This window comes from Leopardus geoffroyi, chromosome B4 (genome assembly GCF_018350155.1).
Source record: "Leopardus geoffroyi isolate Oge1 chromosome B4, O.geoffroyi_Oge1_pat1.0, whole genome shotgun sequence".
Lineage (NCBI taxonomy): Eukaryota > Metazoa > Chordata > Mammalia > Carnivora > Felidae > Leopardus > Leopardus geoffroyi.
The window spans coordinates 53,907,657-54,111,937 of record NC_059341.1 but is presented as its reverse complement, the minus strand read 5'-3'; the positions used below and the strand labels follow the sequence as shown (position 1 = coordinate 54,111,937).

Here is a 204,281-nt window from a genome sequence, read left to right as displayed (position 1 = left end):
TCTTAATCCATTTTGAGTTTGTTTTAGTATTTGGTGTAAGAAAGTGGTGCAGTTTCATTCTTCCTCATGTATCTGCCCAGTTTTCCTAACCATTTATTGAAAAGACTATCTTTTCTCTATTGTATTATAGTTGCTTCATTTCTCGTAAATTAACCGAATAGACGTGGATTTATTTCTGGGCTCTCTATTGTGTTCCATTGATCAGTGTGTCTGTTTTGGGGCCAGTACCATACTGTTTTGGTTACTGAAGTTTTAGAATATATCTTGAAATCTGAGGATTGGTAATAAACTCCAGTTTTGTTTCTTCTTTGTCTCCAAGATTGCCATTTGAAGTCTTCTGTGGCTCCATACAAATTTTAGGATTATTTGCCCTTGTTTTATGAAAAAATGCCATTAGAATTTTGATAGGGATTTCACTAAATCTGTAGATTGCTGTGAACATTATGAACATTTTAACAATGTCACTTCTTTTAGTCTGTGGGCGGAGAATATTCCCATTTATTTGTGTTTTTCTTCAATTTCTTTTAGCAGTGTCCTGTAGTTTACAGGTCTTTCACACTTTTTTTGGTTAGGTTTATTCCTAGGTATTTTATTCTTTTTGGTACAGTTGTAAGTGGAATTGTTTTTATAATTTTTCTTCTACTTCATTATTAGTGTATATAATTGCAACATATGCCTATATATTAATTTTGTATCCTGCAACTTTATTGTTATAATAGTTTTTCAGTAGAGTCTTTAGAGTTTTCTATATATAGTACAGAAATCTACAAATAGTGACAGTTCTACTTCTTCACCAATATGGATGGTTTTTATTTTTTTGTCTGATTGTTGCAGCTAGGACTCCCAACTGTGTTGAATAAGTGGTGAGAGTGAACATTCTTGTCTTTTCCTAATCTTAGAATAAAAGCTTTCAGTTTTTCATCATGTGTATGATGTTAGCTGTGGGTTTTTCATGTATGGCTTTTATTATGTTGAGGTATGTTCCCTCTAAACCTAATTTGTTGAGAATTTTTATCCTGAATGGAAATTGTATTTTATCAAATGCTTTTTCTCCATCTATTAAGTTGAGCATATGATTTTATTTTTCCTCTTGGTGATGTGATGTATCGTATTGATTGATTTGCAAATAATTGAACCACCCTTGCCTCTCTGGAGTAAATCCCACTAGATCTTGGTGAATGATTTTTTGTTTTTTAGTGTATTGTTAAATTTGGTGTGCTAATATTTTATTGTGGGTTTTTGCATCTATGTTTATCAGAGATATTGACCTGTGGTTCTCTTTGTAGTGCCTTTATCTGGTTTTGGTATCAGGATAATGCTGGCTTCATGGAATGAATTTGGAAGTTTTCCGTCCTTTTCTATTTTTTGAAATAGTTTGAGAAGAATAGGTATTAACTCTTCTTTAAATATTTGTAAGAAGTCATCTGTGAAGTCATCTGGTGCTAAACTTTTGTTTGCTGGGAGTTTTTTGATTACCTGATTCAATTTCATTGCTGGTTACCATTCTGTTCAAATTTTCTGTTTTTTCCTGATTCAGTTTTGGGATGTTATTGGTCTGTTTCTATTTCTTCCTGATACAGTTTTGGAAGTTGTATGTTTCTAAGAATTTATCCATTTCTTCTAGGCTATCAAATTTGTTGGCATATAATTTTTCATAATAGTGAATGATTGTTTTGATATATTGTTGAATGTGCTTTGCTAATATTGAGAATTTTTCATCTGCATTTATCAGGGATATTGGCCTGTAGTTGTGTGTGTGTGTGTGTGTGTGTGTGTGTGTGTGTGTGTGTGTTTCTGTGGTATCTGTCTGGATTTGGTATGAGGGTAATGCCAGCCTTATAGGATGTATTGGGAAGCTTTCCTTCCCCTTCTATTTTTTGGAATAGTTGAGGAGAATAGGTATTAACTCTTTTTTAAATGCCTGATAGAATTTGCCTGTGAATCCATCTGGTCTTGGATTTTTCTTTGTTCATAGTTTTTTGATATCCTAGTTGAACTGCCTTACCTGTAATTGGTCTGTTTCTATTTCTTCCTGATTCAGTTTTGGAAGGTTGTGTCTCTAGGAATTTTTTCATCTAGATTGTCCTATTTGTTGGCATATGTTTTCACAGTAGTCTCATAATCTTTTGTATATCTGTGGTATCAGTTATTTACCTTTCATTTCTGAATTTATTTGGTTCTCTCTCTTTTATTCTTGATGAGTTTGACTAAAGGTTTATCAAGTGTTTTTTTATGTTTTCAAAGAACCAGCTCATGGAAACCACATTTTACTGAATTTCTTTTCTTTTTTGCTTTCTTTTCCTTTTCCCCTTTCCCTTTCCCTTCTCTTCTTTCTGTCTCTATTTCATTTATTCTTCTTCTTCTGGTGCTTTTATTTCCTTCCTTGTACTAACTTTGGGCTTTGTTCTTTTTCTAGTTGCTTTAGGTATAAGGTTGGAGTGAGATTTTTCTTTTTTCTTGAGGTAGGCTTGTAGTGCTATAAATTTCCCTCTTTGAACTGCTTTCACTGTGTTCCAAAGATTTTGGACCATTGTGTTTTTATTTTCAGTTGTCTCCATGTCTGTGTGTTTTTTTTTTTTTTAATTTCCTCTTTGCTTTTTTTGTTGACCTGCTGGTGGCTTAGTATCATGTTATTTAAGCTCCATGTGTTTGTGTCTCCCCCCACCCCCTTTTTTCTTATAATTGATCTCTGGTTTCATACCATTGTGGTCAGAAAAGATTATTTATAATATTTCAATCTTTTTAAGTTTTTTGAGGCTTTTTTTGTAGCCTAACATGTGATTTATCCTGAAGAATATCCTATGTGCACTTGAAAAGAATATGTATTGTGCTGTTTTTTGATGTAATATTCTGTATGTATGTTAGCTCCATCTAGTCTAATGTGTTACTCAAAGATATTGTTCCCTCATTGATTTTCTGTTTTGATCTGTGTGTTGATGTAAGTGGGGTGTTAAAGTCTCCTATTATTGCATTACCATCAATTTCTCTCTTTATGTCTCTTAATATTTGCTTCATGTATTTAGATGTTCCAATGTTGGTTGCATAGTGAATTATAGTTGCTATATACTCTTGTTGGATTGATCTCTTTATTGTAATGTAATTCCTTTCTTTGTTATAATAGTCTTTGTTTTGAAGTCTATTTTGTCTGATATGTTGCTATCTCCACTTGTCTCCATTTGCATGGAATATTTTGTTTCATTTCTAAATTTTTAGTCTGTATGTTTTTTTAGGTCTGAAGTGAGTCTCTTGTAGGCAGCATATAGATGGGTCTTGTTTTGTGTTTTGTTTTGTTTTTTCCTTTCAGCTCCTAGGTTTTGATTGCAGCATATTTAGACTGTTCACATTTAAGGTAATTATGAGTAGATATATACTTATTGCTACGTTGTTACTTGTTTTCTGGTTGTTGTTGTCCTTTGTTCCTTATTCTCTTGCTCTCTTTTTTGTAACTGATGACTTTCTTTTTTCTTTTTTTCTTTGTGATGACTTTCTTTAGTGTTATGCTTGGGTTTCTTTCTCTTTATTATTTATATATCTCATAGAGGTTATTGGCTTGTGGTTGCCATGAGGTTCATATATAACATGTGTATACCAATGTAAATTAAGCTGATGGCTACTCAAGTTTGAACTTTTTTTTTAATGTTTGCTTATTTTTGAGAGAGAGAGGCAGACAGAGTGCAAGTGGGGAAGGGCAGAGAGAGAGGGAGACAGAATCTGAAGCAGGCTCCAGGCTCCAAGCTGTCAGCACAGAGTCCCACGTGGGGTTCCAGCTCACAAACTGTAAGATCATGACCTGAGCCAAAGTCGGACACTTAACAGCCTGAGCCACCCAGGCACCCCGAGTTTGAACACATTCTAAGAGAATTTCAATTTTACTATCCTCCTCAACGTTTATGTATATAGTGGAAGTTTTTACATCTCTTTATTTTGTGAGTTCCCATAATTTATTTTAGGTACGGTGGATTTTACTTCTCTTTATTTTTTAACCATACTAGCTATATAAGTGATTTCTCTACTACCTTACTGTTACGTTTGATTTTACTAATGGAATATTTTTCCTTTCATAATTGTTTAAATTTTTAATTATGGCCTTTTCTTTTCCACTTAAAGAATTCCACTTAACTTTTTTTTTTTTTTTTTTTTTTTTTTTTTGGTAAGGCCAGTGTAGTGGTGATGAACTCCTTTACTTTTTATTTGTCAGGGAACTCTTTATTCCTTCTTCAATTCTGAATGATAACCTTGCTGTGTAGAGTATTCTTGGTTCCAGGTTTTTCTTTTCACCACTTTGAATATATCATGCCATTCTCTTCTGGCTTGCAAAGTTTCTGCTGAAAAATCAGCTGATAGCCTCATGGGGTTTTCCTTGAATATAACTTTTTGTTTCTCTCTTGCTCCTTTTTAAAACTCTCTAATTTTTGCCATTTCCATTATGTGTTTTTGTGTGGACCTCCTTGGGTTCATTTTTTTAAGGGCTGCCTGTACTTACTGAACCTTGGATGTCTGTTTTGTTCCCCATATTAGAGAACTATTTTAGCTATTATTTCTTCATATGAGTTTTCTGCCCCTTCCTCTCTTTCTTCTGTTTCTTGCACCCCTCTAATGCAAATGTTACTATGCTTAATGTTGTTACAGAGGACCCTGATTATATCCTCTTTTTTAAATGTTTATTTATTTTTGAGAGAGAGAGAGAAAGGGAGGGAAGGAGGAAAAGAAACAGAGAATCCCAAGCAGGCCCCGTGCTGTTAGTGCAGAGCCTGACATGGGGTTCAAACCATGAACCGTGAGATCATGACCTAAGCCAAAATTGGGAGACAGACACTTAATCAACTGAGCTACCCAGGCACCCCTATTCTCTTCTGGGTGGCTCAGTCAGTGAAGCATCCTTCCAACTTCGGCTCAGGTCACAATCTCACAGTTCATGGTTTCAAGCCCTGCATCAGGCTCTGTGCTGACAGCTCAGAGCCTGGAGCCTGCTTTGGATTCTGTGTCTCCCTCTCTCTCTGCCCTTTCCCTGCCTGCACACATTCTCTCTCTCTCTCTCTCTCTCTCAAAAATACATTAAAAAAATAAATAAAACATTCAGGTTGGGTGTTCTCCATTACCCTGTCTTCCAGATTGCTGGACTGTTTTTCTGCTTCCTGTGATCTATTGTATTTTATTTCAGTTACCATATTCTTTGGCTCTCATTGGTTCTCTTTTATATTTTCCATCTGTTTGCTGAAGTTCTCACTGAGCTTATCTATTCTACTTTCTAGTCCGGTGAGCATTTTTATGACCATTACTTTGAGTTCTTCATCAAGTAGATTTGCCATATCCATTTCATTTAGTCCTTTATCTGAGATTTTGTTTTCTTCTAAATGGAGCATATGGTCTGTCCCCTCATTTTTTTTTTTTTTTGGACTTTTTTGTGTTTGTTTCTGTGAATTAGGCTGATCAGCTACATCTCCTAAACTTGAAAGAATAGTCCTATGTATATGTGTGGTTGTCCCCTGTGCAGACTGTGTGTGCCTGGTGGCTTTCATTGACTTGGAGCTTTGCCTGGCATGGGCCAGGAATGCTGGGGTCCTCTGTGCTGGTGCTGCCTTGGTGGGATGGCCAGAGCTGAGGTGGCCATTGGCCTGGGCAGTCCTCTCTGTACAGATGGTACCCTGGCACAAGAGCTGAAACTGATGTGGGTGCAAGCCAGGGTGTCCTAGGGTGTTCAGCATAGGGGACACCTACATGGGGTGGCTGGAGCTGAAGTGGGCATGACCCAGGGTGTGCTGGGATGCTCCGCACATGTTGTGTCCTGTGGGGCCGTGAGGCGGGACGGGGCAGGGAGTCTCCCAGGGCACTCCCAAATCGGTGGTTCCTGGGCAAGGTGGCTGTAACCAAGGTGGGTGCAAGGCAGAGATTCCTGTGGTGCTCTGTGGCTAGAGCCACAGAGTGGCTAGAGCAGAAGAGAGCAAGAGCCAGGAGGTCCTGGAGTGCTGTGCACTGTGGTGTCCTAGCACATATCATCTGGAGTCAACATGGTACAGGTCTGCGTGGTTCCCAGGTGCTTTGTGCCTGTGTCACTTTGGCAGGTTGGCTGTAGTTGTAGTGAGCGCTGACCAGGGTGATGCAGTGTGCATTGCGTTGGGGCTGCCTTGGTAGGATGGCTTGGGATGGTGTAGACTAGGGACCAGTGCTCACTGAGGCAGTAGGCTAGCTAGGGTGCCTGGATTGTGCTCCCATCCATTATAGCAAGGTGAAAGAGAACACAGGATCTGGCACTCACCAGGCCCTCCAATCAGAGATTTCCAGCAGCTCCCTTGCCATTTGGTGGAGTTCTAGGGTTGGATCCTTTATATTTCAGTTCTGTTAAACTGTGGCTTTTTTTCTGTGTCCTAGGGGGTTCAGGGCTAGTATGACCAGGGCTCGCAGAGGCAGCAGGCCAGCTATGGCTTCTGGAACCCACTCCCGTCTGTGCTGTCAGGGTGGACTGGGAACGTTAACCATGGCACTTGCCAGTGCCTCAGATCTGGAGAGAGTTCTAGGAGCTGCCCCACCATTTGGTAGTGGCCTAAGGCTGGTTCCTTTATATTCTAATTTCCATACCAAACTGTGGCTTTTTTTCTGTGTCCCAGGGCAGATGAACCTGTTCCCGGCCTAGTATCCCTTCCCACTGTAGTTTTGCAGCATAGGGGCTGGGAGTTTTCTTTGTTACAGTGTGTGTCTCTTGCTGTTTTTCATGTGCTCTATCTTTTGTTGTGCAGAAGCTGTTCAGTCTGCTCGCAGTTCTTCAGAAGGAATTGCTCTGTTAATAGGTGTAGATTTGTTGTGTCTGGGTAGGAGATGAGTTCAGGGTCTTCTATGTTGCCATCTTGGATCAGAAGTTCTCTGTCAGGGTTTGATCAGAGAAGCAGAGGCACTATGCATGATACAAGGGATTTACTGGAGGGATTTAACCTTATGTGATTGTGTGAAGTGGTCAAGCTCTTCCCTGGTGTTTGTCACCTGTGTGTCCAGCACTGAAGTCCACTCCAGCGGTCAGGAAGAGAAGGTGATGTACAGTGGGGGTGCAAAGGCAAATTGCAACCTGTGAATCGTGAATCGTGTTTCTTAGCAGAACCTGTATTAGTCTCAGTGCCTCACAGTCTCCAGTGTGGATGATTCAGGAGTGGGTGTACATGCACATGGACTGGCATACTGCTTGGCTGAGGGTTCAGAGAAGCTGAAGGAGAACCAACAGCATCTGGGGGAGCTGCAGACTCTGCTCTTTCCCCGAGGATATCTAGCAGCAGCCAGAGTTGTGGGCTTGGTGGTGCCCTGTGCCAGTGAGGTCATCAGTCCTGGTCTTAACTAACCTTTCCACATATGGAAAACAAGGGCACTCTTTCACTTCTACCTTCCATATATCTGGCTGCCCAAGGAAACAACTGTCCCTTGTACAACCAAAGATAAACTCTTCCTCTCCCCCCGAAAAGGGCACAGGTTCTTGTTAGTCATCTTTGGATGATGCTCATTCCTCTTGCTAAATCACATCCTTCTTGGTAATCCTCTAACTTAATTCCTGAGATGTGAAGTCAGCTACTATTAACACATTTTATTTAGATGTTAGGAAAATAGGAAAAGGGACCTAAATACATACATACATACATACATACCACCAACGACAAGAAAATAAGAAACACTTATAGTTATTACAGTCCTGTTTCTCACTTGATCATGTGGTCATTAGATGTTATTTTATAACTGTCTTCTTCAGTTTCCCATTCCTTATTCTTTTGCTCTCAGCAAGTATCTTAATTAGTCACACATCCTTGCCTGGTGTGTGGACTTGCCTTAGCAGTGTGCTTGTATTTGGGTTTTGTAGTTTTGTTTTGTTTTTATTTTTGAGAGAGAATGCATGTGAGCTTAGGTGAGGGGCAGAGAGGGAGACAGAGGATCCAAAGCAGGTTCTGCATTATCAGTGCAAAGCCCAATGTGGGGCTCGAACTCATGAACCATGAGATCATGACCAGAGCAAAACTTGGATGCTTAACCAACTGAGCCACCAAGGCACCCCAGGTCTTGCAGTTTTGCATTAACTTTATTTTTTTATTTATGTTTTAATGTTTATTTATGTTTGAGAGAGAGAGAGAGAGAGAGAAACAGAAACAGACAGACAATGTGAGCAGAGAGGGGCAGAGAGACAGGGAGACAGATTCCAAAGCAGGCTCCAGGCTCTAGGCTCTGAGCTGTCAGCACAGAGCCCAATGCGGGGCTTGAACTCATGAACCGTGAGATCAAGCCCTGAGCTGAAGTCAGATGCTTAATTGACTGAACCATCCAGGTGCCCCTGCATTAACTTTCTAATCACAGGACATGGGAATATCAAAAGGTACTCTAAAGGTTCCCCTACATTTCAGTCATACTCCTCCTTAATTTTCAGTAGTGTTGTAGCAATCCAATTTCCCTTGAATAGTTAGAATCACTCACCCAAGCCAGTACAGTAAACCCTTCTTTGCCTGCTGATTTACCGGCAACCAGGAGCTCAAGGTGGTCAAGAGGCAGTCCACTGCCATTTAAATGGAACCATTGCTTTTTTCCCCTGGTAGAAGCATTTCTTCCTTGCTTTAGACCTCTAATTTTTTTTTTTTAATGTTTATTTATTTTTTTGAGAGACAGAGTGTGAGCAGGGCAGGGGCAGAGAGAGAAGGAGACACAGAATCTGAAACAGGCTCTAGGCTCTGAGCTGTCAGCACAGAGTCTGATGTGGGGCTTGAACCCACCAACCATGAGTTCATGACCTGAGCCAAAGTCGGACGCTTAACTGACTGAGCCTCCCAGGCGCCCCAGACCTCTAAACCAGCAAAGTTCAAAATTTCAGGGATGGGAAGCAAGCATTTCACTGGTGGATCACTAGGAGGCAATTGTAAGAGGAGCCACTCTCATTTCCACCCTGATCCCTAGACCCAAGAATCCTATCTATGGGACAAACGGTATTGTATTCACTGTTTTGGTAGGTAAGGGCAGTTATACTGGCATCTACTTGACCTTTCCTATCATAATAGTCCTTAGTCATAGGTCAGGGGACCAATATATGGATTTGGTTAGTTGCTGAATATGTCTGTTCTGATAATATGATCTGGAACTGGGGAAATAACAGTAGAGTAGGTTAGAGGACCTCCTGGGCCCACTCTGTAATGAACCTGAGCAAAACTGCATCGATCATGTGACTTTTATAAAGTCCAGTCCCTGTTTTGACTGGTGGATCACCATGGCATTTTAGTCTTCCAGAAACTGTCATTTCAGAGTTAATGTCCAGTAATTTCTGAGAAGTTATTTTCCTTTCCCCAGTACGTAATTACTCTGATAAGTTCCTCTGGAGAATACTAGTGTGAAGACTTACTAACATAAAATTTAATTATGTAATAGAATTCTTCCTCAAAGGGTCCCAACCTCCACTTTATTCAAGGGACTCTCTGTCTATAAATTGGGTCATTTCTGGGAACTGGTTGAAGGACTCTGACTCTGTAGTGATTCAGGTCAAACTTCCATTTACCAGAATCAGAGCTTTGAATTCTGCATATTCAGGTTGAGTAATCTGTTTCAAGGACATCATGACCAACTAGCCAATGCCAGAGTTCTCTGTGGACTATTGTGATTACTGCTTCTGTTCTCTTGCCTCTTATAGCAACACATGTAACTTTTCTTTGGTTATGAATTGAATTGCTACCATTTAGCTCCCATACCTTGGAATCCATCATTCTTGTTGATTCTGTTGACCTAGTTCAAAGGCAATACTTTCCTTACTGTCATTCCTAGCTTAAAGAGAACAGCCACTATGAGTTCTTCAGGGATGCTGGGGCTCCCCTTATTAATGTATTTTTCACAACCTTAGTGAAGGGAGTGTCCTCTGGATTTTCCTGGTGGACACAGCAAGAGAGTAGATAGTAATCTACCTGATAATCCACTCTAGCATTCCCATCTCCCTAAGCCTCTGGACTCCCTTTTTAGACTATACCTAGGAAGTTCTAGCACTTCAGTGTCATTGGAATCTACACCTGTGTCATTCCAACCCAACTTTCTGACATTCATCATTGGAGCCAGGTTTATGGCAAACAGCTAAGTAAATTATTAGAGCCACTCCTGGCCACTGTATTTAATGCACTAAGCCAGAATTTTTGTATCAGTAAATTTAGCTTTTTTACCTATTTTGTTCTGTTCACTCTGATTTAGTATCCTTAGAATCTATTCCCACATATATTCCCTACTTTTCTGGTGATACAGGCATACCTCAGAGATCTTATAGGTTTGTTTCTAACCACTACAATAAAGCCAATATCATAAAGCAAGGCAAATGAATTGTTTGGTTTCCCAGTGCATATAAAAATTATATTTATACTGTGATCTATTAAGTTTGCAATAGAATGTCTCGAACAACAATGTTCATATCTTAATTAAGAATACTTTATTGCTGAAGTGCCTGGGTGGTTCTGTCAGTTGAGCATCCAATTTTTGGTTTTAGCTCAGGTCATGATCTCACAGTTCATGGGTTTGAGGCCTGCTTCAGGCTCTACTGTCAGCGTGGGGGCCTGCTTGGGATTTCTCTCTCCCTGCTCCTCCCCAACTCACACTCTCTCCCCCTCTTTATCTCTCAAAATAAGTAAATAAACTTAAAAAAAAAGAATACTTTATTGCTGAAAAATGAGCTTTCAGTGAGCTTTCAGTGAGTGTAGTATTTTTGCTGGTCAGGCGTCTTCCCTCGATGTTCATGGCTGCTGACTGATCAGGGTGGTGGTTGCTGAAAGTTGGGATGGCTGTGGCAATTTCTTAAAACAAGACAGCAATCAAGTGTGCCACATTGGTAGGCTTTTCCTTTTTTTCATGTATGATTTCTCTGTACATGTGGTAGCATTTTACCTATAGTAGAACTTCTTTCAAAATTGGAGCCAGTCCTCTCAAAACCTGCTGCTGCTCCTTTATTAACTAGTAAGTTTATGTAATACTCTAAATCCTTTGTTGTTCTTCCAACAATTTTTACAGCATCTTCGAGAACCACTTTATTCGCTCACCCCTAAGATGACTCCTGTTATTTTTATCATGAGAGTGCAGCAGTTCACTCCCGTCTTCAGGCTCTACTTCTAATTCTAGTTCTTTGGCTGTTTCTACTGTATCTGCAGTGACTTTGTCCAATGAAATCTTGAACCCTCGAAGTCATCCATGAGGGTTGGAATCAACTTCTTCTGAATTCCTGTTAATATTGATATGTTGACTTCTTCCCATGAATAATGAATTTTCTGAATGGCATCTAGCATGGCAGATCCTTTCCAGAAGGTTTTCAATTGACTTTGCCCAGATCCATCAGAGCAATCCCTATCTGTGGCAGCTATAGCCTTATGAAATGTATTTTGTAAATAATAAGACTTGAAAGTCAAAAATGACTTATTGACCCATGGGTTGCAGATGGATGTTGTGTTATCAGGCATGAAAACAAGATGAATCTCTTGGACATCTCCATCAGAGATGGAGCTCCATCAGAGCTCTTGGGTGACCAGATGCACTATCAATGGAAAAAAATCTTTCTTTGTTTTATTCCCCCTGAGCACTAGGTCTCAACAGTGGGCTTAAAGTACTTAGTAAACATGTTATAAACAAATGTGCTGTCATTCAGGCTTACTGAACATAGACAGAGTATATTTAGCATAATTCTTGCCCCTATGAGTTTTGGAATGGTAAATGAGCATTGGCTCTGTTAGCTCCTAACAGAAAATCAGACTATTCTTTGAAGCTTTGAAGCCAGGCATTGATTTTTCCTCTCTAGCTATTAAAGTCCTATTGATCTCTGTTTTACAATATGAATAAATAAACTTTAAAAAAAGTTAATGAAAAACAGTTGTTCTTGTAGACATTGAAAATTAACAGAGAAAAGTGTAGGGATTCTTTAAATCTTAATCATTAATCTACTCAACCTACATAAAACCATGTACAAAAATATTAGATGAAAATTAAAACTTTATTTACCCAAACAAGCAGCCAGTTCTTAGTTTATTGACCCCAGTCTAGTGAGTATAGGTAATTGCAAGCAATTGCAGTAAAGGTTTTGTGATAAAGGTGTTAATAGGGAATTAAGTCAGTGCAAAGATCTGGTCTAGGGGCTGTCCAGAGAAGGCTGTCTGAGGAAGTGGCATTTGAGCTAAAAGCTGAAGGATAAGTAGGCAAAGAAAGGATAGCAGAGTAAGGAAGAGTGTTCATTCAGCGGAGCAGTATTTCTGAGAGCCCAAAAGTAAGAACATGTGTGTAGGGAATATCAGTAATCTGGAAGAATTTCAGTGTGGCAGGCAGTGAGGGGCAAGGCACGTGGAAAGAGTCTTGAAAGATACTATAAAATCTTCCTTAGATTAGTGGGAAACCATGGAAGGGTTTTATACCGGTAAGAGACTTGCCAGAATTGTGGTTTAGAAGACGGAGGAATTATAGAAATAATTAGGAGGTAGATTCAGAAGGACTTGGTATTCATTGGATGGGGGTAGGAGAAGGGATAGTCTAGAATGACGCCCAAATTCTAGGCTGGGACAAATGGTGAAGTTGTTCACTGAAGTAGGGTACATTTGGAGAAAGAATTTACGTGGGAATGGAGAGAGAGGGGAGAGAAATTGAGGATGGGGGGGCTAGTGAATGGGATATTCTTTGGAAAGAACTGCTGTGAAGGGAAAAAGAGAGGGTGCCCTAAATTAGGTATCCAGGGTTTTTCAAAGATGAGAGAGGCTTGCCCATGTTTAAATGTGATGACAAGTTAAATACAGCAGAGAGAGTATTTGAGATGGTAAAATCCCTGATAAAGTCTGAATCTGAGTATAGTTTTTAATTTGTCTGCTCTCTGTCTCAGGTTATTTTAAGGAACAAACTACAGAGGTCAGCAATTTTAACAATGTAGAATAGCTATATAGCTGCAGACAGTTTCAGTAATAAGAGAAAGGGATATACTTTCAGAACTTCAGTCAAGGAGTGCCTGGGTGGCCTAGTCAGTTGAGCATCCAACTCTTGATTTCTGCTCAGGTCATGATCTCATTGAGTGCTCCCAGTGTAGAGCCTGCTTGGAATTCTCTGTCTCTCTGCCCCTACTCTGCTCATGTCATCTCTCTCTCTCTCAAATAAAATAAATATTAAAAAAAAAACTTCAGTCAATAAACTATTCATCAGTTTCTACTCAGCATAAATTAATCTGGTACAGTGAGTGTGGAAGAACGCTTATGTAACTACCATTCTTAACTATACAGGTTGCTGTCTTTTCTTTGGAAAGCTTTGTAGTAATTTTTTCCTGATATAACTGGGCAGTATTTGACTAGATTTATGTTATTTTGCTGAGATTACCAATACTGATTGTTAAAAAATGATAAAGTAAAAATTCAAAATGATACCTATTTTTATTATTATTATTTTTTAATGTTTGTTTATTCTTGAGACAGAGACAGAGCGTGAACAGGGGAGGGGCAGAGAGAGACAGGGATACATAGAATCTGAAACAGGCTCCAGGCTCTGAGCTGTCAGCACAGAGCCCGACACAGGGCTTGAACCCACGAACTGTGAGATCATGACCTGAGCTGAAGTCAGATGCTTAACCAACTGAGCCACCCAGGCACCCCTATTTTTATAGTATTGAATAAAGGAGGAGATTTCACTGTAATCTTCTATTTGCTTATTTGGTTAATGATCATTTGTTTATCGCCTCTATTAATGAGGCTAAAAAATAGGAAGTATATTAATGCGTGATGCCCTCAGGTGAGTGGTAGAAACTTATTCTGGAGAAAGTGTAAATTTTAAGGCAGTTACTTTTTCTTTTAGGTTTTACCCTTGTGATTTGCCCATTGATCTCTCTTAGGGAAGACCAGTTAATGGTTTTAAAACATTAGGAATTTCAGCTACCATGTTAAATGTTTCTAAGGTATGCTTCTGTGGTTCTTTTTTTTTTTTTTTTTTAATTTAAACCCTTTACTGAAGTAGAGCCTTGGTTACAATTCAGTTGGTTCTAAAATTGTAGAATGATGGGGCGCCTGGGTGGCTCAATCGATTAAGCGTCCAACTTCAGCTCAGGTCATGACGGTTTGTGGGTATGAGCCCCGTGTCGGGCTCTGTGCTGACAGCTCGGAGCCTGGAGCCTGCTTCAGATTCTGTGTCTCCCTCTCTCTCTGCCCCTCCCCTGCTTATGCTCTGTCTCTCTCTGTCTCAAAAATAAATTAAAAAAAAAAAAAAAAAACATTAAAAATATTTTAACTTAATTTAATTAACATAAAGTGTAAAAACAGATTAGATAGTAGTGGCCATGGTTGCATTTGATATGGGAATTAATATAACATGGGAGGTTTGTTATTCATCAGTGAGTAAATCTATTGAATTATTACCAAGGATGTGCAGGTATGTGTAACTCCTCTTCAGAAATAACTTTTAAAAAAGCTTTTCTAGAGAGCACACTATAGATGATGTTTAATAATTCTGTATTTTGAATCTTCATTATTAGCTAGTATTTTTAGAACAATGAAGTCATTTTTGCAGTTTTTTTTTACTTTTACTTAAGTGCCTATTTTACTTGTATTGCAGTGTTATGAATTGTTTCCTATGTTTGCTAAGATAATTTGGTGTCCCATCTTTGCCTTCTGAATTTTTAATTAGTGGTCTCTAATCTATAACTTCAATAACTGTATTATTTATGTATATATTTTTTAACTCATAAAGTAGATTAAGTTTCTATAGTCATTTTTTCTTTTTATAACTTGAGGGAAGCTGTTACAAATTAACTTTCATATTTCTGAACTTTGTAGATGTGATATATTTAGACTATAAAGCATTGCTACCTGATTTTATACATACTATTTTTGCATATTTTGAAATTTTTAAGTAGCTATGCAATCTCAAGATTTCTCACACTACCAGCTGAGATGACATGAAAGCGACTGTATTTTGTATTACAGCTTTGGAGATATATTCAGAATAAGTTCAATGGTGGTGATGGAAAATGTGGGACAACAGAAGCTTTATGAGATGGAGTCATGTTGTCAAAACATAACCAAGTAAGCCACATACCTTTTTTATTTAACTTTTTTATTTATTTGCATTTAAACATAAGCACAATTTGAAAGTCTAAGAAATTACTTTGAGTACTTGTTCACTAAGTAAATACACCGGTAGAGTATCAAGTATAAACCTGCAAAGCAAGTGTCTGAAGGATGGGAGCCAGTACATGAACTCTTAGGATCTGCCTTAATTCAAGAAAATATATTCTCTCTCTCTACCTGATAATCCTCCAAAACTATTTTTTTTGTAGTTTTTAAGTAAAACAAGTATACTAAGATGCTGATTGTTTTAGTTGAAGAATAATTGAAGTAGAATGTTGTATTAATTTCAGGTTTATAACATAGTGATTCAGTATTCTCATACGTTACAAAATGGTTACCACAAGAAGTCTAGTTGCCCTCTGTCTCCCTACAGAGTTGGTACAATATTATGGACTATATTCCCTCTACTGTACATTACATCCTGTTATCTTTATATAGTTATCTTTATATACTAGAAGATGATACCTCTTAATCCTATTTCATTCATCCCCTCTTTCATTGAAAGTTTTGATATAAATTGACAATGAACTTAAGCTTTTTAAGCTTGCATACAGCTGGCATACAGCTACATGCTTTATAATTTTGAAAAGGTGTATATAATAGGTTTTGAGAATTGAGCTTAGTAATGTATCATCTCACCAGCTGATGGGTTGATGAAATAAGAACATAGTTAAGCTTCTCCATAGGAAATAAATTTTAAGGCCATTCAGGGTGGTTTTAATGAGACCATATAATTCCCCAATGGCTTCTTAGTATTAGTTATCTTTATACTACTCAAAAATTTTGAACTGATAAGCAGTAGCTGGACAAAAATGCCATTTCTTTCCTATAGAGGGCACAATAATCTAGTTAAATAGGAAAATGAAAATTTCATTAGACATCCAGTAGACTCCCAAGAAGTACATTTTGCGATTTAAATTTTTTTTTTTTAATGTTTATTTTGCTTTTGAGAGAGAGAAAGACAGAGTGTGAGCAGGAGAGGAGCAGAGAGAGAGGGAAACATGGAATCCAAAGCAGGTTCCAGGCTCTGAGCTGTCAGCACAGAGCCTGATGCGGGGCTCGAACCCACGAACTGTGAGATCATGACCTGAGCCAAAGTTGGACGCTTAACCGACTGAGCCACCCAGACGCCCCTACATTTTGCGATTTAGAGTGAAACTGATACTGTAAAAGAAACTGCTTTGCTAATCAGGAAGATTATTTAATAGTTGCAAAATACTGAATTTCAAAGTGAATCTCTGACAACTTCATAAAGCAATGTTTAGGGTACATATGGAAAAAAATTATACATGGTGGGGAGAAGACCAGTGCCCCAAAGATGTCTAAATCCAAATTCCTGTAAACTGTAAGCTACCTTGCATGGCAAAAGGGGATTAAGATTGCAAATGGAATTAAGGTTGACAAGCAACCTTAAAGTAGGGATATAACTCTGGGTTGTTTGAGGAGTCCGGTATAATCCAAAGGGTCCTTAAATGTGGAAGGAAGCAGGAAAGGTCAGAATGATACTTATTGGCCTTGAAGATGGAGGAAACAGGGGCGTTAACCAAGGAATTTAAGGCAGTCTTTAGAAACTGGAAAGGACAAGGAAACAGATTCTTCCCTAGAGCCTCCAAAAGAAATCCATCCCTGCTGACACCTTGATTTTAATCTAGGGAGACCCATGTCAGACTTCTAACCTATAGAAATGTAAGATAATAAATTTGTGTTTTTTTAAGCCACTAAGTTTATGGTAATGTTATGATAAGCAATAGGAAAGTAATAGAACATATAACTGTGTTTTGGAATAGGAATTTTTAAAACTTGTTAGGTCATTTAATAATTTTTATCTCTAAATGTGTTTGCAATGTCACTGTGTATTGATAGCTCAACATTTTGATGAAGCATGCAAGAAAATGTGTGATAACGGATGTAAAGGCATTTGTTGAGTTCACTTTTTTCCTCACTGAAGTATAATTGACATATAAGGTTATTTTCAGGTGTACAACACAGTGGTTTGGTAAGTCTATACATTGTGCTGTGCCCACTATAAGTGTGGCTACCATCTGTCCCCATATAGTGCAATTACAATACCATTGACTACATTCCCTGTGCTGTAACTTTCATCCCCATTACTTATTCATTCCATTACTGTTAAGCTGTATCTCCCACTCTCCTTCACCCATTTTACCCTCTCTCCCCTCTAGCAAACATCAATTTGTGTTCTGTATTTATGGGTCTGTTTCTGGGTTTTGTTTATTCCTTTGTTTCTTAGTTTCTACATATAAGTGAAATCCTATGGTATTTATCTTGGACTTATTTCGCGTAATACCCTCTCTAGGTCCATTCATGTTGTTGCAAATAGTAAGATCTTTCTTTTTATGGTTGAGTAATATTCCATTGTGTATGTATACCACATCTTCTTATCCATTCATGTGTCAACAATGGACACTTGAGTTGCTTCCATATCTTGGCTGTAAAAATAGGAGTGCATAGGTATTTCTAAATTATTAGTGTTTTCATTTTCTTTGGGTAAATACTTGGTAGTGGAATTACTGGATCGTATGGTAATTCTATTTTAATTTTTTGAGTAACTTCTGTACTGTTTTCCACAGTGACTGTACCAATTTGCATTGGCATCAACAGTGCACAAGAATTCCTTTATCTCCCCATCCTCACCAACACTTGTTTCTTGTGTTTCTGATTTTAACTCTTCTGGCAATGTGTGAAGTGATCCCACATTGTGGTTTTGATTTGCATTTCCCTGATGACTAGTGATGGTGAGTATCTTTTCATGTGTCTGTTGGCTATTTATAAGTCTTCTTTGGAAAAAAGTCTGTTCAGGTCTTCTCCCCATTTTTTAAATTGGATTATTTGGCTTTTTTGGCTTGAGTTTATAAGCTCTTTACATATTTTGGATACTAACCCTTTATTGGATATGTCATTTGCAAATATCTTCTCCCATTCAGTAGGTTATCTTTCAGTTTTGTTTTTCTTCATTGTGGAAAAGCTTTTTTGGTGTGGACCCAATAATTTATTTTTGCTTTTGTTTTCTCTTGTGTTAGGAGACATATTCAGAAAAATTATACTATGGCTGATGTCAAAGAAATTATTGCCTAATGTTCTCTTCTGGCATTTTATGGTTTCAGCTCTCACGTTTAGGTCTTTATTCCATTTTGAGTTTGGTTCTATGTATGGTGTAAGAAAGTGGTTCAGTTTCAGTCTTTGCATGTAGCTGTCCAGTTTTCCCAACACTATTTATTGAAGAGACTTTTGCTTTATTGTGTATTCTTGCATTCTGTGTCATAGATTAATTGACCATGTAAGTGTGTATTTATTTCTGGGCTCCCTATTCCGTTCCATTGATCTGCATCTATTTTTGTGCTAGTATAATACTGTTTTGGTTATTACAGTTTTCTACTACATCTTGAAATCTGGGATGTGAAATCCAGCTTTGTTCTTCCTTCTCAAGATTTATTTGGCTATTTGAGGTCTTCTGTGGTTCCATACAAATTTTAGGATTATTCTAGTTCTATGAAAAATGCTATTGGTATTTTGATAGAGATTGCACTGAATCTGTAGATTGCTTTGTGTATTAGGAATTTTATCAGTATTCTTCCAATCCATAAGCATGGAATATCTTTCCATCTGCTTATGTTATCTTTAATTTCTTTCATCATTGTTTTTTTTTTTTCATTAAAGTACATGTTCTTTCACCTTCCTGGTTAAGTTTATTCCTGGGTATTTTATTATGTGTAGTGCAATTGTAAATGGAATTATGTTTTTATCTTTCTGCTACTTCATTATTAGTGTATAGAAACATAATTGATTTCTGTGTATTAATTTTGTATCCTGCAACTTTACTGAATTCATTCTAATACTTTTTGGTGAAGTCTTTAGGGTTTTCTTTGCATAGTTCTTTTTACCTACATATAGTGGCATTTTAATTCCTCCCTTACCAATATAGGTTTCTTTTATTTCTGGTTGCTGTGGCTAGTACTTCCAGTACTATGTTGAACAGAAGTGATGAGAGTGGACATCCTTGTCTTGCTCCTGATTATAGTGGAGAAGCTCCCAGTTTTTCATCATTAAGTGTAAGCTGCAAATTCTTCACGTATGACCTTTATTATGTTGAGGTGTGTGCCCTCTAAACTCACTTTGTTGACTTTTTGTCATGAGCAGATGTTGAATTTTGTCAGATGCTTTTTCTGCATCTATTGAGAGGATATGGTTTTTACTCTTCCTCTTATAAATATGTAATAGATTTGCCAGTATTGAATTATCCAGGTATCCCCAGAATCAATTCCACTTGACTGTTGAATGATCTTTTTAATGTATTGTTAAATATGGTTTGCTAATATTTTGATGAGGATTTTTGCATCTTTGTTCATTGGGGATATTGGCCTATAGTATTCTTTTTGTCTGTTGTTTTTGGTTTTAGTATCAAGGTAAGTCTGGCCTCATGGAATGTATTTAAAAGCTTTCCTTTCTCTTCTATTTTTTTGGTATAGTTTGAGGAGAATTAACTTTAGAAACTGGAAAGGACAAGGAAACAGATTCTTCCCTAGAGCCTCCAAAAGAAATCCATCCCTGCTGACACCTTGATTTTAATCTAGGGAGACCCATGTCAGACTTCTAACCTATAGAAATGCAAGATAATAAATTTGTGTTTTTTTAAGCCACTAAGTTTATGGTAATATTATTATTAGCATTAACTCTTTTTTAAGTGTTGGGTAGAATTTACCTATGAATGCATGCGATCTTGGACCTTTATTGGTAGTTTTTGGATTATCACTTCTGTGTTGTTCCTAGTAATCGGTCTGTTCAGACTTCCATTTTCCCTGATTCAGTTTTGGAAAATTACAGGTTTCTAGGAATTTACCTATTTATTCTAGGTTCTTTAATTGTTGGCATATAATTTTTCATAATACTCTTACAAGCTTTTGTATTTCTATGGTGTCAGTTGTTACTTCTCTTTCATTTCTGATTTTATTTGGGTCCTCTCTTATTTTTTCTCAATGAGTCTGGGTAAAGGTTTATCAATTTCATTTATCTTTTCAAAATACCAGTTCTTGGTTTCCTTGATCTTTGTTTCTCTTAAACTCTGTTTCATTTACTTCTGCTTTTATCTTCATTATATCCTTCCTTCTACTTATCTTGGGTTTTGTTCTTTTTCTAGTTCCCTTGGGCGTAAGGTTAAATTTCTTGTTGTTTGAGGTAGGCTTCTATTGCTATAAATTTCTCAGCACAGCTTTTGCTGTGTCCCAAAGATTTTGAACCATTGTGTTTCCATTTCCCTTTGTCTCCATGTATTTTTTGTGTAGTGGCATGTTGTTTACCCTCCACGTGTATATTTTTTGTTTTTTTTTTTGTCTTTAGATTGATTTCTAGTTTCATACTGTTGTGTTCAGAAAAGATGCAGTCTTAAATTTATTTAGACTTATTTTGTCCCCTAATGCCTCTGTTCTAGAGAATGCTCCATGTGCACTTGAAAGCATGTGTATTCTGCTCTTTTGGATGGAATGTTCTGTATGTGTCTATTGTGTGCATCTAGTCTAATGTGTTGTTCAAAGACAATGTCCTTGTTGACTTTCTGCCTTTATGATCTATCCATTGATATAAGTGGAGAGTTAAAGTTCCCTACCATTACTACATTACCATTAATTTTTCCCTTTGTCTGCTTATGTTTGCCTTATGTATCTAGATTCGTATGTTGGGTGCATACATAGGATTGGTACCTTTATTATTATGTGATGCCCTTCTTTGACTCTTGTTACAGTCTGTTTTAAAGTTTATTTTAACTGCTACTCTGGCTTTTCTTTTTGCTTTCATTTGCCTAGTAAGTTTTTCCATCCCTTCACTTTCAGTCTGTATGTGTCTTTAGGCCCAAAGCAAGTCTCTTGGGCAACAGCTAGATGAGTCTTGATTTTTTAATCCATTCCACCATCCTATGTCTTTTGAGTGGAACATTTAGACCATTTACATTAAAAAAAAATTTTTTTTAACGTTTTATTTATTTTTGAGACAGGGAGAGACAGAGCATGAACAGGGGAGGGTCAGAGAGAGGGAGACACAGAATCTGAAACAGGCTCCAGGCTCTCAGCTGTCAGCACAGAGCCCGACGCGGGGCTCGAACTCATGGACTGAGAGATCATGACCTGAGCTGAAAAAGTCAGCTGCTTAGGCCGCTTAACCGACTGAGCCACCCAGGCGCCCCTAGACCATTTACATTTAAAGCAATTATTAATAGCTGTATACTTACTGTCATTCTGTTGATTGTTTTCTGGGTGTTTCTGTAGCTTTTCTCTGTTCCTAGCTTTCTTTGTGATTGCTGACTTTCTGTAGCGTTATGTTTGGCTTTCTCTTTTCTTTTTCATTAAAAAAAAATTTTTTTAATGTTTATTTTTGAGACAGAGAGACAGAGTGTGAGGGGGGAGGTGCAGAGAGAGAGGTAGACAGAGAATCTGAAACAGGGTCCAGGCTCTGAGCTGTCAGCACAGAGCCAGACACAGGACTCGAACTCACAAATCATGAAATCATGATCTGAGCTGAAGTTGGACCCTTAACCAACTGAGCTGCCCAGGAACCCCTATCTCCTCATTTTATTTCCTTTCTTTTTTTTTTTTAATATTTATTTTGACAGAGAAAGAGAGAGGGAGAGAATGAGTAGGGGAAGGACAGGGAGTGAGGGAGGGGGAGAGAGGAGCCCAAAGCAGGGCTCAAACTCATGAACTGTGAGATGAGGACCTGAGCCAAAATCAAGACACTTAATTTAACCTACTGAGCCACTCAGGCACCCCCTTTTTTTCACTTTGAGTGTAGATGACACACAGTATTACAAGTACAACATAATGATTCAGTAACTCTGTTATGCTGTGCCCATCACAAATGTAGCTACCATCTGTCCCCATGCAACACTGTTAAAATACCACTGACTATATCCCATATACTGTACTTTTTCCTTTTTTTTTTTTTTCTTTTTTTCTTTTAACCTAATTTGGTTTTGGGTTTGTGGTTAGCATGCGGTTCCTAAAGAACATCCTAAATATAAAGCAGTCTATACTGAATTCATGGGCATTTATAACACACTCGAAAAGAACTTCCTTTTCACTCCCCTCTCCATGGTTTATGTTTATGTTGACAGTTTTACATCTTTTTATATATAGTTTCCTTATGTCTAATATGTATTTTTCTTTTCCATTTAGAGAAGTCCCTTTTGCATTCTTGGAAGGCCAGTTTAGTGGTGATGAATTCCTTTATCTTTTGTATGGGAACTCTCTCTCCTTGAATTCCGAATGATAATCTTGTCATGTATTCTTGATTGTAGGGTTATTTGTTTTTGTTTTTTTCCGTTCAGCACTTTGAATGTATAATGCCACTCTTCTGGCCTGCAGAGTTTCTGCTGAAAAATCAGCTGAGAGCTTTTAAGGGGTTTCCTTCTTTCTTACTATTACAATTCTCTCTTTAGCCTTTGACATTTTAATTATGTGTTGTGGTGTGGACCTTGAGTTCATCTTAGGGGGGGCTCTAAAATGCTTCCTGAATCTGGATGTCTAGTTCTTTCCCTAGGTTGGGAAGTTTCCAGCTATTATTTCTTCAAATAAATTTCTGCCCCTTTCTCTCCTTCTGGGGTCCTTATAATATGAATGTTTGTTCACTGGATGTTGTCAACAGATCCCTTAACCTATCCTCATTTTTAAAAATTCTTTATTTGGGGCAGGTGGCAGGAGGGGGACAGCTGACTAGCTCAGTAGGTAGAACATGCGACTCGATCAAAGAGTTGTGAGTTCAAGCCTCACGCTGGGCATAGATTTTACTTAAGAAAAAAAAAATAAATCTTTATCTTTGCTGTTCAGTTTGGCTGCTTTCCATTACCCCATCTCCCAGATCGTTCTTCTGCATCGTTAATCTACTTTTGATTCCCTCTAGTGTAGTTTTCATTTCAGTTGTATTCTTCAACTCTGGTTTTTATTTTCCAGTTCTTTGTTAAAGTTCTCATGGAGTTCTCCCACTCTTTTCTGTAGTCCAGTGAACATCTTTATGATCAATTACTTTAAATTCTTCATCAAGCATATTGCTTATTTTGATTTCATTAATTTCTTTTTCTGAGGTTTTGTCTTGTTCTTTCATTTAGAGCACATTCCTCTGTCTCATTTTGCTTAACTTTGTTTCTATGAATTAGACAGAAGAGCTACTCCTCCTAAACTTGAAGGAATGGTCTTTATGTGTGGTTGTCCTCTGTGTAGACTGTATGTATCTGGTGACTTTTGCTGTCTGGCATGGGATGGGGGGTGCAGTGTACCCCCTGCTGGCGCTGCCCTGGTAGAAGAGTGGTAGATTAAGTGGGTGTGGGCTGGGGGTGGGTCCTGAGGCTCTTGGCATTGGGTGCCCTGGCAGGAAAGCTAATGATGAAGTGGGCACAAGCCATGGGTAGTCCTGGGGTTCTCCGTGCAGAGGGCACCCTGACAGGATGGCTGAAATCCAAGTGGGTGTAAGCTGGGGTGTTCTGGGATGTGCAGAAGGTACTTTGATGGGGGCAGTTGGAGCTGAGGTGGGTTGTTGGCTGGGCACGTCACTGGGTGCTTTGTAAAGGGGACAACTTGGACAATTATAGCTGAAATGGGCATAGGCTGGGGTCACTCTAGGGTTCTCTGTATGGAGGGTGCCCTGCAAGGAAGCTCAAGTGTGGGTGTCCTGGCAGGGCAGCTGGAGCTGAAAAAAGGCATCAGCTGGGGGTGTGCTGAAAAGCTGTCTGAAACCACAGTGGTGCAGGCCTGAAGTGTTCCAGTGTGCTTTGTGCCTGCCTCAGTGTGGTGAGATAGCTGGAGCTATAGTGAGCGCCGACCAGGGCTTCCTGGTATGCACCACCATGGGGCTGCTTTGGTGGGACAGCTGGGGCTGGTGTCAGGGCTGAGGTGGCAGGCTGGTTAGGACACCTGGACCCTGCTCCCATCTATGCTGTCAAGGTTGTGGGAGGGTGCATAAGCTGTGGCACATATTAGACCTTCCAACCCAGAGAGAGTTGCAGCAGCTCCCCTCCCGTTTAGCAGGGTTCAAGGGCTACTTTATATTCTAGTTGCTCTTTTAAGCCAGGGCTGTTATTTTCTGTGGCCCAGGGTAGATGAATCTGCTCCTGGTACCTCATTACTATCCTCCCCACTACAGTTTGCAGCATCAGGGGTGGGTACCCTTGGTTACCATGTCTGTCTCTCTTGCTGTTCTCCATGTGGTGTATCTTTTATTGTACAGAAGCTGTTCAGTCAGTCCTCAGTTCTTCAAGAGGAGTTGCCTATAAACAGGTGTAGATTTGGTGCGCTCAGTTCAGGATCTTCCTATGTTGCCATCTTGGATTGGAACACTCCCTAGTTCATTGTTTAAATCTTTATAGGCTAATATATATAGCTAGGACTACATGGGGGCAATACTAGATCCCAAAATGGATTTAAAAGATTAAGCAAGCTGTGAACAGCATTTTCTAGATTCAAAAGTAACACAGTTTTAAACAGTAAAATAATAAAAGGATAAAAGGGTAAGTGGTATGTGTATGGATCTATATTGCTGTACTAAGGGCATGTTAAATTTTTAAGAAATGAAGGGAAAAGTTTAAATCCCTCTGAATAGAAATGCTATTTAAGAAAAGGCTAATCTCTAAGAGTTTATAGTGGCTGATTGGAAAGAGAAATTCCATGCAAAAGAGTGAATTATTTTTGAACCACGTAATGGCTAATCACTCATAAGACACTAATATAGATAGCAGTGTTTGGGTGCTGTAGTTGAACTTTTTTTCATCCTGCATGTTTGTTATATCTGAAGAGCTGGACTAACCAGTTCCCCTTCACAGGAGTTCTGACACCTGGTGGGTGAAGGTAACTATGGTCTTAAATTTGCAGCCAGAGAAACTTCTGAGTTTATTATGCTGTGCTATACTCACCAGTTAACAAGAGTCTGATATATAAATCAGGGTACTAGAATCAGTAATTAGGAATATCTGATGATGAGGACATTCTTGTCTCTAAACAGTGTACCTAGGAAGCCACAGTTTCCAGAATACTGTGTAATGAGCACAAATCAGGTAAATATGAAGAATAGGCTGATTCTAAGTATCTCTCAATCATGTCTGGCAGACACTCTGGTTCCTAGAGCATATCCAAAGGCCTTCTGGTAACCAGGTTATTTTCTTTACATCTCTGTAAATTCAACAATGTCTTACAGAGACTGTAACAGTTTAGTGACAGACTTGAGGAATATCCTAATTTTAGTTCAGAACAAATTAACAAGTCAGTGTTTAGGGTGGCTCATGTTGAGGACTCATTTTAAGCCAGTTTAATAACTAGAATAGCCTGTCCTTGTAATTCCCAAATCCCAGTTGCCTATTTCATTACAGCATGTGAAAGATGAAACATCTAACAGCATACTGCAGAGATCTAATCAAGATCCTGAAGTAGGCAGAGGACTTGTTCACAATACCGGTTGTGATCAACACTGGTTGAGAAGTCTGCCTGCGCAGCAAAGGTTGAACCGATACTCTCAAGCCTGTGAAACCATGCTGTGTACCACTGTGTCCATAGATTTAGGGTTTCTCAGACAACATATCCCTTCAAGATAAGGCTCATATTTGAGTAGATATTTGAAGACAAAAAAACTAGGCCACTGACACTTAACTAAAGAGCTAACCGATATAGAAGGATCCAGGGGGACTATTAATCTGAAGAGAAAATGCAACAGCTGAGTTTTTACCAAAGTGTTTGTTTTTGTTTGTAGACTGAATCACTTCAAACGTATCATTCTAAAGGAGGTGATAAAGAGGGAAGAAAACAATTCAGGTAACTTCCAAAAGTCTGCAAACATGCTTCAGCGATCTAAGAATAGAGTGTTTCCGAATTTTCCAAGAAAACATTTTATGCACGTACACACTATTATTTTGTAGTTTAAGACAATTTCATTAATATTAAAGGCTTGAACACTTGAGATCATGATTTATAAAAATTGACAGTATAAAATGAGAAAAATGTAAACTAAAGTTCACATAAACTCGTATTATTTTTACATAACTGTTGATAGCAAGTGTTATCACGTGGAATATTTTAAATAGGCTTATTACAAAGGGAGTGATTTCAGCTCTTAACAGCTGTGGAATCCAAAACCAAACTGTAAGCCTCTTGAAACCACAGCCCTCTCTAACATTTCAATCAGAATGATTCTGGTGTACCAGGCCAAGTTGTTGGCTAAGTAGATCACAACCTAGCTGAATCTGCCCCAAAGGTAAATTAGAAATGAATAACTTAAATTTACATTAAGTGCTAGGTTTTAAGTTAGAAAAAATATATTTTAAAACTTTGCCACTGAAATCATTATCACTTCTATTAAATTTTACTTTATTGTGACTTTGTATTATTTGGAACATTCTGTAGCTCTTGAAATGCTTTTATTAATCAAAATAATCTTCTAAATCAATATTGGGATCTAGCAGATCTTCTCCATATGATGAAAGATCCATTTGATTTAAAATTAAGTTTTCAAATGTTTCTTCTAAATCAGTTTCACCAATTAAGACAGCTCCCATCATGCGCCCATTCTGCATGACGACTTTGACGTATTCTTGTCCTTTGGTACATCTCAGCATTAATTCATGATCTGAACCTAAGCCCTGTGCATTGTATTTTCCCAGCAATACAACCTAAACGCAGGGATAAAGTACAAAAAGGAAACACGGTATGTAGTTACACTGTGTTATGCTAGAATAGCACTGCATTTATTATACAGATGACACTAACACACAATCTATATATGAACATTAAAAATATCTAGTGAATTAGCAAATATGCAGGATCTGGACTACATTAGCTTAGAGTTATGATTTAATCTCCTTAAGTCTTACCTGTGTTCTTCCTTATCAGTAAATTATCAAGAAAAAACTTGCCTCAGAGTAAAATAAGTATGGCAGAGTACCTGGTTCATTTTTGAGTATGACAGCTATTAGTTCCCCTTACAAGGCAAGGATGGATCTCAAATGAAATGCAGAAATGCATCAACAGGGAGTAAGTCTAGAAGAGATGCCCCCCCCCACCCCCACCTTTAACTATAAAATAGTATCGTAGGAAGGTAGGTGGTGATTAGGAATTAAGACCAGCAGTAATACCAGGTACTGATTTGCAAGAAATGAGATGTCATTTTTTGGTAAAATGACTAAAACCATATATTTACTTACTCAAATGATAAAATTACATAATTAAAGGCGAACAAGCAGAAAAAGGCACTACTTTGTTTATCTTACCTTATAGTTAAAGAATTTTGTTACGTGAGCAAAAAGTTCAAAGCTGAAGTCCATGTCAGTAGATTGTCCTAAAGTAGCTGCGGCCATGCACTTGGCTGCGTACCACCCCATCTGTCTAGCCTGGGTCCACAGCCTCATCTGAAATAAAAAAATGTTATGAGATATAATGTTCATTGTCCATACTTAAAAAATGCTAGCACCTTAACCTTACAGAATTGCTTAAAGGGCTTCAATATTGAGAGTCCTTGAGATTGGTTACATCTAGCTAGTCAGATGACCAGCTGGATTGTCTTTGCCATAGAAGCAATCACCATTCCACACTAACCAAAACTGATTCCGCTATTTGAGAATTCTAAAATTAAAGGATGATACCAACTCTGTACGTTTCAATAAACTATAACAACTAAAACATTTCAGGGTACACCAGGGAAGAATAATACTAATTAACTGGTCTCCTCTCACAGAGTAAGTTTATCATCAGCATAAATAGAGATGAGAAATGATCACTGAAAAATTCATTCCTTTTCCTAATCCTTAGATTTTGGTGCTATATAGTTAAGGCTTCTCATGCAATAAAACCTCAGTGGTCAGGCAGATCGATATATTAGTTGGTGTCCTAACAGCCTCAAGAAATGTTACCAGATTTCAGCAACCAATGCTGGGAATTCATTTTAAATTCTTCCCTTAGGTTATCAGTGATCCTGCATAGAACACTGGCCTTGGAAGTCAAGAGATTTAAATACCAACTCTTCTACATATTTAAGTTTTTATTTCTACTTATTTAACTGAGCCTCAGTTTCTTCACCTGAAACAAAAATGTATACCACCTATTCAATGGCTATTAAGAGATTTAAATAAGCTAGCCTACACTAAGCAATTAGTAATGTCCTTTTGTGTGCAAAACTAATACCACAATCATTTCTGATAGATTTCTATAAACATAAACAATGTATACCAGCTTCAAGGTCCCTTCAGTCTGTGTCTCGGACTGTGTAAAACAAATTAATTAGTGTACTTATTTATTATTTACTGCTTCTGCAAATTAAGAGACAGGGTCTATTAGATCCACTCAAGAGACACTTGTCATTTTTGGACACGGACTATACCAGAGTTTATGACATCCATTAAGGATGTAATTTACCCTAAACGGTTTAAAAGCGTTAAAAAAATCCCACAAACTCAGAGTTTATGATAGATCTGTCACAGAAGTGAAAGAGAATGATTACAGAGAAAACTGAAAAGAAGCTAGCACTCTTTTTAAAAAAAAATTAAAATTTTTTTTAACATTTATTTTTTGAGGACAGACAGAGACAAAGCATGAGTGGAGGGTGTGCAGACAGAGAGGAAGACACAGAATCCAAAGCAGGCTCCCAGCTGTCAGCACAGAGCCTGATGCGGGGCTAAAAACTCACGAACCATGAGATCATGACCTGAGCTGAGTCTGACGCTTAACTGACTATACCACCCAGGCGCCCCTAGGCTAAAAGCACTTTTATATGATTGTCAGCTCTGCTGTAGGTAAAAACACACAAAGTAATGAAGCTGCCTCTTAAAATACATCTAGCTCTTCTGCTACTTCACACTCCATGGTTGATCTGAAGGAGTAATATCCCTACCTGTGGAGCTGGTCTCACACAGAGTGTTGCCTGGGTCTTTTATCTGTAACATCTACTGTGTCTCTCCTCCCCCTGAGACCACCTCACCTATGACCACGGTCTGAGTATCTTCCTCAAGGATTTCTCCTCCACCATTAGGAGGAAGTCTATGCCCAGTTCAATGGAGGTGTTCAGCTGAGGAAGGCTGTTTACTATAGGAAATTTTTTCAGTCACAGTTCTCACAGGGACAGAATAGGGTCATCATTTATCTACATGGTTTATACCTCAGTAATTATTATTATTTTTTTTTTTTAATTTTTTTTTTTTTCAACATTTATTTTTGGGACAGAGAGAGACAGAGCATGAACGGGGGAGGGGCAGAGAGAGAGGGAGACACAGAATCAGAAACAGGCTCCAGGCTCTGAGCCATCAGCCCAGAGCCTGATGCGGGGCTCGAACTCACGGACTGCAAGATCGTGACCTGGCTGAAGTCGGACACTTAACCGACTGCGCCACCCAGGCGCCCCTATACCTCAGTAATTATTAATCTAAAGCTGTGCTGTCCAGTCTGGCAGACACTAGACACATGTAGCTATTTAAACTCAAGTGCTCAATAGAGATACGTAGTTAGTGACTACCTGACTGGACACTGCAAAGGTACAGAACATTTCTGTCATCGCATAAAGTTCCACTGGACAGGGCTGATAAACTACTGTTCCATCACTATATAATAACTTACCAAAAGGGAGAATTCTTTAATTGTCACAAAAAACTCTATGACAGCTTCTTAAAGTAAAAAAGTTGGAAAACCAGATATTTAGATTTGCTGGTAGCAACTCCTTTACCGTCAGATGGATGTGATCCTGGATGCTGGCTTACCTGCTGCCACACTGGGCTGGGCTGCCATGACGCAGTGCAGATGTCACCTGCAGCATAGATATCAGAGAGAGACGTGTGCATGTGATCATCCACTTTCAGGCCACCATCTTCGCCTAGATCAAACTAAACAATGTTTCTTATGAGAACACATGGGAAGAAAAGTGAAAGATGGCTTTGTCATTCTAAAGTAAAAGAACAAGTCACATTTGTACACCTTGGTATGCTGATCTTTAATGAGAAAGTAAATAATAGCTGAAAGTTTACATAACTCAGCTCAATTTCCAGGGGATCAAAATGCTACTAAGACAGACCAACTCAAAAATTCTTAGACTTTCAACATCAGGAACACTCAGTAACCATGACTACCCCACTCATAATTACAATATTCCAGTTTTGTGAGCTTTAAATGCTAAAAGGCAAAAAAGACAAGATAGTTTCTCTAAAAGAAATCACTTGTGAATCCATAGGTGTCAGTCTCTTACCAACCTTTAGACAAATGAACTGTGCATTATGTTCCATCAATGATGACATTTATGCTGGGATGTTAGCTGCTTAAGGACTTTATGCAATAAGAAATACTGCAAATCCAAACATGAATATGATCTAAATTGTTTTCACCTTCCATGAATTACAGTTTTACACTAAAGCAAGGAACAGTTATTTATGCTTGAAAGTTAAATTTCATACAGTACTTTAAAAATATTCACAGCATGAGGCACCTGGGTGGCTCAGTCAGTTAAGCATCCGACTTTAGCTCAGGTCATGATCTCACAGTTTGTGAGTCTGAGCCCAGTGTCAGGCTGTGTGCTGACAGCTTGTTCAGAGCCTGGAGCCTCCCCTGGATTCTGTCTCCCTTTCTCTCTGCCCGTCCCCCTGCTCATACTCTTTCTCTGTCTCTCTCAAAAATAAATAAACATTAAAAAAAATATAAAAATATTCACAGCAGGACAAAAAAAACTTCACCTTACATTGTTGCCATAGAGAAAAGGTTCTATATTTGGTGTAACTCCTGTAGCACTGACAATGAAATCACAGCCGTATATCTTTTCACTGGTCAATTCCACATATACAGGCCATACCTCTAAAACAAAACAAAATAAACAAAACCTTTATTCTCCAATGTAATCACCACAAGTTATCCATAGCATTATGTGACTATAATACCTAGAATAAAGGGTGAAAGAAAATGGTAGGAGAGTACTTTAAAACAACACTGCTTAATAATTTTTATAAGGCACATTTGCTAAAACAATTATAATACAATCAACATTATCTCCTTGTTTTGGGTATACTTATAACATTACAGCATTCTAAACATTTTCCCTTCAAATTTAGACCTAGACCTTTTCTAACAAAGTAAATTTAAATTGATAATCACTTTATAAATTATTTATCTAAAAATATTAATACATTATATACTCCAGAGAGTTTAGCCCAACTACATTACTCATTTTTCTTTATTTTTTTTTTTTAATTTTTTTTTTTCAACGTTTATTTATTTTTGGGACAGAGAGAGACAGAGCATGAACGGGGGAGGGGCAAGAGAGAGGGAGACACAGAATCGGAAACAGGCTCCAGGCTCTGAGCCATCAGCCCAGAGCCTGACGCGGGGCTCGAACTCACGGGCCGCGAGATCGTGACCTGGCTGAAGTCGGACGCTTAACCGACTGCGCCACCCAGGCGCCCCTACATTACTCATTTTTCAATGTTTTCCCTTACTGTTCTTAGTCAAACTGTAACATTAACTCTTCCCGTGGAAAAATTCAAAGAATTCAAAATAATGGAATATTACACACTAGTTTGAGTGTATTTCTTCAAATAGTGGTAGGTCTCACAGGAGATGTGGAACAGGAATTAGTCCCAAATTACAGATTTTCAATCTGATTTGGGGGAAGTCACTTCACCTCTGAAAGCATAAAGGTTTTTTTAGTTTCTTTTTGATCTGCAAGATATTCCATTTGACTCACAGAGTTGTGGTGGGCAAAACACCATGAATGCCATGTAAAATGTGATGCTCACTATATCAATTATTAGGAAACTTGAAGATTAAGTAGTGAAAAGGAAATGACTTACATTAAGTAATGATTTCATGTTTACTTTTTTTTTTTAAGTTTATTTTTGAAGGAGAGACACAGCATGAGTGGGGGAGGGGCAGAGAGAGAGGGAGACACTGAATCCAAATAGGGCTCCAGGTTCTGAGATGTCAGCACACAGCCCAAAGTGGGGCTCGAACTCACAAACTGTGAGATCATGACCTGAGCTGAAGTCACACACTTAATGGATTGAGCCATCCAGATGCCCCTCATGTTTATTTTTTATATTTAAGTTTCCTCCTTTTAAATTACTGGTTATTACATTTTTTCTTAATTACTTACCGTTATCAGTTGTGACTGGCTGATTATGATGGTCTCTCGGAAAAGGCAAGGACTTTTTCCTCGAAATTCTAAATTCTTCCTGAAGGTAGATTTTCTTTACTTCACACATAGTTTCAATGTGAATCTTACGAGAAAACTAAAAGAAACAATGGTTACCATAAATAATACTTCCCAAAAGACTGATTTGGGTTACTGATAAAAAAAATTACAATACACTTGTAGAAACATATGGAAAATATAAATGAAAACACACTGGATGCCCCCATATAATCTTGTTTTCTGTTTGTGAAGGCAGTAAGAAGAAATCCATTCAGAACTTAAGAGAACAAGTAGTTGCACTAACAGGTAACACCAAGGGATGCTTTTTAAGATAAGCCTCGCTGATAATTACAAATATATTTTCTAAATATTTCAACTGTTAGAGAACTATAAAACCCTCTTGAGGGCAGATCTATGTTGATTTACTTACTATTATATCCCAGAACCTTAGTAAAGTACCAAGTATGTAGGAGATAACGTTCACTGAACCAAACTGCTGAGGTTCTCAGTTTAAAAATACCACTAAACTTGAATCTGAAGGTGCAGAAGAACTGATTTTGCATAATTTCTATCACAAAAGTGAGGTATAACATGAAGCCAGCTCCTCTCCAAACTACCTGAGGCTGAAACCATACAAAGTAATAAGAACTCCGTGTATGCTTCTTACAGTATTTACATATCATAGCCTTTTAGCAATTATTTAAAAACAAATACCTAATAAATGAGTAAAAGCAAATCATCTTATCCAATTAAGGTATTAAATGTGTATTTAGAATTTATCAAATAACCTGTAAAATATTATAATGCATAGGAGGTGACCTTTAAGAAAAGATTACTTTAAAATAGGACAGGTATATTCACTATAGAAATCTCTGTGCCTGGAGAATTAAAAAGAAGGGCAACAGTGTTTGTTTGTTTTTAATGTGTGAAATTTACTGTCAAATTGGTTTCCATACAATACCCAGTGCTCATCCCAAAAGATGCCCTCTTCAATACCCATCACTCATCCTCCCCTCCCTCCCACCCCCCATCAACTCTCAGTTTGTTCTCAGTTTTTAAGAGTCTCTTACGCTTTGGCTCTCTCCCACTCTAACCTCTTTTTTTTTTCCTTACCCTCCCCCATGGGTTTCTGTTAAGTTTCTCAGGATCCACATAAGAGTGAAAACATATGGTATCTGTCTTTCTCTGTATGGCTTATTTCACTTAGCATAACACTCTCCAATTCCATCCACGTTGCTACAAAGGGCCATATTTCATTCTTTCTCATTGTCACGTAGTACTCCATTGTGTATATAAACCACAATTTCTTTATCCATTCATCAGTTAATGGACATTTAGGCTCTTTCCATAATTTGGCTACTGTTGAGAGTGCTGCTATAAACACTGGGGTACAAGTGCCCCTATGCATCAGTACTCCTGTATCCCTTGGGTAAATTCCTAGCAGTGCTACTGCTGGGTCATAGGGTAGGTCTAGTTTCAATTTTTTGAGGAACCTCCACACTATTTTCCAGAGCAGCTACACCAGTTTGCATTCCCACCAACAGTGCAAGAAGGTTCCTGTTTCTCCATATCCTCTCCAGCATCTATAGTCTCCTGATTTGTTCATTTTGGCCACTCTGAACAGTTTTTGATGAATTAAATATCCACTTTGTCTTAAGGTAAGGAACTGGGCCAGCTGCTATTTGTTCTATCCTAGCACTATGGATTTTAAGTGACCTAGCAGTTGTTGGACTATATTTGTAACCAGTCTTCAACGAATGGTTCAAGAATTTAAACTTCCATCTACACATGTTTAATTAGTGTATGAACACATACCTCTTTTGTTCCTTTAAGATTCAAGCCTTCATGCCAGTCAGGTCCCAAGGCACTGCCCATATTGCCAGCACTACCTTTGGTTTGTCTTTCCTTTTTTCTTCCTGAAAAGATAAAACTCAATTCAAAATTCAAATGATATAAAAACTTCCAGGCAGAGAAGTATACTTGTGTTCTCAAGCTTTTAGGCAATGTCATGATTCTCATATATAGCATAAACTAACTTATCTGTATTGATCGTTTTAATATTTTGTGATATAGAGCTATAGAACAGGTAATTTTTCAATCAAGTGTTGAATATAAACCATACTACATACATGGTCAATATGAAGGGTGAGATCTGATAAAAGGTTGATATCCAAAATGTATAAAGAACTCCTACAACTTGGTAACACAAATACAACCAAAATAAAAAACAGGCAGAGGACCTGAACAGACATTTTTCCAAAGACATACAGATGGCTAACAAGAACATAAAAAAGTGTTCAAAATCACTAGTCAGAGAAGTACAAATCAAAACTACAATGAGATAGATCACCTTACACCTGCCAGAATGGCTTGAATCAAAAAGCAATAAATTACAAGTGTTGGCAAGGATGTAGAGAAACAAGATACCTCGTGCACGGCTGGTGGGAATCCAAATTGGTACAGCCACTATGAAAAACAGTATGGAGATTCCTCAAAAAATTATCAGAATTACCACATGATCTGGTAACTCCACTACTGGGAATTTACACAAAGGAAATGAAAACACTAATTCAAAAAGATGTATGTTCCCCTATGTGAACTTGCATAATTTACAAGCAAGATAAGGAATCAACTCAAGTGTCCACTGACAGACTTATGGATAAAGAAGATGTGGTGTGCATGTGTATGTGTACACACACATACACACAATGGAATATTACTCCACCAGGAAAAAGAATGAGATCTTACCATCTGCAACATGGATGGACCTAGAGGATATTCTAAGTGAAATAACTCAGAGAAGGACACGTACCGTATGATTTCATTCATACGTAGAATTTAGGAAACAAAGAAAAAGGAGACTCAAAAAAACCCACTCAAAAACTGAGAACTGGGGGTTGCCAGAGGGGGGGTGGGTGAAGGGATGTGTGTGTGGAACAAGGGGGATTAAGAGTGTACTTATCATGATGAGCAAAGTAATGTATAGAACTGTTGAATCATTTTACTGTACACCTGAAAATAATAGAACACTGTATGTTAATTATACTTCAATAAAAATTTTACAATAAATGCAGGCAAGTTAAACTAGAAAAATAATGAAAAAAAAAAAAACTCAAAACACAGCAGAAGCAGACTCAGATATAGAGAATAAACTGGTGGTTGCCACAGGGGAGGGAACTGGTGCACAGGATAAACAGGTGAACGGGATTAAGAAGTATGAACTTCCAGTTATAAGTCATGGGGATATAAAGTACACCATAGGAAATATAGTCAATACTGTAATAACTTGGTACAGTGACAAATGGTAACTAAACCTACAGAGGTGATCACATCATAATGTATAAAAATACTGAATCACTATTGTACATCTGAAACTAATATATGTGAGTTATAATTCAATTAAACAATTAGCCAACAGTTTTTAAACATTTTGTCAACTTTTAGCACCCTCAACACTTACAGAATTTTTTGAATTTTATAAGCCAAAGAAGTTAAAAATTTTAAAAAGCCTCTTAAATAAAAATCTAGGTTTGTATTTCCTTTTTAACTCATTGCTTTTTTTTTTTTTTTTTTTTTGTAAAATTACCTAAGGTGCTGTCCAGTTGTACCATCTGTTTGCAAAGATGCAGATGGGCTGGTTTTAATTCACTTTAAATTTCCAGTCTTAATTATTCACAGTTTTCATTAAAAAAAAAAAAGGTCCTGGATAGGAGCTCCTAGATGGGTCAGTTGGTTAGGCATCCAACTTTTGGTTCTGTCTCAGGTCATAATCTCAGGGTTTGTGGGCTTGAGTCCTGCACTGGGCTCTGCACTCACAGCCAGAGCCTGTTTGGGATTCCCTTTCTCTCTCTCTCCTTCCCTATTTCTCTCTGCCCCTGCTCCATCCGTGCTCTCTCCCTCTCAAAATAAATAAACTTTGAAAAAAAAAAATCCTCGAAAGTCTAAATCCTGTGTATGGAGACAGGAAATAAATATTATCTATATATCTCTCAACTGTAGTATTTTTACTCCATGTTCTTATAGCCTTTTTCTATACGGCTAAGAAAAGTTTCATCTGTGAATTAATGAATAGATGCTATACTTACCTTCAGTTGTATATCTGGTTCTTTTATGTGCAATTTTAGCCTCTGGTTTTTCAGCAATGAGCTTTGAAGTCAAGAATTCAGCTGCACCTGCATCGAAGAAAGTATTCCCAATGGCTTTGTCTTTAATGGCCCAAATGACTTCACAGCCTTCAATTTCATACCTAAAAGGAATAAAGTTACTCAGAGCAATTTAAAAAGTCTGAGTAGGAATCTTTTTTTTTTTTTTTTTTTGTAAATAACAGTTTTCTCCAAAGGCAAAAGAAAGTGTTTTAAGGCAAACAGAAATAAGGAAGAATGTAATACTCTTTCAGGATAATAAGAGCTAAAGTAGAATAAATAATAAATTTATCCAGTTTATTTTAAAGAACATAAAAATGACAAGCATGTGTAACTGAGTATCAAATAAAATTTCATTACAATGAGCATTACTTCTAAGGGTTCAATTTCTCCAACAGTTACTATACGAATGTTCCCCACGGTTCCCAGGAGTGAGCAGTGCTTTGTTGATGTGGTTATAGTGTAATCAATAATGGATGAATGAATCCATGGTATATGGTTACAATATTGACAATAGCATACTCTTTGGTAACAAATATTTTGTGTACTCAAAGGAGAGAATCAGAGTTATTAACTACAATTTTAACTTTGTTATAAAGGAACCATTACCCTGCAATCCCTTCCCTTCACCTCAATAATTTCTAAGCCATTCAGCCAAAGAAAGATCCGGTTCACAGAAAAATCAAGAAAGAACAGAATGGCCATGGTGTGTACAGGCCATCACCACTAATGAGACAGCCGGAGCTCCTGGGGATCTGCTGTTTTATCTCTACGTTTAGTCACAGAGAATGTGGTTTGCTTAGTATTCATTTCACTAAGTCCCTGAAGTCCATTATATTTTTCTGCTATTATTACTTGTTTTGGTACAATTGATGAACTGAGACCATCCACGATAAACAGGATACATAGTCATCCCAATTATACTAGGACTTTATCAGAACCTATAGAGGTAATAAGAGTATTATGTGTTAAGAACTTTTAACATTTACTTATGGTACAAAGTACTGCCATGTTTATTTCACAGACTGCTATAATGTAACACATTAACTTCTCAATAAATAAATGATTCAAACTAATCAATAAATAAATGATAGAAAAAAAGGTTTAGTACATCTGATTTCAGGTCACCTGACATTCATGCTTTGTGACAACTGCTCCCTTACCGCAGAAAAAAATATTTAGTTACTAAATTTCAGATTATTTGGTGAATATTCTATGTTGCTCAGATCACATAGGATTGCTGATGAGCAGAAAGTAGAATACACATTCAGTAATAAATTTCATATTTTAATTTACATATAGGCACATAGTTATTATGAAACACTTTCCTTAGTTTTTATTGAGAAACTCCTCTACCATTTTTTTAAAATTTTAAAGTAATATAATAGTATAACACAGTATCAATATAGTTTAAAATACTAATGCTTGACTAGTAGGCCACAATTATAAGTAACCGCGAGTAACATCTATACACGTCCTACCTCACAAGATGCCCTTAGACTATGAACCATGCCCTCAGCGACATACATAACCATGGAGGTAGTATCACATATATAGTAGAAATACTTTAATTTTTTTTTTTTTAACATTTATTGATTTTTGAGACAAAGAGAGACAGAGCATGAACGGGGGAGGGTCAGAGGGAGACACAGAATCTGAAACAGGAAATACTTTCATTTTTAAAACCACTTTTAAAAAATAAACAGTGAAGTATTATGGTTTTTTGAAATCATTAAAAGAATGTCTGAAAAGATTAACCTACACTAGTAAAGAAGAAAACAGAAGTAGTAATTGAAATAAAAGTACACTGAAGAAAATCAGCATTAGCCTCAAGGGAACACAAGGGCTATTAAAGAGCAAAAAGGGTTTGTATATAGCATTTTTCACCATGAGATGAAACACCTGATCATTCAGTGGACCTAAGCGGAGACAATCGCATTATATGCAGCCTTTCTTAAACTATCAGAGTTTATTCAATACAAAATTATAAGCTTTGTCCGATTAGTCTTGTATCTCCAACCTCAAGAAAATGAGGAATAGGATTACATGTTTTAAGACTGAGCATTTCTGAATGCAAGAAAATTTTCCAGTGTAAATAATAATAGTATTAAATTACACTTTTGGTGATAGCTGATGGAGAAAATTTGTCCTGTGCCTCCTTCTTAGACCTGTGTGATTTTGAATCTCCAGTTTTTTTCTCTGTTCTCCATACAGTGCCATAAATTTCATAATTACAAGAATGATTGCCATCTCTAGTACTCAGGCAATCTAGGAACTCTTAGAAGCTTCCACTGGGAATCACTATCCTGTCAAAAAGAAGAGCAAAAACCTAGTCTGCGAATAGGAATGGACAAAGCTTTGGCAAATTCATTACTTTGATTCAAATTTGTCCTCTTTGTAGTTGGACTCAACATTCTGCCCTAAAAATGTCCAGACTATTCCATCTCAGCCATCCAATGGAAGATAAAATCATAAAGAAAATGAATGCTCTGTAGACCATAGCAGGATATTTATTCCTCAGTGTTCTTTAAACTTGAAATATCATTTTAAGATAGTATTTCACATTAACTGATGGGTTCACATTTTTCAACTTCCAAAAAAACAAGAGCTGGGAGTACCACATCTTGAAATAGGGAGTCAAACACACTGTGGGTTTCATGGGCCCAACAGGTAGCATTATAAATGAATGAAGCAGGATGGGTGTAAACAATAAAACGGGTAGATACTGTGACTAGAAATCTCTAAAGGTGTGCACATTTAAATTGTTTTTCAATATAGTACATGCCTACCAAACACATGTATGGATCACATCTGTCCAGTCACCTGTGACCCCTTGAGACCTAAAACCTTCCCTAAACTCATGTTTTACAATGACATTTCTACAACTATGAATTCCATGAAGCTAAAAATATAAAATGGATTTTTTTCTCCTTGAAAATCTATGAAAAACCTGTTCTATTTATCTTTGAATTTCAGAACAGGATGTTTTCTAGTCTGCCAACAATTATGAGTCATAGTGTTTAAATGATATTTAAAAATATATACTTACACTAGTTCAAGTGCAATGCCACCATTCCCTATGATCATTATTCTTTTAGCTTTAGTAAGCTGTTTCTGAAATTCCTATATTAAAAAGAAAATGAGATAGTGTTTTGTAATAGTGGGCAATGCTTGAAGAAAGGCTTCACTGATAATATTCTTAAAATTGTACGAATTTTACCTGATTTACAAAGGAACAAAAATCTCACTTTCGCACTCTGCCAGGACACACCCTCCCAATATTACAAATGTTTTCCTCTATCTGTCACACAAACTGCCTTTATAGCAAGGCCTCTTATGATTTGACTTTTTACGTCATTACATCTAAAGTACTTCAGAATTGCAGCAAGAGGCACCAGCTCTAGTTCATCACATTCCTAACTACTTGATCAAACCAACTTACTAACATGACACTGATCTGTATACATACAGGGTTATTCCTTTTCTTCTAGTCTGTCAGTTGGCACTTCCCTGGACTCACTCAACACCGAAACTTACAGGAATGAGAAGCACAACAGCTTGGTGGTTAAGAGTCCCTGGAGTTGCTAACTTCCCCCAGTTAGTAACTTGGCCAAGTTGCTTAACCCTTCTGTGCCTCAGCTTCTTCAATATAAATGGAAACAAGAAGTGACTGTATTTCATTACGTCTCTGTAAGCATTAGGATAATGTAAATAAAGCTGTTAAGAGCAGGCACGATAATGTCTAAATTAAAAAAAAAAATGCTACTTTCTTATCATAAGACAATTAATTGATGGCTCTACCCCCCTCTTCTGCCCCCTAAATAAAATTATCACAATGAGCTTAGGGAAGCCATGGTCATTTTTATGGCACTTTTGAAAGTACACAATAGTCCCACTGGATCAGGATGACATCTCAATAGCTAAATTTCCTCTTCCTACCATGTCAAGTTACCATTTCTATTAAATTCACCCAAAAACTTATTGTAATATTCAATAAATAATCACTGAAACTGACTGGCTTAAAATTCTACCAGAAAAAAAAAAAAAAACATTAAGTTAATTTCAGTCAGCCTTTCTCTGAGGACAGTAAATAAGAAAGATCTGTTAAAAGCACTGGATGTGGAGATGAATGGCGTAAGTTTATATTGTACTTCTGATAACAGCTATTTAAGTATAGGTAAATAATTAATCTATTGGAGTTTGCTATTTGTAAATTGGGAGTAATACTGTCACACAGTATTATCATAAGCAGTCAGTGAATTCATGTATGTAGGCAGCCTCGCTGGAACACAGCTATGCTCATGGTTTGTAGGATCGAGCCCCATGTTGGGCTCTGCACTGACAGCACAGAGCCTACTTGGGATTTTCTTTCCTTCTCTCCCTGCCACTCATCTGTTCACACACACACACACACACACACACACACACTCTCTCTCTCTCTCTCTCTCTCTCAAAATAATAAGCTTTAAAAAAGTTTTAAATTAAGAAAGATTGAAAGAAAACATCAATTTCAAGAATATAAAATATCATTAGTATACATAAAATTATCACCTTAGGGACAGAACTACAACAATAAGCTACAGGTAAGACAAAGTATTATGACTGGAAACCAGGAAGAGCTTCTTGGCAAGAAGGGTCAATAAACCCTGAAACCCTGCAATAAATTATCAGAAGTTGTAGAAGGTTCCACACAGTTTTCACCTTACTGGGATAGTTTACTATGGTTCTTGAGCAGAACAATAAACCAAATGAATTTTTTAGTTCTGGGATTGTCATGATTCTGGACCACAAAGATCTTCTGAATAATAATTTCTTTGCTAAGGAGTACAGTAAGTTTGGGATATGCCTTACCTTTGTGGAAAAACATTGCTACATTATTTAGGCTACAAATCACTATTCCCAATCAAAATACAGTAATGAACGTGTGTATAAGTTAAGTTATAATCTTCAGCTTAGTCATTATATCTGGGATAGTGCACAATGGAAAGAACGCAGAACATCAGCATGGGACTAAAAACAGGAAAAATTATCAGCTACAACCAAACTGAAATTGGCAATAATAAAACATTATAACTATTTTCTGGTTTATGGGTCACAAAACAAACCTCTTCTGTAATTTAAGAATTAACAATGTAAATGGAATACTTTGATTCAAATAAAGGAAGTCTATGAAATATTCATGTTCCTTTCCCGTGGCCCCATCTCAGAATGTTACCTGAGCACTGTCTGTATCGCGGATTCCTAATACATAAGGATTTCCTTCACATATCAACTTTGGCTTAGCTCCAGCACACAGACAGAGTTTCTTATATACATGCTGACTGCCATCTCCTGTTAAAATGCACTGTAAAAACAGGGCAAGGAAGGTGAGAGGAGAAACATATTTATACATGGGTACAGTTTCATTTTAAATACAAAATTCAGTAAGACAAAAGCAAAAAAATACATTAAGGTTGCCTCTTGGTGGCACTCAATACGTTGTCACAGCAATTGCAAATCAGAGTAAACATGAGAATGCATTCTCCAACCCAGTGATTCACCATCATTTTAGGGCCATGAACCATTTTGAGAATCTAGGGCAAAACAGTCTTTCTTCCCTGGAAAAAAAACATACATTCACACCAGATTTTGCCTAAAACTTAGGGAATCTTATTATATTCAGGGAGGTATGTTGACCTCAGGTTAAAAACTAAACATTCAGAAATTTTTAAATCAAGCATTCTGATCATATTATACCTGAGGTAGGCCTTAATATTTCTGATCTCAATGGAAGTTACTGTAGGAAGATCTAATAATTCTAATGGCATCATACCTTAATATTTGTTATGGGTACAGAGGAGTACAGTGCAGTAAAAAAGGTTACATTAGGTCTTCTTAATCTAAAAATATTAAAAGTGTTTGGGAAGCTTGGGTGGCTCAGTCTGTTAAGTACCTGACTCTTGATTTTGGCTCAGGGTCATGATTCCTGTGTCATGGGATCAAGCCCCATGTCAGGTTCTGTGCTGAGCATAGATTCTAAGAATCTCAATATCTCAATCTCTCTCTCCCCCACTCTACCTCCCCAGTTTGCACGTGCATGCATTCTTCTTAAGTACAAATAACAATCACCTAACCACAAACAAATGTTCTTTGGGGATATTTTCATATTAAGTGAAAAACATATTAACCTTAAATCCTAACATGTACTAGCTTTTAAAGTCATTTATATTAATTTTTAATAATATTATTGAGTCTAAAAATATGTATTTGTGATTCATTGTTTTTATTCTTTAAAATCAAATGGAAATCTGCACATAAGTAGGAGCTTTTAATAAGCATATATGTATGTGTATGTATATATACACACACATGTGACTATGACACAAGACTTTGTTGGAATGGTTTAGAGATTAACACTGTGACATGTGTTTGACTTATAAAACATAGCAAATCATAAGATAGCACTTGATACCCACTGAGCCATTGGTTACCCACTGTAACTCTTCAGCTGCATAACAAATACATAAAACTGATAATTCAACACAGTATAACGCATACAGAAATTCTATGCAGTTCTTTCTGAAGATAATGTAATGTGGTGGGAATTTTATCTGACAAACAGTAATTAACAGACACTGACCAAATTTAAAAAATAATTTACATTTTATGTTGTAAAAACAAACACAAAAACTCCTTTCATTGGCTACTGCTAAATTTTTGGAAGTAGACATGAAGATAAAACACACAATCTCTAATTCATCAAAGAATATAAAGGACAAATAAGAGAATATAGACATGAGCTCATACAGGACACTTCAAATGGTAATGGGTGGCATTCGGATTTATTCAAATGCCCTAATATAAATTCCCTCACAATTTATTAGTCTACATTTGAGCCCACCTCAATTTACAAATTAATGGACATGGATGTTATATAGGATATGTACTACTGTAAATGTTAGAAATTTATTCCAGTTTTGGGATTCAGATTTTTTATTTTTTTCTCATAAAATTTAGTCCTTTTTCTTATTTTTTTACTGTCAAATTATTTGTGTTTCAAATGTATTATGTATGTGTTTTCTCCATAAGGGTGAAAAATTAGAGCTGCTGTAGAGAAACAACTAGAAACCCTACTTCTCATCTTGCCTAAAGCTCACCTGAGGATATTGTTAATCATCTGACAACATGTTTCCTTCGACTGCCTTATTCATTCCCACATCCAATGGGTTACTGAGTCCTGCTAAGTTTACAGGAGAAATCTCACTCATATCTGCGCCATTCTTTCCAAATACACAGTTCTTGTCTTCGTTCAGACCTTCTATCAGTTTGGACTATTGCAACCACCTTCTGGTTTGGTTGCTGGAACTATCACTCACTCCACCCCATTTCATCCTCAACATTGGTATCAGATCTGTCTTCCTAAAAGAATATATTACCATCCCTGCTTCCACTTTATTTCTCCACTGACTGTAAAATAAATCATCTTGGCATGATGTAAACAGCTCTTCACAGTCCTATTTGTTTGCCCTAGTCTGCCAATCTCCTCTCTTTATCTCCACCACAGTACCTCTGACGATGTTATTCTTTCACGTGCTGCTTTTCTTTGGGTTTCTGAACAAGCAACCTCGTTTTCCTACAATGTCCTTAATTAAGAACTCTTAATTCACCCACCTTTTAAACCCAGTTCAAACATTTTCTCCTTCTGTGAGGTCCTCCAAAATCCCTAATATCAGAGCTTTGATAATACTTCAGTGACTGTGCTTTTCACATGTATATAAAATTAATACATGTGCATGTCTATATTCCCTATGACAATGAGACCTCCCAGGCCAAGTTCACTGTAACGTTCCTGTTGTATCCCAGCACTTATTGCAGTGTCCAGAACACAACAGACACTATGTAAATGTTAATGCTAATTTGAAATGTAAAACCTAAAATGTTAAATCAAACTAATTATATAATCCCAATAAATTCAGAAAAAGTATAAATTTTCCTAATAAAAAGAAATCAATGTTACTAAACTTTATATGCTAGGAACCTTAGTAGTGGTGGGGGTACAGATGGGTTCAAAAGAAAGCAGGGAAAGCTCATCAATATTTAACAATGGACCATCATTAAGAAAAACATCTTCTAGGGATGCTTGGGTGACTCAGTCAGTTGGGTGTCCAACTTCAGCTTGGGTCATTATCTTGTAGTTCGTGGATTCGAGCCCCATGTCGGGCTCTGCACTGACAGCTCAGAGCCTGGAGCCTGCTTTGGATTCTATGTCCCCCTCTCTCTCCGCCCCTCCCCTAATTGTGCTCTGCCTCTCTCTCTCAAAAATAAACAAACATTTAACAAAATTAAAAAAAAAAAACAACAACAACTTCTTACATGTTCTTTACTCTTCAGTTGCTTTACTCCAGATTCTATAACCTTAATGTTGGGAAAGCGATTTTCTAACATGGTATTCGGTTGCTCTTCAACATCAAATTCCTCCAATACTTTAGAAACCTGTATTAAATCAAAAAGGTGAAAATGTAAATTTTGAAAAAAATATTTCCTTTTAAGAATTTTAAATAATGAAAATATTTTCATTTCTTTTCATATACTACTTAATGTTCATAAAACAAGAACGTCGGCCAACTGTACTGTATACAGTGAAAAAAGGGCTAACTCGCATTTTAAGACTTGAACTCAAATGACAATCCTACCGCTGGGGCAAGTCAGCCAAGTAACTGCACCTTAGTTTCCTAGCCTGGAAAATGAGGGCTAACTCTACTTACTTCTGCATATTTTAATTGCACAGCTAGTCTGTTTCTGTATCCTTATAGTTTTCTCTACTTACTAACTTTATTGTGATCTAGTCTTTGGACTCTTTCCTGTTGTCCAAAACCATCAGCATCCTCTTGGATTCACTTTTCTTCCTATGCAGCCAAGACTCCATTGTAGATCATTTCGTGTTTTGCCCACTTATATTTCCTTGCTCTCTTGTCTTTAACCATTAATTACCCTGAAAACTCACAACCACAGATTGAACAACCTGCTTTCTCCAGTCCTATACCCAGTATGCAGTGGAAGGACCACACCTTGCAGACTAGTATTTGACCTCAGCCACCCCTTCAATACTACTTGTAAGACCTACTACATGGCCCTACCAGTTCTCAAACGTTTCAGTCTCAAGACTCTCCCTTTATATTCTTACAATGGACTGAGGACTCCAAAGAACTTTAGTCTGTGTAAGTTAAACTCAGTGATATTTGCAACTACTAGAAATGAAAACTGAAAAATTTAAAACATTTCTTAATTCACTTAAGAATAGATCCAATACATGTTAAACAGATATAATCTCCTTTTAATAAGAGTAACTTTTTTTTCCAAAACAAATTAAGTGAGAAGAATGGCAGTTTTGCATTTTTACAAATGTCTTTAATATCCGGTCTTAATAGATCTGCTTTTGCATTCAAACTGCTTCCATACTCTGCATCTGCATTCAAACTATTGCAGTATGTTAATTTGGTTAAAATTTATGAAGACAGTTCAGGCTGACAGAGATGTGCAGCCTTTTTAGAGAATTGTATATTCTTCTTTGATGTTATACTAAAACTCAACAAGTGTGGTTTCTTAAAGATTAGTTGCAGTGTAGAATTTGAAACCGTTATCAAAGAATTTTTCATACCCTACTACTGTGAAATCTATTGGTCTATCCTGCACTTTGGATCGTGTAACATCACATTTGTCATCTGGACAATAGGAGTTCACAAAGTTATGGAGATCTTCCACATGTTAATTTCAACTCAATACAATATCAAAAACCACATTCATTATTGTCACCAACAATCTCATCAGGAAAGTCTTTAAGTACCGTGAGCCTCACAGTGAAGAATAGGAGTTTTCCAAAATTCTTATATTGGCCTAAAAGCTCTAATTTTGTTATCCTGGCAACAAATACTGTCACTTGTTTTCACTCATTTTCCAAATATGAAATTAGTTTGTCAGTTGTTCTTTCAAGTAAAATTGGTATTCCACAAAAAGGGTAATTAATTCCTCTTGCAACTCAGCAACTGCACAACTGCTTTTCCCTCCTAGCCCCATATGTGGAACAAGTGCTTTATGCATACATCCCATCTCATCACACAGAACATTAAAAAGACGTGCACTGAAGAGTCAGGATTTAATAAAATTACCATTGTTTACTGGCTTTAATTTATTTCACTGAGTGCCTGGAAGTGAAGAATACAAGACCACTAGTTCAGTTTAGCCACCAAGGCTTTTTTAAACCATCAGTGTTTATGTGTCAATGTAGTGACAAGAGTAACATCAGAGTAACATCTTCCAACCCTTGGTGATTTTTCTAAACGTTCACCATTCTAATGCTTCCAAAACACATTCTATCCTCAGCACTCCCAGCAAATCACTTTACTTCTTGGCTCAAAGAGACTACTAAGAACTCTTATGACTTCTTTCCCACCATCTATACATTTCCGTACTACAGTCCACCTTCCATGACCCATTTCTACCTTTTCAAGGTGAATCCAGTAATCTGTGCTCTATATGCCATCATCTCTCACCTCCTCAGGACTCCTTCCTTATTATGTACTCCTTGCTTTCCTTCATCTTCAGCCTTTCCTACTGGTTTCTAAATCTCAATAGGTAAACACGCTAACGTGTCTTCCACCTTAAAAGAATAAAACTCGGGGCACCTGGGTGGCTCAGTTGGTTAAGCATGTGACTTTGGCGCAGGTCATGATCTTGTGGTTCATGAGTTCGAGCCCCACATCGAGCTCTGTGCTGACAGGTCAGAGCCTGGAGCCTGCTTCAGATTCTGTGTCTCCCTCTCTCTGCCCCTCCCCTGCTCGTGTGCTCGCTCGCTCTAAGAATAAATCAACAGTAAAAAAAAAAAAAAAAAAAAAAGAATAAAACTCAACTTAATGCTAGTCTTCACGTTCTCTATTTGCTGCCACCCTATCTTTTCTCCTTTTGCAGCTAAATTTCAAAAGAGAAAAGTTTATCGTTACTGCCATTTTAGAGTTACCCCCCACTAATTTCTGAAAATGGTGTAAACTGTCTCAAAGTCACCAATAATTTACTAGATATAGGCACTTTTGAGTCATTATCTTACCTGCTATCCTTGGATCTGACACCACTGACCACTGCACTTAATTAAACTTTTGCCATCTTTGGCTTCAGGGAAACAAACTCTTCTTCTCTCATAGTTTTCCTCTCTGACTTAAGACTAATAAATAGGGTGCCCATTTTCAGGGCTTCCTTTCTCTTTGATCTTCCTTTAAATGTCGGTGTTCCATAGAACACTATTATTGGGCTCTTCTCCCTGGGAAATTGCAGCCAATGCCTATGGCTGAGCTGGTACTGAGACAATGATGAATACCAACCTGTTATATCTCCAATTCAGTGTTCTCACCTGCTGAAAATACTCCAAAAGTTTGGCATCATCTAAATTTTGGATAAAATACAATTCCACATCATAGCATACAAGCCCACCATGGTCTGCCCTCTGACTATTGGATCAGCACTGAATTTACATTCCAGCAGAACTGAAACCTATTACAACATATTATATAGTCATATACTTTCATCACCTTGGCACATGCCTGCCTCCATTCAACCTCTTGCAAACATGGCAAGACCTACTTATTCTTTCAGTCTCCGTTTCAATCCACTCTCCTATGTAAAGCCTTTCTTGATCTCAAAGGCAGGCTCTGACACTCATTCACAATATATTTATAAAAATAAATACGTATATATTGCAATACAACCGCAATTTTTTTTTGCCACTATAAGGATAATTACCACATTATAATGATAACTTTGTCTTGCAGATTTGTTACCATTCTGAGAAAGTGCTACTCTTTAACCATGAGGGTTACAGAGCCAACCTGAATTTAAAACCTATCTATACACACCTTGGAGATTTACCCAGCCTCACTGACTCATTTACCTCATCTGTAAGTGGGGATAATATAAGAACCCACTTCATAGGATTACTTTAAGGATTAAATAAGTTAATGTATTTAAAACATTTAGAAGAGTGTTTGGTACATAGCAAGTACTCCATAAGTAACATGTTATTATTAATCTTTTTTCTCCTTTAGAAATTACACATGCCATGAAAACATGTTCTTTAACATTAAACAAACAATACCTAATATAAAATAAAGTGTCCCTCTTACTCTTCCCTAAATCTCACACTACCCCACTACGACTGCCATCCCCCAACTCCAGAGATGACCATTAGTGACTTTTTGGTGTATGTTCTATACTTTCAATCTGTCTTCTGGGTGCTTAGCACACTGGCTCATACGTAATATAGATGTTCAATAAATGATAAAAAGGATGCAATTTCCTACTTCTGAATATTAAGAATAACTGACATTTGCACAATGTTATTCCAATTCATTTTCACATATATTAGTATATCTTAAACTCCCAACCTCCTTCAAGTAAACAAGGAAGATACTATCCTAATATTAGAAGTGAAACAACTTAGATACAGAGATTTGCCAAGGCTACACAGCCAGTAAATAACAGGTAGGCCTAGAATCCAAAACTGTTTTTCTTCTATTATACAAAATTTACAAAATCAGCAAAAATTTAAGTCAAGTCTTATAACTCTGGAACAGTCACACTGAATTAAGTCTTCCAGAAAAACACTTATAAGACACAGCCAAACATCTTTCTCTTATGTATGTGCTCCTAGCCTATAATTGATTTTTTTTTTTTCCCATTAGAGATTAATAGCCACAATTTGTTCTCTAGTTCTCCCAATCCCTTAAGTCCTTTGGCCATACCTCAGTAGTAAGATATCTTACATATCTCTAAGAAGGTTATAAAGGAAAAACATATCACACTAAATTACCCTTGGTCTTAGGGGTTTACAACATGAGAAAGTTTTATTTTATTATCAGGATCTAAAAGAAAACTTGTATTAAAGACTATAGTAGTATTCTTCACTGAAGTATGAGAAGAAATACTTCAGTAAAGTATGATTTACTTAATTTTTTTGCATAGCCATTATAACATTCATAATTAGAGCACTATAGTATATACATAATTTATAGATATGTAAATATACGTATATTACAAGGTCAGCCAAAACTTTTTAACAGGTGAGGTATCAGATCAAAAATGTTTAGGGGCGCCTGGGTGGCGCAGTCGGTTGGGCGTCCGACTTCAGCCAGGTCACGATCTCGCGGTCCGTGAGTTCGAGCCCCGCGTCAGGCTCTGGGCTGATGGCAGAGCCTGGAGCCTGTTTCCGATTCTGTGTCTCCCTCTCTGCCCCTCCCCCGTTCATGCTCTGTCTCACTCTGTCCCAAAAATAAAAATAAAACGTTGAAAAAAAAAAAAAAAAAAAGTATTCTCATTTAAAAAAAAAAAAAAAAAAAAAATGTTTATAGATCACTGTTCTATAACACTAAGACCCAAATGATCTTAGACTCCTAATGCAATGCTATAATGTGTGTAATATAAATTCATGGAACTACAAAGTGTTCTGAGATGCTTATTACACATCTGAAACATTAATTACCTACAAGTGTAAACTTAGCTGAGAAGTACTCTTCTGATATGCAAACACACAATTTATACACACACAACTACTTATAATAATTACATATATGTATTGGTATTCATATTTACATTTGCAAAGCATTTTTCCTCAAAAGAACTTTATTTAAAAATTTCTGAAAAGTAACTCTGAGTGGGAGGAAAAGATAGGAAAAACAAGACTAGGAATTCAACATCAGTTGGGTGCTTTTGGTATTTAATATAATACTTTTATTTATTTATTTATTTATTTATTTGGAGAGCAAGAGCAGGAGAGGGGCAGAGAGAGAGGGAGAGAGAGAAACATAAGCAGGCTCCACCCTGCCAGTGCAAACCCAATTTGGGGCTCGAACTCACCAACTGTGAGATCATGACCTGAGCCAAAATTCAGAGTCAGACCCTTAACCAACTGAGCCACCCAGGTGCCCTGGTATTTAATATAATTCTAAACTTTGAGCTTTGGTTTTAAAATGACCATCAAAAGAACATTTATCATTTTAAACATTTAAAAACTATAATTACACTAACTGCTGGGCAAGTTACTGAAATTACAAAAATATATATGACTAAGAAAGTTATATAAAGGATTCTTACCTGCTTGAAATTTGTAACTGCTTTAATAACAGGAGAAGCTGTTACCAGGAGAATATCTTCTGATGGAAAGTGAATAGCCAACTTATTTAAAGAAAAAAAAATTGGGAGAAAAAATTTCATAAGTAACTTTAGGTATTAACATATGTGACATGGGGGTGAGATAGGGATAATGCAATTTTTTTTTTTTAATTTTTTTTTTTCAACGTTTATTTATTTTTGGGACACAGAGAGATAGAGCATGAACGGGGGAGGGTCAGAGAGAGGGAGACACAGAATCGGAAGCAGGCTCCAGGCTCTGAGCTGCCAGCACAGAGCCCGACGCAGGGCTCGAACTCACGGACCGCGAGATCGTGACCTGGCTGAAGTCGGACGCCTAACCGACTGCGCCACCCAGGCGCCCCGGGATAATGCAATTTTAATAATGTTATTATTAACCTAGAAAACTAAAAAGTCACTTTTCCTCATCCAAAGGTCTCCATTATTCTGTGTCTTGTTCCTATTTATGGGGTAGTAGTGACTAACGTTCAACTCTGATACTGATAAAATGTATAATACGTTTATAATAAACACTAACAAAAACCTCCTGAATAAGAAAAATGATATTATCCCTTACTATCTTGCATACCAATGTAAAGTTGTCCTTCAGAGAATGAGAAAAAAAATATCTTCCTAATTAACAGTTAAACCAACTTTTATTTCTTTTAAAATAGTATCTTCATTTCCCTTCAGTGGCATGAAATTACAGTAAATCCTTACTCATAAATATTCAGAATCTTAGCCTGACTTTTCCCAAGTGTTTTGGTACTCCTATTCTGCCTCTTCCAAATGCCCAACCAGTGTATACTCTGGAAAAACAAAACCATTTTAGTAGTAGCTTCAACAGTATTTAGAGGCTTAACTTGCTATTTTTTTCCATCATTCTCCTCTGGCTACAACTCTCTTTCACTTTAAACTTCTTGAAAGAATTTTCTTAAATCATACTCTGGTTCCTCAACCAATTCTATTTCTCCACCAATTTCTATTTCTTTCCCTACTATACTGTTAAAACTGAGCATGTTCAATCAAAAAAACAAAAATAAATAAATAAATAAATAACCAAAAATAATATTAGAATGAAAAAATGAATCCAGTAAAACTACAGGATACAAAATTGACATACAGAAAACGTATGTCAAGTTTCTGTATACTAGTAACAATCTATCTGAGAGAGAAATTAAGAAAACAATCTCATTTATAACCACATCAAGAAGAATAAAATACCTAGGAATAAATTAAACCAAAGAACTGAAAGACCTGTACTCTGAAAACTATAAGCCACTGATGAAAGAAATTGAGTAAGACGTAAATAAATGGAAAGATCACGCTCATGGATTGGAAGACTTAATATTGTTAAAATGTCCATACTACCCAAAGCAATCTACAGATTCAATGCAATGCCCACCAAAATAGCAATGGCATTTTTCACAGAACTGGAACAAAGAATCCTAGAATTTGGATGAAACTGCAAAAGACCCCAAACAGCCAAAGGAGAAAGAAGAACAAGGCTGGAAGTATTATGCTTCCTGATTTCAAACCACACTACAAGGCTGTAGTAGTCAAAACAATATGATACTGGCACAAAAACAGACACAAAGATTAATGGTATGGAACACAGAGCCCAGATATAAATCCACACATAGATGGTCAATTAATCTATGACAAAGGGGGCAAGAATATACAGCGGGAGTGGGGAAGTTTCTTCATAAATGTTGGGAAAATGGGACAGCTTACATGCCAAAGAATGAAACATGACCACTGTTTCATACAAAAATAAAGTCAAAATGGATTAAAGACTTGAATATAAGACTCGAAACCATAAAACTCCTAGAAGAAAACATAAGCAGTAAGCTCTTGAACACCAATCTTAGCAATATTTTTTGAGCCATTTTCCTCAGGCAAGGTTAAACAAAGCTAAAACAAACAAAAGAAATTACGTCAAACTAAAAAGCTTTTGGAAAGAGAAGGAAACCATCAACAAGACAGAAAGACAACCTACTGAATGGGAGAGGATACTTGTAAATCATACATCCAATAGGGGTTAATATCCAAAATATATTAAAAACTTACACAACTTACTATTAAAAAAATTTGTAAATGGGCAAAACTTGGATAGACATTTTTCCAAAGAAGACAGATGGCCATTAGATACAACAAAACATGTTCAGTATCACTCATGCAAATCAAAACTGCAATGAAATGTCACCTCACCCCTGTCAGATAGGCTATTATTAAAAAGACAAGAAATAACAAGTGTTGGTGAGGATGTGGGGAAAAGGGAACCATTGTACACTGTTTTTCAGAATGTAAATTGGTGCAGCCACCATGGAAAACAGTATGGACGTTCCTCAAAAAATTAACAATAGAACTACCATATGATCCAGCAATTCTACTTCTAGGTATGTACGGGAAGAGAACCAAAACACAGCTCAAAGAGATACATGCATTCCTATGTTCACTACAGCATTATTTACAATAGCTAAGATATGGAAGCAACCTAAGTGTCTCCTGATGAATGGATAAAGAAGAGGTGGTATAAATATATTCAATGAAATACTATTCAGCTATAAATGAAATTCTGCCATTTTTGACAACATGAATGGACCCAGCGGGTATTATGTTAAGTGAAGTAAGTCAAAGAAAGACAAATATTATATGATTTCACTTATTTGTGGAAAACGAAAAAACAATGCAAACAAAACAGACTCATAGATACAGGAAACAAACTATTAATGGAGTGGAAAGGGATTGGGGCTGGGGGGAAGAGGGAAAAATAGGTTAAAGAGATTAAGAAGAACAAATTTCCAGTTATAAAATAAATAAGTCATAGGGATGTAATGTACAGCATAGGGAATATAGTCAATACTGTAATAACTTTGTGTAGTGACAAGGGGTAACTATGCCTATTGAGATGATCATTTCATAATGTAAAGAAATAGCCAATCACTATGATGTACACCTGATGAATACTGTATGTCAATACTTCAGTAAAGAAAAAAGGAGCATCTTGACTTCACCTCCAGACCCTTAAAATTCACTAAATTTTTTTTTTTCAACGTTTATTTATTTTTGGGACAGAGAGAGACAGAGCATGAACAGGGGAGGGGCAGAGAGAGAGGGAGACACAGAATCGAAACAGGCTCCAGGCTCTGAGCCATCAGCCCAGACGGACCGCGAGATCGTGACCTGGCTGAAGTCGGACGCTTAACCGACTGCGCCACCCAGGCGCCCCAAAATTCACTAAATTTTTTTAAATATCACCTTATTTGAACTTTCTATAATATCTGATGATATTACCATTCTTTCCATCTTTCTTCTCTCTATATATTGTTATTTCCCCACTTTGTTTTCATTGCTATACCTGGCTTCAAAATTTCTTTATACCACTAAATTCACCTTCCAGTTGGCCTTCCAGTCTCATTTTAACCAGCTGCCCCTGCCCCAAACATACTGGAGCTAATCAACTCTCAAAATATTTCATTTGATCACATTACTCCACTGCTCAAAATCATCTCACTTCTTGCAAGTTCTGGCTAATTTTTTTTTTTTTTAATTTTATTTTAGAAAGAGAGCACAAGCAGGAGAGAGGGGCAGAGGGAGAGAGAGAATCCCAAGCAGTCCCCTTGCTCAGTATGTAGCCTGCCACGGGGCTCGATCCCACAACTGTAAAATCATGACCTGAGCTGAAATCAAGAGTTGGACATTCAACTAAATGAGCCACCCAGGTGCCCCACTTGTTAGTTATTAGCAAGACTTAATAAGATACTTCATGATGTGGTCTCTCCCAGCCTTCCCAGCTTCATCTCTGGTCACCTCCCCAAGCACCATGTTCTTTAAGCTTTGCTGCTCTCAGTAGTGCTTTCCTACCTGAGATTATATATCCTTGCCTCCCTTTGGACCATCTAGTTTTTCTTGTCCACCTGGTCAACTTTTACTCATTTTCTATACTGAGACAAAAGGACACCTCCCCCTAATTCATGCCCTGTCAACTCGCCAGACACCCTTAGGTTGGCAAACACACTGATGAAATGGTTCATTCACATGTCTCTTCCACTAGATTGCGAGTCCCTAGAAAGGAGGTACCATGCTCTGTTTGTGATTACTCAGCCCTTAGTACCGTACCTGGATAACAGGTGTTTCACTTGGTGAAAACATGGAAAATACACACCTAAAGATTAGAAGTTTGAAAACAATTCTTGGATTTCCTGCACTACTTCTGTGACTTCAATGATTGCTTACATTCACTTTATATCAACAAAACAATTCTTTTTGGAGTGTGTGTGTGTGTGTAGCCTGATTATTCACTATAATTAGAAAAGCATTCCCCAGCTGCTTTTAATCCCTTGTTGGTTGTTTTACAAAACATTACTACAGATGAAATCTCTTCTATCTTGGGAGTTCAAAGTATAGGAAACTACGTAAGGGTTTTTCAATTATTTACGAGGAACTAAGGACCTGGCATCTACCTGAAAGCTGAATTCAATCAGCTAATGAGCAATGGAGGCTGAATTTTCTGACCAACTATTTACCAGTTTAAGCCCTCTTGTCTGCTCTGGCATAACTAGCACCACAGTCTGGTTCAGTCAGCTTTGGGGTCCCACCTGCCTACAACTTGCTCCCCGCTCCTCTTCCCTAGGCCTAAGGCGAAGCTTGCGAGGTACCAAGAACTTCGTAGAGGGGCCGCCACGCAGTCTCTAACATTTGAAAACAAAGAGTACTGGGGCGGGGGGAAAGAAGCGGCTAAAGCGGAATCTGGAAGGACAAGGTCGGGGCGAGAGGGTGCCTTGAGGGCCACCGCCGCGGGGTCAGGGAAGAGGCGGAACTGTCGACGCGTCAGCCTACCTGCTCAGCACAGGTGACACCCGCGATGCCACCGCCAACCACCACAAACTTTCCCGCCGTCGAAGGAGGGCGCGCTGCCTCCATGATCTCAGACTCCTAGCGGTTTTCTGGCAACCGGTGGGCGAGCCCCAAGGGTTCTTACCCTGGGAGCGGAAGTCAAGCTGGGCGGCCACTTCCGGTGCCGGGACCTGATCCTGAGACTCTGAGCTACGGGTGCCCAGCAGTTCACACTTCGTGTCCTCGCGTATCCGCTTAGAGCCTCGTTTCCGCGGTAGAAAGACGTCTCTTTGATTCCAGGGTTTCGTTTTACTGTCAGCACACCTGAATAGAATTTTGACACATAGATATGATAAAGAGAAGACCAAAATAATAATAATAATGATAATAATAATAATAATAATAAATTTAAAAAAGAAAAAATCTAACAAAATTAAAGTAAAAAGATGAGTCGCCAAGAGAAGCTTGGCAAATTGTCTAAACACAGACCAGAGTTCTCACAGGACCGGGCACTCAGAATAAATAAACTGCCCTGAAGTTTTCACTATTGGTTCTTCGAGGAATTTGACATTGAGTCAATTTTAAACTCATATATCGTAAGTAATATAATCCTTCCCTACCTTCTGCCTGGCAAACCAAGATTTGATATTTTGAAAGCACATTCTTCATGATACATTAAAGCAAAGCAATACTACTGAATTGTTCTGAGAAGTTATTTCCATTTGCAATTTTAACCTCAGCTAAAATTTTCAGTAGTATAGAGAGTTGCTCACCATTTTGTCAAGATAAATGAACATTCCTCCCAAGTGTCCAGTAAATAGCATGTGTGAAGGAATTTAATATCCCCAAGGTAATTTTATTGCTAATACCTTTTTTGTTGTATTCGTTTTGAGAAATGACTAAGTTTTTTAAAAATATTTTTTATATTTGTATTATAGTATTCACTATTTTCATTATTTTGCTATTTACTATTGCCTTTACTGTCTCATATAACATGTTTCCTTAGTGTTGTACTATAATATTGAGAAGGTACAATAACTCTAAGTGGCTGACTCTAAAACTGGTAATTGCAAACCCCCCCCCCTTTAATTCTTTAAACTCTGTAAATAACCATTCTGGATAAATAGAAAACCCTACCATGTAATTATATATATTTGCTGATATTCTAATAATTATTTAATAATTATTAAATACTTAATTTCACAAATTAAATAGTAGTTCAATTGTGAGTTTAATTCCCATTACTAGCTTAGACAACCAAACAAAACATTTCTAAGAGGAGGAACTAGTACTTTAAGCCCATTGTTTACTTCTGTAGCTTCTTATTTTCACATGATCTCACTCACACTGTGCTCTAATTAGATTGAACCGCACTGGCAGCACCCAGGATATGGTATGTTCTTTCTTTTCTGAGCATTTGAACATAACTTTTCCTGTGATATTCTTCCTCCAACTAATTTTCCCTAGCTAAATCCTTGCTGACCTTTGGTTTCAACCAGCCATTACCTCCCCTAAAAAGCTTTATCAAATGTTGTTGAGACTGAGCTAGGTGTCTTCTCTGTATGTCCCAATAGTGCCTTGTCATTCCCTGAGTTTAGACTTATATCACCTTATTTTAAAACTACCTATTACTCACCCTAACCCTCACACCCCACCACAATAAACTCCTTAATCTTAGGGATTATTACTAGTCTCCCTTTGTAGTCCCAATCTTCAATTAGTAGTGAGTGCTCAGTGTAAATGTCCTGAATGAATTAGTAATTAAGTGGAGCATGAGACTGCCTGTGAGTTCCCTAAAGACTTTTAGATTCATTTTCCAGGGTCAAGATCTTCCTGTATATTGAAAGCTAGCTCCCCTTTAGGATGGGCAAAGAGAAGAACAGCCTAGAACTCAAGCATCTGGAGGAAATGGAGAACGGCCACTGGAATGGAATTATTGTTTACTTATCTTGATACTTAACTATTTTTCATTTTAGTGTATAAGGTAACATTTTAACATTAGCTATATTGAAGATAAGAGAAATTAAAATTGTTTTCTGATAAATAATTAAAATATTTCCCACAGCTAGTTATTATAGTAAGGGAAGAAAAAGGAACACCACTTTGTATTTATACTTTTTGTTTATTGAAATTGTAGTTCCCATAAAATAAATGGAGGTATAAAGAAGGTAAAGCATATTCCCTTCCAATGAGAAAAATGCTAAAATAGGGTATCGAGTAGATATGGCTAATTTGATATAAATACTGATGTCAGAACAGTTGCACCAAAGAATTTTACCTGTTTTTAAAAGAAAAAAATACGTTGTTTCAAATACTACAAACACTGCATTATCTTCTCCATTATTATTTTTTTAACGTCACATTAACCCAAGACAGACTTACATGAAAGTTTAAGTAAATTTTCCATTTTTAGTCTTGAAAATTCTTTCAGGTTTACATGAGATTTTGGAATTCTAGCCATCAAAATGATCTCAATCAAAATATATTTGGTAGCAACAATGATTCATATACATGCCAACCTGAACATATCAAGCTAAAAGTGAAAAGAAATTCAAATTTCATCATTAGCCCTGGGAGACACAAGTATATAACCAATTTCTGGCTTGGTTCAGGTGAGGTTATTTATTGTATAGGTCACATTTTGAAAAACAGCTGTTTAAAAAACATTTTGGGGGTGCCTAGGTGGCTCAGTCAGTTAAGCATCTGACTTTGGCTCAGGTCATGATTTCCCCGTTCGTGGGTTCCAGCCCTGTGTTGGGCTCTGTGCTGACAGTGCAGAGCCTGGAGCCTACTTCAGTTTCTGTGTCTCCCTCTCTCTCTGCCCCTCCCCTGCTGATGCTCTGTGTCTGTCTCTCTCTCAAAAATAAACATTAAAAAAATTTTTTTTTAAAAAGTTCTAAAAAATCTTGTTATTATTGTGACTGTGGAACTGCATTCACAAAGGGAAATATTTTTCTTCAGGAAGGTGAAACATGTATTTAAAGAGACACATTAGCTGGCCGTGCAATGATTTCACTTTTTGACATCTTTGAAGTAATCTAATGTATCACCAGTTATAGAATAGTTACAGCATCTGGTGTTTGTAGAGAATTAGACAACCATTTATTTCCTCCTTTTTTTGCCCCAGCCATCTGCCTCAGGAGCCTACACTATATTTTTGATGTTCTTTGTATTGATTAATGCTCCATTTGAATTTTTTTTAACGTTTATTTATTTTTGAGACAGAGAGAGACAGAGCATGAACGGGGGAGGGTCAGAGAGAGAGGGAGACACAGAATCTGAAGCAGGCTCCAGGCTTTGAGCTATCAGTACAGAGCCTGACGTGGGGCTGGAACTCACAGAACGCAAGATCATGACCTGAGCTGAAGTCGGACGCTTAACCGACTGAGCCACCCAGGCGCCCCGATTAATGCTCCAGTTGAAAAGGAATGTTAATATCAATTATCAGACAGCCATGACTTATGGAATCATGATGTAATTATTTTCCTCATATTTAAAAATAATTTAGAAAAGTGTCATAACATTATATAAACCTAATATTATAAAACTTGAATAACTCTTTTAACAATGCTATTTTCCTTTTACATATTTAAGTCTTTTTGCTTTCTGTCCTATGATGATCCATTTTCTTTCACCTGCCCCTAAATGCACTTGTTTCTCAAAGTTCTATTCTCTGTGAAGTTCTCTTCCCTTTCTATTTTCCATTTCTAACATATCTGCTCCTCTGTTGCCTATTGGATATACATTCTTCCCTTTTTTCCTTGCTAACAGAATCCTAATTTTGTTAAAATTTACAATGTGCTACCTACCTGGAGCAGAGACCAGAGGGGGAAAGAGTAAGATATGAGGTGAGAAAGGATAATGAAAGAGGTAGACAGATTAAATAGAGCTTTGTAGGCTATGTGAGGACTTTGGTACTTGTTTAATGAAATGAGGAGGCATTGCAAGGTTTTGAACATAAGAGTGACATGCTCTGAAGGCAAGGTCAAAAGCAGAGAGACAAAATGCAGCAAGTGAGAGGAGATGGTGGCTTGCATCAGGAAGAAGTACTTGAATTCTGGATATATTCTGAAGGAAGAACCAACAGGATTTGGAGGGTTGACCATATACTTTTTATCATGTCTATTAGATATTTATAAAACTGAAAAGGGATTCTATTAAATATTATGCCAAGACAAGAGACATAAATCAGAACTGTCCTGGACAAAAGTGGACATAAAATCATTAGTCATTAGTGACCTTGAAAGAACTTCCCCTCCCTGCCCTCTGCAAAGCATTTCTTTCTCTTCTTTCCTCTCCAGTCAAACTGTCCAATAATCCACAAAAATTTATCCATTTTGAAACTGTTTATCCTGGGTCAGAAAAATGTCTTCTGAGAAAAATCATCATTGAATGAGAAAGAGAAGGAAGTATTGCTTTAGAGTTTTTGGCTTAAGTAGCCAAATAGATGATATACCATCCACTGAGATGCGGGAAACCTGAAGGTGGAATGGCACCTTTTTGTTTGCTTTTGTTTTGTTTTGTTTTGTTTTATTTTTGAGTGAGAGAAGGAGGAAGGAGAACATCAATTCTAATTCAATTTTTTATATGTTATCTTTGATATATCCAGTAGAGATGATAAGTAGACATATATCTGAAGTTTGGTAGTAACATCCAGCCTGGATACATCAGTTTGGGAATGATCAGCCTATAAGAGGTGTTTATAAGCCATTAAATTAGATGAGATCACTGAGGAAGTTTATATAGATTAAATAGAGAAGAGAACCAAGGACTGAGCCATGAGGTATTCCAGTGTTACAAGATCAAGCAGAGGAAGGGGGTGGGAGTCTCACCAGAGGAGACAGAAATAAATCACCCATAATACAGGAGAAAAATAAGAGATGTAGTGTCCTAGAAGCCAAGTGAAGAGACTTTTCAGGAGAAAGGAATGATAGACTTTGTCAAATGCCACTAATAAGAGAAGACTGAAAAATATCCATTAGATTTAATAATGGAAAGGTCATTGGTAGGTTGACCATATGAGTTATCATTCAAACTTGACTTTTCAAAAACCGAAAGGGAAGGTGGATGTTAATTATGATGCTAAGGTAATAGGCGTAAATCAGAACTGACCTGGGCAAGACTGGACATAAGTTCACATTTGTCATTTGTGACCCCTTCACAGAAATACTACTTCTTTTCTCTTAAGTATGCTCCAGTCAGGCTTTTGGACCCACATTCTATAGAAATTGATCAGTTTTTCAATTGTTTTTCCTAGATCAAAAACAAATGTCTTCTGGACAAAGGTAGTATTGAATGATTGAATTCTAGGATTACATAACATTTTATCTTCTGCTAGATTTTGGTCAGAAAGTATATATATAAATTTACTTCAGTAGGTTGATCTAATTTACCTAGATCAAGGGTTCACAAACTTCCCTTGTGAAGGGCCAGATAATAAATATTTTGGCTTTACAGAATATATGGTCTCTCTCATAACTACTCGACTCTCCCATTGAAGCATGAAAGCAGCCATAGACAATATGTAAACAAATATCATGACATTCTTCCCATACAACTCCATTTATGGACAATGAAATTTGAATTTCATATAATATTTACATACTTTTAAAAATTAAGCATTTTATATTGATACAATTGAAGATTCACATACAGTTATAGGAAGTACCATAAAAATATCCATGTACCTTTACCCAGTTTCCCCCCAATGGTAATGTCTTGAAAAGCTACAGTACAAATCACAACCATATGGAACATTTCCATTACCACAGGATTGCTCATGCTTCCTTTTTATAGCCACACCTACTTCTCTACCACTGTCATCTCCTTAACTCCTAGCAACCACTAATTTGTTCTCCACTTCTGTTATTTCATTATTCAAATAATTCCATTCTATAAATGGAATAAGACAATAAGTAAACTTGTAGGATTAACTTTTTTCACTCAGCATCATTCTCTGGAGATTCATCGAGGTTGTTGCATGTATCAATAGTTAAATGTTCTGTTTGCAAAAGTGGAAGCTCCCTTACCTCTTTAAATCTTTATACATAATTGTTCTATATTCTATGCCTGAAATTTCCAGTATTTGCAGTTCTCAGTAGTCTAATTCTGTTTGTTACTTCTTCTGACTCTCACTCACTTTTTCTTCTGTTGAAACCCAGAGGCACTGGTGACTTGGAACCTTCCTCTAGAATTTTGGCTCAATGAAGGAGACTCATATTTAGCTTCCCTCTGTTGCTTTTGGAGTAGGGTATACCATCCCAATACTGGTATTTCTCTGGCCTTCAGTTTTAGAACAACCTGGGTTGTTCTGGAGTAGGGTCATAAACTTTTACTATCCTTATAGACATCCCCTACTTCTGTGGAGACCCATGACATGTTGAAAAAAAAGTATGTTTTCTTTCCACAAGCTGGAGGTGTTCTGGAGATGATATTGTGTAGTGAGAAAGTCTCTCAATACACTTATCTGACATAATGCTGGAAACAAAGGTCAACATTCCATTTCTATATGTTTACTGATTATCCTCACATTTCAATACATATGTACGTTGTACTGTCCTCAAATGCGTATATGCTTCCAATATTTTCCCAAACAACTCAGGAAATTTAGCATGATTTAACTTCTCTTTGATATGCACCATCTCTCATCTTTACACATAGTTTTGGCCATTGAGTATATATATCAATTTGTATAGTTTTTATTTTTTATATTTTGTTTACATTTTTAATAAATTATTTTTATAAGTATCAAAATTATGCATGAAAAGTGTCAGGAACTACAAATCTTTCAGCAAAAATAATAGTATTTGTTACTTTTCTCCATTCACAAACACACCCTCATTAAAGAAAATTACTTTTAATATATTTTTTTTCTGGTATCACCTCTTTTTTTTTTCCTATTAAGAACTGGATTTATGCTTTTTATCTGCTTCTTCCTATGGAAGATGTCATTCTCTTTAACCCATTGTATATGTAACTACACAGACAAATACTCCTTTTGATAGCATCCCAATATAGTCAATTATCATTTTGATTAAATGTTTGTCAATGTTTGTATAGTTATGACTGTGTAAATATTATTCACAGCTGATATTACAATATGAATACCTTTCTTGTCTTGTATAACTTTTTTGTTTTCCTGGAATCAATGGTTGCCTTGCCTTTTTACTTGCTTACTTTTTATTGTTCTTATCACTAATTTCTTCCCAAACTGTCCAAAAAATGAAGATATGACAGGGACATAGAAAATTAATATATTGAGTACCTACTATGTGCTACTTACTTCCCTCATGGAGTTAACATTCTAGATCAGTAAGTTCAAACAGTTAATATTCCAGCTCAATAACTTCAAACACATCAGTAATGTAACAGTTTTGGGTTTTCCTTAGAATTTTCCTTCATTGAGCCCTTCATTCCCCCGATTCAGTTGAAATGAATTAATACGAAACTTAGTAAAAGGGAGACAAACTGAAATTATGAATTAACATGGTAGAACCAAGTCCAAGTATATCACTAATTAAAAGAAATATAATTACTCAACTCACCAGTTAAAAGATACAGATTAATAAATAGGGCAAATAATCTAAATGTATAGTATTTACAAAAGAAACACCAAATATAAGGACATGCAAAGATCAAAAGTAAAAAAAAAATTAAAAATATTTACATCAGGCAAATGTTAGCCAAGATAACGTTGGTATAGTTATTTATATCAGATAAATTAGACTTTGAGGCAAAAAAATTATAAAGAATAAAATAAATCATCACATAATGATAAAGATTGCAATACATTTTGAAAATGTAGAATTTTAACCCTTAAAATACATGAATCAAAATTGATAGACATTAGAGACATTGATGCATCCACTATTGCACTGCCAAATAAAACTAAAACAATTTTGTGACAAGTTTGATGTCTTTTATTCGAGGGAAAACAATTCATGGGTTGGGGGGTTACACTGCCTCATAAGCAGTGGAACAATGTTCCCAAAGGATTTGGGACAAGAGGGAGTTTTGTAGAACTTTAGAGGAGGCCACTTTGAAACAGGACATGATTGGCTGGGAGGTCAGGGTAGCATCTCCTATTTTCTAGGGTAAGATAAGCTAGCTAAAGCTAAGTTGGAGGACTGTGTTTGGTGTATGTTAGGATTCTTTGACAGGTGCTTCTTGTAAGTGCAGGCTGAATTAGGTTTACATTTGTGACGTGGGCCAGGTACTGGGGTGACCTCCATTTTGAGGGGCCTGACATACAAATTAAGTTTAACAGTACTGAATGTCAGTACACTCTTGTGATTATTGATAAGTCAAATATAGAAAGGGCTGGAACTATTTTAAACACCTAAACAATACTATTAACAAGCTAAAACAAGTTAGAAGTTAGAAACAACAAAGCATAAATACAAACTCCCCACATTTGGAAATTGAAAAAAATGCTACCAAATAAGTCATAAGTTAAAAAAAAATAATGAAAACTAAAAATGGTCTAGAACTGAATGGTAAGAAAATAGTATTCACCAAAATAGTATTTACCTTAAGGACTTACATTAGGAAAAAAAGAAAGCATCACAATCAGTGAACTAAGCATCCATCTTAAATAAGTCATAGGACCTTTCTTCTGGACCGAAGTCCAAGAGTGTAAGTCATAGCATTGTAACATGGTAGAATCTTGGTCTTTAACCCTAATCCTTTACTATGGCATTCATTAATGGGAAAGCAGCAGCCCTCAGGGGCTGAGATCCAAAAGTTACAGAACTTGGGGTCTGAGCCTTCACCTTAACAATCTATCAAGAATGATTGCCTCAAGGACTAAACAGGAGCTGATTTCCAGTGGAGCTTTGCAGGGGCTAGTTTACAGAGAATTAGTTTTGAACAAATTAACTCTTACTTCTCAACGAAGGAGAAAGCTCAAAATTGGTTCTTTTAGAAAACTAACAAAACAAATTCATCAATGCAATTCAACAGATTAAGAGAGGTAAACATATTATCATTTGATTAATAACTGAAAAAGTCCAACAGGAAATCATGGTAAATATTCTAAGTAACTCAGGAATAGAAAGAAAAGGATCTTAAACTTATAAAATTATTTATGAAATGATTAAATTTGACAAAAGATATTTGTTATATCTATAAGGAAATTATGAAACTTTATTTAGAAATACTTTTTAAAATTCCAGATAGAGATACTATGTTCGTAGATAGAACCAAATATCATATAGATGGCATTTCTCACCAAATTGATCTATAGATTCAATGCAACTCACAAACATGACACTTGATAAGATTATTCTAATTTTATATGGTCAAGTAAAAGGTCACAAATAGGGTGTTTCTAAAGGAAAGTCTGTGGGAGGGTGGACTTAGTCTATCGGATTCTAAAAATTATTATAAAGACATAATAATAAACACTGTGTAGTAACATTGCAGAAATAGATAAATTGACAAATGGAATAAAATTAGAGCCCAGAAAGAGGCCCAGATGTGCTTGGAATTTTGGTATGACTGTGATGACATGAGAGATCAATGGGGAAATGAGAAATTGTCTAATAAATGGACCTGGAGAAAAGTATATCCTTATGGAAAAAGATAATATTGGATTAGTATATCATATCATATAGAAAGATCAACTTCAGATGTATTAAAGATCTACTTATCAAAAACAAAATTTTAAAACATGACATGAAAAAATTTAGTTTAAAAAAATATTTTTGGACAGAGTTTTATTGTCACAAACAGGCATTGGCAATAAATTTTTAAAAATTGAAAAATTTGGGGTGCCTGGGTGGCTCAGTCAGTAAAGCATCCGACTTTAGCTCAGGTCATGATTTCACAGTCTGTGAGTTCGACCCCCGCATCGGGCTGTGTGCTGACAACTCAGAGCCTGGAGCCTGCTTCTGATTCTGTGTCTCCCTCTCTGTCTGTCCCTCCCCACTCATGCTTTGTCTCTCTCTGTCTCAGAAATAAATAAACATTAAAAAAATTAAAAAAAAAATAAAATAAAAATTGAAAAATTTGACTATACTAAAAAGTAAGAATTTTTGTTCATCAAAAGCCAACATAAAGAATGAAATGACAAGTAAAAAAGTTGGAGAAAATATTTACAATGCATACAACTAATATATTAGAATTAGTAATATACAAAGAACCTTTACTCATTAATAAGAAGAGTACAAACAGCCCAATAGAAAAATAGATCAGAGAAATAAGCAGGCATATCACAGAAGAAACATATAGCCAATAAACATATTAAGAAAATGTTCAATCCTCTATTAATCAGTAAATTATACATCACAATCATGAGATATCATTTTATACCCATCCTTTTGAGAAAAATAAAAAAGTCTGAAAATACCAAGTTTGTATTTCAATAACATTTTCCATGCATTGCTGTTCAGTATAAAGTAACTAATAGAAGAGTTTGCATTTACTTCCTTAAGTTGAACATTCACATACCTTCAGTTGCATCCTTCCACAGGGTAAGTCTATTTTCAAAATAAAATTTTGCACTTGTATAATAATATCAAATATCAAAACCCAGATAAATAGTTTTGTGTTGGGAAACCCTACAGTTCTCTCTTTTCAGTAGGGAATAATTCTGTTCTTTCTTTCTATGTTCCTCTCCAATGTGTCTCCTTTGACATCACTAACACACTCATACATAACACTTGACTTCTGACACTCTGGTTACCAAATGCATACGGAGTTTTCCCCACATCAAGCAATTCTCTGCAACGGCATCTGGGTGTTCTATAATTTTACTCAATTCCAACACTATCTACCTGGAAGTAGCATCAGACCCCACTAAGGCTTCATTCCCACAAGACTGCCCCCACCTGCAGATGCCAATCACAACTAGTAGATCCCCAGGTTACCCACAACTTCTATTCAATTTGGTTACACATCAGAGGTTCGTATGATCCTTCCTGAGGTTTGATTAATTTTCTAGAGAAGCTCACACAACTAAGGAAAACACTTATTTACATTTACAAGTTTATTAAATGATATGATAAAGAACACAGATGAATAGCCAGATGAGGATATACATATGGCAAGGTCTGGGAGGATCTTAAGTGCAGGTGCTTCTGTCCCTGTGGAGATGTAGTATGTCACCCTCCTGGTATAAGGGTGTGTTCTCCAACCTGGATGTTCTCCAGGCCCACTACTATTGGGATTTTGTGGAGGCTTCCTCACATAGACATGATCAATTATTAAGTCTATTCCCAGCCTCTCGCCCCACACTGGAAGATGAGGAGGGAGGTAAGGCTGAAAATTCCAAGCTTCTAATCATGGCTTAGTCTTTCTGGTGACCAGCTGCCATCTAGGAGCCATCCCAGGAACCCACCTTGAGTTGCTTCAATAGAATATACAGGAGCCCTGTGTCAGGGATAGGGTCAAAAACAAATATTAGAAGAAGATATTCTTAGTGCTCTTATACCTTAGAAAATTACAAGGGTTTGGGGAGCTCTGTGCCAGGAACAGGGGGCAGAGACCAACAAACCCTCATGCCTTCAAAGAGAAAGTAGGCAATTTAACTGTGGTACATTCACCCAATGGAGTTTTATGCAGCAATAAAAACAAATTAATTACCATGATATAATATCCAACAAAATGAATTAATCATAGCAATAAGTGAAAAAAATTGAGTCCCCTCAAATTACATACAGCCTGAAACACTTTATAAAGTTTGAAACAAACAGATATATTCATGCATGGTTGTGCTCTCTCTCTCTCTCTGTCTCTCTGTCTCTCTCTCTCTCTCTCTCTGCCCCCTCTGTCTTTAGGAATATTCATAAAAACAAAACTACATAAAAATGAAAGCAAAGGAATGATGAACAAAATATTCATGATGAACATAAGATTCAGGTGGATGGTTACCTTGAACTGGATGAGACAAGAGGTGGGTTGGTGGGAAAATAAGACAGATGCAGTTTATTGATAAGGTGTTAGGTTTTGCAAATAAAAGCATCCATGCATGGGCAATGATGAGAACAAGTTGTAAACCAAGGGGTGTGATTAATGTAATTCTAGGTTCCTGAGGCCCCAAAAGTTTTTTTTTTTTTTTGGTCCAAATGAAGGATTTCCTAAAAGGATTATATTTATTTATTTATTTATTTATTTATTTATTTATTTTTAGAGAGAGAGAGAGCACAAGTTGGGGAGAGGGGCGGAAGGAGAGAGAAAATCTTAAGCAGACTCCACTCTAAGTGCAGAACCTGACATGGGGCTCTATCCCATGACCCTAAGAACATGACCTGAGCCAAAATCAGGAGTTCGATACTCAACCTACTGAGCCATCCAGGTGCCCTGAGAGCTACATTCCACATTTTAAAAACACAACACCCACAAAAAAAATTATGAGGGATACATGTATCCCTTGGAATTAGTATATATTTTTTTGTATTCTTTGGGTAAATACCCAGTCGTGCAATTGCTGGATCCTAAGGTAGTTCTATTTTTAACTTTTTGAGGAACCTCCGTACTGTTTTCTAGAGTGGCTGGCACCAGTGTGCACTCCCACCAAGAGTCTAGGAGGCTTCCCTTTTTTCCGCATCCTCACCAACACCTGTTGTTTCTTGTGTTGCTGATTTTAGCCATTCTGACAGGAGTGAGGTGATATCTCATTGTAGTTTTCATTTGTATTTCCCTGATAATGAGAGATATTGAAAGTCTTTTCATGTGTCTGCTGGCCAGGTGTATGTCTTCTTTGGAAAAATGTTCATGTCCTCTGTCCAATTTTTAAAATCAGATTATTTGGGGGGTTGAGTTTTATAAGTTATTTCTATATTTTGGGTACTAACCCTTTATCAGATATGTCATTCTCAAATATCTTCTCTCATTCTGCAGGTTGCCTTTCAGTTTTGTTGACTGTTTCCTTTGCTGTGCAGAAGCCTTTATTTTGACGAAATCCCAGTAGTTTATTTTTCACCTTTGTTTCCCTTGCCTCAGGAGACATATCTAGTAAGAAGTTATTGCAACCATGAATGGATAAAGAAGATGCCATATATATATATATATATATATATATATATATATAGTATGTATATATGTGTGTATATATATGCTACATTTTTATTAAACTTGATAAAAAATAGATGTCAAGCTGTACAGTTACCAGAAGTACACAGTTATCAAAAATGCACACACTTCACTTGGCATCTCCAGCACCGTCAGCTTTCTGTGTCTAGTCTGTTTTGGCATCTCCATTTTCTGCAGGGTTACTCCCATATTTGCCAGTATCAGCTTTTCCTCTTTTTCCTCTAGGAATCTTTTCTCCCTTCTTTACAGGGGCCTTTTTAGGTTTGGGCTCTGGATTTGGAGGAATAGGTTTAGCAGATAACTTTGCAGATCTTCTCTGTGGCTTATCCTTCACCTTGGCTTTATCTCCTTTAACATCCCCTTCAGCCTTTCTCTTGGGCATAGTGGTGACAGTGGTGGGACATAGGCACTGGGCACACGGATGAAGTGGTGTGTGGGCTTTGGCCAGTCTGGGGGTCATTCTTGCCCCCACTTCTTCACACTGCTCTTTTATGTACATATGAATATAATGGAGTATATAGAAAGAATAGAATATATAATAGAATATTACTCAGTCATAAAAAAGAATGAAATCTTGCCATTTGTAACAATGTGGATGGAGCTAGAGACTATTATGCTAAGTGAAATAAGTCAGCAGAGAAAGACAAATACCATATGATTTCACTCATATGTGGAGTTTAAGAAACAAAAGAAATGATCAAGAGGAAAGAGAGACAAACCAAGAAACAGACTCTTGGCTATAGAGAACAAAATGATGGTTACCAGAGGGGAGATTGGGGGGGGGGGATTGATTAAATATGTGATGGGGACTAAGAAGGGCATTTATTGTAATGAGCACCAGATGTTGTAGATAAGTGTTGAATCAGTAAATTGTGCACCTGAAAATAATATTACACTGTGTTAAGTAACTTGAATCTAAATAAAAACATTAAAAAAGTAAATAAATACTATTTAAATAGATTTTTAAAAGTCATGAGGAACTGCCTGACTAACCAGTGCTCACTGAGAGGAAAGAACATGTGCAACGGAGTGAAGAGAACACACGTAATGAGTTTGAAGTTCAGAGAGAGATAATCAAGAGGTGCAGATTCTGAAGGAAGTTTCTCAACTGTACAATTCTGTGATATAACCATGATCTCAAAGCTTATTTTCAAAGGCAAAGATGGTAGTTGGTCACTAGCCACACATGGATTCATTTCAACATTTCATGTTGGTATCTGTATAGCTCTAAGTCCAGTTTTTATCAGAACTTTTGCTGACCTGACACCAAACTGGCATTGCTGTTACCAGGAGCATTATTCTATACTGGGGGTCAGCTAACCTGTACTGTAAAGGGCTAAATAGTAAACATTTTAGGCTTTTCAGGCTCTATGATCACTGTCACAACTATTCAAAGCTGTCATTAATAGCATCCATGGATAAAATGTAAATGGTTTAGTGCAGCTGTGTTCCAATAAAACTCAAAAACAAGTGGCAGGCCAGATTTGGCCCCAATGCATACTTTGCTGAGCTCTGTTCAATCCTATATATCCAATGGTTAATATGGATACCTTATAGTGGGGGAACAGGTATAAATACAGCATCCTTGTCAGCGTGGTGAGATGGTGTTTAGGTCAGAACTTAGAGTTTAATGAGTTATCCCTCCACGGGTGCTACATCTTCCAATGTGAGAAGAAACATAATCCTCTGATCCAGGCTATAGGAATCTTTATAGTGGAATTATTACCAAGGAACACTACCTCCATTGCTGCAAGTTAGAGATGAGGACTTGAGGGAAGTAAACAGTAAAAAGAGTTTAAAGGAGACTTCTCAGTTATTTTTGGATGTCTCCTCTTTGAATAAATATTTATCCAAGATCATCACCCTCCTTCAGCAGCAGTGAAATACAGAAGCCTTTTATACTGTCACTGCTGCCCCTGCCTCTGCTTACAACATTTAATGTGACTTCTTAACATGCAGTAGTATTTTACCATATGCTTTGCTGCACCCAAAGACCTGTGCATATGTTCCTCCACACTTTGCTGGTGAGTCCACTGGAGAAATCGTTCACTAAAGATTTCCAGTCCCTTCCCTGCAGATGAAAATCCAGTGTATCATGTTGAAGATGCTGGTCCTATAAGTTGCCAGATAAAAGTTCTAGGCAGGAAGGCACATGAATCAGGAAAGTAGGCCACCCTTTCAGCGTGTGTGTGTGTGTGTGTGTGTGTGTCCACATGCATGGGGTTGGTGGTACTTACAGACAAGACACACACTCACTTTAAAAATGACGATGAAAACAATGTGTTCAAAGATCCCCAAAGCTATCTTAAAACAAGTCTGAATGGCTGGCAGAATAAAACCTACTTTTGTTTCCAAACAGATTCAAACTTATAAGTACATAGGCAGTGAAGGTGTAGACAGAGCTTGTAGATTGGCCTCAGAAAGACATCCTGGATTCTGAAAGCATTGATAAATCCAATCTTGATCCAGCCTCTCTCCCAGCCCTTTATGGTTTTTCAAATATATTTATTAAACAGGCCTAGTGAGGGGAAAATATTCTCTCTGAATCTTATTATGTTGACTTGTTTATATCTTCCTTCCTTCAGTCAGAACAAACAATGCCTATGACTTCTTACCACCTAGCATAGTATTTCGCATAGAGTAGGCACTTAGCAAATATTTGTTGAATGAAAGAACAATGATCACATCAATTATTTGAGGTAGATGCTATAGATGCTATAATTATCCCTTAGCATAGGTTAAAAAAACGAAGCTAATGATCTTGTCCAAGAACACAACTCATCAGTGCTGGAGCTGGTTTAGCTGGTGCTTGTAAACATTCCACAGCATTTGTTCTATGTTAATCCAAACCATCCTTTCCACTTCATCCTGAATTTTACCTGGATCTGACCCCCTCAGCACATGACATAGCTAATCTTTCACTCACTCGATCTGGCTGGCAAGTTACCAATGGAATAACTCGTAATCATTTGTTTTCTCCCATTGGCCTTCTATTTGGAAATGTTGGTGGCTGACAAGAGAAAATCAATGTTTGATAGAAATGAATGGTCCTGTCCACAGCATTGCTCCAAGTTTATTGCCTCCAAGTTTATTCCTATTTTGGTATCATCTTTTCTTAGATTATACAGTTACCCAGAATTGAACTAATGGTCAACATATTTTGTTCAATACATGAGTAAATCAGTAAGCAGTTCTTTGATTTACAAAAGATTGTTAATATACAAAGAAAAATACTGAAGTCTAAGGAAGTTAAGTACTTATTATTTAACTTATTATGTACTCACTGAGTTTTTCTTTACTCTTTTAATACAATGTTATAGTCAGAACCACAACCACATAAGAGTTAACTTAAGAAAAAACAGCCAGGGAGGAGCTTCTGTTTCCAAGTGATTAATCTTTTCTTTAACCTGTTTTACGTAACCCTCAGAGCAAAGAAACTTTATCAAAGGATTAAAAGTTATATAAACAAAGATCCCTTTATTTGTAACTCTGATTCTCTGCAGGGAAGGAAGTTCCAGTTTACATGTGTGCAGAGCGTTATACATATTGGTTACTCAATGTGTACTTTTAAAAAACTCTGATGATCTTACACAAGTGTAGAAGCAGCAGTGAATGGAGATGATGGTGAATGCTAAGGTAAAGGGAGTTCATTGACTTGGGTTGTTGTGAGTTGCATTTCAGTTATTTTTGCTTAGAAAAAAATATAAGGCCAATTTAATACTACGAAATATAAGACTCTTTGGGTTTTCTAATTATCTTGTCTATACTTTCCTGGTAGTGACAAGAATTCTGTGTAAAGCAGGATCATGTAATTATAATAATATTGCTTGTTCACACACAAACATATGGATATATACTTGTATTTTTTCTAAATATGCAGTTATAAGTGATTTGGAGCATTTGAAGTGAATCTAAATGATTCTGGATAATACTGCTTTCCTCTTGTTTTGCCCATGGTCTGAAAGACTTCTTTTTTGTTTATCTGGTTCCTCCAAACCCATCCATCTAGTTCTGATCAAGCTCCATGTTCTCCATATCCCTGTCTCTCTCCTATGAAATCCTAGAGCATTAGCTGTCTATATTATACACATACAACACACACACACACACACACACACACACACACGGGTGTTTTCTTTAAAAATTTGAAAGTGAGAGTTATATTTTTAATAAAGCCAAATAACACAAATAGTATAAAAAGAAAAAGTCAATTTGGTACATATCTTTTTACATTTCTTTCTATATTCACATAAAATATACATATATCATATATAATTATACATATTTATATACAAGTGTTCTCCCTACTTTTATTCACATGAATAGAATCATCATTATATATGTGACTTACCTTGTTGCTGTATTCATTCAACTGTGTACCATGAACATTCCTCTAGGCCCACACATATATCTAAATCATTCTTGGCCTGTATCTCCTTAGAAACATTTCCATTTCTAGAGAAAGATTTCCAAAAGGGAAATTACGGAAACATTGCACACTGCAATTCACAACTTACCATTTTTATACCTAATTTGATTAAATTTTATAAATTTCCATAAATTTTTTAATTTATTATACTAATAAATGAGAATATTGTGTTGTGCTAAATTGCATTTCCTTAGCTACTAGTGAGATTTGACATTCTTTTACAAAAAGCTTTTTATAAATTTTTTGGGCCATTGCATTTCCTCTTTTATGAACCCCAGCTCATACCCATGTTTGTCTCTTTTCTTGTCAATTTGTAAGAGTTCTTTTTTCACATTAGAGATATAAACCTCTGCCTCTTGTATATATTTTAAATCTTTCCTCTATCTCTTTCTCTTTCTTTCTTTATTTCTTCTCTCTCTCTCTCTCTTTTTTTTTTTTTTTACCTTACTTATGGTACTTTTTGGCCTTTGTGTAATTTGCATCATTATGAAGTCAACTCTAATTTTTTTCCATTATTGTTTCTTGGGTTTTCTTTTTCTTTTTGGAAGAGTTTTTTCCTGATCCTAACACTCCTACTTTTAAAAAATATTTTCATTTTTTACATTAAATCTTTTTTTTTTTTAATTTTTTTTTCAACGTTTTTTATTTAATTTTGGGACAGAGAGAGACAGAGCATGAACGGGGGAGGGGCAGAGAGAGAGGGAGACACAGAATCGGAAACAGGCTCCAGCCTCCGAGCCATCAGCCCAGAGCCTGACGCGGGGCTCGAACTCACGGACCGCGAGATTGTGACCTGGCTGAAGTCGGACACTTAACCGACTGCGCCACCCAGGCGCCCCTACATTAAATCTTCAATCTATTGCTCTTTTCATTTTTGAACATGACATTAGGGAGGGCTAAGAGTCTATTTTCTTTCCAGAAGGAGATCTAATTATATCAATATCATTTATTACACAAGATATATTTTTTCCTGATGAACTATTATTGAAGTATTTATCTTTTTTTTAATGTTTATTTATTTTTGAGACAGAGGGAGACAGAGCACAAGTGGGGGAGGGGCAGAGAAAGAGGAAGACACAGAACCTGAAACAGGCTCCAGGCTCTGAGCTGTCAGCACAGAGCCTGATGCTGGGCTCGAACCCATGAACCGTGAGATCATGACCTGAGCTGAAGTCGGACACCTAACTGACTGAGCCACCCAGGCGTCCCTGAAGTATTTATCATATATTACACTTTCAATTTTACTGGATCTAGTCATGGACTCAGTCTGTGCCAGGGACTTGTTTGCCTGCTTTTTTGCTCATGACTTACTCTTTGAATCACATTAATGCTACAGAAGATTTTAGCATCTCCTATGGAAGGTGCCTACCATCCTTTTCAATTTCAGGGCAAAGACATTGTTTTGCCCAACCTCAAGCTTAGTGAGCATGATTTTAGAGGTTTGCTCAGAGTGCTTTATATCTGTCCTCTACAGTTTGGAGGATTCAGAGACTGGTCTGATTCCTGCTAAAAAAACCTAGAAGGCAAAGAGCGGAGGTGGATCCTCTTGTCAGGAGGTGAAAGGAAGCAAGGATTTGGATATGTTGTAGTGGGAAGAAAGAAGCTTCAGTTTAATTGAAGTTCAAAGTCATTTTTGTGAGACTAATGTGACCAGAGGGCTTTTATTTTCTTTTGAAAGTAAACAGAAAGTAGTGCAACCTGAAATTCCACTTAGTATCAGGAGAAGAACAGGTCCCATAAAATACATTTTATAGTCAGTGGAGGGAGAAGAATAAGGCTTATTCTCTGATGTTATAAAGACCATTTGTTCAAGGGATTTGTACTTGTGATCAATTTCTAATGTAAATACTAGGGTGGATTATTTAAATTTTTTTTTTAATTTTTTTTCAACGTTTATTTATTTTTGGGACAGAGAGAGACAGAGCATGAACGGGGGAGGGGCAGAGAGAGAGGGAGACACAGAATCGGAAACAGGCTCCAGGCTCTGAGCCATCAGCCCAGAGCCCGACGCGGGGCTCGAACTCATGGACCGCGAGATTGTGACCTGGCTGAAGTCGGACGCTTAACCGACTGCGCCACCCAGGCGCCCCTGGATTATTTAAATTTTAAAGTCTTTTTTCAACAACACATCCCTTTCAGTAAACATTGGCCTTCTTCTCAGAAAGACACCAGGATTATATATTTGCCTGCCTTCAACCTTCCCTTTACTTCAGTATACTGTTGCTAGTTCCTCTACTGAAGTATTTTCTACACATACATAATATTTTACCATTTAACCTAAAGACATCTTTATGAATCATGAGAACAGATTTAGCTTTACAAGTATGTCATCAATTCCACAGGATAGGGATTGATAAGGACAGTTGAAGCATGTGACTCAAACTTGGGGCACGTTATAAAGGGAGTTGTTTTCTAAGTGGAATTATCATTTATAATAATGATGATAATTTCAGAGATTTATATAGTATTTTAAGTCTTCAAAATAGCCATTTATTTTTTAAAAGACAGGATATAAATAGAATTGTATGTCCTATACTGAAATGAGGACAGAAGGTAGAAAATGTCTCAAGAGTTACAGGGTTACCTGGCTGGTTCAGTCAGTAGAACATGAAATGCTTGATCCTGGGGTCATGTGTTCAAGCTCTGCATTGGGTGCAGATGTTACTTTAAAAAAAGTTACTTAATACAGCAATTCAAAGGCAGAACAGGATAAGATGAAGCTCAAGCTTGACAGCTTTTTAGTCATTTTGTCTAGCAACAGAGGCAGCAAGAGCTACCAATTATTGAAACTTATAATGTATCAGGGTTTCTGACAAGTACTTTACATCATTTGTCTCCTTTTTCATTACATGCCATGTGGATGTCTAATCTTTTCAGGATCCACCAAGAAGATTTATATATCCCTACTTGAGTCAATTCTAGAAAGCCTGACAAGATCTACCTAGGTGGTCCCTTAGCAGTTCTGGAAAATCAGAGGTATTCAGGTTACTTGGGCTTAAAAATTAGAATTAATTCAGATATGGCAGTGGGAGCTTCGGTGCTACAAAATGTCATCTAATATGTGATGTAAATCGTATCATATTTGTAATCCAGGAAAAGAATGGGACAATGTAGAATGGGTTCTATATTTGATTCACCAACATTTTTGTCTTATAAATTATAAATATTTTTGTCAGTAATAGTATATGACTTCATATACTTTATGAGAATATAATATGGCAATCCAGCGATCACCAAACTGTATAACTTTTATTCACATTCTCAATGGAAAAACAGCTAATGAAATAGGACTGTGAAAAACCCATAGGAAATACCTCATTGTAAAGACATCCTGGTTTCCTTTCATATCCATATTCTTTTATTTATGTATGAATGTTATTTTTTCTTCATTTGCTAGTGACACATTGTGGTTTATGTACTCCTTTATGCTGTGAATCTTGACATCAAAGTCCAGCAAATGGGGCCAATTAGTAGGACTACTTACTATCTAAATTCAGTATGAACTACAATGTCAGAAATATATATTTGAGTAGTGAACAAATCTTTGATCTTGTTTTCCCATCTTTTGCCATATTTACCTGACAGAATAAATTGTTTACATGCATAAGGAAAGGACAGAGGGTAGACTATGTTCCATGTTTCTGTTTTCCAGATGGGACCCTGATCATTTGCTAACCTCTTACATCAATACTGGATCTTAACTTCTTAATAATCTCATCTGTACATGGAACTCATAATCATGTTTTTGTGTATTTCTATCAGCTAAGTTAAGTTTTAAGTATTCATTCCTAGAAAAGGCTAAAAAGAAATGTGTGTAAGTGGTAATAACGCCTCAGCTTTTGTGAGGCAAAGTTCCAGATAAAAACTTGCAGGAAAATGTAACTGTATGTGTTATAACTATTTTTAGATATGTAAACATTTTGTCCTGATGCTTTCCTGTATTACAGTTGGAAAAACAATTTAGCTCAGATTACTGGTCACAGTGACTAAGCTCATTTGGTAGAGCCGCGCATTATCCATTTTAGGTGATTCTGCTCTTAAACGCAAATATACCAAAAGGGCAGCATGTACTAGAGATGTGCAGACGTAAAGGATGGTTAAGTACCTCAGCACATGATGTGCTAAAACAGCCACAGTCAAGCGTTTGTTAGATTGTTGTATGAGGATGTTCATGATGATGAAGAACAAACGGGTCTTCTCTATATTCGAATAGGCCCCAGAAGACCAATCCTACACTCACAGCTTTTCTCAGTTGTAGCTGTTAGGGTCTCCTAAGCATCCTGATTTGAGTTTACTGTTTTCTTATTTTTTACTTGGAAGTCTTAGAATCAAGGGGCAGCCAAACGTGAACAGAGTGAATTTGTATCAGCATTTAATACCTCATGTTCTGGTCAAGGCCGTATCCTGGAATTGAGCTAATAATAATCACAGCTCAAAGTTGCCAAATGTAGTATAGCCAGGTATAATTATATACTAAGTGATTTCCATGCATTATCTGTATCCTTTCATCTCTACAGAATAGATTATCTTTTTCATATATTAATGAAGGAATTGAGGTTAAAGAAATTAAGAAATGTTTTCAAAGTTTCGAAAAGAACCAGGATCCTAACAAAGGTCAGCCTGATTCCAAAACCCACCCTTCCCACCACACCAGCAACCTCACTGTAGTAGCTTCCACAGTCCTGATGAGTTTTTGTTTTTCAACATAATGATAGGACATCCTTCAAATGCTTGATTTTACTTTTCTATTATGGAAGTTGAACACAGAGCAATATCTCTTGGGTATAGACATCTGCTAATTATAAACTCAAATTCAAAGAAAGCTCCAGAAACTGGCATTTAATGTCCTAGTGCTCAAAGAATTTGGTTCTGTTTCGTAGCCTCTTTCCAGTTCCATTTTTGTAGGTGGGGGACTCTGGGAAAAAAGAGTCCCAAGGATTCAATCCTGTCTGAGGAACCCTGAGGAAGCTTCAGAGAAACAAATGGTTCCCATTGTCTTGCTCTTTTCCCTGCTTTGTCCTGTCAGCCTTCTCTACTCCACTGACCCAGGGTAACAACATTTAGGATCTTTAAAAAAATCTTATTTATTTATTTACTTATTTTATTTGAGAGAGAGAGAGAAAGAGAGAATGAGAATGAGCAAGGGAGAGGGGTAGAGGGAGAGAGAGAGAGACAATCCCAAGTAGGCTCCATGCTGAGCAGGGCTCAGGGCTCAAGGCAGGGCTTAAAGCTGGCTCCTGTGGGTCTCCCACAACCCTGATCTAAGCCAAAATCAAGAGGCTGTCACTCAACTCACTGAGCTACTCAGGCTCCCCACATTTAGGATCTTTATAGCCAAAGTAGAATCGGTGCTTTAAACACTGATCATGCCTAACTCTGTGCAAGACAATGGTTACAAATGAATGTAGGTCCCAAAGCCTGACCAGAGGAATTGTAAAATAACCAGGACCCTTTTAAGTCTTTTCCTTCTATTCTTTCTCCTTTTTACCCCTTGCAGCTTGAGCCTCCTGCTCACCTTTTTTTTCTTGACTTCAAGTGCCGATTCTATTCTCCGAGGGTTTGTTATTAGCTAATTGGTACTGTACTTCATCTAGGGTATTATTTGATAGTAAGGATTTCTCTGTCAAGAGAGATTTGTCTTTTATTGAGGGACTTTTAAGCTAAAAAGCCTTTAAAATGCAAAGTAATAGATTTCAAATTGTAAAAAATTATGCAGGTTAATTGGGGTAGGGGTTTTACTCAAGCAAGACCTGTTGCTTATTCAGATCATTCATATTTCTGGCAGTGGAGGCACTTACTGAATAAAAGAAAGTCAATTGTCACAAACAGTTTTATCACACTTATATGTGTGTAGGGCCATAGGTTCCTAGCCCTCAGGTAAGCTGACACTAATCATTACAGCATTTCAGTTTCCCAGACCCCACATTCACATATTTATAGGATAAAATTAAATTGGAAAATAAAAGATTTTTTTTTACCTATGTCTACAAGTTTTTGACAAAATTAATTTCTCATTTTACAGTGACTGTCCATGATTTCAATTTAAAAGTATTAAATTTATTAACATATGGTTTGTTATATATGTGGTGACATTTCTGGCTGCTTAAATTCCATCCTTTAAAAGTTTGAGAATTTGCTTCTGCTCTTCTAACCTACTTCCAACCCAGGTAAACTCTACCAGATGGGCTTTTTCTATATAGTCTGTGATTTCCTTGTTAGGACTTGTGTGCCACTTCTTACTGATCATGACCTTTGTTCTAACTAACAAAAGGAATGTTTTTCACATCACACAGGATGGATTTTCAGAACCTGCATCTTGTATGGTTCTGGTGGTTGTGCAGGACAAATGCCTTTGCATCATTGGTTATTGGAGCAGGAAAGGTATCTTGTGATACAAATCCTATTTAGGATTTGGGTAGATTATTGTCATTATTCTATTTCCCTTTCTGTTTCTTTGAATATTTCTCCACATTGTTTTGAGCCCCTTTTTGTTATCTACCTTTATCATTTTCCTCCCCCTCTCTCTTTTTAAATTCCTTTTGTTTGCTACAATAACAAAAGCACCAACTGTAGTCCAATATTTTTCCTTTCTTTGTGTACAGTGGCCATGACTGTAACAGCTATCACTGATGGAACACCCAAGATGCATATTTTCTTCCTACTCTTTAATAATAAAACCCTACAATTATTATCCCCTGTTTACAAAAGGTGGGAGTTGCCATACTGTATCAACTTTATCATACTGTATTAAATCATAACTTTATATTAGGTTTCATTCATTCATTTGTTCATTAGCCATAGAGTACATTTATTTAACAATATATATTGAGTGCCTGTCATGTCAAGTAGTGGGCTTACATATTACAGGAATTACAAAGATGACTCATATGTCCTTGTCTCCAGCTAGTTTACAGGCTAGATCAGGAAATAATACCTGGTCATACAAACCAAAATGCAAAGTAGAAACTAGGAACTTCCTCAAGATGTCCTCGAAATTGTAACCACGAAAGTATTATCAAATACCAAAGTGAGCTAAATAATCATTTGTTGAGTGACTGAGTAAATGTTTGAATATACTGGTATCAGAAGAGTAATACAGATAAAAGTCTATGCAAATTCAGAGGAGAGCTGAAAACATCATGAGAGATTCCTCGGAAAATGTGGATTTGAGCAGAACCTCGAGGTAGATTTCCGAAGGGTGAAGAGAGACTACAAGTTCAGTAAATTATATGACCAAAGTTGTGGAGGTGGGTGAGTGTGAGGTGTGAAATATATAGAGATTAATATGAAAGACAGGCGATAGCAATGAAGATAAAATATAGTCTGAGAACCCTCATAGGAGAACCTCAATAGATTGGCTACTGAATGAAGGCCTATTCACTCAGCAGAGTTTCATTAAGCCATAAAAGGAAATTTTCGTAGTTGTATACAGAGCAAAGAAATAAAATCTCAATAGAAAACTAAATGTGAAAATCTAAGTTGAATTTGGTGAGGGGTGGGAATCAAGATAAGCTACAAGCAGTCTTTCAGTATTAGGAATATTTAATAAGTATATTCGATTTTTCAAACTTTCTTTCAGTTGAAAACCTTAAAAAAAAAACAAGGCAAAACTATCTCATACTGGGTAATGATTGTTATTCCTAACATCAAACAAGTTCTTCATATTTTGAAAAGATATTTTTGTCCTATTATTCTTTTGCCTGACCTGTTTATCCAGTTCCAAGACAAACTGATTTGGCAAGGTTCTACATAAAATAAATCACAGGACATAGTGGAAGTACAATAAAAATATTTTTGTTTGGACATGATGTAGAGAAATTGTCTGGACTTTGGAGACTGATAAACCTGGGTTCCAATATTGTAACGACACTTATTAACTGTGTGATCCCGGACAAGTTGCTTTATTTTCTTTGAAGAAATAATCACTTTATTTTGAAATACGCAGCTGTTTTGAGACAGCAAAGAAATCCTTATTATTATCATCTATTTTGCAGAATGAAATTTTTATGCCAGATCATTTTTTGCTCCTTAATTTTTATCAGCAAATGGTATAACAATACTTGGCTCATAGAGTTTTGTGAAAATTAACAATTATACACACACACACACACACACATATATATATATATATATATATATATATATATGAGTATGTGTAGATGGTACTTAGAAAATAGAGATTTTTTTTTCTAATACTGCCCAGATATTTTGGTTTCCTTAAAATCTTTGTGGTTTAGTTTGTTAGGCTGTGAAAGCAAGATGAATGGTTTTGCAAATTAGGAAATAATTTTTAGGGAATTGAAGTTGGGGGAAGCAATATAATATAGTCGCTAAGAGCATAGCTCTTGTACCTAGTACCCCAAAACTAGGATGCAAATTCCATGAGGATAGGGATTTTGTCTGGATTACTAATACATCCCAAGCACTATGAATGGCATATAACAGGCCTCAGCAAACATATGGAATGATAAGTATTTGGGTTAATACCTTGGCTCTGCTATGGGACTTGGATTGTATTTGGTCCAAACTGAGGCAGAAGAAGGTAAAGTGACTTTCTCAAGGTCAAACAGCCTCAGTTTCTTCATTTGCAAATGGGGATACTAAGTGTATTTTTTTATTGAGACATAATTGACATATAACATTATATTAGTTTCAGCTGTACAATATAATGATTCAATATATGTATATATTGAGAAATGATTGTCATAGTATGTCTAATTGATATCTATCATCATACATGGATACAAATGTTTTTTCTTATCTTTTTATAATTTTTTTAAATGTTTATTTTTTGAGAGAGAAAGAGCGCAAGCGGGAGAGGGGCAGAGAGAGAGGGAGACACAGAATCTGAAGCAGGCTCCAGGCTCTGAGCTGTCAGCACAGAGCCCGATGCAGGCTGGACCCCACGAACTGTGAGATCATGACCTGAGGCAAAGTCGGATGCTTAACCAACTGAGCCACCCAGAACCCCGAAATGTTTTTTTCTTAAGATGAGAACATTTAAGATCTACTTTTTTTTTTTAAAACACCTTTCAAATATACAATACAGGTGATTTTTTTTTAATGTTTATTTATTTTCGAGAGAGAGAGATAGAGTGCAAGCAGGGAAGGGGTAGAGAGAGAGACAGAGAATTTGAAGCAGGCTCCATGCTGTCAGTGCAGAGCCAGTCATGGGGCTTGAACTCGTGAACTGTTTTGCCCTGAGCCAAAGTTGGAAGCTTAACTGAGTCACCCAGGTGTCCCACACAATACAGTATTAACTATAGTCACCATACTGCATATTACATCTCCAGGAGCAATTTCTTTTAAAACTGGAAATAATAGTATTTATTTCATAGGAGGATTTAGTCAGATAATAGATGTGAATAAACTTAAAATAGCATCTGACACTTAGTAAGCATGCCATAAATATAGCTCTAAACAGGAAGGCAATGAGTGCTTAGCAATCAATGGGTATTAATTAAATTGTACCGAGTATAAGCTGATGTAGATAAACAGATAGGGACATTCAGATGTAGGGTAGAGTACCTGCTATTAAAAAAATAAATAAAAACATGTTAAATGCTCTCTCAAGCACCTGGCTCAGTTCTACAGTGGGCAGGTACCTCTCCCTTACAAAGTGTGGCCCAAGGTCATTGTGCTCTGGCAAGGTGGCCTTTGTGGGAAATGCTTTGTAGGGAGAGAGGAGGCTTCCTCTCCAAGGGGAAAGGGAGAGAACCAGCATTTATTGCAGAGCAGATTTGTAGCCAAATATCCCAGCTGTTTTCATTAATGATACAATCTCTTTTCATCTTCACAGCCAATCTCAGAAATATTTTTTCATGCCATATATGAGGAAAGAGAGGTTCAAAGTAATTTGACCTTAGTCACACAAGTGTACATGACTCCAGACCATCTAGCTTTCCTATCTTAAGGCACTAATGAGGACACATACTCATCAGCTCTCTCCTAATCACTCCAAGGAGTGTTGCCGTGGAACAAATGCAAATCTCCCATCTGTCATTGTGAAGAAATAGCAGGTCTGAAATCATCATTTTTTCCTATGCAAATAAGAAGTGAAGAATTTGACAGCAATTTTTAAAGAATCTGCCATTATTTACCTAACATAGGTGCATTTCACACCATTTGTAGACACCAAGGGGCCTTGGAAACAACAATGGAATTTTTAACTGGACCTCGTTACCCAGTGACTTCTTTGGCAGTAGAAAAATGGCACTGTATTGTAAAGCCTAGGTATATGAAAAACCCCTTTAAATAATTATCAGATAAGTAGTAGCATTTTGGAGATGTCCAGAAGATCTCATTATTCACTATCAATAAATGTTTCAAAGTAGAGATCTTTCAGCTAGTATACTTTCCAAATGATATAGGTTAAAGAGCCGCATGAATAGGAATGACAAATATACACGACATTCTCACAAAAGTGATCAATAAATAATTTTCGAAGTTTAAGCAATAGGCAAAGATTCAAATTTTGTTTAGGAATTCAGTGTATAGTCTAAATCAATAATAAGGGGAAAGGGAAGGTTGATAGCATATTTTGTCCTTTTTCAAATGAAAAGGCATTTCATTTTTCAAACAGTAAGGTGAGAAACATGGCCATTTGCTCCTGTCCCACTCCACCAGAAAACCCATTTTCTATGGAAGTTACTTAATCTCACTTAATATGGAAATTTAGGATTTTTATTTCAATAGTTATCTTATGGAGTTTAAATATTTAATTGTGTAATACTATGTTAACTTTATTGGGTGATGGATTTCATTTCCCAAGTGTTTAGTAATTCAAATCAAGGCAAGAAAACCATAATTAATATGTTCTAGTCTATGTAAGGTATATTCCATACCAAAAGTGAATGTCAAGTAATTTTCAGAAAACAAAAACTGTTAAGCTCTGTGCCAGAACAATATCAAGAACAGAAAAAGGAAATCGTTCAAGTAGCTTACCTTTCTCCAGAATGTGCAAATAGGCTTAAGCTCCTTGATTGTAAAATAGAAAATTCATGGAATGGAGACTAAGTCCTAGTTTCTGCCCTTAGGAACCTAGCAATGTTGAAGAGAAATGTGTCAGTTACCCAAATAAGACAGCAACAACATAACAACATAGTATTTTTAATACAAATAGTGATATAATATAAAATAATGTATTTCTTTTGAATCTGAAATATATCCTCAAAGTGTGATGGCAGCTCAGTGGGTGGAGAAATCATACTCAGGAAAGGAATGATGAAAGATTCTTGACTTTGTCATTAAAAGGTTTCAAAAGGCTGCACTGGGGACAGTTGTTCAGCTTGGAGGGAGTGGAGGGAAGAGACAGAGACTGGAAAAGAAGAGGATATGTGATGATATCAGTTTAGGAACAACTAAAACAACCAGAGTTTGACAGGGAATAAATGTATAAAGTGAGATGCTACGCAGTATAGCTGGAAAAGAAGACTGGGGTTAGTTTGTGGTGAGACTTGAATGTTAGGCTAAAGAATTTGATGGATTTTAGTAGATTAACAACATGCCTTTTAAAACTTCTGTGTAGAAGACTGATGTAATAAATGTGCTTTAGGCATTGGTGTATAGAATGGCAGAAAATACTGGACGTTGGAGAACTATCTGCAGGTTGCTGTAGGGTCCTGACTTGCAGTAAAGAGGTTGAAGTTACATTATTGGCAATGGGAGAAGAAAGGAGAAACATACCTTAGTAGCAAGGGGACTTCCAAGTACATGTGTCCTGGTAACTGATTTGAATGTGTGGAGTGAGGAATTTGAGCAATTGGTGATAATTCTAAGATGTCAAGACTGAGTTATAGTGAGAGAATGCTTATGCTATTATTCATAAAGCCGATAGGAGAAGCAGGTTTGTTAGGTTGAGTAAAAGTTAGAGTTTGGTTATTGTATTATGGTGGGTTGTAGATAAGTTATAAAAGTTTATTTCTTTTTTTTTTTTATTTTTTTTTTTAATTTTTTTTTTCAACGTTTATTTATTTTTGGGACAGAGAGAGACAGAGCATGAACGGGGGAGGGGCAGAGAGAGAGGGAGACACAGAATCGGAAACAGGCTCCAGGCTCCGAGCCATCAGCCCAGAGCCCGACGCGGGGCTCGAACTCACGGACCGTGAGATCGTGACCTGGCTGAAGTCGGACGCTTAACCGACTGCGCCACCCAGGCACCCCAAAAGTTTATTTCTTGATAACACTCTGTGTCCAAGAATGGAATGTTCTCCATGAAGTCACTCAGAGCTCCTACCTGATGGATGTGTCCATCCTCATCAGGAACTGCTGCAGTATAGGAAAGAGAAAGATTGAAAACTGTAGGCTTTTTACCTACTGGATCAGTCTGAAAATGACATATCACTTCGCTAATATTTGGCCAGAATCAGCCAAATGGCCTCACTTAAATGCAAAAGGGTTGAGACTATAATCTCTTGTAGGTTCAGGAAAGAGAGGATACTGGTGAGCACTATAATGTCTACTAGAAATGCACTGAGTGTAAGATGAATCTTTCCATAGCTTTGGATAGTGTGTGTGCGTGTGTGTGTGTGTAAAGAAGAATCGGTAGACAAAGAATACTTCCTCCTACTTTATTTAAAAAGTCTGTTTTGTACTCAGCTTAAGGAGCTTTGGACCCACAAGCTTTCCTTCTCTTGACCAAAAGGTATTCTACATAATATTGCTAGGTAATAATGATATTCAGGCTTCACAGAAGTAAGATGTTCATTGCATAATGTTTCTCAAAATGCTCAAGAGAATTTCCAGAAGTTTTTTTTTATTAATTTATTTATTTTGAGAGAGACAGAGACAACATGAGTGGGAAAAGGGCAGAGAGAGAGAGAGAAAGAGAGAGAATCCCAAGCAGAATCCAGGCTGTCAGCACAGAGCCAGACACGGAGCCTGAATTCACGAAACCATGAGATCATGACCTAAGCCGAAACCAAGAATCAGACAGGACACTTAACTAACTGAGCCACCCAGGCACTCCAAGAGAATTTCCAGAAGTTTTAAATGGAGTTTTACTAAATAAATTCTTGTCTAACTCTGTATTGCAACATGGAAGATAGGGAAATTATTTGTATTTTTAGTAGTTTAGTGAAATATAACTTGTGCCATGCATGTTAGTATTTGGAGGCTTAACTCACTTCTAGATTATTCGAAAGTACCTATGATTTCAAGTATCCAAGACACAACAAGAAAGGTTGGGATAAATGTAGTTCCCAAAACTTACTGTTAATATCACCAATTGTATCAATTGAGTTTTACTCATTGTTTTCACAAGGCAATTATAAAAAAGCAGGGAAAGTATTTGGTAAACTGCATGCAATAAGGCATTTCCAACTTTTATGAGATTCCTATTGGCTTACCAACCAAGAAAATAATCCTGAATTTGTTCAAATGTTTCACTTTGATAAATTTAATGAATAAATTTATATGGACATCTACTGTTAATATCTCTTATACCAATATAATAAATTCTTTTCTTTCCCAAAATCTCCCACTTAGAATAAGTTACATAGCTACCCTAACTACATTTCACTCCTTAGCACCAGAGGTTGTTAGGTTACTATAATCACACATAATTTTGCTATAGAGTTGATATGCAATACAGTTTTATTTAAAGTAGACTGTTATTGGAGCACCTGGGTGGCTCAGTCGGTTAAGTGACTGACTTCAGCTCAGGTTATGATCTCATGGTTTGTGAGTTCGAGCCCCACATTGGGCTCTGTGTTGGGCTCAGAGCCTGGAGCCTGCTTCAGATTCTATGTCTCCCTCTCTCTCTGCCCCTCCCCCACTCACACTCTGTCTCTCTCTCTCTCTCAAAATAAATAAATATTTAAAAAACATACACTAGACTGTTATGGGAAATTTTTTAAGTAACTAAGTGTAAGAAATTATAATTTAATCATACCTTGCTTAATTTAAAATGTTGAGCTCAACTCCACTTTGAAAGAAGGGCCAACAGTTTAATATCACAAATAGGAATTTATACATTATTTATTTCAAAATGCAACTTATGAAATAAATCATTATAAATATCATCTCCTGTTTCTATACACCTATACACACAAACAACTATAATATGACAATCTAAGGCATACTTCATAAGGGGAAATTTTAATGTATAAATCAAGTCAATGAGTCAGATTCTCACTAACATTGAGATGCTTTTTTTTCTACTTTTTTTTTTAAATACAAGTTGAGTGTTTTTAGAAATGGCATAATACAGCATGATAGCAATTTATCTCAGTTAATGCTGTTTCCAAAGGTAACTAACTCACAGAGAAAAGCAGATACCCCTATATAAATGAGACTTAGAGGGAAACATTACAGTTCATAGCCAATTCAACAGCTTCCTTCAAAAAAAAAATGTATCATACATATGTAACCTCTGCCAGAAATGTTCAATTGGTTTAACAAACAAAATAAATCACCATACAGTATACAATTCCCAGAAGTCTGTGGTCTTTTAGTTGAAAACATGATTAATAGGAACACAAGTTGCTTTTGCAATATGCTGCATCAGAATATGACTGAGGTTTGCTGAAAGTCACTTGAGCAGAATAAAAGGTATATATGTTTACCAAAAGCACATCGATGATAACACACAATGAAACCCTCATGAACACAAATTGCTTTAAGATTTTTAAATAACCTCTAGTACCAGCAAATCCAGCAAAGAATATAATTTCAAAAAATATTTTGACTGAGTAAGAGCAAAAATTAATTAAAATTTTTACGTAGCATTTTATCTCATTTTAGAAATCTAATGCAAAATGAATTACTTAACAACGGTCCTTATGATTACTGGTTTTTTTAATGTTCTTAACTTTACTCTTAACTGTTTACAATTTACCAAGTTTCCAAATACCATTTTCTCCTTTGTTCTCAAACTCCAGCCATAGCAATACAAGCTAAAGAGTGACTTTTTAATGTTTTTAAAATAAAAATCTATAACAAGAACACTTCACTTTTAAAGATACTGACTTTTTATTACGGGACCTTAATTAGTGTTAAATTTAAAACAATTCTTTTCAAGACAATTTATATGTACTGGCAACAAACATGGGACATACAGACGCAGGTTCATGCTAATGTTAAATTACACAGGAAATCACTAGAATATCTGTACATGAAACAAGAAGAATTCTAGAGGTACACTGACCTCTAAAAGGGTAAGTAATTCAAGGGTTCCCTGTTTAAAATATGAATTGTGCTCCTCTTTCCATATGTATTGGATCCCACATTGGTAGGAGAAAGAATGGCACCAAGATTGTTGCTGGAACGAATTAAGAAATTTGCCAGGCGTTGGGTCGCACATGTGGCAGTGTTGCATTTCCGCTTTTCCACTTGGTTACTGGTGGCATAGAACAAATATGAAAGGTTAGAGACTTAGACTCATGGTTGGATATATTAATGTGACAACAAATATATCAATTGGAACTGGTTACTTTTACATAAGTAACTCAGTGTTTTGGTTTGGAAACAGCTGGATAACAGATTTTTTTTTTTTTGACACCTTGAAAATGCAGCAGAATCGATTTTTGACTAGGAAATCATACAGTAAAACTTCCATTATAGTCAATGTTGAATTTCCCAGTATGATCCTTTGAAACTTCAGAATATATTCTAAACAGTAACAATAATAATAAAAGGTTTCCTTATGTTATATTCTTCTAAATCTTGATGAATCTAGTTCCCAATATATAAAAAGCATTTAGAATAGAAAATGTATATGGAATCTGGAATATGTAGAATTAAACACATATTCATTTCCCACATCTTTCTAATAAAAATTAAGCAGTGTAAGATATTTTTGTTAAGTTCCCTGAGATCATCAAATCAGGGGTGTTAAGAAAGAAATTTCAAGTATCATAAAGTCTCAAGAGAATCAAATTTACCATCTGTTCCTACACTTGGACTATTGTAGTGTGGGAGTTCTGTTACTCTTAATATAAATACACGAATGTTACTATCTTTCTGCCACCTACTTAGTTCCTTTTAACAATTTTAATGATAAGACTAGGCTGAATGTTAAAACTAAAAGACTTTTTTATATTAATAGTATTAATGTTCACCACATTCTTTCGGCCAGCTGGAACAATTGCATAATAATATTATAGGTAAGTCAGAAATGATCACTATGGTTAAATAATTGATTTGAATTTTAACTTTTGTTTCTTTTTACAGAATTTATTTATGTCAACTCTACATTTTTGTACCACCTTTTGTTTTAATGCGCTCTCAAAATGATATTGGAAATGGATACAGAATAATAACATGCTTCCTTTTTGTAGATGATTATAAAAGCTAGGGAAATGTTTTAATTTCAGCTCCATAGAAATAAAAAATTGGTAAAACTTAGGATAAGTATAAACTGAGAAAGAAATATAGGTATGAAGCAATGTTCAGAAGCCAGTGGTTTTACATAATTTGGGGCAAAATGCATATATTTTATTTAAATGTGTTTACTTTATGTGGAGAGTACTTCTTATCTGTATCTCTGTATAGTGGTAGCCTCAGGGTGTTTTTAAATCTCATGTGAAACTTGAGGGTTTTTATTCTCATATTTTTTCCTAAATACAATAATTTCTTATGGCATTAGGTATCTGGATGATACCTTCTGGTATTAGGTATTGGGTTGAGTCTAAGTGTATGCTGACAAACCAATTATTCAGGCAAAGGAAATCCACTCTGAGACATAATTACTTGGTATATATGATAGTATTATTCATATTATCTATTTAATTATTTCTCTTTGCATGTGTCGTAAGCACGGCCAATGTGCATTTCCAAAGAATGATTTAATACTTTTTAAGGATTAAACCAATAATTCATACATCAGACATTTAATTCTGAAACAGAATAAACTTTTCGTGAAAAAAGCAGAAATTAGAATTTGACCCAAACACTTCAAATTAATAAACATAAAGAAATAAATAAAGTTCTGAGTGAAATTGGAAAGGTGATATCTGTTCCGATATGGAACATTTGGTTTGGCAAATGCTTGGAGTAGAGTGTGAACTAGTCTATTTGCTAAATATCTGAGTGGTACTTTGATAATTGCTCTCAAGGTCTGTAACAGGATTTAAAATTATTCCAACCAAAATGTTATCTTATTTGGGTTAGCCAGAAGAACCATCATTCTACTAAACAGAAATATTAAGAGCTTTTACGATGACTGATTTCATTATTGTGCAAATGCTTTCACAAACACAACTTTTCATGTAAACATAGCAACAGTATGTACAAGATCCTATTCCAAACTATTATTAGGATGGAAAAAGACAGACTAAATGGTTAGTAAAAGGCATCACGCCCCTACTTTCAGGCATTTTGTTCTCTTTAACTACTTGGGTAGGCAAGGCTTGCCTAGCATCTAGTAACAAACACTGGTTCAAAGCTATTGACAATTTATACACGTGCATATGTCCTTAACTTTAAGAGTTTGAAAAGTGAAGACTGTAAGCTAAAGTATCACTCTTAAATTGTCTCTCTTTAAAAACACCTCAGTTTCAGGGTTTTTAAAAGTTTTAAACTGTATCCCTGCTCTAGCTCTCGATATTCATTTGTGGAAGTATAAGTATAAACTGAGAAAGAAATATAGGTATGAAGGTTCTGAACATTGGTTCAGAAGCCAGTGGTTTTACATAATTTACATAATTTACATAATTCCTACAGCAAGCTCCTATGTGTATAGCTTGAAAACTTTGTTAATTATACTGTTAGATAATCTCTGATTATCTGCTAAGCAGGTCTACAACTGAGTGTTTAAAAGGTGTGGGCAAATGTATGATCCTGTTGCTCCAGTCAAGAGTATTAAATAACTATTTTTTAGTATGACTTGTAAAGTCTGTTTGTTACTTCTTTTTTTTATTTTAAGATTTTTTGAACTGTTTATTTTTTTATTTTAGAGAGAGAGAGAGAGCACGAGGGGGAGCAGAGAGAGAGGGAGAGAGAGGATCCCATTGCAGGCTCTGTGCCATCAGCCCAGAGCCCAATGTAGGGCTCAGTCCCACCAACTGTGAGATCATGACCTGAGCTGAAATCAAGTGTCTGACGCTTAACCGAGTGAGCCACCCAGGTGCCCCAAGTTTGTTACTTCTTAATCTCACCTCATACATGTGTAGAAGTTAAAAAAGATCTCAAGTGAGATGATTAAATTTTATGAGAAAAATCACATTCAATGAATGATAAATCAACATCAGCTTTGTCTTTTAAAGGTGTTTGAAATTTGAGTCATTTTCTGAAGAAGCTTTCTCAAGAAGCTTTTTTTTGAGGTTATAGAATATTACATGGTTGAACAGCTCAGGATGATAAATTTTCATTAAAAAAATGACCAGACATACTCATTTCAGGAAACCCATTAAAGAGCAATTTGAAGAATGCTTTACAAGTATTTCTAATAAAGATTCTAAGTAAGAGATTGTGAAAATAACTTGATAATAATGTTATATACTATTTTATTTTCAAGTGAAGTTCACTTCCTAATAAACTAATATCCATGAAGCCATACTGCATAAAGATGCTTATCAAATGTCTATACCTAATGAAAGAAAAGATCAAGATATAGACAGAATTATGAAGTAATACTGCTAATTTTCCTGTCATTCTATTGTTCTGCTGGTTTACCAGAAACTTCATGTCAGTTTTAGTTATTTTTATCCACAAAAATCCAATTGAAAATCAGAGTCAATTCTGAGAACATCCTGTAAATTCGATAAGCCTGAAAGGACAAAGGAAGTCTGATAACTCTTGCTATTTGTTTCATGTGGGTGCTGTAGAAATATACATATCACTACAAATTGTCACCTCAATGAAAAAACACCCCAAGGGAAAATGGACAAGATGCTAATAATTCTATGAGAAAAGTTCTAATATGACTTAAAGCAAACTCTTAAAAAATAAACTTAACTCTCTTTGGTGTTAAAGAACATGTAAGTTCAGTCCTAAAAGACTACAAGGAGTCAAACTGATTTAAGTACAAACAAACCCTCACTATATTGTATATGACATATGCATGCATTTGGACTTGAGAATCTTTTAAATAAAAGAATTACAGTTTTAAAGGCTTTCCACTTGAAAGTTGTAATTACTGCTAACATTATCACCTGATAGTTTTTAGACTTCCTTAAAATATTACCAGTTAAATGACATGACACCTTCTCAAATAAACCTTTTTAGGAAATCCTGGTGAACATGCTACCTACTGAATTCATTTTTAAGAAGTATTAATTTACATTTAATGCAGCTCAGAAGTAATCTTATGAAGAATATATTTTTTTATAATTTTATTTCATTAACAAAACAGTTAACAATATAGAAAAAAAAAAACCCTAAGAGCATATGGCTTTTTAAAAAAATTTTTTTTAACATTTATTTATTTTTGAGACAGAGAGAGATAGAGCATGAACGGGAGAGGGGCAGAGAGAGAGAGGGAGACACAGAATCCAAAGCAGGCTCCAGGCTCTGAGCCATTAGCCCAGAGCCCGACGCAGGGCTCCAACCCATGGACCGCAAGATCGTGACCTGAGCTGAAGTCGGACGCTTAACCGACTGAGCCACCTTTTTTTTTTTTTTTTTAATTTTTTTAAACATTTATTTATTTTTGAGACAGACAGAGCATGAACGGGGGAGGGGCAGAGAGAGGGAGATACAGAATCCGAAGCAGGCTCCAGGCTCTGAACCATCAGCCCAGAGCCTGACTACAAATGGCTTTTTAACTAGTTCTTAAAATTTTTAATTTGCCCCCTGATTATTTCTATGTATTTTGATTTCCAGAAAGAGATGTAAAAGTTCAGGATATTGCCAGAGCCCTCCAAGGAGAAAAAGAAATCTGTAAATAGACAATAAAATCCCACCTGTTATAAAATATATGCTTTAATTAAGTTTTTACAGTTTGTTTTAGAATCAGGTTAATATAGTGGAAAATACTACCCTTGGCTTTTCCTGCTTCATGTTCTGGTTTTGCCCCTCTAGGTTCCAAAAGCATATTTCTTTTTCTTTTTATTTTTATTTTTAATATGAAATTTATTGTCAAATTGGTTTCCATACAACACCCAGTGCTCATCCCAAAAGGTGCCCTCCTCAATAACCATCACCCACCCTTCCTGCCCTCCCACCCCCCCTCAGTTTGTTCTCAGTTTTTAAGAGTCTTTTATGCAAAAGCATATTTCTTGATAAAACTGGAACTATTCCATTCCTTTCTGTCAGTTCTGTCAGAAAGTCATCAACCACTGGTGTTATTCTTTAAAGAACACAGAATTCAAGGAACAGATAAACAGTTTAATGTACTATTCTTAAGCATGATTTCATCAGAAATCTAATGGCATAAGGGCTGTTAGTTATATAGCAGTTTTTAATTCTAATTTCCCCACATTTTACAAAAGAAACAGGATTTTTTGTTACTAACCTTTCAATGGGGGTAGCTTTCAGATGGTGTAGTGCAACCAAGAGCACAATGAGAACTACTGGAAGTTTCAGGAGGCACATTGTTTCTCAAATTTTCTGAAAAGAATAATTCAGCATCGAAATCAAGAAATGTCTTATAGCTCTGATTGATGGAACTTGAGACTAGAGCCTACTTTAAAAAAATCTCTTTAAACATAATCTCCAAATATAGCAATTTTATTGATACAGTCTCTTGATACTGTTTAAACAATTTTCAAATATTTTCAAAATTTTCAGTTTCCCAATTTCCTTCTCTAAACAATCTGGAAAGTTGATATTATACCACATTATTGCTTTAGCCTTTCTTTGAAATAAGTATATATTTGATCCCAAATCTAAGCTTCCCTAAACAAATGATATTTTCCCATAAACAGGAAGCTCTTTACCTTTTAGTGTTTCAGTGTCAGCAATATCAGAGAATGCCTCTAATGGTAAGAAAGCTTTATAAACAATCCCAAGCTTGCATCCACTGGAGTATTTGCCCCCACACTTGCCAATGAGTAATCCAGCTCTTATATACTCTTCATACCTTTCCCGGCTCTGACATCAGGCAGCTCAGAGAAACTGTCATTAATTTCCATCCCTATAGAAAGTGCCTCATAGACAGCAGAAGCAGATGGGTCATTATTATATTACATTAACACATCAGTAAATATTAAGGTAGCAGATACAGAGTGTCTTTGTGCAGTTAATGGTGTGTCACACACAGCAGAAGTTTGAATTTTCCATTTTTGTGAAATACAAGAGTGGATTTTCAAAGATTAAATGGTATGCTCTAGTAAAGGATTGATAGAAAGAAGTGATTAAGAATAACAAATGTGTTTATATGCAAAGAGTGAAGCCAGGGACATTGAAGAATCTAATGAGGAAGCTAAAGCCAAATGACCCCAATGGCTTAATTCCATGAACATTCAGTAGTAGAGTAAACTATGAGGCCAGGGTGGATAAAAAAAGACACTTAAAAAGACGGGGGGTGGGGACAGAAAGAAATCGAAAGCTACTTATAATGAAATGGGGATGGAAGATTAAAGGCAGCAAAACAATAATTTTCAATCCCCAAATTCATTTGTCAGCATTTAAATAGGGACACATATCTGTGTGATTAAGAATTTTTTTGCTGACTTTTTCTATTATTACAGAGAAACATCACAATTACTTTGAAAGAATATTTAATTTGTTATTTTTATTTTCTCCAAATTGTTCTTTCTTTTCTTGTATTCCTAAGTTACATTTAAGTTAATGTTCTAAGTTATGACAACAGCCGATGTAGCAAGTAAGACAAATTCCAAATGCTTGTGGAAATATGCATATCTATGCAACCTAAAAAAGATGGAAGTACTCCAAGTAAAAAAAAATAAGTTCACTGAACTCATATAATTCTTTAAAGCTTAGTAATATAGTTTGAGGGTAGTTAGTAAAAATTTCAGGAAAAAAATCAGTTTTCCCAATCCTTATTCTAATTATCCAATGATTCTGCAATTTTAATATTTCTGTAAAATTTACTGATATTCCAAAAAGAAGAAAACATAAACTTAAATGATTTGGGTTATACCTGGGTGGCTCAGTTGATTGAGCGTCTGACTCTTGATTTCGGCTCAGGTCATTAGCTCATGGTTCGTGGGTTCAAGCCCTGAGTGGGGGAGGTTCATCCTGACAGTTGGGAGCCTGCTTGGGATTCTCTCTACCTCGTTCTCTGCCCCTCCCCCACTCATCCTCTCTCTGTCTCTTTCTCTCTCTTAAAATAAATAAATAAACTTAAAAAATATTTTTAAAAATCAAGTGATTTGGAAGAATGCTAATTTCCTGTAAGAAAATAATTGATGTATTTAACAAAGTGTATACAATGATTTAGAAAAGATAACAGAAGCCCAGAGATGTTAAATAGCTTATTCAGCATTATACATCTAGTTCATGTTGAAACCTTGAGCCAAAGCTTGGTTTTTCTGATTTATGGTCTAGTGTTCCTTTAAACCAAAATACCTGCTTTTAGCTACATATTTATTTTATTTCCCTATTTTTTTTTCCTCTCTGAGATGTTGAAGGTGCCAAACATAACATTCAAAAATTGGTTCTCTCTCTCTGTAGGAAATTAATGTTATAAGGAAAATGTTCTACCTAAGAAAGGAACAGGAGAACCTGAATCTTTTTAAGGGCTACCTTATGTCAGTCATAGTTATTTAATTGATATATGATTCCTCACTTCATCTTCACACGTCTGTTTTCATCATTAGATGATGATACAGTGATTCAGAGAATGTAAGTGGGCGCTTAAAGTTGCACAGCTACTCAGGGCAAAGTGAAATTCAAATTCTCATCTCCTTGTTCCATGATATTTATTTCTTTGTTATAAAGGATCTCTGTTCTCATATACTGAATTGCTAATTCCTTCCTGTAAATGTATCTTATTATAACACTTCAAATGACTCAGTTGCAGCCAAATATGGCCTTAGGCAGTCTTGTATAATGTTTGGTAAGGTCAACATCTATCCCAATCTGTAAGAGCTTTAGGTCTTTCGTGCTTCCTACACCATTGAAAGTGGAGGTGGTAGATTGTCTTTATGAGGTAACTCCATTACCAGATAATAAGCTCCTTCCTACATGACAAACATTACTGTCGCTCATCTTTGTACCCACTTTAGCCTTGCTAGTCCAAGCGTAAGTAATGCCATGACAGTTTTGGCCTTATTTGGAAGCTTGTTAGAATTTCAGGCCCCACCCCAGAGCTACTGAATCGGAATGTTCATTTAAGAAAAGATTTTCCTGGGGTGCCTGGATGGCTCAGTCAGTTAGGTCTCTGACTTCGGCTCAGGTCATGATCTCATGCTTTGTGAGTTTGAGCCCAGCTCAGAGCTGGAGTCTGCTTCAGATTCTGTGTCTCCCTCTCTCTCTGCCCCAACTCCCATTCATGCTCTGTCTCTCAAAAATAAATAAACATTGAAAACAAATTTTTTTTAATTTAAAAATATCTTCCCTGGGTGACTGTATGCACACTAAAGTTTGAGAAAATCTGGTTTATTGCACATTCCATTTATTCAATGATTCAATAAACACTGATTAAGGACACATTCTATGATAGGGAATGTTCTAGGGACTAGAGCTACAACAGTGAACAAAGCCAAGTCCCTGCTGTCATGGGAGCTTAGAGCCAGTGAAGGAAACAAAATCAAAGAAAGTGAACAAGTGAATATGTAATTACAAGGTGAAGTGCTGTGGAGAAAACTAATTTGGTAGTGAGAGAAAGAAAAGTGGTGATGTTTAAGTTGAATCCTAAACCATAAGAGATGACAAAGGAAAAAGTAATGGAAAGTGTTTAAGATCTGAGAAACAACATGTGAAAATTCAGGTAATTGAAGGAGAAATTGGTGTAAAGATGATTATAGCGTTAAAAAATCAATGTGGTGTTGTACATCTGAAACAAATGTAACGTAAGTCAACTACACTCAAATAAAGAAAGTAATAAAAAAATAATAAAGAAAACATCAGGCTGACTACTGTGGGTGGACTGGATCAGAGGGGAGCAAGAGTAAAAGCAGGAAATCTGTTGGAAGACTATGGCAGTGTCCAGATGTGAGACAGTGATGCCACACATAGGGTGATAGCAGAGCAGTAGAAAAGTAAATGAGTTCAAATCACATTTGGGATCATTACATGATTTGACAATGGATTAAGTATGGAGAACAAGTGAATGGGAACAGAGCATTAAAATGAGAGCCAGGTGGGGCGCCTGGGTGGCGCAGTCGGTTAAGCGTCCGACTTCAGCCAGGTCAGATCTCGCGGTCCGTGAGTTCGAGCCCCGCGTCAGGCTCTGGGCTGATGGCTCAGAGCCTGGAGCCTGTTTCCGATTCTGTGTCTCCCTCTCTCTCTGCTCCTCCCCCGTTCATGCTCTGTCTCTCTCTGTCCCAAAAATAAATAAACGTTGAAAAAAAAAATTAAAAAAAAAATGAGAGCCAGGTTAGGATATAATTAATAATACAAATTAATGGGCTTTTCATCAAATTTATAAAATATATTTTATAAATCTTTTAGAAAATAATTTCTATTTTTTATCAAATTTGTGTGTCTACAATTTTTAAAAATCAAATACTATCAGAAGTCTAATAATAAAAACAGCAGTCTTCTGTCTTCCTTCAGCCTACCTCTGAATTTTGCTTGCCATAGGTAATCAATTTTAGCGATTTTAGCTGTTTTCTCCATATTTTGAAAATAATATCTTCTTAGGACACCTGGGGGGCTCAGTCAGTTAAGTGTCTGACTTGGTTTCAGCTCAGGTCATAATCTCATGGTTCATGAGATCAAGCCTTGAATCAGGCTCTGTGCTGACAGCACATATCCTACTCTGGAAGATAAAGAGTTAGTTAGTTAGTTAGTTTATTTACTTGATTTATTGATTGATTTTTAAGTAATCTCTATACCCAACATGGGGTTTGAACTCAACCCCGAGATCAAGAGTTTCATGCTTTACCAACTGAGCCAGCCAAGCACCTCAAGAATTAGCATTTAACAGCACACTTACTTTTCTTCTTTATCCTGTTCCTCTAATATTTTAATAAAACATTTTGAGGGTCGCGTGGGTGGCTCAGTCGGTTGAGCGTCCGACTTCGGCTCAGGTCATGATCTCATGGTCTGTGAGTTCAAGCTCCTCATTGGGCTCTGTGCTGACAGCTCAGAGCCTGAAGCCTGCTTCGGATTCTGTGTCTCCCTCTCTCTCTGCCCCTACTCTGCTCATACTCTCTCTCTCTCTCTCTCTCTCTCTCAAAAATAAATAAACATTTAAAAAAATTAAAAAAAATAAAACATTTTGATTGTATCAATATTAGATGGATTTTTTTAAATATTTACATTTAATTTTTTTTACAGAAACTTTCAAATGTATATAAAATTTTGATAATTATCAAATCACAAATCTATCTTATTTTCTCTATATTCCTACCTACTTTCCTCCCACTCCATACCGGATTGTTAAAAACAAATCCTAAACATTATACAATTTTATATGTAACATTTTTCAGGTTTATATTCATGAAAGACAAGGATACTTTATACAACACAGCTACAAAATTGTTGGTATAGCTAAAGTGAAATTTTACAGTAATTCCTTAATATAATTAAATAATCCAATCAGTGTTCACATTTTTCAGTTGTCTATAAAATATTTTTAGTTAGTCTGTTAGAGTCAGAATCTAAATAAGATTGCATTTGTTTTTTTGTCTCTCATGACTCTTTTAATATATAATTTTCCTTCCTTTCTTTTTCCTACCATTGACTTATTAAAGAAACCAGGTCATTTATTGTATAGAATTCCCCACATCCCAGATTTTGCTGATGGCAATCATGAGGTATCATTTAATGTGTTCCTTTCTCACTTGTATTTTCTCTATACTGGTTGTTTGGTCTAGAGGCTTGATCACATTCAGGTAAGAATGCTTCAGTCATTCTGTTTATTCCTACTGCATTACAACATCTGGTTGAATCTCTTTTATGGCATTAAGACTGATCAGCGAGGTCAGATTTTGTCAGCCACATTGTCCATTCTGAGTTCTCCATTAGCCTTTCACTCTGATTTTAGCAACCATTGGTTATGATTGCCTAGAACCATTGTTTTATTACAGGCTTCCAGTGATAGTCTAATTCTGTTATTCCCTCTACATTTATTTGCTGAAATTCTCCAATAAAGGAGAGCATTCTTCATTAAGTATTTCACTACCTTGAGGTACAGTTTTAAAGAAAAAGCAGGATATATACTTCATTCTTTCCTCTCATTCATGAGTTTTCTGCATACAGTAATGAGATGGTTCTCAAGCATCCTCTAAATATGACCTTAAAGGTTTTTTTGGGGGGGATGGGGGTGGTTCTCATTATGAACCCCTATATTTTAATATACATGTATTTTGATCCCCACTTTTTTGATGTTCAAATTATCCTATGTTGGAACTCTTGCACAATGCTGGTAGATTAGTTCAATGGAAAACACTATGAAGCTTCCTTAAGAAATTAAAAATGGAACTAGCGTATGGTCCAACAATCCCACTTCTGTGTATATATCCAAAGAAAACAACATCATTGTCTTGAAGATATTCAATGTAAGACTTACTTACATGTTCATTGCAGCATATTCACAATATCCAAAGTATGGAAACAACCTAAGTGCCTGTTGACAGATGAATAGATAAATAGAATATTATTTTCTAGAGAGATAAAATATGATACAAGATTGTCTATATACAATGGCTGAACTATACACAATATTTTCATACAAAAATAGAAAACATAAAAATAGTAATAGTTTATAGCTGATTTTTCACTAAACATTTTTTTTGTTGTTGCTACATAGTTGTAAAACTATCTTGGGTACTTATAAGATGGCAGAGTAGGAGGATCCCAAACTCACCTCATCCCATGTATACACCTACATAATACCCACATCAGTGTATATAACCTAGAAAATGACCTGAAGCCTGGCAGAATAGACTCTCCACAGCTAAACATAAAGAAGAAGCCAAATCAAAAAACGGTAGGAAGAACAGAAATTCAGTGAGGAACTAAACTGACTTCAGGACTGTCCCCAGGAGGGAGGGACTCTGCAAGCAAAGAGAGGGGAGAACAGACCTCATATTGGGCATCTTAAGTAAGGGGAACCTGTTCAGAGAAGACAAATCTCCATACCATTTGGCTTTGAAAACCAGAGGGGATTAACATCATGAGTTTTAACAGTCAGTAGAGCTTAACAGTTGGAATTTTAAAAATCAGTTCTGGGAGAGCTGAAGGGTGATAGGAAACTGAGTCACCACCCTTAAAGAGACAGAATAACAAACAATCCTTCTTAGATATAGCATAGAAGCAGCAGTTTGAAAGATGTCTGGGGTATATAGAAAGGAGATTTATTTACTAATCTCAGAATATGTGCAGGAAGGGCAGGGATCTTTGGGAGACTACACCAAGAACAAAGGAGCTGGCAGGCACTATTTTCCTCCTCCACCGCCCAAGCTAGACACATGGACACCTGTGGGAAATAGCATATGAACACTCTCCACCTAGCTGCCTAACAACATGCCTCCACCTCCATGCTCTTCTGTGGACTCGCCCCCTCCAACTAGCCTCTGCAGCTCTCCAAAACAGTGCCATCTCTCCTCTCATGGCAGACTTGTGCAAAATTTGCTAACACTTCATGCCATGTCCCCACACTGTTCTATGGACACACTCTCTCCAACCCTGCCCTCAGCAGGAGTCCATCCAAAGTGGTGCCACAAATGTGGTGGTGTGCAAGCAGCCCTGACAGGAGCCAGCACCACCACAAAGTGACACCCACCCTGGGGAGAGGGGAAGATAACCACACACAGCAGTTTGACTGCAGTCTGAGCAATGGGCTGGAGACAGATATCTGGTCTGACCTCAGGCCCTGCCCACCAACAAGCTTCTTAGGGGGACAGCAGAGGGATAATGTTCTGACTTTGGTGGGACCACACCTCTGTCAAAAGCCTAGTCTCACCCAATTCATACCCAAAGTGGCCCAAGACTGGCCCATTAATAACACAGGAACCAAACCCTGGGCACTACAGGCAAAGAGAACCATTGCAGATGGCTGGACTGAAGGCAAATGCACTTAGCCACAGCAGTAGGGTGCACACTACACCTATAGAAAGTGACAGGTTTTGGTGAGCAGGGGACATGTACTACACAGGGCACTACAGGGCTTCTTCTTCATAAGGCTACTACTTTCAAGAACAGGAGACATTGCTGACTTACCTAACACATAGAAACAGAGAGTTAGATAGAATGAGGAGTTAAAGGAATATGTTCCAAATGAAAGGAAGGGACAAAATCAGACAAAACGGAGATAAGTAATATGTCTGACAGAGATTTTAAAGTCATGGTCATAAAGATATTCACTGGATCTGAGAAAAGAGTGAAGGACCTCAGTGACATCCTTGACAAAGAGAAAATTTAAAGAACCATCAGAGATAAAGAATTCAATAACTGAAATAAAAAAATACACTAGAAGGAAAAAATAGTAGACTAGAGGAAGCAGAAGAATGGATCAGAGACCTGGAGGACAGAATAATGGAAAGCAATCATGCTGAACAAAAGAAGAAAAAGGTAATAAAAAAATAAGAATAGATCAAAGGAACTCAGTGACACTATCAAGCATAATAACATTTGTATTATAGGGATCCCAGAAGAAGAGAAAGAAAGGGGGGCAGAATTTTATTTGAAGAAATAATAACTGGAATACAGGGAAGGAAACAGAAATTCAGATACAAGAGGCACAGTGAGCCCCCAACAAAACCAAGCCAAGGATATCCACACTAAGGCATGTAATAATTAAAATGGCAAAAAGTAGCGATAAAGAATCTTTGAAACAGCAAGAGAAAATAAAATAGTTATATACAAGGAAAACCCTATAAGGCTCTTAGCTAATTTTTCAGCAGAAACTTTATAGGCCAGAAGGGAGTAGCATGATATATTCAAAGTGCTGAAAGGAAAAAACCTGCAGCCAAGAATATTCTATTGATCAAGGCTATCATTCAGAATAGAAGGAGAGCTAAAGAATTTCCCAAACAAAAGTTAAAGGGATTAACCACCAGTAAAGCAGACTTATAAGAAATGTTAAAAGGGATTCTTCAAGTGGAAAGGAAGGACTATAAGTAGGAGTAAGAAAATTTGGAAGCACAAAAGTAGCAAAATTAAGTATATCTATAAAAATCAGTCAAGGGATTCACAAAATAAAAAGATGTAAAGTATGACACTATATGCCTAAAAGATGGCAGGGGGGAAAGCAAAAATTTAGTGCTTTTAGAATGTGTTCAGACGTAAGTGACCATCAGTATAATACAGACTGTTATATGCATAAGATGTTATATATCAACCTAATGGTAACCACAAATCAAAAACCAGTAATAGAAATGCAAAAAATAAAGAGAATAAACTTAAGTATATCCTCAAAGAATGCCAGCACAAGAGAAGAGGGCAAGAGAAGACAGGGACAAGAACTATAAACACAACCATAAAACAAGTCACAAAAGAGAAATAAGTACACAGCCATCAATAATTACCTTCATTGTAAATGGATTAAACTATCTAATCAAAATACTAGGGTAATAGAGTGGACAATAAAACAAGACTTATCTATAGACTGCCTGTAACAGACTTGTTTCAGTCCTAAAGACATGTGCAGATTGAAAGTGAAGGGATATTAAAACATTTATGCAAACAGAAGTGAAAAAAAAAGCTAGGAGCTAGGGGAGCAATACTCATAGTGGACAAAATAGATTTTAAAACAAAGACTCTAACAATAAGGACACTACATATTCATAAAGGGAACACCCCAAGAAGTTATAACAATTATAAATATTTATGCACCCAATATAGGAACACTTAAATACATAAGGCAGCTATTAACAAACATAAAGGAAGCAATCGATAGTAATACAATAATAGTAGGAGACTTTAACATCCCACTTACATCAATGAATAGATCATCCAAACAGAAAGTCAACAACTAAACAGTGGCTTTGAATGATACATTGGACCAAAAGGATCTAACAAATATATACAGAACATTCCATCCTAAAACAGTGGAATGCCATTCTTTTCAAGTGAACATGGAACATTCTCTAGAATAGGTCACATGTTAGGCCACAAAACAAATCTCAAAAAATTCAAAAAGATTGAAATCACATCATGCCTCTTTTCTGAACACAACACTATGAAACTAGAAATCAACCTCAAGAAAAAAATCTAGAAAGAACACAAATACATGGAGGGTAAATAACATGCTAATAAACAATGGATGGGCCAATCAAGGATTTAAAGAGGAAATAAAAAACTACATGGATCCAAGTGAAAATGAAAACATGATGGTCCAAAATTTTTGAGATGCAGCAAAAGCTATTCTAAGAGGGAAGTTTATAGCAATACAGGCCTACATCAAGAAGCAAGAAAAAACTCAAATAAACAACTTAAACCTACACCTAAAGGAAGTAGAAATAGAAGATCAAACAAAACACCAAACTATCAGAAGGAAGGAAATAATAAAGATTAGAGCAGGAATAAATGATGTAGAAACTAAAAAACAAAACAAAATAAAAACAAACAACAACAAAAAACAAAAAACAATAGAACAGATCAATGAAGCCAGAAGCTGGTTCTTTGAAAAGATCAACAAAATTGATAAACCTCTAGCCAAATTAATAAAAAATAAGGACTCAATTAATGAAATCACAAATGAAAGAGGAGAAATCACACAACCAACACCACAGATATACAAATAATTTTAAGAGAATATTATGAAAAATTATATGCCAACAAATTGGACAACCTAGAAGAAATGGATAAATTCCTAGAAACAGATAAATTACAAAAACTGACAAGAAGAAGAAATAAAAAACTTGAACAGACCAATAACCAACAATTAAATTGAATCAGTAATCAAAAAACTTCCAACAAACAAAAGTCCAGGGCCAGACAGCTTCACAGGTGAACTCTATCAAACATTTAAAGAAGAGTTCATGTCTATTCTTCTCAAACTATTCAAAAAATAGAAGAGAAAGGGAAACTTCCAAATTCATCTTATAAGGCCAGCACTACCTTGACACCAAAACCAGATAAAAACACCATCAAAAAGAGAACTATAGGCCAATATCTCCGATGAATATAGATGCAAAAATCCTCTATGAAATACTAGCAAATTGAATCTAACAATATGTAAAAAAAATTCACCATGATCAAGTAGGATTTATTCATGGGAGGCAAGGGTAGCTCGGTATTCACAAATCAATCAACATGATATATCACATCAACCAGAGAAAGGATAAAAACCATATAATAATTTCAGTAGATGCAGAAAAAGCATGTGACAAAGTACAACATCCAGTCATGACACAAACCCTCAACAAAGTAGGTTTAGAGGGAACATACCTCAACATAATAAAGACCATATATGAAAAATCTGCACCTAACATCATACTCAATGGTGAAAAACTGACAGCTCCTTTCCTAATATCAGGAACAAGACAAGGTGCCCACTTTCACCACTCTTATTCAGCATATTACTAGAAGCCCTAGCCACAGCAATCAGACAACAGAAAGAAATAAAAGTCATACAATACAAGTAAGGGAAAAAAAGTCTCAGTATTTGCCAATGACATGATACTACACATAGAAAACCCTAAAGACTTCACCAAAAAATACTAGAACTGATAAGTGATTTTATAAATTCACAGGATACAAAATTAATATAGAGAAATCTATTGCATTTCTATACACTAATAATGAAGCAACAGAAAAAGAAGGTAAGAAAACAATCCCATTTATAACTTCACCACAAAGAATAAAATACCTAAGAATAAACTTAGCCAAAGAGGTGAAAGACCTGTACTCTGAAAAGTATAAAACATAGATGAAAGAAATCGAAGATGACACAGAGCAATGGAAAGATATTCCATGCTGATGGATTGGGAAAACAAATATTTTTAAAATGTTGATACCACATAAAACAACCTACAAGTTTAATGTAATCCCTAACAAAATATCAATGGCATTTTTCACCGAACTAAAACAAATAATCCTAAAATTTGTATGGAACCACAGAAGGCCCCAAATAGCTTAATCAATTTTGAAAAAGAACCAAACTGGAGGTATCAAAATCCAGATTTCAAGATATATTACAAAGCTGTAATAATCAAAACAGTTTGGTACTGGGATAAAAAGGGATACATAGATCAAGAGAACAGAATAGAGAAACCAGAAATAAATCCATAATTATATGGGTAGTTAATCTTTGATAAACAAGACAAGAAAATACAATAGGGAAAAAGTCTCTTTGACAAATGGCGCTGGGAAAACTGGACAGCTACATGCAAAAGAATGAAAGTGGACCACTTTCTTACACCGTACACAAAAAATAAACTCAAACTAATTAAATACCTAAATGTGAGACCTGAAACCAAACAAAATCTAGAAGACGGTACAAGCAGTAATTTCTCTGATGTTGGCCATAGCAAAATTTTTCTGGATATATCTCCTGAGGCAAGGGAAACAAAAGCAAAAATAAACTTTTGGGACTACATTAAAATAAAAAGGTTCTGCATGGCAAAGGTAACAATGAACAGAACTAAAAGACAACCTACTTAATGGGAAATATATTTGCAAATGGTATACCTGATAAGGGCTTAGTTTCCAAAATATATAAAAAAAATCATCAAGTAATTCAATTAAGAAATTGGCAGAAGGCATGAACAGACATTTCTCCACAGAAGATATCCAGATGTCAAACAGACACATGAAAGATGCTCAACATCACTCATCATCAGGGAAATGCAAATCAAAACCATAATGAGGTATCACCTTACACCTGTCAGAATGGCTAAAATAAAAAACACAAGAAACAACAGGTGCTGGTGAGAATGTGTAGAAAAAGAAACCCTAATGCCTTGGTGGGAATGCAAACTATGCAAACTATGCAAAATTATGGAAAACAGTATGGAGATTCCTCAAAACATTAAAAATGGAATTGCTATACCATCCAGGAATTCCACTGCTGGGTATTTACTCAAAGAATATGAAAACACTGTTTCAAAAAGATGTATGCACCCATATGATTATTGAAGCATTATTTACATAGCCAAAACATGGAAGCAATTCAAGTGTCCATTGATAGATGAGCAGATAAAGAAGTTGTAGTATATATACACAATGGAATATTACTCAGCTAAAAAAAAAAAAAAAAGAAAAAGATTGAAATGTTGATATTCGCAACAACATGGATGGATCTAGAGGGTATACTACTAAGTGAAATAAATCAGTCAGAGAAAGACAAATACCATATGATTTCACTCATATGTGGAATTTAAGGAACAAAGGAACAAAAATAGAAAGCAATGAACAGAAAAACAGACTCTTAACTATAGATAACAAATAGTTACCAGAGGGGATGTGGGGGTTGGGGAATGAGTGAAATATGTGATGGGGATTAAAGAGTGCAGTTATCGTAATGAGCACTGAGTAATGTGTAGAATTGTTGAATCACTGTATTGTACATCTGAAACTAATATAACCCTGTATGTTAACTATACCAGAATTAAGATAAATTAATGTTTACAAACTTATTTTTTTAATGAATTGCCACAAATAGTGTGGAAATAATATTGTTCTAAACATTTTCAGAGGAAAAATGTGTTTTTATTTTTATATTTTTTTAATATTTTGGTAGATCATGGTTTTATATATTAAGCCCAATGGGTTAAGAAAAAAATAGCTGAGGGATCATCATGAGGGCATTATTTATTTTCTCTTCCTTTTTTTTTAATTTAAATTTTAGGTAGCCAACATTACAGTGCAGTATTTGTTTCAGGAGTAGAATTCAGTGGTTTGTCACTTACATACAACACCCAGTGCTCATCACAAGTGCCCTCCTTAATACCCATTACCCATCTAACCCATCTCCCACCCACCTACCTCCATCAACCTTCAGTTTGTTCTCTATCACTAAGAATCTCTTGTAGTTTGTTTCCCTCTCTCCCCTTTTTCTCCCCCGCCCCCTTCCCATATGTTCATGTTTTGTTTCTTAAATTCACATGAGTGAAATAATATGGTATTTGTCTTTCTCTGATTGACTTATTTCACTTAGCATAATACATTTTAGCTCCATCCACATTGTTGCAAATGGGAAGATTTCATTCTTTTTGATGGCTGAGTAATATTCCATTTTATATCCACATTTTCTTTATCCATTCATCGGTCAATGGACATTTGGGCTCTCTCCATAGTCTGGCTATTGTTCATAATGCTATATGTACACCTTAGAATCTGTGAAACAATTTGTTTATAATCTATGCCACTTTGCATCAAGTAATGTTTTTTTTCATTCCACTCCACTCTGAGGGTTTAAGTAAGATTATTTTTTATGCAAAAAGGTACAAATTAACAACATGGGTAATTTTTCCAACATACATACTTTCACCTCTGTAAAATCACAGAAGCACTTTGCTGGAAAGCAATCTAGAATTGCCATTGTTTTCACACCACATGTAGCCATTCTTTCCTGCCATCCTTTAAAATGCAGCACTGAGGGACTCCTAAGTGGCTCAGTCAGTTGAGTGTCTGAACCTGATTTTGGCTGAGGTCATTGATCTCACGGTCATGAGATTGAGTTCTATATTGGGCTCTGCACTGAGCGTGGACCCTGCTTCGGATTCTCTCTCTCCACCCTTCCCCCACTCATGCACATACTCTCCTCTCTTTCTCTCTCCCTCAGTAAATAAATAAATAAATAAATAAATAAATAAATAAATAAATCTATAAACATTTTAAAAATGTAGCACAGAAAAATTTCAGTCCCTAAAGTGAATAATGTCTTCTCCAACACTTTCTTCACATCTCCTCTTACCAGATTCAAAAAATGTGAGTAACATTTTGAAAAGAGACAGGAGCCCACTGCACCCCACCAAAGTCTAGGGGAGTGTGAGCAATGCCTCTCCCTCACAGCTTCAATTCATTTGTAAGCTTCTGTGGAGAGCTCAGTATGCGAGGTTTGCATCTTTATATTTTAAAAGTTTCTCAAGAAATTATCTTAATGAACATGTGTTCTTTCTATATTATTTTAGTATTTTTAAAAATAATGTATTTTCAATGACTTCTAAGATCCTAACACAGATTAGGAGCTTTCGAAAGGCCTATTATGTTCCCCCCAAATCAAAACAAAATAAGCACACAAATGAACAAAAATCTTTGAGTTAGAAGAGGCTGTAGGGAGAATTTAATTTACTCACTTTGATGCTTGACTTATTTATTTAATTATATTACAGTATTATTTGGTACTAAACTCTGAAATATGGTGTAATTGGAAATTTGGGCAACTGAACAGAAAATAGCAGTGATGTTTTCAATCCGCTGAATAAAGTACTGCAAACAGAGTGACTTACAAACAGAAATGTATGGTTTCATAGTTCTGGGGGCTGGAAGTCTGAGATCAAGATGTGAGCAGGATTGCTTCCTTCTGAGGGCTGTTCCATGCCTCTCCCCTAGCTTCTGGTGATTGCCTGGCAGTCTTTGGTGTTCGTTGGCTTGAAGAAGCATCATACCCATCTCTGTATTCATTTCCATGTGGTATGTGTGTGTGTGTGTGTGTGCGCGCGCACCTGCGTGCGCGTGCATCCAATTTACCCCTCTTTCATTAAGACACCAGACATATTGGATTAGGGAATGAAACTACTCCAGTTGACCTCATTTTAACTAATTACAACTGCAATGACTCTATTTCCAAATATGGTTGCATTCGTGGGTACCGTTAGGACTTCAACATATGAATTTGAAGGGAACATAATTCAACCATAACAGTTGTTTTCTAGAAATTCTGCACTTTTCGTTTGTTTTTATCATCTTCTTTAACTCTACAGGTTTTTTTTAAATATGAAATTTATTTTCAAATTGGTTTCCATTACAACACCCAGTGCTCATCCCAACAGGTGCCCTCCTCAATACCTATCACCCACCCTCCTCTCCCTCCCACCCCCATCAACCCTCAGTTTGTTCTCACTCAGATACCACCTCATGCCAGAGTGGCTAAAATGAGAAAATCAGGAGACTATAGATGCTGGCGAGGATGTGGAGAAATGGGAACCCTCTTGCACTGTTGGTGGGAATGCAAACTGGTGCAGCCGCTCTGGAAAACAGTGTGGAGGTTCCTCAAAAAATTAAAAATAGATCTACCCTATGACCCAGCAGTAGCACTGCTAGGAATTTACCCAAGGGATACAGGAGTACTGATGCATAGGGGCACTTGTACCCCAATGTTTATAGCAGCACTCTCAACAATAGCCAAATTATGGAAAGAGCCTAAATGTCCATCAACTGATGAATGGATAAAGAAATTGTGGTTTATATACACAATGGAATACAGGTTTGTTTTTAAAACCTCAGTGGAGGAGTATCTTTTTATTGTTTTGTGGTCAAACAATGTTTTCTGTATTGATTTTACTTTACACTTTAATAAATTTTTCTTGGTGACCTAATAAATGATCGGTTTTAGTCAAGGTTCCAAAAGCACATTTTTAAAGCCATACTTTTCTACTTCAGTTACCAAATTTCAATACATGTGCATATCATGTAATGTATTAAAAATGTAATTCAAGTCTTCTAAATCCTTTTTTAATGCTTTTCATCTTGTTATGTCTTAGACTGGGAAGAGAATTAAGGCCAATTATTGTTTTTGCTGATTTATCTTTGTACCTCCTGAATTTTCTGCTGTGTGAAATTGCCTCACTGTTGCTGGGTGCACAGAAATGTATCACACATATTTTTCTGTGAATTGTCCTGTTTAGTACCTTTAAACTACCTTTCTGTATTTTTTCTAATGCTTTTTGCTCTGAATTCTACCTTGTTAGACATTATCATGACTCTTGTTTTTTCTTTTTCTCTTTTCTTTTTTGCATATGCTGTGTATATCATTGCTCATTCTTTTATTTTAATCTTTCTGAATAATTTTATATTTAGTGTGTTTCTTACACAGCATAAGGTGAAATTTCATTTGTGAGTTATCTGAAAAACTCCTTCTTTTGGTAGGGAAGTTAAGCCCATGTGTTTCTTGATATAATAGATATTTTGGAATTACCTCTGTCATATCAATAATATTTGTTCTATAGGCTTAATATTATCAGCTTTGGTCCAAGCACTTCATCCTTACACAAACCCCTATTTTTTAATATATGATGAAACTGAAATACAAGAGGATAGCAACATACCTAAGGTCACAGACCCAGTTAGTGATAGAGCCGGAATTCAAATTGAGTCTGGTTCCTGAATCTTTTATACTAATTCTGAGTATTATCCTGAAATCTCTTCTTCAGTTCATGAATTGTCTCTTTCATCTCTATCTGATATGCTGTTACCCATTAAATGAGCTTTTAATATCAAAGGTTAAGTTGTTTTACTTTTAAATATTTCTTGTTCATTTATAATAGTCTTTTTTTGGTTGATTTTAAAATAATCCAACTTTAGGTTTTTAATCATTTAATATATGTTTAGTGTTGTGTTTCTGATAATTTCAGCATATGAATTTCCTTAGAAATTTAATCTGTATTTTGTTTCTGATAGCTTTCAGTCAAAATGGCTTGATTTATATGTATAAGATCATATGCTTTTAAATTCAATCTGTAGGGGGTGGCACCTGGGTGGCTCAGTTGGTTGTGCTCAACCTCAGCTCAGGCCATAATCTCATGGTTCCATGAGTTGAAGTCCCTCATCAGGCTCCCAGCACATAGCCTTCTTCAGATCACCCTCTCTTTGTGCCCCTTCTTCACTCTCTCTGTCTCTGTCTCTCTCTCTCTCTCTCTCAAAAATAAATAAATAAATAAATAAATAAATAAATAAATATTTTAAAAATATGGATAAATAAATTCAATCTGTAAGAATCCAAGGTTAGAGTGGGAGAGAGCCAAAGCATGGGAGACTGTTAAAAACTGAGAACAAACTGAGGGTTGATGGGGGGTGGGAGGGAGGAGAGGGTGGGTGATGGGTATTGAGGAGGGCACCTTTTGGGATGAGCACTGGGTGTTGTATGGAAACCAACTTGACAATAAATTTCATATAATAAAAAAAAAAAAAAAAAAACCTCTGTATTATAGAGAGATCTTTCTAATACTGATGAAAGAATAACTGATCACCAATGAAAGGTCTAAAAGTTAAATTTACAAATAATTAAATGATTATAAAAACTGATAATAAAATCTACAAATGACTAAAAAAAAAAAAAAAAAGAATCCAAGGGGCCCATAGTGGGATGTTCCCTTAGAAAGGATATTTATGGTTTCATCTGCCACTATCAGAATTTGCCAGTATTTGGGATCACTTTAGCTCCAAGGAAGGTCCAGAGTTATATAGAAGACTCACATTAGTTCTCCAACCTTGAGGTTAGGACTTCATGATTTCAGGATTTTTATCAGTATTTGTTTCCAGGGCAACTTTCTTTCACTTACTTGTGGCTGTGCTCAAATTTTAGTTAATTGTCTCACCCCTCCTACTTTGAGATTTCCTTTTCTTCTTATGAGTTTAGCCATGCCTATCTGTATCTATGTCATCTATATCTATCACCCATCATCTATCATCTATCTATCTATCTATCTCCTAATGTATCCAATTTCTTGCTACCTTTTTATTAAATTTATTTATTTTGTGAGAGAGAAAGGGAGAGAAATATCAAGGAAGAGAATCTCAAGCATGCTCCATACTGTCCGTGCAGAGTCCATGTGGGACTCAAACTCATGAAACTGAGATCATGACCTGAGCCAAAGTCAGGTGTCTGATGCTCAACCAACTGAGCCACCCAGGCACCCTCGTTCTAGTTGTCTTTTAGTGGGAGGGTCCTTTGGTATAACTTCACAGTATAGAAGCAGAACTGTGTAGGTATATTTCAAAGAATTCTGAGCTATGGAGCCAAATTCCTCTGTATAAGGGTTGTAATAATCTGCTCATCTTTAGAAATGCATTAGTGTATCTGTTCGTCCTTAAATTTTTCAACACAGTTATATTATTAGGAAAAAAAACCTACCCATCACTTGTATGGTAAAAGAACGCAATATTTTTATAATAACTTGAATTTCTTTGATTACCAGTGAAACTTAAAACTTTAGTGTATTTATGCAATTTATTTTTTAATTACCTTGAAATATGGATTTGGATTTCAGGATAGGTCTAACCTAGAAATGTGGGATGTTTTTGGACATAAATTATACAATGAAAAAAGAGGATGTACAAGAAGAATAAATTAAGACAAAGAATATCTTGGGGCACATCAAATTTAGGAGTCATACTGAAGAGTAGGAGCAGAGAAAGAAATAGGAACGCACAAACATGACTCATTGGGAAATGAAAGTAATTTCAAAAATGAAGTGATGGGAAAGTTCCAAGAAGGAAAGCTTGGGATGAATGTCACATGATACAAATACATTATGTAGGATGAAGACTAAAAATAGAATTTGGAAGCTGGCAAGTAAAAATTCACTGATGACAGGGCACCTGGGTGGCTCAGTCGGTTTAGTGTCTGACTCTTGATTTTGATTCAGGTCATGATCTCACAGTTGTGAGCTGTCAGCGCAGAGCCTGCTTGGGATTCTCTCTCTGCTCTTCCCCTGCTCACATGTGTGCGCGCTCTCTCTCTCTTTCTCTCTCTCTCTCAAAATGAATGAATAAACATTAAAATAAAGTTTACTGATGGCTATAGCTAGGAAAATTTCAATTCATAGTAAGGAGAGAAGCAGATATAAAGGAATAGTGTGACAGTCCTGAAATGTTACTGATGTCTATCAGTGGATCTCAACATATTGAGGATAAGGATTCTTTTAAGACTATGATGGGAAAATAGTATGTGGAAAATATGCACTTCAACATGTCATCTAAATTTTGGGCACAGCACCCAGACATTTATACTTCCCCTGACAATACTCTTTATATGGATTCTTCTACTATAGCCTCTTTGAAGAGCTTTCATCATAAAGAGGAGAAAGAAAGACCAATAGCTTCAGGAGAGGTAGGGTTAGGTTAAAATAACATGGGAAAAATACCTGGCCAACTTGCTAACTACACATTCAATAAATGTTTATTGATCTTTCAGGAGCCATCAGGAAAGGGAAGTTTGGTGAGCGGGGAGAGAAAGAGATAATTGTTGGCATAGTGTTCTCAAAGAGTTGGAAAGCAATGTCTTATGGGGAAGAGGGAGGTGGACATTAAAAATGTATGGTTATCTAGAATCTGCTCTGTGTCAGGCATTGTGTTAGGATCTTCTGTATAATATCTCACCTGATCTTCAAACAACCCTGTGAAGTAGGAAATAATTAACTTCTACTGAAGATCATTTGAATGCTTTGAGAGATTATATAACTTTTCACATTCATGTTAGGGTATGGAAAAAGAGTCTAACATCCATTTCCACACACTACAGCTGCCACACAGTTGGAACAATTATATATGTTAGGAAATTAATTTTTTTAGGAAATTAAGTCTTATAACTAAGATTGGAGTTTGAAGGAAGGTAAATTTGGGAAATTTGAACTGTCAAATGGCAGAAAATGACCACTTGAGAATAATTATTAGCCTGACCTTCTTTCTATTGACTCATCAGAAATGCTCCTTAGCTATGCTAAAGGGATGTATTTACATCCTCGCAGACCTGCAGCCACTTGGCCTGTGCTTTGACCTCCACTAGATCTGATAGCAATGGAACCTGGGGTTGAACCAAACCTCTGGGAAAGAGCCAAGTTGTCTGCAGGAGATTTTCAAATATGAGTTAAATAAAAAGGAAGAACAAAAAAGAATATAATAGGCCCATTAGAGCAATCATACATTATCTCCTACCAAAGCCACTGAACACTGACTGCTCTTGCTCTTATATTTCCTTAACACAAATCAAAAAGTATGGAAAGAAGCTGTAAACCTTCCATGTTGTAGAAGTCTTGGGAGTAACTTTATTCCCCTCTATACAATATTACTGTCTATTACTGTCTATCATGGTTCTAGTTAGCTCTTTTAAATCTTGTTTAAGATTTTAAATCTTGTTTAAGATTAAATCTTGTTCATTAGCTCTTTTAAATTTTGTTTATATTTTTTGTTTTGTTTTATATTAGAAATCTTTTATAAATAATATTACTTTCTGTTGTTCATATTTGAGTTTTATTGCAATTTGATCTAAGTAACTTCCAACCTAAGTAGATATGCAATAAAATTAACTGGCTCCAAATAGTAATTTCTTTTAGTTATGAATGCTGTGGCTGGATCTAATTACAAAGATGAGTTTTTTTTTTTTTTAATTTTTTTTTTCAACGTTTATTTATTTTTGGGACAGAGAGAGACACAGCATGAACGGGGGAAGGGCAAAGAGAGAGGGAGACACAGAATTGGAAACAGGCTCCAGGCTCTGAGCCATCAGCCCAGAGCCCGACGCGGGGCTCGAACTCACGGACCGCGAGATCATGACCTGGCTGAAGTCGGACGCTTAACCGACTGCGCCACCCAGGCGCCCCTCAAAGATGAGTTTTAAGTGATACTGTGTATAGTCAAAAGAACTCTGATTAGGATTTGCTCATTTACACAGGTCCTATAATAATTTAAGAAGAGACCCTGTGATTATGTTATGGCACTGCTCAGAGTAACATAAAATTTAAGTTGAAATCTATCTATTTTATATCCACTGTTGAGAAGTTTAATAACTTATGCCAAAAATTGCTTTAAAGATTAGTGGTTTAGGGGCGCCTGAGTGGCTCAGTTGGTTAAGTGACCGACTTCAGCTCAGATCATGATCTCGCAGTTCATGAGTTTGAGCCCCATGTCAGGCTCTGTGCTGACAGCTCAGACTCTGGAGCCTGATTCAGATTATGTGTCTCCCTCTCTCTCTCTGCCCCTCCCCCACTCATGCTCTGTCTCTTTCTGTCTCTTAAAAATGAATAAACATTAACAAAATTTTTTTTAAAATAAAAACAGATTAGATTAGTGGTTTCACTTTAAGTGTAAATTCATTGGGTGACAAAATTGCCAAGCTCACTGAGATATTTTTGCCTACATTCACCCATACTCCTTCTACCCCCAGACAGATTAGTTAGAAACAGCTAATTAATCAGTGAACCAACCAAATATGTACTGCACAGGGAAAGAGTGTTTTTACTTCAGTGTGTTTTAGCGTAGATGGACTGTTGATATTTGTTGTACTATACCTTTGGCTGTGGATGGAAGAGCCAACACCTATGTATTCTGAACAAATATGTTCAGTTTCAGAGGCTCACAGCAACAAAATTTTATCTATAAACAGATGATAGGCAAAAAGGAGTGATTATACGTAGGCAGACTTGAAGGTCTCATGATGATGACTGGTGTTCTTGAACACATCTAAACACAGCCCTAGTAGCACCCCTACTAGGGGGCCCCAAATGTTCAATTTAGAGATTCTCTCAGTCAGATGACCTTACTGAAACAGGTGAAGGTGGAGAAATGGGGGTGGTGACCCAGTTACTGGGAAAATGGAGTAGGACTCTTTGAGATTTTACTGACAATATGGAATTGGAGCTACCATACTAAAGCCCCCTAGGCTTTTAATGGCTTGAATTTCTTAGAATCTTATCTAATTGTTACCATTCACCCATCTTAGTATTTCTTCTCTTTGCATTTCCAGAGATAAATTCAGTTTATCTCTGGATAAACTGTGGGTCTGGTGTAGGCTTGGTGTAGGTCTGGACTGAAGTGCTTTGGTGAAGTGCAATTCTAACCTGTCAGTCTGTGAAATAAAACAGAAGACCTTCCCTTTTAAAGGCTATCCTTAAATGCAAAGGGAAGGAAGACCAGGAGGGGTGGATGATATCAATTAGACAAAGTTCTAAGAAGTTTGAGACATTAAAAACCATTAAGGTGCCTTAGTCTATATGTGACAACATGGATGAACCTGGAAGATATTATGCTATGTCAGAAACACTGCATGATTTTCCACTTATATTAGTATCTAAATAGTTAAACTCATACAGAGTAGAATGGTGGTTGCAGGGGCAAGGAAGGGGGAAATAGGGATTTGTTGTTCAAGAGGTATAAAGTTTCAGTTATGTAAGATGAATAAATTCTAGAGATCTGCTGTACAATATTGTGCTTATAATTAACAATACTGTATTGTGTACTTAGAAATTTAAGAAGTTAGGACTCATGTTAAGTGTCCTTACCACAGTAAAAAATAAAATTAAAATGTCATCTAGTACAAACAAGACAAAACAAAACAAAACAAAACAAAACAAAATTCTAGCAGAGCTTTTAAGGTAGTGACTAAGAGGCTGATGCAATTGGGAGCCTGACATCTTCCATAAGAATACAGGTATTTGGAGGTATTTTGAATCCACCTCAATCTGTCCTTCAAATTCATCCCAAGATGTGTTTGAAACCTAGGAGAAAACTTCCTAAGGCCAATTTCAAATTGGTACAAACCAAGACCCAAAGGCCCAGGAGATGTTGGTGGGTTACACGGCATTTGTCTGACCTCAGGTATTTGGGAACGCAATATAGCCTGGTGTTGGTACACTTCTTATATTCCCTTGACCAAGAATCAAGCCTTTAGTATTATATTGCTAGTAACGTTTATAAGTATTGTAAGGCATTTTTTTTTTAATGCAAGATACCAAATGTATGATGCTCATGGAAATCATTTGAATTCTCCTGAGTTGGTAGGGATTTTTTTCTCCTGAGATGAGCTGATAAATATGTGGCAGATGGGCTAAAGGCCACATTTTGAGAAATCACACTAATAAAACAAGATGACGTGCTTGTTATTCCCAAAACACCCCTGAATTTTGTGACCTCCAGGTTTGTACCTCTCATGTTATAAAACATATTTTCCCATGTTGTATAGTAGTCTACATGTCTTACTTATTGACTGCTAAGCCACTTGAAAGTGAGAGCTACTAATTGCTAACTTCTTATTCACCCAATGACTCTTAGCACAGTGTCTTGTACACATTTAGGCACCTTGTTATTATAGTGTAATGATTAAAAGTTAGGCTTTGGAGGCTGACAAAATTGGATTGGAATCCAGGTTGTGTGGCCTTAAACAAGTTAATATCTCTAAATCTCTATTTCCTCATTTATAATACTGAATAACAAAAGCAATCTTTTATGGTTATGTGGTAAATTTCATAATGCATATGAAATATTTTCCACAGTGCCTAGAAATTTATAAACACTCGATATATGGTAGCAATTTTGTGAGGAAAAAAATTTAAATCACCCAGTATTTTCATTAAAAAAACATAGAAAATACATATAAGCAAAAATATTAAAGTAAAAACCAACTTAGTCAAACCTCCAAGATACAATAAAACATAATATTTTGATGAATATTATCCCAACATAGATTTTTAATCTCTATATATCTTCATGTAGACTTAAAGTGACATCATATCTTTCATACCATTTTGTAACATGCCTTTTGTTATTTAAGAACATGCTATGAATACTTTTCTTTTTTTCTCAGTAGATCATATGATTTATTTTTTAATATGAAATTTATTATCAAATCGGTTTCCATAGAACACCCAGTGCTCATTCCAACAGGTGCCTTCCTCAATGCCCATCACCCACTTTCCCCTCCCTCCTATCTCCCATCAACCCTCAGTTTATTCTCACTTTTTAAGAGTCTCTTATGGTTTGGCTCCCTCCCTCTCTAACTTTTTTTTCCTTCCCCTTCCCCATGGTCTTAAGTTTCTCAGGATCCACATAAAAGTGAAAACATATGGTATCTGTCTTTCTCTGTATGCCTTATTTCACTTAGCATAACACTCTCCAGTTCCATCCACATTGCTACAAAAGGCCATATTTCATTCTTTCTCATTACCAAGTAGTGCTATGAATACTTTTCCATGTCAATAATAACCTCGCAATAATGTGGCCACATTTTATTCTATTGTATAAGCATAAAATAAACAATCCCTATTGTTGGACATTCAGGCTTTTTTTCTGTAATTTAAAAATATCTTATGGAAGCAAAGCTGTGGTAAATATTCCCTTATACATTATTTTGTCCATAATTTTTTCTTAATCTTTCCAGAAATAAAATTGTCAAGTCAAAGACTACAGTTTTAAATACCTGATATCTTCTACTCAGTTGGCATTTCAATACTTTCATCATCAGTACATGAAAGATCTTTGCCAATGTTGAGTATTATAATAAAGAAAACTTTGACAATTTGATGAGTAAAAAATGGCAGCTCATTTGTATTTTAAAATTCAGTCTCAATTCAGCAAATACTAATAGGCATCTATTGTGTTCCAGGCACTGAATTGGGTGATGGTAGGAAGTGGGGGAGATGATTCAGAGGTAAGCAAGACAGATCACGTTCTTACTTTGATAGAACTTAAAGTTTAGCTGGTTTAAAAGTATAAATGATATGTCACTCTAAATCTATATTAAGCATGTAGCAGTTAAAGGCTTGATGATGAAGAACATATCTAAAGGAGCTATAATTTAGGCCAAGGTGTTAGACTCAGCCTCCTGGAATACACTTACAGATGAGCAGAAGTTGACCCAGCTGGGAAGTGAAGGAAATGCAGGGAAGCACAGAAGTAAGAGCTTTTCAGACTGACTGATGTTTGAGGAACTGAAGAAAATATAGTGTGGCTAGAACATGGACCCCAATCGAATGATTCAAGACACAGGGTGAGAGGTATTTAGAGGTCAGATCACATAAAGGCCTTGGAAGCCACATTAAGATTGAGGACTTTATTTTAAGGATATGATTTTTCATTTTTAAAATATAATTCTAGTTGCATTTTGATAATGGAGAGTAAGAGTGCATTTGGGGAGAGTAAGGGTGCATTTGGGGAGATTAGGTAGGAGGCAACAATGTGGAAAGGAGTGACTTGCAGCTTGTATTACAATTCTTTGGTTACAAGTGATAGGAATCTAACTTAAACCGGCTTAAGGCAAAAGGGAGAATTTTTGACTCTTTTAACAAAACATTAAAGTAAAAATTTCACCTGGTTCTTAGGAACAATGGAAACCCCAAACTCCAACAGTGTCTTCCTCATTCCCTCTCCCTTTCTTTTCCATTCTCTTTGCTGTCATTACCCATCTTTTTCCTTTTTTTTTTTTTTTTTTTTTTTTTTGTACTTTCTACTTTTCAGACTGATTGTCTCAGACTGGCTTTTTCCACATGGCTACAAACAAGGCCACAGGTGGCTCTAGTAAAGCAACTATTACTGCTGCATCATCTATAAAAGGACAGACTCATATTTTCAATGAGTTAAAAACAAATCCAATAGAGGACTTCTGGTAACAAAAAGAAGTGGAGGGGTGCTAGAAAGTCAAAACAACAGATGTCCATTACAGAGCAGGGATAAGTGGATGGATTCAGCAGATATTTATAAAGCAGAATTGACAGACTGAGCAATTCATTGAATGTGGAAGTGAGGGAGAGAATATAATCTAGGAGGACTCCAAATTTTCCGATTTAGACAGTTTGGTAACAATAAATTTGAAATGTTTGCAAAATATCCAAGTTGAGTAGTTTAGCAGGCAATTGTTGGAAGAGTCTGATGTTTGTGTCTTTATAGATGGCAATGGAGGCAATAGGAATAAGTAATCTCCACAGGGGTAAAATGAGGAAGGGAAGAATAATAACAGAACAGAGTCTTCAAAATTTCCAGCATTTATGGAGTGGGTAGAAGAGGAGCATCCAAAGGAGAGTAAGAAGGAGCAGATAGAGAAAGAAAGCTACGGAAGGTAGCATTACTATTAATATAAATGGCTGAATCAAATTAATATTAATTCAAGTGATAAAAATGTCTTCTGCCTTTGATCTCTGGTGGTTGATAAATGACTCAAAATGCAGTGAGGGTACAGGTAAGAGGTGATATGGAACATGATACCATGAAGCCAAGGGAAGATAATATATATATTTTTAAAAGAGAATGGTCCTCAGTGTCCAATATTGCTAAAAGGTGAAGAAAAAGAAGGACTAAAAGGTAGATGTTTGTTGGATTTAGCAACAGTGAACTCACTAGGGGTTCTGATGAAGGATTTTAGTGCAACAGTTTGGCTGGAAGCCACAGTGGTTGAGAAATGAGGTCAAGAAATAAAGATACTGATTATAGGTGATTTATTGAAAAAGTTGTTAAAGTTTATAATTTCAAATGTATGGTAATTTACTTGCTATTTATTCTTTTGTGAATATGTTCTTATTTTTTTGTCCATGTTTCTGTTGATGGTATATCTTTCTTATTGATAGGTAAACATTATTAATATAAAGCTATTAAAATTTGTCATATGTATTTCAGTGTTTCCCAGATTCTTATTTGCTATGAATAGACTTTATTTTCTTTCTTTATTGTTGTTGCTCTAAATTTTAACTTTTTAATATTTAATATAAGTATTTTTGCCTCTACTTTTATATTTAGAAAGGTCTTTTCTTCCATCATAGCCTATAAATAATGCAAAAATTTTCTTCCAGAACTATATTTGGAATTTATTTTGGGCTATGGAATGAAGTGGGAATTTAGTATTTTTCTTATGGTAACCAACTATCTCAAGAAAAGTGATAATAATAAATGACTGAGTTGAATTGATAATAAAAGTAAAGAGATAAAAGAGTCATGTGCTTGATCATTTGTGGATTGGTATAAGACTCAATGAGCACTGGGCCTAAAGATGAGGAGAATGATGTATGTAAATTCCTACTTACTCTAGCAGTCAAAACAGTTCCAGTAAAGTGAGACCAGCCATTCATTTAGTCATATTTGATTTGGTTGAGATCTCTTGAATCCACATTATTGTACTGACTGGCAGTATGAACGCAGTACACATTTGAAACTCAGCACTAACTAGGAAATATGGGTGTAAAAATAAGGTAAAACCATAGTTCTAGGCCACAGGGAAACTTAAATATTGTTGAGACCTAGGCATATGAAACAATAAGCATGCCTGATGAGCTATAATACATGGTAATGGTGAAGTAGAGACAATTACTGCAAATGGAGTTAGAAAAGGTGATGAAATGGACCAAGGCTACCGCTTAACTCTAATGCCCAGTGTGCCACTTTGTACTCTGTGTATACCGAATAAATTGTACTTGAGGAAATAGATCAATTTGGGCTTATTGACAATGAATTTTAAGCAAGTTATCTTCAAAGGTGTTTCACTTTCAACAATTTCTTTCCATATGAAGTTAGCAAAAATAAAGACAACTCCTCTGTATCTTAAAACAGTCCTCATCTTTCAATAACACAGTTTTGACTGTCTATAAATAGCAGCTTTCTCCCCCCCCCCACTGTAGTTTGAAATAAGTTTGAATTTGAGATCAGTCATGTTACTAAGAGATTTCCACAAGGAGTGAAGGAAATGCTCTACCTTACACAAGGGGATTTACATTGGGCAATTACTGCAAAACACACTGGACATATTGTTAATGGCACAATGTCATTTGTATGGCTTGCTAGCTAGCTCATCTTGTGTCCAAATGAGGTACATTGGAAAATGTGGGTGTTTCTTTCATAAGGAAGTATGCAAATTCAGGATATACAACATCTGATGATATTGGAGGTTGGGTCACACAACAGGCCAAAATTCAGTCAAAGAGAAATTGCTCTGGAATCTAAAATGAGATATTTATCACTACTGGAAAGATGGCTATGCCCATGGCTTCCGCTAAAGCAGGGATAAAAGATAGTTATTGTTCCATATATGTTTTCTTTTGGGGATATATCTTCTCAGTATAAAATCACATAGCAGTTTTAGTTTGATTGACTGTACATACAAAAAGGCAAATTCTTTCGAACACAATAACCCATTTTTGATCTACATCCTGTGCTCAAAAAACATGTTTCTGTGTTTGACTGCTCTTTAACACATACTACCTTTTCACCACAATTTTATGGAAGTAGTGAATTCTTCAAAGATCAAGGCACTGAAAGCCATTAATGGAACAGACTTTAAATTTACTAGTTTACCAAAAATATTGTTTTAAGGATTAATCTCTATGAGCACATTAAATGTTTTTTTTTGTATGGTTTCCTATAAACATAATTTATTGGTTATATAAAGTGAATATGATTATTTTTTTCTTGAATATAGTCAAGAACCTATTGAAGAATATATGTTATATGAATACATTCTTCATAAATGCATTCTTCCTAATTGTATTCTTCATGAATATATTTATCACAAATATTACTATTCAATGAATTTATTCATATTTATTATGCTTATAATACCATCTTATTAGGCTGTATTTAATTAATATACTTATATTTTAGAACATATTAAATTTTAATATATTTAATATATTCTATACACTTATTAGAAAATAATAAAGACCAAATAAGCCTAGGACTCAGCTTTTGACAAATTGAATATTCTTTAAAATGTATTTATACAGAGAAAGAGAGATACCATATGGTTTCACTCTTATGTGGATCCTGAGAAACTTAACAGAAACCCTTGGGGTAGGGGAAGGAAAAAAAAAAGAGGTTAGAGTGGAAGAGAGCCAAAGCATAAGAGACTCTTAAAAACTGAGAACAAACTGAGGGTTGATGGGGCGTGGGAGGGAGGAGAGGGTGGGTGATGGGTATTGAGGAGGGCACCTTTTGGGATGAGCACTGGGTGTTGTATGGAAACCAATTTGACAATAAACTTCATATAATGAAAAAAAATAATAAAATGTATTTAATGAAAATATATGTATGTTTAAAAACAATATGCCTTATGACAAGTTTTTATAAGTTTGCAAATTTGGTAAATTTGGAAACCTTGCCATTTGGTAAACTGACTTTGTAACTGATGTCAGATTTAATTCTATTATCAGTTCATTTGCTTAAAAAAACATAATTTGTGGTTGTCTTTCATGACTTGGAATGGAAAAATGCATTTCAGTTTTATACCTTTGGTTCAGTCTTGACTACTTGGCTTCAGTGATGACGTGACAAAAGCCAATTTAAAATCAATTACAATTCGTAACATGATACTATAAATCCATTCCCACAAATTGATAGTGAACCTAAATTTTTTAGGATTACCCATTCACCTAAAATTAACAAACATAGTTATTATTGTTTGTGCCAAAGGGAAAAAAAAAAGATAGTATGGGGCTTGCTTGCAGATAAATCTGTTATTCTTTCTCTGGTTCTAAACTTTTAGAATAGTCTATTCTCAGTCTCTAGACTGCTATGCTCATATGATAAGCATTGATCCACAGATTTACAATAATTTAGTTTTTCTAGTGCAAGGAGCAGGTAGAGTCTATATGAATATGCACAATACATTTAGACTTTCACATACCTTGATTATCTGAGCTTAGGTAAAGAATGAATTAAATTTGGACTATAAAAAGTCTTAGAAAATTCTGCAACTGTGCTTAACAAAATCAAACATAAAACAAAAACAGATCAAAATCAAAGCAAAGCAACAAGTAACTGAAGATTGAATATTAATCTGCTTCTTTGAAGGTATTGTTATGGTTTAGTTTTGTGTGTGTATTTAACTACCATCTACTGTCTCCTATAGATTAATTTCTCTGTATTTACAAAACATGGATTCGAAAAATCGTTCTGTTCATTTGAGCTAGGGATTTTGAAGAAAGAACCTTTATTATCAACACTGATCTTACCAAGAAAAAGGACAAGCAGTACTACAGTTAGTTATTAAAGAGAAAAGGGCTGGGGTTTACTAACATCTGAATTCAGTGTACAGAAAAACCTACTCTAAATCTAAAACCTCAGACTGCTACTTTACCTTTAAAAAAGAAAATTGTGGGGCACCTGGGTGGCTCAGTAGGTCAAGAATCTGACTTCAGCTCAGGTCATGATCTCACAGTCCAGGAGTTCAAGTCCTGTGTCGAGCTCTGTGCTGACAGCTCAGAAACTGGAGCCTGCGTTGGATCCTGTGTATCCCTCTCTCCCTGCCCCTCCTCCACTCATGTTCTGTCTTTGTCTCTCAAAAATGAATAAACATTAAAAACAATTAAAAAAAGAAAATTGTTTATAACTTGATGAGCCAAATGCATTATTATGCATAGAGTGGGACTTTAATTAATATGTTCATTTTCTTTCATCTTTCTCTCATGAATATAATTTTCTGCTACATTCATCAGATAAGTTACAGTATAATATGAAGGATCTTAAAGGGTTTTCCTAGCAAATATTCATTTGCCTCTTTGGCTTCTTGTGTGCTAAAATTCCCAACATGTGAGCCAGTCTTTTTAATGAAAAACTTTAACAAAAGGCCCATTAAAATATGCACCTGCCTGGGAGGAGCATAGTAAATTCAAAATTAAGAGGCAGCAGAAGAGGATGTTACCTCTTAGTGAGAATAAGCTGGCATCACATTGGAAAGTAGCAAAATGAGGCCCCTGAGGGACATGTCTGAAGAGTTAAGGGAAAGGGAGAAGAGCAAAAAGGACTGAAAAATATTTTGCCATAGAAGTTAGTCCTTGGGGCACCTGGGTGGCTCAGTCAGTTGAGCATCCGACTTTGGCTCAGATCATGATCTCACAGCTCAGTGAGTTCGAGCTCCACATTGGGCTCTGTGCTGACAGCTCGGAGCCTGGAGCCTGCTTCGCATTCTGTGTGTGCGTGTCTCTCTGTTCCTTCCCTGCTCACACACTGTCTCTCTCTCAAAAATAAATAAAGATTAAAAAAATTAAAAAAAAAAAGATGTCAGTCCTTGATGTAGCCTGTCATCTCTCATACAGACTAAGGAAGGAAAAATAAATGACAATGACAATTTGATTTTCAAGATGACAGGTGTATATCACATGGGTACGTGGCACATGTGTGTGGATTTTTTACAGTATATATAGGTGTTTTAGCTTAACTGGAGGCATGAGGTACAACTTCATAAGTGATTAGCTGTATCTATTGACCAAATATTTCACTGTGCATAAGGGAACCTGATAGTGGCTAATATACTATTATCCAATCTACACATATTTACTGAGTCTCTTTTATTCATGGAACTACATTTTTAACAGAAACTGTAATATCTTATAAAGGAATATAGGAAATTTTTAACCTTTTGAGAGTGATATTTTGGAATTAGTTTACTTAAAATCCCATCATATAGACAACCATTTATTCTGGCCCAGCCCAAAGAAAAGAGTTAACAGACCACCAAAAATGCTTAATTAAAAATTTTCTATATTGGTAGGTCCAATGATATTTTAAACAAAATATACATTAGTAAGTTACATATATTAGCTATTCTGCTAACCAAGAATGTTTTTGCCATTATATGATGAATTTGAAGACAGTCACATTTCCACAAACTCAGAATCATGGCCTGGTGAGTAATGAAAGTAAAATATTATCTGGTTTCATTAGCCAGTGATTGATGAATCACAACTGATGACCTTTTTGTGAAAAACTTTAGGAAAATGAAGTCTTTGAGCTACAGTCAACTTACATCACATTTCTTTCCTTAGATTATATTAATCAAAGCTCTTTGTGTAACATAGCTAAATTTGCAAGCAATTCAGATGATCCAGATAAACTCAAATGTATTTCAAGTCATATTTCAACACATGTATCTATCCTAAATGATATCATTAAGGGGTCTGCTTAAAAATTTGGTTGGCTAACTGGAGATAATACTTTGACCGCTTGGGATACTGATGTCAACTCCATGTAGTTTCAAATAAACAACAAAGTTGGCAAGAATCTACTAACTTAAAATGCAGACAGCTAGTGTGAATATGTCCTAAGTGACTTTTCAAAAGTATTCTTATTCAGCTTCCTCTAGTGTTAAGCAATGGTTTTTGTGCCTGACTTATTCACGTCTTTTTGGGGATACAGACCAGACTTTCATCAGCTCTACTTTCTCCTTCATGCCCAATAAGGTTAGCTACACCTGGTTTGCATGAAGTTCTTCATGGTTCTTTCTACTTAAAAAAAAATGCCTGTAACAGCAGACTACAGGGCTACTTTTTTCTTCTGTTTGGTTTGAAACCAGTCATTACTTTCAGTTAATAGAGACAAAACAGGAGTCATTACCTCTAGGTGTTCACATTAGAATGTACATTTATCTACCTGTGTATAGATGCAAAATAAGATGTGTGCGTGGATATGCGTGTATGTGTGTATGTGTGTGCACATGTACATGTGTGTTGGGGCCTTAGGAGGACAGTGTTGGGGAGAAACTAAAGGCCTGTAGGTAAGGGACTGCTTTGGGAGCCAGGCAAGTGATGGCTCTCCCCTGCAAATATCTAGTACATGACTTTCAAGTAATCTCATAACGAATTCGGTTTCCTATTCAGGAAATTAATATAATCATCTAATCCATCCTTGTGTTTTTACACACAGAGAAATCATCATCCTGTTAGAAATAGCAGGAGAGGGAAGGAGCCAGAAAAGAAGCAATCATAGATCATATAGTCTCACTAATTACCAGTTGCCCACATTAAGGTATTTACCCCATTTTCTGTATGCCCGCGGGGAATGAAGAGCTTCTTGAAGGAGCCTGCTTATTTCATGACAGACTTGCTTTTTCACTTTTCTGTCAAGAATGCTTAACCTCTACCTTTCAAGTTCAGTTTGAGTGCTGCCTAAATCATGAAACTTTCTGTGATTCCCTAAGTTAAAAGTGATCTTTTTCTCCTGTAATAATAGTAACTAATATTTGTTTAGTACTTTTTGCAATCCAGGAATGATGCTTGGATCTCTGCACATAGTAACTCATTTGATTCTCAAAACAAACCTTCAAGGTAGGTACTCTTACTGAGCACATTTCGTTGATGAGGAAATAAGTTGGATAATTTTTCCAAGGTCATGTAGCTAGACAGTTGTGAGTCAGGATTGGAATCAGTCTGGCTCCAGAACTTACATTCTTGTTCCTTTGTCTATGCATTGGCATGACATAACTTTACATTATAGTTACTGCTATAGATATTTTATTTAATAAGCCATAGGCCTCATGTAGATAGAAACTGCATTTTCTAAAGCTGCATGCATCTAGAAGAGTGTTCTGTATGTATTAGGTATATATGTTTACTAACCAAATCTGTGCAAAGCAGGATGGGGAGAGCTATATAATCAAGTAAAGGAGAAATAATTGTTTCCCTTAATAAATAAAAATGCTAGCATAGAGAACATTAGACAAGATGGCAAATTGGACAAAGGTGGTGGCAAAGGAAATAAAATGGAATTGATTCAAGGACTAGTTAGAAGGGAAACAGATGGGATTAAATAAAGCTTTACTTATAAATCTTTTTAACAGTCTCCTCTACCATGGTGGCAGATCTCTAAACTAAGAGAAGTGCCTCATATTTTTATCTATCTCGTCTGCATTGGTATGAGTGGCGCGAATACAAGTAAGATGCAGAGACAGCACCATAGTTTCAGACATAAGAGATGAGACAGCCCATTCTTTAGCTTGTATCATATTTTCAGATTTCTGGCCTTGTAGGAGGGAAAATCAGATCAGCCAACATTCAGATATAGATAAAATGGACACACAGAAATTAGTTTATATCGTAACTCACCTTGGCATGTTTTCATTAGCCCCAAGGAAATATAATTCTCTCCTAACCAGAAAATTGTGCTGGACAATTTTTCTTAGGCAAATTCTATTTATTATTATCTGACTTATTCCTATTGGTTGACTTCAAAATATTTAATAAAGAAAAATACTTAGTTAATAGTGCCTTTTTAAATGGTATTCAAGCATGTACTTTTTCTATAAATTGCACAATCATATTTGTTATGTGTATTAACATCATATTTAAGAAATCCCATGACAGCTTATTTAATTTATGCATCTTAAGCTCCAAGAAAATGTATGATTCATACTGATCTGTAGTATTTTGAACTTAGAATGTTTATTTTAAAATACATGATTTTAAAGTGCTATTTAATTTATAGAAAGAATTTACAGTTTGTTATTCAGTGAGTATTTATGAACTATTTATTAACAGAGCAACACTTGTCTAGGTGCTTTAGAGCTTTTTCTATAGCACATATAAAAAATAACTATTTGTATTGTATATCGGTACAAACAAAAGTGGCTGCTCCCAGCTAGAGGTGACAGTCTTAGGGACTCTGGCTGTTCCAGGCCCAGACTGGCCCTCTTTTGGCTGGGCTATTAGCATCCCACTACACCTTTAACCTGTTCACTAAATAAGTGACACATAGTCTGGGAAGGCTTTTTGTACAAGAAGCTCTTTTTTATGAGTAAAATGTTGTATCTTCCTTTAAAGAGATTGTAATCTGCCTGGAGATACACATACCTATATATTTTATAATGCAGAAACTGATTCAGTGAAAAACAAAAAAAAATTGTATGAAAGTAAATATTGATGAAGATGGGATGGGGGAGACTTCAAAGAATGGTACTTTGGGAGTTTGACCTTGAAGAATAAGAGGAATTGGCAGAGAAAGCAGAAAAATTTTCTATTAAGATGGAAGAACATAGTGGTAGGTGAGTTTGAAAAAGTAAGTAGCAGATACAGATAGCTGGAGCATAGGGTGAGTATAGAAACGAATATGGATCTGACAGTTAGGGCCATATGACTTTTCAGATCCTCTGGCTATGGGTGAATATGCTATGATCCCTGTCCCCCATCACTGACTTGGCCATTTGGCATACTCTGGCCAGTAGAATACAAGCAGAGTATACTGTGTAGGTTTAGCACAAAGCACTAAGGAACACTGCAATAGCATCTTCTACTTGCTTCACTTGCACTCTTGTCATCTAATGTGAGAAGAATATGCTTAAAAATAAAACTGCCCTATGACCCAGCAATTGCACTACTAGGTATTTATCCAAGGGATATAGTTATGCTGTTTCAAAGGGACACATGCACCCCAATATTTATAGCAGCACTGTCAACAATAGTCAAAATATGGAAAGAGCCCAAACGTCCATCGATGGCTGGATGGATAAATAAGATGTGATATATATATATATATATATATGTATATATATATATATATCCACACAATGGAGTATTACTCAGAAATCAAAAAGAATGAAATCTTGCCATTTGCAACTACATGGATGGAACTGGAGGGTATTATGCTAAGTGAATTTAGTCAGTCAGAGAAAGACAAATGTCATACGACTTCACTCATATGAGAACGTTATGATACAAAACAGATGAACATAAGGGAAGGGAAACAAAAATAATAAAGAAACAGGGAGGGGAACAAAACATAAGAGACTCTTAAATATGGAGAATAAACAATAGGGTTATAGGAGGTGTTGTGGGAAGGGGGATGGGCTAAATGGGTAAGAGGCATTAATGAATCTACTCCCGAAATCATTGTTGCACTATATGCTAACTAGTTTGGATGTAAATTTAAAAAAAATAAACAAATAAATAAAAGAAGAATATGCTTCAGGTAACCTGTATTTCTAAGTGAAAATATGTGGAATAGAAATAAACCATGACAGAAGCCTAGGCTCCAGCCTGTCTCAGCTAAGTACTGCCTATGTCCAACCCACAGCCAAACAACAGAGCTATAAATGTGAAAATAGTTCTTGTTTTGATGCCACTGAGGTTTTTGAGGTTGTTATGTGGCATTATTGCACAAAACTGTATACATACAGAAACTGGTACTAGAAATAGGGTTCTTCTGCAACAAAAACATGAAGTATGCATCACTGGTTTTCTAATCAGATGGCAAAAACCTATAATATGATTTAGGAAAATGGTGACTCATGTTACATGGTGGTAAACCATTTGGTCAGTTTGCCTGCAATAGCCTAGAAAATGAAAAAAGTACCTAATGAACTTGTGGCACAGGCAAGGAGGTTTTTGTGGCAGAAATGATAGCATGAGCTGGTTGTTGCTAACTGGAATTGATAATAGACACTACAAAAGAGAGATGTGCTCAGACAATGGTGTGTTTCCAAGCAGAATTCAAAGGAATTATTTAGAGCCCAGTAATCTATGATTGTAAAATAAAATTCTTTCCATTGAAGATGTCTTGGCCATTAAGGCAGGTCCCCAGGGGGAAAACCTTATATACTAATTGTTCTTTAGGGACAACTGCATCAAATTCACATATTGAGCTCACCCATCTATTTATTTTTTGTCTCAAGCTCATATTTTTTGTCTCCTCTCTCAGCTGATACTAAGGGACGTTGCTGATAGGGTAGATATGATCTGATGGAGAGATGTAGGTGCAATACTAATAGATGACATGGAGTATGGTCTATCTGCTTGCGCATGCCCTCTGAACTTGCTTGTGCCTGATAACAAGGCATTACTTTTATCTTGATTGATTGCTTGGCTCTTACCTCACTCCATAGCTTGGTGAGTCTGACAGAATCCAGCTCATCATGGGTGTCTCTGGTCACACGGTCACTTGATGTGTTCTAGGCAGTCAGTCGCTCTTTCATTCTCAGGGCCTGGTAGTTGCAGAGAGCAAAGCCTTGCTTTAGAAACACAGGGGGATCAGTGCACCTGGGTGGCTCGGTCAGTTAAGCATCCAACCTCAGCTCAGGTCATGATCTCACAGTTTGTGAGGTTGAGTCCTACGCACCAGGCTCTGCGTTAAAAGCTCAGAGCCTTGGGGCGCCTGGGTGGCGCAGTCGGTTAAGCGTCCGACTTCAGCCAGGTCACGATCTCGCGGTCTGTGAGTTCGAGCCCCGCGTCAGGCTCTGGGCTGATGCCTCAGAGCCTGGAGCCTGTTTCTGATTCTGTGTCTCCCTCTCTCTCTGCCCCTCCCCCGTTCATGCTCTGTCTCTCTCTGTCCCAAAAATAAATAAACGTTGAAAAAAAAAATTTTAAAAAAAAGCTCAGAGCCTTGATCCTGCTTTGGATTCTATGTCTCCCTCTCTCTCTGCCTCTCCCCTGCTTGTTCTCTCCCTCCCTCTCTCAAAATAAATAAACATTAAACATTTTCTTTTTTTTTTTTTAATTTTTTTTTTCAACGTTTATTTATTTTTGGGACAGAGAGAGACAGAGCATGAACGGGGGAGGGGCAGAGAGAGGGAGACACAGAATCGGAAACAGGCTCCAGGCTCTGAGCCATCAGCCCAGAGCCTGACGCGGGGCTCGAACTCACGGACTGCGAGATCGTGACCTGGCTGAAGTCTGACGCTCAACCGACTGCGCCACCCAGGCGCCCCTAAACATTTTCAAGAATAAATAAATATCCTAAGAAACTGAGGGGCGGGAGTGTCTCTATTGTGATTCTCATACCAGAGCTTGCCATTACCTCCACACATTGTCTTTTCCCATTACAGCTATCTCTGTAAATGTGAATGTAAATGCAAATCATTTTTTCTCCCACACAAATAGGAGCAACTTCTGGTTCTTTTTTTCTGATAAAGATAAAAAAGAATATATTTTACAGATGAATGGTTGCATAATATACATGTATAACATGCACCTGAGACCATGTTAATCTTCCCTAGAAAAAATAACACACTTTCACAGCAGCTGTAAATGGGATTACTGATAGTTTGAGTTTGTGATGATCTATTGTCATTCTCCAGAATTTGTCTATTTATTGCAGGGACAAGAGCAGTGTGTAAATGGGGCATAGGAAAGGAATCCTGCACTTTTGGTCTTTTAAGGTGGCATTAATTTCTGCTGTTCTCCACAGATCACTATGATAGATCTTACCCCATAAGCCAAGGAACAAATGTGGGGGTTCTACCATTTACCAAGAATATTCATTCTAATTATTGATGATCAAAAAAAACATGGCCATTGATGATCAAAAAAAAAACTGTGGACCCACTGCAAGCTAGACCTAGACTAGAACTCCATTTATTGTCTGCCCACATGTGGCCCCAAACTAACAAGAAGCTTGTAATGACTATTATGGTCTCTAGGTATCAATGTCAATTCAGATCCTACATACTAGTCCCTGAAATACTTGAGTATATCCCTTTCCCCAACATAAGAATACTCTAATAAATGTTTAAATAGCTCATTTAGGAAGGACTAGAGGAAACCATATATATGTGTTGAGATGTCACAATCTTTTCCTCTCGGGGACCTGGCCTCGTCTTCAATCAATAGTTTCCAGTCTGAAAAATGGCTCATTTGGGGAAAGTGAACAAGATATTATAACATTTTCTTAGGGATGGCTGCTTTCAACCTCCGGAGAATCTATCCTTGATTTCTTTTGATTGTGTAGGTTGAGTAACATTCATGTTGGTTACCATCTATCTTGCACCTATGGTTGTCATGTTCTGTTAACCATCCCCATAACTTTCTGCAGTTCAAATCCCACTGATTACTACTCCAATGTTGACACTACTTAAAGTTGTTGTACCAACTTTGCTTCTGATATTTAAATGCTACCACTTGGCCTCTACTGTTTTATGATTTTATCATCCTCTTTGTTCTTAGAGACCAATATTCTATAATAGCATCTCTTAATGTTATCCCAGGTTATCATCTCTGAATTTCTCAAAAAATGCTTACCAATGAATTCCATAATGCTTGGGCAAATACAATATCCTTTGGAGTCTCCTGTGTAACACAGCTGACTGGTGGGGTTTTTGGCCTTATGTGACATATCTACTTTAGTATGCTTGCTTCTTTGAGCTTTTTGATCCCTTCTCCTACCATCTCCATAGAAGTTCTGGAATGTCTATTTCACTTATTGTAGGCTATCACTTTTCTAAGGTTCTAAGAGACATTATAGAAGCATACTAACTTAACCCTTGTCAATTATTAAACCTTACAAAAACCTTTATATGTAAGGGGTGCATCAGGAAAGGAAAGGGGAAAATAGTTATAGATTGTTTTAAAATGTCAGCTAGGAGAATTTTTTTTAATGTTGGAAGAATCCATAACCTTGCCAAATACTAATTATAAATTTTACCAAAATTTTTAGAAACAATGCATTTGAAATTTTTTTTTATGTATTTGAGAACATTTTTGCTTAGCCTGGGCAAATTTCACATCCTGTATCAAGCATTCAAACCTTGGTGGTGTTTTTCTGAGTACTCTTCTGATATCTTGCACCAGGAAATGCATCTGAATTGTTTTCTTTAATAATAATATTTTATTTATCTAACTCTCTAACCTTTTAAATTAGTCAACTTTTCATCTGTTTCACATTACTCATAACCTGACCCACCCTGTGGTTTCAGTCTGTTTCTTCCTTCCTTCTTCCCTTTCTTCTGTACTCAAACTTGGCTTTATGGTACATAATTTCAATTCTATACTTACTGGCCTCTTAACTTCCTTTACTCCCCTAACCAATTACTGAATCAAAATTGCCAATTCCAAATTCTAGATAAGCACATTTTTCTATTTATCTCCCTATTTTTCTATTTCTATTGAATATTTCTTGCACTAATTACACAATGGTATTTATGATCTTCTATAAAATTGTATCATCAAATCTTACTCAGTCTAGCAATCAGTGCTATTCACCAATCTTTTTACTCACTTCCATTTCACCTTTTGTTTTTAACCTCAACAGTGACCATTTTTAACTTCTTTCATTCTGTGGTCTTCCAGCATGTCCCTGACCCATTTGCTTTCTAATGACAACCTTAATTCTCCTCACTGAGAATGTGGTAGTCATTCCACACATATTCTCTTAACTTCCTCTTACCTCAAAATTTCTTCAGATTTCAATCAACTGTGCTTTTTCTAATGTGCCCACATATCCTTCCTCATACAAAGAACACCCACATGAATAGACAAATACTTGTATAAATATGTGTAGACAATGTCATTTAATAAGGAGAAAGAGTTAAACAGCAAAACCATCCATTGGTGTCTGTATCTGCTGAATGGAGTGAGAATGTGTTTGTCTTAGACTTAGTACAGAGGCTAAACTTCTAGCAAAAAGCAAATAAGAAAATTTAAAAAATTAGAAAACAAGCAAATACAAAAACAAACAAAACAAAAACAAAAACAACAAAATAAGTACAATAAAGACTTTTCCATTGCTTAAGCTCAGAAAACACAGAGGCAATCAGCCAGAGGACAGAGTGCTCAGAACAGATAAATGAGCAAAAAACAAGGCAACCAAAAAAAAGAGAGAGAGAGAGAGAGAGAGAGAGAGATACTTGTCGGCTGGGGAAAATATTTAAAAAGTGGCAAGCTATTTTAGAAGTTTAGTTTTACTTTAAATTATTGAACTAAGTAAGGACATGAATTTATTGACAAATAAATCCAAAGACATGATATTATATTAGCTTTTGGAGTCAAGTATATTGAGGAAAAATAATGCCTTGTTATAAGATAAAAAACTTGAGATAAAAAACTTGAGATAAAAATTATCTGCAGTTAATAACAGAGAGGATAAATTTTTTTCCAAGAAGAAAAAAATGATTTTTTCAGTACAGATCAGTGTTGGTCATCATGGAAAATATTTTGGATTGGAATTGGAAGTATCAGTATGAACCTGTGTTCAGTATCTATACATTTTCCTATATCTGTATTACCTATCTTTACTTGTTGATATAGACATCTATTTCCTGGGAGTACATATGTATATATCTCTATCTTGGTTTGTAAATATTATTTCCCCCTAAAGTAACTGGGGTTTCTTGGAGAAAAAGTTAACCCGAGAGCTGTGCCAGGGAGAATGAAAATGAGCCTAGAATATTTTCAAGAGCCAGAAAAAAAGGAAATGCCCAAACAATGATGGAGACATAGCCAAAAAATAGAGTAACCAGTTGGAAGGGATTTCTATTGGGAAATTTGAACATGAATATATATAATGAATGCAATAGATTATAATTCATCAAATAAAATAAAACTCATAAAATAAAATAAAATAAAGTCCATATTGAGGTAAATGAATAAATAAACATTGAGAGAAAAATGATAGCTCTTTTTTTTTTTAATACCAGAATGCCTACTAATAAATTTAACAGGAATAAAGGGATTAGAAAATCATCAATGGATACTAAAACTAGAGGATCAAAATCTGAGGAGAAACAGGATATTTACATAGGTCTCAAAGTATCTCCACAGAAATTATTTATGAATTACAAAAGGAAAATAATAATTATATAGAAAAAACTGGCAGCTATACTTTCACCAAGTGATCAAAGCTAACATTTGCAAAATTGCAACAAGCTGACATCATGTGCCTCAAGATTATATGCCCTGAGGAGGACACATCACTTCAGTGGTATTCCTATCTAAAATGTGTAACCAGAACTTAATCAAGAAGAAACATCAGACAAACTCATGTTGAGAAATATTTTACAAAACAGCTAACTTATGCTCAAAAAAATTTCAAGGTCAGGAAATACTAAAAGAGGGAAAAAATGGAAAGAAAGAAAGAAAAAGGAAAAAACTGAATAACTAACTGTTTCTGATCAAAATAAACTAAGATATGACAATGAAATGCAGGGTATGGTGCTGGATTGGATCCTACATTATTAAAACAGAAAAGTTATAAGACCTTATTAGGACAACTGATGCAACTTGAATACAAACTATGGATTAGATAAGAATATTGAACTAATGTTAAATTCTCAGGCTTTGATAATTGTGTTCTGGTTATATAAAAGAATATCTTTAAGAATATCTTTGTTTTTAGGAAATACACACAGATATCTTTAATAAGAAAGGATCACAGTATCTCCAATGTATTCAAGCGGCTTAGGAGTGGGAAGGGAAGAACATATACACAAAGAGAATGAGAGAGAAAGAGGGGGGTAGAGGAAAAGGGAGAGAATGTGGAAGCAAATGATGCAAAATGTAACTAACAGGTGAATATGAGTAAAAAGTATATGGAAATTCTGTATATTCTTGCAACTTTTCTCTATGTTTGAAGTTATACCAAAATAAACACTGCTAAAACAATACTGCTGCTTAAAGGAGCAGATCCAATAAATGAAACTGTTCATAAAAGCTCTGCTTTAACAGCATTCATTTCTGGTGGGGAGTGTTAGATCATAGGAATAGGTAAAAAGACCAGTAGGTTGACTATTACGATATGTTCTGGCTAAGAACCATGGACTTTGGCAATATTTTGGCTTTTAGTCAATCACTGTGTAAAAGTGTTTTATTAGGTATTTTGTGTGCATAGATACATATGATGTCTATTTCCATATTTTCCAAGTGAGAACTTGACTGGACCAGTGTTCATCCATCTCTTTTGGCTTATATAAGATTCTTATTCTCCTTCACGATAATGCATAATCTTTTGAAAATTCTTATAAATTAAAAAAAGCTTATTTAATAGTAGAAAATTATACCTAAATGTTTAATTTTATTTTTTTATTTTATGTTTTAGAGCGAGGGAGAGAGCATGTGTGGGGAAGAAGGGCAGAGGGAAAGTGAGAGAGAATTTTGAGAAGGCTCCACACTCAGTGCAGAGCCCAACATGGGGCTTGATCCCACAACCCTAGGATCATGACCTAAGCTGAAACCAAGAGCTACCCAGGTGCCCCTAAATGTTTAATTTTAAATTTATATTGGTAGGCAATTATTAATTTTATTTAATTATAATATTAGGTAATATTAAGTATGCATGCAAATTTCTTGTCATGTACATCATATTAACAAAAGGTGTACACTCTTAATTTAAAATTTTTTTTTCAACGTTTATTTATTTTTGGGACAGAGAGAGACAGAGCATGAACGGGGGAGGGGCAGAGAGAGAGGGAGACACAGAATCGGAAACAGGCTCCAGGCTCTGAGCCATCAGCCCAGAGCCCGACGCGGGGCTCGAACTCACGGACCGCGAGATCGTGACCTGGCTGAAGTCGGACGCTTAACCGACTGCGCCACCCAGGCGTCCCTTAATTTTAAACTAATATTGTGAGTAAATGTTTGATCTGTGAAGAAATAAATTCAAAAATGACATTATGTTGTCTTTGGCTGTGGGGAATCACATATGAAGATGTAGGTTTTTGTGTTTATTATTTTTCTTAAGGTATTTAAAAAGCTGATATGATGTTAGGAATTTCTATGCTTAGATTGTTTAAAATTTTTTTAAAAATCAGAAAAGTTAGTTTTATAATGCTTGACTTTTTTTTCAAATTGAGGAAATAGGAGAATGGCTTTTAAGTTATTATTTGCAGATATGTCTCTGAGTGTGAAAAAAAAACATCTAGATTCAATTTTCCACCTATTATTCCTTTTCAAAATTGATTTTGGAACAATAAGGCCATAAGATAAGGTCCTAGGTAAAATTTTTGATTAGATGAATGAAACTTAATGATCCAATGAAAGTAACCTTATGGGGAATTTATAACATTATTATTTTGGGGGGCACCTGGGTGACTTAGTCGATTGAGGGTCCGACTCTTGATTTTGGCTCAGGTCATGATCTCACAGTTCATGAGATCGAACACCACACTGGGCTCTGTGCTGATGGTGCAGAGACTCCTTGGGATTCTTTCTCCCTTTTTCTCTGCTCCTCCCTACTCTCTCTCTCTCAAAGTAAATAAATCAACTAAAAAATTACTATTTTTTAATGCTCCTCATTAGGTTATATTTTAACATTAGTGCTTCTCAAGCTTCCTGTGGCCCATTCAGTGGCCCATTAGAAGTATAAATAAAAAAGCATACGGCCATGTATAAGGATAATTTAAAATTGTCTAATGACCCAAGCCACCATGCTGACAAATTCAGCTGAGGGGTAACTTGAAGGAGATGCCAGTCATGTGCACATTCATGTGACTGACACTAGCCCCCGAGCCTCTCTCTTGATATTTATTCAGGCCTCTAAACTGTTCCCTTTATATAATTTAAACAATTGTTTTACTTACTAATCCCAGAGTAGAAATAGGAATGGATACCTTCATGGCCTGTGCCAACATGCAGCCAGTGTGAAGTGCTAAGTAGTGAGCCCAGATACCTTCTAGCTCTTTAAGTGGCTTCAGTCAGGAAATTTATAAATGCATTGGGCTGAATAGCTAAAATAAATACCAAATAATCAAATAGAAGGGAGAGAAAAGGAGACAAAATATATTAGTGAAAGCAAAATAATTAAAGAAATAAGAAAAAATAGAAGTAGTTAGGAATACAATATGAACATGAAGTAGAAGTGTGCTACATTCTTATTACATTAAAAAAAAATCAATTCCAAAGATGGGTGTTCTTTTTCTCTATTTTTTTAAATAAAAAAAGTATAACCATTCTTGTGGAAAACAGCACAGAAATTTCCAAAGTAAAAACAAAACAAAATCAACCATAACCCATCCAGAGAGAACTGCTTTTAAGATTCTGGTTTAGGTCTTTCAGTATTTTATCTAAATGAATACCACAATGAACACACACACACACACACACACCCCACACCCTAATGGAGAGGCAGCCTAGGTTAATAATCTCAAAGGCATACTGCTTGGATCTGAATCCTGGCTCTGACACTTACAAGCTATATGTCCTTGCACACATTACTTGACCTCTCTGTGCTTTAATTCCACATCCTTAAAGTTGGGATGATATTATTGATGTCATAGAGTTTTAGGAAAATTAAATGGATTGATATTTATAAAGCTTCTAGAGAGGGCCTACAATATAAAAATTATGTACAAATTTTATATTTTTTTATTATCTCCAATTATATATAGTTTTACAAAAAAATGGTATCATATTGTATATATAATAATAGATCTTGTGTTTTTCTAATCTGGTCATAGCCTTTTAGGAAAACTGCTTCTCCATGCTTTCTTTGTATGTTGGGGCCTTTGAGAGTGTCCAATAAATATCAATAAATACCAGATTTCTCCCATCCTAATTTGAGTCAATTGAAAAACAAGACAGAAAAGTATAACACACAGAGTCCAAAACATCACTTTTAGCACTTACCAAGCTGATAGGGAATGTGGATTACTTCTGTTGGCACACTTTCTTACAGTTGACCTCCAAATAAATAGGCTTTCCCAAGTAGTCTTTCAATCATATCAGCCATCTCACATGGAGTAGGTGAGGTTACAGAGAGAGGATTTGTGTGTGAATTCTATCCACCTAGAAGGAAATAATGAGAATAAGGAATAATAATAATGCTAGTCTTTTCCCTTTTTCTTATTCCATCATTGAAAGGTTTACTTCTGACTGTACTTTTAAAAATCTGGTTGTTGAAACATTCTAACAAAGCACTTAGTGGTAACTAAGAGTATATAGCTCAGTTCTCTTTGGACATTTTTCCTACATATAACTTAAATAAGAAAGCTGGATATGTACCTTTCTATGTGAAGATTTGGTGACTGAAACTGTGTTTACATAATATAAAAATGATTGATGTATGAATCAGTTGAAAATCAGTTCATTTGATGACAAAGTCTCATGTCTTACTGGTTATCACATATACATTGCAATGTCTACATATGTAAAGTTGAGAGATGGCCAATTATGGAACTAGTTAAATCTCCTGAGTCTATTACTGAGAATTAAAAAGGCATTGAGGGGGCACCTGGCTGGCTCAGTCAGTTAAGCATCTGACTCTTGATTTTGGCTCAGGTCATGATCTCATTGTTCATTAGTTTAAGCCCCTCATCAAGCTCTGCACGAATGGTGCAGAGCCTGCTTGGGATTCTCTCTCTCTCTCTCTCTCTCTCTCTCTCTCTCTCTCTCTCTTTCTCTCTCTCTGTAGCTGCCCCTCCCATATGTTCTCACTTTCTCTCCCTCTCTCAAAATAAATAAACTAAAAAAAAAGTATTGATGATTGAAAGTATATTATCCAATAATATAAATAGCTACCCTTCACTGCATGTTAATTATCCTCTAGCATCATATTACACTTTTATTACATATTATTTTAATTCTACTCCAACTGATTGTGGCTGTGTTGGTTATTTGTTTTTCTGCCTCCCATCCTCTGATCCTCTCTGTATCCCAAGAGACTGAATCTCCTAGGCACCCTTGCATCTGATTTCATGTTAGGTTGTCAGTGGCAAGTATTGGTGTGAGACTGGAATTGTTAAAATCAAAACAAACAAGATCAGCCTTGGAAATTCCTGGAGCAGAGAAAACCAGTTTAGTCATTTAATTTAGCTTATTTTTTTGCAAGACTAACTGGATGTGGGTTATTTCTTGCTTGTGCTTCTGGAAATCATAAGCAAAACTTAAACTATTTCCCGAAATTGATATGAAATGACCACTGACCAATTCACTATCACTTAAGAAAATTCTAATATTCTTACCAACCATTGTGAAAATAAAACAGTCACTGTTTTCTTACTATGTTTAGATGCTTTATAATAATGTACTCCTGAGCCACATTCCATGTTTTTGTTTGTGTGATAAATAAGCCCACTGACCCAATCAACAGAGTAACACAGAGACTCAGAGCACAGTGAAGTGAGGATTTAATCAACATTCTTACAAGAGTGGGTGCCTGATGAACAGGCACACTTGGTACAGTTACAGCAGGCAATTTATCTCATGGCATGCAGGTCCCTCTCCTGATTCCTCATCGGCTGAGTACTATACAAGTTACAGCCTTACCTGGAAGTCACCTATGCCTGTGTAAGGCAAAAAGTAGTCTGATTGGAACAAATGTACATTCCTTGAGGTGATGCAGAGACTTCAGTTCTTTGGCGCATACTCATTGCAAAGCCCACGAAAAATAAGTGAAATGAAGAGGGGAAGAAGAACCAGGAAGTGAAGTGTCTAAGGGTTTGGGTTCCATTGCAGAGGAGAGGTTCGTACATATCCCCAATAGGTTGTAAGCTTATTATTGACTACACAGCACAGCTTTTATTTGGTATTTCTGAAAATTAATCATCTCACTTCTCACAGTTTTAGTGCTCCTGGTTTTGCAAACTATCTTTTTTGGTCTGTGCACAGTAAACTTTTATTAATTACTACTCGAGTGATTCATTGGTCTTACTTCTGTTATTTCTGAACTTTTGACAGGAATGTAAAGAGGAAAAAACAGCCAGGGCATATCCACCCACTTTAGGTAGAGCCTCTGACAGTGGCTGTGTGTCCTTGAAGGACACCAGCTCCTGCAGCGCGGCCTTTTTCCCTTTTTGATAACAGCATTAGGCATGGGAATGACTTCCTACTGGTATATGGCTTTTTAACTCTTCTAATACCTTTATGACACTTTTCCATATTAAATTCCTTTACTGAACTACCTGTCATGAGCTCTGTTTTTCTGTCCGAACCTTGGCTGATACAAAGGTAGAGGCTATCTTCCTTGTGTGGATAGATTAAGGTAACCTGTACAAAATCACACAGCTAGTTTAACACCAGGCTTTCAAACCAGTTGTGCTTCACTTCAGAGCCCAAGCACTTAAACTGCTGTGCTGTATTCAAATGATATTCCAAATGAGTATTCAAATAAACAGTTTTCATGAATCACTTCTTCTCATTACTTAGTTCAAATTGTCTGCATTATGGCACTAACTAGCTATGAGTTTCATTTAATTGTCTATCCCCCCCAACCCCAATAGCTTATGAGATCTTTTGAGAGCAAGAACATATGTTATTCATCTTTGTATCCCTAGCACCAACTACTGTGCTTGGAATGTAGTAGAGTCTTAATAAATATTTGGGGAATGAATGAATAATAATCATTGCCATTTATAGAGTAACTGTTTCATTCCAACAACAAAGCTAGGGATCTTATGTAAATTTTATAACTCAATCTTCATTAACAATATTGCAAGATAGGCATAAATAGTCCAACATCATTGTTAAGGAAAAATAGGCTCAAGAGATTAAATAACTCACAACTAAACTAAGATTAGCTAAATGGGCTTCATGTCCTGACATTTTTACCATATCTAGCTGCCTCTATTAATGTGAATGGACAAATACATATATCAATGGTTTGGGGGGGGGAAGTAAACATTTTATTTGAGGAACTTTATAAACAGACAAAATATTATGTCTATGAGAAAAAGGAGCAGCTCAGTATTTACTTGCCATAATTAAACGAAGGAACACATTTTTGTATCCAAAGCTATGTCTATGAAGGCAAAAGGAAAAGAAGAATTGGAGTAATAATCTAAATAAATGAAACAGTTTATATGACAAGTGTGGAGGGTGTTAGCTATTCCCATAATTATCTAGTCATTCTCTAGAATAACTTGGCATGAGGTAACACTGATGATATTTACAATCAGTTCTCCTAAAGATTTAGAAGTCAGGTTTCAGTTTTACTTTTTCCACATATTGGTCTATTACCCAGAGTTAGACAGTATGTTACCCAAAGTAACACGGTAGGTATATTTATTTCTGGATTGCTAATGGAAGCTTTTGTTTGTGTTTTTGTATGTTCTATTTTTCACTTTGCCTGGTGAAATCCATGTATGAGTCTATGACCCAGTTAAGTTTCTACCCTACTTTGTCTGCAGTCATGCATTTCTTGTACCTCCTCTGCATGTAGAAGGAAAATATAACTATATTTATGATGCTGATTTGCAGAACCCATTATCTTATTTTTTGATTTCTGATGGAAATGAACTAATAGAAGAAAAATAATTTGGTAGGCATCATACAAAGAGTTATTGTTGCTTCCACACATGCCTGATTGGCACTACTTGTTGTGCTATTGGTTGAAATTATTTCAGCTGGACACCACCAAGAGGCTGTTCTCTTCTTGCAGGGCTAGTAGGAACCATTTGAAGATTCTGGAAATAAACAACTTGCATACGATTTTTGCTGGTGCAGCCCTCTCTTTTTTTTTTTTTTTTTTTTTTTCCTGGGGAAAGGATGTTCTCCTAAGTCTTCTTCATGTATGTATTGCTAGTTTTGTCATGATAAAGGAAAGCCTTTATTTTCTTAATAGTATAGAATAATGTAAAATTAAATGTATACATGTTTCTTCAGTGATTTATAGTAATAAAAAACTGTGTCTAGATACTTAACATTGGGGGGAAAGCACAAAGAGGACCATTTATTCATTTTGTAAAAATTGCACTCTTTTGTGACTGAAACATATCATTAAGGGCTGACAACCAAGGGGTGCCAAAACCCCCAGGTGTTGCTATTCAATGGTTATAGAATTTCAGTCATGCAAGATGAAAAAGTTCTAGAGATCCAAATACCAAAAATGTGCATTTAGTTAATTCTATAATGTGCCTTTACCGCAACTAAAAAACAATACAAAAACAAAAACCCCAGAGTCATGACCACTAGGCATGGAAGACACTCAACCACATTTGTATGAGAACACATACTAAAGAATTACCTGCTTTCATTTGAATGCTGAGAAGGAGTTAGTGAAAGAAAATACTTCTCCACTTAATAAAACTCAAGCAAGTTGTTTTCATTAACAGTAATGATTGATGGGGATTTATTGGTGACACTGTAGTCCCAGGAGCAGAAGTCACCATGTAAACAACACTGTGCTAATAAAAAGGGACTGTTCACATGGCTGGCACTTGCAGGGCCATGAGATATGAAGAAACAACATGTGCATTCCCTGATTCGGAGCCACGGTGCTCAAAAGTGATGGTGATATTAACCATTGGATTTCATGAATTTTGTTAAACAAACAGAATAAATTTTATTCATTCCTTTATTTATTTTCCTTCATTAAAAGTTTTAAACATATCTGAAAAGCCAAAAAATTTTTAGGGAAAGTTTACTATTAACTCAATCACATTTAATTTCTTCCAAGTGCTTAGCTTCACACACTACCTCTTACCCCAGTCAAGACAACTGTTTATAGAACTTCCCTCAAGATAGTAAACACATTTCAAACAAATCTTTGAGGCATGGTGATAAAACCTGCTCAAGATGGTTACATAGTATCACAACGCATAGAAAGAACTACAGAATTCCCCTTTGTAGTGACTTTCTGTGTCACTAACTCCACCTTCTATGTCCTGTGGCTGCATAGGAAAATAGGCATTTAGAATAGTCATGACTTTAGCCACTAAAGAGTAAAGCCAACTTTGACATGGAAGAGGAATAAGTTTTCTCCCTCTTGTACTGTTTCATTGGGTGACCATAATTGGGCTCAGTTATTAGCAAGGAGAACAGAAGGAAAAAAGACAGAGGAAAGACCAGATTCTAAATCATGAGAAGGAAGGAACGAGAGCAGCTGAGAGGTTTATAATACAGGTATAAAATAAAAAGCAGGTATAATACAAATGAGAACCAAAGAATAGCAGTTCCCATTCTTTCGAAAAATTAACCCTATCTATTGGTTTTTCCAAAACTAGGGCCATGTACTTGTTCTATAGTTAAGGTGAGTTGGCATTTTAGGTGGGGGATTTCAGCATGAGTTCATGTGTATGCCATTCAGATTTGCCAAGATTGTCTCTAATAATTTTCATGTATGATCTATGAATTTCTCACCTCTTACATACCAAACAATTTGTATTTGATCTGATGCTATTCAGTTCTATTCCACTGTGTTTTATTTAAAAGTTTTATGTTTTTCAATAAAAATAGAATTTCCTTGGGATCTGGGTCCAAGTACTTTCCACAGAGACTCATTAACTAGGTTATAACTAGTTTCTGTTGTCTATAAGACAGCCTATCTGTCTTAAACACTGCTGAAATCTTGTGATTAGCACTATGTCTGGTACATAGCAGACATATTTGTTGTCTGTGAGAGAATGAGTAAAGAAAACTAAGTTCACACATAATTGTTTAGACTGTTGCCTTCATGCATGTAGGGAAGTGGGATTCAGCAAATGTATAGAGGTAAAACAATTAAGTTTTGGAAAATGGGAATCATTGAGGATCACTTGTTAAATGGATTTTGTTCAGAGGATTTTAATAAATGAACATTGAAGATACTACTAAAATATCATTCTGGCAACCTGAAGTGGATTTATGAAAATAAATATTGTCAGAGTGAAACACTTTAGTTTTGGGGCAAAATAATGCCCTACTTTCAAGACACAAATAGACAAAATCTTTGAGAAGGGGTTAGTAGAATTTAATAGAGTTTAACTCATCTTCTTGTTTTGCATATAAAAATGTGTGCCTATGTATTATATACAAGTACACATATATCTGTATTTATTACATATGTAGGCATATTGCTCTCCACTTATATATTTGGTCTTCTTATACACCTCACATTCTAACTTGCAACTGTAGGATTCTTTTCCAGATCACAGAATTATTTGTTATTTTTACTTAGACTATTTCCATGATTAAAATTCCATATCTCCCCAGGTTTCCTTGAATCAGCAGTGCCCCAGAAAGTGTTTCCCTTCCTGAGACTCCAGGGAAGTCTTGGAACGCAAAGAACTTGAAGAGGGAGCCTGGCCAAATACAGATTTTTGAGCCTTGGTAGGCTTGCTGAAGCAGATTTTTAGCACAAACACAAATCAAAGTCTTTGTGTTCTTAAAAGCAGCATTTTCATGTAAGTCCAAAAAGCTCACTTTGGTTCTATTTGTTTTGGCTAAAGAAATGAAAACCTTTGTTTTAACCACGTGGTCATTATTTTGCAAGGGGACCATAGCAAATTATTATAATATCTTTAATCTAGCTAAAGACTAACTAAAGTTATTTGATGTAACTTTCTCAGTGGAAAATTAGCAACTAAATCTTCTCTAACATCATTATTTTCTAGATCTGAATAAAAGCTTCTAAGGTATTTTTGTAATACAGTAGAATCTGATGTTACTCAGATTCTATATTTTCTTCAAAAGAATGACGACTTATGATTTTGCCAGTTAACAGATTTTTGTCTTCTTAAAAGGATGAACTAAGAAATTTCAAGCTTTGAAACATAAATATTTGGAACATTCAGAAGAACAACATGGCAGAAAATGAGAAAAGAATTAAAACCCATAGAATAAGATGTCTTTCCAAGATGAAGGTATGGACTTTTGTGTGTATGGATATATGTATGTGTACTTTTTTTTTTTTTTTTAGTTTAGAGTTTGTAAAGTTGCTCACATGAAGTGCTTTAATGTTAATGTCACATTACCTAATATATTGATAATTTCTTGCTTTAATTAAGTTGGTTTTATAACTGAGGGTTAAACAGGGCTACTGATTCAGGTAATTTAATCAGAAATGATTTTGAGGAACTTAAATGGAAGACAAGTTCTTAAAAGTTTTCAGGCGATAATATGTTACAATAGGATTTGATTTTCTGGATAAAACAGCCAATTTAATGTTCACTCTTTTGGGGTTTTTAGTCCAGAGGAGTGTGGGGGTCTCACCTAGAAAACGGTTCATTGTACAGAAATGCTTTGTTGGTCTGTTTGTAATGATTAATTCACAATGACCTAGTAAAACAAATATTTACTTCAAGCTTTGGCAACATATCAATCATTGTCTGTAAGAATAATGCCCATTTTGTTAGCTGTTTCTGGTACTCTTGACCATTTCAGAACAAATTCTTTTTGTATAGCTTCAAAGCCATTTGCCTTCAAAGAAAATTTTAATTTGTTTTAAACCAAGGGATCTGGATATTTGTCTTGATTCTAAAGCTAGTGACTGCAAGTGGTTTTTAGACTAATGTCACCAATATTCTCCTTATCAAAGTTTGTTTTCTCTTCATACATGTGTAGGGAAAATCTATACATGTGCATAAAAGTGGAGAATGATGATTTAGATCTAGCAAGCTACATTTGCCTGAAATGCTGTATTAATTATTTATTTTAAAAATTCCCCTTACAAAAAAAATTCCCCTTAAATTATCCCTCAATTCTCATGCCCTTATCCTAAAACTGAATGGCTAAAAATAAGGATCTAGGCTCAGGCTCGCCGTGTTCATGCCTAGGTTCAACTGCTTTCTTGCCATATGACCTTGGACAAGTTGTTCTTTGTGATTGCTTCAGCTTTCTGATTTGAAAAAGGTAATAACAAAACTCCTATTTCATAGGATTTTTTCTTTTTTACATACTTGGAAAATGACTAGAATATTATATACATTCTATAAATATTAGCTATTATTATTAATAGCACTATATTTTCACTAACTGGAATTTAAATAAAAACTTGGAAGTAAAAAATTAGTATTAATAGCATTTGTGTATAAAAGTCAAGTGTCATTTATTTAAAAAAAGGTTTTAATGTAATATTTGCTTACTTAGGGGTTTGACAAGATTAAATATTGATGTTCACATTATGGTAAAATGTTGCAAGGACAAATTTATTAGGTAAATTAGGAAGCAACTGCTTAATAGCCAGATTTTTTTTTTTGGCTTCTCTGAACTTAAAAATATGCATGTTAAGCAAAATTCTTTTTTTTTTTTCAGTAGATAATCACATGGTTTATTTAAACTTGAAGATAACTGGATACTCTTCATTTTTTATTATTTCTCAAAGCTCAGTAGCTCCTAAACTTTTAACTTGCGCCCTTATGGTAGTAAATTTTAAGCAAAATTCTTAAAAAAGCATCAGTGGACTGTCCTCAGTAAGTTTGCTTCAAACTCTGTGGCATTATTGTTTTTTTTTATTTTTTTTAATATATGAAATTTATTGTCAAATTGGTTTCCATACAACACCCAGCGCTCATCCCAAAAGGTGCCCTCCTCAATACCCATCACCCACCCTCCCCTCCCTCCCACCCCCCATCAACCCTCAGTTTGTTCTCAGTTTTTAACAGTCTCTTATGCTTTGGCTCTCTCCCACTCTAACCTCTATTTTTTTTTTTTCCTTCCCCTCCTCCATGGGTTTCTGTTAAGTTTCTCAGGATCCACATAAGAGTGAAACCATATGGTATCTGCCTTTCTCTGTATGGCTTATTTCACTTAGCATCACACTCTCCAGTTCCATCCACGTTGCTACAAAAGGCCATATTTCATTTTTTCTCATTGTGTGGCATTATTGTTAACAGCTAGTAGAACTAGCTTCACAAGTATAGAGGTTATTTCGTACTAGACATGAGTCAGAATAGCCACTGATTGCTTTTACTTTGTGACTAGAACCAAACAGTTTAGGTAACCCATCTAGGTGTTTTAGGAAAGAACACTGGGGCCATGATTCTTCTAGTGTCTGTTCTTAAAATATTAAATAAAATAAATTATACCCCCAAATATGATTTGTACGTTATTTGGTAGACCTTGCTTTTAAATATAAAACCTGAAGGGGCACCCACGTGGCTCTGTCGGTTAAGCGTCTGGCTTCAGCTCAGGTCATGATCTCGTGGTTTGTGGGTTCTAGACCCACATCGGGCTCTGTGCAAACAGCTCAGAGCCTGGAGCCTGCTTGGGATTCTGTGCCTCCCTCTCTCTCTGCCCCTCCCCCACTCATGATCTCTCTCTCTCTCTCTCTCTCTCTCTCTCAGAAATAAACACTTAAAATTAAAATTAAATATAAAACCATGTGATTTTTTTTTATTCTCAATAATGTGCTCTGCAAAGATTTATACTGTGGAGACAGTTTCTACAAATGGCATTTACTATAAAAGAATAAACAGAGATATAGCCATATAATGGTTTAGCTCATATTGAGCTTCATATTTAAATTTCTCAGGACTTTTTCCACATAAATTTCTATTCAGATTTCTCCAAATGAATTGGTACAGCCAATTCATCTCAGTTGTATTTAATTCTATTACATTTCATCTTATATTCAGCTTACTTTCAGCTCTGACCACTTCTTCAAGATGTTTTTGAATATTTATTCTGTTATTAATTCAGCAAACCTGTATTAAGTGCCTAGACACCAATGATCTAAAGATAAATAATATATGTATTCCATATTTGAATTGTTCACAGTACAGTGAAGGAGGCATCCAAGTACATACATAAAGTGCACGGCGATAAGGGCTATAATAGAGTCAGTACACAGCAGGATGAGAAGGTAGAGTGAGTGGTCAAGGCTACTTGGGGAGCAGAACAACAAGTCTCCACGATAGAAATGATGATAGAGTTGACTTTTAAAAATTGAGTATATATTTATCATATACACAAGAGGAAGAAAAGTATTACAAGTGGAATACCATCCTGTAAAATACACTGAGATGTAAAATGGCATGGTGAATTAAAGAAACTTTAAGTAGAACATTATGTATAGGGATAAGCAGCAGGAATGTTACTGACATATAGATGAAACATGGTTTGCCATCTAAAAAAGTATAAATGTTTGTTTTTGAGAAGTCATTAAAACATTTTAAGAAGTGAAATCACATGCCAGTTATGGTGGCAGGTGGAGGGAGTTTAGGTGTGGACAAGACTACAGGCAACTAAGGAATGCTGACAATTGTCTCATCTAAACTGTTTGTACATTTGAGGGATTTCAGCATTTGGGTGATAGGGAAAGCTATGGGAATAAATAAGATTTCCTAAAGAGAGCATAGATAGCACAGAGTAGAGGGTGCAAGACAAATCCTGAACGAGCTGGCCAAAGAGAAGACTGAACAGAAAGATGCTAGCAGGTAAGTGGACATATAGGTGTGTGTGGGGGGGGTGGGGTGGAGGATGGGAACCTCAGGAAGAAAAGAGAGATTAATGGAGTCAAATGACTCCGAGACATCAGAAAAGCTGAGAACTGAGATGTATCTATTGAATTTGGAACTCAGGAAGTTGTTTTTGACCTTTAATGGAGTAGCTTCAGGAGAGGCTAAACAGTAGGAAAGTAAAGGGTGGATGGAAAGTTAAACAGTCTAGGCAATAAACTTAGACTGTTCTTCCAAACATCCTGTTGGTAGCTGGAATTGCAACCATCAGGGGTAGGGAAAAATACCATATATATATATATATGGTATATATATATACTTATATCACACACACACACACACACATATGAAGACAGAAGTATTTTAAATACATTTATAAATTAGTAGAGAGGTGGTAAAGAGTGTGAGGTTGAAAATAGAGGAGAGAGTAGTAGTTGATGAATCAAGATCTCAAATGGGAAGAATGGATTCAAAAGCATGGGTAGAGGGATTTTATTGTACTGGAGAAGGGACACCTATCCTTCTAAGGTAGGAAGGGAATTAGACAGGCAGAGATGGGGGAAAGTTTGATGATGATGGTGCTGAGATCATTTGCTGGTCATGAAGACCACATGACTGGTTCGAAGACTGAGAAATAGAAAAGATTGTGAATAACTGTGAAGGGAATGTACAAGGTGCAATATAAATTGTGGGGTTGGTTTAAGATTGAGAATTTGGAAGATGAAGGGGTGAGGATTTTACAGATTTGAGTCTGCTAGCTAGAGAGTAGATTGAATGGTCTCCAGGATGGAAGTTTCATCAGGAAACATCTTTAAGTAAGACCAAGGAAAAAGTCCTTTGGCCTAGGGTTGTAAAACCACCATTCAGGATGACCTAAATCTATTTATCTCTATTGTGTATTTACTTAACTATGCTATCACTCAGTATACAATACTCCTTTGCCAAATCTTCTACTAAAATCTAAGTCTGCTTCTTCCTAATTTAATAAAACTGTCAAAATTGTGACTTTTCCACGTTTTCAGTAAAACCATACTAGCTTTTGGTGATCACAATGGTTTTGTTTGTTAAGTTGTCCTTGGTTTTTGTTATGGATCACATCAACCTTACTGTCCTCTAAAACTGTATCAGTAGGTAGGAAATGTGATTCAATATATAGAAATTTATTGTATTCATACTTGTTTCTTATAGCAAATACCTGTTCCATTTAGAAACATTTTTATAATGGTTTATAATTACTTTATATTTTATTATAATATATATAATATTGTTTTAAATAAATAAACTGGTAGTGAGCAGCAATCTAATGTTGCATAATTTGCATATTACTTTGGAGACACCTTGAACAAATTTGCTACAGAAATAATGTCTTTGTGTAATGCTGTGTTCCTTTTTTATCATATATGTATTTCTTGCACTACAGATGGCAGTGTAGTGTTGAAGATCTATTTAAAAGCTATCTCTTATTTATAATGACTGTTTCTGCATATGTAAAAGAGGTACCTATAAAATAATGAGGCTACAATTACCCACAAAATTCAATATTACTAATCAGTCCTACTTTGAGTTTTCAGAGACAACATGACATGAAAGACCAGATGAAAAGACTGCATTAAAAGTTTCTTGCAAATTTAAGGGTTACTTATGTTGGAGATGATCAGTCTTGTGTTAGAAGACATTTTGTCAACAAATGGCAAATATACAATTTAAAAATAATTTTTTTCTATGTTTTCTTATATTCTTTTCTCCCTAGATGTTTCTGTTGGCAATAACATGTGCATTTGTATCCAAAACACTATCTGGATCTTATATGAATTCCATGCTCACACAAATAGAGAGACAATTCAACATTCCTACATCTCTACTTGGATTTATTAACGGGAGCTTTGAGATTGGTATGAATTATTTTTGTATACTCCTTTTTATATTTTATCTATAAAGCTAGTCTGAATTTTATTCTCCTCATTTGCAATTTTAGGCCATCTAATTTTACTGAATAATATGTTTTCCAAAATGGATGAATAGCCTTGTTAACTTTGGATTATGCTTAGAAACAATTCATTTAAATATTATCTCCCAAATAACACCTAAGTATTGCCACATATCCCACCACTGGACTTTTTATTCTAATAGTTTTTTGGTTAGCTAGGATAAGTAGCAGAGTATTTAAATTTTTTAAATTTAATCTATCATTTGAGAATTCTTAAAAGCTCTATCTTCCTATTTAGAAGACATATGTCATGGAAAACAGAAGAATATGTTTTCCAAAGGAAACATGAATATTTTTATTTTCCTGCTGTTTCTGGGAGGTTAACAATTCTTCTAAGTGCAGAAGGAAGAAGAAACTGTTTTTCGCATCTCCCTGAATTTATTTCAGAAACAGACTCTAGGAAGGAATAAAGTCTGTTCTTACTCTCTGAATTTTGTGGAGGACTGGGAAGATGTGAACATAGGGGAGGACTGAGGAAGAGAAAGATTTCTCTTGTAAACAAAGCTACATAGAAATACGAATGCCATTCTTTTACAGCTTTAGAGTGACTTCTATTTCCTCCAAGGTGAACTTTGCTTTCAATATACTTAATATCTGGAAGAAAAATCAGGATTGAGGGGAGGCAAAACTGAAACAGGTGATGCTTGATTGTATATTCTAGCACTTAACTCCCTGAAACTAAACTCGGCACCACCTGTGTGCTGGATCCTGGTGATGGAGTTAGATACAACTCTTTATATAGCCCTGCCTAGACTGTGCTCACAGTCAAATGGAGGGCATAGAGACACAATAATAATTTTAATTGAATGCAGTACATTTGGTGACATAGATAGATGCAAGGTCCTATAGAAACAAACAGCAGGGACATAGCCTTACTGAGGGAAGATCTTGACAGATGAGTAAAAAGTTGTCTAGGTGAAGAAACAGGGTTAGATGAGCATGAAGGGAATTCCAATAGAAAAAGAAGCATAAGGGTGAGTCAGAGTAGTAATTTGTGTGGGGAGTAACATTCAGCCCAATATTGTTGACCCACAAAGCTTATGTGGGAATTATTAAGATATGAGTCTGGAGAAATGGGCAGGGGTGAGAAATGGAATATGGTTGGTCTTCTGTGCTTATTACGGCACTTGCATGAAATAAAAACTATAACAGTAAAAAGGGAAAAAAAGGTAAAAAGAAACCCGGTTTTATTTGAATAAAGTTACCAAAATATTAAAACAACCTGCCATATAATAATATTTGTGCTTGCCAACACACTAAATATAATATCTACCTTAATTTTGAAGTAATGAGTAGTGTCAATATTTTGAGGTATCTACAACAATGTAATGTCATATGCAAATATCTATAACTTTTATTGGTGACAATCTGTGACAAAATTGTAGGTACTGTTAAGGCTACCATAGTTTGCTTCTACTCTCAGTATCAAAGAAAATGCTAACATAACTTTAATTATAAGTTAGTGAAAATAAAGATGCATTTTTTTTTCTCACTCAAGATCATAGAACCCCTGATTTCTATCCATGGACTCCATGGGTGTTTGTTTATATATGGCAGGTTAGGCGGGCCTATTTAAAACAAAGGTCAGATGGGGTGCCTGGATGGCTCAGCCAGTTGAGCCTCTGACTTGGGCTCAAGTCATGATCTTGCAGTTTGTGAGTTTGAGCCCCACATTGGACTTGCTGCTATCAGCACAGAACTTGCTTCAGATCTTCTGTCCTCTCCACCCCCTGTCCCTCCTCCACTCCTACTTGAGCTCTCTCTCTCTAAGATAAATAAAATATTAAAAAAAATTAAAGGTCAAATTTGCTTTCTAGCAGGGCCATGCTTGTGGCTGTGTTGGAGATAGATTTGAAGGTGGCCAGCCAGCCAGAGAGGATTCTAGCATGGCAAAAGCACAAGAGAGAGCTATCTGGATCTGAGTCACCGATCATGCTGGTAGGAATAGAAAGAAGAGAGTGACCTAAGAAATATTTAGGAGTTAAATTCCTGAGAACTTAGTGACAGATTGGATGTGGTGGATGAGAAAAGTAGGCATCCCCAGATTTACAGCTTGGGTAGTAGAGTGGATAATGGGGAAGGGGGACAAGATTGTGGTAGTGGCTATGGGAATGATGACGAGTTCTGTTTAGGAAAATTGTGGTAGTAGCAGTGAGATTTTGAGTAGTGATGTCCATGTTGCAGTTATAGGAGTTGGAAGCATTGGAGGAACTGTCTGAGCTGGAGGAACTGATTAGTGAGTAAACAGGTGGTTGTTAAAACTAGACAACAGATGAGGCTATTTAAGAAGAGGGTATACAGTGACAAATACCATGGGCAGAGTGCATCCTTGAGGTACACCAATATTTCATCAACAGGTGGAAGAAAGTAACCCACGAAAGTGTTAAGAGAAGAAATAGAGAATTAAGAGGGGAAACAGGAGAGAAGGTATAGATACCAAGGGAGTACAAGTTCCCAAAATAAAAATTTCTCAACGGTCTAAAAAGCATTAAAAAATATCCCATTAGATAAGGATAGAAAAATATTCCCTGGGTTTTATGAGATAATTGATGATCTTTGCCAGGGCATGTTTAGCTGCATAGTGGATATACAAGCTAGGAGGCAGAGAGAGAGAGAGCAGTGACTTTGGGAAAGAACAAGAGGGAAAGAAGTGGAATCTGCATCAGTTTGGAGAGAAACTAGAGAACATCTGTAATTAAAATGCATCAGAGAGGGAGACACTTAACATATACAAGAGAGATTATAATTAGTGGAGTAAGTTGTTGGAGGGAATGGAAGTGCCCAGGTTGTGTGTTAGTCTGTGGATGGTAGGATGGGCACCACAACCTCTGAAACAGAAGGAAAGTGGTAAGGCCATAACCTGGGAACTGGACTGCCCCAAATTTCTTGACAAAGTAGAAAGTATTAACTATGGAAAGTGAGTGGTGATAGGTGGCTTGAGAGCAATGATGCAGATCTGAAATAATCGCTGAAGAGAAAAGGAGAGGTAATTTACAGATGCCAATAAATGTATTACTTTGCTTACCTTTCCTCAGTAATGTTTATAGATAGCATTCTCCATACCCTTGACAAAATCTTATCTGTCCTTTCCTATTCCCTTTCATGGTAATTATTTTATTGACAGAGAAATGCAATTTGAAATATCAGCTTACCCTTATGTGGAGTGAAGTCTCTTCCTTTCTTCTCCTTTCAAAAATCGATATGGATTTCAAACTGTGGCTTTCTAGAGATGATACTGTCAACATGGATGACTTTGATGATGGGAATTTTAGAGACTTAGGTAGGACAAGGTGGTTGCACTTGGTGAGGCACTGTCCATATAAAATAATGTAGGCACTGACATTTCTTTTACTTACAAGGCAGACTAGAGAGAAACAGATATGGAAAGAAAAGTTTTCAAAATATACATTACTACATAGAAAACTATTAACAAATTGAAGGAAAGTTTTTAAAACTTTTATAATTCTTGAGCTCATCATAGAGGTTTTCCTTATGCATAATAAGATCAGGGAAAATATTGATTACTGAATTTAAGATGTATGATATGAGAACTTCCTCATGTGTTTGGTTCTTTTGACCCTTTACACCATACTTATCAAGGACCTGTTCATCAGAATGAGGCCTCCCCAATTAGTTTCTTTATCCTTAAACTTCATTTTAAGACATGTGGATAAATTTTTCATTGAATTATTTACTCCTCAAAGCAAATGTTATTTCTAAAACTCAGTGGAGAAGTGGGTATCTACTCTTTCTTACTTCTAAGGAGAGAAAAACAAACATAGATCTCTGGCTTGATTATATTGACCAATACAAAGTTATATCTAAACAATGAGTTATAAAACATATATATATCTGAATTTGACTTTTGCTTCTCTTTTCCGACATAGGAAAACATTATAATATTCTCTGGAGCAGGAATGGAGGGAAAGACCAGAGGTGACACATCTAAGACTAGATAATAACACACAGAGTCTTTAACATCTCTCAGAACTATCCTTCAATCCCTTCTACTCACTTCTCTTCTGCTGTTCTCTTTAACCGTTGGGGTTCCACAGATACCTGTTTGTGTATTTGTCGACATTGTAAAACAGAGTCCTTCTTCAAGGCAAGAATTGTGTCTTATTCATTTATTGTTTCATGCATCCCTAGTACCAGTTCTAGTATTTGGAATAGGTTTTCTAAAAGAAATGCTAGATAGTAAATGATTGAATGAAGATAAGATATTGTTCATGCTTAATTGAAATATTCATTTCAATATCAATTTTTTCCTAGGAAATCTTTTGTTGATTATCTTTGTGAGTTATTTTGGAACCAAATTACATAGACCTATACTGATTGGTGTTGGATGTGTGGTTATGGGTCTAGGGTGTTTCTTACAATCTCTACCTCATTTCCTCATGGAGCGGTAAGTACTCAAGTTTCTGATTATTTCATAGATTCAACTTTGGACTGTATGGAATGAAACTTGAAATTTCCTTTCTAGGAGTAAAGTTTCCTAAAAGCACAGAACACTGCAATGGGAACTGGAAGATGCAGATTCCATTCCACTGGTCCATTGGGCTCTTGGCTGCCTCACTTCATTTATATAGTCATATTTTGTCCATATATGAAATACAAATTTGGGATTTTATGGAGTGAAGTCTGATGAAATGATTTTTAGGACCAGGCAAAATTATCATATTGCACAAAGAGTTGTCCCCTGCCCCTTCACCATTGTCCATATTACTGGTTTTGAAGAGAAGTTACTTGCAATTCTTTTAGTTCTTTCTTCTTCAATTTGCCTCCATAGTTCTAAGTAAATATTTAACCTTTTAGTTTTAATACTTTCATGTTATGTCATATATGTTGATATCTTACTATAAAATTATATTCACTATTTCCATGTGGATGATTATGTAAGTATCTTTCACTACTGAACCATGCTATTATTTTCTTTTAATATTTTTCATTTTTATTGGACTTCATAATTGCTCCTTTTTTATTTGGTTCATTTTCTTTTTATCTCTCACTAATCATCAGCAAACTCTCCACTGGCAGGGCAACATCTCAAAATACTCATACATATCACAAGTTTTCATTTTTGCCTTAGAGATACCTCTATGTCACCAATTCTCCATTTTCAGTCTGAACTGGAATCTCCTTAGGCTTGGTGCATGGCTCCTTCCTTGAAATTTTTCTTCACCATTATCCTTGGGAATTTGCTTTGCCTCTTTCCTGTATTCAGTTAACTTAGATCCTGGATATCATATCTTCTACTTTTTTACTCACTCCTTTTTTTGGAAAACATAATCTAATAGGTTTCTGAGAAAATGTGTAAGAGACATAAAAATTTTAAGACCTTGAACATTTGGACTTCTACTCTCACACCTGATTAATATTCTGGTTGATATAAAATTCTAGGTTGGAAATATTTTCCTATGGATTTTGAAGACATTGTTCCAATGTTTTCTAGTTTACAGTAGTACTGTTGAGAATCTTGTGCCACTCTAATCCCCGTGACCAGTTCCTTTTCTCTGGGAGCTATTGGGATTTTCTTTTAAGCTACAGAGTCTGGATTCATGATAATTGTCTTAGTATAAATCCTTTTCCTCCATCATGCTAGGTGTATTCAATCTGGGCATTTGGAGAATTTGTATTGTTTCTTTGATAATATGCCCCCTCCCCATTTTCTCTTTCTAGAACTTCTACTGCTTGAATTCTGCATATCCTGTTATATATTTCTCATCATTTTCTCCAATTTTCTATCTTCTTGTCTTTTTGTTACTTTTTGGGAGATTTCTTTAACTTTATCTTCTAAAGCACTGAATTAATTTCTAACTTTTGCTATCCCATTTTTAATTCCCAAGGACTCTTTTGTTCTTTGTATCTTTTGAAGGAATATTTTGTTCTTCTTTCAAGAATATGATGTCTTTTTCCAACTAAATTTCTTCATCTGTCTTCTTTGTCTCTGCCTTCTCTGAGTGTATAATTATTATTTGTCTCTGTCCTTACTATTATAGGTTTTCCTCATATATCTGGTGGTTCTTGGTTATCTATACATATTTAAGAGAGAGGAATAACACAAGCTACCTGGAACTTCTGTGTATGTGTGTAAGACTTCATGGAAAATTTCTTTGTAGGGTGATTGTACATGGCCTGGCTGTGTATTAAGTGACTCATAACCACCCATAAACTACCTTAGGCAGGGATTCTCCAATCTGTTTTCCGGGAGGTAGAAGCTTGGTTACCAGCACATGGGAGTGGAAATCTCACTTTTCAGTGTATGGATTTTTTATTTTTATTTTTTATTTTTTTTTCAACGTTTATTTATTTTTGGGACAGAGAGAGAGCATGAACGGGGGAGGGGCAGAGAGAGAGGGAGACACAGAATCGGAAACAGGCTCCAGGCTCTGAGCCATCAGCCCAGAGCCCGACGCGGGGCTCGAACTCACGGACCGCGAGATCGTGACCTGGCTGAAGTCGGACGCTTAACCGACTGCGCCACCCAGGAGCCCCAGTATATGGATTTTTTAAACCTAATATCCCCAGTTTTTAGTATATCTTCCCTATCCTCAGTGTGTTTATTCAGACTCTAGAGTCAAAAGCCATATTCAGTTGAAATGACAGAGGATGTCTAAAAAGGCTTAACTGCTCCTTATACATACTTGAAAGCAATCCTCTTTTTGGACCATGCATCCTCTCACCTTTAGAAGTATCTTCTTTCTTGACTGAAGCTTTCCAGGGATGTGTGGCATGTGTTCAGTTGCTCTCGTACAGGCAATTACTCAGTTTTATGTTTCTCATATCTACTAATTCAGTGATCATTCATTTATCTACTTTTCCATTTTCAAAATCCTATTAAACTCTCTCTTCTTGTCAGATCTTCCCTTTTCTTTATCCTCATGGCATTATGTCTTTTCCTTTTCTATTTTAAAATCCAGTTACTGCCATTTTGCTGATGTTATGGGAATGAACAGACATGTGATGTGTTATTGGGTTTTAAGTCAATAATCTAAATGAAAAATATATTTTAGCTCTCAGATATTTCTGAAGGGATCAGAGGCATCAAGACAAAGAATATCTACTGTTCTTTTATTTCCTATCATATCCTATCCTGTTCAAGACAATGTTGAGTAATATTCAGCAATTTTGTCATTTCTTTCTATACTCTGCCAAAGGTATTATTATTTATTTTGTCTGAAGCTTCCATGTCTCATGGGACCATGGGTGTGGAAACAGAAGCCTTAGTCCACAGTTCACAGCCAAACTCTATGGGTATGACTGGGCAGTGTTTCTAAGGGGAAGGTATTTTAACCATTTTTATTATGTTCTGTAACATATTAATTAGGACTCTTGGTGACATCCAAGTATAACACTCCTGAGCTCATTTGAAACTCAGAAAGGCAAGTTTTCTTTTGGCTTTCTCTTATCTAATAGAAATATAGAAACCAATCCAGTGTAATTTCTAACAAAGAGAGACTTATCTGGACATATTTCCTCCATTGCTGCAGCATATAATTTACTTTCTGAGAAAGGGCACGTCGATCTTCTGGTAATATGCCTAAGATAAATGGTCACAGCTTATTAACACTTTTGTTTTCATGAGAAGAGAAAAAGTCATTAAATTGTGCTGTCACAGTGTTTAAGATTCTTCTAAAGTCTCTCATGATGGGTAAATGCTTTGTTTCTTTTAGAGGGTTAATGAACAGGTGAAGGAATTATTGTTTGGATTCTCAGAAAGTGAGAGTATATTTCTTATTAGGAAACCTTAGAGAATCCAAAGTTAGAGAACTGCTTTATTGTGCTGTTTTTTCTCTCCCCAAAGCCTTTATCTTCTTAATTATGCTTTGTTGAGTCTATTATTTTTCTTGGTTCTTGTTTCTTATCATACAGTAATTAGTTCCAGGAAATGATCACCTAAAAACCACCAAAGGTCGATGTCAGATGATTTAGAAAGTAGATCATCCACATACAGATAATTGAAAGCTAGCTATCAAGGGATTGTACATTGAGAGTGAGTGGCAAGTTCTTTTCAGTAATATTAATTTATGATGATTAGGTGGCAAAGGCAAAAAGATACTTTCTTTTCTGGATTTGGATGTTGTGTCTTAAGTGAAGCAGGAGTTAATAATCTGCACAATGCTCACATTGTCACCGTTGGCTCCTTAACATCAACATGTTTTCCCTGTGTTCATACAGATATGAATATGAATCTACAGTTTCAGTTTCAGGCAATTTGTCCTCAAACAGTTTCTTGTGTATGGAAAATGGAACCCAGATTATCAGACCAACAGAAGATCCATCAGGTTGTCCACTTCATTGTATTGCTTTCTGTTCAGTGAATTTGTAACTGAACACTTTCTGCTGGGGGGCTTTGAATGTTATTAAGTGTGGCTAAGTAAGCAAGTAAATGAACAAAACATATTTTATTTTTTTCAGGGATTTTGGAGGAGATCGTGGAGGGGATTAGGAATGGCTTATATCCATTGGCTTATATCCATCCAATAACATTATAAAATGTTATTCCTCTTATATTTGAATATATTTAATAACAATGCCTTATCTATTCTTTGAAATGGTTATTTAAAAATAAGCCGAAGACATCCATTCGAGGACCACTTAGAGTTAATTCCACAGAGGAAAACACGTTAGAAAGATGGATTTATGCTGATGATTTGTAAATGAATAATAGAGATAGAAACAAAAAGATTTGTGTTATATCACTGATCTTCTATGGCAGAGAAAGGAAGCAAGTATGCTCTAACTCTGATTTACTCTATTCTCTTTCTGCTGAACTAGGAACTTGTCTTTCTGCCCTACTTCTTCCTCCCTACCAGAGATACTACTTTACAGTCTGACACAATAGTGGTGCTTCTTCTGGCTTCCTGCAATCCCAGGCACCAACATGCCAGCTTCTGCTCCTTCATATGCTAAGAGACAAACAAACAAACAAAACCAAAACAGTGACATCAAGAGTGGCCTATATACTCTTCTTTTGCCAAAGACTGACTAGGTCCTATTTTCTATTTTTTTCTTTAAATATGCATTGTAGTGGATGAATAAAAATTCTTTGATCACCAGATATTTTATATTTTGCCCTGTGGTAGGCCTAGAGTTTGACTATGACCTCTAGATACAACTTGCTATTCTCACCACAGAAAAAAATTATGAATACCCAGAAATTGACATTATGATTTTCTGGACTAGGAATGACTGAGAGATAGACATATAGATAGATATATAGATAGATATTTCCAGGCCCAGCTGTGCTCAGGACCCTCACATCTTTGGGTACCCAGCCAGATTATAGAAGATGAAAATAAGTTGTCATTCACTTTCCTGAACATGACCCTACAGAGTGTCCTCCTGGCTTGGTAGCTATTTTGGCTTAGAAAAGAATTGGCTGTTTTCAGACATGTGCTTATCTTCATCCCTTTCAATAACCTTCGGCCTAATCTTTATTATTCTACTAAGCAGTGCTGCCAAGGATTGGGGTGGATTTCTTTGTTAAAAGATTATTTGGCGGTTATAGTAAACAGTAGGTTCTATAGAGAAAATGTGATTACTACCAGTTAAATATTTTTAGTTTCTGTGAAGTGGTTAGAGCTGTAGAGAATTAAAACTTCAGTGAGATTATTATTTAAATCATATAGTATCAGTTCTAGGGAGAGATATTTGTAGGTTTATTTTCTCTTCCCAAAGTTAGTGTAGAAATCGGACAGCTCTCATAGTAGCTAACTGGGTCTAGTAGCTAGTGGCAAACTGTTTCTTTGGAGGGAAAAATAGTTCTGGTTTTTAGTGTTTGTCAATTTCCGTCAAATACTGCCATCAAACTGCCAATATGTTGTCACTAAATACTAAACTGAAGAGAGATGTGTATACTACTCATCTCTCCCAACCTAGTAGTAACTGGCTCCAATATACCATTTATATTTGCCATACCTAAGTACACTGTCAGAAAATGCAACTGGAATGGCCCAATGATTCACTGCTGACATAGTAATAAAAGTAATTGAGAAGATGCCATGTCACATAAGAACTGTGAAATGTTTAACAAAAATTTAGAAGTATTACCAATACTTTACTACCAAACCATGAATACAATGTATCTTTTTTCTTTTAATACAGAGTGTGTGAAAGAAGTTAAATCATTAATGTGGATGTATGTACTAGTAGGCAATATTATACGTGGAATTGGTGAAACTCCCATCATGCCTTTGGGTATTTCCTACATAGAAGATTTTGCCAAATCTGAAAACTCTCCTTTATATATTGGTGAGTTTGAAAATCTGCCTTAGCCTCCTTTTAGGAAAGTAAGTTTCTTAAGGGTGGATATCAGTTATTTGGAGTCAGTGATTTCCAGAATGACGAGCAAAGTACCTCGGCACAGCTGGCCATCAATGACAGTTTGCTGAATGGAGCAATTACATGCTAACTCCAAATAAGCCACTTTGCTAATTCTGCTTCTTTCTATTGAAAATACTACTAATCTAGTGCCCCAGGAGTTCTCTTTGATTCGTCCATTTCTTTGGCACCACTCTACATCAAATATATTAAGTGATTTACCAATATTTTCTTTAAAATGTCCCTTATTATTCAAAACCTTTCTTACAATTTTCATTACCTCTATTTTTTGTTCAGGTCTTCATTACTCCATCTGTAGATTATTATAACATCTCCATTGGTCATTTTATTGCTAGGATTTTTAGTATCAATTTCTTATCAATGTTTTTGCAGTACAATTTTCTCAAACATTGTTTTGATTATGTCTTCTCTACCAGTTTATATAACATACTGGCTTTTTATTTACTATCTCTGATCTCTCCACTTATTACAGCTCTGTACTCTACTTAGTTTATTTAGTTTTTTGTATAGTTTCTCTTCATCACAGTTTCTCCATGCTAGTCAGATTTTTCAGGTTCTTCACAAATCTCTGGTTCATATTCTTGGTTGTGTTTCTGAAAATTTTCTTTTCTAAAATTGATCAGTGTCATCTCCGACAATAACCAATTTAAGATCTACCCTCCTAGGTTGTCTTCCAATCTCCTAAATAGTCTTCATTTATTATGAATAACTTATTTATATTTTTTAGTTATTCCATCTGTTGTTAGCATAAAAGCATAACTTTTAGCACAGGAACAATTTTGCCATTACTGTAGACATATCTTTTAAAAACTGGCAATGTCAAAGAAGGTCAAAGAAGACAGGAACAGAGCTACACATAATTGGAAAACATCAAAATATTTACAGATCCTTTACCCCAACGAACCTTTGGCACTTTTTGATGATGCACTGATTTTGCAATAACTTTTTTCAATGTTTTTCTTTTTGGTACTTTCAAATCCCTTCACATACTTATCTTGAAAGAATACAAATGCTTGCCTGTAATAAATTAATGAATACCTTTTTATATGTATTTCTTTATTCAATAAATACTAGGATGTATATTATATAGAAATAACTGTGACAAGGGCGCCTGGGTGGCGCAGTCGGTTAAGCATCCGACTTCAGCCAGGTCATGATCTCGCGGTCCGTGAGTTCGAGCCCCGCGTCAGGCTCTGGGCTGATGGCTCAGAGCCTGGAGCCTGTTTCCGATTCTGTGTCTCCCTCTCTCTCTGCCCCTCCCCCGTTCATGCTCTGTCTCTCTCTGTCCCAAAAATAAATAAACGTTGAAAAAAATTTTTTTTTAAAGAAATAACTGTGATAATATCTATATGTTCTAAGGTCAATAAGACAGTCCATATAAGGTTTAGTATATAAATAGCTACATAATTATAAATCAATCGAATTTGATAAATATCTCTGTGTAGTTAATTTTTTTTAAATAGACTTAAAAATTAAATAAGTAAATGTGCGTGTGCATGTAATTAAATAACTATAAATCAGTTAGCTATACAATTGAGGAAAATACTTCCATGTATGGCTCTGAAGTTTAGAAGAGAACATAAAATCTAGAAATGAATTTTGAGAATCCTATATAGAGAAAATAAATTAAGAGGGAGAAATGAGTTTTCCAAAGGAAGCCATATATATAGTGAGAAATCCGACATTAAAATACTAGAGAAAACTTTTAGTTAGTGAGTAGAATATAAAGAAGAAAAAGCAGGGGCACTTGGGTGGCTTAGTTGGCTAAGTGTCCGACTTCAGCTTAGGTAATGATCTCAGGGTCCATGAGTTCAAGCTCCACATCAGGCTGTTTGCTGACAGCTCAGAGCCTGGAACCTCCTCTGGATTCTGTGTCTCCCTCTCTCTCTGACCCTCTCCTGCTCACACTCTGCCTCTCTCTCTCTCTCTCTCTCTCATATAAATAAACATTAAACATTTTTAATAAAAAAAAAGAAAGAAGAAAAAGCAAAGGAGTGGTCACATGGGGAGAAAGTAAAACAATAAAGGCATAGTTTCATGAAAGTATTAGGAGGAAATGTCAAAAGAGGAGCTAGCAAGCAATGTCAAATAACATGAAGACTAGGAGGATGGAGACCAGAAAAGGACACCGAATTAGTGACAGAAATAACACTGGTCTTGCCTGCAAGTGCTTTGAGAAGAATGTGGAAGGATTTGGGTAGATTCAGTGAGTGGGGAGGCCATAAGTGTAGAGTGTAGTGAAAGGAAAGAAAGCAGGGTAGATGTGAGATAGTATAACCAGAGGGTAGGAGAGATTGAACAAACACAAATAAAGCCATGTTTAATTGAGCAAGATCTCTGAGAAGATAGAAGGGGATGATGTCAAGAAATGTGTGTATACTGGGTGGGCTAGCCTATGGAACTGTGGAGAAGGCAGAGACACTGGTGGAGACATATTTTTTTTTTAATTTTTTTTTCAACGTTTATTTATTTTTGGGACAGAGACAGACAGAGCATGAACAGGGGAGGGGCAGAGAGAGAGGGAGACACAGAATCGGAAACAGGCTCCAGGCTCTGAGCCATCAGCCCAGAGCCTGACGCGGGGCTCGAACTCACGGACCGCGAGATCGTGACCTGGCTGAAGTCGGACGCTTAACCGACTGCGCCACCCAGGCGCCCCATTGGTGGAGACATATTTTGAAGTAAGGAGGAACAAAGTTGAAGAAGGTCATGTCTTGGTTTTCAGGAGCTGCGAGAGCTCAGCCTTGATTCTGAATTGTAGATATGCTAAGAGCTAATTGATGAAATTCCAGATGAGTAAGCAGTCGCGAGGAAAGAGGGGACTGATGAGTATGGAAGATAATGTGGAGAGTAAGAAAGGAGATCATGATGAAAGTGAAGAGAAGGATCAGTGACAGTGAGGACACAGCCAGAGGAGGCTTCAAGTTGGAGACGTGAGAGTAAAGCTTTCCTGAGGAATATGCCACAAGAAATTTACAGGGTGTTACTTTAGAATTCCTCCAAAAATGTGCCTATAGAAAGCAGTAAAAGAATCTTGCTCTGTATTGTGGCTTTGTCAACAGCACGATCCCAGCCTATGCTGCCACAGCAGATTTTACCTGCAATTCATCATGAAAGAGAATTTAGAGGCCTAGAGAATGCAGTTTTACATTTTGAGGCTCTTTTTTTCCACATTTACAGAACAAACTTGTTACTTATATGTACACTAAGCTTCATTTTCTTACAAACTGGAAGTTTAAGGCAAACATATCTGAGGCAAAAACAAGTCAGGCTCTAGACTTATGGAATTAGGACTCTTTATGGGGGTATATAACTATATTATAACTTTATATTTTCATTTATTTTTAGGGTTTGTAGAAACAGGAGCTATCATTGGTCCTTTGTTTGGACTTTCATTAGCATCATTCTGTGCCAATGTTTATGTTGACACTGGATCTGTGAACACAGGTAATTCAATACGATTATTTACAGTATCAATAGTAACAGAAAGTAACATCAGTTGTTATCACAGTTAGTTGTTGCCTTATTTGACCCTTGGTTAGGTAAATTGATTCCACTTTTCAGGTTCACAAATTGAAGTGAAAGAGTTTAAAGAATTTTTGAAATATTTCAAACCAGTGATCAGGAAAATAAGTTAAAATGCTGACCTTCAGACTCAAAATCCAGTGCTCTTTCTATGGCACCACAATCACGTTTCTTATTTTCAAGAGATTTAAAGATATAGGTCTGAGATGCTGGAGAGGATGTGGAGAAACGGGAACCCTCTTGCACTGTTGGTGGGAATGCAAATTGGTGCAGCCGCTCTGGAAAGCAGTGTGGAGGTTCCTCAGAAAATTAAAAATAGACCTACCCTATGACCCAGCAATAGCACTGCTAGGAATTTACCCAAGGGATACAGGAGTACTGATGCATAGGGGCACTTGTACCCCAATGTTCATAGCAGCACTCTCAACAATAGCCAAATCATGGAAAGAGCCTAAATGTCCATCAACTGATGAATGGATAAAGAAATTGTGGTTTATATACACAATGGAGTACTACGTGGCAATGAGAAAGAATGAAATATGGCCCTTTGTAGCAACATGGATGGAACTGGAGAGTGTGATGCTAAGTGAAATAAGCCATACAGAGAAAGACAGATACCATATGGTTTCACTCTCATGTGGATCCTGAGAAACTTAACAGAAACCCATGGGGGAGGGGAAGGAAAAAAAAAAAAAGAGGTTAGAGTGGGAGAGAGCCAAAGCATAAGAGACTCTTAAAAACTGAGAACAAACTGAGGGTTGATGGGGGGTGGGAGGGAGGGGAGGGTGGGTGATAGGTATTGAGGAGGACACCTTTTGGGATGAGCACTGGGTGTTGTATGGAAACCAATTTGACAATAAATTTCATATATTGAAAATAAAATAAAATAAAAATTTACTGTTTATATATTCATTAAAAAAATAAAAAAATAAAAAAATAAAGATATAGGTCTGAATTTCTTTTAATCAAATAACCATTCGTTTATAATTAAATAGAGCTTATAGTTATTTAATAAGTATCTACTAATAAGTTCCTTATAGGATAGGCCAGATAAGCAAAATAATTTATTGCTAGACAATACTGTAATACCACATATTGTCAGACAAATGTTATGAATGTCTAAATTGCATACAAATTCTGAACTTGAATAAAACCTGAGAACTGTAATATTAAGAATTTTCTACAGTCCATGAAGGAAATAGTGACAAGCTAACAAAAATGTGTATATTTCTTTACAGATGATCTGACCATAACTCCCACTGATACTCGTTGGGTTGGTGCATGGTGGTTTGGCTTTTTGATTTGTGCAGGAGTGAATGTGCTCACTGCCATTCCGTTTTTCTTTTTGCCCAAATGGCTTCCAAAGGAAGGACTAAAGAGTAATGCAGACATCATTAAAAATGACAAAGAAGAGAAACAAAGAGAAGAGGTCAAGAAGAAAAAGGATGGAATCACTAAAGGCAAATATAAATACTATATAATTTATTTTTTTATTTTATACATATGTGTCTGTATTTCAGTCTAACACTATAACATGCCAGGCTGCATTAAGACAATTTGTCATTAATAGTGAGTAGTCAATAAGGTCTAACTAGTCTGAGTCTTCCTGTGCTACTACATGGAAATAAGTGATATAATTTCAAGACAAATTATCTGCGGTCAGCATTTATATAAAATTTTATATCAATTCAGGCACTAAATAAATAAATAAATCCCCATTTGCCTTTAAAAAATCTATTTTATACAGAACATAAGTCTAATTAAAAAAAAAAAGAAATTCAAACTGAGAACAAAAGGAGGAAAAAATATACACTATTTCAAAGTGTATACTTCTGAAACAAAAACTGTTAGCTTAACTTGAGCTTCCTGGAAGTTAAGGCATAAAAAGAACACATGAAAGGTCATATAATTCTCTATATTTGATACAGAGAGGAATAATAGTTCTTAAAGAGAAACTGTTCTCAAGTAACACATTGCAATTAAAGAAAAACATTCTCATATGATGTATGATACAGTAATACTGAACCACATAGTAGTTCTTTTGCAGCAAGTGCAAGTGCATATTTCATAGAACAGGTTTTTTTTCTTGGATAATCTTCAATAAAAACTCAAAGAATAATTTACAGAAAGTGTTTCTGTGGGAAACTAAGCTAAGGTAGTCTAAGTATTTAGTGTTCAAGAACACTGATTCTCAAACTTGGCCATATATTGGAATTACTTGGGAAATTAGAAAAAAATATTGATGCCTAAAATTCTGTAGTATTCCCAGGTGTGATTTAATTAGTATGAGTTATCACCTGGGCCTTGGAATTCTTAAAGATTGTTCATTTACAAGATGAAGAGAGACTCAGTTTACTTATCTGTAAAATGAGGTAATAATAGTACTTTTAATATAGAGTTGTTGTGTGAGGGTAAAAGGAGTTCTGGCACATATTACTGTTATTACTGCTAATAGTATTAGTGTCATTACTGTTGATGTTGCTACTTCTACTATCACCCATAAATTATAATACCGATTTGCACAGAACTTTTATTAACAATTACACATTAACTTAAGCTAGTATTAAACATAATACTTCTTAGATCATTAGGAGTCAATTCAGAACCTTTAAATTTTCAGAGTGATCATGATTAACAATTCTTTTTGAAAGGCTGACGTGGACTCATAGGGGATTTTAACACAGAATATTGTTTGTGATCTGCAAGGTCCATTTTCAAAACTAGGAAAGAGGTGAGCTTAGTATGAGAGATATAGAAAGGAAATTTGAACTACTGAGACTCATTTACTAGGACAGAGATGTCAACAAACACGTACAACTTAAAAAGCTCCAAAGTGCTCTGAACACAACTCTCTCACCCACCATGTACTTTATTCATATTTGTGATATGAATTCTACAGCTAAAATGGTTTTCTTTGCATTGAGTTGTTCTTCCTTCTCTCCCAATTTATTTGTTATTTGGATTTGACAGTTTATTGAGAAAAAAATACACAATAAGGAAGGAAATCAAGACAAAAAAACATGAAGATAGGAAAAGTGAAAAGTAACTATACATGAGACTTTGATCCCAAAAAGGTGGCAGGGCAACCCAGAATATTTGCAAGAGATGGGCCACAAATTTGGCTTCGAGCTGTGTCAGTCCACACCGACAGGGGAAAGTTTGGGTTATATCATTTACATAACCCTTAGTATGTTGTACCAAATGAATCAAGATCTCAGAGAGTGGGACCTGGGCGTTTGTATCTTAAAAGATCCCCAGGTGATTTCATTGTGTACCCAGTATGAACCACTGGCAGGACCAAAACTGTTGTTCTGAGGAAGAAGAAAAATACCCGGTACTTGATAAAATTATATCCCATGAATACCCACATATATCTTCATTTTGAATGTTGAGGAATGATAATATCAATATTTGAGTGTGAACTTTATCAAGTTGACCTCCTTCTAAACTTTAAAGAACAGAACAAGCATCCTTCATTCTAGATGATCTCTAGAGAAGAGAGGATATTCAGAGAAGGAAAAAGAAGGGAAAAAAAAGGAAATGGTGTGAATGCAGACAATATTTTCCCCAAGACACAATAGTAACTTAATGATGGCAAAACCGTTGTGTTCTGAGCCCTACACAGTCAACTGCATTATTGACTTGCAGAAGGTACCAAAATGATATAGCTTTAGCTTTCAAGAGGTACAAACAAAACAAAACACACATTTAAAAAACAGTATGAGCATTATAAATAGAAAAATGTAATTTGGAAGGGAAGTTGATGTTTTAGAAAAAGTAAATCTTAAAATGCAAAGCCAAGCTAGTATAATACTGCTGTCATTCTTTCATTTCAGATTTTTTGCCATTCATGAAAAGTCTTTTATGCAACCCAGTTTACATGCTTTTCATACTAATAAGTATTATACAGTTCAATGCATTTGTTAATATGTTCACCTTCATGCCCAAATATCTGGAACAGCAACATGGAAAATCAGCTTCAGATGTAATCTTTCTAATTGGTATGTTTATTCTCCTCTATATTAGTAGCCCCACTTGTTTTTTTTTTTTTAACCATGAAATGGTGAACAGTGTGATGATGTGTCTAGGAGACTCCTAAATTGAAATACATTGAGATGTTTCTGTCTCTGGTACATTTCCCCCTTCCATTCTTCTGGGAAATCAACAAAGGGAAGGAAGGAAAGAAGCCAGGAAATCCTGGCTTTTTTTTCTTCTGCTCTCTCTCCAATCAGAATGCAAATTCAAAATATTTGTGGAATTCTTGAGAATGTACAAATTAGAGACAGTTTTTAGGTAGGCAAGCCATTAATATACAAAGGAAACCAATGCTAATTCATCAGGAGTCTGTTTTACTTTTTTAACTCCAGTTTATGAATTCTGTCTCTCCTTAGTTCCCTGGCCCTCTGGTGGTGTCTTTGCAGCACAGGCATTCTTATTTTCCTGTGACCACATTAACTTCGGTGGTATTCCTCCACCTTGGGTTTCTCCTGAGATCTTTTGATTGATCTGAAAAGTGAATTTCTTAGACTACCTGGATCCACGTCACATAGAGTGCTTGTTAGAAGTTCAGATACCTGGCACCCACCTCAGACATACTAAATTAGACAATCTGGTGTGGGACTCTGGAATGGATTTTTAAACACTCTCCCAAGTAGATGTGATATGCTTCTGTGAGAGACCCTGACATTAAGAATACCATCAAGGGCTGTCTTTTTCTTGTTTTTTTTTTTTTTTTTTTCCTTTTCTTTTTTTAGGGAGAGGGACATGAAATGTAAATACACTTGACAATCACAGGCTCTGCAAAATAACCTTCTAAGGTACCTTGAATGAAGTCAAATTCTTAACAACTAGAGTCAGTACAAACAATGGCAAAATCATATTAATCATAAACTACTGGTTAACTTTGAATTGCCACTCCTGCCTGAATCATTAGAAAAGAGATATAGATCATGATCCCTGCATATAAGAAATTTACAACCTACTACAATAAATTAAATGAAGGACAGTGATAAGAGTCTTAATATACTTTGACATTGTGGAGCATTTAAAAATCTCTCTGTATGTAATATGTAAATAAGTGGAGATAATAATCAATCAGCTTTCTTCACTGTGAGTTGGACCTAGATGGTTTCTTATGTAAGACATATTAGATACAATATTTGTTCTTTTGCTAAATCACTTTGTAAACAACATTTTACTTACATTTATAGGTATTTATAACTTACCTCCAATATGCATTGGATATATAGCTGGTGGTTTAATTATGAAGAAATTCAAGATTACTGTCAAACAAGCTGCCCACATAGCATGTTGGTTATCTTTCACTGAATATCTTCTTCATTTTTTGTGTTTTCTCATGATCTGTGATAATTCTTCAGTTGCTGGCATAACCACCACTTATAATGGGTATGTTGTTTTCTAATGAATGTCATACTTTTAGAACAGTTAATGACATATTTTATTCCATGATTACCCAATGACCAGATCATTTGCTAATTGGAATTGATAGCAATAATCCATGGTCTTTCTCTTTCCTCCATCTGTCAGTTATAAGCCTATCCCTCCAGGCTAATAGGGTTAGTTAGTTTATGAGTGCACATGTATGTGTGTGGGCTTGTTTTTGGATATCCTCGTAGACATTAAAGTGGATATCAAAGAAACTGCCAATAGTTTTAGGTTGCATTAGGGTATGTTGTTCAGATATTTTATACTCTCATAAATGGGTAAAATTAAGAATTAACTATACAATCTTAATCACCTTTATATGTTTCCACAATGGGCTTAAATCCAGCATAACTGAATCCGAATACATGATATTTTAATTCATATGTAAATTCATACATTTGTGTAATTATGTCTCTATCATTGAATAGTTTTAGATTTATATTTTGAGGGTAATCTGAATTTATAGGAAGGTTATGCATACTGATATCATCTCTTGTATTTTGAAAATACATATCCTAACAGGTGTGAGGTGATATCTCATTGTGGCTTTCATTTCTATTTCTCTTATTACTGGTGATATTAAGCATCTTTTCATTTACTTATTGGCCATTTGTATGTCTTCTTTGAAAAATTTTCTATTTAATTCCTCTGCCCATTTTAACACTTGATCTTATCTAAAAGACCAAGAAGCAGGGGCGTATGGGTGGCACAGTCGGTTAAGCGTCCGACTTCAGCCAGGTCACGATCTCGCGGTCCGTGAGTTCGAGCCCCGCGTCGGGCTCTGGGCTGATGGCTCAGAGCCTGGAGCCTGTTTCCGATTCTGTGTCTCCCTCTCTCTCTGCCCCTCCCCCGTTCATGCTCTGTCTCTCTCTGTCCCAAAAATAAATAAACGTTGAAAAAAAAAATTCAAAAGACCAAGAAGCAATCTTCTGCCTATTTTAAAATCAGATTGGTGTTGTTATTGAGTTTTATTAGTTTTTATGTATTTTGGATATTAATCCCTATCAGATATATGATTTGTAAATATTTACTCGCATTTCATAGGCTGCCTTATCACATTGTTTATGATTTCCTTACTGTCCAGAAGCTTTTTAGTGTGATGTAGTTTTGCTTGTTTATTTTTGTTTTTGTTACTTGTGCTTTTTGGTGTCCAATCCAAAAAATCACTGTCAAGGAGTTCACCCACAATGTTTTATTCTAGGAATTTTATGGTTCTGGGTCTTAAATTTAAGTCTTTAATCCATTTGAGTTTATTTTTGTGTATATAAGTTAGGGATCTGCTTTAATTCTTTTGCATATGGCTGCCTAGTTTCCCAACATCATTTCTGAAGCGAGTATCCTTTCCCCACAATAAATTCTTAGCTTGTTTGTTGTAAATTAATTCACCATATATGCATGGTTTATTTCTGCATTCTTTATTCTGTTCCTTAATCTTTGTGACTCTTTTTTATGTTAATACCAAACTGTTTTTATTACTATTACTTTGTAAAATAGTTTGAAATCAGGAAGTGTGATATCTCCAGCTTTGCTCTTTCTCAAGATTGCTTTGGCTGTTTTTTTGTGATTCCATACAAGTTTTAGAATTGTTTTCTATGTCTATGAAAATGCCACTGGAATCTGTATAGAGACTGCACTAAATCTGTAGATTACTTTGGGTAGTATGAACATTTTAGCAATAATAATTCTTCCAATGCATGGGCATGGAATAAATATCTTTCTATTTATTTATGGCCTATTTTGTCTTTAACAGTGTCTTATAGTTTTCAATGTAGAGATTCTCACATCCTTGGTTAAATTTATTCCTTAAGTATTTTATTCTTTTCATTCAATTATTGGATTGTTTTCTTTTTTCTTTTGATAGTTTGTTGTTACTGTATAGAAACAGAACTGATTTTGTATACTGATTTCCCATCCTTTAACTTTACTAAATTATTAGTTCTTGCCATATTTTGATGGAGTTCTTAGGGTTTTCTATATATATCATGTCACCTACAAATAGAGATAATTTCACTTCTTCATTTCTGATTTGAATGCTTTTTATTTATCTCACCTAATAGCTCTGACTAGAATTTCTTGAATAAAAGTGGACAGGATGGACGTTCTTATGTTGTTCCTGATCTTAAAGGAAAGCTCCCAGCTTCCCATCATTGAGTATGTTGTTACCTATGGACTTGTCATAAATGGCCTTTGCTATGTTGTTAAATTTCTTCCATATGTAATTTGTTAAGAGTTTTTATCATGAACGGATGTTGAATTTTGCCAACAAAATAGATGCTTTCTCTGCATCTATTGAGAAGATCATATGATTTTTATCCTGCAATTTGTTAATGTGATGTATCACATTGATTGGTTTATGTATGTAGAAACATTCTTGTATCCCTGGAATAAAACCCACTTGATCATGGCATATGATCTTTAGAATGTGTTGTTGAATTCATTTTACCAGTATTTTATTGATAATTTTTTGCATTTATATTCATCAGGGATATTGTCCCATAGTTTTCTTGTAGTGGCTGCATCTGACTTTAGTATTAATATGATTCTGGCCTCATAAATGAGTTTGGGGATGTTTCTCCTCTTCAATTTTTGGAAGAATTTCAGAAGAATTGGTGTTAATTCTTTAGATGTTTGATAGAATTCACTAGTGAGACCAACTAATGCTGGGCTTTTCTTAGTTGGGAGGTTTGTGATTATGATTTAATCTCCTTGCCAGTAATTGATCTATTCAGATTTTCTATTTCTTCATGATTGATCTTGGTATGATATGTGTTCTAGAAATTTACTCATTTCTTCTAAGTTGTCCAATTTATTGTTGTATAATTAATAGTTTTGTCTTATGATCGTTCATATTTATGTGTTGTTGGTTGTAATATTTCCTCCTTACTTTATAATTTTATTTATCTAGTTTTACTCTCTTTGTGTTTTTCTATTTCCTTGATATGTAAAGTTAGGTTGTTCATTTGGGGTCTTTTTTTCTTCTTAATTTATGTGTTCATACTATAAACTTTCTTTTTAGAATTCCTTTTGTTGCATCCTAGAAATTTTGGTATGTTATGGTTCCATTTATTTGTGTCAGAATATTTTTTTATTCCCTTTTGATTTCTTCTATGATCCAGTGGTCATTTAGGAGTGTGTTGTTTAATTTCCATATATTTGTGAATTTTCCAGATTTCCTTCTTTTAATTGATTTCTAGTTTCCTATCATTGTGGTCAGAACAAATACTTGATATAATTTCTATTTTCTTGAATTTCTTGAAAACTGTTTTGTGGACTAACACATGATATATCCGAGAAAATGTTTGTGTGCTTTTAAAAAGAATGTGCATTCTGTTGCTATTGGATGGAATATGTTGGATTTGTATATGTCTTGTAGGTGTCTATTGTATCGTTCAAATCTGCTATTTCCTTATTGATTCTCATCTAGGTGATCTATCCATTGTTGATAGTATGGTATCAAAGCCTCTATTATTGTATTGCTGTTTATTTCACCTTTTAGTTATGTTAATATTTGTTTTATATACTTGGGTACTGCAATATTGGGTACATAAGTATTTACAATTGTTATATCTTCTTGATGAATGAATTTCCTTTGTGATTTGATAACTTTTTGTGGCAGTATGCCTTCACAACTTTAGCATAATCTTTTATGTATTACTATAGTTCTTTCCTTTGTATGAGGCTTACATTAAAGTATATTTATAGCATCCTATTTTATGTTAACAACTTGACTTTGATAGCATATGGAAAATATATTTGTATTTCTCCCCACTCACATTTTAGGTTAACATTAAAATTTACATCATTATTACATGGTGTATCTAATAATGTATTATTCTAATTATGGTTATTTATTTTTTTAACTTTAAAACTAGGGTTGTTAGTGAATTAATTATACACCATAATCATGATGTTAGAGAATTTGACTTTGACTATATATTTACCACTACCAGTGAGCTTTACACATTCACATGTTTCTATAATGTTATTTATCATCATTTTATTCCAGTTTAAAGAATGTCCCTTAGCATTTCTTGTAATTCAGGTCTAGTAGTGATGCACTCCCTCAACTTTTGTTTGGGAAAATTTTTATCTTTCCTTCATTTCTGAAGGACAGCTTTGCCAGGTATAGTATTCTTGATTGAGAGTTTTGTCTTTCTCTATGTTGAATATATTATCCCACTCTTCTGACCTGCAAAGTTTCTGTTAAGAAATCTGCTTATAGTCTTATGCGAATGCACATGAAGTGACAAATAATTTTTCTCTTGCTGTGTTCAAAATTCTCTCTTCATCTCTGACTTTTGTCAGTTTAATTGCTATGTGTTTCTGTGTACTTTAGTTTTGAATTCAAACTATTTGGGATTCTTGGCTGCGTTACACATTCAAATGAGGCTACCGGTGGGCATTTTGATTGGGAAGGGCTGCTGACTGTGCTCTGCAGTTCAGTGGGACCACTGATAGATCTTTGCAATCACCTGGTTGGACAAGGTTGTAGGCTATATTCCCTGGCAGGATGATGCCACTGGTTGCACTTTACCACTGGTCAGAGCAATGGGCTGGGCTTGCAATTGCTCCTGGTCAGCTTGGGTCTCCGGCTGTGTTCTGTAATCAGAAAGGGCCACAAGGTGTGCCCTGAAGTTGGGTGGGCCATAGACTGGGCTTCATAATCAGGTAAGCTGCTGACTGTGCTCTGCTGTTGGACAAAGTTGCTTGCCAGAATCTCTAGAGGAGAGAGGCTTCTAGTTGTACCCCAGAATAGGGTGGTATTAGAAACTGCATCTTCTGGTTGAGCAGAATTGCTCTCCAGGTTCTCTCATCAGGTGAGGCTTTAAGCTTGTTCCATGATTTGACAAAGTCACTGGATAGGTTCCCTGCCTGATCAAGGCTTCAGGCTGTGTTCAGCAATTGGATAAGGCCAAGGACTGGGCTCTGTTGCTGGGTGGTGCTGTAGTCTGGGCTCTGAGGCTTCCCAGGGTTACTGTTCAGGCTCCTTGATTATGTGGGGCCAGAGGTTATGTTTAACAATGGGGCAGGGCTATTTGCTTGGCTTCCAGACTGAGCAGGCTGTAGGATGGACTCTATGACTCCCTAGGTTCTTTGGCCTTGCTTTCTGGGTGGGTGGAACATGAGGCTATGCTCAGCAGTTAGGGAAGCCTGTGAATTTGCTTCCCTGCCCAGATGTGGCAGCTGAATGGGCTCCACAGCCAGTATAGTCTATTGACTGTAAATAAAACAGAAATGCCAACTGAGTTTCTTGGATAAAAGGAGCCATCATTCAGCTCTGCAGATCAGTAGAACTACTGGCTGGGATCTGTACTTGGATATTGCTGCAAGTAAGGATACTGTCTATCAAGATCTGAGTGCTGGTTGTTGTAATAGCTGTCCCCCTTCTCTATCTAATCCCTAATAAGTGAAGCCTGCAGATTCTTCTAGTCATCCTCATGAAGTGAGACCTGAATGGGCCTCCTGGATAACATCCCACAATGCTGAAGGTACTTGATGTCTACCTTGGGCTCTCTTTTCCCACTGGAGAAATTGTAGACCCAAGGAGGTCTTCTCAGTGTGGTGTTGTGCTGACCTGGGGGATGCACAATTTGATCAGAGTCCAACTGTTCCTCTTACTCTTCCAATGTGGTCCTTCTAGGTCTTTGTGCTCCAGGAAGGTGTGTTAGCTTCATTCCCAGATTCTGGAATTTTCACAATGGTATTTTGTCTATAGATAGCTGCTAATTGGTCTTCTTATGAGGGAGATTCATCAAAAACAAACTGTGTTGCCATTGTGATAACCCCTGGACACTCTTCATACTAGAAGAATGTCTTTATTTACTCAAGTAGTTAGATTTCTGAAGCTAAATGTAATTAACATCTGCATTATAAACTGAATTTATAGATTTTGATCTTCAAGCTTGCTTTCATAACATATGATCTCTTGTTAAATGCTACTATATGGATCAGCCACAGGGATTAGGTCATCTTCGTTTTTGAGTGCTAATAATACCTGGAAAAATACCTTCCATATGGTAGACACTCAATTAATACTTGTTTATCGGCTATTTTTTTATCTGAAATAAATCATTGATAAAGAGGCTATGTGATCACCAAAGCAGGTATATTTTATGCCAGAGATATAGTATTGAGGCCACACATTGATGGTTGGAAGATTTCTGTTTCTGTTTTGGGAAGGAGAGGAAATATAATTTTGGATTAAGATGAAAAGAAGAAAAAGAAAATGATCTTTCAATAGCCATGAATTATTTTAAATTATTTCAGAATTCAACAAGATTTATATATGGAAAACGCCATTCTTGCTGACTGTAATAGGGATTGCAACTGTCCAACTAAAACATGGGATCCTGTGTGTGGAAACAATGGTGTTTCATATATGTCAGCTTGTCTTGCTGGTTGTGAGACATCTGTTGGAGCAGGAATAAACATGGTAACACATTCTGTTGGCTTTCTTTTTCCCACAAAACTTTGTTTTTATGTATTGCACTAGAACATTCCCACACGAACTGGGGCCACATTTGATAAAAGTAAAAGTAAAATTTTTCTGTATGTTCACTTGATTTACCTTTTATTTCATAAATCTTATTTTAAACCTCTGACCACTGATCTTATTTTTAATCAAAAAAAATTTTGAGTATAGCAGACATCGATCACTGAAATTTAATTTCATAGCTGTTGGCATTATTACTCAGGTAATTTGTTTTAAAAATACTCTGGATTGAAATATTTTTATCATGGAGATAAAGTTGGTGGTTTTGATATCAATTATTTACCTAATTGCTTTTTTTTCCCCTTTTTTCCCCTGTATGTATGCTTGCATGTGCTTTCTGTGTTTTTCACATTCCAACAGCTCTTTTAAGAAAATGTAACTAGGTTTTGTTTTGTTTTGTTTGCCTAAAAACATATTACACCATTTAAATGTTGGTTGGTTATAAAGTAAAATATAACTTTTAATTCCAATTAAAACCTGGAAACATAAAAACTTTAAAAGGACTTACTTTACTCTGTTTTTGAAATAAACTGTATTTTTGAAACAAAGTTTTATTAGTAAGTATCTAAATATTTTAACTGACTTCCAAAACAATTTTGTTTGTCATACTTCATTTTGTAACAAAAGAATATGTATTTTTAAAAGGCTTGTCTTTAAGGTAGCTGAGTTACTGCAAATTTACTCTATTTATTTAGAAATAAATACCATTTTTCTAAAACCATCATTCAGTAGTTTGTTTTGCTATAATCCTGAGAGGCACCACAAAGGAGATGAGAATAAAGAGAATAAATGGTCTCTGCCTTGATCCAGTTGCCTATGTACAAAATATTTGTGATTTGTGTTCAAAATTTTACTTTCTTTAAATAGGATAATATTATTTTCTGATAGGTATTCCAAAATTGTAGCTGCATTCAAACATCAGGAAATTCATCTGCAGTTCTTGGGCTGTGTGACAAAGGACATGACTGTTCCATGATGCTCCAGTACTTTTTAATCTTGTCAGCAATTGGCAGTTTCATTTATTCTTTATCTGCCATACCTGGATATATGGTTCTCCTAAGGTACAGAAAATATTTTCTTTATTTATATTCCTTTTGGATCCTTTATTAAAGAGGCTTTTTCTAAGAAATCCCCCTGGAGCCCACATTATCTAAGAATCCTGTGCTCATATATATCATTTATTAAGAGTTTAACACTAGGCATTGTCAGATTTTACAAAATTTTAAAAGTATAGGAATATAAATATTCATATTTTGCCATTTTCCTCTCTATCTTTCCTTCCTTATATTTTGCAGTTAAATTAGTGACCCTCTCATTGTTTCACACAAGAGGAGACACATTTATATTTTAGTGTAAACCATATGAAATGGTCATTTTGATGGGTAAAGAGTGGTTGCCTTGCAGTCATTTCAGATGGTTCAAACTACTGGGCAGCAGAGTGCAAAGCTGTCAGAGACTGTGTCACCAATTCCTATCTACAGGGACTTAAACAGGTCCCTCGATTTATTTGAGCTTCATTTTATTATTATTTTTTTTTTTTTAATTTTTTTTTTCAACGTTTATTTATTTTTTGGACAGAGAGAGACAGAGCATGAACGGGGGAGGGGCAGAGAGAGAGGGAGACACAGAATCGGAAACAGGCTCCAGGCTCTGAGCCATCAGCCCAGAGCCCGACGCGGGGCTCGAACTCACGGACCGCGAGATCGTGACCTGGCTGAAGTCGGACGCTTAACCGACTGCGCCACCCAGGCGCCCCATATTTGAGCTTCATTTTAAATAAACAATAGGCATAATAATAAATGTTGAGTCTTTTACAAAGCTATTGTTAGATACAAATGATGAAGGGCTTTGCAACACTAGGAAATTGTAGAGCTAAAATTCAGACTTAGGTGTGGCATACATGTGTTCTTGTTATTCCAACATTCTTCATGTCTAGTAAACGATTGTAGACATCCCTAGTAAATAAAATTTGCATTTCTCCCTTTTTTTCATCACATTTCATTGGAACTTAGAAGCAGAGTTAAGTTCATTGTGATTCTCAGTTCACAGCACATTATCCTCATAGGCTGGGATAAGTTTTCACTCTTTCTTGATTTTGCTTTTTTTCATTCTATTTTTCACCTCCTCTCACCATAGCCACCCATATTAATATGATAGCTACACGAACTTAAATATGTATTTTCTTTTGTAAAATACTAACATCTTTTTGTGAGTATGTGTTCCTATATTCACATGTGTGGTGTTGTGCTTTAAATCTTGCTTTGGTTCATAAGACTCACGAGTACATACATTCATCAAATACTGCTTAGTATGTATATGTATGAGTTCTCACACCTTCCCCACTTGAGAGTTCCTGCCCTCTTACAGCCTCACTAACACTTGACATTATCTAACATTCTGACTTAGACTAGTCCAATGACTGTAAAATGGTAGTTCACTGATGTTTCAATATGTGATTTCCTGATCCAGTGTGTTTAGGCATCTTCAAAATTTATTTTTTAGCTATTTAGGCTTCTGATTCAAGATGCTTATTGATTTTCTTTGCTCATTTTCTATTATATGTCATATATTTTTCTTGGTGATTTTGCTGATTATTGTCTAAATTATAAATGTTAATGTAATATTGCTTACATGATACAATTATGTCCTAGTCTCTCATCTTTCTTTTAATTTCTCCATACTCTGTTTTATGAAATTAAATCCTAAATATTGTTGTACTGAAATCTTACAATTTTCTTCCCTTAGGGTTTGTGTGTTGGGGAGTCACATTTTAAAAATGTTTTTATGTTCCTAATCTATACAAATATTCACCTAAATTTTATCCTAATAGCTTTATAACTTTACCTTTTACATATGGTCTTGTGTTTTTGTTTTTTTTTTTTTAACATTTATTTATTTTTGAGAGTCAGAGACAGAGCATGAGCAGGGAGGGGCAGAGAGAGAGTGGGAGAGAGAGAATCCTAAGCAGGCTCCGTGCTGTCAGCACAGAGCTCAACATGGCACTTGAATTCACGAATCGTGAAATCATTGCCTGAGCCAAAGTCAAGAGTTGGACGCTTAACCAACTGAGCCACCCAGGTGCCCCTGTCTCTTCACTTCTAAACCTTACACATTTTAGGCTTTTAAATTTTTCTTAAAGCATCAACGTGGACCTCCAAAGCTAGGTGAAATGATAGTGATGATAGCGAGTATTCTTGTACTTTTCTAATCTTAATGGAAAACATACACATTTTTCCATGATGATATTTGCTGTAGATTTTTCAGTATATAGTTTTCATGTAGTTTCTAAGTTTTTAATAATGAAATAGGTATTAAATGTTATTAGATGTATTTTTCTGCATCTATGATTCTATAATTTTTCTACTCAGTATTTTTGGTGTAGTAAAATAAAATGGTAGATATTTTCATGTTGAACTGTTTGCATGGATGAAAAAAAACATAATTATATTTTTCTATATGATTTGGTTTGTTTAAATAATACTTTATTTAAAACTGTTACATCTATGTTGATAAATAAAATAGACATATTACTTTTTACTCTTTTTTTGTTTTGGAATCATCATAGGCCCCACAAAATGAATTAATAAATTTTCTATTTTTTAGTTTCTGGCACTACTTACATTAAATATTTGTTGAAAGCTATATAAATCCATCTGTGAAAGTATTTATACTTTGGGCTTGTTGGGACAGTGATACTATTTATTATTTTCATTTATTTAGTATTAGTGCCTATTCATATTTTCAATTTCTACTTAAACCTGTTGTATGTAGGTGTTTATAATATTCCTTATCTGATATTCTCTGATGTATCTGAAAGGATTTCTCTTTTCTTCTTACGTATTTTTTTATTTGCCTCCTCTTTACTTTTTCTTGATCATGGTTGTCAGAGGCTTGTCTATTTTATTTTTCTCTTTTTAAAGAATGAGTTTTGGTTTTGTTAATCTTTATTTCATGTAATCCTGCTCTTCTTGATTTTTTTTCTTTTAGGCTTGCTCTGTTTTTCTTTATCCAACTGTTTCAGTTTAATACTTAGATCATTTGTTCATTCTGACTACTGTATATAAATCTATACATTTCTTTCCTAATATTGATTTAGCAATGCCTCAACTAGTATTTTCTGTGGAGTTTTTCTATTTCGTAGTGATTTGCCCCACCAGACCAAAGATTATTTATTAATGTGTTATGTAATTTCCATATCTTTAAGAACTTTCTATAGGTATAATTTATTATTATTATTCTATTTTTACGTTCAGACAACTTAATCTGAAAGATTACAGGTTGGGGAGATGGAATATCAAGGTTGTATTTGGGGCCTAGTGCATTTTTTTTTTTTAGTATTTCATGTCTTTTTGAAAAGAATGTGTAACTGAATTTTGGGTATATAGTTCCATATCTCTTGGATTGAAGTAAAGCATTGTGTTATCTAAATTTTGTAAATGTATTCTTGTTTTTGTCTGCATTAATTCATCAGTTTTTCAGAGATGTTCAAATCTATAAATATTGCTGGTGTATTTCTCCCTATAAATCTCTCAGTTTTTTAATTCATATATTTGGAGGCTATATTATATGATGAAAATGTGTCTTTGATCATTATATTTCTATTGTTAGCATCACTTAATTTTCTTTATCTTTTAGTTATTTCTTTTAGGGAATTGTATTTTGTTTTTCATTAAAATGGAAGTTCTAGCTTTCTTTTGGTTCATTGTTACTTGTTATATCTTTTCCCTTTCCTTTATTTTCAATCTTCAGTCTTTCATTTTGCTTCATAGGCAATTTGCTAGGTATCATTTTATAATCTGAGATAGGTACATTTAGCTCATTTATATTTATTTATTTATTTTTAAAAGTTTATTTATTTTGAGAGAGATAGAGAGAAAGAGAGAGAGAGAGAGAGAGAGAGAGAGAGAGAGAGAGTATGGGGAGAGAGGGAGAGACAGAGAATCCCAAGCAGGCTCTGCATTGACAGCACAGATCCCAATGCAGGGCTCAAACTTATGAACTGTGAAATCAGGGCATGAGCCAAAAGCAAGAGTTGGGACACAACTACTCAGCAACCCAGGCACCCCTCACTTAGATTTCTTGTAATTATTGTGATAAGACTCTTTTTGCTATTTTATTTAATATACTCTATTTATTTGACTTTCTTTTTACTTCTTTTTTTTTTTTTTTGCTTTCCATTGTACAGTGGTACCCCTTTATCTGCAAGGGACATATTTTAAGATCCCTAGCAGATGCCTGAAGCCATGGATAGTAACAAACCCTAAATATTTGATATTTTTTCCTAAAGATACATAACTGTGATAAAGTCTAATTTATAAATTAGGCACAGTAGAGATTAAGAACAATAACTAATAATAAAATAGGACAATTATAACAATATACTATAATGAAAGTTAAGTGCATCTGGTCTCTATCAACATATCACATTGTGCTGTACTCACCCTTTTTCTCCTTGAGATGATGTGAGATGATAAAATGACTACATGATGAGATGAAATGAGGTGAATGATGGAGCTCTTGTGATATACAGACTGTAGCATTCAGCTGCTATTGATCTGATATGTCAGAAGGAGAAATATCTGCTTCCACACCACAGTTCAATGTGGGTAACTGAAACTGTGGAAAGTGAAACCACAGATAAGAGGAAACTATGGTATATATTGGATTTTCTTCTGCTACTTTGATTATTGAAATGGTCAGACTGATTATTGATATTCTTAATTATACTTATGTTTTGCTCATCAATTGTAAAACTTTTCAGTATTAATATCTACCTCCTAATAAAACAAGTACTTAATCATGCTCTCTTCATGTCCCTCCTCTCTTCCCCCACCTCTTTCCAGGGTCATATTGTAGAATTTAATACCTGGATTTTTGTTAATATGCTTGTGTTGTCTCTATTTTTGCGGGATCTCCCTGGATTTCCTACCACGATGGCAAAGGGATGCAATATCATTGCTATTCTGCCAATTTAAATAAAAATTTGAATTTCTCTCAGCATTTTCCCATGATGTGCATGCTAACTTTTCTGATTCCTGGATTCTAGAAATTGTTATTATCAATGCCAATCAATGATAGAGTTTGTAGAATAGTTTAAACTGTTTCAACAGTTTAAATAATAACAGTTTAAATTAGTATCTCACATTTCTGTAAGATCATTAAGTAGTATATTAGATATAGAGAGGAAAGAAAAATTCTTCAGTAAAACTTAAATGCCTTATTTTCTGTATTAAATGGAAACCATGGGACCTAGAGGGTCATGCTGAGTCTCTTGGCTTCTCTTACTTCCTTCCGAGTAAAATCATTGATGTTGTCTAAATAACCTATGTGTCAGGTAGATAATGTCTAGATCAATCTATAAGGTTTCTGAAAATTCAGTAAAACATTTATGTTAAGAAAATGCCAATAAGATAACATTTTTGCTAAAAATGTATGCTTTTGTGAAGAAAGCTACTTTTATTTTCTCAGCTTTGAGTTAGTCAGGGAAGAAAAGGGAATACAATAGAACTCTCAACGTGAATTCTTTGAGGAGCTAGCCATGGTGATGCTGGAGTGAGTGGGACACATGAAAGTCCATTGCAGAATTATAGTCTCTATTTCTGCATATAGGAATTTCAGGCAACAGTGCAAAAGAGTGGGGATTTTGGGGAGAATGGAGAGATCTTTGTGACTCTTGAAATGATACCAAATCACTTAAAATATGTTTGCCTTGGATTTCTTCATCACATTGCTTTGAAAATTTCTATCCTTGTTTTCTTTCTGCCTTTCATTTATTTATATAATTCTTGGCTTTTCTGTATTTTGTTAATACAAGTAATTTAAATACAGCTAGGGTTGCATTATTCTTGTTTTAGGCTGAAGGTTTAATCAAGAACTACTGCTTCGGGGCGCCTGGGTGGCGCAGTCAGTTAAGCGTCCGACTTCAGCCAGGTCACGATCTCGCGGTCCGTGAGTTCGAGCCCCGCGTCGGGCTCTGGGCTGATGGCTCAGAGCCTGGAGCCTGTTTCCGATTCTGTGTCTCCCTCTCTCTCTGCCCCTCCCCCGTTCATGCTCTGTCTCTCTCTGTCCCAAAAATAAATAAACGTTGAAAAAAAAAAAAAAAAAAAAGAACTACTGCTTCAATAAATAGATACTGGGGTAGAAACTGATAGGAAATATTTTCTTCTTTGATCATTTTCTGATAATAATGAGCAAAAAAATGATAGGTAAAATGCCAAGAATCAAAACTAGGGCTCGTGTATAGACTACAAACTGAATAATCAGGCCTTGGATAACCAAGATCTGAGCATGCAAAAAAAATGTTCTAGTGCCCAGTGTGTTACCAGCATTTACAAACAATTTTTTAAAGAAACTACAACAGCGTTTAAATCTCTATTTTCATTTTATTTATGAATTTACTTATTTTTTAGGTGTATCAAGCCTGAAGAGAAGTCTCTTGGTGTGGGGTTACATACATTTTGCACAAGAGTATTTGGTAAAAATTGTTATTTTTTTCCAGCATCATATCAGACCACTATTAACTACCAAGTAAATGAAATCATTCTCTCCAAATCTAGCAAATATCCCTTCTGTTTGCAGCACTTAGTAATTTGTATGAGAATAAGGTACAAGAAGAAATGGAGAATTTCCCCTTTTTCTTGAAAAAAACCTATCTGAACTTAATTTTGCTTTTCAGCTGTTAGAAGATTTGAAAAGCAAATGAACAAAAAATACTTTGTTAAAGTAAAATGTATACATGATTGGTACAAAAAATTGCAGAAAAAATATAGAGAGTCATTAATTCAATGATTTTCAATATCAGTGATTTTTATGTTGCATTTATCCATCACATTACTTATCCTTTATAACTTAGAAATGTTATAGTAAAAGTAACAACTTCTGATATGTAAAAATAAAATGTAAAGCATTCTATTCATACTTTATTCTACAAATAGAGAAAACGGAAATGTTTACAAACAAAATAATGTACCTTAATTCTTACCTTGTTGATGTTTTTTTTTTTCCTCCCCTCTTTAACTGTAGCTGGAATTCCTGCACCTATATATTTTGGAGCTTTAGTGGATTCCACATGTTTACACTGGGGAACTTTGAAATGTGGTGAGTCAGGAGCATGCAGGATATATGATTCAGCCAATTTCAGGTAAATATAATAATCTTTTTTTAACGAATTGCTTTCTAAGCACAGACTGTACATAAAACGACAACATTCATGTATAACACTTTCTTTTTCAGTTACTAGACTACTTTTGGCTGTGCTTCCAGAACATATGCTAATACTACATCTCTATTCCTTATTTATATACCAGAATTTTATTTCCTCAATATTTTCAAACTACTTGGTAAATATAAGCATGGATAACTCCCTTAACCTAGCCTTTCAAAATAATCTTTGTTAAATTGTTTGCAATCAACGCATTATTGAAGGTAATAGCTATACATAAACTACCTTTAAAAATTATATTACTCTTTAAAGTATCCTCATTGCATCCTACATCATTTCAGCATCTTACTAGCCTGAATCTTTACTTCTTTTCACATCTACCTCTACTTTTTGAAATATTTTTCCTTCTTCGTTAAATTTTGCTGACACAAAATTATTCATGTCTCATAAAGTGTTATTCTTTTGTTAGTATAAATCTGATTTTAAACAAAACTCAACATAATGTGTTTTTGAACAAAATACTGCCATTTGCTCTATTTCCATGTTCTTTTTTATCTGGATACCTGAATTTTGTTTAGATCTGTATCAATTTCTCTTGATCGTACAAAATTGAAAGTACAAAAATTCTTTCATTTACTAAAAAACAATTTAGCATTGTTTAAAACATTCTAAGGTCTTATTTTGATTAGTAAAAGGATATATGGCAAGTACTGTGAAGAGAGCAGACAGCAGGAGATTCATGTTTTCATCAGTTCTCTGTTCCCCAAAAGCTCTTCAGAGGTAATGTGAAGGTGGGCCCGTGTACATACCTTCACAGTTGAGAAACACTGAGGATCACTGGTATAGATTGGCCTCATCCTGCTGCCAAGATTCCTGTTGATAGTAGCCTTAATTAAATGTTATTTTAGACAAGATGATTTTATTTGTTAGCATCCTCTATCAGTCAGATTAATTAGAGTGGCTGATAAAGTGTACTCGTGAGAAAATTTACCAGATGGTGTAGAGTAGAAACAGGAGGTGAATATTGTTGGCAAACAGTTCTCCATGGGTCTCTTACATTTCTGCATATCTTATTAGCAGAGGATTTTGTTTTGGACTATCTTTTCAAGGATGTTTGAATAGTAAATGATCTTGGAGTATGTAGATGATGTTTTCCTATGGAGCAGAGTTTGCTGTCTAGGATGATAAAAGTAATAACTCTCTCTAAGGCTGGCAGATTTTCTTCCAACCCGTTTAAAAGAATGGGATTTCCTAATTTCAGGCTTTCTTAGCTGTGAACCAAACCCATTGTATGCACAAAATTCACATAGGTTTCCCATTGTGTGATTTCTTTGGGACTTGAAGGTTAAGGAAAACCAACCTGAACATGAAGCTTGTGATGATTGTTGTACTGTGAGTAAAAATGTCCTTTGTCTCTGGCCTGGAAGTCTCATATCTCCAGCCAGCATCCATGCAACTATGTCAGGCTGAACTGTCAGTTTAAAATCCAGGGAAAATCTAGGACTGTTTTACAGTTCGAAGAATAGAAATACTGACTGACTTTAAATTATGCCAAAAATGTAAAGATATAAAGATGACCACTTACATTTATTCCAAGCTAGTAGAAAGGAATAAAAGGATTAAGGAAAATTCAAGGGAAGTAAGAAATAGGAAAATAAAAGCACACAAAGTAAGTTGAAAAAATAAGCCTAAATACATCAGGTTTCATAATAAATGTGAACCAACTGAACTTGCTTAAAAGATACTTTCATGTGAGTTTCAGTGTTTTCAAAATTCCAGCATTTTGTTGCTTACAAGACATAGCTTAAAATATATATGTGAAGAAAGATTGAGGATAAAGGTCAGGAAAAAAAATACCAGGCAGATATTAAATCAAGATTTTGTGATTATATTAATGACTGTAAGACAAAATAGAATTTAAGGTGAAAAGGATTAACAGTTAAATAAGGATATTACTTAGTAATAAAAAAACACTTTATCAATAATATGTAACAGTCATCAACCCATATATATTTATCAACCTAATCTCAAATATATAAAACAAAAAAATTACAAAATTACAAGAAGAAATCTACAGAGTAGAAAATTTCAACACACTCTTCCAAAAGGAAATATAAAATATAGGCAAAAGGTTACTGAGGATACAGAAAAATTTGAATCACCAAATTGTACAAGAGTTATCTAATAGATATACAGCAATTTAAAAAACCCAACCAATAGAATATATATTTTTTCTCAAGCCTATAAAAAACATTACAACTAAGTCTAATGTCACAAAGTTTGATACCTTACAACCATTGTTTTCTGTCCATAATGCAATGCAATTAGAAATCTATGATAAAATGTTCCCAAAACCTCACATTTGAAATTACTTACAGGTCAAAGCATAAATTATAATAAAAATAATGAAATAACTAAAACTCTATATCAGTGAAAGCACTGCAGAGGAAAATTTGTGGGACAAAGCTAAAACAATACTCAAAGGTATATTTAGAACTTTATATGTATATATACATATTTTTTTAAAGACTAAAAATTAATGAAGTCATTATTTATAAAAAGGACAACAATGTAATTTCAAATAAGGTAGAAAAGCCTGATAAGTAGCTCAATAAGTTATGTATTGATATATTTCTTATTTCAAATAAGAACAATAGATATAATTTTAAATTTGAAAGGGATATATCTGGGTTCAAAGATAATATATGGGGCGCCTGGGTGGCTCAGTCGGTTAAGCGTCCGACTTCAGATCAGGTCGTGGTCTCACGGTTTGTGGGTTCGAGCCCCGCGTCAGGCTCTGTGCTGACTGCTCAGAGCCTGCAGCCTGCTTCAGATTCTGTCTCTGGCTCTCTCTGCCCCTCCCCCATTTGTTCTCTGTCTCTAAAATAAAAATTAAAAAAAAAAGATAATATAAACATCATTCTGGACATCCAGTTTTCCTGAAGTAGAAATTGAACAGCAACATAAAGGAATAAATAAAAGCTGAATACAAAGGCTAATGCAAAGCCTCTAAGCCTAGAAACAGGAAGTGGTTTCTGGGTGATCAGTTTCCAAAGAAAAAATAAAGTACTTCCAAGGAGTCAAGAGATTAGATCTAGATTCAGTGCTTAATCCATGAGGTGGTGTTGAACACCCATGAACTGGGTTGAGTAGTGTCCCTCAAAATTTCATGTCCACTCATAACCTCAGTATATGACTTTATTTGGAAATAAGTTGTTTGTAAATAAGTCTTTAAATTAGTGAAATTAAGATGAGGTCCTTCTGTATTAGAGTGGGCCCTAAATCAAATCACCAGTGTCCTTATAAGAAGAGGAAAAGAGGCATAGAGACACATATATACGGGACGAATCCTGTGTGAAGGCAGAGGTAGAGATTGCAGTGTTGCATCTACAAAACAAGGAATGCTATGGATTGGTGCCAGTAGGTAGGAAGAGTCAAGGAAGGATTCTTTCCTGGAGTCTACTGAGGAAGCAAACTTTGGCTTCAGATTTCTAGCCTCCAGAACTGTGAGAGAATAAATTTACTTTGTTTTAAGCTATCAAGTTTGTGGTGCTTTGTTATAGAGGTCCTAGGAAACAAATACAAACCTCTTTGTAAAAGAGGTTTTTTTTTTTTTTAATTTTTTTTTCAACGTTTATTTATTTTTGGGACAGAGAGAGACAGAGCATGAACGGGGGAGGGGCAGAGAGAGAGGGAGACACAGAATCGGAAACAGGCTCCAGGCTCCGAGCCATCAGCCCAGAGCCTGATGCGGGGCTCGAACTCACGGACCACGAGATCATGACCTGGCTGAAGTCGGACGCTTAACCGACTGTGCCACCCAGGCGCCCCATGTAAAAGAGGTTTTAAAAGAATCTCTTTAACACATCATTGTTATGTTACTAAGGAGGAACTAAGACATAGATATATCCAAGAACCAGACCAAACAATCTGTTCTCCTTGTGATTAATCCCAGTATCACTATAAAAAAATCACCCTTATAAAAACTCAGTCTGGCCTCAGGAACAAAGGGAAAGCTATTAGATTTAGAAGAATAAATACAGAGAAAGAGCAAACAGAACAAATTTGGAAGAATAAATACACAGGAAGAAAACCAGAACAAACAGTCAACAAAAACAACAACAAAACATTCAAAATTGTTTAGTTTTGCAAGCTAAAACTTAAAAACACATGAACAAGAGGAGCCAAGATGGCAGAAGAGCGTGGAAGTTTTTTGAGTGTCTTGCATCCAGCCAGACAAAAATACAGCCAGACAAACACTAAACCATCCTGCACACCTAGAAAACTGATCTGAGGATTAACACACAATCTGCACAACCTGAACCACAGAATTCAGCAGGTATGTGACATGGAGTGGTGAACTTGGGAAGACAGAAGCCACAGAGGGCAGGAAGCTGCTTTTGTGTGTGGAGAGAAGAGACAGGGGGGAAATATGGGAAAAGCACCCCTCCCCAAAAGCAGCTGGAGGAAAAGAGGAAAATTGGAAACAGCCACAGGGACTGAAGTAAAAAGAAATGAGAAAGGAGAGGGTTTAAATTCCATTAAGACTGTAAACAGGAGGAGCACAGAGTCTGAACTCTGCAGCTTGATACCTGACGGTGCTCTGGTGGAAAGAGCAAATCCCAAGGAGCAGAGTGGGGTCCAGGAGGTTCTCAGGCCACATGGGGAGAAGCAGTTCCACTGCTGGAAGGACATTTGGTAGAGGCTGTGAGGCCACCTGGGCTCAGCAGGCCCCAGAAGGCGGCCACATTCGCTGGTGTTGGAACAAGGTCTTTAAGGGTAAAGCCTGGTGCCAGATGTGTGTTGTGATTTTCCATAATCCCTGAAATGCTGCTGCTACACTATCTTGTGAACTTTTTCTGGGGTGGGCTGGCATCTGGCCACAGTCTCAGGGCACCAGCAGCAGCAGGGTCCAGCAAGCATTCCTGGGTGCAGCCAACATTTGGCCATTGCTCGGTGAGACCCTCCCACAGAGAGGCTGAATGGGTCAAAGCTGCACAGAAGTAAGGGGCCTGGGAAAACAGTCGCATCTGAGATAAAACTCAGGAGAGAGGTACTGCCTGGGGCTTGGTCACAGACAGTGAAAAAGCAGGAAATGGACAAAAGCTGAAGACAGAGGACGGATGCATGATTGCTAGTTGCAGAAAACAGAGTTCCAATACTAGAGACTGGGTAGCTGGGTGACACCATTTTCACTGCTACCATGTATGTGCATACGCACCTGCAAGCACCACAACAATCGACCCCAGTAGGCTAACAGCGCCATCTAGTGGAGAATGGAGCCAGTACACTAAGTCCTGCCTAAATGGGCCAACCTCTGTCTTTAAGAACACAAGCCTCACCGCCTACTTAGTTTATGGACTATAAAATGCTTCATAGTTTGACTTCTAGGGGAAAACGAAGTAATTTCAGTTGTATTTCAGTCTGTTAGACAGTCAAACTATTCAATTTTCTTTTTCTCTTTTTTGTTTCTTTTTTCTTGAATACAGAAAGGGAAAAAATCATTTTTATTTTCAATTTTTATTAAAAATATTTTTCTTTAATTTTTTTCTACTATATTTTTTACTTCGTTTAATTTTTTTTCAAATTCTATTTTACTTTGATCATTTCATTTTAGTCTACTTCAAAGTATTCATTTTTTCAAATTTTCAAATGATTTCTTTTTTTCTCCCCTTTTTTCTCTAATCTATCAAGCTACTTTCAACACCAAGACCAAAACACACTTAGAATCTAGCATCATTTATTCGATTTGTATGTGTGTGTGTGTTCTTTGTTTTTAATGTCTTAATTTTAATATTTTTTTAATTTTAATTTTTTCTACCTCATTAATTCCTTTTCTCCCTTCAAAATGACTAAATGAAGGAATTCACCCCAAAAGAAAGAGCAGGAAGAAATGACAGCCAGGGACTTAACCGGCACAGATACAAGCAAGATATCTGAACCAGAATTTAGAATCACGATAATAAGAAGACTAGCTGGAGTGGAAAATAGATTAGAATCCCCTTCTGCAGAGATAAAAGAAGTAAAAGCTAGTCAGGATGAAATAAAAAATACTATAACTGAGCTGCAATCTCAAATGGATGCTGTGGTGGCAAGGATGGATGAGGGAGAACAGAGAATCAGCGATACAGGACAAACTTATGGAGAATAATGAAGCAGAAAAAAAAAGAGGGAGATTAAGACAAAAGAGCACGATTTAAGAATTAGTGAAATCAGTGACTCATTAAGAAGGAAGAACATCAGAATCATAGTGGTCCCAAAGATGAAGAGAGAGAAAAAGGGGTAGAAAGGTTACGTGAGCAAATCATAGTGGAAAACTTTCCTACCCTAGGGAAAGACAGAGACATCAAAATCCAGGAAGCACAGAGGACTCTCATTAGATTCAACAAAAACTAACCATCAACAAGGCATATCATAGTCAAATTCACAAAATACACAGGCAAGGAGAGAATCATGAAAGCAGCAAGGGAAAAAAAGTCCCTAACATACAAGGGAAGACGGATCAGGTTTGCAGCAGACCTATGCACAGAAACTTGGCAGGCCAGAAAGGAGTGGCAGGATACATTCAATGTGCTGAATCAGAAAAATATGCAGGCACGAATTCTTTATCCAGCTAGGCTGTCATTCAAAATAGAGGCAGAGATAAAAAGTTTCCAAAACAAAACTTAAAGGAGTTTGTGACCACTAAACCAGTCCTGCAAGAAATATTAAGGGGGACTCTCCGAGGGGAGAAAAGATGAAAAATACATACATACATACATACATACATACATACCAAAAACAACAAATATTAGAAAGGACCAGAGAACACCACCAGAAACTCCAACTCTACAAACAGCATAATGGCAATAAATTCATATCTTTCAGTACTCACTTTAAACGTCAATGGACTAAATGCTCCAATCAAAAGACACAGGGTAACAGAATTGATAAAAAAACAGGAACCATCTATATGCTATTTACAAGAGACCCACTTTAGACCTAAAGACAACTTCAGATTGAAAGGAAGGGGACAGAGAACCATATATCATGCTAATGGTCAACAAAAGAAAGCCAGAGTAGCCATACTGATATCAGACAATCTAGACTTTAAAATAGAGACTGTATCAAGAGATGAGGAAGGGCATTATATCATAATTAAGGGGTCTATCAACCAAGAAGACCTAACAACTGTAAACATTTATGTGCCAAATGAAGAAGCACCCAAATATATAAATCAATCACAAACATAAAGAAACTTATTGGTAGTAATACCATAATAGTAGGAGACTTCAACACCTCACTCAAAGCAATGGACACATCATCTAATCAAAAAACCAACAAGGAAACAATGCTTTGAATTACACTTGGACCAGATGGACTTAACGGATATATTCAGAACATTTCATCCTAAAGCAGCAGAATATACATTCTTCTCCAGTGAACATGGAAGGTTCCCCAGAATAGACCACATATTGGGATACAAATCAGCCCTCAGCAACTACAAAAAGATCGAGATCATACCGTGCATGTTTTCAGACCACAATACCATGAAACTCAAAATCAACCACAAGAAAAAATTTGGAAAGGTAACAAATACTTGGAGACTGAAGAACATCCTACTAAAAATGAATGGGCCAACCAAGAAGTTAAAGAGGAAATTAAAAATTATATGGAAACCAATGGAAATGATAACACCACAACCCCAAACCTCTGGGACACAGCAAAGGTGGTCATAAGGGGAAAGTATATAGCAATCCAGGCCTTCCTAAAAAAGGAAGAAAGGTCTCAGCTATACAACCTAACATTACACCTTAAAGAGATGGAGAAAGAACAGCAAATAAAACCCGAAAACAGCAGAAGACAGGAAATAATAAAGATTAGAGCAGAAATTAATGCTATCAAAACAAACAAACAAACAAAAAACAGCAGAACAGATCAATGAAACCAGAAGCTGGTTCTTTGAAAGAATTAACAAAATTGATAAAACACTAGTCAGTTTGATCAAAAAGAAAAAGGAAAGGACCCAAATAAATAAAATCAAGAATGAAAAAAGAGGGGCGCCTGGGTGGCGCAGTCGGTTAAGTGTCCGACTTCAGCCAGGTCACGATCTCGCGGTCCGTGAGTTCGAGCCCCACGTCGGGCTCTGGGCTGATGGCTCAGAGCCTGGAGCCTGTTTCCGATTCTGTGTCTCCCTCTCTCTCTGCCCCTCCCCCATTCATGCTCTGTCTCTCTCTGTCCCAAAAATAAATAAACGCTGAAAAAAAAAATTTTAAAAGAATGAAAAAAGAGAGATCACAACCAACACAGCTGAAATAGAAACAATAATGAGGATATTATGAGCAATTATATGCCAATAAAAAGGGAAATCTGGAAGAATTGGACAAATTCCTAGAAACATATACCCTACCAAAACTGAAACAGGAAGAAATAGAAAATTTGAGCAAGCCCATAACCAGTAAAGAAATTGAATTAGTAATCAAAATCTCCCAAAAACACAAGAGTCCAGGGCCAGATTGTTTTCCAGGGGAAATCAACCAAACATTTAAGGAAGAATTAATGCCTATTCCTTTGAAGCTGTTCCAAAAAATAGAAATGGAAGGAAAACTTCCAAACTCTTTCTATGAAACCAGCATTACCTTGATTCCAAAACCAGGCAGAGACCCCACTAAAAAGGAGAACTATAGACCAATTTCCCTGATGAACATGGATGCAAAAATCCTTAACAAAATATTAGGCAACCGGATCCAACAATACATTAAAAAAAATTATTCACCATGACCAAGTGGGATTTATACCTGGGATAGAGGGCTTCTTCAATATCCACAAAACAATTAACGTGATTCATCACATCAACAAAAGAAAGGACAAGAACCATAAGATCCTCTCAATAGATGCAGAGAAAGCATTTGACAAAAACAGCATCCTTTCTTGATAAAAACCCTCAAGAAAGTAGGGATAGAAGGATCATACCTCGAGATCATAAATGCCATATATGAATGACCCAATGCTATTATCATCCTCAATGGGGAAAAACTGAGCGCTTTCCATAATGAGACAGGGATGTCCACTCTCGCCACTGTTATTCAACATAGTATTGGAAGTCTTAACCTCTGCAATCAGACAATACAAAGAAATAAAAGGCATCCAAATTGTCCAGGAGGAGGTCAAACTTTTACTCTTCACAGATGACATGACAATCTATATGGAAAACCCAAAAGATTCCACCAAAAAACTGCTACAACTGTTTCATGAATTCAGCAGTTGTAGGATATAAAATCAATGCACAGAAATCGGTTGCATTCCTATTCACCAACAATGAAGCAACAGAAAGAGAAATCAAGGAATCAATCCCATTTACATTTGCACCAGAACCCATAAAATACCTAGGAATAAATTTAACCAAAGAGGTGAAAAATCTATACACTGAAAGCTATAGAAAGCTTAGGAAATAAATTGAAGAAGATACAAAAAAAAAAATTGAAAAAATTCCATGCTCCTGGATAGGAAGAACAAATATTGTTAAAATGTTGATACTACCCAAAGCAATCTACATATTCAATGCAATCCCTACCAAAGTAACACCAGCATTCTTCACAGAGCTAGAAGAAATAATCCTAAAATTTTATGGAACCAGAAGAGACCCCAAATAGCCAAAGCAATCTTGAAAAAGAAAACCAAAGCAGGAGGCATCACAATCTCAGACTTTAAGCTATACTACAAAGCTGTAATCATCAAGACAGTATGGTACTGGCATAAGAGCAGACACTCAGGTCAATGGAATGGAATAGAGAACCCAGAAATGGACCCACAAACGTATGGCCAACTGATCTTTGACAAAGCAGGAAAGAATATCCAGTGGAATAAAGACAGTCTCTTCAGCAAGTGGTACTAGGAAAACTGAACAGCTACATGCAGAAGAATGAACCCAGACCACTTTCTTACACCATACACAAAAATAAACTCAAAATGGATGAAAGACTTCAATATAAGACAGGAAGCCTCAATCCTTGAGGAGAAAGCAGGCAAAAACCTCTTTGATGTTGGCCGCAGCAACTTCTCTCAATACGTCTCCAGAGGCAAGGGAAACAAAAGCAAAAATGAACTACTGGGACCTCATCAAAATAAAAAGCTTCTGCACAGTGAAGGAAACAATCAGCAAAACTAAAAGGCAACTGACAGAATGGGAAAAGATATTTGCAAATGACATATCAGATAAAGGGTTAATATCCAAAATCTATAAAGAACTTACCAAACTCAACACCCACAAAACAAATAATCCAGTAAAGAAATGGACAAAAGACATGAATAGACACTTCTCCAAAGAAGACATCCAGTTGGCCAACAAACATATGAAAAAATGCTCAACATCATTCATCATCAGGTAAATACAAATCAAAACCACAATGAGATACCACCTGACACCTGTCAGAATGGCTAACATGAACAACTCAGGCAACAATAGAGGCTGTCAAGGATGCGGAAAAGAGGATCTCTTTTGCATTGTTGGTGGGAATGCAAGCTGGGGCAGCCACCCTGGAAAACAGCATGGAGGTTCCTCAAAAAATTAAAAATAGGACTACCCAACGACCCAGCAATTGCACTACTAGGCATTTATCCAAAGGATACAGGTGTGCTGTTTCAAAGGGACATATGCAACCCAATATTTATAGCAGCACTACCAACAATAGCCAAAGTATGGAAAGAGCCCAAATGCCCATCAATGGATGAATGGATAAAGAAGTGGTGGTAGGTATATACAATGGAGTATTACTAGGCAATCAAAAAGAATGAAATCTTACCATTTGCAACTACTGTTGCCATTTGCAACACTTATGCAAAGTGAAATTGATCAGTCAGAGAAAGACAAAAATCATATGACTTCACTCATATGAAGACTTTAAGAGACAAAACAGATTAACATAAGGGAAGGGAAACATATAATATAAAAACAGGTAGGGGGACGAAACAGAAGGGACTTTTAAATATGGAGAACAAACAGAGGGTTACTGGAGGGGTTGTGAGAGGGGGGATGGGATAAATGGGTAAGGGGCATTAAGGAATCTACTCCTGAAATCATTGTTGCACTATATACTAACTAACTTGGATGTAAATTTAAAAAAAAATAAAAATTCTGAAAAAAAAAAAACCATGAACAAATCTAATGGTAAAAAAGATAAGCACATAAATTCCCAATGAAACATGACTTCATTCCTGATTAAATTTCATATAATGTAGGAGTTTGACAAAGACTTTAAAATAAGTATGCTTGGGGCGCCTGGGTGGCGCAGTCGGTTAAGCGTCCGACTTCAGCCAGGTCACGATCTCGTGGTCCGTGAGTTCGAGCCCCGCGTCAGGCTCTGGGCTGATGGCTCGGAGCCTGGAGCCTGTTTCCGATTCTGTGTCTCCCTCTCTCTCTGCCACTCCCCCGTTCATGCTCTGTCTCTCTCTGTCCCAAAAATAAATAAACGTTGAAAAAAAAATTTTAAAATAAGTATGCTTAACCAGCTCAATAGGATTAAAATTAATAAATGGCATAATATCCATTAAAAGTTAACAAGAAATGATAGGAAAAATCAAGCAGAAATAAGAATATTAAGAAGAACTCAGGAACATTATAAATTAAGTGCATGTTATTGAGATAATAAAAGGAATCCTAAGTATATAATAAATTTGAAGGCAATACAGTTGAGAATTGGTGAACTGGAAGAGAGTACAGAAGAATTTATCTAGAATGTAGATCAACAATGTGAACTGATTCAACAAAAATAAACACCTATGTAATATTAAAGACCAGTTAACAATTAAAACATACACTTCAAAAAAAATTTCTAGAAAAAGAATAGAGGAAATGGCAGATTTCAGATTTCAGATTCAGTATCTGGTGATACTTTACGCATTCATAATTGAAACTCTGAGCAAATTCAGAATAGAAGAGGAACTTTCTTAATCTGAGTAAAATCATCCAGGGGCGCCTGGGTGCCTCAGCTGATTAAGTGGTAAACTCTTGATTTTGGCTCGGGTCATGATTTCATAGTTGTGAGATTGAACACCGTGTCAGGCTTCATACTGAGAATGAGCCTGCTTGCGATTCTCTCTCTACCTCTCTCCCTCTCTTAAAATAAATAAACCTTTTTTAAAAAGGCATGAAAAAGACCCCCACAGAATATATAATATAATACAATTGATGGTTATTCTTTGGAAGCATTCTTATTAAATACTAGAATACAACTGCTGCCATTATCAGTATTGCATTCAAACCAGAGGTTCAATTTGTTGTAAAAAGATTTAAAAAACCCAAAGATAAGAAAAGAAAATAAGTGTGAATTTTCTAGATGAAAATTTGCAAAAAAAAACATTTAACAAACAATTAATAAGTGAGTTCAGCAAAGTTGCTTATATAAGATTGACATGCAAAACAGCTGCTATTGTCCTCATGGGAATGAAATATTAATAATTAAAGATATTCAAAACTAACTTGTACTCACCACACTCTGTAAGCTTAATATTTAAAAACATTTTTTTTATAGATACATCTACCTTGGTTTGCCAGCAGCTCTAAGAGGATTAAGCTATATCCCAGCCTTTTTAATCCTAAATATTTTGAAGAATCGTCATCTACCTGGTGAAAATGCCTCTTCAGGAACTATGCTTACAGAGGCAAAAACTACAAAGAAGGAAAATAAGTGTAAAGATATGGACCAAAATTCCAAGGTTTTGAATGATAATGAGTTGAAAACTAAATTGTAATGCCCTATTATATCATGCTTCCCAGAGTTGTGGAATACACTTATAACCAAACTGCTTTTAAAATCAATAGGGGTAAGTGTGTAACTTTTTCTTATCTTTATGAACCTCAATTTTTTTTTACCCAAGATAAAAAAATGTTCACTGATGGTATTTCGAGGCATCTACGGCACTTGAAATTTTCCTCAGAAGACATTTATAACAACCTTCAAAACAGGATATTAGACCCAGTTTTATTTTTAATGCTAAAATAGCAATTTCTCTTTTAACTCATGTGAAATAAGGGTATATATCCCACATCTCCTTTTCCAATTGATCTTAAAAATTTCCTATTAGGAAAATCTGTTTAATTTCATTGAATTTCTGCTTTGTTATTGGGGTTAGAGACTGAAATTCTTATCCTGCTTACATGACTATTTAAATACTTTATTCAAGTTCATCATTTTTATGTGAAAGAAGCTGATGTCTTCTAATTATTTAACTTTTCCTTAAAGAAATTTTCTTTTCTTTAACTGTTCTTTAACTTTTCCTATTCATTCCAGACATGATTGTTTTAAAAATAGATTACTCATTACTATGCTATCACCTACTATCAATTTGTTTTCTGCTTTATTACTCAAATAATATATTTGCTCATTTTGTTCAGAATACTGAAAAACTGAGTCAGTTTATTAAAAATCATGTAACAAAGATTGTTGGAATTTTTTTTTTTAGCAGTTCAAACCTGGTGACTAAATTCTCTCTGAAAAACAAGTATCTGTGTCAAAGGATGAAAGTATAATATTAGAAAAAAATAATCCTTAAAAGTTAAGTGTCAGATATTGTCAGAGGAACATTTTCCCAGAAGACAGAGGGATTTATCACAAATAAAAAAAAAAAAACCAAGCTAAGGCCACAGCCAGAGAGCTAAGCAAAACAAATATAAATAACCTTCCTAATGGAGAACTTAAAGCAATGATCATAAGGATAGCCACTGGGCTTGAGAAAAGAAGACATCAGTGAGACCCTTACAAAAGAGATGAAAGAGTTAAAAAAAAAGTATCAATCAGAGATGAAGAATCAATAAATGATATTGGAAGCAGGCTTGATGTAATGAACAGCAGGCTGGAAGAAGCAGAGGGATGAATTAGTGACCTAGAAGACAAAATAATGGAAAATAATGAAAGTGAACAAAAGAAAGAATTATACAACCCAAGAATAGACTTAAAGAACTCAGTGGCTCCATCAAATTTATTACCATTCATATTATAGAAGTTTCAGAAGAAGAGGAAAGAGTAAAGGGGGGCAGAAATTTTATTTGAAGAAGTAATAGCTTAAAACTTTCCTAATCTTGGGAAGAAAACAGACATCCAGATCCAGGAGGCACAGAGAAGTCCCACAAAAATCAACAAAAGCAGGCCAACAATAAGACATATTATAATTAAATTTGCAAAATATAGTGATAAAGAAACACTCTTAAAAGAAGCAAGAAAAAAGAAGTCTTTAACTTACAAGAGAAGACGCATAGGATAGCTGGATATTTCTCAACAGAAACTTGGTAAGCCAGAAGGGAATGGCATGGTATATTCAACATGCTGAATGAGAAAAATCTGCAGCCATGTATATTCTATCAAATTATCTGTGCAACTATAGAAGGGAATTTTATAACGTTCCACTGACATCAATGGACAGAACATCTAAACAGAAAATCAACAAGGAAACAATGGCTTTGAATGACATACTAAAGCAGATTGACTTAAAAGATATATTCAGAACATTTCCTCCTAAAAGAGCAGAATTCACATTGTTTTCAAGTGCACATGGAACGTTCTGAGAATAGAACTTATATTAGGCCACAAATCAGGCCTTAAAAATTTTTGTAAAGAATTGAAATCAAACTATGCACATTTTCTAACCACAAGCTATGAAACTAGAAGTCAACCACAAAAAAAAAAAAAACAAAAAAACAAAAAACAAAACAAAAAAAAAAACAACCTTGGAAAGACCACAAGTACATTGAGGCTAAACAACAAGCTACTAAACAACAAATGGGTCAACCAGGAAATCAAAGAATAAAGGTAAAAAATACATGGAAACAAATGAAAATGAAAAGATAACACTCCAAAACCTTTGGGATGAGGCAAAAGCACTCTAAAAAGAGAAGTAAAGAGCAGTATAGGCCTATCTCAAGAAGCAAGAAAAATCTCAAATAAACAACCTAGCCTTTTATCTAAAGGAGCTAGAAAAAGAACAACAAATGAATCCTAAAGCCAGCAGAAGAAAGGAAATAATAAAGATTAGAGCAGAAATTAATGATGTAGAAACTAAAACAATATAAAAAACAAAAAACTACAAAAGACAAGCAAAAAGAAAACAACAAAAAACCCAACAATAGAACAGATCAATGAAATCAGAAACTGGTTCTCTTTGAAAAAAAATAAAATAAAATTGATAAACTTCCAGCCATATTTATCAAACAGAAAAGACAAAGGACCCAAATAAATAAAATCACAAATGAGAGAGTAGAAATAACAACCAACACCACAGAAATACAAACAATTATAAGAGAATAGTATGAAAAATATATGCCAACAAATTTGACTACCTAGAAAAAAAGAGACATGGTTTTGGACCCAGTGCTTTGGGCTCATTCTTATCTCCTCCTGGCAGACGGCATTTTACCCTGAGAGCATAGGGTTCTCTCTTGACATTTCTTGGTGGAGGAAAGAAAATTGGAGAAAGTAGTTGTTGGAGTGCTTTATGATCTAGGAGATCTGTGGAGGTCAGTTCTTGCTCTAACACTTAAACTTCTTCATGATAGGGTAGACGTAATGTCATAGCAGATAAAAGTGGAGAAGAGAAAAGGAGAAGATAGATAGAGGGAAGCCTAGGATCACTTACTTTCTTAATGAATATTGTGGAGAGTCTAAGTTAATGGAAATAGAAATAGTAATTTAATGTGTTATTTATAATTCTAACTATAATCAATGCTTACAAGAACCAAAAAATAAGAACTGAAGAAAATATAAAAGTTGGGAATATATATGTAAAGGGAAAGAGAGGGAATAACTATTCTTCATATTTCATAACACGAAGTTAACAAATATTTTAAACTTGATAAATTAACATAAAATTAGCATACACACATTATTAGAACTGCTTAAAATGGTTGCCTCTGCAGCACTGGACTATCAGGAGGAGAAGAAAAAATAATATATATGTCCTTCACTTTAGTTCATTTTGCACTCTGAATTTTCCCCCTGTGCATATAAATCATGGTTAAAAAATAGTACTTCATGAAGAATAATAACACATCAGCAAAAACAATAATAATATTTAAAAAATAAGATGATGCATTTTACAGAAAGGGAAAAACTGAGTCTTCCAGTTTGAAGAGTTGTTGAGGTTCTTCAATGGGTGTTTATTGAACAACTACTTTTGCATTTGTTGGTCCTAGAGGATATATGGTCCTGGAGGTCCTGACAGTGATGGGAACTAACTAAGTGTAGTCTGTAGAATTTAAGTAGAATAAAAGTTGGCGCCATTTTATTAGGTGAATAAATATACACAGAAAACAATTATAGAACAACAAATAATAGCACAATGTAATTTCCAACACTGTGAATATGTAATGGGTCACTGAGCAATCGGAGTTTTTGCATAAGCTCGCCATTCAGGTCTTGGTGGGAAATGATGACTCCAGATTGATAGAGAAAGAAAAAAAATCCAGTCCTAATTGAAGGAATAATTGAAGCGAATGAAGAATATCTCCTTTAACTACAGATATGAGTTATTGGCAGAAACTTGCTAATTGGTAATTTTTTTTCCAAAATAAAAAGACAAAACTTTCTGAGAATATATTTTGTGCTCTTTCTTCCTTCCTACCTGAACTGTGGATATTAGGCCTTGAGGAGCAAGAGCCACTTTGCAACCAGACAACAGGCATAAGAATGGAGACCAACATTTGAGGAAGGTGGAGCAGGAAGACAGCCAGAGCCTGGCCACCTGATGTAGTGCTGAAAATCTGCACCAGCAGGGTCAGGGCTAAGTTTTGTGGAATATTAAGGTTATAATGTAGAGTTTAGATAGAAGAGAGCCTATATAAGAAAAAATTAAATGAATACAAAATAAGGTTAAAAGTGAATATTTAAGATGAGAAAAAACCCACAACAAATTCCATGTAATATGCTTCAGGACACAATCATGATAAAAAATGACAACAACAAAAAACTGCAAATATTACAGTTTAATAAGAAATATTAAAAGCTTTCCTGCTGAGGATGAGTGTGAGAAGAAAACACTTGCTGTCATCATTTCCATTGAACATTATGCCCAATGTCCCAGCCAGAGAAACAGGAGGGGAAAAGAATGAATGAAAATTTGTAAGGATAGGAAAAGAAAAAATAAAATCATCAGTGACATGTTGTGTAAGCAGAAAATCCAAAAGTTACTAGACATAAACTGTCCAAATAAGTGAATTTTAACAAATCTGGATACACAAAATCAAACACAGATTTTCAATAGCAATTAGGAAATGATATTAGTAAAGCATACTATGTAGTATAGTATCAAAAAACCCCCCACCACATTGAAATCTTAGGGATAAATCTCATAGCAGCTATCCAAGACCTCTACCCTCAAAGCTACAAGAGAGTATCCAGAGAAATGAATATCTATATCATATTTATTGGTTAAAACATTTAATACTGTAAGGATGTCAGTCGTTCCAAAATTTATCTACAGATTCAGTGAAATCTTAAACAAAATCCCAGTACTTTTTGAAATGCAGACACTGACAAGATTATTTGGCTTTTACATGGAAATATAAAGGGTCAATGCAATCTTGAAGAAGAATGAGGTTGGAGAAGCCCACCACCAGATACTAAAACCTATAAAACTAAAATAATTAAGGCAATGTGGCATTGGCAAACAATCCCCCATCCTGGGTGCCACCCAATCTTCCACTTCTGGTGCCACTCTCTCTCCCTTGCAGATGCCCTCTTCACTCCACTCAGAGTCCAACACTATGTACTGTAATTGCTCTCCTACCTGGAAATCTTTCTCACGCTACTGAAGTTCCAACACCTCACATCATACCTCTGTCCTGCTTCCTCCTACAGGGATGTCTACCTCTATTTAGGTTTTGTCACCCATACCAGAATGCCCATGTGTTATTGTCCTCTTTACTCCTGTGATGGTTAATGTTATATGTCAACTTCGCAAGGTCATAATACCCACATAGTAAGCCAAGCATTATTCTAGATGTTTCTATGAAGGTATTTTTTTTAGATGAGATTAACATCTAAACCAGTAGACTTTGACTAAAGTAGATTACTTTCCATAGTGAGGGTGAGCCTCAACCTAACAGTTGAAGGCCTTAATCAAAAAAAGACTACCGTCTCCTGAAGAAGAGGAAATTCTGCCAGCAGACTGTCTCTGGACTCAAAGTGCAACATAAACTCTTCCCTATGTCTCAAAATTGCTTGCCTAATATCTATATCTATATCTATCTATATTATTGATTTTGTTCCTCTAGAAAACCCTGACCAATATTCACTTCCTCGGGTTCTGGCACCCATGTTGGTCCATCCCTCTTATGGACACTCTCCTAGCATTGCTTGAACCCTTGAGCTTTTACATGCCACTCAGTTCCCTGTAGTTCCCTCAATAGCTAACGTTTCCTATCTACCTACATGCCTACTTTTTTGACTCCATCTAATGGCTCAGGATTGAATTATTCAGTTTAGGGAAAAGAAAGACAAGACTAAGGAAAGGAAAGAAAAAAGGAGAGAGAGAGAGAAGAAGGGGAAAAACACAATTAAAATATTGATAAATTTTATAAAAATTGATAAATATCTAGAAAGTAGACGCATGTTGCCAATTATATTTTCACACTAAGCTCACTTACATCCAGGGTTAGATTAATAAATGCCACTACACAATACTGTGGTTTTGAAACTTAAGTTGATTTCATATTATCTCCTGCTCTAGAATAGAAACAAAGAGTTTTATTGACTAAATATTTAAAATGTTTTTCAGTTTGTTGAACCATACAGTGAGCATAGGAAATCCTGGAAGTGATTTTAAAATGTATGACTCATGTATCTACTTCTTAAATTTATTGCTCAAGAGATTTGTGGATCCAACAAACAACTATCTCAGTAGATTGTTTTTATGTTGTTAAACAATAAGTTTACTTTACTTTTACTTTTTCTCAGTGTTATAGCCTGGTTAATACATGTATATATACAACTCATACCGGACAATAGTGCCCAGAACTTTGTTAGAAACAGTGATATTCTTTTTTACATTTGGTCTTAATAAAAATTTAAACAAATGTTACTTAAAAGAAAAGAAAATCACAGTAGCACTGAGAGGGATATAATTCTTGTTGCAGTCAATTTCCAAATAAGATTATAATTTGATTGGTCCCAATGATATGTCAACTTGGTAAATTCAAAAGACATCTTTCACCAATATCATTTTTTATAAGTAAATGACAGTAGTGTAAGTTACTTGAAAGGGAGGAAAGGATGTTGCTGGGGAGAGAGAAAGAGATACATTCTTCCAAACAGTACATATATACCTAATGTGCTAAGTTTCTTAGAATAGGCTAATATACAGAAAAGATACTTAGTTGGCTTTCACATGATGGGAAAACCTCATTGTTTTCATAATTCTGTATATTTTCCTAAAACATGTGAGAAAAATAACTTATAGACCTGATGTAATATACACCTAATGAC

General features: G+C 35.8%; 4 protein-coding genes and 2 long non-coding RNA genes across 13 annotated transcripts; 1 reads left to right on the top strand and 5 right to left on the bottom strand.

Annotated features, from left to right (window-relative positions):
• Window positions 1-25,758: 25,758 nt before the first annotated feature.
• On the bottom strand, window positions 25,759-55,507 carry LOC123591553 (pyridine nucleotide-disulfide oxidoreductase domain-containing protein 1-like). The gene is made up of 12 exons (XM_045466019.1): window positions 55,331-55,507; window positions 50,453-50,533; window positions 44,690-44,809; window positions 41,553-41,681; window positions 39,387-39,460; window positions 36,281-36,441; window positions 34,011-34,111; window positions 32,157-32,292; window positions 30,750-30,862; window positions 29,782-29,904; window positions 27,307-27,444; window positions 25,759-26,709 (listed from the first exon to the last, which is right to left on the bottom strand). The coding sequence occupies exons 1-12, from the start codon at window positions 55,412-55,414 to the stop codon at window positions 26,461-26,463; spliced, it is 1,509 nt and encodes a 502-aa protein (XP_045321975.1). The 5' UTR covers window positions 55,415-55,507; the 3' UTR covers window positions 25,759-26,460.
• A 10,789-nt stretch (window positions 55,508-66,296) lies between these two features.
• Window positions 66,297-73,140, bottom strand: LOC123590364. The gene is made up of 2 exons (XR_006708727.1): window positions 72,711-73,140; window positions 66,297-66,697 (listed from the first exon to the last, which is right to left on the bottom strand). It is a non-coding gene; the product is annotated as an uncharacterized LOC123590364 (long non-coding RNA).
• On the bottom strand, window positions 68,367-68,921 carry LOC123590360 (non-histone chromosomal protein HMG-17-like). The gene has a single exon (XM_045463464.1). It carries the CDS (start codon window positions 68,856-68,858, stop codon window positions 68,505-68,507), a length of 354 nt encoding a protein of 117 aa, XP_045319420.1. The 5' UTR covers window positions 68,859-68,921; the 3' UTR covers window positions 68,367-68,504.
• Window positions 71,849-198,248, top strand: SLCO1A2 (solute carrier organic anion transporter family member 1A2). Of its 8 annotated transcripts, none has more exons than XM_045463459.1 (17): window positions 71,850-71,995; window positions 142,161-142,290; window positions 144,692-144,882; window positions 145,222-145,341; window positions 150,626-150,767; window positions 155,135-155,267; window positions 159,041-159,147; window positions 160,970-161,116; window positions 164,555-164,653; window positions 165,970-166,191; window positions 168,568-168,732; window positions 170,110-170,137; window positions 176,444-176,609; window positions 177,558-177,730; window positions 184,079-184,143; window positions 184,692-184,809; window positions 197,340-198,248. In XM_045463459.1, exons 4-17 carry the CDS (start codon window positions 145,282-145,284, stop codon window positions 197,557-197,559), a joined length of 1,845 nt encoding a protein of 614 aa, XP_045319415.1. In that variant the 5' UTR covers window positions 71,850-71,995; window positions 142,161-142,290; window positions 144,692-144,882; window positions 145,222-145,281; the 3' UTR covers window positions 197,560-198,248. The 8 variants fall into 8 exon arrangements, with proteins under 8 accessions (XP_045319416.1, XP_045319415.1, XP_045319411.1 ...); XM_045463455.1 differs by having other exon boundaries at window positions 169,942-170,137; XM_045463458.1 differs by lacking the exon at window positions 142,161-142,290 and having other exon boundaries at window positions 169,942-170,137.
• On the bottom strand, window positions 87,735-99,340 carry LOC123590361 (islet amyloid polypeptide). The gene is made up of 4 exons (XM_045463465.1): window positions 99,314-99,340; window positions 93,605-93,801; window positions 93,181-93,275; window positions 87,735-88,125 (listed from the first exon to the last, which is right to left on the bottom strand). The coding sequence occupies exons 3-4, from the start codon at window positions 93,258-93,260 to the stop codon at window positions 87,936-87,938; spliced, it is 270 nt and encodes an 89-aa protein (XP_045319421.1). The 5' UTR covers window positions 93,261-93,275; window positions 93,605-93,801; window positions 99,314-99,340; the 3' UTR covers window positions 87,735-87,935.
• LOC123590363 lies at window positions 129,960-138,552 on the bottom strand. Its single transcript, XR_006708726.1, has 3 exons — window positions 138,413-138,552; window positions 137,398-137,514; window positions 129,960-130,065 (listed from the first exon to the last, which is right to left on the bottom strand). It is a non-coding gene; the product is annotated as an uncharacterized LOC123590363 (long non-coding RNA).
• Window positions 198,249-204,281: the final 6,033 nt, after the last annotated feature.

Bases quoted from the DNA above. Each gene is read 5' to 3' on its own strand.
- LOC123591553 (XM_045466019.1), bottom strand. From the start codon at position 55,414: ATGGAGGCAGCGCGCCCTCCTTCGACGGCGGGAAAGTTTGTGGTGGTT. The intron at 50,534-55,330 runs GTAGGCTGACGC...TCTTTAAATAAG, and splicing joins GTGTCACCTGTGCTGAGCAG to TTGGCTATTCACTTTCCATC. The intron at 30,863-32,156 runs GTAAGTAATTAA...GTTTTGTTTTAG, and splicing joins GCCAGTCACAACTGATAACG to AGGTATGGCCTGTATATGTG.
- LOC123590360 (XM_045463464.1), bottom strand. From the start codon at position 68,858: ATGTACATAAAAGAGCAGTGTGAAGAAGTGGGGGCAAGAATGACCCCC.
- LOC123590361 (XM_045463465.1), bottom strand. From the start codon at position 93,260: ATGTGCCTCCTGAAACTTCCAGTAGTTCTCATTGTGCTCTTGGTTGCA. The intron at 88,126-93,180 runs GTTAGTAACAAA...CTATGCCACCAG, and splicing joins AAAGCTACCCCCATTGAAAG to TAACCAAGTGGAAAAGCGGA.
- SLCO1A2 (XM_045463458.1), top strand. From the start codon at position 145,282: ATGGCAGAAAATGAGAAAAGAATTAAAACCCATAGAATAAGATGTCTT. The intron at 166,192-168,567 runs GCAAATATAAAT...CTTTCATTTCAG, and splicing joins AAAGGATGGAATCACTAAAG to ATTTTTTGCCATTCATGAAA. The intron at 170,138-176,443 runs GTATGTTGTTTT...AAATTATTTCAG, and splicing joins ATAACCACCACTTATAATGG to AATTCAACAAGATTTATATA.